Here is a 283,702-nt window from a genome sequence, read left to right on the forward strand (position 1 = left end):
CCCGCTCCACACACCAATCTCACCCCAAAGGCACACCCACTCCCTTCCAGAGTGGGTGAGACTGCACCCACCCACTGCCTGGGGTCGTGTGGTCTGCAGCAGCCAGCTGGGCATTGTATATACCCAAACAGACACGGGCCAAGCCTGGAGCATATAGGCTCTCATATCCTGGGCACAGGGCTGGCTTGTTTCATTTTACTTATTTATTTTGGGGATCAAGGTCTCACTGTTGGCAGACTGGAGTGCAGTGGTGTGATCATGGCTAGGGCCCTGGGCCTGGGGTGAGAAAATGCCTATATTTCTCAGAGATTTTGGGAGGCTGACGCAGGTGGAGCACCCGAAGTCAGGAGTTCAAAACCAGCCTGGCCAACATGGTGAAACCCCGTCTCCACTAAAAATACAAAAATTACCTGGGCGTGTTGGTGGGCGCCTGTAATCCCAGCTACTCAGGAGGCTGAGGCAGGAGAATCGCTTGAAACCGGAAGGCGGAGTTTGCAGTGAGCCCGAGATAGCACCACTGCACTCCCGCCTGGGCAACAGATCGAGACTCTGTCTCAAAAAAAAGAAAGAGGAAGATAAAGGAAAGGCTAGTGCTGGCCGGATCGCTGCAGGCGGGTCCTCAGGCTGGGTGGTGAGACTTTCACTTTCCATGCTGGCTCCATCAGTTCTGTGTGGGTTAAAAATAATCATAACCTGTAGTTATTCCTTTCGTTATAAAAATAAAAAGGTATTTTAGAATGTGTGGCCCGGCCAGCAGGGCCTGCAGGCCCCTCCCGAAGCCCTCTGCGGCGCCCGGGTTGGTTGCTTGGGCAACGTCTGCCGCCCCCTAGGGGACAACGCAGCCTTCCCGCAAGGGCAGCCCGGGCCGCGCACAGCGTGGGCTCGGGCGCCGGTGGAGGAGGCCTGAAGGCAGCCTGGATCTCCCAGCAGTCACCCTGCCTGTCGGAGGGGCAGCCGGCTGGCTCCAGTGGACTCTCCCAGGCTCTGCCTCCTGCCGTCCGCAGAAGACCCCAGGTCCATCGCCTGCTGGAAAAATCAAGACCCCGAGAGGTCACGCCACCAGCCCAGGGTAGCACAGCTGGGAGAGGCAGAGCCCCAGGCCAGACCCTAGGCTGAGGGCTCCTCCCCTCGAACAGTCAGGAACGATGAGGCCTGGAAGGAGGCTGGACAGGGTACAAACAGCTTCATTCCTGTTCACTGTTCTTTTACTACTTTTTTTTTTTTCAATGAGACCCAGGCTGGAGTGCAGTGGCGTGATCTCAGCTCACTGCAACCTCCGCCTCCTGGCTTCAAGCAATTCTCATGCCTCAGCCTCCTGAGTAGCTGAGATTACAGGCACCCGCCACCACGCCCGGCTAATTTTTGTATTTTTAGTAGAGATGGGGTTTCACCATGTTGGCCAGCCTGGTCTCAAACTCCTGACCTTAGGTGATCCGCCCACCTCAGCCTCCCAAAGTGCTGGGATTATAGGCGTGAGCCACCACCCTTGGCCCTTTTACTACTTTTTAAATTTTTTTAGATGGGGTCTCACTCGCCATGTTGCCCAGGCTGGAGTGCGGTGGCTATTCACAGGCATAATCCCACTACTGATTGGCACAGGAGTTTTGCCTTGCTCCATTTCCAGCCTGGGCGGGTTCACCCCTCCTTAAGCAACCTGGTGGTCTCCCACTCCCGGGAGGTCACTGTATGGATGCTGACTGTAGTGTATGGGACAATCAGCACAGTGCACTACAGCCCAGAACTCCCGGGCTCAAGTCGTCCTCTCACCCCAGACTCCTGAATAGCTGGGACTACAGGCATGCGCCACCACACCCGGCTACTCCTTTTTATCACGGACTACGACAAAGGCCATATACTCATCATCTTTCTCCTTTTCTTCCTTTCTTTTTTTGCCAGACAATGTTAAAGTAAATTTCAGCCATCGTGCCATTTCACCACCCTGTACTTCTGTTTGTATCTCTAAGAAATATAGGCATTTTCTCACAGAACTTTGGTGCCATTATTGCACCTAACAAGAATAATAATGATTGTTTAAAGTCGTCTAATGCCACTGGGTGCGGTGGCTCATTCCTGTAATTCCAGCACTTTGGGAGACTGAGATGGGTGGGATCACTTGAGGTCAGGAGTTTGAGAGCAGCCTAGCCAACATGGTGAAACCCCATCTCTACCAAAAATACAACAAAATTAGCCGGGCATGGTGGCACGTGCCTGTAATCCCAGCTACTCAGGAGGCAACTCACTGCAACCTCCACCTCCTTGGTTCAAGGAGAATTGCTTGAACCCAGGAGATGGAGGTTGCAGTGAGCCAAGATTGCACCACTGTACTCCAGCCTGAGCGACAGAGCGAGACTCCATCTAAAACAATAAAAATTAAAAATAAAAAAGTAAATAAAGTGATCTAATGCCATTGGCTATCTCCAGCTGAGGACACCCAGGAGGGCAGGGCCTCCAGGTGCACACCTTCAGGGAGGAGAAGGTGCTCGGTGGAAAGGATGGATGGGGTGATGGGGGCCGGTGAGTGACATCCTTTTGAGGTCCCTTTGATCATTAGGGCCCAGCACAGTGTGGGTGCTGAGGATGTGGACTGACTGACGGCCTGTCTCAGATTCTGCAACACTGTCTCACCCCTTTCTTGTGGGGCCCCTGCCATCCTTCCATCCGTCTTTCTGTCCATGCGTTCATCGCTCTACCCTTTCATCCATCCACTCGTCCCTCCATCTATCACCCACTCATCCATCCGTCTGTCCAGCCCTCCTCCCATCCATCCATTTGTCCACCTGCCCATCTCTCCCTCCTCCGTTTGTCTTCCATCCATCCATCTGTCTGCCCAGCCCTCCTCCATCCGTCCCTCCATCCCTCTGTCCATCCATCCATCCTTCCATCTGTTCACTGACTCATTTTCTCACATACTTATTTACGTGGTCTCCCCAGGGTGCCCGCCTATTCTGGGTGCCATGGGTGTAGAGACAAACCCAGCACCACCCTGCCTGCCTGAAGCCCACAGCTGAGTGGGGAAATGTTTAGACCTGCACGAAGCAGCCTAAATGGTGGGGTGGCCTGTTTTCTGTTTCTGCCTCAGAGAAGAGGGTCAAGTTAGGGCATGTTTGTTCAGGAGACAAAGGGCAGGTAAAACTTGGCTGCGATGACTGAGAACATGCTTGTCTCAAATGTCACCTTCTAGGGCCTCCCTAACACCTCCTGCAAGTCTCCCTCTCCCCGACACCTTATTTCTCTCCTGGCACTTGCCGCCATTGCGGGTACTCTGGATTTTGGCTATTCATCTGTTGGCTGGCTGTCCTCCTCCCTGAACATAATTATGGTCCACCAGGGCAAGGGCTTTTTTTTTTTTTGGAGACAGAGTCTCGCTCTGTCTCCCAGGCTGGAGTGCAGTGGCCCAATCTCGGCTCACTGCAACCTCAGCCTCCCGGGTTCAAGCAATTCTCCTGCCTCAGCCTCCCAAGTAGCTGAGACTACAGGTGTCCACCACCATGCCTGGCTAATTTTTGTATTTTTAGTAGAGACGGGGTTTCACCATGTTGGCCAGGCTGGTCTCGAACTCCTGACCTTGTGATCTGCCCGTCTCAGCCTCCCAAAGTGCCGGGATTACGGGCGTGAGCCACCGCGCCCAGCCCAGGGCAAGGGCTTTTATCCGTTGTGTTTACTGATGTGTCCCCATGCCTAAAACTCGACAGGCAGCCTTGGTTTCATGAGTAGAGGGCATGGGCGGGGCGGGCTGCGGTCCATGGGATGATGACACGGCTGAGGCCGTGCAGATGGACAATGGTGAAGGGATCTGAACGTGAATTTAAGAGGTTGACACACAGGACTGGGGACTCTGGATGTGGGGTGGAGAGAGAGAGGTGTCCAGGGCAATTCCTGGGCTTCTGGCTCAGGTGCTATGGGTGGGTGGCACTTGCTGCATTGGATGCTCTACAGGAAACATGGATCTGAATGGTCCCTGTTCTTTCAGTTAGACACAGTGCTTCAAACTCCCTCAGCACCCAAGGTACTGGCTTCTTGAGTGCAGCATCAGCAATCAAACCCAAGTCTCAGCTGTATTTGCCCTGCCCAGAACAGGCCAGCCACCTCCTTCCTTCCAGACTCTATGCTTCTGTTAATGCAGCCTTAGCATTTAGCTGGCCACTCTCACAGGGACACGCTCGGACTTTGCCCTGTGTGGTCGCAGATATGAGGCAGGTACTCTCTTCATTTCATGGATGCAGAAGCGGAGGCACAGAGTGGTCAAGGGGCTGGCCCATGGTCTCAGCTGTGAGTGGCAGAGCTGGGCTTTAAAGGCAGGCAGCCAGCTTCTAACCAGATGCTAAGCTTCATCCCCTTGAGGGCCAGGACTAGCACTGGGACTGGCCTTGGATGGGCCACTTCCCGCCCTTTGCCCTCTGCCGTGGCAGCTGGCACTGCTCATCCTGTGTCTCCCACTTGCCTATAAATAGCTGGGCTGGCAGGGGGGCTGTCCCTCCATCAGCTCTCAGCCTGCTCAAGGCCAGCCTGCAGGTCCGGCCATTAGAGGACAGGAAAACAGGTAGACAAACAGCCTCCTGGCCTTGCCACCTCTCCCGAGGGCTGCCCAGACGGGCTGCCTGGGCCTCATGCATCAACACCTGCCCCTCCCCCATCCTGCTGGCATTCCAGTCTGTGGGGCACTCACTTAGATTCTGTTGCTCAGCAGCTGTGTGGCCGAGGTACTTGCACAGCCTCCCTGAGCCTTGGTGTCTCCCGTGGAGGTCTCACAGGGCTGCAGTGCAGGTCACATGGGGCATGCACTGAGTCCCCTTGAGAGCCCTCTGGGGCCTCCCCAGGCGGGCCTGGATATCCCAGAGAGTGGGTTGTATGAGAGCGTCTGGGGATCACATCCAGCCCTGCCGCCCTCATGGCCTTGGACAAGCCCCCTTTCTGGGCCTCAATGGCCCCATCTGTGAAATGGGGAGCACTAACGCTGCGCTGTCTCCCTCCCGGGGCGGTGAGGAGGATCTTAGAGCCTGAGAGTGAGGGGAGCTTGGTGAACTGTAAGGTGGGGTGCATGGGCAAGGAGGTCCCTGTTTTTACAGTGCCCAGCAGACAGAAGTAGCGTCTTAGTGGAGAGGTCTCCCCTTCAGGAGGGCCCCAGCCGCTGGTTCAGAGGCTGAATCGGCAGCCTCTGTCCCTGGTTCATGTGGGCAGGGGGATCGGCAGCCTCTGTCCCTGGTTCATGTGGGCAGGGGGATCGGGAGCCTCTGTCCCTGGTTCATGTGGGCAGGGGGATCGGCAGCCTCTGTCCCTGGTTCATGTGGGCAGGGGGATCGGCAGCCTCTGTCCCTGGTTCATGTGGGCAGGGGGATCGGGAGCCTCTGTCCCTGGTTCATGTGGGCAGGGGGATAGGCAGCCTCTGTCCCTGGTTCATGTGGGCAGGGGGATCGGGAGCCTCTGTCCCTGGTTCATGTGGGCAGGGGGATCGGCAGCCTCTGTCCCTGGTTCATGTGGGCAGGGGGATCGGCATCCTCTGTCCCTGGTTCATGTGGGCAGGGGGATCGGCAGCCTCTGTCCCTGGTTCATGTGGGCAGGGGGATCGGCAGCCTCTGTCCCTGGTTCATGTGGGCAGGGGACTTGGTGGAGGCCGCCTTGGCCTTGGCCTCTGGGTCCAGGGAGACACATTCCCATGGAGCAGAGAGCAGGGAACCGGGGCAGCGGGAAGGGTGAGAGCAGATGGTGGGTGATGTTCCTGGGTCCCATGGAGCAGACAGCAGGGAACCGGGGCAGCGGGAAGGGGGAGAGCAGATGGTGGGTGCTGTTCCTGGGTCCCATGGAGCAGACAGCAGGGAACCGGGGCAGCGGGAAGGGTGAGAGCAGATGGTGGGTGCTGTTCCTGGGTCCCATGGAGCAGACAGCAGGGAACCGGGGCAGCGGGAAGGGTGAGAGCAGATGGTGGGTGCTGTTCCTGGGTCCCATGGAGCAGACAGCAGGGAACCGGGGCAGCGGGAAGGGTGAGAGCAGATGGTGGGTGATGTTCCTGGGTCCCATGGAGCAGACAGCAGGGAACCGGGGCAGCGGGAAGGGTGAGAGCAGATGGTGGGTGCTGTTCCTGGGTTCAGGCCTGTCCTTGCCACCCCCTCCCTCCCTGCCAACTGGAGCACCTTGAGGACAGGGACTGGCTCTCATTTGCCTGGGTGTAGCATCAGCAAAGTAAGTGTTTTTTGAGTGAGTAAGAGAGGGAGCTTTGCAGGTTTCCCAGGCAGGGGTCCTGAGCAAATCCAGGGGAGTCGGGAAAGCCCAGGGGACACAGTGAAGGCCTGGGCTTGGACCTGGAGGGCGAGAGCTGTCACAGCCCCATCTCTGGACCTCCCCAGGAGGTGTTTGGATGTGATGGGGCAGTGCCCCTGCTCTCTGGTGCCTGCCGCCTCCCGTGCTCCCTCCTGTGTTTTCCTGACACCTGGGTCCCGAGGGCACTGGGACAAGGGTCCCAGGGGCAGGGAGGGAGTCCAGCTGTGTGCCACGTGGCCTCAGCAGGCTCTGCTTCCAGTCCCCTCCCCTGCCGCAGGTATTTAAGGTCTGAGAGGGGCCAGCTGGGAGCTGTTGAGGCCACCCTGGTGGCACCAAAGCCCTCTCAGGCAGGCAGACCCAGGGCCTCCCCGCCACACCTTGTTCATGGATTTTGTCGCTGGAGCCATCGGAGGTAACAGACAGGATGGTGGGCTGTGCAGACACTGCTGCTCCTGGGGGTAGCAGGAGGAACTGAGGTCCAGGAAGGTGCTGGGCAGCAGGGGGGGCTTTGAGGAGCCCCTCACCCCCCAGGATCTGCCAGGAGCAGAGAGCAGGTTCCTGGGAGGCTAAGGCTGGGTGAGGGGTGCTGCAGGGCCTGGGGGGCTGCACTGGCCTGGGAGGCTCAGACAGGAGGCTGAGGGCAGGCTGGGGATGGGGCTGTGGTCTAGGCATGGGGGCCGCTCGGGAGGCAGAGTCAGGGAGGCTGGGAGTCCTTGGTGTGGGGAGGGGTGATTGAGTCACTGGAAGGGAAAGAAGACCCCAGGAGAGGATCGAGAGGGTGGGGAGATGGGTAGGGAAGATGGGGCCTCGTCCTGCAGCAGGGACTGGAAGGGGCGGGCAGAGGACGGTAAGGGGCCTGGCGAGGTGGCTCCACCTGCCCTGCTGGGTGTGTGCACCTGGCTAGGCCTCCAGAACCTGCTTCTCAGGCCAGACTCTGCTGGAGAAACCGTTCTCCCTCCTGGGGAAGGGCTCCTGGTGAAAGACTGATTCAGGGAGATAACCAGGCCCTGGGACACGGGCTCAGCTCCATCCCGTGGGCTGTGGGGGCTGTTCTGAGTGGGCGCTCCTGCCCTTGCTGGTCTTGTGAAACATCAGTGGGTGGCGTCAGTACTTCTGGAAACAGCATGGGGGTTGGGAGAGCGGCCCAGCTCTGGCCCTGGGAGAAGGCACAGTACCTGCCCCATTAACAGGCTTTTTCTTTTTTTTTTCCCTTGAGATGGAGTCTTGTTCTGTCGCCTAGGCTGAAATGCACTGGCGTGATCTTGGCTCACTGCAACCTCTGCCTCCTGGGTTCAAGTGATTCTCCTGCCTCAGCCGCCCAAGTAGCTGGGATTACAGACATGCACCACAATGTCTGGCTAATTTTTGGGTTTTTAGTAGAGGCAGGGTTTTACCATGTTGGTCAGGCTGGTCTCAAACTCCTGACCTCAAGCGATCCGCCCGCCTTAGCCTCCCAAAGTGCTGGGATTACAGGCGTGAGCCACTGCGCCCGGCCTCCATTAGGAGGCTTTCTCAGTCCCAGCTAGGTGCCAGCCTGGGGCCAGCCGCTCCCTTCCTCAGGGAAGCTACTGGACTTGCCTGACGTCACACAGCTGGAAAGGGCTCCTGAGTCTGACATCTTTCCTCCGGAGCCATGAGGAGGCCTAGGTAAAGGGCTCTCACTCTGTGCCTGGCCCTGGGTCATGGGGTGTCAGCCCTCGGCCGTGTCCTTGGAGAACTCCAGTTCTGGAGGTGGCGGTGGCATACAACAGCAAGGCCATATGACAAGGGCTCTGCTCAACATGTTCCAGGCACAGAGGCAGCCCAGAGTACAGAGGCCAGAGAGGGCTCCAGAGAGGAGGTAGTGTCGTGGCAGGGCTTTGATGGATGAGTAGGAGCCTGGTGAGGTGTGTGAGGTGTATGGGAGGGTTAAGAAGGGTCGTTCTCTCCAAGCCACTTGGTCTTTTGCCTTACATTTATTCACTTCATTCTTTCATCCCACATATTTACTGAGTCCTGGGCTACAGTGAATAGGGTACAGTCCCCATGTGCCTATTGTCTTCCATTGGCCTTTACCACCTCCCCTCAGGGGAGAGAATGGTCCTCCCAGGGACCACCCTGTTTCCTCTCTGACTTCCCTGTGGCAGTGCTGGGGCTTGGATGTTGAGGCCTGGCACCCGAGGCCTCTCTGCAAGGTGTGGACTCCCGGCCCTCTCTCTTCCACACACGCTTGTGGTTCCAGGCAGTCCTGGCTCTTCACGAACCCCGGTGTGGGCTTCGGCTTCCCTCCTCCTGGCCTTTGCCCAGGCTGTGCCTCCCCCTCCTTCCACCCACGCAGCCAAAACACAGTTACCGCCTGGCTCACAGGCAAACCCTCCATGGGCTGACGGCTTGAGGGCAAGGTCTGCCTGGCTCAGAGACAGGGCCCAGCTAGGGTAGGATCAAACGTTCTCTCAGAGCATGACGCCCGTGGGGAGGCCGGGGCATGTCGGCATGTCTTTGGCCCAAGGCAGCGAGGACGAGGCAGTCCCGGGCCAGGACTCAGGGAAGGGGAACTCGCTTGCAAAGGGTAGAAGTCACTCGGAGGCTCAGTTTCCTCATCTCTAAAACGGGGGTGCCCTCAGGATTGATGAGACCTGGTGCAGACCAGAAGGGCCAAATGTGGGTCTGCCCTTGGGGGAGCCCAGTCAGCGTGCGCTCTGCTTCTGCTTCCCTGCAATGGGGTTGAACTGCTCGCCAGCCCCACTCTCCTCACCGTGGGCCTCTTCTTTCCTTGCAGGCGTCTGCGGTGTTGCTGTGGGCTACCCCCTGGACACGGTGAAGGTGCGGCAATAGCCAGCCCCCCAGCCATCCTAAGGCCCCTGCACCTGTCCATGGCCAGGAGACTTTCTAGAATGCTAAACAGAGCCACCCCTTTCCTGCTCAAATGCCTTCAATGGCTCCCCATAGCCCCTGGGACTATGTCAGTCCCACTTTCTCACCCCTGTGCCCCAGGTTTCTCGTCTAACACAAGGCTCCCTGTCCCTGCTGTGCCACCGTCCAGCATGGCTGGGACAATCAAGAGTGTGACTCTGCCCCTTCCCCAGGGCCTGCTGGCCTTGCCCTAGGCCTGGAGCCGCTCGTGCCTGAAGCCCACTTCTCCTGCAGGTCAGGATCCAGACGGAGCCAAAGTACACAGGCATCTGGCACTGCGTCCGGGATACGTATCACCGAGAGCGCGTAGGTCTGGGGCCAGGGGCTGGGTAGGGAGACAGGGAGGGGATGCTGGGCCTGCCTCCGCTGCCCAGCAGGTGATGCCAGGCTCCCCGCTGGGTCTCAGCTCTCTCACCTTCCACATGGGAATAGTTCTGCCAGTCTCATGGGTTCCTCTGAGGTCTGGAGCCAGGACATCTGGCAGCTAGAGGGGCCTCAGAAGGAGGTTCCCACCTCCAGCAGAGGGTCTAGAGGTAGCGTTCAGGTCTTTGAAAGTCGGAGGAGGGACCCATGCACTGCATTTCTGTCTCCTCCAGGCCAGGCACCCCTTGAAGGCAGTGTTGGGTGGAGTCTTTAGGGTCTAGCTCAGAGACCTGTCCGGAGCAGTACTTGGCGACATTCTCCTACGTGGACTTGGGGCTTGGTGCAGGCCAGGGGCTAGTTTGTGAAAGCAGCAGTGGCAGAACATGCTGTTACTAGTTCATTGTCAGGCCAGGCGCGGTGGCTTACGCCTGTAATCCCAGCACTTTGGGAGGCCGAAGCAGGCGGATCACCTGTGGTCAGGAGTTCGAGACAAGCCTTGCCAACATGGTGAAACCCCGTCTCTACTAAAAATACAAAAATTAGCTGGAGGTGGTGGCAGGCACCTGTAATCGCAGTGGCTCAGGAGGCTGAGGCAGGAGAATCGCTTGAACCTGGGATGCGGAGGTTGCAGTGAGTTAAGATCGTGCCACTGCACTCCAGCCTGGGCAAAAGAGCGAGAGCAAGAGTCTATCTCCAAAAAAAAAAAAAAAAAGTTCATCGTCATCAAGCAGCTGGGCTGGGTTGGGCCTGGTCCTCTGGCTCTTCAGGTCCCCCCTTGTGACCTCCATCTTACAGCAGAGGAAACTGAGGCCCTGAGGCTGTGAATGACCTTCCCGAGGTCCGACAGCGGAGTGCGGAGCAGGGCTGAGTGTGGGCTCCCTCGGGTGGCTCCTCCTCCTGGCGGGGCCCTGGCCTGACCTGGATCCTGTCTGCTAGGTGTGGGGCTTCTACCGGGGCCTCTCGCTGCCCGTGTGCACGGTGTCCCTGGTATCTTCCGTGTCTTTTGGCACCTACCGCCACTGCCTGGCGCACATCTGCCGGCTCCGGTACGGCAGCCCTGACGCCAAACCCGCCAAGGCCGACATCACGCTCTCGGGATGCGCCTCCGGCCTCGTCCGCGTGAGTAGGGGCAGCCAGGGTGGGGAAGGCCCAAGAGAGACTGCGGGGTCTGAGAGGTTATCCATCCTGGCAGGTGGGGAAACTGAGGCTTGATGAGGGCAGACACTGGAGGCCATGCATGGAGCCAGGGGCTGTGGGAGAAGAACTTGCATCCCGCCTAGGCTGGGCCTGGAACCCCTCAGCAGCACACAGATGAGGGGGTCGCTGCTGTCCTGCCCAGCACGGCCCCCTCAGGAAGGGGGCTGTGACCAAAGGGACTCTCCCTGTCACGGTCAGAAGGTCACCTAGAAGCCACCATGGGGAGCTGAATAGGCAGGACCCGGGCATTCATGGCTCCAGGCACGGATATGTCTGAACACAGTCGGCCATTGCTGGATGCGGGCATTTCTCCATCCTCAACTGTGCATGGAGCACCTGCAGTGCCCGCCTGCCCTCAGGGAGCCCTTGCTCCCGCAGGGGAGACAGACTTCCGCACTTGGTGACAGCACGGAGCCAGCTGGAGCAGCCCAGCAGCTGAAGGCCTGGCCCAGGGGTCCAGACCACCAGGCCCAGCTCTCAGCTCTGACTCTCATGAGCTGAGCAACCTTGGGCAAGCAAGGGAGACTCTTGGAGCTTCTGTCTCTCCATCTGTAAGAGGCATGATGAGAATTTAGTGAAATCATGAGGGTAAAGCCCCCAGCGCACATATGTGGAGTCCGACATGAATGAGTACCCACAAAGTGGCAGCCAGTATGTCTAGTGATTTTTTTTTTTTTTTTTTTGAGACAGAGTCTTGCTCGGTTACCCAGGCCAGTGTTTAGTGGCACCATCTCCGCTCACTACAACTTCTGCGTCCCAGGTTCAAGCAATTCTCCTGCCTCAGCCTCCTGAGTAGCTGGGACTACAGGCACGCGCCACCAAGTCTGGCTAATTTTTGTATTTTTAGTAGAGATGGGGTTTCACCCATATTGGCCAGGCTGGTCTCAAACTCCTGATCTCGTGATCCGCCTGCCTTGACCTCCCAAAGTGCTGGGATTACAGGCGTGAGCCGCTGCGCCTGGCCATGGTATTCTTTTATTGCTGATATGTTATTAAATACGTTCTTGAACCTGGGTCATGGAAATTTTCTTACACGTCCCAGGAGAAGCCTGGCAGGCTGGCCTGGGAGAGATGTGGCTGCCGAGGAAGCATGGGCTTTGGCATTGGGTGGGCGGAGCTGGCTTTGGGCCCCGTGGCCCCCCAGCCCTGGGCCAGCCTGCAGGGTCTCGGGGCCCAACCTCCTGAGGTCACCGTGAGCAACATGAGGCCGGTGGGAGGCCAGGTCCAGGCTGTGGGCAGAGCCACAGGTGGCTGACTCCTGCTTCCTTCTCTGCTCCAGGTGTTCCTGACGTCGCCCACTGAGGTGGCCAAAGTCCGCTTGCAGACGCAGACACAGGCACAGAAGCAGCAGCGGCGGCTCTCGGCCTCGGGGCCGTTGGCTGTGCCCCCCATGTGTCCTGCGCCCCCAGCCTGCCCAGAGCCCAAGTACCGCGGGCCACTGCACTGCCTGGCCACGGTAGCCCGTGAGGAGGGGCTGCGCGGCCTCTACAAGGGCAGCTCGGCCCTGCTCTTACGGGACGGCCACTCCTTTGCCACCTACTTCCTTTCCTACGCCGTCCTCTGCGAGTGGCTCAGCCCCGCTGGCCACAGCCGGCCAGGTGAGCAGGGGCTGGAACCTGGCAGGGCGGGGAGCCCAGAAGGATGAGGAGGCCCAGGTGAGGTCATGCTGCCCGCCAGTACCCGAGTGGGGGCTTGAACTTGGCCTCCTGCCTCCCAGAGTGGGCTCCTCAGTTCTCCCAACACCAAGAGTCAGGACAGACTTGCTGTGTCACAGAGTCAGTGTGTGGTCGTGGACAAGTCCCGTTCCCCTCTCCCAAGCCTGTTGCAAATGAGGACGGGCCGGAAGAGTGAGTCCAGGGCGCACTGCCCTGGGCGCCCTGATCAGGCTCCCAGTCAAGGCACTGTGGTCTCTCTGCAGATGTCCTGGGCGTGCTGGTGGCCGGGGGCTGTGCAGGAGTCCTGGCCTGGGCTGTGGCCACCCCCATGGACGTGATCAAGTCGAGACTGCAGGCAGACGGGCAGGGCCAGAGGCGCTACCGGGGTCTCCTGCACTGTATGGTGACCAGCGTGCGAGAGGAGGGACCCCGGGTCCTTTTCAAGGGGCTGGTGCTCAATTGCTGCCGCGCCTTCCCTGTCAACATGGTGGTCTTCGTCGCCTATGAGGCAGTGCTGAGGCTCACCCGGGGTCTGCTCACATAGCCGGTCCCCACGCCCAGCGGCCCACCCACCGGCAGCTGCTGGAGGGTGTAGTGGCTGGAGGAGGCAAGGGGTAGTGTGGCTGGGTTCGGGACCCCACAGGGCCGTTGCCCAGGAAAATGAGGAGCCTCCCTGCAGTGTTGTCGGCCGAGGCCTGAGCTCGCCCTGCCCAGCTACTGACCTCAGGTCGAGGGGCCCGCCAGCCATCAGCCAGGGTTGGCCTAGGGTGGCAGGAGCCAGGGAGGAGTGGGCCTCTTTGATGAGAGCGTTGAGTCGCATGGAGTCAGTTGTTCATCCCAGCTTTCCCATGGCCCTCGCCTCCCATGTCTTTGAAGCACCCCTCCAGGGAGTCAGGTATGTGCTCAGCCACCCTCTGCCCCATTCCTAGACCCTCACCCCCACCACTGTTCCTGTGTCTTCACGAGCCATCCCTTACAGGCAGGGGCTTCCCACAGGCTGGGGGCCTCGGGGCGGGGAGCATGAGCTGGGCTGGCACCACGACTGAGGGCTCCCGGCCCGGCTTCTTCCCCACAGCAGGCTGCTCAGAGGGGGTGCTGCCGGGACTGCCATGCCCACCTGACAGGGGCCCGGGGTGGCCGTCCTCGCCCGGTTAGGGAATTTGGGGTGAGGTTCCTCAGGAGCCCTCACTCTGCCTGTGGACGCTGCACCTGCCACTTAAAGACCCCAAAGACTCTGTTGGGAACTGTTGTCAATAAAATGTTTCTGAGGTTGTTCAGGGCTGTGGCTCCATGGCCGTGGGCTGACTGTTCCCTGCCCCCAGCAGCTTTGCACCTTGTGAGGCCTGCCCACCTGTCCTGGGAGGTGTGGGGCTGTGGCCCTGTCCTGCTCCCTTCCTGCCGGATGAGCCCTCAAAACCCGAGCTGCTGGTGCTCCCACTGTGCAGATGGCCACACTGAAACCCCGCCTGGCACTCTGGCGGGCTCCACTCTCTCGGCCTTCTGGGCTGTGGGGCCTAGCCTATGGTGCTGAGTCCTGCCGCAGGGGGCTGTTTAGCAGGGTACTTACTGTCCTCACCACCCTATCCCAAACCCACCCGCTTTCTGAGCGAAAGCTGGTTCCAGCCAGGCCCTCCCACCTGCCCTGAATGTGAGCTCCCCTTCCAGAGGGGGCTGCCCGTGGGAGGGCGCCGGGTGCCTTGCACAGCTCACCACAGCCACCTGACAGCTCCAAGAGGGAGGGGGCCTTGCCTGCAGTCACGCATCAGGGAGGGGTGGGTGGACTGCAGCCAGTGCTTCTGAGGCTCCAGCACCCCCCTCCTGGCATCATGTGGCTTCCAATGATGGGGGCTATCAGGGGCTAGGGCTGGCAGGTCCAGCGTGAAGCCACCGGGTCTCCACCACAGCAGCCCTCTGGCAGGGCCGGAGGCCACCTGCATTGACTATATTCACTCATGGACACTGACCTTGACTGTGTCTGTGGACTGAACGCTGTCCTGTGTTCTGCCGAACAAAATTCTTCTGCTCCCAGACTAAGGGGTGGAACCCCTCTTGTTACGCCAGTCCCCTTATGTGTGGTGCTGTGGGCACCTGACCTTATGCCCTGTGCCCTCTGCCAGGAATACCCTCCCACTGCTCTGCCTGGCTGGCTCCACACCCCAGGCGCCACCTCCTCCAGGAAGCTCTCCTTGCCTGACCACTGGGCTGCTCCCAAGCATCTCTTGCTCTGCTCCCTTGGGGACCTGGTTGGGTGTGTGGTCACTCATCTGCCTCTCCCCGGCCACAAGAGCCTGCGGGCTGCACAAGGACTCCATCTAGCTCCAGGGCTGCTGCATAGTAGGGGGTATGGGATGAATGAGTGAGTGAATGAATGAATGAATGAATAAGTCCTGCAGTAGATTCCAGGAAGTGTGTCCAGCTTAGGAGTTGCAGAGGCTGAGATGCTGTGGCCAAATGCCGGGAAAGGGCAGGCGCTAACAGGTTTCCATGGCTCATCAAACACTGACCCCGGGACCGTTTTTGTCGAGAAGACCCCACCTGTTCGGCCTTGGCAGGAGGGTTCCTGGCAGCACTCCTGGCCCAGCTCTGGCAGTGGCTGCACTCTGGGAGGTGGGGGCCTTTGGCTCTCCCTGAGCCCGTGTCACTGAGCAGCTGGCTCTGCGTGTCACTGGGGAGGGGGTTTGCAGGAAAGGCCTCTGTCCTCACTGTCTTTTTTTTTTTTGAGACGGAGTCTCGCTCTGTCGCCCAGGCTGGAGTGCAGTGGCACGATCTCGGCTTGGCTCACTGCAAGCTCCGCATCCTGTGTTCACGCCATTCTCCTGTCTCAGCCTCCCGAGTAGCTGGGACTACGGGTGCCCACCACCACACTCGGCTAATTTCTTTTTGTATTTTTAGTAGAGATGGGGTTTTACCGTGTTAGCCAGGATGGTCTCGATCTCCTGACCTCGTGATCTGCCCGCCTCAGCCTGGGATTACAGGTGTGAGCCACCGCGTCTGGCTGTCCTCACTGTCTTTACAACCTCTATGGTAATGACCAGAGAGTCCTGGGCCTCAAGGCCCAGCCAGTGTGACCCTGGGGAGGGCACATCTGCTGGTGCTGCAGGCAGGCACTGGGGGCCAGAGGCAGGCCTGTTGCTTGCCAAGTGCCGTCCTGGAGCAACGAGCTGTTCCACAGCCACCCGTGTGCTCAGCCACCCTCCTTCCTGTCCCTGCTTCCCCACCCAGTGCTGTTTTGTGTGCTTCTCAGGCACCATCTCCTTTCAGGCAGGCTCAGCTGGTCTCTCCTCCAGGCTGGGGGCCACGGGACAGAGAGACTGAGCTGGGTTGGCCCCACATCTGTCTGACAAGTGGACATTACCAGCCAGAGCAGGAGTGCTCTTCCGGCAGAGCCTTTGGCACCACGGTGGTGCAGGCACCCGGCCTCATGCCTCATCCCCAAACACCCATGGGGCCACTGCAACCTGTCCATCCTAATCCAGACACGCCCATGTCTTTCAGGGAACATTTCTCTCAGAAACCACTGGTTTTTAGCAAAACTGGGGAGGCTTGGGAGACATGTGGCTCCCCTGTGTCCTGACCAGCAGTGGCCTTGGGCAAGTCACCTGAGTATTGGACCCAGGGCACCCCTCCTAAGACCCTAAACAGGAGGCATCACTGCTTTTTACAGGGGAGGAGATGGAGGTCCTGGGAGGTTAAGTGACCTGGCCAGAGTCACACAGCCGGTGAGGGGAGAAGCTGGTTGGTGTTGGCTCACTCCTCCCTGGGGCCAGGGTCTCACCAGGGCCCCGCCAATAGATGCTGTGGCTGGGTGGACAATGACAGCAGCAGCTGTCACTGACTCCATTTGTCACCCCTCATTGCACTTGCGTCACAGGTGCAGTAGAGCGACGAGGAGTCATATTAGTTGCCCAAGGCAACAGGCTAGTGAGCTACGTGGCCTCTGTGGGTGGCTCACCCCCACTGGCCATAGCCAGCCAGGTGAGCAGGGGAGGGCAGGGGTGGGGCCCAGGCCAGCAGGAGTCGAGACCGGGAGAGGAAGCCTATTTGAGGTCATGGTGCACACGGGTACCTGAGTGGGACTCGAGCCCAGGCCTCCAGCCTCCAGGGTGGGAACCGTAGTTCCCTCATTTGTAAAATGGTCCCTCTGTATGTGTGTGGAAAGCACCAAGAGGCAGGACAGACTCGCTGTATCAGAGTCACCCTATGGCCTTGGACAAGTCATGTTCTCCTCTCCTAAGCCTCAGTTTCCCTACTTGCAAAATGAGGATGGGCCGGTAGAATGAGCCCAGGGCTCCCTTGCAGCTCGGCCTCTGCCCTGGGCCTCATGTGAATGGGGCCCGACCTGGCTCCCAGCCTGTGCTCCCCGTCACTACACAGCACCACTAAGCACCCCACGGCCAGCCCCTCCTCTGAAAAGCGAGGGCAACCTCTGCCTGCGTTCTCCGTCAGCTGCTGGAAATGAGAAATGTGGTGAGAGGGAGCCCGCACCAGGATGCTGCTAAGGGCTCCCCCAGCACAAGCCCATTCCTGGGAGCTGTGGCACAACACCATGGGGTTCCTGGGACTGTGCGCTTTCATCCCCAAATTTTGACTCCAGCAGACTCGAGGTCATCCACAGAAGGGTGAGGGGAGGGGTCTCTGCTCCCTCCTCAGACCTCCCAGACAGAGCACAATGACAAGAGCAGAAGCCAAGGAAGTTTATTTACTCTACTGGGTGACAGGAGGGCAGAGTGCTCCAGAGGAGACCCAGATACATCAACCAAGGGCTTCCCTGAGATTTGGCTTTGCTCTTCCAGGCCTGCACATGCTGCATGATGAAATGAGGCCTGCCTAGACATCTGTGAGGGCCTCGAGGGCTGCTGCCTCGACTTTCTCCCTAGCTAAGTCCACCCGTCCAGGGACACAGCCAGGGAACTGCTCTGTGCTGACTTCCACTGCAGCCAAGGGTCAAAATGAAGCATCTGCGGAGGCCAGGACTCCTTGGCATCGGACACAGTCAGGGGAAAAGCCACCCTGACTCTGCAGGACAGAGGGTCTAGGGTCATTTGGCAGGAGAACACTGGTGTGCCAAGGGAAGCGAGCATGATTTCTGGAGTGGACTACATGCATGGTCTGGAGTTCAGTAAACTGGAAAGTTTCACCCCCAAGTCTTAATTTAATCAAAATTGCTGAACTCTGTTCAATCTTCATTGTTAAAAGCAGCTTTAAAGCTGGCTGATTTCTTAGTCAAATGTATAACGAAGCTTTTACTTATGAATTTCTTTTTGGGAGGGGGCATGGGCTGAAATACATCTTGTGCTCAATAAACCTCCCCACATCAATATTTCAAAGCACTTTCTAGGTTACAATAATGACATTTCAATTCCATATACGCATACATAGAATATATATTCTTAAACAGAGTGGGTCTTAAGAGTATACTTGGAACCCTCGGAGTCCTCCACGGACAAGAACAGGGTGGCCCATGGACTTCCAGCCAAAGGCTCCACTCTGGGGCTGCTTTGGGGAGAGACTCACAGCTGGACTTCTCTATCCGACCATGCAATGTTAGCCAGCACCAATTACCCACAATGCTTTGCCCATAAGAGATAGAAATAATGGAACGCACAGGAAGAAACAGTATTGATAACATACACAGGCTTACAGAGGCCAGGCCCAGTAATTACCATGAGACAGAAGCCTACAGGTGGCGGTGCTTTGACTGGGCTGGGATTATTGATACATTACTGATACATCACTTCTTTTGTAAGCATATGTAAAACGAGTGCTACTGAAAGTCGAAGGACAGCTTCCGGGGAGTCATGAACTCTTTCACTATCTCATCCGTGACCTCCTTGCGCCGGGCCTGGTGCTCTGCGATCAAGGGCTGCAGAACCTCTATGAGTGCCTTCTTGAGCTCACCGGTGAGCATGGCTCCGCTGGTGTAATCCTGCCCGGAGGGAGACAGCCACGTGAGAGATGGCTCCACATGTCCTGAGCGGCTCCTTCCTGCCTCGGGCACCAGCTCAGCCCGCACCACCCATGCAGAGCCTGGCATGTGGGTGGCACTCAGAAGTGAGATCTGTTGTTACCACAACAATAACCTATACCTTCAGCTACACTTTTCCTAAAACGGCTAGAAACCTGGCTCTGACGATAGCCATGACTTGGCCTCTCACAGTGAAAGGGCCAATGGGGAGGGCAGTCCCCACCCCTACCGATGCTAGGGGCCATTCCCCCAGGCACTAAACAACAACAATTCCTGGCAGCCGTATGGCTTCTGTAAAATCTTGCTAATTTTTTTTTTTTTTGAGACGGAGTCTCACTCTGTTGCCAGGTTGGAGTGCAGTGGCATGATCTTGGCTCACTGCAACCTCCACCTCCCAGGTTCAAGTGATTCTCCTGCCTCAGCCTCCTGAGTAGCTGGGATTACAGGTGCCTGCCACCACGCCTGGCTAATTTTTGTATTTTTAGTAGAGATGGGATTTCACCATATTGGCCAGGCTGGTCTCGATCTCCTGACCTCGTGATCCACCCCGCCCCCCCCACCCGCCTCGGCCTCCCAAAGTGCTAGGATTACAGGCGTGAGCCACTGCGCCCAGCCAAATCTTGCTAATTTTTTCTTTTTCTGATTGTACTGCATGCTCATTAAGCAAATTTAATAAAGTACCCAAACCACAAAGCAGCAGCAAAGAAAAATCACCTACAAATTGCCCGCCTAAAAAATGCCCAGAGGTGGGGTCTGCCGCTAACATTTGGTAAATTTTCTTCACATTTCTTTCCCTGTGCATTTCATTTAAACACAGTTAACTCCTCCCTGAGTTTTCATTTGGTATCCTTTTTTCACTATCATAGGCATATTTTCCTGTGACACTAAAACTTTTTTTTTTTTTTTTTTAAAGAAATGAGGGTCTTGGCTGGACGCGGTGGTCACACCTGTAATCCAAGCACTTTGGGAGGCCGAGGCGGGTGGATCACGAGGTCGGGAGATCGAGACCATCTTGACTAAGACGGTGAAACCCTGTCTCTACTAAAAATACAAAAAAATTAGCCGGGCATGGTGGCGGGTGCCTGTAGTCCCAGCTACTCGGGAGGCTGAGGCAGGAGAATGGCGTGAATCCGGGAGGCAGAGCTTGCAGTGAGCCGAGATCGCGCCACTGCACTCCAGCCTGGGTGACAGAGCAAGACTCTGTCTCAAAAAAAAAAAAAAAAAAAAAAAAGAAATGAGGGTCTTGCTATGTCGCCCAGGCTGGATTTGAACTCCTGGGCTCAAGGGATCCTCCTGTCTCAGCTTCCCAAGTAGCAGGGGCTACAGATGTGTGCCACCATGCCCTGCATATGAACACTTAAAATAGTTCATGCCTGCATAATAATCCACCTTGTAACAATTCTAATTTAACATTTCCTCTGTTGTACTGAGTCTGTGTTGAACTTTTTGCTATTATCATTTTTAACATCTTTGTGTGGAAAGCTTTCTCTTACTCAGGATTATTTCCTTGGAAAAAATCTAAGAATGAGAAAACCTGAGGAGAAGCTCTGAACATTTTTGGGCTCTTTGTACCCAGTACCAAACTGCTTCCTGAGGCCGTGCTGATAAACACTCTGCTCACTTGAGTGTGCCTTGAAGCGTCTGCTTCATAATCACTGAAAATAGTCAATGGCAACACAAAAGCCCCTACTAATTCTATACTCAACTGTCTTAGCTTTGATCACGTTAACTTATATTTCTCTGATGACTAATAAAGCAAGACTGTTTTGTGTGGCTCCTAAATGAATAGCGATTTGTATCTGCTCTTTCGTGATTTGTTCATGAGGCTTCTGAGCCCAGGTCTAAAAACCATGACGGCGACTCTACTCAGTTTTCACCTTGTTTCAGTTGAGCACCTCCGACCAAGCCTTCATGCCCGGCTGTTGGAGCCTTCCAGGCCCCATGGGCAGGAGTGGGTGGCTGGAGGCGGCTGTGGGCCCTTGGGGTTCCCTGCTCACCTTCCTGATCTGCTCGAGCTTGTCGTCGTCCTCGAGGAAGAAGGTCAGGTACATGAAAGACACGTCCACATCACAGTTGCCCCCAAACTGCCTGTGCTCCTCGATGGTGTCTCTCCCTCCAGAAAACGCATGCTTATTGACCTGCACCAGAAGAGGACACAGACATGCTCCTCAGTCCTGCTCATCCTGTGCCTGGACACTGGCTAGAAGCCCAAGTGTGGAAGTCAGAGGTGTGAGTGCTGTCAGATTCTGGACCAGGGAAAGGCCAAGGCGCACAGCCGGTGGGGGGCGCACAGCCGGTGGGGGACCCACTGCTGTTCTTCCTGTGAGGCCTGGGTGTGAGTTACCTTGGGGCTCACTGCAGGAGAGGTGGGGGCAGATGAGCTTTGAACCCCCCATCCTCGGAGATACAGGAGAATAGAGTTGGGAAAGCCAAGGCACTGATTGAACTGAAACCTGGGACAGACAAGTTCCTCAGGTGACAACCTTCAGAAAAAGGATGGGTAAGGCCAGACATGGTAGCTTGTGCCAGTAATCTCAGCATTTTGGGAGGCTGAAGGGGGAGGATCGATTGAGGCCAGGAGGTCAAGACCAGTCTGGGTAACTTAGTGAGCCCTCCTCTCTGCCAAAAAAAAAAAAAAAAAAAGGAATTAGCTGGTGTGGTGACGTGCGCCTGTAGTCCTAGCGACTCGGGAGGCTGAGGTGGAAGGATCGCTCAGACTCAGGAGTTTGAGGTTGTAGTGGACTGTGATTGCATCACTGCACGCCAGCCTCGGCGACAGAGCAAGACCTTGTTTCTAAAATAATAAAAACTAAAAAAAAAAATAAATAAAAGAAAAAGGATGAGTAAGTCATCCTCAGAGTAAGGGAGATGGCAGGAAGGGCAGCCTCTCTTAGGGATAGGTACTGCAGTGTTAACGGGGACAGGAAAGCAGTGGCCAGCCCCACACAGAAAGCATAACAAGAAGGCACAGGGTAAGGCAGTAAGGGAGGGCAAACCCATGAGAAGTGCGCAGGGAGAGGGGCCTGCAGGCAGGTCTTCACTTACAAACAGGCAACACTGTCAGAGCTGAAAAACTCAGAAACACAATGACTTTTAGGAATTGTTAAAGATAATCACGGGGTAATTAAGGCTAATAAAAGCCAGAACAAATAGGCGAAACTCCTTCAACATTCTTTCAGTGAGCATCTGAGAAAATGTCACCCTAATTTTTTTTTTTTAGATAGGATCTCTAGTCTGTTGCCCAGGCTGGAGTGCAGTGGTGTGATCATGGCTCGCTGCAGCCTTGACCTCCTGGTCTCAGGTTACCTTCCTGCCTCAGCCTCCTGAGTAGCTAGGAGTATAGGTGTGTGCCACCAGCCTGGCTAATTTTTTGGTATTTTTTGTAGAGACCAGGTTTTGTCGTGTAGCCCAGTCTGGTCTTGAACTCCTGGGCTCAAGTGATCTGCCTGCCTTGGCCTCCCGAAGTGCTGGGATTACAGGTGTGAGTCACTGTGCTCGGCCCCTTAACTTTTTTTTTTGCCACCATGCCCGGCTAATTTTGTATTTTTAGTAGAGACAGGGTTTCACCATGTTGGCCAGGCTGGTCTTGAACTCCCAACCTTAGGTGATTCGCCTGCCTTGGCCTCCCAAAGTGCTGGAACTGCAGGCATGAGCCACTGTGCCCAGTCTTAACTTTTTTTTAATGGGAAAAAAAGTGGGCAGAGTCAATAAATTCTAAGTTGTTATGTTTAGTAAGTTTCCTTAAAAGAATTCCAGAGCAGCCGGGTGCAGTGGCTCACATCTGTAATCCCAGCACTTTGGGGGGCCGAGGCAGGCAGATCACCGGAGGTAAGGAGTTTGAGACCAGCCTGACCAACATGAAGAAACCCCGTCTCTACTGAAAATACAAAATTAGCTGGGCGTGGTGTCATGTGCCTGTAATCCCAGGTATTTGGGAGCTTGAGGCAGGAGAATCGCTTGAACCCGGGAGGCGGAGGTTGCGGTGAGCCGAGATTGTGCCATTGCACTCCAGCCTGGGCAACAAGAGTGAAACTCCATCACTCACACACACACACACACACACACACACACACACACACACACACACAGAGAATTCTAGAGCAGAGTCCTAACTAGATAAGTTGGGATCGTGCAAAAGGAGCAGATGAGTGTTGGGGCAAAGGCGCCCGTCTCCATTTTGGCAGGGCATTGCTGAGAGGCTGGGCAGGGAAAGCAGCAGTCACGCGAGAGGCTCAGGCAAGGCCCATGCGAGGGGCTGGTGCAGTGGCTCACGCCTGTAATCCCAGCACTTTGGGAGGCCAAGGCGGGCGGATTACGAGGTCAGCAGATCAAGACCATCCTGGCTGACACGGTGAAACCCCGTCTCTACTAAAATACAAAAAATTAGCTGGGTGTGGTGGCGGGCGCCTGTAGGCCCAGCTACTCCGGAGCCTGAGGTAGGAGAATGGCGTGAACCTGGGAGGCAGAGCTTGCAGTGAGCCGAGATTGCACCACTGCACTCCACCCTGGGCGACAGAGTGAGACTCCGTCTCAAAAAAAAAAAAAAAAAAAAAAAGGAAAAAAAAAGTTATAGAACAAAAAGCTATGGAAAATATCAATAAACAGGAGGAAGAAAAAAACCACCTAGTAGTGGTGTCTCCTAGCATCTAAGTGCCTGATGGAGTCACTGCTATGTGGTGGCCATAGCCCTCCCTGCTGGGCCTTGGGGAAGAAGCTTCAGTGTCAGGAAGAAAGTCTGAGAACACAGGTCCTGGGTTCCAGGGGCAGTTTGAAGAGGATATTGAAAGGCCAGTTCCCAGACCTTTATCTGAGAGGAGAACAAGGAAACTGGTGTCTGCTGCATGTTTTTCAAGATGTGCTGGCGTCACCACCACCTGCACACTCCCCCTCCCCAGGCTTTTCCCACGGTAGGCACACAGCAGATGTGCCATCCGTGGAGGCTGTTAGGGTTGTGACATGCATTTTATCCCCAACAACCCAATGACCTCTGTAGTGCTGTCTCTATCTTACAGGTGAAGGAAATCAGGCCCAGAGTGTCAGGAACCTGCCATATGTGACAGGGATTGGCAGGACCAGGCTGGCTCCTGGGACACCAGGCTTCTGGGTGGAGCTCGAGAACTGAGGGGCTCAGTTCTGCCTCCTTGACGTGATCGGTCCTCAGTGATGCAGGAACCAGCCTACCAGGCCTGACTTACAGGAAAATAGATGGAGGGCTGACTTGGGGGTGGGTATGGAGCACTGCTGCCAGCAACTAAGATGATGGAAGTGGGTGACCAGTGCGACTCTGTGTGACAGGAAATGATGCTGAATGGACACAGCCGGCTAGGGTGGTAGTTGGGATAAAGTTAGATAACACAGGCTTACTGTGTGCAGGTGGCAGGTACTCACTCAGCAAAGCCACCTGAGTCGTCAGCACTGTGCTACTATTTTTATTTTTTTAATTTGAGAGATGGGCCTCACTGTGCCACCCCAGCTGGGGTGCAGTGGCTATTCACAGGCACAATAGTAGCTCACTGCAGCCTTGAATCCCTGGGCTCAAGCCATCCTCCTGAGTAGCTGGGACTACAGGCACGTGCCACTGCCCTGCCTGAACCTGTTATTTTTAGGAGGCTGGAGCAGATGTGCCCCCTCTTTTCTAGTGTGGAGATTCTGATTTTGGAGCTGAAGTCGGGCACGGGGATTTAGAGTGAGGGCCTGGGCGGGCCCTGTTCTGCCCCACAAGAAGCCTGCAGGCCCAGTGACCATCTGTAGGCCTCTGTTTTTCCTGACCTCATGCTAACTGCTCACCTCGAGGGCTCTACTGGTACCTAAGTGAATGATAAATGTCCCAGATCCATAAACAAGTTTTTCTTTTCTTTTCTTTTCTTTTTTTTGAGCTGGAGTCTCACTCTGTTGCCCAGGCTGGAGAACAGTGGTGCGATCTCGGCTCACTGCAACCTCTGTCTTCCAGGGTCAAACAATTCTCCTGCCTCAGCCTCCCAAGTAGCTGGGATTATAGGTGCCTGCCACCAAGCCTGGTTAATTTTTGTATTTTTAGTAGAGACAAGGGTTTCACCATGTTGGCCAGGCTGGTCTCGAACTCCTGACCTCAGGTGATCCACCTGCCTCGGCCTCTCAAAGTGCTGGAATTATAGGTGTGAGCTATCGCACCTGGCCATAAACAACTTTTTCCAAACAACTTTTCAGAAGCAAAATAAAACAGTGGACTTTTCCAATGGCGCTTCCCTCCCCACTTTGCACCCTGTGCTCCGGATGTTTTGGCCAGAAGTGAAAGGGAAAGAAAAGTCTTCAATTATACCAGCTTCCAACTGAGTGGGGAGAGTTGGTGGAGGGCATGTCTTAGGAAGTTTTGATATGAAAGGCTTCCCCATTGTCAACCAGAACCTGCTTGGGACTTTCCAGAACGGTCAGGGGCAGTGACTCAGAGGGCATGCGACATGCCTCAAATACAGTTCCCAGCATTCCCACTGCAATCTTCTAGCCTGCAAACACACACCTGATTCCAAAGAAAATGTCAACTGCTTTGTGTAACAGTGAGGCAATTATATATATACACTGGCTGTTGAGGAACGAGGCAACAGAACTGGGGCCATGCAAAATAAGGAAGCTCAAACTAACTTCTCCTTTTAGTTTCTCTAGTGATTTGTCAAATGTTTGCTGAATGCCTGCTGCATGCATCCCTCCTAGGGCCAGCAGGACTGTCCCATGGACGAACATTTCTCAGTTCTGTGTCTCTCAGTGAAAACGCTCTCTGGGAGAAAACCAGCTCATAACCCTTGCTTGGTAATGGCTGCTCAGGGCCAGGAGAGCAGTGCTGCTGATTCCTGGTGGTGGAAACTTGGTCAAGTGGCTGGGCTTCTCTAAGCCTCATCATCTCATCTTTAAAGGGAATAGCACCACCACCTCCCAGTGAGAATGAAACATGAGAAAACATAAATAAGGCACCGGGTCCAGCCCCTGGAACACAGCTGATGATGAGAAATATACACAAATCTTTTCCATTATTTAATAACATCCACACTAATTATAACTTTAAGGAAATTGCCATGACTTTGCCTGCAGAACAGTGCTGGTAAGAAAAGCAGAAAAGGAAAAAAAGAAAAAAAAATTCAAAATTTTACCTAAACGAAAGGACACAAAACAAATTCACCTGATTCATGTGGGAAGGACAGGCTGCCTTGAGTTCTGCAGGGAGCAAAGTTGGCAATCCTGGAGTTCAGCATTGCTACGGTGGCTGGGTGGCTGAAGCCCAAAGCACTGCGCAGTGGTGTGTGTGTGCGTGTGCCCCCCAGGGCATGTTTCTGATCCCGCTGGCTGCCCTCTGCCTGGGCCACTGCTCACCTTGGTTTTGATCTGCTTGGCCGTGTCAGTGAGGAAGATGGAGGAGTTGGGGTCGCTGGCACTCATTTTGGTCTGGGCGCCCTGCAGGGCGGGGAAGAAGGTGGAGTGCAGCAGGGCTGGTTTAGGATAGCCGATCCTGGGGGCAACGTCCCTTGTCATTCTAAAGTAAGGATCCTGTGGGGAGAGTAAGGACCCTGATGAGGGCGGCCAGAAAACATGCCAGCTTTCAGCCATGAGCAGTCCTTGTGAGCATCTTCCCAGAAGGCTCTCATGCTTCCAACCAAAGAAATTCACTCCCTCCTCCCCTTCATATCTTTTCCTTTTTTTTTTTAAATTTTACTTCCAGTTCTGGGATACATGTACAGAACATGCAGGTTTGTTACATAGGTATACATGTGCCATGGTGGTTTGCTGCACCCATCAACCCGTCATCTAGGTTTTAAGCCCCGCGTGCATTAGGTATTTGTCCTAATGCTCTCCCTCCCCTTGCCCCCGACTCCCCAACTTTCTTTCCTTTTTTTTTTGAGACAGAGCCTTGCTCTGTTGCCCAGGCTGGAGTGCAGTGATGCACTCTTGCTGCAACCTCTGCCTCTGGGGTTCAAGCGAGGCGAGTAGCTGGGATTACAGGCGCCTGCCACCACATCTGGCTAAATTTTGTATTTTTAGTAGAGACGAGGTTTCGCCATGTTGGCCAGGCTGGTTTTGAACTCCTGGCCTCAAGTGATCCGCCTGCCTTGGCCTCCCAGAGTTCTGGTATTACAGGCGTGAGCCACCCTGCCTGGCTGCCCATCATATCTTTCAATACCTCTCCCCGCTGAAGAGTAAGAGAAACCTGCTGTCAATGCCCCAGACTTAGAGAGCCTTGCTTTTCTGCCTGCTGACCTGGTCAATGGCACATGGGATAAGGCACTGGATATCCGTCCTGTCTCGGAAGATCTGTGGGAATGAGTTGCTGAAGGAGGGAGCAGCCTGGATGGCAGGAAAACTGATCTTCCCTGAAAATGAGAAAAAGTATTTTTACACGTGAGATGAGTTCCTGTTCTGCTTAGTTAATAAAGGAATGAACAAAAACAGGTTTTCTCCCATTATAAAACAATCATTAAAATAAATCTAAAAATTACAGAAAAGTAGAAAGAACAAGCTGTATAGTTGCAATGTGTCTCATTTCATCCATTTTATATATTTTACTCTATGCATTTTTGTTGTGATTACACTATATTTGGTCTTTCCTTGGCTTTTTCTTTTCCTTTTTTTTTTTTTTCTCAGAAGGAGTCTCGCTTTGTTGCCAGGCTGGAGTGTGGTGGCTCGATCTCAGCTCACCGCTACCTCCGCCTCCTGGGGTTCAAGTGATTCTCCTGCCTCAGGCTCCCGAGTAGCTGGGACTACAAGTGCGTACCACACCCAGCTGATTTTTGTATTTTTGGTAGAGATGAGGTTTCATCATGTTGGCCAGCATGGTCTCAATCTCTTGACCTCTGATCTGCCCACCTCGGCCCCCCAAAGTGCTGGGATTACAGGCGTGAGCCACCGCGCCCGGCCTTCCTTGCCTTTTTCATTGTAATGACTACCCATGTTGTTACTAAGTATATTCTATCCTATCAATGTATCATATTATTTAACCATTCTCTAGCCACCTTCCACCTTTAATTATCAGAAGTTATGATGAATGTATTTTGATATTTAAAAGTGTTTAGTGTTTTGGATGTTGTTGCTGTTATTACTGTCATTAGTATTTGCTTAGACCTGCAGAAGCAGAACTTTTGACCTCTCTATGGCCCCTGACAGGTGGTGCCACGCCAGCCCCCACCAAGTGGCGGTACCCAGACCCTTGGGTGAGTGCAGATGTTTCCGGGCCCTGGGCACGCGGCGGGCCCAGGGTGACCCTGACGCTGTGGAGCACATGCCGCTGTGGCTCTGGCTCCGAGCAGGGTGAACGCTCCTCACGGAGAGCCCCGGCAGCGCATCCCAGGGAGCTGGCTCGGCTGGCAGCTGACTGAAGGCCTCAGGGGCCTGCTAGGCCTGAAGCCATGCCCCAAACATTGAGTAGAGGAGGGGATCAGAAGGCCCAGCCACAAGTCTCAAGGACCAAAAGTCTAAAAGTCTACGAAGCCAATGCATCTGAAAGACACATGGAAATTTATGGAGAGGGCCATGAAGGCATGCAGGTGGGAGGCAAACCATTTGCACATCTGCTGGGGTGGAGCCATGGAAGGAGAGCAGGGCAGGGGTGGGAAGGCTCCAGAAGACCTCGAGTCAAGCCCCTCATCTTACATGTGGGGACACTGAGGCCCAGGGAGACAAAGACTCAAAGTCCCTCTCATGGGCAGCAGACCCAGCTGTGCTTCTTCATCACCCCTGGGTTCCATCCAAGGCCACCCTACACTGACTGGGGTCCCACCAGAGCTGTTGGAACTCCAAAGTCATCCTTAGATTTTTCTTTCTTCTAAACCTTAAGACGGGTGACAAGAGAGGGACAGACTCACATCCTGAAGTGCAGCTTCACCCAACCCAGAGAAGCTGCTCAATGCATTACACTAGCTAGTCAGATTCCAGGACAACGATGACCCACCCACGCCTGGGCGTCCTACTTAAAGAGACAGTTGCAAACGCTAACATCTCAGAGATATTTAAACCAGGCATGTGTCTCCTCCAGAACTCTGCTCCTTTTTGAAGGGTGCAGGGAGTGGTCCACAGCAGCAGTGGGCCCCTTACCAATGCAGTCGCTGTCAGTGAAGCCGAAAATGCCTTTCACTTGGTTGAAGGTAACATGCTTTTGAATCTTCACCACATTTTTGTAGAAACCTGAGCTCATCCTGCAAAGACAACGAGAATGAAATCCCAAACGGGAGGACGGCCTTCACTGAAGGCAAAGTCACAGTTATTAAAATTGGATGCCAATGAGTAGTGGCATGGGCCAGACTCGGGGCCACATTGTGGTCAACACATAAGCACCGGGAAGGTGCCAGGAAGTCATCTGTAGGCAAAGATACCTGCATCAGGCAAAGCAGACACACGTTTACCTGTGGAGTTGACTGGGAAAGGCAGAAACCAGTGTGAAACCAACGTGAAGCTGACATACAAACAAGGCAAGAACACAAGCAGATTCAGAGACTTGCAGCTAGCATGAAAAATTTAAATTCTGCCAGGGTCAGCAGTTCAGTGGGCTGTGGAGCTCAAGTCTGGGAGCCCCCAGGAGCTTCTTTGCTGAGACATACTGTGTTGTGGGAGACCATCTGCTTGTTGTCGGATGAGCGTATGGATAGAAACCCACGGCCCGAGAAGGAGGAAGGCCTGTTTCAGTGCAGCTGGTCCTCCTAGTCTCTGGCCACTGCTCCCCACTGCTGTTTGGGCAGAACTAACCCTATCCACAGCAACAGGGCTAGGCCACAGTGGCTGATTCAAGCAACCCAACTCTCTCTTCTGGATGGTGAGGGGTGTGGGTACCAGGCCTGAATCTGTGGCAGCCATTCCGCTACCAGAAGGAACTAGGCTGAAGAAGCAGCAAACACAGTGGGGTGTAGGGGTTTGGCAGAACCCAGAGTGGCTTCTTTTTTTTCGTTTTGAGACAGAGTCTCACTCTGTAGCCCAGGCTGGAGTGCAGTGGCATGATCTTGGCTCACTGCAACCTCCATCTCTTGGGTTCAAGCAATTCTCCTGCCTCAGCCTCCTGAGTAGCTGGGATTACAGCTGCTCGCCACCATGCCTGGCTAATTTTTGTATTTTTAGTAGAGATGGGGTTTCACCATGTTGTCCAGGCTGGTCTCAAACTCCTGACCTCAGGTGATCCACCTGCCTTGGCTTCCCAAAGTGCTGGGATTACAGGTGTGAGCCACCGCGCCCAGCCAAGTGGCTTCTTATATTGCAAGTGGCTTCTTATATTGCATCTTTGTATTACTATATTCAGTAGCTTTTTCTCTAGGCCCTACCATGTGTTAGACACTACGAGGGAAAAGGGGGAAGGCTGGTGTCTTGTAAGTGTTTACACCATGTGGCAGGAGCTGTGCTAGATGCTGCGTATGTGTCAATACTCCAAAAATCCCCTTCAAAGTAGTAGCATTGCCTCCACCTTACAGTTAGACTAGGCTCAAAGAAGTTCAGGGTCATAGCCACAGGCCCAGTGAGTACAGGGGCTGGGATCCCAACACAGATTCACCTGGCCCCAAAGCCTATGCTTTTCTCACCACATCTTATCCTTTAGAAGAGTTTAGACTTTTGGGGCAGGGCGGAGAACTACTGAATGTCTTTGTGCAGGTGGGGTGGGGTGTCAGGAGTGCAGCGACACTGGCCGTTTGTGCTGGGCGAAGCACAATGCTGGGAGGCCTGTAACGGTCAAGGTCAGTGCCAAGGTCTGTCCAGGTTGAGCAGAGGCAGCATGGGAGGGATGGACTGTGTCTTTCGCCTAGCAGCCAGCTGAGTTTCAGGCCCTGGGGGGCACTGGAGAGGGCGGGCGCAGTACTGTGAAGGGGCATGCCAGGAGAACCCAGCATCTGTGTCACCCACTCAGCACAATGGAAACAACAGAGAGCAAGAGCACAGCCAACAGCAGCACTGCCTGGGAAGATGCGGCCTTTGTCCTCCTGCCAAGCAAGCCAAGAACACCGCAGGCAGGGAGGGTCCCTCCTGGGCACCTCAGCAGGCCTCACAGCCAGTAAGGACAGCAGCTGTCTGTCACCTGGGGAGATGGGCTGCAGCAAAGACTCCAGGTGCCCTTGGGATTGAGGCACCTGGGACACCCTAACCCCTACAAGGAGGGAAAGTCTCCAGTACCCCCAAACTGTGGCAGGACTGTAGCTTCGCGGTGTCTGACTGGTATTTCTGAGTTAGAGCACGCTGCCCTTTCTTAGAAGACTGGTCATTACTTGCTGCAAGCTGCTGCCACTGTGCTGGCTGCAGGGTGAATACAGGTGCTGCACCGTGAGCACGCGTGATCCTCCCCTCAAGGGACGGCTGTCCCCCTGCACAGCTGGGACGGACCCATCACGCAAAGCAGCCATGCCAGTGCCGGCACATGGAGGCTTCTCACTGGCTGCAGTGAACACACTTAACTGTATATCACATGTGGCTGAACCACCAGTTACCCCAGGGAGGGCACCTGCTTTTCACTCTCAGACAGGGTTTAAAGTGGGAAGAGATTTTAGATTACAACATTTACTGAGCACTCCCCAGGTGCCAGGCGTGGCTTGAAGCACTTTATATGCAGTGCAGGCACTATCATCTCCTGACCACAGTCTTCTCTACCCCTGCCCTTTGTCCCTATTATCACCATAGAACTTATTATCACCTGATTGATCACCTGTTAGCTGATTCTCCCCATTAGAAGAGAGGCTTTACACAGCTGCTGAGATAATGGTTTTGCTCCCTGCTGTACCCCCAGCATGAGTCTGGCATATAGCAGATGTCCAGTAAATATTTGTAGAACAAAGGAGCAGAGTGGAGAAAGCAGGCAGAGGGGAGCTCCTCCCATGCCCGGGCCACACAGTGGACGGCCGTCAAGCAGAGCACTTGCAACCTCTGCTATGCTGCCCCCCACTAGCACCCAGCTTCCTTCCTCACAGGAACATGGAAGCTCAGAGATTTAAGGACTTGCCCAAGGGAACAAGACCAGGCAGGGGCAGAGCTGGGTCTGGAACACAAGTTTTCAGACTCCCAGCTCAGTGCCTTTGCATCCCTCAGGGCCCTGGGCAGGAAGGCTGTTCTGGGGCCATGTGCAATGTGCAGGGGGAACTGCACTGGCCTCCTCCCTCATGGAGGCCTCACCACCTCCCTCCCACTCAAAGAGGGCGATGGCTGGCTTTGTTGAATTTCCAGTTCCTAAACATCAGGAAGGAGCTTTATTAAGCTGAAGATACAGATTTTGAGTTAAATTCAAGAAAGAAAAGTAAAATGCTCAAATGTTTAGAAGAAACTCTTAAAGTAAAATGTTTGAATAGAGGATTTACCCTTTAAAATGTCTCTCCTCACTTTAGGTTCAATATAAAATGCCTTTCAAGAAAAGATATCATCGACCCTTTTGGCTGACATACTGTCTGGGTTTCATCTTTACCCCATGTTTGTAAAGAAAAAGGAAGTTCCTGACCAGCTGCAGTGGCTCACACATCCCAGCACTTTGGGTGGTCGAGGCGGGTGGATCACTTGAGGTCAGGAGTTCGAGACCAGCCTGGCCAACATGGTTGACACTCTGTTTCTACTAAAAATACAAAAATTAGCTGGGTGTGGTGGCGGGCGCCTGTAATCCCAGCTACTCAGGAGGCTGAGGCATGAGAATTGCTTGAACCCAGGAGGCAGATATTGCAGTAAGCTGAGATCATGCCACTGCTCTCCAGTTTGGGCGACAGAGCAAGACTCCATCTCAAAAAAAGAAAAAACAGGCCGGGCGCGGTGGCTCACGCCTGTAATCCCAGCACTTTGGGAGGCCGAGGCGGGCGGATCACGAGGTCAGGAGATCGAGACCATCCTGGATAACACGGTGAAACCCCGTCTCTACTAAAAATACAAAAAAAAAATAGCCGGGCGTGGTGGCGGGCGCCTGTAGTCCCAGCTACTCGGGAGGCTGAGACAGGAGAATGGCGTGAACCCGGGAGGCGGAGCTTGCAGTGAGCCGATATCCCGCCACTGCACTCCAGTCTCTGGGCGACAGAGCGAGACTCCATCTCAAAAAAAAAAAAAAAAAAAAAAAAAAAAAAAGAAAAAACAACAACAAAAAAGGAAGTTCTTATTTAGCGAAGGTGGAGGCTGGTCAGGAGTTGCAACCGCAGTTGCCAAAGAGACAGCATGGGGAACGGCGGCCTCACTCCACGTTCAGAGAGCGCTGAAAGTGGGGTTGCTCAGGTGGTGGTCTTTTCACATGGACTGTTCAAAAGTTCATCTACCCCATCGTGCATCTATTGGCTGAATCAGCTTTATGGACTATTATAGGCACTTGCTCTAGTCTCACCACCAGCATTTATATCCATCAACGAAGCGGCTCAGCTTTGCTTCTGCTGTGTCTGTGGGGCCCAGGAGGGGATGGGCCACAGAGAGCACACATTCAGGAACTATGTGTCTTACTCAGCTAGTGGGGAGAGGGCCACACTGTACCAGATGTGGCAGAGGTAAGGCCCAGCGTGATGGAGGACCAGAGAGGGGCATCTAAATTTGGCTGTGGGGAGGGAAAGCTCCTAGGAAAAGGTGATGCTTGATCATGCCTTTGGAAGAAAGTGTAGGAATTAGCTAAGCTGGGGGTGGCAGGGTCAGGAGAGTGGGTGGGAATTCTGGGCAGCACAGAGCATGTACAAAGGAGAGGGATGTGGAACTGCAAGCTGTTCCACTGAGCTGGAGGTAGCAGTGACGCTGGAGAGGAACACAGGGCCAATCACGAAAGGGCTCGTGTGCCAAGTGAAAGGTGAGAATTCTCAATGTCATCTAAGGAGGAGAGCTGAGAAAGACCCGCAAGTGGAAGATGAGATTAGCTCTGAGTTTTAGGGAGATCACTGGCTGGTGGGGGCAGTGGTGGTGTGGGAAGAGGATAGCAGCTACTGGGCAATGCCAGCAGCACTGCCTGACTGGAAAAGGAGAAGCAGAACCCACAGTTGTCTCTGCAGAGGTTCAATCAGTTGAATCATTGTATGGAATGGGGTGAGAATAAGGAAATAAAGTGCCATGAAAATTATACTAACACGGCTGGGCATGGTGGCTCACACCTGTAATCGCAGCACTTTGGGAGGGTGAGGCGGGGAGGATCACTTGAGGTCAGGAGTTCAAGACCAGCCTGGCCAACATGGCAAAACCCATGAGTGAGACTCTGTCTCAAAACAAAAACAAAAAAAAAAAGAGAAAATTATGCTAATGATGACATCTATGTTCTTGTTTGATCCCATTTCATGGACACGGCTGCTATGACACACAGCCACTAAACCCAGGTGCCAGGATCTGGATCCCTGTCTATTTTCCTTTCTTCCAGGATGCCACAGGGCCTCCATGCTCACATGGCTGAACCAAGAGAAGTAATTTTAAAAGATCTAATAGGTGCTGGGCGTGGTGGCTCATGCCTGTAATCCCAGTGCTTTGGGAGGCCGAGGCAGGCAGATCATGAGGTCAGAAGATCGAGACCATCCTGGCTAACACAGTGAAACCCCGTCTCTACTAAAAATACAAAAAATTAGCCGGACATGGTGGTGTGCACCTGTAGTCCCAGCTACTTGGGAGGCTGAGGCAAGAGAATGGTGTGAACCTGAGAGGCGGAGCTTGCAGTGAGCCGAGATTGTGCCACTGCACTCCAGCGTGGGTGACAGAGCGAGACTCCGTCTCAAAAAAAAAAGAAAAAGAAAAAGCTAACAGTTTTACTGGCTGATAGAAGGGCGAGATTTCCTATCAGGGTATACATTGCTCTCAATGGATATAAAACCACTACTCAGTTTTTTTTTGTTTTGTTTTTTTTGAGACAGAGTCTCACTCTGTTTCCCAGGCTGGAATGCAGTGGCACGATCTCGGCTCACTGCAACCTCTGCCTCCCAGGTTCAAGCGATTCTTCTGCCTCAGCCTCCCAAGTAGCTGCAACTACAGGAGCACGCCACCACACCCGGCTAATTTTTGTGTTTTTAGTAGAGATGGGGTTTCACCATATTGGCCAGGCTGGTCTCGAACTCCTGACCTCCTGACCTTGTGATCTACCCACCTTGGCCTCCCAAAGTGCTGGGATTATAGGCATGAGCCACCACGCCTGGCTGCCACTACTCAGTTTTAAGGTCTTATAAGAGGGAACGTTCTGGGGATGCGGCTCTAAGCAAGTCCTCCTGTGCTCACTGCTCACCTGACCCTTTAGTGTCCCTCTTATCCTGCCTCGGCATGGTCCCTGATGGTGAGCTAACATGGGAGGGCCTGCTCAGAGCCCAACCTGGGCTGCAGGAGCATAGCAATGAACCCACTCCTCCTGGGGAATCACTTTAGGGGAGGAGTAACACGTCTTTGGGGAGTGGAGTACCATGCCTTAGGAGAGACCACGCCTTAGGGGAGACCACGCCTTAGGGGAGTACCACAGCTCAGGTGCTCAAGAAATATTTGTTGAGCTAGATAGTATCCTTCTTGTGATGGTTGACCAAAGTCTTATTTTTCTAACACATTTCTTGGTAATCATTTGGGATGAAACTTGAAGGATTTTCAGAATGAAATATTTTGGTTTATTAAATGGCTGATTAAAAGAACTAGACTGAGGAAACTGTGTAACCACTGAGTCTTTTCTCTGTGAGGAAAAGGTGCGTTGAAAAGGAGGAAGACATAACTCTGGAAGACTGACTATCCTTGGCGAGCAACTGCAAGGCAGGACTTCCTGGCACAGCTGAGGATGAAGATCTGAGATGCCATCATGCTGTGGCTGAGCCCATACTTTAAATTTCTGTAAATGTAATTATGGAGACACTAATCGAGTCTTTAAGATACTGATATCACTTAATCCTTTCTATGTACATACACAGCTTTTCACTTTCAAAATTATTGGTAAATAAAACCAATAAACCAGCTCATAGCATTTTTTTTTTCCTTTTTGAGATGGGGTCTCGCTCTGTTGCCCAGGCTGGAGTGCAATGGCGTGATCTCAACTCACTGTAACCTCCACCTCCCGGGTTCAAGCGATTCTCCTGCTTCAGCCTCCTGAGTAGCTGGGCTTATAGGTGCGCGCCACCACACCCAACTAATTTTTGTATTTTCAATAGAGATGGGGTTTCACCATGTTGGTCAGGCTGGTCTTGAACTCCTGACCTCAAGTGATCCACCCGCCTCGGCCTCCCAAAGTGCTGGGATTACAGGTGTGGGCCACCATGGCTGGCCACTCATAGCATTTAATAAAGGAAGAAGAACATTTACTAGGCCTTAAGACCATTTCAGTTGTTTCGAATTTAGCTGTGGTCATGATAACTTGACATCCTCCTCTACCTATTGAAAAGGCAGCCAGACGTTTTCTCCTTACCCCATGTAGTCCAGGTCAGAGAATATGAAAGTCTTGTTGATGTCAAAGCCACAGGCGATGATGTCCTTGGCATTCTCCACAGCATAGCTATAGGCCTGGTCCAGGGTCAGGTCCTTCCACAGATACTTCTCGTCATCCGTCATCTGGATGACCAAGGGCACGTTAAATACATCCTGGAGCCACCTAAAGAAACACAGGGGGAGAAAGCTGACGTCTCATCTCCCCTGTGGAGGAACGCCATCGTGCATCTGAAAACACAGCTCCTACTTACAACGTATGTTAAAACTTCCTTGCCTACAAAATCACAATTTGAATTGTGATATGAATTTGACTATGGATAATGATAAGGTCTACTACCATTTATTGACCAAGATGGCCCTGTGTGCTCTGTGTTAGCTGCTCTACACACTTTGTTTTGAAGCTTTACAGTAGTTCTATGAGGTAGGTATCTTCATTCTCATCTTGCAGATGTGGAAACTTAGGCTCAGAGAAGTAGCCGGCCCATGGCCATGCGGACAGGGAGCAGGATGAGAAGAGGAGCAGGCCTGGCTGACTCCAAAGCTGCGCTCTCCCCATCACTCCATGGTCCTCTAAAGTGAGCCCAGGAACAAAGTGAATGGAAGCCAAAAAAGTGCCAACTCTTGACATCTTGGTTGCTCAGCAAATGAACTAGCATGATCTTGTCAGTTCTAAACATGGTTTATAAGCAACATTCTCAATTCACTAAGAGAGTAAGAAAAGCCATAAGATCCAATACTTACTTTGTGAAAATAAATGGAATGAGGTGACCTACATGCACTGCTTCAGAAGAGGGGCCCCGGCCCGTGTACAGATAAAATGGCTTCTTATTTTCATAGGCATCAAGAACCTGATTCATATCTCTAAAGGAAAAAGGAGAAGAGGAAGAGTGTGATTTTCTGAGAAAAATATCAAGGCACTAATGCACTTTTGGAAATGAAAAATATAGACAGAGACGAAACAACATGGATAATAACTAGAATTTGTTACCTTTGGTGCTTATGATATAAATATAGACAGGAAACTTCTACTGAAATGGTTTCTCCTGTGAGTGTTTTAAAAGACAAGATGTGTAGGTTTGGAATAATGTGTTTAAAAGATGGATCCAGCTGTACAGTTACTGGGACTCCTGGAATCCCTCCAAACATCAGTGCCGACATACTGTGAGCTTGGTACACTTCCCTGGGGATACCAGGCCAACACCATATGATCCTTGCTCAGAATCACCCAGCCCCGAGGACTCTCAGACCAATACCAGGCAAACTGCATGGGACCAGACAGTCCTGGCTTAGCAGGGAAAGTAAGAATTGTCCTCTGGGAGTTCAGAGGTCAAGTGCCCAGTTGGAGATCTATCTGGGCCCCTCAGCCAGCTTGGGACTAGGTATCTTCATCTGCAAGTCACTCAAGAGTCATCCCCCTCCCTACCAGGCTGCTTCCAATCACAGCTGCCTGCGCCCCACCTCCAGAGACTGATTCAATGGATCTGAGGCGCTCTCTGGGAATGTGTTTGTTTGTTTGTTTGTTTATTTATTTTTGAGACAGAGTCTCACTCTGTCACCCAGGCTGGAGTGCAGTGGTGTGATCTCTGCTCACTGCAACCTCTGCCTCCTGGGTTCAAGCGATTCTCCTGCCTCAGCCTCCCGAGTAGCTGGGCATAGTAGGCACCTGACACTATGCCCAGCTAATTTTTTGTGTTTTTAATAGAGACGGGGTTTCACCATGTTGGCCAGGCTGGTCTCAAACTCCTGACCTCGTGATTTGCCTGCCTCGGCCTCCCAAAGTGCTGGGATTACAGGTGTGAGCCACTGCGCCTGGCCGGGAATTTGTATTTTTAAAAAGCTCCGTGAGGAGTTCCAATGTTCAGCAGGGTGGGAAACCAGCGCTCTAGGATGAATGTCTCTGGGTAAAGTGTCCCCAAATACAAGAGGAATAACTACCTTTTCCAGAGGTCTGGATAGGAGAATCTAGAGAACAGTATTCTGAAAGTGACTTCTCCTTATATTCCCCAAGCCAAGGGTCAACATTGCTTATCTCTGGACAGATACAATTGTGGGTGTTCTGGTTTTTGGGCTTAGTTTTCATTTTTTTCCCCCATGAAATGCTCACATACTGCTTTTGAAATAAGGAAAGAAAATAACCCATAATTTTGGAAGGAAAGAATCCTTCTTTGGTTCTCACAACTAACCATATGGGCTTACAGAAGAGAAAAAAATGTAACTGTGCCACGAGCTGCTTTTCTTGTGTTTATGTGGAGCATCTGAGAACTCACTGTGTGCTCGGTCCTGGGGTGAGGTGCTCCTGACAAGCGTGCAGAAATTTACTGGGTTCCAATTTTGAAATCATGTTTTATGAGGATGGATTCCAGCAGAGACTCATTCAGCTACTAAGGGAACCCAGTTACCTGCCCACCACTTGAAGCTTGACTGTACATAGTAGATCTCATTTAATCCCCAATTTTACAGATGACAAAATTAGACAGAGGGGCAGTTTGAAATTTGAGAATGGGCAAATGACTCAGGTCCTATGCTTTCCTAAGCCAAGAGGCTACAGGACTACTATACTGCAGTTAATAAATAAGTCACAAAGGCAGTGAGAAGAACCATGCCATGCTAAGATAAAAAATGCTGACTACAAACCAATAAAATTAGTAAACTTTGAACCAAAGTGACTGGGTGTGTGTGTGTGTGTGGGGGGGTGGGGGTGGAATAAAAGAGAAGACTCAAATGGCCAAAATCAGGAATATAAGAAGGGGTATTACTACTGATCTTATAGGAATAAAAAGGACTACTACATAAGGGAATACTATGAATAACTGTACACCAATACATTAGATAACCTTGATGAAATAGACAAATTCCTAGAAACAAACTACTGAAACGAACCCAAGAAGAAATAGAAAATATACACAGATCTGGAACAAACAAAAAGACTGAATTAGTAATCAAAAAACTTCCTACAAAGAAAAGCCCAAAACCCCATTTTCACTGGTAAAGTCTATCAAATGTTCAAAAAAGAATTAATACCAATCCTTCCCAAGCTTTTCCAAAAAAAAATTGAATAAGAAATACTTCCCAACTCATTCTATGAGGCCAGTATTACCCTGATACCAAACCAAAGACATTAAAAGAAAACTACAGACCAATATCCCTTATGAACACAGATGTAAAAATCCTCAGCAACTCACAAACCAAATCCAGCAACATATAAAAAAGATTATACACTATGATTGAAAATAAATTGATTTTCAACACCATGATTAAGTGGAATTTGTTCCAGGAACGCAAGGTTGATTAAACACACAAAAACCTATCAGTGTGATACACCATACTAATAAAATAGAGGCCAAAACCCACATGATCATCTCAATAAACACAGAAAATGCATTTGATAAAATCTAACATCTTTTCACAATAAAAACACATGTTGAAGGGTATATAGAAAGCCCACAGCTAACATTATACTAAATGGTGTATATTCAGTCTTTACTGAAAGTTTTTCCCCTAAGATCAGGAATAAGACAAGGATGCTCACTTTCACCACTACTATTCAACATCCTATTGAAAGTTGAAGTCAGAGAAATTAGGAACGAAAAAAAAATCCAAATTGGAAAGGAGGAAGTAAAACTGTCTCTAACCATAGGAGATACAATCCTATATGTAGGAAATCCTATCGAATCTGCAAAAAGAAAAAAAGCATTAGAGCTAATAAACTCAGCAAAATTTCAGGATATAAGATTAATACACAAACATCAATTGTATTTTTTTTTTTTTTTTGAGAGGGAGTTTTGCTCTTGTTGCCCGGGCTGGAGTGCAATGGCACGATCTCGGGTCACTGCCACCTCTGCCTCCTGGGTTCAAGTGATTCTCCTGCCTCAGCCTGTTGGGTAGCTGGGATTACAGGCGCCCGCCACCATGCCTGCCCAATTTTGTATTTTTAGTGGAGACAGGGTTTCACCATGTTGGTCAGGCTGGTCTCGAACTCCTGACCTCAAGTGATCCACCCGCCTCGGCCTCCCAAAGTGTTGGGATTACAGGTGTAAGCCACCGTGCCCGGCCATCAGTTGTATTTCTATATAGTAGCAATGAACAATCAAAATGAGATTAAGAAAATGCCATTTACAATAGCATTAAAAAGATAAAATTCTAATGAATAAATCTAAGCAAAGAAGTGCAAAACCTATACACTGAAAATTACAAAACATCAATGAAAGAAATCAAAGAAGTGAAAAGACATCCCATGTTCATGGATTAGATGAATTAATATTTTAAGATGGCAATACTCCACAAATGAATCTACAGATTCAGTGCAATCCCTATCAAAATCCCAGCTGCTGCTTTTGCAGAAATGGAAAAGCTGAAATTCATATGGAAATGCAAGGGGCCCAGAATACCTAAACAATCTTGAAAAAGAACCATGTTTGAGTACTCACATTTTCTTATTTTTTTTTGAGACGAAGTCTCGCTGTCACCCAGGCTGGAGTGCAGTGGTGCGATCTCAGCTCACTGCAAGCTCCGCCTCCTGGGTTCACGCCATTCTCCTGCCTCAGCCTCCCTAGTAGCTGGGACTACAGGCGCCCATCACCACACCTGGCTAATTTTTTGTATTTTTAGTAGAGATGGGGTTTCACCGTGTTAGCCAGGATGGTCTCGATCTCCTGACCTCGTGATCCGCCCGCCTTGGCCTCCCAAAGTGCTGGGATTACAGACGCGAGCCACTGCGCCCAGCCAAGAATAGTCTTTTCAAAAAACAGTGCTGGGACAATTGGATACCCACAAGCAAAAGAATGAAGTTGGAGCTGTACCTCACAAATATACAAAAATTAACTCAAAAAGGATCAGAAACTGAAATGTAAGAGCTAAAACCACAAAACTCTGAGAAGAAACCATAGGTGTAAATCTTCACAACCTTTGATTAGTCAGTGGTTTCTCAGATATGACACCAAAAACACAATCAATCAAAGATAAAATAAACTGGACTTCATCAAAATTAAAAACTTTCATACTTCAAAGGACTATCAGTAGAGTGAAGAGACAACCTATATAATGGGAGCAAATATTTGCAAGTAATATTTGAATAAGAAACTAGTATCCAGAATATAGAAAGAACTATTATAACTAACAATAAAAAGACAACCCAATTAAAAAGTAGACAAAGGATCTGAATAGACATTTCTCTAAAGATATAAAAATTGTTAATAAGCACATGAAAAGATTCTCAACATCCTTGTCATTAGGGAAATACAATCAAAACCACAATGAGATACTACTTCACACCTATTAGGATGGCTATAAAACACAACAACATGGAAAATAACAAGAGTGGGTGAAGATGTGGAGAAATGGGAAGCTTCCTATGTTGCTGGTGGGAAAGTAAAATGATACAGTTGCTGTAGAAAAGTCTGTCAGTTCCTCAAAGAGTTAAACATGGAATTAATATATAAGCCATTAATTCTATTTCGAGGTATATGCCCAAGAGAATTGAAAACATATATCCACCCAAAAACTTGTATACAAATGGTCAGAGCAGCATTGTTGATAACCAAAAAGTGAAAATAACTCAAACGTCCATCAATTAATGAATGAATAAACAAAATGTGAGGTATATCCATTCAATGGAATATTATTTGGCAATAAAAAGGAATCCAGTATGGATACATGCTACAACATGGAGGAACCTTGAAAATGTTATGCCAAGTAAAAGAAGCCAGACACAAAAGGCCACATATTACATGATCCCATTTATATAAAATGCCTAAATCTAGATATAGAGAAAGCAGACTAATGGTTGCCAGTGGGGAGGGAGAAATGGGGGATGACTGTTAACCCATTTATGCCTACCTACTGTTCCAAAATTGGAATGCTAAACTTGTGGGAGTTATTGATATCTTACTGCTCAAGGTGATCGCCAAGGTCTGATTTTTCACAAAAAATTTTTACAACTTCTGGCATAAATGGGTTAATGGGTAGAAGTTTCCTTTTAGGGTGATGAAATGTTTTGGAATTAGATAGTCATGATGGTCTCACAACCTTGTGAATATACTAAAACCCACTTAACTGTACATTTAAAAAAAATAAGTTTTATAGTATGTGAATTAAGGAAAATTTTTTATTATATTCCGCCCAGAAAGTGGGTTGAGCAAGGCCTGGAGTTCTTTGCAGGTAGAATTTGAAGTGTTTGGGCAGACTGCTGGGCTCTGTCCTGGGGTTGTTCTCCTGTAACCGTGAAGTGCCAGTAGAACAGAACAACCCTACATCAGATCATAAATTCCATGGACACAGCTTCAAAAATGGGGCTGCCTCAGCCCAGATAACTGTAGGTTGGGAGAGGCAGAAACTCTTTTGGAACCTGCCCATATCTTGATGTTATCTGCATGGAATTTACGGCCTAAGGTACAGATAATCTGTTCCATGCATTCTCTGTTGGTTTGTCTGTTGGTATTGTTTATGAGCAAGTCAATACAATAGGAGGAAGAGGGTTTGGAATTTCAGGAAGCCTACTGTTTGTCGTGTGGGAAATGCTGATCTTGGACATATTATTCTCTTTGGTTTTCATGACATTTTATAATTTCTTTACAGCCTGTAATCTGGGAAGAATCTCACCTGCTATTAATATGATTCCCACCTTGTGAGGTGGGCAGTCTACAAATGAAAAAACTAAGAGCCTGAGGGTGATGGACAAGCATGATCCCACAGTGGGTTACTGACAGGACAGAGGATGGATCTCAGTCTTACGACAGCTGGCCATCACTTTTCCCACAGTACCAGGTGGCTTATGAAGAGAGTGTCTTATGATTTTTTTGAACTAAAAGAAGAGGACAGGTGAGAAGGCCTGTGGTGAAGAGCCCCTGACCTGTGTGAGAAGAAGATGCCTCTGCGCAGGAAGTGGTGTGGTCTTTGGCCGGTGGCTCTCTCTATTCGGTTTATTAGCTCTTTGTCAATTTTACTACTTCCAAACCGAACTGGAAAAAAAGAAAAGATGACTTTCTTAGGTGGCAGGAGGTTTAGTGATCAGATATTACTGAAATGAAGGTGAAAAGTGAGTGATCCATGCACAATCTTAATGAACACAAACCTCTTTAGGCCTTCTGCTAAAGGTCCTTACCCCCAACATGAAGTAAAAGGTCTTTGGATTAAAACAACAGCTGAGATCAACACAACCAACAAAACAGGAAATAAATTACAACACAAAATGCTGTTTTGCCTGAGACTGGGTTCTGATGGGAAACATATTCAGAATGCGGTCCAGCTAGCAACTTTTGACAACAAAATATAAACATATACATATATAAATATGTATATATATATATATTTGTTTATTAAGGTAAAATTTATATTCATTGACAACCATGATTTCTCACATTCTTTATTTGTTGAACTGAATTAATGTCTGTCTTCAAGTGAATTTTCCCTCATTGATAGTCTATACTGAAATCATGGAAAATGGCTTTGACTTAGATGAAAACATTTTAGTTCTGTTTCTTCTCTGATAATTAGCAATGATCTCAGAGTAAAGACTTCAATGGAATGGCAACAGTCTTTCCTGAGCAGGAAGGCCCTCAAGGAAGGGCATGACAGTAAGAACTTGCCCGATGTGAGAAGTCACTGCTCTTAAGCTGACTTCCAGCCTTCTAGGTCCATAGTCAGTATCACTGGAGGTGAAACCTAAGTAATCTATGATTGACTTGTAGCCACTAAATGTTATAAATGGCCATTTCAATAGACCTTTCCCAAGTTCTGAAGTGCTCAAAAAAAGGGAAAACCTTCTATTAAGCTGTCTACTATAGAACATTATTTTGAAATATATTTTATATTGTTATTTTATTTTAAAATAATCCTTTGGGAATATAATGCACAACCAAAAGATTTTAGTATCCATTTTTTCTTGGCATTGAAGCTTCACTGAATTTATGATTAATTCAAAATTTAAAAACATCAATGGAATCAACTCAATGGGACCACTTCTAAAAGTTGCAGCTTTTTCTGGGAAGAAAGCAGAGGACGTACCAATGAGCTTATCGTAGTCTATGCCTTTTGCACTGCTTGTCTGTACTGTCCATGGGTCCACAAAATCCTCTTCAGCTTCTGTGGCATCTGGGCCATGATTACTGGTAGGTGCTGGGTTCCCTGGAGGACAGTCAGCCTTGTAATCCTCCCCCGCGGCAGCTTTGTAGCTCATTTTTAATGACACCAACATCTTTACTGCAGAATCAATTTCATCCTGAGAGAGGAAATAAAAGTGATGGCTAAAAGTATTACTAATAGCTGATATTTGCTGAATGCCTATTCTGTGGCAGGCACTATGTTAAATGCTTTTACACGTGTTACCTTAGTTAGTGTCACAACCCTACAAGGCAGGCATTGTTGTCACTGTCCTTTTCCAGCTCAAGAATCTGAGACTCAGAGAGGTAGAGGAGCTTACCCATAGAATCACAGCAAGTCATTGGCTTGAAAACATTTCATTTTTATCTGTTATTCTAGTGCTACCATGAACACTTTGGGACAGTAGCAGTGACACAATATACACTGTCATTTATGACAAAGTTCATATGCTAAAGATTTCTCAAACACCACTGATGCCAGAGAACGTGTGTGACAAGCTCCTTTAATTGAGATTCCTGGAGTTCTGCGTTGGAACTAGTTTTTACATACCACACAGGTTGAGATGAATATTTACGTTAACTTAACCAATGATGCCACTAAGGATAGTAAGAGCAACTAAAACAGATAAAAGCAAGGACAAAAAATGTAGGCTTTCAGGTTATAAATTAAGGAGGGATTCACTGGGAAATAGTTACATCATCACATTTTGGAGTCTTATCAAACTATCTTGAAAAAAAAAAAAACAAAGGTAAAATGTACCCTTGGGTAGTCTGGAAATGTATTAAAGACTCTTTTGCAGGAGTCCATAGTGGCCACCCCTGGAAGCCTGGTGTTTAGAAAAGCAGGCCTAATTAAGCTGATTAGTCATGCTATGCCCTAAAGCTCTATTCTGGTAATTGGCCTTGCTGGATTAGATCGCAAACAAAGAATATACACAGCCCAATTTGCTTACCAAGGGAAATACAAACATTTCCACTTACAGTTTATACAGAACATTCTTTCTTTTAAACTCCTTAAATTCCTTTTACCATATACAGAATGTTCTATAAACACCAACCTCCATTCAGAGATAACTGTTCCATCAGATATAGCACTTGGGCCATAAAGGACTGTGATTCTGGAGTGATCTGTGTTTCAAACTACAAAATTATCTGAGACTCATCATTAAAATGAGCCAGATTTGTGGAATCAGTAACCCAATGGATACGATTCATAGATGAGATGTTTGCCCAGGTTAGATAGTTAAGTATGTTCCACCCATCTCATTTCTGTAGTACCTAGGCTCAGTACTTGCAAAAAATAACAGTTTAGTACGTATAATCTATCCAATTATCTATGGGAAGGCTTACCTTGCTTTGAAGTACACTGCAGTCAATATCACTTAATAACTAGCTTTGTTGACATTTCATACTCTATCTGGTCTAATTCTGCTTGTAACTAGGAGGCTCTGCGAAAGTCAAACATTTAACCAATGTCCCCGGTCAAGGACCATCTGCATTTTGGAATAGCACCAAAATAAGACAAGCAGGCTTACCTTGTCTATTTTCTTATAATCAGTCTTAATCAGTGTCTGAACCAGGACACTGAAACAGGATTCAAAAGCTGATGTTAGCTGGGTGCAGTGGCTCACACCTGTAATCCCGGCACTTTGGGAGGCCAAGGCGGGCGGATCGCCTGAGCTCATAAGTTCGAGACCACCCTAGGCAACATGGCAAAACCCTGTCTCTACCAAAAATAGAAAAAATTAGCCAGGTGTGGTGGCACACACCTGTGTTCCTAGCTCATCGGGAGGCTGAAGTGAGAGGATTGCTTGAGCCAGGCAGGCAGAGGTTGCAGTGAGCCGAGATTGCGCCACTGCACTCCAACCTGGGTGATGAAGTGAGATCCCCACCCCACAAAAAACCCAGAACATCAGTTTTTTTTAGACAGGGTCTCACTTCAGTCTCCTGAGTAGCTGGGACTGCAGGTGTGTGCCACCATGTCTGGCTAATTTTTAAATTTTTTGTAGAGACAGGGTCTCACTATGTTATCCAGGCTGGTCCCAAACTCTTGGCCTCAAGCGATCCTCCTGCCTTGGCCTCCTAAGTGCTGGGATTATAGGCATGAGCCACGGAGCCTGGCCAAAAGCTGATGTTCAGAAAAAAAAGCCAGACACAAGACTGTATTACATACAGTTCAAACCCAGGTAGAGCTACCCCTGGTGGGAGGAGTCATGGCAGAGGCTGAGGGGCGTGAGGGCGGCTTCTAGGTGCTCTCTGCTTGCTCTTGATTTGGGTGCTGGTTACACAGGTGTGGTCATTTTGTGAAAATTCAGTGAGGTGCCTGCTTGTGCTTATGATCAGCATGTTTTTCTATATGAATGGTATATTTTGATTTTAGAAGTTACTTAAACAAAAAGGAGAAGAAGAAAAAGGCTCTGCTCTCTTTCTTAATACCTAAGACCTAGCATTGCTTCTTTAGTCCTGCTCAAACTATTTCCCCTCACAGCCCTCAGATGCTGACTTATTTCCCCCAAGGAAACTTGCCGCTTTAATGAGCTGCTGCTACTGAAGGATGTGGATCTTATTCTTTAGATACACTGGAGCAGAAAAGACCTTCAAGGTCCATGGCCTAGATAAATGGCAGGAGAAGAAAGAGCTCAAGGTGCCCTCTCTTAGAACTGGCACTCCCAATGTGGCTCACACTATTTTGCTAAAAGTTAATTTTTAAAATTTCCAAAACATCAAGTGCTTCTACTACCAAGACATTTCAGGGTCAGATACAAATGTACTTCTGAATTTTTCACCACTTAACTCTGGTCTCATTGTGCAACCTCTGATGTCTTCAACGTGTGCCAGCCAATTGCATTAGTCAAATAATACACTTGGAAGAGTTATTATAAAATGTATTAAGTTGACTAAAATAATGAACATAACTGCAGTCACTAAGAATTACTAACTAAAAACATTTACTAAATGTTATTCAAATTTAATATTAAATGGACAAAAATACCACTGTCAACTTCCCAAAATGATGGGCTTACATAGCCCCACTGGGTCTTTTATTTATTTTATAATTTTGTTTTAAAACAACTTGGTTTAATCGTTTGAGCCCTACCTGGTGAGTAAATCTCTTTCTGTAAAAAAGTAACTTTTTTTTTGACATTACTTTCTTTCAGTACTATTTATTTCCTTTAAAATATGAGCTGGGTGCAGTGGCTTGCATCTATAATTCCAGCAACTTGGTAGGCTAAGGTGGGAGCCCAGGAGTTTGAGGGTGCACTGAGCTAGGATTGCACCACTGCACTCCAACGTGGAAAGAGCGAGACTCTGTCTCAAAAAATACACACACACACACACACACACACACACACACAAATAATGGTTTAAATCAGGGTCCCAAATAGTCAAAGTAAACTACTGGGGAATGTGAGATGGTTGACACCATCTGGTGACAAGCAAGGTGTTTGAAAAGATAACAGATAACAGGAGTTAAAAGTGTCGGAAGTCGGGCCGGGCGTGGTGGCTCACACCTGTCATCCCAGTACTTTGGGAGGCTGAGGCGGGCGGATCACCTGAGATCAGGAGTTCAAGATTAGCCTGGCCAACATGGCGAGACCCCCTCTCTACTAAAAATACAAAAATTAGCCGGGTGTGGTGGCGGGCGCCTGTAGTCCCAGCTACTTACGAGGCCAGGGCAGGAGAATCGCTTGAACTCAGGAGGCAGAGGTTGCAGTGAGCCAAGACTGTGCCAGTGCACTCCAGCCTAGGCGACAGAGTGAGACTCAGCCTCAAAAAAAAAAAAAAAAAAAAGTGATGGAAGTCATGGAGAAGCTGGAGTGGAGTCACCCCAGAAGGAAATGAAATGCTTATGTTCTAGTTAAAGATGCGTATTGATGATGATATTTCTGAAATCTACTACAACAAAAGCAGAGATCTTCTTTTTTTTTTTTTTTTTTTTTTAAAGCATAATCCCACAAGGACAAAGGAAACAAGAAGAGGATGACAGCAATAAGGTTTCAGAAGCCGGAAAGCTGATGAGTGATCAGTGCCTAACAGCACGAGAGAAAAACAAATGCTAAGACATCATGGAAATACTGGAAAGTGACCGAGTGTACACGGTTATGGAATCACCCAAAGGTTTGGGCCTTAGTGACCTTGGGCACTTACAGGAGTGGGGGCAGGAAAGCGGGTTATGAAAACAGGAGCGCTGGTTGAAGTCTCTTCAAGAAGCAGTTATTGAGAACCCCTCTCCCCTCGGCCAAGGGAGTGTCACAGTTTCCCCTCCATTCCAAGGTTTCATGTCAAGAGAGGACAGAGTTACAGGTGCCTAGACTGGGGGCAATCTGCACAGTTGGGGCACTGGCAGCACACAGAGAATAGGGAGCTTCGGGGAAGGATCCCACAGCCCAGCCCTTCTCTCCCACTCAGCTGTAGAACTCTGGCAGCGGGACTCACCCCCTCTGAACAGTGGACTGGGGGAGCTTTCTCTGGGGAATCTCACTTAACTTTAAAGAAAAGATCTAAAGACCTTGACACGAAAGATTCCCCAACAAAAGGGGAGCAGCCTGGTCACTCTCCAGGAAGTGGAACCTATGTTGATAAGCTCCTCCCCAATGACGAGTGCATCCAGCAGCTTTTAGTGCACCCCCCAAAACACCAGCAAACAGCCAAGAAACACCAAACAGTTGAGAATTGCCTCTAATATGACAGGCAGGTAGAAAACAAATTAAGATGGAAGAAACTGAGATTATAAAGGATGTAGAGGACATATGGAAAACTACCATTAAGATCTCAGAGAGAGAGAGTTGAGTGTCCTGCGAGGTCAGATTGCTGTCAGACATGGCCCATGGACATGGACATGAGCATGGACATCGTAAAATGGAACTTCTAGATTACAGACAATGGAAGATAGAAGGGACACCATTAGAAACTATCCAGAAGAAGCTGGCTGAAAAAGGGCTAAGGGATCCGTGGGGCCACAATGAAGCTTGAAGATACATGGGTGGCTTTGCAAAGAGTGTTTCCTTTTTGAATGTATTGTTTAAAGGATTCAAATGGGGATTTGCTGCATTTGTGGTAGCTGTAGGAGCTGAATATTACCTGGAGTCCCTGAATAAAGATAAGAAGCATCACTGAAGATAATACCTGGAAGTATCATAGTGGTTTCTTAACTCTCCAAAATAAGATTTCTTCACTGTAGCCTACTCGTTTGGTTTGTCCCTTACAGAATATTAGTAAGATTTAATACAGTAAAATACAATTAAAAAAAAAATCTCAGAGAGAAAAGGGTGGTACTGTACCTATGAGTCAGGGCAGAGTGCTGTGAGGAAACTTCAGGGAGCATACATGCTCCTGGAAGTTAAAAATGATAGCAGAAATGGAAAACAATAGGAGGGTTAGAAAATCAGAGAAACAGTCTCTGAATTTAAAAAAAAAAAGTCTGTGAAGAGAGAAAACAGAAGAGATCAAAGAAATCATGATTTCTGAGAATTAACGGTCATGAGTTTCTAGTCTAAAAGGCAGGCTGAGTGTGGTGGCTCACGCCTGTAATCCCTGCACTTTCGGAGGCCGAGGCGGGCAGATCACGAGGTCAGGAGTTTGAGATCAGCCTGGCTAATATAGTGAAACCCCGTCTCTACTAAAAGTACAAAAATTAGCCGGGTATGGTGGCGGATGCCTGTAATCCCAGCTACTTGGGAGGCTAAGACAGGAGAACTGCTTGAACCCAGGAGGCGGAGGTTGTGGTGAGTCGAGATTGTGCCACCGCACTCCAGCCTGGGTGAAAGAGCGAGATTCCATCTCGGGGGGCGGGGGTGGGGTGGCAAAAAAAAAAAAAAAAAAAAAAAAGAAAGGCATACTGAACCCGCATCCCATGAAATTTCAGAACACTGAAACAAAGAAGATCCTGCTAACTTCCAAAAAGAAAAAACAAAGGAATGGCAACTGACTTCTCTGCAGCAAGCCCAGAAGCTAGGTGCCAATAGAGCAGTGGCTTCAGCATTTCCAGGGGAAATCACTTCCATGCTAGAACCCTACACCCAGCCTGGCTATCAATCATGTTTTAGGTAAAATAAATACGCTTTCAGATGGGCAAGATCCCCCTAGAAATATTTCCTTTGCAATATTTTTTTCAGAAACAATTGGAAGATTTGCTCTGTCCAAAGAGTAAAGCAAAGTAGAATAAGACCAGGAGCAGGAAACGGGGCACCCGATCGACAGGGGTGAAAGAACCCCTTGGGTCGACAGTGAAGAAAGACGCCAAGATGGGCAGTGTAGGAAGCAAGAGCCCCCACTTCCGAGGGAAGCAGGCAGAAGGTTTTGGGAGAGATTGTCTCAAGAAGATGAACTTGATAGACTAGTTGATGTGTGTTGAAAGGAGATTCACTGGACAGGGAAAGGGCTTGGAGATACATTATCATTAGTATCATTGACATAAAAAAGTCGAGCAAACAGATATTAAGACAAATATTAACTCCAGAGAAAACAAAAGCTGGGCGAGAAAGTTAGAGTACTCATTCTACCCGTGATGGTTCAGCTGTCCACGTCTATTTCCATGGTCATAATAATGTCAGTGTACAGATACTGACCTAACTACAACTGCAATACAGATGGGGAGACTGCCTGGATGGGAAGTGGTTGTGAAGGTACGAATGCTTCATTTCCACCTGAAAGACCCCAACTTGAAAATCAACAAGGAACAATATGATAAGCAGAATATTTACAGATATGGGGAGTACATAACCAAAAGATCGGCTAAAAGAATTGAGCAGGAAATAGGGAGAGGTGGGCTGGAGGGCCACTGTATTTCACAAAGGCTTTGAGAACCCGACTCTTTAGACCACAGGCATCCCAATGTTGATAAAGGGAAAAATACATTTAAAACTATAACCAAGGCTGGCGTGGTGGCTCATGCTGGTAATCCCAGCACTTTGGGAGGCCAAGGTGGACAGATCACCTGAGGTCAGGGGTTGGAGACCAGCCTGACCAACATGGTGAAACCCCCATCTCTACTAAAAATACAAAATTAGCTGGGTGTGGTGGTGCATGCCTGTAATCCCAGCTACTTGGGAGGCTGAGGCAGGAGAGCCACTTGAACCCGGGAGGCAGATTACAGCAAGCTTAGATTGCACCATTGCACTCCAGCCTGGGAAACAAGAGTGAAATTCCCTCTCAAAAAATAAAAAATTATAACCAAAACACCTCAGTCATTGAGGAAACCATCTATTCTAGAGGAACACAACCCTACAGACTTGGGAGGCTCAGCTGCCTTCGTGGAGAACCCAGCAAAATCATGTACCTTTGATGCATTTCCCGCTTTGAGAGACCTCACGAGCTCCCCTTGTGTGGCGATGCTGTTGAACAGCTCCAGCAGAGATGCGGGCTCACTGTTGGGCATGTTTGCTATCTCTCAGGAACTACGTTCACAGCCGGCCTGAGGTCAGAGGCTTTGTCCAGCAGACGAGTCAAGACTGGGGTGGGGGTGGGGAAGGAGAGAGAGGAAAAACCAGAGGTTAACACAACATCGCAGCTATTTTTCCTTTCCTGTATTGAGTCCTTTTTTCCGAAAAGGTTGTGAGGTGAGTTACAATAAAGGACATAGATAATATAATAAAAAGAGAACCAGAAATCTGGGGCCATGAAGAAGAGGAAAACCATCAAATGCCAATGATGAAGACTAAAGGAGTGGCTAGGATTTACTGACTTAAGGTGTGAATCTACTTGACTAGGAGGGGCCCTCCTAGTCAAGATCAAGTTTGCATCTGGTGATGCCCCTGTGCCCCCACCCAGTGCCCAGAACACAGGAGGACTCCTGTTTGCTCAGGGTATAAATACCAATGTGTTTTAATGAACCTAAGTTCATTGCTAAAAACTTTTGGCAAATTACTATTTGATTTTTTTTTTTTTTTTTTGAGATGGAGTCTCGCTCTGCCACCCAGGCTGGAGTGCAATGGTGTGATCTTGGCTCACTGCAACCTCTACCTCTGGGGTTCAAGCGATTCTTCTGTCTCAGCCTCCTGAGGCTGCCTGCCACCATGCCCAGCGAATTTTTGTATTTTTAGTAGAGGGAGGGTTTCACCATGTTGGCCAGGCTGGTCTTGAACTTCTGACCTCAGGTGATCCTCCCACTTCAGCCTCCCGAAAGTGTTGGGATTATAGGTGTGAGCCAAGGCACCCATCCTCTATTTGTGGTTTATCTTAATTGCCTTGGGGATGAATTCTTGGGCTTTTACAGCCATAACTAATATATCGTTGAGCAAATGTCTTCCACTGCTGGTCAGCTGCTCTCAGACAAAGTGAGCTCTGGGGTGGAGGACAGGGCCTTACCTGTCCTAGGTTCCACATGAGGTAAGGACTGTCTCCAGTCTGTCCATTCCACGTGCTGCCTTATTTAACTACAAGCCTTTGGAGAAGGTGTGTCTGCACCTCCTATTAGTCATGATTCACTATAACCCTTGCAGAAAGTGGGGACATGGCAGACAGAGACTGTACCGCCATCAAACCCTTCTTGGCTCAATCACTTCCTCTTTCTAAGAGTCAAGTTTCCTAACCTATAAAATGGCGCTGCCAGGAACTTCATCTACCCCAGGCTCTTATGAGAACAAAATGAGAAAAAAAAGGCATGGTAGCACTTTGTAAACTGTAAAGCAAGATGTAACTACGTTACGAGTGCTGTTATTAAATTTCTTGTGTTTCTCAGGATTCCAAAGATTGGCTGAACTCCAGCTTCATTTTAACTTGCTGTAAAACCTTGGAGAAGGAAAATGACAAGGCTAGTGCCTGAGCTGCTAACTTTGAACACCTCTGTACCTGTTATTGTTCTAAGCACCGTATATGTATCAATTCACTTAAGCCTTGCAGCAGTCCTATGAAATAGATTTGTTATCTCCATTTTATAGATGAGGCACAGAGGGGTTAAAAAAAACTTGCCCATGGCTGGGCATGGTGGCTCATACCTGCAACCCTGGCACTTTGGGCAGTATAGTGAGACTCTACAAAAAAATGAAAAAAAAAAAAATTAGCTGGGCATGGTGGTGGGCCTGTAATCCCAGCTACTTGGGAGGCTATAGCAGGAAGATCACTTGAGCCCAGGAGTTCGAGGCTTCAGTGAGCTATGTTTGCGCCACTGTACTCCAGCCCGGGTGACAGAGTAAGACCCTGTCTCTAAAAATAAAAATAAAATAAAATAAAACTTGCCCATGTTAACATCAGAAGGAAATGGCAGAGATGCGCTATAGACTCTAGTAGTTTGACTCTAGAACCTACACTTTCAACCATTATCTTACAAATGACTTATCTTTATGAACCAAACATATACATTTGTGGTGTCATTTATTTTACTCTATCCTATCCATTTGTTAAATATTTGCTTTAAAAGTATGTAAATTGGCCGGGTGTGGTGGCTCACGCCTATAATCCCAGCACTTTGGGAGGTTGAGGTGGGTGGATCACCTGAGGTCAGGAGTTTGAGACCAGCCTGGCCAACATGGTGAAACCCCGTCTCAACTAAAAATAGAGAAAAATTAGCTGGGCATGGTGACGCACACCTGTAGTTACAAATACTTGGGAGGCTGAGGTGGGAGAATTGCTTGAAACCGGGAGGTGGAGGTTTCAGTGAGCTGAGATCACGCCACTGCACCCCAGCCTGGGTGACAGAAAGGTTCTGTCTCAAAAAAAAAAAAAAAAAGTAGGCCAGGTGTGGTGACTCATGCCTGTAATCCCAGCACTTTGGGAGGCCAAGGAGGGTGGATCACTTGAGGTCAGGAGTTCAAGACCAGCCTGGCCCACATGGTGAAACCCCATCTTTACTAAAAATACAAAAATCAGCCGGGCATGGTGGCATGTACCTGTAGTCCCAGCTACTTGGGAGGCTGAGGCATGAGAATCACTTGAACCTGGGAGGCAGAGGTTGCAGTGAGCTGAGACCATGCCACTGCACTCCAACCTGGGCAACAGAGAGAGACTCTGTCTCAAAACAAAAAAAATTCCAAAAAGTATGTAAATCACGGGTGCCGTGAGCGGTGGCTCACAACTGCAGTCCAAGTGCTTTGGGAAGCAGAGGCGATTGCTTGAGCTCAGGAGTTCAAGAGCAGCTTGGGTAATGTCAGGCCTCTGAGCCCAAGCTAAGCCATCATATCCCCTGTGACCTGCACGTACACATCCAGATGGCCTTAACTGATGACATTCCTTCACAAAAGAAGTGAAAATGGCCTGTTCCTGCCTTAACTGATGACATTCCCTTGTGAAATTCCTTCTCCTTGCTCATCCTGGCTCAAAAGCTCCCCTGCTGATCATCTTGTGACCCCTGCCACCTGCCCGCCAGAGAACAATCCCCTTTGACTATAACTTTCCTTTACCTACCCAAATCCTATAAAACGGCCCCACTCCTATCTCCCTTCCATGACTCTCTTTTTGGACTCAGCCCGCCTGCAGCCAGGTGAAATAAACAACCTTGTTGCTCACACAAACCCTGTTTGGTGGTCTCTTCACACGGACACGAGTGACACGAGTGAAAGGTAACATGGATAGTGAGACCCTGTCTCTCCAAAAAATTTTTATAAAATAAAAAAACAAAAATTGAAAAAAAAGTATGTAAATCAAAACTTATTTAATTCAATGAAACTATAATACTGAAAACCGGGACAGGACAGCAGCCAGTTTCTTTCTCCTCCTTGATGAGAACCACCTCAGTTCCCAGAAAGGGAGGTTTGGTGAGATAACTGACTCAGATAAGAAAGCATCCAGTTTAGGGAGGAATGCCGGAGTACCCTCTGCCTAGGGCTAGAGAGAACTCTCAGGCTCTCCCATTCCCTCCCCAGCAACAAGCTGAGCAAATCAGTCGAAATCCATTTCTCTCTAAGGTCTCTGTCCATATCAAATAACGATCAAACTCATGAAAATTACTTCTAGCCACAAATCATCAATCATCATGTCCAGAAACCTATCCTGAATTCTCCCAACTCTCAAAGCTGGGTGTTACTCTATGTGCCCTGCAATAGCAGACAAGAGGCTGACGGCTCCATTACCAGGGAGTAGCTAAGCCAGAATCTGATTCCCAAGCCCCCTTGCTCATGTGCTCTCTCAGAATCCCTGCTGCTCCCTGCTGCCTGCCTGCCTGCCTGCCTGAAATGTCTCACACCCTTCTCTGCCTGAACTCTGCTGATTGATTATCTTTCCAATTTGAACCTCAGCTCTTCACAGCCTCTCCTGACACCTATGCTTCTGGGAACAAGTTGGTTGCTCCATCCTCTGTGATCCCCAAACACTCCTTTAGTAACTTTATGAAAGCACTCACACTGCAGTTTAGTTATTCATGTCTTCCCCAGCAGACAGCAAAGGTAAGCACTGGGTTTATTCTTCCATGTACCTCTAGTACCTGGCACACAGCTTATCAAAAAATATTTACCTAATGAATGAATCTCCTTAGTCATCTAGTTCAACTTTTTCCTCTAAGGTTTATCCTTAGAATGTCTTTACTTGTTCCAGTTGAAGACTGATTCCCCCAGCTGGACTTTAGATGGCCTCTTGTTTAATGTCCTGGTACTGAGTTGAGCTTTCCCACATCTAAGGAGAGCCAGGCTGGTCTCTTGGGGTCTCCTCCAGGTCTCCCAACCTTAGTCTGTTTTCTTCACCCTCTGCTAACATCTGCCCACCATCCTGGTCACTATTTTTGGAATTCCTTTTGGTTTACCCTGTCCTTCCAAAAAATGTGGTGCCCCGTGTGAAGGCAACAAGGCAGCAGCAGTAAGGTTTTGAAGTCAATCAAGTATAAAAATTATCCTTAAAAATTCCAGGGGAAAGTGCCAGGTAGAATGCCTGGGTGATCCCAGGACAGCCAATCTCCCACTGCAATAGAATAGATAACTGTTTCTTTGCTAGAGGATCAGCTAGATAAACAGGACTTGCATTTAGGGTCCATGTTGCAGGGAAAAACATGTGTCTATAAATATCAGAACTCCATTTAAGAAGCACATGGGAATGAAATTAGACTGAGGAAATAGCAGATGATCATGATCACAAGGCATATACTTTGCGTGGGAATCATCCACACTATTGAAATCTTGTGTGTGTGTGTGTGTGTGTGTGTGTGTGTGTGTGTGTGTGTGTATGATGCAACTTTCTGTTTGGTCAGAGACAAGGAGAATGGAACTACCATCTTCCTCATTTCACGCATTTATGAGTTTACCCCATTTCTTGTGTAAATGTTCTTCTTCCCCCTACCTATTGACATCCTCCTTTATTTCTTTGTTGACTTTCAGAATTGAGTTGAACTTCAGAGGTTTTTCAACTTGGAGTTCAGGAACATCTGAAATTACATTAATGCTTGCAAGTACATTGTTATGTACATGGTTTTGAGCAGTCTCCTGGCTTTCTTACCTTTCGAAAGGAGGCTGAGATGCCAAAAGGTTAAGGACCATTGTCTTCAGTGTTTACCACATAAATTGCAAATAGGACATTGAGACTTTGTTAAGAGAAGTAGATTCACCTGTTTAACAAATACTACACTCTGAAACAAAGAAATGCAGTTATAACCAGTGAAGTACTCTATTATCTTCCCTAAACAAAAGTACCGGGTGTGTAAAGAGCAAAACTGCCTACTCCACAGCAGATCACAGCAGACCTTCAAGGAGAAAGCTAAAAAGGCTCTTGAAAATTAACCCCCAGTTCCCCCTTTTCAAGAACTTGAATCTTGTGCTCATTCTGAAAGTTTCCACTGTTGTGGAGGAGCATAATAGGCACTTAAAGAAACTGGGTATTGTATTGGGATGAGGAGTGGAAAGGATTATAGAATTGTTTAACAGAACAACATGATAAAGACTTGGGTTGCATCAAAATCATCTCACAGAGATCAGGACACGCTGATTCTGCAATCTGGGGAAGGGTGGCATCAAGACAGCCAATTCTGGAGCAGCTGAGAAGAGAATGTGGCCCAGGTGTGTTTCTGGATCCCTGGAATACCACCAGGAGGTAGAATACCATCCTTTCTATCTTGGCCCCAGAGTGTAGGTGACAATACCTTTGGACTGGCAAGTTCCCAGAGGACAAGAAAATGACTTCTTTAGAGCAAGGATTTCTTGACACCTTTTGGGACCCATCATGTTCCATTTTTTTTAAACACTAAAAGAAAGATTGCTTTCCCCGCCAAATAACAGCATGAACATTATCTTAAAAGGCAAAGACATTAATTTCTATGAAGCCAGGCACGAGACACTTTTGGGTGTCACAATAAGAATGACAATACGTTCTGATGTTGAACACAGAAGGAGGGTGCATCAGTGAAAATTATGACAGACAGCATGACGGTGCTGAGAGGCAAGCTACGGATCCAAGCTACTGCTCAGCCAGGATCTCTGTTCCCTATGGGAGCAGTGAATCACCTGAACTTTGGGTCAATGGAAGAAGTAAAATGCATAACACTCTAATCCTAAGACACAAGTCCTGACCCCCTAAACCAAGGTTTTCAGCACTTTGGTAAAAACACGAACAAGCTCTAAGCCTGGCAAAGATGGCAATACATACCCAGGTTGTGGAAGACACTGCAGAGGTGGCCACTGGTCACGCTGGGCAGTTGAGCTGCTGAGAGTGCCCTGCCCAGCCAGAAATGGTCTTTAATACTCTTCCCCTCTTTCTTTCAGTTTCCCTTCTGAAAAAAGATGCTTTTGTCTTTCGTTCTCCCCACCCTGCATTCAGCTAAGGGTTTCTTATAAATCACCCAGATTCTCAGAAACACTTGAGCTCTTGACCAACCTTCTTGATGAGACTGTCCAATCAGGGGTGGGTTGCCTGGGGCCAGGTTGAGACCAGTGAAACCCTCTTGAGAATCGAGCCATTAGCTGGTCATTGCATCAGCCACCCCTCACCCCCCGCTGGCCTCCAAATAACCTCCCCACCCTCTTCCCGTTCCCCACCCTCAGCGTCAGTGTGACTGATTTTGTGTAGTCGTGGGCGGTGGAAAGAGAAACTGTAAATTCCCCGCATCTGTTCACCTAGGCGGCACAGTGCAGTGGAAAGAAAGATCAGGAGTTCTGGGGTCACAGACGCCTGGGTTTCAATCCCAGCTTGGACTTATTCGAAACCTTGGGCAAGGGTCGCATTACTTTTCTGCTTCCCCTTCGGTTTCCTCATCTGTGGAATGGGCATGGAGAAGCCTGCTAACATTACCGTTGAGGGGACTAAGTGCAACACTACGCAAAGCCTCTGGCACATGGCAGGCGCTAAATAAAAATGGGGGCCTCTCTCCTCGGGAAAAGCGAACAGGCGGAGACGATGAAGGGTGCCAGTGGGAAAGGGAGACGGGGTGGGTCGGCGGCGCTCAGAGGAAAGGGGCGAGGGGTCGGTGGCAGGCTCCGCGCCTCACAGTGCCAGAACGCGGCGGGCAGCAAGCCGGGCCCTAAGGATACTCCCGGGAGGGCCAGGCCACTGGGCGCCGCGCCAGCGTCCCTCCATCACTCCCTCCCTTGTTTCCTCACTCCGCCCCGGCCTTACTCCCCTCACTTACCCTGTCCAGCCGGGCCAGTCAGCGCTCCCGGCTCAGCAACGGGTTGTCTCCTGGGCGTCCGTGGAAACGCCGTCCGGACGGAACAACTTCCGGCCCGACGGCGCCGTCATTGGCTGTTCGCGCGGGGGCGGGGCAGAGGCCGCCACTGATTGGCTGGCGGCCGCGGCGTCGCGTCGGAACGTGACTGGACGGTAGTGTGCTGGCCTCCGGGAGAACCGAGCGCTTCCGGTGCGTGTGGTGAGCGGCGGGCCCCGGGCTGGAGGGGCCGGGACTGGGCAGCGCCCAAAGCGCCCCGTGCCTCTTAACGCGGTCTCTCGTAGCCGCTCGCCTTCCTTTCACTTCCTGTTCCTTCAGAAAGCGCTGTGCCTTGAACCAACCTTACTTCTTACTATTGACAGCTCAGCTAACTCCTATTCATCATTCAAAACCCATCTCTGGTCGTATCTTGTTTGTTGCTTTCATCGCTCTGGGGCCTCCGGGGGGATCTGTGTTTTGTGTTTGATTTCTACCCACACCAGACCCAGCATAGGGCTTGACAAAGACTACGTAATCAGGAAATGTTTGTTGAATGGGAATATCCTATTTCTTTTACTTCCTAGCATCTCCCTCTCCCACCCGTTTGCATTACAGAAATATTTTTAGACGCTGGGCATTGAATAGTGAACAAAACACAGAAAGTCCTGTCCTCATGGGGCTGACTTGCTGATAGTGACTGTCAGAGTCACTCGCTCCTTCCTTAGACTCTTCTCCAGTGTCCCTGCCTTCCCTTCCATCTTACTGTCTGTTCCTCTTCGTTTAATCCCTCATCTCCTTCCAGAGGGAGCACGGGCACCCTGGTGGTGGGAATCTGGGTGCATGGTGGGTGGTGCCTGGGCAGAGGAGTTGAGAGTGGCCTCGGGACCAGGCTTAGCATTTAGAGAACAGAAATGCCAAATTATTTGCCGTGCACGGTTCCATTAGTTTATAATTAGTCTTTCATATTATATTAGTTCCATTGGAGATGAGCTGGCTGGCTGGCTTTAGAAGTTGTTGTTGTTGTTGTTTTTTGAGACGAAGTCTCGCTCTGTAGCCCAGGCTGGAGTGCAGTGGCGTGATCTCCACTCACCGCAACCTCTGCCTCCCGGGTTCAAGCAATTCTGCGGCCTCAGCCTCCAGAGTAGCTGGGATTACAGGCGCGCACCACTGCACCCGGCTAAATATATATATATATATTTTTTGTATTTTTAGTAGAGACGGGGTTTCACCATGTTGGCCAGGCTGGTCTTGAACCCCCGACCTCAGGTAATCCGCCCTTCTCGGCCTCCTACAGTGCTAGGATTACAGGCGTGAGCCACCGCGCCCGGTCGTTTTATTTAAACTCTGGCTTTGCGTGTGGAAGTTGTTACCTGCCTGGAATGGGCTGCGAACGGGGGCGGCATTACTAGAGGAGGCTGACTACAGACATTTATGGAATGATGACCTGACTTGTAGACCAGTGGAACCCTCAGGCGAATGATGCCACTTGGGGGAAAGGTGTGGAAGAGGTTGGGTGGTTGATTCCAGGGGACATAGAAACCCATTGTCTAGAAGAAGAGATGGGTAATAGGCTGTCTGGAATGACTTAGAAAAGGACTTGGAGGGAATCTGTTGATGCTGACCTGACTCCACCTGTTGGGGGATGGAGGCAGAGCTTGGCGTGTTTGATTAAGTTTGGGTGCACTGGGTTTTCTTGGAAGTCGGTCTATTGCCTGAGCGTTCTGTGCTGTTCCACCGCGCCCTCTGCTGTCCTAGGAGTGCCTAGCACCCTTCTTTTTCTCTGGATTGTGCTTGGTGCTAACAGCACAGAAGTAAAAAATTACCAAAGCACTTCTTTCTGGGAACTAATTGATAACCATGTATTGTGTATGATGGCTCAGAATTTCAGAAAGATTTTTTTTTTTTTTGAGACGAAGTTTCACTCTTGTCGCCCAGGCTGGGGTGCAATGGCGCGATCTTGGCTCACTGCAACCTCTGCCTCCTGGGTTTAAATGATTCTCCTGCCTCAGCCTTCCGAGTAGCTGGGATTACAGGCGTGTGCCACCACGCCCGGCTAATTTTTGTATTTTAGTAGAGACAGGGTTTCACCATGTTGGCCAGGCTAGTCTCGAACTCGACCTCAGGTGATCCGCCCACCTCGGCCTCCCAAAGTGCTGGGATTACAGGCATGAGCCACTATGCCCTGCCCAGAAAGAATTTTTTTTAACAAGTAGAAATTCATTGCAGTGTGAATCTGTGTGTTGGGAGTGAAATGGGTGGATTTGGATCATGCCCTCAGAATTGCTCCCTGCACACTTGGGTAGACGGACACCTCAGGACCTTAGCCTTGTGCTGTGGGCCTGTCTGTCCAGCTGGCTGCTACAGAGATGGGATACCTGGGGGAAGAATGTTCCAGGCAGAGAGAAAAGAGGGAAGGGCTGGAGCACAGGGGAAGGGTGCAGGGGAAAGTGGCAGGCCTTTCCCACCATGGATCCTGGACGTCTTTTGATTTCAGTATTTTCAGACCTAACCTCGTTCATGATGATGAGCATATGTTCTCACTTGTTGCTAATAAGCAGTGTGGCAGGTTTTCTTTATACATTTATCTTCATGGATTTATACATCTAGCAAACATATGCTAGTATTTGTGTAGGATAAAGTTCTACAGTGGGGTTGCTGGGGTGAAAATGATGTGTTTAAACTTGTAACACATATGACCAAAATGGACCTTCCAAAGGCATTTTTAAAGGCATTGTCTCTTCAGGTCGTCTTTTTTTTTTTTTTTTTTTTTTTTGAGATGGAGTCTTGCTCTGTCACTCAGGCTAGAGTGCAGTGGCATGATCTCAGCTCACTGCAACCTCCACCTCCTGGGTTCAAGCAATTCTTCTGTCTCAGCCTCTCAAGTAGCTGGGACTACAGGCGCCTGCCACCATGTCCGGCTAATTTTTTTATTTTTAGTAGAGACGGGGCTTTGCCATATTGGTCAGACTAGTCTTGAACTCCTGACCTCAGGTGATCCACCAACCTTGGCCTCCCAAAGTGCTGGGATTTCAGGTGTGAGCCATCACGCCCAGCCTAGGTCTTCTTTTATGTCCTTCAATAAAAGTTTTAGTTTTCTTTCCTTTTTTTTTTTTTAATTTTACTTTTTTGAGACAGAGTCTTACTCTGTCACCCAGTCTGGAGTGCAGTGGCACAATCTCGGTTCACTGCAACTTCCGCCTCCTGGGTTCAAGTGATTCTCCTGCTTCAGCCTCCCGAGTAGCTGGGACTACAGGTGCGTGCCACCACGCCTGGCTAATTTTTGTATTTTTAGTAGAGATGGGGTTTCACTATGTCGGCCAGGCTGCTCTTGAGCTCCTGACCTTGTGATTCCCCCCGCCTTGGCCTCCCAAAGTGCTGGGATTACAGGCATGAGCCACCGCACCCAGCACTTTTTTCTTTTCTTTTTTTTTCTTTTTTTGAGATGGAGTCTCCCTCTGGCACCCAGGCTGGAGTGCAGTGGTGCAATCTCAGGTCATTGCAACCTCCACCTCCTGGGTTCAAGAGATTCTCCTGCCTCAGCCTCCCAAGTAGCTGGGATTACAGTTGTGTGCCACCAGGCCTGGCTAATTTTTGTATTTTTACTTAAGATGGGGTGTCACTATGTTGGCCAGGCTGGTCTCGAACTCCTCACCTCAAGTGATCCGCCCACCTCAGCCTCCCAAAATGCTGGGATTACAGGTGTGAACCACTGCACCCAGACTTACTACAAGTCTTCATGTAGGTCTTGCTTATTTTTTACAGATTTACCCCCAGCTATTCCATAGTTTCAATTTCAAAAATTTTATCTTCTAACTAATTGGGCCTGATATGTAGAAAAGCCTTTTTTGTTTTTGTATTTATTCTTTTTCTTTCTTTTTTTTTTTTTTTTTGAGTCAGAGTCTTGCTCTTGTTGACCAGGCTGGAGTGCAGTGGCACAATTTCTGCTCACTGCAACCTCCGCCTCCCAGGTTCAAGCGATCTCCTGCCTCAGCCTCCCGAGTAGCTGGGACTACAGGTGCCTGCCACCCTGCCTCGCTACTTTTTGTATTTTTAGTAGAGACGGGGTTTCACCATGTTGGCCAGGCTGGTCTCGAACTCCTGATCTCAGGTTATCCACCCACCTCGGCCTCCTGAAGTGCTGGGATTACAGGCGTGAGCCACCACACCTGGCCTGTGTTTATTCTTATGAGTGTTCAGTTATTGGATTTCCTAGGTGACATGGTTTCTTATAACTACATACATATTCTTCCATGCACATTTTCTGACGGTTGACTTTGTTTGATCTTAGGTGGTTTGGCTTTGAATGACAGCAAGAACTCTGTCTTTAATGGCTTCATTGGTAGCGTATGATGATTCGGACTCGGAGGCTGAGACAGAGCATGCAGGAAGTTTTAATGCCACCGGCCAGCAGAAAGACACTTCTGGTGTGGCCAGACCACCTGGGCAGGATTTTGCATCTGGTACACTGGATGTGCCCAAAGCAGGGGCACAGCCCACAAAGCATGGCTCCTGTGAAGACCCAGGGGGCCATCGCCTTCCATTGGCTCAGCTTGGGAGAAGCGATCGGGGATCTTGCCCCAGCCAGAGGCTACAGTGGCCTGGGAAGGAGCCTCAAGTCACCTTCCCCATCAAAGAGCCTTCTTGTTCTTCTCTGTGGACGAGCCATGTTCCAGCCAGCCACATGCCCCTGGCAGCTGCCCGCTTTAAGCAAGTAAAACTCTCCAGGAACTTTCCCAAGTCATCTTTCCGTGCTCAAAGTGAGTCTGAAACCGTAGGTAAAAATGGCAGCTCTTTTCAGAAGAAAAAATGTGAGGACTGTGTGGTACCCTATACTCCCAGAAGACTAAGACAGCGGCAGGCATTAAGCACGGAGACAGGCAAGGGTAAAGACGTGGAGCCACAGGGGCCCCCTGCAGGGCGTGCCCCAGCCCCTCTCTACGTGGGCCCGGGAGTGTCTGAGTTTATTCAGCCGTATTTGAATAGCCATTATAAAGAAACCACAGTTCCCCGGAAAGTGCTTTTCCACCTGAGAGGCCACAGGGGCCCTGTCAACACCATTCAGTGGTGTCCAGTCCTTTCTAAGAGCCACATGCTTCTCTCCACTTCTATGGATAAAACTTTCAAGGTAAGACTTGAATGAAAACTTCTGCTTTCAGATGCTCTTAGGAATACACTGCTGGAATAATAGTGAAGTGGAGGGAGGTTACAGGCTGAACTTTTTTGTGTGTGCAGATTTCTGTAATTCCCTTTGTTGCATTCCAGAAAGGGTCACCTGTGGTCAGCTCCGGGTTGTGGGTTCCTTCTGCCCCAACCCTTCCCTGATGCTGCCTTGCTCAGGTTACCAGAGGATACTGTTTCTTATCCCTCTCGGAGGCCGTGAGGGAGGAGGTGAGAGTGATTAGTGGGAGAAGAAAAGCAGGCCCAGGACCAAGCCCTGGGGACTGGGGACATCCTCGGTGACCCTGTGGAGCATTGAGCCATGCCAGCTCTGTGCCTGGTGCTGTGCTGGTTTCAAGGGCTGTTGGGAGAGGTAGGTAGACCCAGCCCCTGGTGTCAGGGCTTGCACAGTGAGGCGGGAGCCGTGGACGAGTACATAGACTCAACCCTGAGCTGTGAGGACGGCCCCCAGTAGGACACACAGGTGCTCTGGGAGCCCAACGGGAGGGTTACCAGCCCAGCCCGGCAGGGCTCAGCGAAGGCCTCCTGAGGAAGGGGAAGGTTCGCTTGGGGATGGGGGCAGAAGGGCGTGCTTGGCTGCAGGAGCCCTGTGTATGTGTTGGCTCCAAGCATGAGGGCCTGGGAGCTGGCTTCAAGCATGTGTGGGTGAGGGACTTGAGGCTGGGGAAGCAAGGTCAGGGAAGGTTGCACGTGCCCTTCTGGGGACTTCTGGTTTTACATGGAAACTCTTTTTTGCATTGTCTTATTTATTTCACAGGCTACTGAAGTGATAGTAATGCAGTCCCCCAGTATGCAGGTACAGTGTGATAGGTCATTGTGCCCACCTGGGACCTGTCTCCAGCCCTTCGAGCTGTGCACTGCATCCCTCCTCTCTCTCCTCGCAGCTAGCAAAGCACCTGATATGTAGCGGGTGCCAACTAAATGCTAGCTGAACAGAAAGCTCTTGGAAAGGAAATAACTTCAAGGGACCTGGCTTCACATCCGGCTTTGCTGCAGAGTAGCTAGCTGGTCGACCACTGGCCGGCTGCCTTCCTGTGGAGTCTAGTGTCTCATTTGTAAAAGGGCAAAATCATACCTGGGTCATGTGCTCATGTGAGAAAAATGCTGAAAAAGTGCCTTGCACAGAGCCAGGTACCTCATAGGCGCTCAGTAAATGGTGGTTCCCTTGCCCTTGTTTCCTCAGAGTTCTGGAACCAACTTTCCTACATCTTTTCTCTTGCAAATTACATTTTGAGCTTTTCTCCCTCGGAAACATTTTCTTAAGTGAAGAAAGGAAGCTCCAAGTATAGAGATGTCTTTGAAATGAGCTGAATTGATGGGTGGCATTTTTAAGTGGCGAACTGAAGTCCTGAAGTGGCTTGTCTGTGCTCTTTTCTAGCAAGACTCAGAGTCCTGTGGGAGAGAACGTCATATTCTCTCTTCAGCCTGGAGTTCCAGGATTTTCCACTTAGGTCTTTGGTGCTTTTCCTGCCATTCCGGGGGCTGTGAAGTGTGCGCGGAGGCTTCTGGCATCCCTGGCGTGGATCACAGCATGCTGGGATTGATCCTGTGGCCCCGGGGCTTCTCCGCTCTCCTTCCCAAGTCTGCGCTGCAAGGGCTGGAGGATGGGAAGCCCATCTGGAGGGTTGCTGGTGGGCCTGGGCAGTGTCTGACTGGCCCTGGAGTTCAAGTGGTGGCCCTTGTCCTCGCTGTGCTCACCTTCCTGTTGAGGCCTTCTTTCCTCCATGCTTTTCTCGTGCCCCACCCTCTCGAGGGTCCCCTCCCTTTGCTTTCCTGCCTGTTAGGTTCCTGACAGCCGAGGCCCAGCCTGGAAAGTCTGAAAAGCTCCCTGTTGGGTCCACTGAATACGTGTTTAGTGGGCTCTAGCTTTGTGCAACATCCTGTTTTAGGGGCTAGAGAAATAGCAATGATCGAGACACACAGATCCCCCCACTTGAGAAGCTGGCAGGTTGGCAGGGTGTCTTCATGTCCAGCCTCTCACCTCTGGGCATCCCCCATGACTGACTGCTGTTTGAATGTTCTGCTCCCCACTGCTGCCCGGGGGCCCTGGGAGCAGGGCCAGGGGCCTCCCACCCTTGTCTCTTGTTGTAGGGGTGACTTCAGCCTCGCTTCCTGGGGCAGTGCCATGGTGCAGCGGACGGGCTGGAGTTGGGGTGAACAGTGGCGTCCAAGGCGCCCAGTCTAGGGGCTGGCACGTGGCAGGGGCTTTGTGGAAGATAGCCCTGGCTGTGGGGTGAGTCACTTGAGGGGCACAGGCAATCCTCTCTGAGGGACCCGGAGGGAGAGAGAGGGCAGCCTGGCTGAAGGCAGCACAGGTTGGAGGAGGAGAGGGATGCTATGGGCAGAGATGGGCAGCATGCCCTTCAGTCAGGGCACTGGCTCCTGGAGAGATGTGGGGGCAGCAGGTGTGTCCTGGTGTATGCCTACCTGCCCGCTCACCTCTGGAGTTCTCTCTCCTGATGGTGAGGGGCAGACCTGGGGCCCTGTGGGACTGGCCTTCGCCTGGTGGCGTGAAGTGCTCCCTGGGCCCTGCTGGCAGAGTGGCAGCTTGGGTCACTTTTGCCTGGGAAATTTAGATTTCCTAAACAGAAGCATCCCCATGGTAGTTTTTGAGCAGAGAGCACCTGAGAAGAGGCATTGATTTCTGGCCTTGTGGAGTAGACAAATGTGCCAGGCACGGTGCCACTGGGGACGTGGGGGGAGAGACGTTTCTGCCCCCATGGAGGGGAAACTGTGAGCAGCCAACGAACTGTGACACCTCATGACCAGAAGAGGGCGCAGTGGGCCCAGCTTGGAATGGCAGTGAGGGTGGCTCAGACTGAGGGACTGTGGTAGGAATGCCCTGCTCCTGGGCGATTCAGAGACCTGGGTCCGGGTCTGTGGGGCTGCCCTGGGTGGGGCCAGGCGCCGCAGCTGTGCCCGCCTGTCCCGAGGAGACTGTGTGTGCTGCAGGTGATGACACTGGCACGGGCCCCTTGGGCTGCCAGGCAGCTTCTGGGGAGCCCCACCCACTGCACTGTGCACCCTGGGTTCCTTCCCAGGGCAGAGCACATTTGCTGTCATGAGGTTGGGCCAGGGTCAGCATGGCTGCTAGGGTTGGCATCTCCTGACCCTCTTTTTTTACTGTGGTGTCGTGAACATTAGGGCTTTTATAAGCCATAGATACAAATGGTGGGCCAGGGCCCTCTCTGTTTTAAGATATTTGTCAGTTTTCAGTGATGGGGTTATTTGGCAAATTGGTTTTGGGCAAATTGACTTTGAACAACTTTTCAGTGTGAAGAGTGTATGGCAGGGGCTGGAGGAGCCAGGATGGGAGGACAGATTGGGAACCGGCGGGGAGCCAGGCAGGAGCTGTGGCCAGAAGTCCCGGCTGAGGCCTCAGGCTTGCTGGGCCACCAGGTTTGTGCGTGGCCTGGCTGGGAGGCACATGGTGTTCTTTTCCCTTCTTGGTGTCAGAGGTGGGGCAGCATGGCAGATCTTGGGGACCTGGTGATCTGGGGAAGGCAGTGTGTGGGTGTGGGTGGTGGGTCTGGAGTGGGGATAGGGCCTCGGGCACAGGCAGGAGTCCTGGCTGGCTGCAGCCCAGTCCCTGGAGGAGAGGAAATGGTGGGTGCAGCATGGAATGAGCTCAAAGAGGCGGGTGCAGCAGTGCACCCTTCCCAGGGTGCTTTCCCCCTGCCTTTTGGTTAAAATCTGCCAGTGTCTTCTGGGCCCCTGCTGGATCAGGAAGGAGGGAAGAGCTTGGGGGCTGGGTGACAAGACCTGCTTGGGTCCTTCCTCTACGGCCAGCCCCTTGGTTGCGTGGTCTCTGGCAAGTTACCTCACTTCTGAGCCTTCATTTGAGTATCTATAAAGTGGAGAGAATTAAACATGCCTCGCTGGGTTTTTGTGAAAAGTAAACGATATTAGTTGTGAATCACCAAGTGCAGTGCCTGGCACATAGCAGGCACTTAGTGTGTGCTCGAGTTCCTGCTTTTCCCCAAGAATTTTCTCCTTTCCTTGACTTGTGCTCATGTCTTATTTTACGTAAGTAGCCATGGAAGCATATCAGCTTCACCTACTAGACTTTAAGCTTCCTGAGCCAGAACCCATTTTTATATTCCCCAGCATCTGGCACAAAATTGTGTACATGTTAAGTGATCGATAAAAATTAAAACAAATTTTTTGGATTTTATCGCAAGCCTTTGGGAAGGGATTGTCTTTTGAGTGGATAAATCATATTCGCCACTAGGGGGCACAGTAAGACTTAATATAAGCAGCTCATCCAAGCTTCTAGAATGTGGAAGAATCCTTGATTCAAGGTAACATTTACTGAAAAATGATTTCTTTCTGATCAGGAGAAAAACAACACAGTCCAACTTATTAATCTAAAGAACATGGAGTGCCAGTTCCTTCATATCCTTAAAACGTAGCTTCGGAATTCATATATTTCAATTGGACACATTACAGTGGAAAGATACTTATTTTAATATGTTCTAAATGTTCTGTGAGCTGTAAAATATGCTTTTATTAGTTTTGAAAAATTTACAGCTAGAGAAATTAAGTAAAATAAAACAATGACTCATAATTCTGCACCGCTGCTCTTTCCTGACGATCCCTTCCTCCCCTTGTCTGTGAACGTGCTTGTTTTTTTCATAGCTGTGATCCCAGCACGGATACCCTTTTATATACTCTTTTCATCTCCCAGTGAACTCGTTTGGCTTAACGTGTTTGAATACCCACTGCACGTAAAGGTAGAAATTCAGACTTTGATGCCTTTTTTTGAAGGAAAACATGTACGTGGCCTGCTTTAACCAAAAACACAACCAGCCTTTATTGAATGCTCCCATGTACAGAACCCTCTGCCAGGCACTGAGAGGGAGTCCCAAAGGAATAAGACCTTTGGGTGGGTGACAGAAGACCCACCAGGGACCTTCTGTACCTGTATGAAAACCTGCAGTTCTGAAACACAGAAGGTTTTTAAAGAAAATATATGAATTAGATGTTGTTTATTTGCTTTACAGAATAATTTGCTCTAGAAATTCTTTCAGTAACAAGCTTCCTTAAAATACTTTGAAAAAAAACCTTTTAATTTTTGACCATGAATGTAATAGATGCTTATTGTGAAAAACTTTAATGATGCAGGAAATATGAAGTATGAAGGAGAAACAGAAATCATTGATAACTCCCAACCCCAAGTCAGTGCCTCATTAACATGAGGGGCCTCCCTGGTCGGGGGCCCTACATTCCTATCTGTTTACATAATTGGGCTTATTGCATAGTATGTGCAGTTTTGAATTCTTCCTCTGCTGCCCAATCTTCTGTAATGTGTAAGGGGAATTTTTCTACCTTATTAAAAACTTTTCCCCAAATATATTTTTATAACTGTCTCAAGTTTCATACTTTGCTTCATCATTTCCATGTTGTTTCCCATAATTTCCTGCTTTTGTTTAAAAAATAATCAGTATTACAGTGAATATGGCTATACATAAATATTGTCTTTTTTTGCTGCCTTAATGCAGTTAAGATGGGCTTTGAGGCCGGGCGCGGTGGCTCATGCCTGTAATCCCAGCACTTTGGGAGGCCGAGGCAGGCGGATCACGAGGTCAGGAGATTGAGACCATCCTGACTAACACGGTGAAACCCCGTCTCTACTAGAAATACAAAAAATTAGCCGGGCGCGGTGGCGGGTGGCTGTAGTCCCAGCTGCTCGGGAGGCTGAGGCAGGAGAATGGCATGAACCCAGGAGGCGGAGCTTTCAGTGAGCCGAGATCGCACCACTGCACTCCAGCCTGGGTGAAAGAGCGAGATTCTGTCTCAGAAAAAAAAAGAAAAACATGGGCTTTGATTTACACCCAGGCATTAGCTAAAGCCCTTGTGTGTGGTGAGAGTGGGACCTGATTAGATTGGCAAACCTTCAGTACCACTGTTGTACTCGTTGGCTCCCATGCCAAATCTTCTGCTTGGTAGCTGTGTGACTTTGGGAAAATCACTTAGCCTCTCTGATCCCCTAGTTCCTCACTGGTAAAATGGGGATAATTGGTAAATGGCCACCAATTAAGGTTGTTGCTGTAGAGCTGAAATGAGAAGATCCAGCCTAGTGCCTGACAAGGGAGAGGCTGAGGAAGCATGTTTCCGATTCCCCTGTACCTGTCTTGATTAGTTATAAAACAAAGTGTAGAAAAGACAAATCACCCAGAATCCTCCAACTTACTGTAACTCTTGTTTTTTGTGAATCTTTTCATTGTCTCTATGCACACGTTTTTAAAGCGTTTCAATCTCAGTGTTCTTGAGATAAATACTTTTAGAATCTAAAGAGTTTGAGGATTGTCTGTGCCAAGCCATTCATGCACTCCCTTTTCATGTACTGAACACTTGGCAGGTCCGTGTTGGAGAGCTGGGTCCCTGTCCCCAAAGTGGTCACATTTAAAGCATGGATGAGAGGATGGAGAGCGCTAGCCATTGCTGAGCGCTTACCATGTACTAGGCATGTTCTAAACGCTCCGTCTCCTCTTCATTACAGGCCTGATAGGCCACTTCTGTCCTCATTCCCATTTTACAGATGAGGAAATTGAGGCACAGAGAGGTCAAGAGACTTGTCCGTGGTCACACAGCTAGTAAATGATAGAGGCAAGCAGGGAAGCTTCAGACTCAGAGCCTGAGCAGAAAGAGCTACCACCACTCACGCTGCCCTCCTGCCTCTGAGAATAAGGGATGGAAAAGCGCATCCCCTTCACCCAGGTGGTGTCCAAGCTCTATCCCAGCTTCCAAATTTTGTGGTTCTGTTAAGGGACATACAGAGAAGAGATGATTTCTGGGGTGGTTTGGATTTGCATTTTTATGTATCACAGGATCCTGTTGATTTATCATTGTTAGTGAATCTGATTACATTAAGATATCTTAGATGTGCTTTGTAGAAAGTGATCTATTTCACATTCAAAGACAAGGGATTTATGGCTCTAAGTGCCAGAGTGAGGGTTTATTTCAGTTTTTAAAGAATTATTCTTGATGGATTTTACAAAATGAGATTGAGAAGTGATTTGATGTGTGGAGTGAGGAGTCGTGGAGCATTATGCAGATGATTGGCAATTTATTCTAAGCACGAGGCAAATCTATTGGCAATGAGAGGCGCAGCTGGGAAGGAGGTTTGGGTGGTGGTAGTGGGCCTTTGGTATTTGGGGAGTGAATGATTAACAGTGCATCCAGGGTAATTAGATGAAGGTGAGGAGAGAATGGGTGATGTGTGTGTGCGCATGTGCGTGCATGCATAGCGTTCATCTGGTTCATTTGATAGAGGCCCATAGAGGGGAAGACACACCCGAGGACACACAATAGGTGTTTGGATGCTTCCTAGTCTGGACACTATATTTGCTTCTCTTCTTTCCCACCTTCCAGAGGACTTTCAGAATCATCTGAATTACCCCAGGATTGGGAGTGTGGGGCTTTAGACTGGTTGGCAGCAGGGCTGCCGAGCCTCTGGGAAGAGCCATGAGATTCTGAGCTGGAATCTTCTCTTCGTGGGAAGTGAAGTTTTTTTGACACTCCTCCTCCCCCATGTGAAAGCCGCGACATTTCTGAGGCCAACAAATGAGACATTTCCCAGTTTCAGTTGCCTTACAATCTTGTATCTTACAGAAAAAACCTCGGGTTGAAGAGGAATAAGAAAAGGAAAGTGAAGCAGAACCCAAGCTGTGTTTTCTGCTTTTTAATAACTTCATTCCATTTAACTTAAACAGTTCAGTGTACCAAGGGCGGGGCCTTGTGCTCGCCAGATGCTGACAGGAAGAAAACAGCCGTGTGAAGGTGCAGCCTCTGTCCTCGAGAAGCAAGCTTCATTCACTCTCATCCCATGTCATTAAGGGAAGGATAGAGCAATTTGGAAAAATGCTTTTAATGTAATTGAAAAATGCAGATTGCAAAATTGGCGCACTTAGGAGTCGAGACAGTCTAGTAAATTATTTCTTGTTGCTTTTAAAACTCGGAGATAGTAGACTCTTAAAGGTGCCTGTCTAATACCCAGTGATGGCCTGTGTCCAAATGAGTTGTTTTAGATTTAATTTGTTTTATCATAAAAGTGGTAAAATTTTGGAAAAAATGCAAGAAAATGGCAGAAATTAAAAGATAAACCATAGACCCTTCATTCAAGCCTAATGACCATGAACATTTTGCAAGCAGCGTTTCCTTCTAGTCTTTTTTCCCTACATATATCAACTAGTTTTAATCATATGGTAGGTACTTGTACTTATCATATGGCAGGTTTTTGTAGCCTGCATTTAAAATCATAGGGTGGTCATTTCTCCCCCAGATTGTTAGTATTTTTTCCTCTTAAGAGAAGGGTTGGGTAAGTCATTCCAACCTTTTAAGGTTTCCTTCTAGCTTCTGCTGTTTCTTGTCAGGTGTTTTCTTTTGTCTATTCTCCCAGATGAACACAGCTCTCATGCAGACCCCTCATATACTGGGGGGAGTGGAGCAAGCCGGGGGACAGAAGCACTGAGGGGCAGTCAGAAGGTACATGTGAGTGAGACCAACTGTGTCAGCCCAGGATAGCTGGAAGCCTGCCTTCACCTGGCCTCCCCTCTGGCAAGCTTCCTGAAGTTTCCTGAACTTGGCAGAGGACAGCGTACCTTGATCTTCTACGTGGAATACTGTAATACTGGCTGAAATGCAGGGAGGACCAGAAGGGCTTTAGAAACCTACAACCAAAGCGGCCCTAGAGCTCTGCTTTGCCAGGGCTTGTGGGGCTGTTCCAGGCCTGCCTTTCCTCGCCAGGATTGGGGCACTGGGGAGCTCGGCCCCCCCATAGAACGAGGGCCATACAGAGATGAGCGGCACCCCCTGGGGCTGCTGCTGCTGAAGGTCGTTGACTTTGCGACTCTGATTGCTTGGGCATCCTGGATGTCCCTGGATTGAGCGTCTCGGTTTCTCCTCTTTATTTCTTGGCCTTTCTGTTTTATTTTTCTGGGGAATTTCTTCCACTTTATCTATCTTTCAATGCTTTTTTTGAATTTGTATTTCTGCTGTCATAAACTTTCAAATTGAAGAATAATATATATTCAGGGAAGTGTTCTGTCATGTTTTTACATTCCAAGAGCTGTTTCTTATTTTCTGAATGTTCCTTTTTTTAATATAGCATATTGTTTTTTATTGTATATTTACAAGGTCTTTTCTTAGCTCTTTGAGTTCTTTGAAAGTTTTCCTGTTTTCTGAAATCTTTGTTTCTTTCTTATCTCCTGCGGTCTTTTTTTGTTTTGGTGTCTGTGTTCCATGTTAGAGATTTCCTGCTGCTCATTCCAATTAGGGAGGGAGGACCTAAAAAGCTGACCTGACCAGAAGCTGTATCTGTGTGTGTGTGTGTGTGTGTGTGTGTGTGTGCATGCACACGCCCTTGTGTGGGGGCAAAGGGACTTTGTTTGCAGCGGGCCGGATGTAGGGTTATGAGGCAGCAGGCTGGCGCTCATCATAGGAACCCACTTGTGATTATTTTTATGTATTTCCTTGAGCCTGGTCAGCTTCTCAGGGAGGTGTCTTCTCTGGGTGGGCTCTTGGCCTGCTGCCAGCCTTCCGGCATCTGAGCTGGGGAAGAGGGTCAAGGTCTCTGTGTTTAGTGTGCAGACGGCACTCTCCATCCTGTCCTCCAGCTTGGTTTTCTCACTGTCCAGCACGTCTTTTCCCACCAGTGTGCAGATCTGTGCCGCTCTTTTTGGGGGCTGTGTAGCGCTCGGTGTCTGACACACACCATCATTTATGTGTAAAAGTGGCTGCGTCTTCTCACCCTCCACAGCGGCAGAATTATTACCTTTTGAAAATGTCTGCTAATTTAATGGTGTCTTGTTTGAGAACCAAGTGAGTTCATTTACGTACAGCTCTTTTAGAACGGGCCCGGCACTTCGTTCATTCTAAACAAGCATTTGTTATCCTGGTTCTTGTCCATTCATCTCCTGTAGTCTTAGCGTTTCTCTTATCTGGGCAATTTACATACTTACAATATTGACCTTTCATCATATTTCACCCTCTTCCCCCCCAGGGTGTTGTGTGATGTTGAGTTTTGGTATTTCATGTATTTTTTTTTTAACAGAGAAAACCTGACATTTTTCGCTGTCAAGTCTCTGGCCCTTTCCCTTTGTAATTGTCCGTGGCTCTAGAGCATGGCATGTCCTCCCCCACCCTGAGATCTGATAAATCGTCACCTATATTTGACCTTCATCTAGTAGTGATTAGCTTGAGCCAGTTTCAATTCTCGTCAGTGGGTCTGAGGCAGGCCCTGCGCCACCATGATGAATGTGTGCGTGGTGCCAGGGATCGATGGGCATATTAAGGAGCAGCGCCGCGGTCCCCGGCAGCCAGCTTCGTGATGCTCCCCCACACTGACGCTGGCTATTCATGATTTAAAATGACCTTCGTCCCATCCGGCTTATTCCGCAGGGCATGGGTACGCCACAGCTTCCTCAACCTTTCCTCAAAAAAGAAATGTTGTTTTTGACCATAAAAGAAATGCAATCTGGAAAGAACAGAAAGGTATAAAGAAGAAACAAATTGCCCATTTTCTCTCCACCCAGAGGCAATGACTGCAGACTTTTTGGTATATTTTCATCCAGCCTTAAAAAAAAAAGATTCAACATAGTTGAGCTCCAACTATACATCTAATTTAAACCCTTCTGTCCCTCCACATACTGCAGTAGCAGTTTTTAATGCTGTAATTTATTGCTTTGGTTTTTAGTGTGGTCTCCAAATCCCTGGGGGGCCTCAAGACCCTTTCAGGGGGTCAAAACTGTTTTCATAATAATACCTAGGAGTTATTTGCCTTTTCCATTCTCCTTCTCTCCTGAGTGTACATGGAGTTTTCCAGAGGCTATGGGGCGTGTGCTTTTGCAGTGGATTAAATACAGACGCAGCTTTGAGAACCCAGCTGTCTTGTATTAAGCCAGACATTAATGAGATCTGCAAAAATGTAAACAATGCCTTCTTACTAATTTTTCTTGGTCTTGGAAAATAGAGTTATTTTTATAAGAATGTGCTATTTCTGTTAACATGTGGGGGGTTTGTTACTGTTACTTTTACATAAATTAATAAATATTTTAAAATGTCCTCAGTTTTCACTTCTAATATGCCAAGTACCCATAGCTATAATCCGAAAAAACAACAGCTCTTTGGGGTTCTCAGTCATTTTAGACAGTATAATTGAGGACCACAGTTTTCTTTACATCTGTAATTACATTTTGGGGGATCTCACTATTGTGTTGGTAAAAATGTCAGCACATCCCAGTTCTGGGATAAGTGAGTGGGTTCTTTTCCAGCCATGTCTCTGTCTTCTTCTGCTTGGTTAGCTCTCCAAACTGTGTGATGAAAACGTGATCCCAGGGGTCCAAGCCTCTGTCACCCTCTTGCCCCTTCTCCTCTGCCCTTCCTTTGGCCCTTTGTGGAGATGACTCAGCAGCATTACAAAACCATAAGCAAAATCCACCAACTCGACCATACACTGAAATTATCATTATCCTTTGAACACCCTCCCATCCATTTCTGGTCCATACGGGCTGTGTTTGTCAGAGTGTGCGTGCAGCTCTGCAGCCTGTCTTTCCATTTAACATTCTCTCCCAGCCCTGCCCGCGCCACACTGTGCCACCAGCCGCCTCTGCGTCTTTGGAGGGCCGTCAATTTTCACTGGTTCCATGACGCTCTATCGAGTTGATTAACTGTAATTTACTTAGCCGCCCTTGGACACTTAGGTGGTTTCTAATTTTTGCTATTATATAGATAATGCTGAAGTGGTTATCTTCATGCATGAAACCCTTTTCTGTTGGATTATTTCTTTCGGATTGATTCCCAGAAGTGGGACTGCTGGGTCAAAGGGTTGTACATTTTCATGGGTCCAGATACGTCTCTTGTCAGATTGCTTTCCAAAAGGATTATACCAATTTGCACTGCCACCGCAAAGCTTGCGGTGTTGGTAATAACCAACTATTTTGCTTAACTATCGTGCCTAGAATTTTCCCTTGAAGCCCCAAGGGGGCAAAGGCCCTTATCTAAGTGAATGTGATCTATAATTATTTAGACTAACACCAAAATTGCTTTCGGAACATTCTTAACCTGCTGAGTTTAGAATTCTAATTCGCATACATGCTAGCATTAAAAGTTTCACAAGTAGCAATTTCTCTCTCCCTACTCACAGTGTGTTTACACAGCCTGACAACTGTAGGGAAAATGAAAGAGATTTTATAAACAGAAGTGCTCTCTTTCTGAACTAGTTGAAATGTTATTTTGAAAGGTACAAAAACACAAATTAAAACAGATTTTCATTGTCACCTTTGCTTAGAAAAGTTGTTTGTTTTCGTCCTGGGCTTCTTTTCGTGTTCTTTTCTCTCATTCAAGTGTGTTCTGATATGGTTCTGATACGGTTCCCGTACCTGGGTGTCCTGCTGTGTTGCTGTTAGCCCGGGGGCGGAGGATTGGTGGCTGTCATCAGGTGCTGGCAGGGCTGCTGTGGGAGGGGAACAAGGTGTATTCGGGTTTGCTCCCAGGGCAGAAGTAGGACAGATGGTGGAAGGTGTGTCTGTGGGGGGAAGAGGTCAGCACATGGTGAAGAACTTTCCGGTGCTCAGAGCTGGGCAACTCGGGCAGTAGACTACTTGGAAAGGGAGCGAGGGCTGTTTTGCCTGGAGGGGTGTAGTGCAGGTTGGAGCCCATGTTGCTGGAGGGCTGGGAAGTAGATGCAGGCATTGGGTCAGCCACTCAGACCTCGGGCTCCAAGGCCGTTAATGGCTTGAGTGTCCTGTGGTCAGGGCCAAGATGGTGGCTGTGAGCTGCTCTGCCCTGAAATACTGCACTTGGGGCCCCGCCTGAGTGGAGCACAGCGCTCCACACACTGCGTATTCAAAAGAGAGTCAGGCACATTCCTCCTCTAATTTCTCTGAGCTTCAGCATTCTCATCTGTGAAATAATTATCTCACAGGGCTGTGAGGATCAGAGGAGGTTAGATGTGTGAAACCACTCTGTAAACGATAACGCTCTTACAAATGGAAGGTATTATCAAGAACTCCAAGCCGGGGTTTATTCTGTGATTGCCTCCTAAGCCGTGTTCCTAAGCGTGTGAGGCTTGCAATCCAATTTGCCTCCAGTTGCCTTGATTCGTTGATCAAATAATCCGGTGCGCACCCAGTGACCCCAGCAGACTCTTGAGGAGCTCAGGTCCCTCTAGGTGTGGCTTCTTGTCTTCCAGTCCAGCAGTGTGACATGGCTGGCAGTGGTTGAGGTGGTGGACTTGGGGGATGGCTCAGCTGATGGGCCTTGTGACGTCTCCATGAGCCAGGCTTCTGGAGTTGCTGCTGTGTGGCCTGTGAATTCCTCGGGCCTTGCTTTATGCTGTCTCTGCTGTGAGCAGAGAAAGCACTCAGTGGCAGTGTCAGCAGGGCTGTTCCTCACTTCTTTCTTCATTTGGTCATCTGTATGGCTGTCCAGCCATCAGTTAAATTCTGGCTCTTTGCCAGGCCCTGGGATCAGAGGGGACCAGACCCACTCTTGCTGGTAAAAGGTGAATGAGGCACAGACATCAAAGCAGACTTGAGAGGGATGATGAGAAAGGCCCTCCAGGGCTATCTGTGCTGGGAACAGGAATATACGGGAGAGTGTGCTAGGTCTGTCAGTGCTGGAGGCAGAGGACAAGAAAAGCCTCAGGGAAGGGGAAGGACGAGTTGGGTCTTAGAAGATGAGGAGCCAGGATTTCGGGGCCAGCCTGGACAAAATAGGGAGGCCTATCTCCACAAAAAATTAAAAAATTGGCTGGGTGTGGTGGCACATGCCTATAGTCCCAGCTACTTGGGAGGCTGAGGCGGGAGGATTGCTTGAGCCCAGGAGGTTAAGGCCACAGTGAGCCATGATTGTGCCACTGCACTCAAGCCTGTATCTCAAAAAAAAACAACAACAATGAAATCGATGAGGGGCAGCCAGGTGGGTGGGGAGGACAGCCCTGTACTGTGCATGCTGTGGGGCGGGGACAGTGAGGACGGCCAGGTGAAGTGCTTGGGCTGGTCATCAGCTTTAGCCCTGGATGGTCAGTGGCCCAAGGCCAGATGGCGCTTCCTGTACTTGTGCTGGGTCAGGCACCACACAGGGGTTTACATCTCATTTGCCCTCAGCTGGGTAATCATCAGAGCTCAGGGAGTCTTATTTCGGGGTTCAGTCCCAGCCCCTGTGCTTTCTGTGTGGCTTAGGGTAAGTTACTTAACTCTCTGGACCTTAGTTTCCCCATCGTAAGTCAAGGACAATAACAGCATCCACCTCAGTCTTCTGAGGATTAAACAAGAGAACCCACGGCAGACTCTCACGAGAGTACCAGGCGTATGGCAGGCACTCCGTAATGCAAGCTGGCAGCAGCATCAGCATCTGTATGCCCCCTTTACAGATGACAAAACTGAGGACCAGAGGGGCGTATTGAAGGACATGTAGCTCCTAAGCACGGGGCTGGCATTTGAACTCACCTTTGCTGCCTCTGCTTTCTGGGATTGTTCTAGTCACTTCCCTGCTTGGGGGCTCCAAAAGGGTAGTCGTGTAACTGTGGCAAGGCCTTTAATCTTTTTGTGTCTTAATGAGCTCGTCTGTAAAATGGCAGGAGCTCTGATATAAGTTCCATGAGGGCAGGGAATTTGTTTTCTTCCCTTGTTTTATCTCCAGTTTGAATGAATAGCACCTGCTCAGTCGACCATGCTCTTTGTGGGCCTACTTGAATTTTGGGATGTAGAGAATCTTGGAGGGGTCCAACTGCACTCCCCCACCCACCCCTCACCTCCAGTCTGTGCAGGAGGCATCCCTGTGGGGGATTCGGGATTGGTTAAATGTCGCCAGGTTTGTGAAAGGGCTTTGGAAACTTTGCTGGGAGCTAAATCAAAGTGATGATTGTTCCACATCTGTGAAATGTTTTTTTTTTTTTTTTTTTTGAGACGGAGTCTCGCTCTGTCGCCCAGGTTGGAGTGCAGTGGTGCAATCTCGGCTCACTGCAAGCTCCGCCTTCCCGGTTCACGCCATTCTCCTGCTTCAGCCTCCCGAGGAGCTGGGACTACAGGCGCCCACCACCACGCCCGGCTAATTTTTTGTATTTGTAGTAGAGATGGGGTTTCACCATGTTAGCCAGGATGGTCTCGATCTCCTGACCTTGTGATCCACCCGCCTCAGCCTCCCAAAGTGCTGGGATTACAGGCGTGAACCACTGCGCCCGGCCGAAATGTTTGTATTTACACTGTCAGGTAATGGTCATGGGCTTGCAGCTTGTACGTTTGTTTATTTATTATTTATTTATAAATCTTAAATCCAGAAAGGACTTGAGGAAGCCTACAATAAAAGATACAAACACAGTGAAGCTATTAAAGCAAGACAGACCATGAAAAGCCACCCCAAAAGGAGAAGGAAGCCTGTCAATCAAGCGCAGAGCTGACTGCTGTTCCCAGCTGGTGCCTTGCGTCTTGTTCTGTGTGCTGTGTTCTCGCAGACCCAAGGCAGGTGGCACAAGGTTGCCCAGTTCTTGCTGTCCAAGAGAAGCCAACACAAGTGGCCTCACAAAGGCATGTGGGATGGCAGGACAGTAGTGCTCGAGGAAAGGCAGTTAGCTTCTTGTCTCAGCTGCCCAGGGAGGAGATGAAGACCATAGGAGAGGCCAGGGGAAATCTCTGTCCGAATCAAGCTAAGGAGAGGTCACATGTTCTTTCTAGGGTGGGCTGTGGCAGGGCCACAGGTCCCTGGGCCAGACTGCCAGAGTTGTTTTGCTCTTTTCTGTGCCTTGGTTTCTCTCCTGCCAAGTGGCTGTAACAATACCTATCTCACAGACCTGTTGTGAGGATAAATGTTGTGGTTTTGGCCAGGGATCTGGACCTTGCAAAGTGCTTTTGTTAACCTGACCTGTATGGTCTGTGTTTCTCATGGTGAATGTTGTATTTCTCAAATGGCTCAAGTCCTTCAACTCAGGTCCCCGAGTTCAGAGGAGGTGCTGCTGGAGGGGTGGCAAGGTGGGGTCTCCCCTCATGCCCTTGGCTCTGTCCATACTGACATTGTCAAGTGTGACCTGTTTGTTATTGCCTAAAAACACTTAACGAGTTCAAAGCAAAGGGAACATACTTTTTAATTATTTCTCTGCTTGTCTCCAGCAATGCTGTTGTCAAGGAAACCAAAACCTTTGGAAAGCTTTTCAGCTTCTCGGTCGGAAGAGGATACTTGTACAGTGGAAATTGTCGGTGGAAATGGACCTGTCGTTCTGTAACAAAATCTGTTTCTTTTAAAAGGGCTTACTTCCTTCACTTCTTACAAATGGACTCTTTTTGGCCTTTTAACAGAAGATGGAAAGTTGTTACTGGTATTTTCTCTTTTAAAGAATTGCCTGCATTCTTGACACAGTATTTCATTCATTCAACATCTGTTGTGAGACTTGGGTGCTAGGGATGGGAGTGTGATACAGAGATGAATATAGCCTTTCTGGAAAGGCTCCTGGCTCATTGAAAGAAACAGGTGGACAGATCATTATAGTGCAGCATCATGACTGCTCTGAAGGGTGTTGGGTAAGGTGCTCTGGGGCATAAAGAACAGCCTGGGAGGGGCAGTGTCAGCAAGTCACAGGAGTCCTAGAGGATGGGTAGCCATTGCTCAGCAGCAAAGCGATAGAAGAGCATTCCAGGCCAAGGGAACAGAGTGTGCAAAGGCAGGGAGGTGTACAAGAGCATGCTGCCATCAGCAAACTGCAAGGTAGCTGGACGAGGCTGGGCATTGGATGCATAAGGCATGAGGAGCAAGACAGGCTGGAGAAAACTCTTTTTGTTTTTGAGACGGAGTCTTGCTCTGTCACCTAGGCTGGAGTGCAATGGTGTGGTCTTGGCTCACTGCAACCTCTGCCTCGCAGGCTCAAGCAATTCTCCTGCCTCAGCCTCCTGAGTAGCTGGGATTACAGGTGTGCACCACCACACCTGGCTAATTTTTGTATTTTTGGTAGAGACAGGGTTTCACCATGTTGGCCAGGCTGTCTCCAACTCCTTACCTCAAGTGATCCACCCGCCTTGGCCTCCCAAAGTGCTGGGATTACAGGCATGAACCACCACACCCGGCCTGGAGAAGACTTCTGATCAGGAGTGGGGAGTGTGAAGTGGTTGCAATACATGCTCTTCGAAGTGCATTCCATTTCCGCCTGACAGAGCCTTGCTTCTTGACATGCAGAGGCATGTCACTCCTTTTGTTCTTGCTTCAGAGGGAAGGGACACTGCTAACACGCTGGAGTTTAATAATTTACTTTTGCTGCAGGAGTATGGCCTTCCCTGTAATGTTTCAGCCAGCATTCCAGTAAAATTTTATGATAGTTAAGCCCTATCGGAGCATTGGTTTTATATGAAAAAGATAAATCATTGTTAGAAAAACAGGAGTCTTAACTTTTAAACACCCCTTGTTATTTTTCTTGTAAAACTTTAAAAAATAATTTCAGATTTATGGAAGAGTTATAAAAATAATACAGAGAGTTCCTATGTACCCTTCACCCAACTTCTTCGAATGGTAACATCTTGCATAACCTGGTGCATTTATCAAACTAAGAAATTAACATTGGTACAACTCTGTTAATTAAACTATGGACTTTATTTGCATTTCACCAGGTTTTCCACTAATGTCCTTTTTCTGTTTCAGGATCCAATCTAGGATGCCATATTGCATTTAGAGAGCTCTTGCTATTTAATGAGTAATTTGTTTTTTTGGGGGGTGGACTGGGCAGTAAGGAATGGACTGGAGCTTGTCCTGGCCACTAATTTTGAGTTCCCTGTTCTGAGCAAACCCTGCACATCCTGGCTGATGTCCCATATCAGGAGACCAGAGCCTTGAAGCTACAGTTAAGCTCGTACTGGATGTCTTTTGGTTTTCAAGACTTGCTTCCTAGTTCAATCATGAACAAGACAAGCAGAAGGTTTGCACCTTAATGAGGCTTAAAGAGCACTCACTTATAAAGTGCCATTAGTGACTTGTCCTTAATGGTAGCTGTTTAGTGATAACAGGTTTCTCATTCCTTTTTTCTTTTTTTTTTCTTCCTTTTTTCCTCCTTCTGGATTTAACCCAGCCAGCCTTTTGGGCTAATGTTGACATTAGCTAGAATTCGAATTTAGACTGCTTACCACATTGATGTTTTTACACAACCTTCCTGTGGTTTATCGGATAATTGAGTGTGTCTTGAGGCAGCAACTGAGTTGAAATGTGTTGCATTTAATGAGTGAAACTAGAGCATGCTTTGCATACCGATAGATGCACATCTGTAGGTGATTTTTCCGACAAAAGTCCCAGCTTAGGACGTTTCCTTCCATTCCTTTCCCTTCCTTCTCTTGCATTTCCCCCCTTTTCCTTTCTCATCCTTTCTCTCATGTCTTTTTTGGTACTTTTTTCACTATGCTCTCCTTTGGCCTTGCACCTGGTCCTGTCTCCGCCTGCCTTTTCTCCTTTGCATTTCCTCCTTTCCGTCCCCCTGTGCCCCTCTCGCTCTCTCTTGCCAATTCCCATCTTCTATGCCTTTCCCTGCAACAGGCCAGTGAAGCTGTTGCCACGGAAACAGAAGCCCAGCAGAAGCTCTGTTCTGCTTTCCGGATGCTTCTAACGATGATGACGCAGATAATATTGATTTCTAGAATCAGCTAAGCCCTGGCCTGTGGCCTCTGGAGTCCCTTCATTTTCCAAAGGCCAAGCTGATGCCACAGCTCATCATTCTGTTCAGTAGATGGTCATTTTTGATTTCAAAATTGAAACTTCAAAATTTTGAGTAATCTACTTCCCTGTGGCTCCAGAAGACTGGTTGCAACCATGTGAAAAAGACTTACTTGAATTTACTTATATTAACTGAGGGAAAAATACCAGATGAGGAGGGTACGGGTGCTGCAGGTTCCAGGAATAACTTAAGTTACACATGGGAGAGGGTTAGATGCATTTGTTGAATTACTGGGCTGAATGACTGCTTTTAAAGGACTTGGGGGAAAGAGAAGTACAGTTGAGGCCTTAAAAAAGATACTTAATTCAATGAATATTCAGTGAGGACTGGCCATTTCTGAGACATGGGGTCAGGTGCTGTGGGGCACCAGGAGTGTGAAAAGCACATTTCCTCCTCTGGAGGAGTGGCTTTTTAAGTGACAGAGCTGGGGCATGTGTGTCCTGTACCGCAGTGACATTCCTTGATACTTGTCATGGTGATCCAGTGAGTGCAGCTGTTGTCAGTTCTGCCGTACAACCCACATGCCTGCACATTAACTGGGCTTTTTGGTCCCCTCGGAGGGCTGTTGGCGCCTGGTCCTCAGTGGAGCTGGTTTATGATGGTGGCAGCCTTGCTGCACCTTTCCGGGTTTGACTCAGGCCCAGCTTGTTGGCATTAGCTAGGATTTGGAGTTTTGCCATTCAGCCAGCACCAGCTAATAGCCCAGCAAGGAACAGTTAGTTCATGGATTATATTTAAGTTAGTACTTATTCCCAAAGGTAACTTTGTTTAATAAAAACCTTAAGCCCTTATTACTCTGCTTCTGGGTATCCTGGCTCCAGTGTGTAAAAATAAGACTTATAAAATTCAAACATTATTTGTGAAAATGCAAAAACATTTTCATTAATACAGCGCATGATAAAAAGCAAAAGGCACTTTCCATCTGTGGCTAAGTGGTCTTTCTGCACTCGGGTCTTTTTGTTTTCATAATCACTTTGCGCTTATTTAAATATTGCCCTTTCAGTCGTGAATTTTAAAGGGAGGAAGCTTTGGTGTGTGAATAACTTTACAACTACCCACAGTATTTCCATCCAGTTGCTATGACTTAAGTTGATAATGGACCCCACACAGTAGTCACTAATGGATGATAATCTAGGAGTGTTTTTGTTATTGTTTTTATTTTAGAAGAAAGGTTTGAAATTAGCATAGTAAATCTCTGTGGGATCTTTGCAAATAAAAGAATGTTCACGTTAAAAACAATTTTCAAGAAAGATGTATGGTAATGAATAAAACATCAGTGAGTGAAAATAAGCGTGTTTAATTATTCAAGTAGAAGTAGTAATTTAAACTAATTATTGCTTGCGGATTTCATAATTCAGTTTTTGTCTCACAATAATATTTCCTCTGGGCCTCCGGGGCGCGTCGGCGGCTGCTCGCTGTTCCTGGGGCGGGAGAGACCTCCCCCTCCCCGTGGCTGCAGCCTCTGCCCCACCGAGCCGGAGCCAGAGAGGCCCAGTTTCTGCTTCTGCCGGCCTCCTCGTGGTCTCAGTCCACATCGATCCCCCTTGCACTGCCTCATTAGGCATTTCCTTGCTTATCACCTTCTCTGGTTGATTCGGGCATCTCAGACCAGTTCTGTCCATTGAGGTCTGAGTGTTGTGGAGGCTGGTCCCCTGCCTCCTCCCTGGTGTCTTAGACTTCCTTGGCAGGGGTGGCCCTGAGCACCCTGCCCATGTCCCCAGGAGGCAAGTCCTTGCCGTTCAGGGCTGCCTCAGGTTGGATCCCCTCCAGGAGGCTCCCCTGCCTGGGGATTGATCACTTCTTCCTCCCCAGTGCTTTGTACCAGCAGGTCCTGGTGGTAGTAAGAGAATTACAGAGAGAATTTGTTGGTTGACATTTTTCTTTTTTGGGCTTCTTTTTACTTTGTTTCTGATCCTAAAGGAAGAAAAACATATTCATACAGAGGAATGGAAAAGTACCAGAGAGCCTGAGAGGCAGTGGGGAGGACACTTCATCCCCTGGAACTTGCACCTGGTTTCTCTGCTCCTGGGTGGCTCTGCACGTGTCTTAGTTCTGCTCATTCTGTGTATGCAGGCACTTGCCATTTTCTCTGTGGAATTTGAGGGCTTGGATGTGATTTTTAGCATGGACACTTTGGAGGGGCTCAGTTACATTCTCCTTGGTGCACCTCCTGGGGTACAACTGGCATTAGCAGGTGCTGATGAAGGAGTAGGAAGTGCTGAAAAGCACTTTTGCTCAATCGTGCGAGGCTTTTAAAACCCAGTTATTACTGCTACTCCCATGAATGCCCATAATGGCACAGGAGGTTTTCTGAACCTTTCTTTATTGCACAAATGCTCCTGGAACAGATCTTGACAATTCAGGTGAATTATTATTCTACCCCTCAGAAGGTAAAGGGAAAGCTTTCTGTTTGTAACTTTTTCTTCCCAAGTGTCCTCTGTCAAAAGGTAGTGACATCTTCTCTCCTGATATGTGATGTCCATTATTACCTCGGTATAATCATAAAGCTCACACCCAAAAGCTTTCCATCCAGCACGTCAGAGGGACAATCTTTATTTAAGACACACTCCCCCACTTTTCTTTGTTATCGCTTTCTCCTAAAAAAAAAACACAAAACCAAAAAATCAAAAAATTCCCTTGGCTTTAAAGGCATGATCTGGGCTAGGAGTGACTCATTCTTTTGCAAGGTTATTGTCGTAGGCAGGAACAAGACAGGTGGGACATGGGGGTGGACAGAGTGATGCGCTGTCAGCCAGGGGCCAGGGGTCCAAATGGGGTTCTGTCATTTTCCAGCTGAGCCCTCGGCAGGCCAGGCAATTTCTGGGTGTTGGTTTCCTCTCTTGGCAAACATAGAGGCTCAACTGTGTTCTCTGAGGCCCTTTTAAGCTGAGTAGTTTTGTGATCTCCAAACTAACTGTAGCTAAATGAGGTAATGAGAGAATTACAGGTGTCCCCCAAACTCTTCCTGCAGAGTAGTTGAAATGAGCATTCATGATTCTGAATCGGTTTTCTCTCCCTGTGAGCTCCAGAGGAAGTCATTAAGCAGAGAAATTACTAACACCTCGTGACCACCGTGGAGCAGAGCCAGGGGCACGAAATAAAATGCCATAGGGATGAGACCCGTGCAGCCAGCCAGCACTTAGGGAGATCTGCTAGGAAGACACCCTTAGGTTGTCCTCCTGAGGGTCCAGCCCTCTCTGAGGGGTTGACAGCTGAGCTTCATTACGTTCTTGACCCTGTCTCGCTGACCTCAGGGCTTCTGTATTAGCAGTGTCCAACAAATGGTTGTTGGGGTGAATTAAATTTTCTCTTATGGATAGTGTCCTATCCATTCTACCAAGTGAGCTTCCTCTCGGGGAAGAGACCATTCTTCTTTATTTCTTTGAAAACTGATTTTTTAAGAATAGAAATACAAATTGGTATTTGATGTACAGAGAAAAATGAGTCGTGCTCCCATGCTCTGGATCTGGAGAGGCCACATCTGGCTCATCTCTGGATCCTAGGGAGCATCAGCCTTGCCGCGGGAAGCAAAGCGGTCCTGGGCTGCCTTGAATTAGAATGACCTGGCTGCCTTTCCAACCAAAGCACATATGGCCAAATGTTGGGAGAGTGAATTGGAGGCAAAAGCCTTTGGAATTATTGGGATCGTTGGGACTCCTGGGAAGGAACTGGGCAGACTTGTGTTTGAGCCATGGCTCTTTCTACCCTAGGTCTGGGGAAGGTCCTCTGCTTCTCCCCCACTGTTTCTTGTAAAGTGGTGCTGGCATGCTTAGCCCGCAGGGCTGTTGTGTATGGTCAGGAGATAGCAGCCCTGAGTAGTGCCCAGAGCTTAGCACAGACACAGCAACTCTGGTTCCTTTGAAGATGGAAAATGAATATGTATCATTTTGCAATGATAATGTAAAATCAATGTGGAGGTGTGATTCCATTAATAGATTGCTGATGAACTCAACTTTTTAGGAGCCCGTTTGTTGCTTAGAGTGACGCTGGCTGGAATGAGGCAGAATTAGAATGACAGGCCCACTCTTCTAATTGAAATGCACATGAAGTGCTTGGCCCTCAGACTTCCATCGAGATGATTGCAGTGATCAATATTCCAGTTTGCTTGGCTGGCAGCTTCCGGGGAATAAGAATGGATGATGGACCCAGGGAAAGTACTGCCAAACAGAGCATTAAGTTAATTCCTGTTTGCCTGGGTTCTGGCCTGCCTGATGAAGTGCCTTGAGTAGAATGAGGCAATGTTGGTGCGGACTTTATCATGGGCTGTACCCAGTATCACAAGAGCTCAAGGTGGCTGCTCCCTGACATTCACTTTTGGTAGCAATTAGAACTCCCATTTGCTGAGATCCTACCATGTGTCCAGCCCAGTGCTGGGCCCCATACGCACATGATTGGTCCCCCTGAAACCTCTGAGGTGCCGATGGCATGCCCCAACCTGCGTCCAAGGACCTGGGGCTGAGAGGGCCTCAGGGCACGGTGCTGCAAGGTGCGGAGCTGGGAATGGAGTCCAGGGCTGTTTGCTCCCAAAGTCTACGTTCGTTCCACTCTCCCACGCCAGCCCGTAAGTGTAAAGCAGATGTTTGGAACCTGGGTTCTCATTTTCCTGTAGAATCAGTGTTATTCATGGCAGTGAGGGCCTGGTCCCAAAAGCTGGGTTTACCACTGACAGTGTCATTTCTCATGTGGTTTTCACCTTGACCTTACCACCATGGGAGGCAGAGCGCACACCCCTCTGGTGTTCCTGGCTGGGAAACAGGGGCCCCTACCTGTGGGCTGCGTGGGCCAGGAGGGTCAGCAGGCCCTTGGGGGAAGTGCAAATGCATCCTTATCTCTGTAGTGCTTCCTCCCAGGCATAGGGTCCGCTGGAGGCCTGGCGTTCCCATGGGGCTCACTGTGTGTGCAAATGTTCTGTCCCAGTTCAGTCTGCTGACTGGGAGATGCTGACCTGACTCTGTTTCTCTAGGGCCATGATCCTGACTCTGAAATGCCAAGTATACACCCCTCCCTCCTCCTGCCTGCATTCTCCTTCTGCTGTTACATGGGGGCATGCACCCCTCTCCCCTGCAGGTCTGGCCTCTGCTGGGCCCATCCCTCCTGTGAGTGACATGGTTATTCCTTGTATCATTGTCTGAACTTGGCACTGGTGTGTTTGGGCCCTTCCTCTTAACCCTCCTACCTTGTGTCCCCATGCTAGTTCTGTCTTTCCTGTGCTCGCAGAATCTGTCTGTCCTCTTGCCCCCACCTCAGAGGCTTCTTCCAGTCTCACCCCCTCATTCTCAGAATTGAATTTTTTATCTGTGGAAGGTGGCAGCTGGCAGCCAAACCAGGAGCCTAAGTCTTGGGCAAAGCTTCAACAACGATGCTGAGCTCAGGGGCCTAGGAATCCTCTCTCTGCCCCATCTTTTTTTTTTTTTTTTTTGAGATGGAGTTTTGCTCTTGTTACCCAGGCTGGAGTGCAATGGTATGATCTCAGCTCACCGCAGCCTCTGCCTCCCGGGTTCAAAGGATTCTCCTGCCTCAGCCTCCTGAGTAGCTGGGATTACAGGCATGCACCACCACGCCTGGCTAATTTTGTATTTTTAGTAGAGACGGGGTTTGTCCATGTAGGCCAGGCTGGTCTCCAACTCCCGACCTCAGGTGATCCACCCGCCTCAGCCTCCCAAAGTGCTGGGATTACAGGCATGAGCCACCGTGCCTGGCCTCTCTGCCCCATCTTATAGGCACCCTGGGGCCTAGGATGGGGCTGGGGTGCAGGGGATGGGGAGGGAGGCTGGGCCCCCTGGAGGATCAGTAACTCTGTTATATGTCTTCACTATAATCTCATTTTGGGCTGCACTCTGCTTTTGTTTTTGTTTGGGAGCCTGCTTGGAGGCCAGCACTAACAGAAACATGCAAGGGCAGAAGCAGAGCTGGCCATCGGGAGGTGGGTGGCCTGCAGGGCCTAGCTCTGTGGCGCATGGATTGGTGTGTCAGTCGCCCTTCCTGGCAGCAGCTCTCAGTGATTAGGCTTGGAGGAGCCTTGGCTTTAAGTTCTCTTTGGGGAAGGGTGGATATTAGTGCTTAAGAAACGCCACTCCCGAGGAAACCCACCTGGATGTTTTTCTCTGTAACTGGCCATTTGGAGACAGGGCCAGGCTGTGCATAGGCTTTTGAGTTTCTCAGGTGCTTACATGGGGCTCAAAATGATGATGCAATCAATCTGTTTCTTGACTTTTGGGCCTGGGTCCAGCTCAGAATGGAGGTGTGCTCCATGGGCTTGCCTTTGGAGAAGATGGTTAGCAGGGCTGTGGGAAGGGATGTGTGGTGGACAGAGGTACAGGCTCCCCAAGGCTTAGAGGCTTCAGAAGCCCATGTCAGGCACGTGGGACCCAGGTTCAAAGCAGAGGATGGAGAAGGGAGGGTTAAAGCCTTCCTTCTGACGTTGATATGTGTGTCTCAGCACTGGGACCTGGAGCAGTCGGCTTCGGAGGCCCGTTGGACTGTTGAATATTGATCGTGTGGGTTTGGCTGAGGAGCATAGGCAGGTGTGTTTGCCATTCTTATGTACTCAGGAGGGGTATGAAGGGCAAGTCAGTGGCACAATTCAAGCAAAGTGCTGCTGTTACCCGAGCATTTGCTGTGTGCCAGGATCTTCACACGGACAGCCTCAGTTTTCATAGGAGTCACTTTTAGGCATTTTATCTCCATTTTGCAGTTGAAGCAATTGATACTTAAGATGGTAGTATCTTTGTTTAGTGTGAAGAGCCAGGAATTGAGTGGGGAATGCCCTTATGGCAGCAAGACAGTGGCACCAAGTCCTGCCTAGGTGGCTTGTCCAAGGATCAGAGTCCAAGGCCACATTGCTACCAAGTGGCAGAGCTGGAATCAGTGTTACTCAGCCTCACACATTTTGCTCCCTGTGCCTCTTCAGAACTTCGGCCTGTCACATGTGTGCAGCTGTGGGAGCCCAGATTGTGAGTTGGTCAAGGTCAGGGCCACACCCTGCACTTCCTGCCTGACACAGAGTAGGTGCTGGACAGACATTTGTGTCGTGAAAGAGTGAGTGAGTGAATGAAAGGCACACCATGGGGATAGAAAAATAAGGGGCAGGCCCCAGGGCAGTTGGCAGATGTGAAATGTGGTTTAAAGACTTGGCAGTAAATCTGTGGCTAGGCCCCCCTTCTCCTTTCATTCCCTTCTTCCTTCCTTCTTGGGATTCAGAATTGCTCTCTGGGCGGAGGGCTGTGGAGCAGGAGCGAGGCTGCAGGTGTGAGAAGGACCCCGCCGTGCCAGGGCAGCCTCAAGGAGCTGTTGAGCGAGTTGAGCCCAGAAGACAAAGGTCGCTGAAGTCCTTCCAGGAGAAGAAGATCAATGCCTGGGCTGAGCCTGCGGTTAACATCTTAATAGTAACCGGAGAGTTTCTGAGAGATTAGGTGATGATATATACTCAGAGCTCAGACAGTTAATTTGCATTGTGTCCTATATTCCTGAAAAGTTGCTTTCAGATTCTTATTGATGTGCTCACATTTTTTGGGGTAATTGTCCTCCTTTGACATTAATAACCCCCCTGTTTACTCTCAGGCTCACATACCTCTCAGAGTCCAGGAGGCAGTGAGGGAAAGCTTTTAATTCAAAGCCCTATCCATCTTCCCAACTCAGGTGAGATGGGGACTAGAAAGTCGGTCTGGCTGAAGCTAAGTGAGGCCAGCCTTCTGGGTGTTGGGTATCAGGTTCTGGATGGGGCTGGCAGTTGTGTGTGGGGCTCATGGATGGTTTTAGGCTCTTCTGCCCCCTTTGTCAGTGTGCCCTTGTGGGAAGCCGGTGCGTTTCCAGGGGAGCTGCTGGAGGCTTCTTATGGCATGCAGATCAAGGAAGACCTGTAGACTACATGCACCCTGGCGCTCCGGGTATGTTGTTTCTGCAGGTTTGGGAGGCAGCTGTCCCCCAAAGCATACAATTATTAAGAGCAGGGACCATAGTTTCACACTTCAGTGCCTAAACAGGCCCTGACACCCAGTTTGGCTAGGTTGAGTCTGGGTGCCAGAGATTAGAGCTGGGATTGGAGATGTAGCCTGTCCCTGCTCAGGAGCCTCTCATGTGTATTGCCTCTCACGTGTATTGTCTGTGAGTGTGCTGGGCTCCCAGACACATATGTCACAGTGAGCTGTGGGAATGACCCTTGACTCCTATCCTGATGGGAGTGGGAGAGGGTGCAAGAACTGGCCCTGGAGACAGGGGAGGGGTTGTGAGAGCCAGAGCACAGATGCCTGCACACCAGGCACTGGGGGCGGGGGTTGGGATGGAGAGTGTGGTGATGGTAATGGCTTATAGTCGTGGGGGCTTGGGGACTTCTGAGGGATGTGGGTAAATCTGGAGTTTTTCCTATAGGAACGGGGAGCCATGGAACGTGCGTGAAGCGGTGTGTAAAACTGGAGAGAAAAACCCTAAGGAGACCTCATCGGATGTTCCTGTGATAATCTAGGCCTCAGGACAGGCAGACTGGGATGCTTGTGTTACCCCTAACTTTAGATGACTCTCCCACTGCTCCCCTCCTTCACTGTAGATTCCCACAATTTCAGTATCAATGTAATTACAATTTAGGGGCTTAGAAACTCCTGTATTTATTGAGAACCCACTTAATTTACATACATTGAGTTTCAATATTGCACAACTCTGTGTGGAGGGGTTAGGGTGGAGGAGACCTGAGATGACAGAAGGCCATGTTCTCTAGGGATGGTCTGCAGCCCTCAGTGCTGTCTCTTTTCCCTCCAGCGCCCCCTCTGTGCCCCCCTCCAATCCCTGCTCCCCCCAGTCTCTATAGCTGAAGGCTAGGACGAACTGTGGGGTTGTGAATATTTACGCAGGCAGGCATAGGACTCAGTGACGCAGCTGAGAGCCACGCAAGTGTTTGGTGACTCATCAGACCTTCTCCAAAGACTTGTGATATTTTTCTCCTCTGAAGGGCCGAAAGCAATTTGCAGTTAATGATAGTATATGACGCCAGAAGAGTACGCAGACCTTCCGGCTCATCTTTTCTGTGCCTTGGGTGTTTTGTTTTTGAAAAAACCTATGTGAATTATGTTCCCTTTAGTAATGTTTATTTTATTCTGATTATTAAAATAATGTATGCTCATTGTAGAAAATACATAAATGCATTAAATAGGAAATAAAAATGCATGAATTATTTTTCCATTACAGTGTTATTAGGAATGTTTTGCCTGTGCAAAGGAGATGTGGAGCGCTAGACTTATTTTATTTGAGGTGCTTGTTGAGATAACTGAGATCAGTGGGTTGCAGCCTGTGCTCTGGGGACTCCAAGGGCTTCATAGAAATTTCTAGAGGCTGCCTCCAGGGTGGGGGATCTGGGGAGCTTGAGACCCACTCCCAGGTTCCTCCCTCCAAACAACTCTGCCGTTTTCTGTCTCATGACTGGGCCTTCTCACAGGGCTGCCTTTGAGCTTATCAAATTGGAGACCCAGTGATCCGGCTCCAGCCTCTCATTTTACAAGTGAGGAGTTGCAGGCCACTGGTTAAGCGTGTCTGGCGCAAGGTGATGTGGTAGCTTAGGGCTGGTCTTCATGCGTTGTAGGCCTGCATTGCCTTTTAGTATATGAATCAGTTAGGAATATTGGCATTTTAACTTTAATGCCATTGTCACAAGCTATGTCACCATGCAGAGGACCCCCCACCACCCATCCCAGGAAGCTGATCAAGGGTCTTTAAAGGGCTCTCTTTTGAGGGAAGGGGACACCTCAGAGCAGCTGGCACTTGAAAAGATGAAAAGTAAAAGCCCCATCATTGCTGTTATGCACACAAAGGAGGAGAAATTGCTGTGGGTGATCCCTGGTTGTATGAATATTGAGAAGAAATTAAGTAAAGGCTGTGTTTCCTGACACTGATGTATTAGAACATGGAGTAACTTTCTACAGGAAATTGGAACAGGGATCCCTTTAAATTGAATTTGAAGCTGTGAATAGCAAACCTGCACTTGGCCCTGTGTGTCCTAATGCAAGTTAAGTAAGCAGTTTCCTGGGTAAGAGTTAAGTACTTTAGGGATATGGGTTAATGTTGAGGCCAATGTGGCTCAAGTTAATAAATTGCCTCTCACGTGTATTGTCTGTGAAGATGCAGAAGAGTAATTTGCTTCCTGCAGAGCTGCTCCAGAATTCTCATACTTAGTTTATTAGATTTTTGGCCCAATACATTTGTTCCCTCTCATTGGTTTTGTTGATAATAATTACTCACCCCCTTCCATCTCTCTATGGATTTCTCTTGGTTTTAATTGTTTTCAGTAGCCACAAAAGTTTACCATTTCAGAAAATAAGTGTTTTAAAATAAGAATAGTCTTGGCCAAACCCCATCTGAGTTTCCAGAGGGAGACAGTCAAAGCTCTATTGTTAAAGTGATTCTGGGGGCAGTGGCCACTGAGATTAGGAAAAAGCCAGCGCTCCCTTCGTCAAACACGTCAGTGCTCGTCCCTGGCCTAGGCAGCTCTCTGGGAACTGGCTTCCTGAGGTTTACATACGCTCTGGAATCTGGAGTGAGGGTGTATGCGGCAAGGGCCTCCCAGGGAGATGGTGGAGGATACAGAGGACCGGCCTCCCAGGGAGACGGTGGAGGATACAGAGGACCGGCCTCCCAGGGAGACGGTGGAGGATACAGAGGACCGGCCTCCCAGGGAGACGGTGGAGGATACAGAGGACTGGCTTCCCCATGCTGCTGGTGTTTAGTTCTTGACCCTGTGGGCTCAGGGGTCGGAGAGAACATCGAGAATTGTACCCACCACTAGGCACCATGTGAGGGGCCAGCAATACCTAGCTCACAGTCTAATAAATCAGTTAATTAACAGGGTAATTATAAGTTGCACAGTGGTATTTCCTGGGAAATGGAGAAAAATGGCTGGGTGGGTAGGGGAGAAGACAGCATGCAAGCTGAGGTTGGAAGCCTGAGGAAGACATGGGTCCGTCCTTGCACGGAGGACAGCCCGAGGCTGAGAAGAGCTTGGTGTGTGGCAGGAGGTGGAATGCAAGGCAAGATTTGTCTTCAGATTATTCCTTATAAAGAGAGTGTTCACTTTATACTTGGGTCTTTTAGAATTTTCTTAAACTACAGGACACTCACTTTTGGATGCGAAGTTTAAGCAGATTTTTTTTTTTTTTTTTTTGGATACAGAGTCTCATGCTGTCGCCCACACTGGAGTGCAGTGGTGCAATCATGGCTCACTGCAGTCTCTACCTCCTGGGCTCAAGCGATCCTCCTACCTTAGCCTCCTGAGTAGCTGGGACTACAGGTGTGCACCACCACGCCTGGCTAATTTTTGTATTTTTGATAGCAATGGAGTCTCGTCATGTTGCCCAGGCTGGTGTGGAACTCCTGAGCTCAAGCAATCCGCCCGCCTCAGCCTCCCAAAGTACTGGGATTATAGGTGTGAGCCACCCTGCCTGGCAAAGCAGATCTTTTGATACTTTGTCCAGAACATAATTGGTTTCAAATATTTACCCATCACACATTTAAATAGTCTCTGGTAAGCCATTTAATGGTAGATCCATTCCTGAAGGCCATGTTGCTTTGTGCTAGGCTCAGACCCCAGCTTCCTAGCTCTGTGATGCTGGGCAAGCAACCCCAAGGTGCCTCTGTTTCCCCATGTGTAAAACAGAGAAAATAGTACAGAGGGTCTCATGCTCTTGGGTCACAATTCCGTTAGTGCCACTGTCACATTTTTCACAGCACTCCTAGGCCAAAACAAACAACTTAATTAACAGTCCTGTTTACTAAGGAGTGAGGACCAAACAACTTAAATACTTATGTTGTAACAACACCTGTTGGTTCTCAAACATTGGAAGTAGGTTGGATGCTACCACCCTCATGGTCTGTTCCACATTGATTTTCACTTGCTTTTTGCTTTTTTTTTTTTTTTTCTCGAGATAGAGTCTTGCTCTGTCACCCAGGCTGGAGTGCAATGGTGCAGTCTTGGCTCACTGCAACTGCTGCCTCCCAGGTTCAAGCCATTCTCCTACCTCAGCCTCCCTAGTAGCTGGGACTACAGGCGCCCGCCACCACACCCAGCAAATTTTTGTATTTTTAGTAAGACAAGGTTTCACCATGTTGGCCACGCTGGTCTCAAACTCCGGACCTCAGGTGATCCACTCGCCTTGGCCTCCCAAAGTGTTGGGATTACAGGTGTGAGCCACCATGCCCTGCCTGGTTTTTGCTTTTTATCACGGCAACTATTGAAAACTCAGCTTTGCAGAGATATGATGTCATCTAAAGAAATGCAAAAAGATCTAATGTTGAATGTAATGTTGAAAGCTCAGCTAGCAGTCTGCATGTTGTCTAGCAGATATTGCTGTTTCCCTTAAAATGGTAAAATATCCCAGCCTGGGCAACATGGGTGAAACCCCATCTCTACAAAAAATAGAGAAAATTTGCCTGGTGTGGTTGTGGGCTCCTGTAGTCTCAGTTACTCAGGAGGCTGAGGTGGGAGGATCACTCGAGTCCAGGAGTTCAAGGCTGCAGTGAGCCTTGATTTTGCCATCGCACTCCAGCCTGGGTGACAGAGTGAGACCCTGTCTCAAAAAAAAAAAAAAAAAAAAGGTAAACTATCCCTTGGTGCATTATTTGGGAACTGTGGTGATAGTATTGACGTGTTTGGTTTAGTGAAGATGAAGGAAATGGTGCACGGAAAGTGCTGAGGGCAGTGCTCGGTATTAGGTGCTCAGGAATCATTGTTGCCCTCAATCTCAAGGGTTCCCTTTAGTAGACCTAGAAACGTGTCTTTAGGAGTGGTGAAAACACGGCTCTTGGAGATGTCTAGGGAGAGGTGCATTTAGTTGCTTCATGAGATGACAGTGGAAATATACAGTCTTTCTGCGTTTTGTAGTAAGTGATTGTAAGTATGCATGTGCGTCTACGTTAATAAGTTAAACACAAATACAGACATCCAGTTGTTTCTTCAACGTCTCTACATGTATATGTGTTTAGGTATTTGTCTCTAACCTTTCAGTTGTGTTTTTAATCTTCTTGTTGGGAAAATGGGTAACGTCTCCGTGGTTTGCCTTATATTTGGGATATTAGCAAAGGGGAGAGTGTTTTGAGATGGGGTTGATGCTACAGGCAGGCCAGATCACGAAAGGCCCTGGTAGGACACAATAAGCCTTAAGTTTTTATTCAGAATGAAATGGAAAGCTGCTGAATGGTTTTGTTGTTGTCGTTTTTGAGACAGTCTTGCTCTGTTGCCCAGGCTGGAGTACAGTGGCGCAATCTTGGCTCACTGCAACCTCCACCTCCTGAGTTCAAGTGAATCTCCTGCCTCAGCTTCCCAAGTAGCTGGGATTACAGGCACCCACCACCAGGCCTGGCTAATTTTTGTATTTTTGGTAGAGACGGAGTTTCACCATTTTGGCCAGGCTGGTCCCAGACTCCTAACCTCAAGTGATCCACCTGCCTTGGCCTCCCAAAGTTCTGGGATTACAGGCATGAGTCACCACAACTGGCCTGAATGTTTTTAATTTTTAAAAAGGTAAATTAACTCTATGGAGATATAACTTACAATAAAATGCAGCCCTTGAAGTACACTGTCAGATGAGTTTTGACAAACCTGTATACTTATGCAACCATCGCTCCAATCAAGGCACAGAACCTTTCCCCTGGCCCACAGTGTTCTGGGTATCCTTTATCAGCCCATCTTTTAGTTCCACCCCCAACCTCAGCCCCAGGCAACCACAGATCTGCTTCTCTCATTGTAGGTTGGTACAAAAGTAATTGCGGTTTTTGCCATTACTTTTTTTTTTTTTTGAGACGGAGTCTCGCTCTGTCGCCCAGGCTGGAGTGCAGTGCCACGATCTTGGCTCACTGCGACCTCCGCCTCCCGGGTTCATGCCAGTCTCCTGCCTCAGCCTCCCGAGTAGCTGGGACTACAGGCACCCACCACCACGCCCAGCTAATTTTTTGTATTTTTAGTAGAGATGGGGTTTCACCGTGTTAGCCAGGATGGTCTCGATCTCCTGACCTCGTGATCCGCCCACCTCGGCCTCCCAAAGTGTTGGGATTACAGGCGTGAGCCACCGCGCCCGGCCTTGCCATTACTTTGAATGGCAAAAACCGCAATTACTTTTGCACCAACCCAATAGTTTTTCCTGTTCTAGAATGAAATATGTAAATGGAATCATGCAGGGCGTAGCCTTTAGTGTCTGACTTCTTTCACTTAACAGAATGTTTTTGAGATTCATCCACGTTCAGCCATTTATCCCTTTTTATTGCTGAGTAGTATTCCATTGCATGAAAATACCAGAATTTGTTTATCCATTCTTCTGTTGATGGACACATTTGATTTGTTTCTAGTGAGCCGTTAGAGGTAGTTCATTTTTTTTTTTTTTTTTTGAGATAGAGTCTCACTCTGTCACTCAGGCTGGAGTGCAGTGGTGCAATCTTGGCTCACTGCAATCTCTGCCTCCTGGGTTCAAGTGATTCTTCTGCCTCCGCCTCCCTAGTAGCTGGGACTACAGGCGTGCACCACCACGCCTGGCTAATATTTTTGTATTTTTAGTAGAGACGAGGTCTCACTATGTTGGCCAGGCTCGTCTTGAACTCCTGACCTCGTGATCCGCCTGCCTTGGCCTCCCAAAGTGCTAGTGCTAGGATTACAGGCATGAGTCACCGCGCCCAGCCTAGAGGTAGTTCTTTTTTTTTTTTTTGAGACAGTCTTGCTCTGTCACCCAGGCTGGAGTGCAGTGGTGCAATCTCGACTCACTGCAACCTCCGCCTCCCAGGCTCAAGCAATTCTCCTGTCTCAGCCTCCCGAGTAGCTGGGATTATAGACGTATGCCACCATGCCCGGCTGATTTTTGTATTTTTAGTAGAGATAGGGTTTCCCCATGTTGGCCAGGCTGGTCTCGAACTCCTGACCTCAGGTAATCTGCCCGCCTTGGCCTCCCAAAGTGCTGGAATTACAGGCATGAGCCACCGCACCCGGCCGCCTAGAGGTAGTTCTTAAATGAATGTTGGTGTGGACTGGACATGTTTTCATCTCTCTTAGGTACATATTTGGGAGTGGAACTGCAGGCTCATATGGTAATTGTGTATTCAGCTTTGTAAGAAACCACCTGCTTTGAGCAACGGGGTGACACCATCTTATTTACATCTTTAAAAGTTCCCTTTATTGAGGCTGAGGCAGGAGAATCGTGTGAACCTGGGAGGCGGAGCTTGCAGTGAGCCGAGATCGCGCCACTGCACTCCAGCCTGGGTGACAGAGCAAGACTCCATCTCAAAAAAAAAAAAGAAGAAAAAAAGGTCCCTTTATTTCTAGATGGAGAATGGGTCACGAGGGGCTGGGGTGAGAGCAGGGGGAGCAGCAAGGGGGCAGAGGCAGCTGTCAGGTGAGCAAGGCCAGTGCTTGCTGAGGATGATGGGGACAGTGAAGGGGCTAGCTCTCACGGATGGTTGGGGACAGGATAACTGAAACTTGGTGATGAACTGGATGATGTTGGGAGTGAAAGATGATTTCAGGTTTTGGCTTAAGCTACTAAGGATGAGATGGTGCTACTCACGGAAAAGAGAAGACCCAGGAAGCTTTGAGCATGTTAACTTAATTTCTCTGAGGCTCACTTCTATTCTGTCCAGCAAGACAGGCAAAGAAATATTAGTTTTATTTCTAAACTAACCAGAGAAGGGGAGGAAATGGCTCAGATGGGCAATAGGCAGTCTAAAGTCATACGTGTATGGGAGGTACGTAGGCATGCTGGTCGTATGTGCACAGTACCTGCACAATTCTCCATGGGTCTGTCATATTTCTGCACAGTCTTCTGAGCAAGCCACGAACAGCTGATTTGCTCTGGCCTGTCTTTTCAAGGATGTTTGAATAGCAAGCAGCCTTGGAGAGTAGAGATAGCATCTCTATCTGGAACAGATTTATTTATATTCCAGGATAACAAAGACAATGTCTCCCTTAGGAGCAGAGGTTGGGCAGGTTTACCAGCAGCTGCTTATATAAGATTGGGGCATGCTAATGTCAGGACTCCTCTCTGTAATGCATCCCACTGTGTGTACAGGTAACACCTTGCCTTCATGGGATCGCTATGGGAACTGGGGCTTAGGGAACTGGTGCAGCAGTGTTATCCTGGCTACTACTACTGCTGTGAGTAATAAACTGTTTTCAGTCTCTGACCCAGGGATCTCATGCCTTCTGCTAGTATGTATGAAGCTGTGGCAGGCTAACTTGGTAGTTTGCTAGCAGAGTACTGTCTCAAAGCCCACACAGTTCATGACAGTGCCTCTGGTTGCTAAGCACGATTGGCACAGCTGGTGTCCTCCCTGCTCTGCCGCTGTCCTTCTTTTCTTCTGCATCTCTGTCAGTGCACTGCCACCTGAATCTTTACTGAGCACCTAGTAGGTGTCAGGTCCAGGGGCAGCAGATAGAGTGGGAAGCCAGATATGGTTCTAGCCCTCACAGAGCACGTGTCATTCAGCCTCTGCTGTCCAATCAGCCACTGAGTTGTGACTTCTCTACTTAGAGGTAGTTCTTTATCAAATTCATCTCATTCCTCGCTGCCGTTTGGTTTCTCCCTGTGAAGGGTATTCATTTTCATGGTTGTTTTAAGAGTAAGAGGCAGTACAAGGGAAGTGCCTGGTATAGTTCCTGGTAAATCGTAGATGCCCAAATTGTGACTACTGCTGTTGTAATTTCTATTATTACTTATTCTCAACTCTGATTGTCATTCCTTGATGTAAAAACTTTGCTGTTTGCCCTCATACTACAATACAGGTTGCAGCCCAAACAGTACAGGATGCAAACCAACCCATGTCACCGGCCCATTCACCCTGCCCCGATTTCTGTTCCTATCACAAACTGCCTGCTGTGTGCCTTGAATTCTTTCCAGCTCTTTCCCAAACATGACACACCCTTTTAGGCCTTTTCCCTTTCCTTCCTTCTTTTCAGGCAAAGTCTTCCTTATCCCCCTGGACTTGGCTCAAGGGTCTCCTTCTCTCTGTACCCATTCCTTGAGGTTGCCTTTCTCCCTTGTCTCCAGACTGCATAAATGGCAGTGTGGCCTGTGTTGCTGTAGCACCATGTGCACCTGGGCTGTGCCCCGGCAGTGTTCTGTCTTTGGGCTCACTGGGGAGGGAGCACTGGACCATCGTCCCCAGATGCCCAGGGAGAAGCTTGGTGCTCGTTACTGACTGTAGGGTACTTTTCTGTAGCAGGCACTTGGGGCTCACTTATGGGACCCAGTAACTTCACAGTCATGAGGTACTTGATTTGAACTGAGGAGAAAATGTGTCAATACCTTTCCCAGGGAGAGTCACCCTCACAAACCTTGGTCTGGAAGGCCCATCTTAGCCCAGATCTTGGGTGGATGATTCAGAAGTCACAGTATTCCCGAAAACTAGTGACTCAACAGAATTATATGGCTTTGGGAGAAAGAGTCCCTCCAGGGGCAATCCAACTACCACAGGCCAGGGGCCAAGCTTTGGTGAGCCGAGCCTGGGCCCTGCCCCTCCCTTCTCCATGGGCCTAGGGTTGCTGTGCTGTGTGTGGCATGGCCAGAGTCCTCCGCTCATCTCCTCACCATCTGTTACTTGTGCGTGTCTCCTGTGCCAGGCCTGGTGCTGACACTAGCTCAGGGAGAGAGGCAGCCGTACCTGGAGGAGCTGCTTAGTAGGACACTTGGCACATGCCACATGCTTTGCAGACTTCTCAGTCTCCCAGCCACTCAGGGATTTGTGGGACTGAGTATCTCAGGTCCAAGGTGGTCAGGCGAGGGCGCAGGGAGATGGAGCCATGTGTGGGGCCAGGCTCTTTCCCATGACCTAGGTGCCCCTTCCAACCCCCACCATCCTGTTAAGACCCTGAGCAGCCAGGCTGGTTGCTCCAGCCACTCTTCCCTGGTGGCTCCCCTTTCCAGTTCTGAGACTACTGCGAGTCACCTTCCTCCTCCAGGGAGGGAGAGAGCTGCCTGAGCATTACCTCTGCTTGCGGATGGGGGTGCTAGAGACCGAGCCTTTTCCTTGTTGTCTCTGCCAGTGAGGCTCTGGAGAGTGAGTCAGGAATACAGCTGCACAAATCGCCCTTACTTTGATACTGTGTGATTGGTCTGCAAGACAGACGCAGGGCTGACATCGCAGTTTCTGCCTGACTTCTTCCTGGCTGCAGTGACCCTGAGCTGTTCCTAGCCTTCCATCGTTTCTGTTGTGGACAGGCGCGTCATGCTGCCCCCGTTCCTCCTGCCCTGGCCTGGCTACTTAGGCTCTTGTGCATGTGCTTATAGGTTCTCATGAAGCTTGTTCTTAGTTTGCTTATGTCTTTTTTTTATTTTATTTTATTTTTTTGAGACGGAGGCTCGCTCTGTCGCCCAGGCTGGAGTGCAGTGGCACCATCTCAGCTCACTGTAACCTCTGCCTCCTGGGTTCAAGCAATTCTCTTGCTTCAGCCTCCTGAGTAGCTGGGATTACAGGCACCAACCACCACGCCTGGCTAATTTTTGTACTTTTAGTAGAGATGTGGTTTCACCATGTTGATCAGACTGGTTTCGAACTCCTGACCTCGTGATCCACACCCCCCACTCAGCCTCCCAAAGTGCTGGGATTACAGGCATGAGCCACTGTGCCCTGCCTTCTTACGTCTTATATCCACACTGCCTGTGATTTTGTACATGATACACACAATGTCACCTAGCACTGGCCTTTCTGACTTTCATGCAACTATTGAAAGTGAAAAATTTGGCCGGGCACCGTGGCTCACGCCTGTAATCCCAGCACTTTGGGAGGCCGAGGTGGGCGGATCACGAGGTCAAGAGATGGAGACCATCCTGGCCAACATGGTGAAACCCCTTCTCTACTAAAAATACAAAAATTAGCTGGGCGTGGTGGTGCACACCTGTACAAGTCCCAGCTACTTTTGGGAGGCTGAGGTAGGAGAATTGCTTGAACCCGGGAGGTAGAGGTTGCAGTGAGCCAAGATTGTGCCACTGCACTCTAGCCTGGTGACTGAGTGAGACTCCGTCTCAAAAAAAAAAAAAAAAGGTGAAAAATTTGCACAACAGCACAGTAGTGCAGCCTGCCAGTCTCAGCCACAATGGTCAGGGTCTATGCTAAGGTGAGTTTATGGGACATCCCTGGGAGTTTGGGGTGGCAGTGGCGGGGATGGGGGTCCTACTCACGCCGCACCTACTCCGGGAGGGACCTGGCATTGGACTCAGGTTGCCAGGCAGGGGTGTGGAGTGGTCCCTACACCCACAATTCCTGTGACTCCCATTGTCTCACCTGAGACCCCCATTGTCTCACCTGAGACCCTGGCCTTGAAATGATGGGCTCTAAGTAAGTTCTATTTCTAGGCCGGGCGTGGTGGCTCACGCCTGTAATCCTAGCACTTTGGGAGTCCAAGGTGGGCGATCACCTGATGTCAGGAGTTTGAGACCAGTCTGGCGAACATGGGGAAACCCCATCTCTACTAAAAATACAAAAAAAATTAGCTAGGTGTGGTGGTGCACACCTGTAATCACAGCTACTTGGGAGGCTGAGGCAGGATAATAGCTTGAACTCTGGAGGCGGAGATTGCAGTGAGCCGAGATCACGCCACTGCACTCCAGCCTGGGCGACAGAACAAGACTCCATCACAAAAAAAAAAAAAAAAAATTTTATTTCCCGTCTCCACAGGGGTCTCTCTGCGGCTTCCTGGGGCCTCGCTCCTTCCGCCTACCTCTTTCTTCCTTCTCCTGCTGTCTACCCTGTGATGTGATAGCTTTCTCGGGGAGTGTTCAGATGAACAGTGTTTAGAATTGTTGAATGCTCTGTTGGAAAACAGAAAAGGCTATTTCATGAGCAGATGATGACCTTATTAACTATAATTAGGCAATTCACAGAGGCTTCCAATATAGTCCAGCATCTTTTCTTGTTGAGATGGGGGGAAAATTCTATGGTAATGTCTTTGGAGATGTAATAGTCTTTATCACATTACTAGTTTAAATTATTCTAGAAGGTTTGGCAGCCTGGTGTTTTCATTTAGAAAGCCGAGGTATAGTTTTACAGTTAGCCACATTAATATAATAATTATAATTTTGAGCAAGTAATTTCAGACACTGACATCGAGAGTTGTTTTTATAGCAGAGAAAGATCACAGGTAGGGAGGTGGAACCTCGCGTCTAATCTATCTAATCTGTCACAAATAGGATGACGTTGTGAACACAGGCAGTTCGTGCCCCTGGCCCATGCTTTATATTATGGGACAGAGATGCAAATGCTTAGAAACTCCCCCTGTATTAAATCCCCAGAGAACACGCACATTTGAAATTAATGGGAAATTGTCTTTTCTAAAGAATTTGGTATGCAGGAGCACATGATCTGGAATTTCCCCTGGGTTCTTTGTATCAGGTTGCCCCATTGCCTTGGGCTTGTGTGAGAGTGGACCTGGGAGTGAACGGGTGCTCGCAGGGCCCACCTGGTGGTCAGTCTGTAACTGTGGCTATGAGCAGCCTCCCACCCTGTAGGCCCCTCACAAGGCCTAGTTGCCTGGATCTCCAGGGGCATCTGGAAGCCTGGAAGCTACTGTCTCCTGGGCAAGGAGGCCTTCACTGCCTCCACAGCCCCAATCTGCACATGGGCCGCAGGCCCTGGCAACCCCTTCCCCCACTTCCCTCCACTGGCTTGGACCTCCAGGCCCACAGCAAGTAACTTTTGGTTTGTGTTTTACCTTTCACTTGTAAACACATTTTTTTTTATCGTTCTATAGGGATTTTTCATATATCATTTTGGATCCTGTTTTTAAAGCTCAGTATCCCTGTTTTTACAGCCTTCAGGATAGTCACCTTCTATCATGTGGTTGTACCACAATTTGCTAGTTGTATCCCTGTTGCTGAACATTGAGCTTTTTATTCCAGCAGGTTTTTTATTGTTGTTTTATAGGCAGTGCTGCACTGATCATCTTTATGTACATAATATTTAGCTTCTGTGCAGTTAGTTTCTTAGACTCTATTGCTAGGGTTGGAATTGCTAGCCAAGACTAAGAACAACTTTTTAAAAATATATTAAAATCTTCTTATAGTAATAATATTTGAAGAACAGAAAAAGGTAGAAAAAGGAAAATAAAGATGCCCAGCTGTCCCATGATGTGGTGTTCACCACTGTATTAGCTAGGAGTGTATGAGGCTGCAGATAACAGGAAACCCAACTCGAGTGGCTTCAACAGGTGGAGAGAGACTCGTTTGTCTCAGGGAACAGGAGGCTTGAGAGAGAGTCCAGGGCTGGACCCAGGTGAAGCCATGCTGTGAGCGACCCTGGCTGTTTGCATCTTTCTGTCCCACTGTCCTGGATGTTGCTGGCCTTTGTCTACGCTATGCTTTCCTCATCTCAGTCTTCCTTTCTTACCTCTGGCTGGATGAGTCTTTTTATTTCTGTCTGCTGAAACAGTGTATCTCCTGCATTTGGGTCATTATAAGAAGAAATATGATTATTTTTCCTGCATGTCCCTCGTCTGCAACTGCCTGTGTTTGTGACATTCCATTTGGCCAAAACTGGAATTTTAACAGTGTCCAGACAGAGAAGAGGAAGAGTATGCATCAGGACTAGGAAAGAGCTCCTCTTTCTTATTAATGGGATAGTCTTTCATCCCTGTGTTTCAAGTTCGCAGAATCCCTTGGGTTAGAAAATATCCTTTGCTCTCTCCTTGATTCCTATGAACCAGAGAAGGGGACAGAATCTTCCTGGGCTTATTGGTCCCCCAGTCAGTCTTGCAAAGGGAGGTTTATTGAGCACTTACCATATGCAGCAGGGGATTGTGAGCCACAGTCGTGGCCTTCGGGAAGCTCACAGAAGAGGGGAGGAAGCAGGCTGACTTACCCCTGCCCTATCACACTGTTACCCTTGTGTCAACCAAGCTGAACCTTGGCTGAGTAGAAATGAGTGATTTGTGACCTATGTTAATCCTACAGAAAAGAACAAAAAAATAAAATAAACTTCCATAGATGCACCACCAGGTTTTAGTTATTAGCATTTTTCTGTATTTATACTGGGTACCTCTTTTTTGTTTTGTAAGGAATGAAATATGGCAGATAGAGCTAAAACCCTACTTCATTCCCTTTCCATTAGCGGCCACTCTCCTGACGTTGGTGGGCATGCTTTTAAATGTTTCCTGCATATGTTATGAATGACATAAATAATATGTAATACTTTTGTATTTTAAAGGTTTATGTACATGTTATTACACTCTGTGGTTTTTTGCAATTTGCAAAACCGTCAACATTATGTTTTCCGTTATCTCTCTATCCATCCATCCATCTATCCATCTGGTTCATTCAATTTTCATTGGTGTGTGGGATTCCACTGTATAAATAAGCTGAAGTTTATTTATTCATTCTCCTACTCCTGGAAGGTTGTTTTTACTTTTTGTCTCTTGCATACAATATTGTAGTGAACATGTGTTCCAGTTTTTTATTGCTGTTTAATAAGCCACCTCTAAACTTAGTAGCTTAAAACAATAATGTTTATTTTGCTTCTGAATCTGCAGTTTGTGCAGGGCTTGGTGTGGGCAGCTCATCTCTGCTCCACTTGGTATCATGTGGGGCAGCTCAAAGGCTAGAAATGGAAGCATCTGCAGGTCTGTTCACTCAGCATCTGATGAGTGATTCTGGCTGTCTGCTGGGACCCTGGCTGTGCTGTTTGCTGGAGTATTACATGTGGCCTCTCCATGTGGCCTGGGCTTCCTCATCCCATGGCAGCTGGGTTCTAGGGGCTAGTGTTCTGAGAGGCCCCTATACTGAAACCAGATTGCTCTGTGACCCAGCCTCAAAGGCAAGCAGCATCTGTTGACTTCATTCTGTTCTTTGGAAGCAAGTCACTGAGGCTGCCTCCCATTCAGGGCAAGGGAGATTGGACTCCACCTTCAATGGGACGAGCCTCACAGAGTTGGTAGACCTGTTTTCATACTGGCATTTATAGATGTACATCCTTGTACACCCCTGTGAAAGCTTCTGGGGCTGGGACCCCTCATGGTGACTTGACGGGCCTTCATGATGGCCCTCTTTGACGCGACCACATGTTGCCAGCTTCCCCTCCTGAGTATTTGCTCCGTGGACTCCCACCAGCGTACTGAGCGTTCCCATTTCTTCACACCCTCTCCATCATTTGCTGTTAGGGATTTTGATTTTTTGCCCCTCTGGTGGGTGTGAAATAGGATCTTATTGTTTTTATTTGCCTGCCCACTGGTGAGGCCAGGCCCTGTGCTCCATCCTGGGGGTGGTGTTTTATTTCCTTTCCCAGCTGGGTGCCCTAAAGAAGACAGAAACGTCAAAGTGCTATTTTTTGGCTTATGATGTCAATTTTTCAGGATTGAAGTGGCGAGCATCCCACAGAGTTTATTGCAAACTATTATGAAGGTCTTGGAGTTACTGTTGGTATGACTCATTTATGAAAAAAATATGATTTCAGTAACTGCCGGCTGTATTTGTAATGTGATAGATTTTCATTTAATCTCTCACCTCTCTATAATTTGCCCAATTTAAAAATGCCCTGAAGCTTGCTTTCTCTTTGTCTGGGAGCCCTGTTCTTAGTATGTGTTATTACAATAATAGTAATAAGAAATTGTGCCAATATGTGTCTCTCTTCCAGCTCTTGCTGTCTCCTTGGTCATTTAATTACTTCTGGTACTGATTTCCCCCAGCCTGATCTCCCCTGTTATAATAGCGTGTGCATGAAGCTTCTGTGGAGAATGCCACTGAGGATGGAAGCTGTCGGTGGTTGGCAGGCCCCAGTGTGGGCATACCTGGACCCACGGGCTGGTTGTGGGCTTCCTCCTTGGGCCACATAGCACCCAATTAGTCAGACACACCTTATTCCGATCGTACTGTGAGGTTGTAGAGGAAAGTCCCTTCAGATCCTGGCACAAAGGCTGGCATTGGGGAGTGTTTAGGAAACGTGTTGAACCAAATAATTCAAAATGTTCGGTTATTATAATTATCAAGGTAACCTGCTGACTTCACTCAAAAACATCTGGAAAATAGCCATGTCAGATCAAGAATTTTATGATGAATTTCCTCGAAAACGGAACTTTTGACTACTTTTAATTTAATCTGGTTCCATCTGAACACTCTGAACACTATTTGCAGCGTGCTGGAGAACATTATCTTCTCTGCTTCCCTCCTAAGGGGCGTTTGGATTCTTATCTGTGTTGAGAACCAGAGCCTGTGCTGCGGAAATGAGATCTTGTCTGTGCACTGAGAGTCAGCCCAGGTCTTTTGCAGGCACTCAGGAAGCAGCATCTGCATCTTGAGGGGCTACTTTTCTGGATTGTGTGGGTGCAGCGTGTCCTGAAAACATCACTGGGCACTGCTGTCCATACCTTATGATGGGGCACGGGCCACTCCAGGAGTCTCAGGTGGCACAGCTGCCCAGGATGGGCTTGGTGCTGGTCCCAGGGAGGCAGATGACACGTGTTGCCCCTCAGAACAGTGGGGACAGCCAGGTGTGCCACAGGCCATCTCACAGGGCCTCCCTGTACCAACCAGATTGGGTATAAACAAGGCATTCATTACCTGTTGTTTTAAGGGGAGGAAGGCACCACGGGCGAGGCCTCCCAGGCTGGCTGGGTGAGTGTTCCTGAGCCCAGGCACTTCGATGCCCACACTACTTCCAGGGAGCTGAGTTTCAGAGCCTGTGGCGTTTTCACACCACGTTCTAGGTGCCAGCAGAAGTCTAACAAGGAGCAGGGCATTAGCTTCTGTTTCCATGACAGACTGTTCACAGCCTCACAGTTTGCATCCCGTATAAACAAACATCAGCACCTGTTATCCTAATTAAACCTCAGACCTTGTTTGCATGTTAAGAGTTAGCAGGACAATCCTTTGCTACTGGGGACCCGCCACTGACCCCAGGGCTTTCTTGTATCAAGAGGAACAAAATGGCATGAGATTGGGACCTGGGAGCAGGCCCCACACCAGGTGTGACATGCCTGTGCTCAGCCAAGGGGTTTAACTGCCTGTGGAGTCTGGGGCCCAGGGCCCTGCTGCCTGTCCAGTGTTTGCGTGGGAATGTCTTGGGCCTGGGGATGTAGAGCCCAGGTTCTGGGACCAGCCCTTCCTGCCCTGGTGTCTTGGTTTCCTAGAATCTTGGTGCGATTCGGTAGTTAGGCTGATCTCAGGGTTCCTTTCAGCAGCAGTGGCAGCCGTGACCACCTACTATGGACCAGCTTCTGCCAGGCACCTTGTAGTCTAGCAGAGTAAGTTTGATCATTCCATTCCACTGACAAGGAAACTCAGGCTCAACAAGGTGATGCCTTTCCCAGGACATGTGCTCCTGTTGCCCTGCCCCTCCTGGCATAATATCCCACTTCCTGCTTGGTGGCTCAGGCCTGTCAGTCACACAGCTCGTGGCTTCCCCATGAAGCATCTCTTGGGTCTGTCTGTTTCTCTCTTCATCCACACCTTCCTGGCCCAGGCTACCATCATATCTTGCCAAGACAAATGCAGCAGCCTCAGAAATGTTCTCCCCTGCCTCCCCTTCATGCCCCCAGGCAGCCAGGATTTTTCTAAAAACTGTGCACCTGGGTGTGTCCCTTGCTGGCCCCATGGCCTGCAGGGCTCAGGATCAAGTTCCTCTTCCTTGATGTGGGTCCTGGGTCCTTGGAGGCTGGTTGTGTCAGCCCTTCTCCATCCTACCTCCCTTAATGTGCACATCCTGTCACCCCATGGGCCTAAGCTATGACGGGGCAGGGCTGTCACTTGCACTGACTCATTCCAGTGCCCAGCACAGGGGTGGCACACACCCAGGAGTAGCTGTTGGGTGGACATACAAATGTTGCCATAGGTTGCAGAGCTAAAAATTAGGGAGGCTAGGATTTGGACCTACATTTGCTATATTCCAAAGCCCCTGCTCTTTCTACTCCTTCCCCTAGACTGTGAAATATGTTTGATGGGGAAAGATACCCGGGACAGAACCCGACTTTTGCACGTTACAGTAGAGGTCCCTGGCAGCCCAGCTCTCCTAAACATGAAGCTCATCAGGCAGCACCGTCGGACGCTGATGGTGGGGGCTGGGCCCTGTGCTGACACAGGCTCAGCAGGCTGTTGATGAGGTCCTGACAAGCTTTCGTTTTGAAGGAGTTCTCAAAAATGACAGGTTTTATTTCAAGGGTCTTTGTTAATCTAATAGTTTTCCCTGGCTGAAATTTGTGGACTGTTTACCAAAGCTCTGGCATGTGATGACCTAGGGACAGAATTAAAGCAATTTCAGCTTGGTTTCAGGCACAGATATGCAGCCAGGGAAATCACCTGGGGCAAGCTGACCCTCAACATGAGGCAAGGGGTATTCAGTGGGGCCAGGGCGAGACCCTGGGCCTTGTGAGGACGCCGTCCTGACATTTCCACCCCAAATGGGATTTGCATAAGCCCAAATGAGTGCAGGGTTATTCTCCGCACGCCGTCATCGTGAATATGCATTCCACAGCTTCACATGGGGTAGTTTAAAAAATTAATAGATATGTCCTTTATTTCTCTCTCTACAAGCCAAAGCTTGGAATTAATTTTTTCTGGCCCACTAACTCTTGTGGTTAAAAGTACAAATTAAGTTTTCTGGGAGAATCCATCACAAAATTATTGAAAAGTCAGTGTAGAGAAGATAATGGGCTCTGTATTGGGTTATGTCTGTAGGGTTATTGTTTTCTGCAATTACACTTTTCTTTGTTTTTCTTTTTTTGTGCTTTGGGAAATCAACCTGAGAATGGGCTTCCAACTCGGAAGAGTTATTGGCTACTTTTCCCAAATGGGATTGCCCTTCCAAAGAACTGTAGGCATCTGTTTGACAACAAGTTATAAATTTGTGCTCCAAGTTCTCTGAAGAAAGCATGAATCTTCGACAATGGCACTGTGGCACTGTATTTCAGGCAGGCGTGTAGAGCTGTCAAAAGTCAATAAAGTACTCAGACGCCTGCGTGCGCCCAGCCCACATTTGTCAATTGTTCTCCGCGTATTTTGCGCAGGATTGGAAGGCGGATTAGAGCCGAGTTCTCCAGAGCTCTTCACTCTGCCCCTTCCCTGGGCCCCACAGCTATCCTAGAATGGGATCTGTCGGAGCCTCTGGAGCAAGTTTCCTGGTCCCAGAGTCCGGCTATCCATCTTTCCCATGGAAGAGGAAGACTGCTGCCCCCCAGCCCCACCCCATTTACTGAGAACCTGCTAGGTGCCAGGCATTGTGCAAGGCAACCGGGCACAGAGAAACAAAAGATACGCCCCTGCCCCAGCAATGCCGCCTGGTATGGGTGCTGCCCTGCCATTAGCTATCCCAGCCCTAGGAAACTGCCAGCTGGGGTCCAGTGTCTATTACTTGTGTGGTGGTTTCTCTAGTGGCAGCTAGTGAAATCTCAGGCAGAGGGGTTTCATACATGAGCTGATCACTCGGGGGCTTGCTTAAAACCCTTCAGCAACTCCCCCTTGGTCTCCAGATAAAAGCCCGGTCCATCAGTGTGTCTTCCAAGGCCTTCTGGATCCTGTCCCTGCCACCTTGGGGCCCTCCTCCTCCTCTCTGCTGCTCTGGCTATGTGGAGCCGTGCTGTCCTTCACCCTGCCTGGCCGGCCTTCACCTGTGCCTGTCCTCTGCCTGGGACATTCCTTCCTCCTACTCTCTTCTTCAGCTTCATCCTTCCTGACTTTGTGAGACAGCCCTTTTCCCACGAAGCCCTGCATGCCCCCCAGCTGCATTAGATGCGTCCACCAGTGTGTTCCCACTGCCTCTCAGTCTCCTCTCTTGCAGCACTTATCTGTCCCGCTCCAAATGTATCCCGTTCACCATGGGGCAGGGGCCTGTGTGTCTTGCTCACTGCATTGTATCCCCAGCTTGATCACAGTCAGCAGGGTGCAGTAGGCACTTTGAAACATTTGCAAAGTGACACACGGTGCCTTGGAGGAAGGTGCCATCTCTGTGAGGCAAGAGTCCTGGTGCCGAGTAGGTGCTGGCCTTGGAGGCCACCAGTGCGCTAATGGCAGGTGTCCAGGCAGGAGCCGGGGGTGACGTGTGGGTGAAGGATGTGCTGTGGGGTCCCGTCATCACTTGCTTTATTAAGCTGGTTGTATCACTTGACATCTTTCACCACTGAAGGAAAAAGAGCTTGTTTTAAGGTACAAATTCAGGGGTGTCTGGGCTGTGAGAGAAATAGCTTCTGGCAGGAGTGCTGGGTTGATGGGCACCTTTGCCACCACCCCACCCATTGCCCAGGCAGGGACAGGAGGCCAGAGCTGGGGAGGGGCTGGAGCCCTGGCCTCCTGGCTCTCAGTGGCTCTCAGTGTGAGGAGATGACTCCCTCTGCACCCCTGCTGTTTCTCCTGGTGATGTGGTGCTGGAGTGGGTTTCTCTGGCCAGGACAGCCAGTGGAGGCCTTGCAGCGACTGCCGTGCCCTCAGGCTGAGGCTCCTTCTACGAGGCTGGAAGCCTTTTCCTCCTGAGACCCTAACACGCTCCCTTTCCTTTCCTTTTTGAGGGAAGCCAGGTTCCCTGCAGCAGGGCCTCATCACAGTTCCCCCTGGAGCATTCACGCAAGGTCACTTTTCCCATCTGAGGAAACGTTTGTCGTGTGCTCCGACCGAAGCGTAGGCACTGACACGTCTAGAATTCTGTGTGCGGAGTGGAGGTGAGATGCTGAGGCTGTGCCTCAGCCTATCTTGGGTCCCCCTCTGCCTACAGGCAGTGAGTGTGGCCTGGGAGGCAGGTGGCCCTGTGGGGTGACTGAGCTGGGCGTTGTCCTTTCCTCTTCCTGGTGTGTGTAGCGAGCCTGGTCAGAGCATGGCGTCTGGAGTCAGGCGGCCTGGCTACGGGTCTTGGGTCTGCCACTCACCAGCCTGGTGTGGGCAGCCATTTTAGCCTTTCTGGGCCTCAGTGTCCTCCTCTGTGGATGGGGGACAGTGCCTGAGCGCCGGGGGCTGCACATGGTGCCTGTCTCTCTGCGTTCTTAGTGGAGGTGGCCCCTGTGGTGGTCCCTGTTGATGCCGACCTGCTAGCCTGCTCCATGCTGTCCAGGAGAGTACTGGGGCCTTGCCAGCGGAGCCCCCTCTTCCCTGGTCTTATCCCTCGGAGGTGCTCTGCTGAGAGCTGCCCCTGTGAGGAGCCATTTCACTTCTTTCTTCAAGTGGATGTATTTTTGAACATTTGATACCTTCTTTCAAAAGTGCTGTACCTTCGCTTTTATTCTACTTTGAATGTAATTTAGTTGCACATTCATATTTAAAATCTCATATGAATTAATTTCATGAAATTGGTTTGTTTTTCTTCTTCCATTTCATGAAGCAATATCACTCAAGCTCCTCTTGCGTCTTTGGCACCAGAGGCGTCATCCCCCGAGCCACTCTGAGTCATCTAATATGGTTTCTCGAGCGTGTCAGCTTCACTTCACATAAGTCATTTCAGATCCTGCACTTATTGAATCAGTGCATACTGCTGTCACTGGGAAGTTTCCACTGTGCCGTAGATACTCGTTTGTAACATTTTAGAACATTTTCTTCCATTTGGCACTTCGTGTTTTGTCCCCCGGGTTTTGATCTAGGCTGCAGAACAGGACCTGTCCTGACTCCGTGCTCAAAGTGCTGAGTGACCCTGTGCTCCACTGAAGTTGCTCCATCCACCTTCTAGAACTCTGACTCCAGCTTGTCATCAGCTTCTCCTTTCCTTGGGAGATGGGGTGGTGAAGCAGAGGCCAGCCTGCCGTGGGGAGGTGGGCTGTGTGTGCTCCCATCCCTATGAGGCTAACAGGAGACTTACCTATAAGCAGGCATGCAGGACCTGGAGTGAAAGAAAGAGGAGAAGAAGTTGCCTCCTTGGGCCAAGGGGCTGAGGTGGTTCAGGATATGTCTGTTCATCTTATATCAGAGCCCACTGTTCATCTGCCCTGAGGCCTTTAATAACCAAGACCCCAGTGGCTGGGGGAAGGCCTAGGCAGTCCTATACATACAGCTTCTGAGAACGTCAGAAAATCAAGGATTCAACCCCATAATATAGGTGACACTGCTTGTCTTAGTCTGCTTGGACTGCCATAACAAAATACCCTAGACTGAGTGGCCCACACAATAGATAGTTTATATTCTCCCAGTTCTGTAGACTGGAAGTCCAAGGTCCAGGATCAGCCAGCAGCATTGGTGTCAGGTGTGGGCTTTCCCCTTGGGTTGCACACAGCCACCTTCTCCACTATGTGCACACATGGCCTTTCCTTGGTGTGTGCGTGCTGCTGGGGTGGGGCGGTGGGGGCAGGGAATTGGGGCAGGGAGAGAGAGGGCTCTTATGTCTCTTCCTGTAAAGACATTAATCCTGTTGAATCAGGGCCTAACTTATATGACCTCATTTAGCCTTCCTTCCTTCCTTAGAAGTCCCATCTCCAAGTGCAGCCACCTGGGGAGTTAGGGCTTCAACATATGAATTTTGGGGAAGATACATCCATGACACCCCTAGTATGCTGCCTGACACATGGCAAGTGCTCAATGAATGTTTGTTATATTTGAATCTGAAAGGTTCCAGAAAGATGAGATGGACTTGGCCCCAGAGGCTCTAGGCAAATCTTGCAGACCAAGGGGGCCTGGTGTGTGTGTGTGTGTGTGTGTGTTCCCGGGAAGGCACATCCTAAGCTTGGCCTGCTGGCTCTGGCTGGTATGTTAGGTATAGACTGGAGATGAGCTCCACCTCTGCCCAGCCAGTCAGAGTCACCTCCAGACCTCCTGCTTCCTGATCTCCTCAGCCCTTTGGGGAAATGGAGGAATTGTGACATTTGCCCTAGGTGATGGGGTGCTGCTACTGGGGCCATATACCATGAAGCCGAAATTCCTAGTCTGTTTATTCATAATAATACCTTATAGCTGAGTAATGAAAGCTGCATGAGAGCAGGGGAGTGTTTTATCATCAGCACGTCAGATGGCGCCTGGCACAAAGTAGGTGCTCACTCATTGGGTGTTGGATTTAATTAAAATAACGGCTAGTCTTGATGTGCAAAATGGCTTCATGTACTGATAACCTCGTACCTTATGCCAGGCAGGACTGTGGTCCCTGTTTGCAGATGAGGACACTGAGGCACAGTGGGAACCAGCGGCTGTTATAGGTGACCCAGTGAGGGAGGCTGCATCTCGATAGGCTGTGGGGAAGGGATGGTGGAGATGCAGGAAGCCCATGCTGACGTGCGGAGTGGGCCTGCACAGATGAGGCTTGCTTCGTGCTCCCCAACCTGGCAACCTGGACATTTCTGGCTGTCGAGAAGGGTCCTAAGAGGTGCCCACTCCCCTCCTTGTGGGTCATTTCATCCACCAACTCCTGTGGTGCCAGAGGTGTCCTCTGGCCTCAGCCTGCAGGAATAAATCGCTGGTGAAGGGCTTCCTTCTGGCCTCATCGTTGGCTTCTATGTGGCCGGCCTTCAGTAGGTGTTTCCTGAGTGAGTCGATGGAAGGACACATTAACCACACTTACAGATTGAAATCAATGCCCTTTCTGCTCAGCTAGCTAACCTATCACTCTCTTTGGCCCCTGACATTTATTATGAAGTGTGTTCTTATTTTATTAGTATGGCTAATTAATGGATGACATTAAAATATTGACATGAATTGATTTGAGTATCTGTATCCTTGGAGCTTCAGTTAATAAAATAACTTTTGATAAGACTAGTGGTTTTAGAACATTGAGACTTAATTATATTTTCTAAAGGATTTCTCTAGAATCATGTAACTGCTTGGCAAGGTACTTTAATTCCCTAGTTAACCAAAAGAAATTGGTTTTTCGTTTGATTTTGCTAAATACAAATTAAAAGTAATATACATTTGATAAAAGCAGTTAAGGGATTATTTATAAAAGCCTCCTTCTTTATATATTCGGAAATAATCCATAAGAGCTGAATTAATATTGAGGATGATATGCAGAGAATATGACAGTTGGAGAGCCTGTTTGGCCTAGAGAAATACGCATGCATTTCTGTTGGTAATTTCTTTTTTTTTTTTTTTGAGACAGAGTCTTGCTCTGTTGCCCAGGCTGGAGTGCAATGGGATGATCTCTGCTCACTGCAACCTCCGACTCTGGGGTTCAAGTGATTCTCCTGCCTTAGCCTCCCAAGTAGCTGGGATTACAGGTGCCTGCCACCATGCCCAACTAATTTTTTTTTTTTTTGAGATGGAGTCTTGCTCTGTTGCCCAGGCTGGAGTGCAGTGGCATGATCTCGGCTCACTGCAACCTCTGCCTCCCAAGTTCAAGTGATTCTCTTGCCTCAGCCTCCCGAGTAGCTGGGATTACAGGTGCCCGCCACCAAGCCCAGCTAATTTTTGTATTTTTAGTAGAGATGGGGTTTCACCAGATTGATCAGGCTGGTCCCGAACTACTGACCTCAGGTGATCCACCCGCCTCAGCCTCCCAAAGTGCTGGGATTACAGGCGTGAGCCACCGCACCCAGCCTTGTTGGTAATTTCTTTTGCCATTCTTCCTCAAAGATGAGTGCCTTTCTTCCTTGGGTTTCTTCTGTGCAGTTGATGTGTTACACTTGTACATCCCAGTTTCAGCATCAGCAAGTTGTGAATTATGACAATGGTTGAAATAGGAGCACTAAGGAGAATTCAGGTGTTTCATTCTCATCTTACTTAGGTTAGGAAGTCTGCCAAAGCTAGCAATTTGAAAAGAAAGAAAATAAACAAAATGAAAGGAAAGGAAGATATCTTGCAGAAACACTCACTATAAAAATATAATAAGTTAATGGGTATTATCCCACTTGTTAGAGAGTCAACTCCTTTCATTCGTTATTTTTAGAAAGCTTACTGTCACGATGCCTGAATCTTCCAAAAATGTAGCATGCTGAAAGAGACCTTGCAAATAACTCCATCAAGTTTACTAGCCTACAAAAAATCCATCTTCTCACCTTTCTTCCCCTTTTAAAAAAGGTTGATGTAATTTCAGGCTTACGGAAGAGTTGCAAGAACAGTATCAAGAATCCCCAGACACCCTTCACCTAGTTTCTCCAAATGTTAACATCATTTTATAACCCATTCCACATATATAAGCATGCATATATACATATTTTTTGGTACCATATAAGAGTAAGACTGATAGTCCTTTACTCCCAAATATTTCAGTGTGTGTTTCCTAAAACAAGAAATTCTCTTATATAGTCACAGTGTAATCATCAACATCAGGAAAATAACATTGAAGCACTAGTCATGTGTTGCTTAACAATGGAGATATGTTCTGAGAAATGCGTTGTTAGACAGTGTTGTGGTGGGAACACCATATAGTGTACCTACATGAACCTAGATGGTACAGCCTACTACACACCCAGGCTATATGGTGTAACCCATTGCTCCTAGGCTACACAGCTGTACAGCATGTGGCTGTGCTGAATACTGTAGGCAATTAGAACACAATGGGGCATTTGTGTATCTACACATATCTGAACTTAGAAGAGGTACAGTAAAAATACAGTCTAATCTTATGGGACCACTGCCGTGCATGTGGATCGTCATTGACTGAAATGTTGTTATGCAGCACATGACTGTATTATCTACTGTACATACCTTATTGATATTTTGTCAACTGTCCCAAAAATATCCTTTATAGCAAAAGAGAATTCATGGTCATGTGTTCCCTTCATCATTCTATCTCTTTAGTCTCCGTTAGTTTGAAACAGTTCCTCAGTTTCACAACACTCACATTTAGAGTACAAGCCAGTTATTTTGTAGACTTTCAGTGTAGGTCTGTCTAGTCTTTCCTTGTGATTAGGTTCAGGTGATGCCCTTTGGCAGGAGTGTTCCGGGTGATGCTGTGTCTCTCAGTGCTTCCTACCAGGAGGCACATGTTTGTTAGTCCTGTTGCTGGCAGTGTTAACTTTGATCGCTTGGCTAAGATGCCAGGTTTCTTCAGTGTAGTTAATATTTTGCCTTTTGCAATTAAAAAATATAATATGGAGAGGCACTTTGAGACAACATAAATATCCTGTTATTCCTCAACCTCTCATCAACTCGTTTTAGCATCCATCCATGATTCTTACCTGAGTCAGTCCCTATGATCACGCTTGTCACGTGGGGATTTCTCATCCTAACTAGAAAGAAGAGTTTTCATTCCCCCCCCCCATTAGTCTGTTTATTTTGTATCCATGTGGACTCATGGACTCCTAGTTTCTTAGTTTAACAGTAAGTTATAATAATACATTTTTATCATTTGATAAGAGAAATCTCTTCACGCTAGCTGCTGTCTCCATATTCTTTGAACATGACTTGACTTTTTGGCACAGCAAGATATTCTGGGCTCACTTATTCTTTTCCTGCCCCAGTCCTAGAATCAGCCATCTCCAAGGAGCTCTGGTTCCTTTTAGTGGAGAAAGGCATTTAGAAACCAAGATTTTGGCCAGGCATAGTGGCTCATGCCTATAATCCCAGTGTTTTGGGAGGCTGAGGCAGGAGGGTCACGTGAGGCCGGGAGTTTGAGACCAGCCTGGGCAACATAGTGAAAAGCCGTTTCTACAAAAAAAAAAAAGAAAAAAAAAAAAAACAACCAGAGAGAGAAACCAAGATTTGGGATTTGGGTATTAGATGTGCTCATAGCTTCATTGCTACTGGGGGTCACTGATTCTCAGAAGACAGATCTTGGCGATAGATGTCTGCTTATACATGCACACATGCCTCTATTCAGTTATTTCCAGGAGAACCTGTGAGTTTACACTGATGTCTCTAATCCTGATCTAGTGCTGTGGGGTTCATTCTGCCCTTTTCCATTTCCATATTTGTCACTCCCCCCTCCAACAGTGAAACCTGGCTTCCTGGTTTTCACAATGTATTTATGTATTTGCTCAATTCTAGAATGTCAGAAAGTAGTTTCAAAATTGCTAACTTCTGCAAAAAGAGGTCTAGTGATTAGAATTCAGTATTAGAGCTCTTTTCGACTTTAGACTGAGAGCATATAGTCCACATTTCAGGTGTTTCTTGGGTTTGTTCCCTGCTGCCCCCTTTCAGTGTGGTTATGTTATTCATTTGAAATACAATTTGGTTCCTTTGTTTCTCTTTGTATTCTATTTGAGAGATTTCCCCAATCTTAGGGATTTTCTCTTCCCTCCCTTTTGTGTGAACCACGGACATTTCCAAAAGGCAGGTCTGTACAAAAAGTTCTATTCAGAGAGGTGCTCCCCCTCCTTTCCACTCCAATCCCTTTTTCCTCTCTACCCAGCTCCCACCCTGCCCTGTAGGGAACCAGTCTCATTAGTCTTGTGTTTTTTCCTTCTGTGTTTCTTTTTGCTTTAATGGGTAGTTTCTTATTCCACTCTTTTTCTTCATAAAAAGTAGAATATTCTGAATCCTCTTTCACAGTTTGCCGTTTCTCATTTAACTGTGCGCCTGAGCAGGCTACATTAGTCCTGAGGGGTCCCTGATCCTTCCTGCTGCTCCTGAGGGGTCTGTTGTGGTCTCCATTTTGGCTGTTATGTAGGTGCATGAGAACTGTGCAGTGTGCGTCTAGGTGCTAATGACAGCACAGCCCCCACCAGGCGTTGTGTCTTTTCCACCTGACTCTGGAAGAGTGGTAATGTGGGCAGAGGAGGAAACTGAGGCTCAAAGTAGTCCCATGACCACACGCCACACAGATGTGAGCTGGTCCTAGAGGTTGAGGCCAGACTGTCTGGTGCCAGAACTGAAACTTGTGAATGATGGGTGTACTTGCTCCTCCTGCTGGGGTTCATTGCATGCCTGAGATGCCAAGAGCAGGGCTCGCATCACCCTGGGTGCTAAGTAAAAAGGCCCCAGGGAGGGAAGGATAACCCAGGAGAAAGGAAGAGCTATTCCCCTTATAATTGCTTTCCTTATCATTCTTTTAAAATTTGTTGTGTGTACATGTTTTGTAATGAGTATAACACATCAATAGAATAGGGTTTATGTACTCAAAGTTGTGTGCTCAGAAAAATTTTTAAAAATGATAGTGATATGTGATCAAAAAAGTTTGGAGATCACGGAAAGAGAAGCTCACTCAGCTGTCTTGAAGTGGAGAGAGACCTGGCCTGGCCTTAACATCCAGAGATGAGGGCTTGTGATCCCACCTGCTCCTGCTATGGGGGCAACAAGACATTCATTCACTCAATCATTCGTTCGTTCATTCATTCATTCATTCATTCAGTATGGCTGAGCAGTGAGGTTAACACAGTGAGCAGGAGGGTGCTGTCCTGACTTCAGAGAGCATCTGCACGTCTAGACGGGGATCTTCATGGCTGGAAGGACAGTGAGGCCTGTCAGGGAAGGACACAGTGCTGTGGATCACCTAGGAGGGGCTTGTAAGTGAGGTTTGGGGGTTAAATGTGACTTCCAGGGAGAAGAGTGACGCCTAAGTGTGTATGAGAGTCCTCTGGTGTGAGGCTTGGAGAGGAGGGAGTGTAGCTGCTGGCCAGCACCGTGGAAGAGTTGACTCTGAGCAAATCATTAATCTTTTTGGGCCTTAACTGTCTTCTCTGTAATGGGGAAGGATAGTACCACTGGCCTCTCCAGCAAGTTCTTTGCATCTGCTGAGGCCAGATTCAGGTGTCAAATTCTCAGCTCTTCTGTTGACTAGCCATGTGTCTTTGGGATGTGTTATGTCTGGAGCTTTGCTAACAAAGCTTTCTCACCTTATCTCATTGAATCCTCCCATCCAGCATTTTCCATATGAGTGCTTTGAGTTTCAGAGAAGTGAAGCGCTTATGGAGGGTCCCACAAGCAGTGGGAGCCGGGACGCAGGGCTGACTGCTACACCTGGGCCCGCCTTTTCACCACAGACTGTGTGTGCTTGTCATACTTAGACTTTGCTTGTACTTGGGAAAGGAGTTCAGTTTGCTTTAATGTCACTTTAATGCTTTTTAGAATTCATTTCCTCTGTTTATTTTGCAGCGGTATAATTTGCAATGAAATAGTTTCACATTGAGCTTACATGTTTTGATGGCATCTTAATGTTGGCTCCATGGATTTGCAGCCAGATACTTTTGTCATTCTAACTTTCCTATATGATGGCACTATGTGGCAGTGTGGCCATGAACTATGGCCTGGGTTTCCCTTTAGGCCGGCCAGGTAGCCTCTGAGTCAGGTGTTCGGTGTCTCTTGGGTCATGGAGGACTCTGCACACTGGGGACAAGTGTCCTGTGTGTCAGTCTCCTGTGTAGCTTGGTTTTACTTTGCCATGTCATTGGGTCCTTCCTGGGGTTGGGTTTCACCTAGGAACATCTGGCTGGGCATCATATGTGCAGAAGAGAGCGTCTCTTCCCTCTCGCCCCCTGAGCTGTGGAGGGTACGTGCGCACCCCAGAAGCAAAAGCTCTGGCTCCCAGAGGGCCTTGGTTTGCTAGGTTGGCCCTGCTTTCAGTTGCTGTCCTTGTGCCACAGCATATGCTGAGCCATCTGTTCTGCCTTTTTGTTTTGGAAAATGTGGCACAACAGTTAGAGTCTTGCCTAGAAGAGCACTGAAGGCCTTTTAGCACTGGGGCTGTGCCTTAGCCATTTGGGTCCCTTCAGTGCTTGGTGAGGGGCTGGAGCTGGAGTAAGGGCCTGGTACTTGTGTGTTGAATGCTTGTATGCATGTTTGATTATTGTGGCTGAGGGCTCAGGAGAGTGGCAGGAAAGGAGGAGGTGGAGCCCAGAGCAGGGACTTCTTTCCAGGGCCCAACCCACACGTTGGTCTTGCTCCTGGAAGAGCACCTGCCTGTAGAAAGCAGGTCCCTTCTGCCCAGCCCCCCATGGCCCAGCCTTAGCCCCATCCTCTCCTCAAGAGACCCCACAGCTTGGCTTTAGCAAGACCCAGACCCATATCTGAGATTCCAGTCTGAGCCCGCTGAGTGTTGAGTCTCACTGTTTCAGCTCTTGGGTTTCAGTGCCCAAGAAGTGGTACTATAGTGGCATAAAAAAGCCACCCGAAGCTGGGCTCATACCTTAGCTCTGGCACTTACTAGCTGTGTGGCCTTGGGCAAGGTGGGTTGCTTAACTTCTGGCAGCCTTGATTTCCTTACTGTGAAGCAGAGACATACCTCTAAGCAGAGAGTGGTTGTAGGGATTTGGGATGACATGTGTCCAGCACCCAGATACTTGGGCATTGGTTGCCATTATTATTATTAGTATTATTACTAGTATTATTAGTATTAGTAATATTACTGTTACTGCTACTGATGTTACTGTCACCACCACTGTTAACCCCCTTTCTCTCCCTCTACCTCTCCAACCCTACGTTCACCCACAGCACTGGTGTTATACGCCCCCTTAGTGAAGAAGAGAAGACAGGAGCTGGCTCAGAGCATTTATCTGCCCAGCTGCTATGAGCCCTGAGCTGACCACCAAGGATGCTAAGGGGTTCAAGGAGGACTGCACCTCCTTCTGTCCTTGCCTTCTCATCCTTTTTTCTCCTGACACACCATTGTTTTCGCAAAAGAAAGAAGTAGTTGGAGTCTGGGAAAGAAATCCCCAGGGCCCTGTTTCAGATGATTGTCCCATTTCTAAACTTGAGTTAATAAGAGTAAACAAAGTAGTAGGTAGATTTGCACAGGAGAATATTATTATTCTCATGATTATGTAAATATTTATCTGTTCTGGCTTTCTTATTTTGTTGCTGGTGTCTAATTTCCAAGTCTTGTAATGAAGTGTAATTTGGAGAAGATTTGCAAAGACAGGCACGTAGTGAAATAATTTGATTTGTTCAGTAAACTTGGTTTCAGTTATTCCTTTTCATGAGTTGTTTTAGAACCCCTTCAAGTTCTTTGTGATTTGACAACAGCTTTCAGCCCAATGAAAATATGACTCTTAGGCATTGCCAGGAATTCAGAATTGGTTTATAATATTGTCGCTTAATAAGAAAATGCGTTCATTGGCAGGATATAAAATTTATGGGCTTCAAATGGATTTCTGTTTGTAGTTTTAGCCCTCTGTGCTCCTGCCATTCTCGAGGCTATGAGTAAGGTTTTTTAATTAAGTCAAATTGAATTGAATGAGCTTTTACTGAACGCCCACTCTGTGCCAGACACCGGCTCCTTAACCCTTGCACTGCCCTGTAGGTGGCTATGGGGAGCTGAGCCAGAGGAGGTTTTGCCCCATGCTCACGATCATTCAGCTGGCAAACCTGGGAGGTGGGATTTGAAGTTAGGTTTGATTCTCTGGCTTTTTCATCCAAAGCTGATTATAGGCAGACTTGATTAAGGAGAAGAGAGAGGTTGAGTGGCTTTCATGTTATTTCATTGAATCTTGTTTAGTCTTCTCAGCCACCCTGTGAGGTTCATTACATTTTCCCTATTGTATATCTGAGGAAAGTAAGGCTCAGAGAGGTACAGTGATATGCTCAGGGTCACACAGCTGGTAAGAAGCAGAGCTGGGATTTGAACTCAGAACTGCCTGGCTGCAAGGCCAGAGTTCCTTCTAGAACCCCTCTAGGGGTCTGCACTTCCTTTAGCACATGGCCAATTGACCACCTGCCCACAAAAAATGGCCTGGCCCTGGTGGCTAGGGCACCCTCCTGCAGATGGAGGCAAGGAGCAGTAGGGAGTGGGGCTGGGCATCAGTTTCCCAGGTACTTCCTAGCTCTATGCCCTGGGCAAGTGAAGTCCTCCTTTCTGACCCTCCCTGCACCCACTGGTGACTGGTGGCAGAATACCCTCCTGGGTTATTGTTAGGATCACAGACAACATGTGTGAGGCACCTGGCACTTGGTGGGCACTCAGGAAGTGAAGGACCCTGCCCTTTGGCATCTGTTGCTTGTCAGAATGCGTGGTGGATGGCTCTGGCCTCGGTGACGAAGCTGCTGTTGCTTCAGCCCCCGGACTCCTGTGCATCACAGAGCTGATTCAGTGCAGACAGGTGACTCATCTGATGGCATTTTGTGTGGCGTTGTGCAGTTCAGCCTGGTACAGCACGGCCCGCCCACAGCAGGTATTCAAGAGCCATTAGTGTTTATGAAGGTGATAAAATTGCCTAGATGGAGGGAAGCCGTCAAAATAAGAGCCTTTGCCTGTCTTGTGAAAGTTAACTTGCAAACCTAATGCCTGTGGGGCTGCTGAAAAAGCGTCACCTGGATTTCTCCTTGGAGACAGAACTCTCTGGAAGGACAGCTGGGCAGCCCCTGCTTGCCATGTGGGGGTGGACGCTTTTTATGTGACAGTGAGTTGGAGAAACTAACAGTGGTCTTCAAGGCATTGTGCTCAGCTTAACTCTTTGAATTGCCATAGCTTTAAAATGAATACTAGAAACAGTTATATATTTTTCACACTCTCCATATTTTCTGCATTCAATATAATAAATGTTATCTTGAATGTTTGAGGGTTTTATAGCAAAAATTCCTCCCATTTGTAAAGCATGCTGCAGTGGATGGGAGTGAACTAGCTGGCAGCGCTCTCGTGCGATGTGGCAGAGGCTGAGGGAGTTGCCCAAACCCCACTTCCAGTTGGAGGAAGACTGGGCCCTGACTTCCAGTGCATGTTCAGGTCCACTTGTCAAGGAAAGGATCCATTGTTAAGAAACAAACATGGGAAACTGTCATGTGAGCGTCCCTAAAAGCAGCATAGTCATTTTCGAGTCACTCTCTGATAAAGATAGAACACTTCATTTAGGCACATTTCAGGATTTCAGAACATTTGGAGTAGTCCTGGGGTGGAAAGCAGCGTTTTCCTTTTTCAATTTCAACCTGACTCCATTCCTCTCTTTATGTGTGTCAGTCATAGCAGGGGAGTGTTTTCCTCTTGGATGCGTTCGCACCTGGCAAATGAATGTGCAGGAATTCCTTGATTGCAAAATAGCTACTCTCAAAATGCAGACAGGCAGCCACACTCAGGGAGCCCTTCGGCCACGGCAGCGGGGTGGCGCCAGACACCTGGCTTTGAGTCCCGTGGAGGCATGCCACTTAGTCTGTTCTGAGCGGCTGTTTACAGGCGGATAGAAAGGGCTGTAGGATGGGACCCTCAAGGTTTTGGGGCATGGGAGGGGCTGGCCGTCATGATTCAGCATGCTAGCTCTCTGGGGGCTGTGCTGAGCACTGAGGGACACTGGGAGAAAAACACAGGCCCCTGCTTTGTCCATGTGGAAGGAGCCCAGGCTGCCCTGGCTGCTATACGCATCCTTCCAGGCAACCTTCACCTTCTGGTCTATTTAGTCTCATTCCCTGTTTTTATTCCCTTCTTTTATTTAGGGAGAGCCAGAGCAGCAATTCTCAGGTCAGGATTATTTGGGAGATCCATATTACTTCTGATTATTTACGAAGGGACAGGCCGGGGGAGGTAACCACCTCGATAAATTCGTCAGCGAGGCAGCTGGAGGGATGTGTGACAAACATACCAGGCTGTCATTTGGCCAGAGATTGTCTGCACTGGGATTGTTCCCCCAGGATAGTCCTGATGACAAATGTAATTGACATTTTTTATTAACCCTGAAATGATTAAAGATGCTGCTGCTGAATTTGTGTCAAAGTACCCGGTCCCTGGCATTTTGAGAAAGGGATTCTCTGTGGAGCCAATAAACAGCCTGTGTTTTCTTCCTGTTCATCACTTTAATCAACTAAGACATACAGAGCCCTGTCTGGTTTGGTCTTGAAACTGGGCCAGGGAGATAAGACTCTGCTTCCTGGCTTAGGTTTCCAGAAAACTCTGGTATGGACATGATGAGGGACACATAGGAGGCACTCTGTTCATTTACCACATAGTCATCAAATGTTTGCTGAGCTCCTTCTGTGTGCCAGGTCCTGTGTGTGATATTGGGCGCTGTCTCCTTGAAGGGTGGTCGCTGTAGAATGGGGGCTAGAAAGATGTTTATGGGGATGATTGTGAGAACTGAGCATTGTAGGGGAAGACTGGGCCACCCTCACTGCCCAGGGGGTGGGGTGGGGCAGGGAAGGCAGTGCAGGGGGTGGTTTGCGTCTTACAGGAAGGGAGTCTCCTCTCCAGACAGGTCTTACCTCTGGAGCTCTCCAGGCAGATGCTGGAAGTGGCAGTGCCCAGAGTGTGTGGGTCTTGGAGTGCCAGAGTGTGGGAACACAGAGGGGCAGCAGGGGAGGGTGGAAGACACACAGGAGAGCTTGGCTGGGCCCTGCAGACGGGCTGGGGGCCACACGGAGCGCAGGTGGACTTTGCTGCTTCCTAGCCTGCCTGCTGAGTTACTGAAGCTCTTGGTCTTGGTTTCCTTATCTGTGAAATGGGACAATCCTACTTTCGCTTCTGTCATAGGGCTGCTGCAGGATGAAATGACAGTAGGAGGAAAGCCCCTGATTGGTGCTTGGCATACAGAGCCTAGTCAACAAGCATCTGCCGTGGTGATGGGATGGAGGAAGCAGAGGGAGGTTCCTTCCTAGATGCAGTCTCAGTAGCAGTGGCCAGGTATTAAGCACCTACTGCATGCCAAGCGCTGGGCTGAAGGCCTTGCACTGATTCTCTGTTAGGTATTTTTATTCCCATTTTATAGCTGAGAAACTTCTTAGAGGGTAAAGCAGTTGCTCAGGGTCACACATAGAGAGAGGCAGAGAGAAGATCTGACACCAGGCTGTTGCTCCCAAGGGCTGCCTTTCAGCAGTGCAGGGGCTGGGAGGTGCCAGGAGGAGCAGGAACATGGGGAGGGCCAGCTTTGACTGTGGCCAGAGCCATGCTTGAGCTCTTCTTTTGGAGGGATGGGCTTGGGTTGCAGAGGGTCTTACAGGGAGAGTGTGCTTGTCACACTGCTCCTGGATGGACTGATGAATTGAACACTTCCTGAGCACCTGTTTTGTGGCTAGCCCTCTGCTGAGGGTGCACACATTCCCTCAGCCACAAAGCCAGTATTTAGTGAGCACCTACTGCATGCCATGTGGTCCACCAGGCCTTGGGTAGATGGTGGTGTACCAGAGGCAGGGGTCTTCACCCTGGGGGAGCTCCCAGGCTGGCAGGGAAAGAAGGAAAGAAAAAGATCACACATCTAGCATTGTGGATAAGCAACATTTCAGCACTGAAATCATGGGTCTATGTTATTAACATTTTATATGCTAGGCTCTCCCACACAAAACCAGATCAGAACCCTCTCTCTTGCCCCTGAACTGCATAGGTTTCAAAGGTGATCTGTCCCCTTGTATCTCGACCTGTTGCTCAGGAACCATTCCCATCAGTTTAATTTCTTTTTCCTTTTAATCCTGTGGCTGGCAGGATGTTGCAGGGGCAGTAATTTAATAAAAGTATGCAGTTTGTAAAGCAGCTGCTATTCTGTGTACTAAGCACATTTGCCAACCTTTTCAGGGAAACCTCCAAGCTGTTCTTGGAACTTAGCGATATTGCAGGAAAAAAAACATTCTATTTAATAACATTTCATCCTTTGGGTTCTGCAGCTAATAGAAGCATAAATGGAGGCCATGTCTGAAAGCCATTTCTTTATGTGATTCAGAGAATCAGGACATAGCAATTACACAGTGTATGGGATTTATGGAAACATTCATGCCTAACAAGAAGAAAACAGCTCAGTAAGTTATTTAATTTGAAGTCACAGGCCCGCTGACTGGTTCCCCACCCAGACCTACCGCACTGCTCGGCAGGCCCCAGGCGCTCGCACACAGGTGCCCACTGCTCCCTGTCTCTCTGAGTCCTGCCCAGCTGCAGGTGGAAACCTGGGCCTGCTCTGTGGGGTGTGTTCACACCTTAGGCCAGGGCAAGGTGGAGCTGGGTTTGAATATTGCTCTTCTGACTCCAAGCCTGTCTTTCCCCACCACTGCATATAACAGCCTCATTAGGTTTGTAATACGTGGCAGCTGCATGATCTGCTGGGTAAGAGACACACATTTAGAAAAATTTATGTGCCACATGCTTTTCCTTTCTTTATTTCTCTTTCCCCTGAACTGAGATAAAAAGGAGAGTCACACACAAGCAGATGTCAGAATGACTGCCTTGCTTCGCCCCATCTACCGGAAAAGCCACCGACTGAATTCTTCCTAACACCGTTTCTGTTTATGGCAGATATAGGGTGGGGGTGGGGGGCAGGGCCATCCATTCTCTGCTTTCCGCGCTAGCCGAAGCCTTAATTCAAAAACAAATTGAGTCCTTCAGCTGTCACTCGATTGTTCCCTCTGATTTTGGGGGATAAATATCATTGCTGCAGCCTCATGTCTCCTTTCTCTCCTTTTCCCCAAAGCTTTTCCCCTTTTATTTTCTCTCTCTGCCCAGAACTCAACATATCTCTGACAAAAGCATGCATTATTTAGAGCCTGTCGCCTCTTGAAGTTCTTTAATTACAGAATTAAACCAAAGTAATGACAGTTTAATTTGTTCTTTCATTAATTGGGAGCGCTCCGGGCTGATGTGAAATGAGCGCATTTGGAAGGCATGAGGAATATGTGCTGAGTGATTGGAGCATGAGTAATAATAATCGCTGTCGTTTAGTGCTGGGCGCTGGCTAGGTGCTCCTCATGCGTATTCTCTGTTAATGCTCCCCGCAACCTTGAGGAGGAGATACCACCTTCTCTGTTTTGCGGCTTAGGATCTTGAGGCTCAGAGAGGTGAACCAACAGCCACCTGTCAGCTAGAGGAAGAGCCAGGCCTAGACACCAGGAGCCCAGCCCCAGAGCCCTGTCCTGTCCATAGCCCCACTTGGCCTTGAGACCACCAGCTGTGGCCTCAGGATTCTGCAAGGGGTGGTCCACAGGAAGATGGGCACACCTGGCGGGGCATGCCTGAGAAGGACTAAGTTGTGTCTGGCTGAATCTGAGGCTGAGAGGAAACATTTGAACCCGTGAAAATGGAAGGAAATTGGCGGTCAGAGGGAGCTGAAGCCTCACTGGTGCTGATGGAAATTCTGCTACTTCGAAGGTAGCAGTTTGTCCTCCCGGGAGCCCTGCAGCCACTGAGGGGCATGCCTGCGAGCGCATCCGTGCCACTTAGTTGTGGGTCAGGGAGGCTGCTGCAGGGAACCGCAGGATGGACATCTCTAAAGCATATAGTGAAGGGTAGAATCCAGGTGTATGGGGCCCCGTCAGGCCTGCTGGTCCCCCTTACCCTAGCTAAGGCCCATGCCAGAGCTGCTACCTTTCCATGGACACGTCTGGGTCCAGGTGACTTCCTTCTTGCACTGGCCCCAGGCCCCACCGTACCTGGCAGATGAAGTGCCTCTGATGCCCCTCCGTGGCCTGCAGAAGTTCTGGGTTGGGCCTTTGGTTTCAGGCCCCTGGGACTATACAGAGGGTGGATGGTTGGTGCATTCACAGTACTAGCGGCTCATCTGGAGGGCTGTGTCTAGAAGGAGGCAGCGGCAAGACAGCTCATCATCCTCCTCACGTCCTTAGGGACTTGAGCCTGGTGTGTACCGACACTGCGCTCTCTTGGCAGCAGGCAGTGAGGGACAGGAGAAGAACCAAAGTTGATAGTGCCTTCTGTGGCACCTTCTACTTCATCACTTTAATTCCCTTTAAGCTTCCCCACCACTCTGGAAAGTGGGAAGATTAGCCCCGTTTTCTAGCTGTTGAAATGAAAGCTCAGAGACAATGGTCATTTACCCAGGCCACATGGATTGAAGGGGCAGAACAGAGTTAGGATTCAGGGGTGTCTGACCCTGAAGTCCCCCATGGAACTGGGCCTCCGTGTTCTTGCTGTCACCCCATATCCCCACCAGGCACCCTCTCACTCACTCTGTTCACATCTCCCAGCAACCTCAGAGTTTTACCCTATGAGTTCTCAGACAAAACTTTAGAATTTATTATCAATGCATTTCTCTGCAGCAAAGTCTGGATGAATTTAAGATTAGAGGATTCGGTTACACTTTATTACTGTTTGTCATTAAAAATCATGCAAATAAGCCATGGAATAAAGTAACTTGTGTTGTTTTGGACACCAGATTTACATGTTTACTGGAAGAAAAATGATGCTGAACTCCTTCAAGGTGGTAATAAAATTTTGCCTCAGAGCCTTAGCTTTGTTAGTCTTTTTCTATAATTTACTCCACAACTTCCGAAAAATATTTTAAACTAGTTTATCATAAAAACTCACACCAAGGGTTTCAAAACATCCTTTTGTAAAGGTGAAAAGAAGACTGAGAAGCTGCATAGGCTGCAGGCTGGGAGTGGAGAAGGAAAGACCTGCTGCAGCCATGTGACTCAGGGGCCTGAGAGGTGAATCAAAGCCTCCTTGTTGCCAGGGCTGAGAGGGGGACAGGATGGCTTCTAGGCTTCCTGTCTTTGGATTTTAGTAGGAAGTTTCCAGGCTTTTGTTCTGAAACCCCCAGTTTGCTTCATTTAGCTTCCGACCTCCCTGTAGGAGGAGGTGGGCACAGAACGTGTTTGGAAGCGTCTGGGAGAATAAGGACCAGGCTAGAAAGAACCTTTGTTCTACCCTGACTCAGGCATCGGCCATCCTGTCAGAGCCCATTTCCACCACAGTTGGAAGAAGTAGTTGGGGTTTAGAACCCTGTGATTCCAACCCATGCTGCCCCTCCAAGAAGACACGGGGCGAGGCCCGGCCATACCAGTGTTGAGGTAAAGGATCTGAGGCTGGCCATCCTGGTAGATGAAAAGAGGGTTCAACCCAGGATGACCCCAAGCCTTTGGGTTAACTGCTGAGTTTGGTGTTTGCCCCAGATATTATACCCCCTGAGTGTTTCAGTGCTGTGCTCCACCTTCCTCCTGGCGTGGTGGGGAAGGGTAGCCATGAAGCTCAGTTGGAGTATAGAGGAGGAGCCTTCTGGCTTTGTGAGCTCCTGCCCCTGGGGTCCTGAGGTGGTGGTCACAAGTGACACAGAGCCATGACAAGTAGCATTGTTGATGTTGATGATCAGAATTAGTAAAAATGGGCTGGTCGTGGTGGCTTATGCCTGTAATCCTAGCACTTTGGGAGGCCAAGGCAGGTGGATCACTTGAGGTCAGGAGTTTGAGACCAGCCTGGCCCACATGGTTAGGCCATCTACTAAAAATACAAAAATTAGCCAGGCATGGTGGTGGGTGCCTGTAATCCCAGCTACTTGGGAGGCTGTGGCAGGAGAATCACTTGAACCTGGGAGGCAGAGGTTGCAGTGAGCTGAGATCATGCCACTGCACTCTAGCCTGGGTGACAGAGGAAGACTCCATCTCAAAAAAAAAAAAAAAAAAAAGTAAAAATGTATAAATCACAACACATGGTAAGTAACACAATACCAATCATAATTCACTTCAAAAACAGCAGCTTGAAATTAATCAGCAGTTGTGTTGATTCTTAGAAATATCAGAAGCCACACGCTGTGTCTGAAAGCTTGTGAGTAAGAATGAGGAGGAGTGACAGGCAGATCAGCCAACAGATAGAGGGGCTTCTGTGATCTAGGCAGGTGTCGCTGGTCACTCCTGGCTCTGTGGGCATGGTTATGTCCTAACCCTGTGAGTTCTTGCTGCTGTCAGCACCGCATGGATGCAGGGATTCCTGGCTGTTAGTTACATGGCCAAGCAGCTTCTGAAAATTATCGGCTGTGGCCACAGAAATCCTTGACTAAGTGCTACGGAGTCATCATTATTATCCCATCACATGATTCTTCTTAATCCTTTAGAATCACTTGTTAAAGTTTAATAGGTAAGATAATTTCATGCTCATTGAAGTAATGTAATTATACAGACTAATTCAACGCTATTAGAAAATTTCTGGGCTCCATTTATAATAACAGCTAATGCCTTCTAAGTACAGTTTGTTAGGGAACCTTGCATATTCAACCCAAAAGAACCCCAGGTTTGCGCGTGAGCTTGGATGCCGAGCAGTGTTGAGTGAACTGGAGCCTACTGGAAGCTGTTCCATTTGTCCTTAGGTGGCTTTTTTAGAAGTGATTAGACTTGGGGATTGTTTCTCAGAAATGGACTGGAGACCCATAAATCTACTCCGATTTTATTTTTGGACACCAACCTGGAGCCCACAAAGACAACTTCCCACGAGTTAGCAGCAGTGCTGGGCAGTAGGGGGGCACGTGTGCTGAGGCATGGGTGTGCCAGCCTTGCAGTGGAGGAGGGGCTGCTCTTTGCCACGTGTCTGCAGCTCTCTTCCGGTCTCTGGCTTGAACAGACTGGGGAGCCTGAGGTCACATTTTACTTGTCTTTTGGGAGGGAGGTTGGGGTAATCTGGGCCAAGGGGCTCAGCCAGCTGCCACCCAGACTTGAGTGCTCTGTTTGGTGGCACCAGACATGGTGAGGTGGGTGGTATTGAGCAGGGTGGGGGAGGCAGCAAAAGCCAGGCCTACAGAATTACACTTCTGTGGCCTAATGATTTTCAAAAACCATTTGCGAGATTGAGGTAATGTATTTCCCAGACTGAAGCAATTTACTCCTTCCCACCGTGCCGAATCAGGCTGTTAAATCCTCTTGCTGTGTGCGTAGAGCTATTGGCACCAGGGAAAAATGGTCAAGTTCAAGGCCCCTGCCAAATCTGTGCTCTTTTCTTTGGAAAGTGATGAGTAACTGCACTTTAAAAAAAATGGGCTGGGCGTGGTGGCTTACGCCTGTAATCCCAGCACTTTGGGAGGCCGAGGTGGGTGAATCACCTGAGGTCGGGAGTTCGAGACCAGCCTGACCAACATGGAGAAACCCTGTCTCTACTGAAAATACAAAAAATTAGCCAGGCGTGGTGGCATTTGCCTGTAATCCCAGCTACTCTGGAGGCTGAGGCAGGAGAATCACTTGAACCAGGGAGGTGGAGGTTGTGGTGAGCCGAGATCGTGCCATTGCACTCCAGCCTGGAAAACGAGCAAATCTCCATCTCAAAAAAAAAAAAAAGAAGATTTTAGGAATATTGGAAAATGTTAAGTGAAGAAAGCAGGATGCCAGATTGTACATTCAGTAGGATCTCAGGAGAAACAATGTCTGCATAGAAAAATACTGTGGAAACTGCCAGCAGGTTGCAGGGCTTACCTGTGCTTGAGTGCAAGGATTAGATCCAGTGTCCTCTCTGTTCCTTTTCAGCATCTTACCGGTTGCCCAGGGTGCTGACACCTGGGCCCCAGGTGAGAAGCGCCCCAGAAAGAGAAGCACATGCATGCTGGCCGTTGAGTCATGGGCCTGCTAACTTGCTTGTCGTGTAACCTTGGGCAACTTCCTTCCTACTGGGAGCCCTAGTCTCTTCATCTGTATAGTGGCCCAGTTACACTATCTCAGAGGAGTGAGGGTCACTGCCAGGACTCCGTCACCTGCGTAAACACCTGGCAATGTGGGCATGTGGCAGTCTAGATAAACCATAGCCTTGTGGTGGTGATGGGGTCATTATAAAAATGCATTGTTTCTTTCACAACCAGAAAAACATTACACATAAAAGAACAGGGCAATGACTGGAGGTGGAAAAACAACGCAGCCTACCTAGCTGCATGGAGACCTATGGGAACATCCACTGGACCTTAACTTGGCTTATGGGAGTCAGGAGGGCTTCCTGGAGGAAGGAGTGTCTCATGGGAGACAGGAGAGAAGAGTAGGAGCCAACCAGGTGGAGACAGAGGAATGTGCTTCAAACAGAGAGAAGGCATATGTAAGGCTGGAGGTTCAAGGAACAGAGTGAGTTTGGGAAACGTGCCTAGAAAGTGGCGTGCAAGGACGATCGTGATGGGTGATGAGGCTGGGCAGGTGAGTGGGGCCTCCGGAGTCAGCCACCGACTTTCCCACTGTAGCTGTTTACAACCCCCCTAAGCCCTTGGGATGTGCTTGGCAAGATAAGGCCTTATGGCTAGAAGGCTCGGAGAGCATCCTTTACTGGGCTTCTGGATGGAATTTTTGGAGCAAAGGGTTAGTACTCATTTTTATGCAAATTGAGAAATCTTGATGAAAATGATGACTTCCATCCCAGCCCCATCAGGGAGGGCCAGGGAGAACCGTGGCTTCGATAATGGTATGGGCCTGTTGGAGCCTGGCTACAGGGCTGCCCCGGGAGGCCTCCTTTGGGAGCAGAGACAGCCTGGCGCTGGCCTGTGGCGGTTGCCATGACAGCAGGACATGAGCAACCTGACTTTCTGAGAGTGGTCACCTCTATTCCGGGGCCCTGCCCTGGCTGGCTGTTGCATTGGGGTGGGAGAGGCTGTCTCAGCTGGGTCTCTGGAAAAGCTGAGGTCAGGAGGCCTGTGCCCTGGGACATGGCTATGTATGACAGCCAAGACACTCTGCCTCCACCCAGACTGGGCCTTCAGAAGGAATTAAGTTGGAGGCCATTAAAACTAAATCAGGTGATGCTTCCAGGAGCCCCCACTCAGTAACTGCTGAGAGCGTCCCTGAGTCCCCGCACGTGCATGAAGCAGACAGAGTGATTTTAACGCAGCTCCTTGTCCTGGCTTAGGTGACGCCTGCCCTCACTTGTAGAGGTGGCACCATCATGCGGTCATAGGATGAGACGTCCCAGGTTCTGGCTCTCCCTGCCTCTGCTATGGTGTGATCAGAAGGGGGCTGTCTCCTGCTGTTACGCCATGTGCCACGACACCCTGCCTTCTCCCCTGCTCCCCTTCTGCCTCACTCCCCTCTAATCCACCTGTAAGTCCCAGTGATTCTTCTCTAAACTGGGCATTCAGTCCACAGTCCGGCGGCCCAGGCCTGCTCTCTCCCCTCTGCACACCCTCTTCACTTGTCTCCTTGTGTGATTCTGGCCTTTCCTATAGCAGCTGGTATGCTCTTTAAAAACAAAAATCTGCTTATCACTTTGCTCCGATGCTTAAAAAACCATCCATTTTACACGGAGGGAAAAATTCCAAACTTTTGCAAGTGTCTGCCGAGCCCTGGGTGATCTGCGTTTTGCCCACTCTTGTTGCTCTCCTCCTTCACATAGGGCTCCAGCCACACTGGCCGCCAGTCCCCCAGGCTGTGTGACTATGCCTTGCTCAGGCCCTCCCCACCTCACCCCTTCCTCTGGAGAAGCCTGCTGACCTCCCCAGTGGAAATCAAGGTGAATCTGTTCCACCTGCTATTGTCATCTCCTAGAGCCAGTTCTGTTCTTCACAGCACTGATCTGAGTGAGAAGAGCTGTTTGTTGCTTAATATCTTTCTCTTCCACTAGACTCTCATGAGCTATTTTGTTCTCTAGCAGTTCCAGCAGTGAGCAAATTTCTTGGCAGATAGCAGACTGGCATAAATATCTGTTGAACAAACCCAGCGAGTGAATGAGAGTCACTCAGTCACTCTAAGCCTCTCTTTGCCCATCTGTAAAATGGAGATGACAGTTTCCCTGACAACCTTGTGGGCTTGTGTGAGGGGCACATGAATGTGGAAAGTGATACACAAAAATAAAGGTATAACATTATTACTACTCATTCTAACCAGGTCACAACCTCTTCTTCCCCGCAGTTATTGAGAGAGGGAGTATGTCTTAGGATAAGAGAGTAGGAGCAGTCCAGAGCCCCTCTTACTGTGTGCAGATTAAGCACACTGAGGAGGGAAGAGGCCTGTGGCTTGAGGAAAGATGTGACATGCAACCCCAAAAGCACTTCACAGTCCCTACAGGTGGGGCAGGTGTGAAAGAGCACCTAACAACGTCAAAGCAGCTCAGGCTTTAGACCTCGGGTTCCAGCTGTGCGGGTCCACAAGAGAGTGCTGAGAAATTACAGAGAATGGGAGGGAGCTGGGAGACTAGAGGTGCCCAAGTGGAAAACCCATTTTCCAAGAGTGAAAAAAGGTAGTTTTGGAAGCCCCATGTACCATAGTGACTGAGTCGGGGAGGGACGCTTATACTAGAGAAAGAGAAAATAGACGCCAGGCAGGCAGTAGAATTCATGGCCTTGCAGGATTAAAAGACAGACATGCTTGCCAGGAGCCAGCGTTCATTCGCCAAAGCATTCTTTTTTTTTTTTTTTTGAGACGAGGTCTCACTTTGTCACCCAGGCTGGAGTGCAGTGGTGCAATCATGGCTTACTGCAGCCTTGACTTCCTGGGCTCAGGTGATCCTCCCACCTCAGACACCCAAGTAGCTGGGTCTAGAGTTGTGTGCCACCGTAGTAGAGACAGGGTTTCTCCATGTTGCCCCAGGCTGGTCTCGAACTCCTGGGCTCAAACGATCTGCCCGCCTCAGCCACCCAAAGTGTTGGGATTACAGGCATCAGCCACCTTGCCTGGCTCATTCATTCTTACGTGAGCTGTTAGACTTATAGGATCTGTGTGTATTGAGGCCAGAGGCTGAGTGTGTCTTGATTTGGAAAGGTGCTGACATTCAGAGCCTCAGGCCTTTAGAGCCTTGGTGATTCCATCCCATCCTTGTTTTACAGAAGAGCAGGAACCAGCCTAAGGTTCTTGTGGTGCCAGAGAGGTTCAGACTGTTCTTGAGAAGGTAAGAGAGATAAAGAGGTATCTACCAGGTCATACAGTCCAACTGGATGACCTATGGCTTGTTGAACAAGAGCACTTAACTCTGAGAATTAATTATTTACTCTCAGAATAGAGGAGGTCTCTCATGACTAAAGGATACTATACTTAGCATTCTTTTCCACAGCCTAATAATAAATAAATTGGGTAATGTTACAGAAGGGAGGTCCGCTTTCCAATCTGCTGATGACCCAAAGCTAGGATAGCCATTCTTTTGTCCACATGTTTGTCCATCTGTCCTTCTGTCTATCTGTCCATCATCCATCCAACCATCCATCCTCCATTAATCACCCATCCCTCCATCTCATTCATTTATCCATCTGTTTCATTCCATTCATTCATCCATCCATCCGTCCATCATCCATTCATAACCCATCCCTCCATGCCATTCATTCATTCATCCATTCCGTTCTGTTCCATTCCATTCATTTATGTATCCATGCATTCCATCCATCCATCCATCCATTTATTCTATCTATGCCGTCACTCACTCAAGAGACATTGGGCTTCTAGTATATGCCAGACTCTGTTCAAGACACTGGGGGATATAGAAGCGAACAAAACAGATAATGAAGAGATAGTGTCCTTACCCCCATGGAACTTACATTTTAGTGGGAGAAATAAACAACAAATAAGCAAATAAATAAATATGTTAGGAAGTAACATAATGCTTTGAAGAAAAGTAGAGCTGGCTAAGATGAAGGGGAGTGATGAGAGCAGTGTTTAGATCGTGTGGTTCAGGGAACATCTCTCTGAGTAGAGACTTGGGGGAACCCAGCAGCTGGGTAGAGAAGAGCACCTGGACAGAGGAGTAGCAGGTGCCCAGGCCTTGAGGGGGAAGATGCTGGAGTGTGAGAGGCCAGGAGGCCAGTGCTGCTACAGTGGAGTCAGGGCAGGTGACACAAGATTTATTCCAGGTGTGATGGGAAGCCACTGGATAGTTTGTGGGGTGGGGGGCTATAACTCGACTCTGATGCAGAGGTCCAGTCTGGCTGCTGTGTGGCAGTAGATTGTAGGGCAAGAGTGGAAGCTGAGATACCAGTTTTTTGTTTTTTTCTAAGATGTTTTTACTGTGGTAAAATACACATAAAATGTACCATCTTAGACATTTTCAGCATACAGTTGAGTGGTATTAGATACATTCATAGTGTTGTGTGGCCATCACCACCATCCTCTCCATAATGCTTTCATCCTGTGAAACTTGAGACATCGGTTTTGAGGCTGTTGCAGTGGTGCTGGGGAGAGAGGATTGTGCTCAGAGGATGGAGCCACAGAGGCGAGGAGAAGTGGTTGGGTTGACAGAGCTGACGAGTGAGGGGGAAGGGCATAAAGGAGGACCTCAGCACTTTGGACCATCAAATTAGGAGACAGGGATTCAGTGGGGAACTCACCACGAGACAACCTAAAGGCTGGCAGGAAGAGGGGTTAGTCTGGCTTTGCATTGTATTTCTCCGGAGTGCAGGACTAGGGCAGTGGGTTGGACCTTGAGGGGTATTGCAGGTGGGAGGTAGAAGAGCATTAGTGGTGCTGAAACCTGCACACTCTTGAGCCAGAGTGCCTTGGTCCAGGTGCCTGCCCCACCTCTCACAGTATGGCCTGGGACAGGCAACCTCTCTATGCTTCAGTTTCCTCATCTGTAAAACAGACCTAATTTTCTACTTCATAGGGCTGTAGAGAGGATTGAGTTAATTCAGTTAACTCAGTTCACTCAACTAACTCAATTGTAAAGTGCTGAAAAGCATGTGTGGCATGTAGTAACATGCTCAATACATGATTATTGCTACCTGGAGGCGGTCCCAGAATAATGCCCTGGATTATGATGCTTTCAAATGTCCCGGATATGAAGTTCCAGATTATGATGCTTTCAAAAGGTGCACTGGCTCCTCCTGAGACCATTGTACTCCCACCATTGGACAGGCTCTGCACCTGCTGGGGGACTGGGCAGGCTGTGGAGGGATCTTCCCACTCTGCGAAGTGGGTGTAGCTGATGGCTCCCAGAAGCCCCAGCCTCCAGCTCTCCACACTCTCTTCAGCCCCCTCTGTGATATGTCTCGCTCTTAATCCTTTTTGCTTTAAGAAAACTCTTCTTTGCCCTTTTACATCTTCTGTTGACATTTAAAATTCCTTCCCTTTGTTCTGACCTTATTGAATAGAGAGAATAATTTCTTGGAATTCTCTGTATAATGAATGTTCATGTACTTACAGATGCTGATCGAGTTTCTCCTCAACCTTTCCTTCGAGAGACCTTGCATCATTTGGTGTAGAAACACTTTAGGAAGCACTTAGGAAGATGGTGTAAAATGAAAATGCTGCTGCTGTTCTTGCTGTTGCTGCAAATGTGAGCCCTTTGTAACCCAGATATCAGCTTGGGTACCCTGCCTTTAGAGATGCAAATGAAATTGGCTCAAACTCCCATACCATGTATCCTACAAACCCTGAAGTGTTCCCAGGTTCTCTGCAAATTTTTGTGAAGCTGGTGGTGGTGGTGTTCAGTGGCTCACCCACAGAATAAATACTCTGATCCCCTCACTCTCCTAAACATTCCTACCAGAAGGCTGGGTGTGGAGAAGATTTTGACTGAGGCAATGGGGTAATGGAGTATGTGTATGGCAGGTGTGAGGGTGGAGGTGAGGAGGTGGGGTGAAGTGTTACTTTTTAATTACTGCAAAACAGATGCTTAAAATTGAAAATTATGTTTGGCTTCCAGTAATGAAGCAGTAGTTCTGGCAGACTAACCCTCCCACAGCTAACAACTATAAACTGTACAACAGCAACAACAACAAAACTACCTGAAGGTATTGGAGAGCAAAAAAAAGCAGGCAGAGACTGGACAGAAGTCTACCCTCCAAAGAAGGAAATGGTACTGGATGAGTTTCTGACTTTTATGATTTTGTCTGTTTGTTTTGCCTAAGCATAGGCTCCAGTCTGTGCCAGACAGGCTGCTAAAAATTTGTATAGAAAATCTGTAGTGTTACTGGCTTGAAGAACCAGAGGACAGAGTTTGGGGTAACCACAGCAGCTGGAAAGTGTCTATAAACTCTACCCAAATCTTTGAATGCAGACTCTAAGCAGCTCAACTAAGGCAAAGAGAACTGAATAGAAATTTCTGCTGCTGCACACCGCAAGGGAAACAGAGTTTGAAATTTGAGTAGAGCCAGGTTAGCTGCGTGTTTTTTTTTTAAATCAATATTCTTCAGAGGAGTGTAAAAAAATTGAGATAACATACATTTTGTAATGTTCAGTATTCTACCCAAAATTCCTAGATAAAGCAAGAAACAGGAAGAGGGGGCCTATATTCAAGAGAAAGGCCATCAAAGGAGCTTATTGCCAAGATGATCCCAATGTTGAAATTAGCAGACAAGTATTTTAAAACAGTTATTATAGATGTGCTGAAGGACACAAAGGAAAATATCCTCGCAACAAGTAAAACAATGGGGAATCTCAGTAGAGAAATAGAAGCTACAAGAAAAACAAGTGTTAAATTCTGGAACTGAAAAATACAGTATCTGAAATGAATAATTCACCATTTCGATTCCATAACAGAGGGAAATGACAGAGCCAGTGGACTTGGAGATAGATCAACAGAAAGTATTCAGCCTTAAAACAGAGAAAAATGATGGAGGAGAAGAAGGACAGATACTCAGAGAACTGTGGACAATATCAGAAAATCTGTTATACAAGTAATTGAGCTCCAGAGGAGAGGAGGGAGAGAATGGGGAAGAAAAAAATATTTTCAATAAATAATATCAGGAAATGCCCCATATTTGGTGAGTTTCTTTTTTAAAAGAAAAAAAAATCCCAAACATGTAAATTGCAAACAGGACAAATACAAAGAAAACCACACCTAGGCATATGGTAGTCAAACCAAAGATGAAGAGAAAATCTTGAAAGCAGTCGGAGAAAAATGAGTGTCATGTGGAGGAGAATAATCATATGAAAAACTACTCACTCTTCACCAGAAATAGTGGAGTCTAGAGACAATGGAATGGTATCTTTAAAGATCGAAAACTAAAAATGGTATCTTTAAAGTTCATACTTATAGTGAATGAGATCAGTTTGTAGATCACTGCTGGCCTTCTTGTTATCTATGACACAGTGGCTCACCCACAAAACAAATATTCGGGTCTCCTCACTCTCCTAAATATTCCTATCAGGAGGCTGGGTGTGGGGAAGATTTGACTGAAATGGAGTAATGGAGTATGTGTATGGCAGGTGTGAGGTGGAGGTGAGGAGGTGGGGTATCTTTGATGGCATCTTTAAAGATAGGAAACTAGGAACATGTCAACTCATGATTCTGTATCCTTCAAGAATGAATGTGAAGCCAGGCATGGTGGTGCATGCCTGTAATCCCAGCTACTTGCGAGGGTGAGGTGGGAGGATCACTTGAAGCCAGGAGTTCAAGACCAGTCTGGGCAATGTAGTGAGACCTTGTCTCAAAAAATTAGGTAGGCATGGTGACATGCACCTGTAGTCCCAGCCACTCAGGCTGAGACGGGAGGATTGCTTGAGCCCAGGAGTTCAAGGCTGCAGTGAGCTGTGATTGTGCCACCCAGGCTGGAGTACTCAGCCTCCTGAATTTACTGTGTCTAGTATCCAAATAAAGATTACAAAACATGCAAAGAAGTAAAAAAAATATGAACCATGATGAGAAGAAAAATCAGTCAATAGATACAGATCCAGAAATGGCACAGATGATACAATTAGTAGACAAGAACTATTCAACCAACTATTATAAACATATTACATATGTGCAAAAAGGTAGAGACTAGCATGAGCTTATTAAGAAGAGACATGGGCGATACAAAAAAGATCCAAACTGGACTTCTAGAGATGAAACAAAGTCTTCAGTGAAAAACACAGTACATGGAATTAACAGCAGATCAGAAACTATAAAAGAGGTTAGCGAACTTGAAGTCATAGAAGCTATCCAAAGTGAAATACAGGGAGCAAAAAGCTTGGGGGAAAAATGAACAGATCATGAGTGAGCTGTGGGACAGCTTCAGGTTCACCCAATATATGTGAAAGTGGAGTCCTCAAAGAAGGGGAGAACAGAAAAAATATTTAAAGAAATAATGGCTGAAAGTTTTCTAAATTTGATGAAAATCATAAACCCATAGATTCAAGAATCTCAGTGAACCCCTGGCACAGGAAACATGAAGAAAAAAGTTCACCAAGGTATATTATAATGAAGTTTCTTTTCTTTTCTTTTCTTTTTTTTTGAGACGGAGTCGCACTCTGTCGCCCAGGCTGAAATGCAGTGGTGGGATCTCGGGTCACTGCAACCTCCGCCTCCCAGATTCAAGCGAATCTTCTGCCTAAGCCCCCAGGTAGCTGGGATTACAGTTGCCTGTCACCACGCCTAGCTAATTTGTATTTTTAATAGACAGGGTTTCACCATATAGGCCAGGCTGGTCTCGAACCTCTGACCTCAAGTGATACACCCACCTTGGCCTCCCAAAGTGCTGAGATTACAGGCATGAGCCACTGCACTTGGCCTGAAATTTCTTATAACTACTGTTAAGGGGAAAAAAACTTTAAAAGTAACCAGAAGCGGGAACAAGACACATTACATACAGAGGAGCAAAGATGAGAGTGACCTGAACTTCTCATTGGAAATACTGCCAGAAGACAGTGGAACACCGTTTGAAAGCACTGAAAGGAAAAGCCAAAACCAAAACCACTTTCAACCCCAAATTTAATATCCAGTGAAATATCTTTTAAAAAAGAAAGGCAGATTACTTTTTCAGGCATTTTAAAACCGAAGTGATTTCGCCGTCAGCAAACTTGCGCTATAAGACATGTTAATAAAGGGAGTCCTTGACACAGAAGGAAAATGATGCTAGAGAGAAATCTACATTTGCAGAGAGGAATAATGAGCACTAGAAATGGTAAATATGTGGGAAAATGTAAGATGTTTTTTGTTCTTATTTAAAAATCACTTTCAATGATGTTTGACTGTTTAGAGTAAAAACATAATAATGTGCCGTTTGTAACATATGTAGATGTAAAATACACAATAACAATAGCACAAAGGCTGGGATGGAGGAGATTGTGTATATTATTGTTACAGTTCTTATAGGGGAAGTGATAATATTACTTGCAAGTAGTCTGTGATAAGCTAAAGATGTATGCTGTAAACCTTAAAGCAACTAGTAATAAAACAGATTTATGGTTATAAGTCTAACAATGGGAGATAAAATAACAAAAGATATTCAATGCAAAAGAAGGCAAAAAAATTAGGAAGGAGGGAACAAGGAACAGATGGGATAAAAACAAATAACAGGATTTAAACCCAAACCATATCAATTATGGATGAAATGGTCTACCTATCCCATTTGAAAGACAAAGATTGTTAGGTTGGATAAAAAGTCAAGACTCAGTGCCTATAAGAAACCCACTTTATAAAGACACAAAAAGGTTAAATATAAAGGGATAGAAAAGGATATATCATACTAATAGTAATAAAAGAAAGCTGGAGTTAACATAGACAAGAGCAGATTTCAGAGCAAAGAATAGTACCAGGATAAAGAGACTCATAACAACAAGGGGGTCAGTTCATCAAAGGACATAACATTAGGTGTGTAATGTCAGCTGCTTAAACATTAGGTGCATAAATATTTATATAAATAATAAGCGAGCTCTAAAATACATGAAGCAATACTGACAGAAGCTGAATGGAGAAATAGTAAAATCCACAATTATAGTTGGAGATTTCAACACCCCGCTCTCAATAATCAATAGATCAAGTAGACAGAAAATCAGTTAAGATTTATAAGACTGGAACAACACTGTCACCCAATTTGGCTTAATTGACGTTTATGGAACACTCCATGTAACAACAGCAGAATATACATTCTTTTCAATTGCCCATGGAATGTCCACCAAGAGAGACCATATAAAACAAGTCTCAGTATATCTAAAAAGATTGGAATCATTCAAAGTATATTCTCTGACTACTATGGGATTAAATTAAAAATCAGTAACAAAAATATCTGGGCAATTTCTAAATATTTGGAAACTAACACACTTCTAAATAGCCCGTGGGTCAATGAAGAAACAGATAGAGACATTAGAAAGTATTTGGAATGGAATGCAAATGAAAACACAATATTAAAAATTTGTGCAGTGTTACTAGAAGAGTTCTCAGATAGTAATTTATAGCACTCAATATCTATATTAGTTGGGAAGAAATTTTCAAATCTGTGATCTCAGCTTCTACCTTAAGACACCAGAAAAAGAAAAGCAAATTCAACCCAAATAAGCCAATAAAAATAAGAGCAGAAATAACTGAAATAGCAAATAGAAAAATAGTAGAGGAAAATCAGTGAAACAAAAAGTTGGTTCTTTGAGACCAATGAAAGGTATATTTAGCCCGACTCATGGGAGATAACAGAGAAAAATTGCAAATTACTAATATTAGGAATGAGAGAAGTGACCTAATTATAGATACTGCAGACATTTGAAAGACACTAAGGTAATGTTATGACCACCTTTATGCCAATGAATTCTACAACTTAGATGATATGGAAAAATTCCTTGAAAGATGCAAACAATAAAAGCTCATCAAGAAGAAATAGATAACCCCCAAAGCCTCATGTTTATTTAAAAAATTGAATTCATGATTAAAAACCTTCCCACAAAGAAAACTCCAGTTGAATACTCGCTAGTGAATTGTACCACTTAAAGAAGAAATTATACCAATTTATCATGGGATGAATTGTACCTACCCCAACTCCAAATTTATATTTTGAAATCTTAACCCCCAGTGCCTCAAAATGTAGCTTTATTTGGAGATGGGGTCATGACTGAGGTAATCAAGTCAAAATGAGGTCATTGGGGTGCATCCTATCCAATTCTCCCTCTATGCATATCTATCTCCGAATCTCCCCTTTCTATAAGGGAGAAGCTATGTGAATACAAAGACAGCCATCTACAAGTCAAGGAGAGAGGTCTGGAACAGATTCTTCCTTCAGAGCCCTCAGAAGGAACCAACCCTGCCAACAGCTTGATTTCAGACTTCTAGCTTCTGGAACTGTGAGACAACAAAATTCTGTTGTTTAAGGCACTCAGTTTACGGTACTCTAGTTATGGCAGCCCTGGGAAACGGATATATATATATCCGTATATGTGTGTATATATATATATATATATATACAGCTGACATTACACACCTAATGTTATGTCCTTTGATGAACTGACCCCCTTGTTGTTATGAGTCTCTTTATCCTGGTACTGTTCTTTGCTCTGAAATCTGCTCTTGTCTATGTTAACTCCAGCTTTCTTTTATTACTATTAGTATGATATATCTTTTTCTATCCCTTTATATTTAACCTTTTTGTGTCTTTATAAAGTGGGTTTCTTATAGGCACTGAGTCTTGACTTTTTATCCAACCTAACAATCTTTGTCTTTCAAATGGGATGGGTAGACCATTTCATCCATAATTGATATGGTTTGGGTTTAAATCTTGTTATTTGTTTTTATCCCATCTGTTCCTTGTTCCCTCTTTCCTAATTTTTTTGCCTTCTTTTGCATTGCATATCTTTTGTTATTTTATCTCCCATTGTTAGACTTATAACCATAAATCTGTTTTATTACTAGTTGCTTTAAGGTTTACAGCATACATCTTTAGCTTATCACAGACTACTTGCAAGTAATATTATCACTTCCCCTATAAGAAGTGTAACAATACACATATACACACAAACTCTTCTAGAATAGCAAAGAAGGGGGACACTTCCCAACTCATTCTATGAGGCCATTATTACCCTGGTATCAAACCAAGAAAAGGACATCATAAGAGAAGAAAGCAAGAGACCAATATCTCTCATGAACATAGATACAAATTTTTTTTTTTTTTTTTTTTTTGAGACGGAGTCTCGCTCTGTCGCCCAGGCTGGAGTGCAGTGGCGCGATCTCGGCTCACTGCAAGCTCCACCTCCTGGGTTCATGCCATTCTCCTGCCTCAGCCTCCTGAGTAACTGGGACTACAGGCGCCCGCCACCACGCCCTGCTAATTTTTTGTATTTTTAGTAGAGATGGGGTTTCATTGCATTAGCCAGGATGGTCTTGATCTCCTGACCACATGATCCGCCTGCCTCGGCCTCCCAAAGTGCTGGGATTACAGGTGTGAGCCACCGTACCCGGCTGATACAAAATTTTTAAATAAAATTTTAGCAAATCAATCCAACTACATATATGTGCATATCGTGACCAAGTAGGATTTGTCCCAGGAATGTAAGCTTGCCTTAACATTTGAAAATCAATGTAACTCAGCATTAATGACTGAACTATAATATTAATGACTAATTATGAAAGAAAAACCATATGAACATTTCAATAGATGCCAAAAGAGCTTTTGACAATATCCAACATTCATTAGTGATTAAAAAAAAAAAACTTCCAGCAAACTAGAAATAGAAGAGAACTCCTTTAAACTGATAAGAGGCACCAAAAAAAACCATTAGCTCTAATGTCGTTCTTAACTGTGTAAGACTGACCACTTTCCCAGTGAGATCAGGAATAGGCAAGGGTGTCACGGAGAGTTACTTAGCATTCTACTGGAGATTGCCAGTGTGATAAGACAAGACAAGAAAAGGATCCAGATTGGAAAGGAGGAAGTAAAACTGCCTTTATGTGCAGATAACATGATCATCTATATGCAATTCCAGGCTGCGCACAGTGGCTCATGCTGTAATCCAGCCTTTGGGAAGCTGTAGCTGGAGGATCATTTGAGGCCAGGAGTTTGAGACCAGCTTGGGCAACATAGTGAGACCCCAGCTCTACAAAAATAAAAATAAAAACATTTAGAAGGGTGATGTGTGCCTGCAGTCCCAGCTCCTCGGAAGGCTGAGGTGGGAGGATTGCTTGAGCCCAGGAGTTCAAAGTTTTACAGTGAACTATGATCGCACCACTTCACTCCAGCCTGGGTAACAGAGCGAGACCCTGACTTGGAAAGAAAAGAAAAGAAAAGAAAAGAAAATTCCACTGTGTCTATTTTAAAAAGCTTCTAGTACTAAAAAGTGAGTTTAGTAAGGTTGCAGAATCCAAGTTCAATATACAAAATTAGTTGTATTTCTACATACGAGAAATCAACAATCTGAAAATAAAAGTTAAAAATGCCATTTATATTATCAAACTATGAAATAATTAGAGATAAATTTGACAAAAGACATTCAAGATCTTTTCATTTAAAAAACCACAAACTGTTCCTTAGGGAAATTAAAGAAGACCTAAATAAATGGAGAGAGACATCCTGTTCATGGATTGGGAGACTCAATATTATTAAGGTGTTTCCCCAGATATTTTAGAATCAGTGCAACTCCAGCTGTAGAACACAAACATCATGAAGGGCTTCTCAAAGATTTGGCAAATGGGCTGATCCCATCCGTTTGGTAAAGGGTTAGGCACTGGTTGCACAGGCTTGTGCTGAGCTGTGTGAGTTTGAGAATGGTCTCTAAAATTATTTTCTGGGGCAACAGGGACTGTCAAGAGGTGGGATGAGGCCAGGAGCCAGGCCTGACTAGGAGGGTCTCCGAGATAAGAGTGAGTAGGATAGGGCCACGAGGGAGGCAAAGGCTTGCCCAGAAGTTTGACAACCAGGTGTTGGGGTTATGGATGACTCTTATTTTCGTTGTATTTTTCTGGTTTTTTTTTTTTTTGTTTTGTTTGTTTTTTTTTTGGGCAGAGCACACATATTTCCAATGAAATCAGAGAAACAACAATCCTATAGCTGTTTCCTTTGGGATTTTGTTTTTGCACTTCTGTATAGTTTGAATAATTTACAAGAAGACTGTATTTTTTGTAACCAAAAACGAAAGGCAGGCAGGCAGAAAGAACATGACCTGTGGCTAGATCAATACTTGTTCAATCTTTGGAGACTGTGAGGAACTCCTGGTGGGGCCATGTCTTGGTAACGAGGACACAGAAACTGTGGTAAATATGGCACCGACAAGTGACTGCACCATATTTTACTTGTCATATTCTTTTCAAATCTGTTACTTTTGTCGGACACAAAGAATGTCTCTAGTTAATACATGAAATCATCTTGGAACATTTGACAGAAGATTTAACTCCTTAATTCTATGAAGGCAGTTTGGGATCTCTAATTACTTAATTGAAAAAAGCACGCACTTCAGTCTGCTGCAATGTTGGGGAATTAATCTTTAAAACCTGACAGTGAACATTAAATTCAATTAAGGAGACCAATTGGCAAAGATTCTTCCCTCCTTCACCCTGGATAGCTTTGAGAGGTAGCTGACTGGTCTGCATTGATTCAGATGCTGTCATTGTCTGTGCATCTACTAGGAGAGCCAAGTGTGCGTTTTTCACTTCAGGGGGAACTTGTCAGACGATTTACAGATTGATGGATCTCCTTACATGTTTCCGTGGCTGATTCGGGAGTTCCCCTGGACAAGAATTCAAACATTCCAGTTTGCTGCTTTTGGCCTTGGACTTCATAGAGTTCAAGTTTTTTGTAATTTCTTCTTTCTTGCATGACTACCATGTTCTTCCTCCTCCCTCCGTCCTCTCCTCCTCTCCATCCTCTCTTCCCCTCCCTTCTCTTCTCTTCTTCCCCCTTCCTCTCTGCCCCCCGCCCCTTCCTTTTTCCCTTCTCTTTCCCTCTCCCTGCTTCCTCTCCCCCTGCTCCTTCCTTTTTCCCTTCTCCCCTTCTCTTCTGCTCTCCCCTCTTCCTCTCCCCCTTGCTCCTTCCTTTTTCCCTTCTCTTCTTCTTTCACCCCTTCCTCTCCCCCTGCTCCTTCCTTTTTCCCTTCTCTTCTGCTCTCCCCTCTTCCTCTCCCCCTGCTCCTTCCTTCCTTTTTCCCTTCTCTTCTTCTTTCACCCCTTCCTCTCCCCCTGCTCCTTCCTTCCTTTTTCCCTTCTCTTTTCCTCCCTTTCTGTTTCCCATCCTGTGTTTCTTTTTTCTCTCCTCTCCCCAATTCCTCCATCACTCCTTCTCTCCCTTCCTTTTTTCTTCTGCTCCTCCTCCTCTCCCTCTTGGTTAATTTAACTTTTTATTTTAAATATGAAGTGTTTTAAACATACTCAAAATTATAGAAGGTAACAGATACCTATACACCTGTCACTGAGATTGTCAAATCCCCAGGTGTGTCTGTTCTCATTCTCAGCGGACCCACCCATCAGCATTTGACATGGTGACCAGTCTCTTTGTCAAAACACTGTCTTCTCTATGCTTCCAGGACTTTCCTCTTCTGTTTTTTTCCCACACTTCACTGGCCTCTTCTTAGACTCCTTTCTGGTTTCTCCCTCTCCTCCCCTGGCTCCCAGCCTGTGAAACTTGGAGGCCTGGGGCTGAGATGTGGGACTCCTCTCTGTCCTGTCTGCACTTGCTCCCTAGGAGAGCTCATCCAGCTCAAGGCTGCGGCAGCATTTCCACAATGGCATCCACAGCTCAGCCTCTGCCCTGGGCCTCTCTTTTGAACATCACACTGGCACGGGAATGAGTCTTTATACTGTCTGCTGTCTGTCATTCAAAACTGAGCTCCAGGTCCTCCTTCCCTCAAACTTACCCCTTCTGCAGGCTGACCCATCTCTGCAACTCCACCCCTTTCAGTGCTTGGGCCGGGAACTGCGAATGTGTCCTGGGCTTTTCCCTTGCCCTCATATCCTACCTCCAGTCCAGGGAAGTCCTGTTGGTTCTACCCTCCAAGGCAGGCCACTTCTCTACTGCCTCCCACTGGTCCAAGCCATTTCCTCTCTCCCTGGATTCTTGCAGAAGCCTCCTGATTGTCTTCCTTCATCTCTCTTGCCCTTCATTCTCCTCCCTGCATGGCAGCTGGAGTGGTCCTACTGGAGTGGAACCAGCCCTCATTCCCCTCTGTTCCACCTGCAGAACCCTGGGATGCCCCAACGGCTTGTGGTTTTCCGACTTCATCCCTTTCTTACCACCTCCCTGCCAACCCCCAGCCTTGTTCACTTCTCTAGCTGCAGTGGCCCTTCTTGCTGTTGCTTGACCATGCCAGGCATACTCCTGTCACTGCCTGGAAGCTTCTTCCCTCAATTTCTACATAGCTGGCTTTCTCACCCCTTCAGGACTTCCTCCAAAGTCACCTCCTCAGAGAGGTCCTCCCTGGCCAACATTTCAGCCCCTTCCCTTGACCTTATAGAGCCCTTTCCTGGTTACTTTTTAATATTTCAGTCTTCACCACTGCCTTAAGGACTGTGGATTTTTATTTGTTCAGTGTCTGTCTCCCTCACTAGAATATAAACTCTTTGAAGGCAGAGATTTTTGTCTTATTTGTTTCCTGTTACACAATGCCTGGCTAATAGCAGGTCCTCAGGAAATCTTTGTTGAATGAATGAATAAATGAATGAGTTTCAGAGGAAACATTTGGGCATGTTTTCTTCGGAGCATTTTCCATCTCTCCCTCTCCTCATCTCCCACACCCCATCGCATCACCCCAGTGCATTTCATCTCCCCCACCCCATCTCATCTCCCCTCCCCATCTCATCCTCCCCTACCCCATCTCATCTCCCCTACTCCATCTATCTCATCTCATCTCATCTTCTTTTACCCCATCTGCTCTCCCCTATGCCATCTATTCTTTCCTACCCCATCTACTCTCCCCTACCCCATCTCATCTCCTTTACCTCATTTCATCTCCTCTACCCGATCTGCTCTCCTCTACCCCATCTCAAGTCCCCTACTCCATCTCCTCTCTCCTACCCCATCTCATCTCCCCTGCCTTATCTACTCTCCCCTACATGCTCCACCCTCTCTTTGGAAGAGCTGCTGCTTAGTGTTCATAGCTTTTTCCTCTAGCCCTGCCCCTTTCCCTCCCTTCCTAGGAGTGATGGCCCTCCTCATGCATGTTTTTATAGCCTGGCTACAAATTCACGTATAAATGAGATCTGCTTTGTGTGTGTGTGTGTGTATTTTTAAAAACTGTGGCAGAATAATACACAGCATAAAATTGACCATCTTCACCATTATTAAGCATACAGGTCAGTGGCATTAAGCACATTCACAGTGTTGTGCAGTCTGCACCCCATCTGTCTGCAGAACTCTTTATCTTGGAAAACTGAAACTCGGTCCCCATTAAACAACTCCCCATTCCCCCTCCCCCAGCCCTGGCCACCACCATTCTACTTTCTATCTATCTCTATGATTTTGACTACTCTGGGTACCTCATATAAGTGCAGTTATATCGTATTTGTCCTTATGTGTCTGGCTTATTTTACTTAGCATAATATCTTCAAGTTTCATCCATGTTGTAGCAAGTGCCAAGATTTCTTTCCATTCTAAGGCTGAATACTCTTCCACTGTATGGATAGAACACATTTTTACAATTCATTCATCCATCCATAGACACTTGGATTACTCCCCTCTTTTGGCTATTATTAATAATGCTGCTATGAACATGGATGTACAGTATCTTTTTGAGACCCTGGTTTCAGCTTTTTGGGCATTTACCCAGAAGTGGAATGGCTGGATCATGTCGTAATTCTACATTTAATTTTTTGAGGAACTATCATGCTGTTTTTCACAGTGGCTGCACCATTTGACATGCCCACCAGCAGTGGACAAGAGTTCCAGTTTTTCCACATCCTTGTCAATGCTTGTTATTTTCTGTTTTTTGATAGCAGCCATCCTAATGGGTACAAGGTAGTGTTTCATGTAAAAACTTAAATGGCATTGTACTTTGTATATGCAGCTTGACTTATGTACTTCATATTAACTTTTTTACCATTTAACCATGTGAGCCCTGTAGATCTCGTTTATTTTACTATTTAAATAAAATTAAACTCATATTCATACATATTTTTGGAAAACAGCAGTTCCCTGTGCCCCATCTCCCTCCCGTGAATTCTTATTCCACTTTGAAGTCTTCTGGCTGTGTCTTCTGGCTGTGTTGTGTTTCTAAATGTAAATACTGCTGTTTCTTGATTTTTTCAGTTTGAGACCCCAGCTATTGACCCTTAGTGAGGAAGAAAGGAAAGGAGCTCTCTTCACATTTTTTGAAGGCTACTCTTGACCTTTTGTTTTCTTAAGTGTAGACATTTACATAATCCCAGGAAACAAGGTTTCAGAGCTCTGATCCTTTGCATTCTGAGAACATTCGGGACTTGGCAGGTTGAATTTTCTTGTCTTTAATGAGAAGGTTATCCCTGGGATCAGGTTGGTAGAAGTGCATGGGTGTACTTTGTTTGGGTTTTTCTCTTATTAAAGAAAATGAAGCTTGGTTTTCCTCATGGAACAGGTCTGGAATCCACATCCAGTTGTGTGCCAGCCATTATGCCATGTGCTGTGCAGCCATTACCTCCTCAGCCTTCACCACTGCCCTCGGGGTGACGCTCTTCTTATTCCCACTTCAGGGAGGAGAGGACTGAGGCCCAGAGAGGCAAAGCCACTCAGCCAAGGCCCGAGGCCTGCCAGCAGCCGTATCAGGTGGGAGGCACTCCGTTCTGACTCCCACGCCCTGGCTGCAAGTGCTCCTCTGCTTCTCGGGTTCAGCCTCTGAGCCACCTGGGTGGTAGGTGAGAGCACTGCCCTCATCCTGCAGTGACAAGAAGGTAGGGGACTAGCACTGCTGAGTACCTCTGTGTGTCAGGCCCTGGGCCTACCCTGACATATTCCAAACTCTCTGGCTGTTCCCTTGGGCTGCACGGTGTGTTTGGCGGCATTTGCTGGGAGAGCTGGTGGAAAGCTAAGCTCAGGGGCTCTCACGTGGTGTGGCCCTGGCTCTGGGAATGTGCAGTTTTATACTTGATATCTTAGATCATTTTTCAGAAGTCATTGAGTGTAACAGGGTTTTCTCTCATGAGCCTCATACCCTCATGAAAGGCCAGCGTGGGAAGGAGGGAAAGCACCTTCTCTCCTCCAACAAAAGGACAGCTGCCCCTACGGCAGATATTTGTACTTTGACTGGTTGTAAATATGAGTGTAGCACATTCCTTTTTGGATCTTAGTCTTACAGCAGAACCCATGAAAACAGCCTGGACTTGGGCAGTGTCCATGGCAGGACAGATGCCAGGGATGCAGGTGAGCCTGGGATAAGATGCCAGGGATGCAGGCGAGCCTGGGATAAGATGCCAGGGATGCAGGCGAGCCTGGGATAAGATGCCAGGGATGCAGGCGAGCCTGGGATAAGATGCCAGGGATGCAGGCGAGCCTGGGATAAGATGCCAGGGACGCAGGTGAGCCTGGGATAGGGTTGTGAATGCTGAGGGCGCAGGACTCCCACCCGGCTGCAGGGATGAAGCAGGTGTGAAGGGCTGGGTAGGTGACTGGCAGACACAGGAATGCTGTTTTCTTTTTTCTTTTATTTTGAGACAGTCTCGCTGTGTCACCCAGGTTGGAGGGCAGTGGTACAATCATGATTCACTGCAACCTCTGCCTCTTGGACTCCAGCAATTCTCCTGCCTCAGCCTCCGGAGTAGTTGGGACTACAGGCATGTGTCACTATGCCCAACTAATTTTATGTAGAGAAAAGGTTTCACCATGTTGCCTGGGCTGGTCTTGAACTCTTGAGCTCAAACAGTCTGCCCACTTTGGCCTCCCAAAGTGCTGGGACTACAGATATGAGCTGCCATACCCATCCAGAATGCAGTTTTCTTAACCCCAGAAAAAATTTGGGGAAATGATCCTCCCAACTTACCAATCCCAAGCCTTTACATTTCTGCAATGAAAAGTTTAACATCTAGATATGGATTTGATGGTAAAATAATGAGAATCTAATTCCACCGAGACCTTTTTCTTTCTACAGGGGGGTCGAGCTGAGCCCTGGAGATCAGGCCCTTGTTGTGACGCCTGGTGCTGTCTGTGTTTGCCTGCAGGTATGGAACGCCGTGGACTCCGGGCACTGCCTGCAGACCTACTCCCTGCACACAGAGGCAGTGCGGGCCGCCCGGTGGGCTCCCTGTGGCCGGCGCATCCTCAGTGGTGGCTTTGACTTCGCGCTGCACCTAACAGACCTTGAAACAGGTGCGTTTCTTGTATCACCTCCCTGAGGTGAGCTGGCAGCTCTCTCCCTGGGGAAGGTTCTCTGGTGGGCACGCAGCCACAAGCTGTATACGCTTGTGTGGCAGAGGGAGAGGGGCCTCAGGGTGGGCTCGTGCTCGGTGAGAGGGCTTCCAGACTGCTTGCCCATTGGAACTGCGACTCCCCACAGAGGGTGGGCCTCTGCCAGCCAACACAGAGGACAGAGCCCCAAGGTTGTCTCAGCCTCAAGCCATGGGGCTGGATAAAGAGGTGGCTTTTTAATCTACTTCTGACATGCAATTTGTGCTGAAATAGATTTAACTTTATCATTGTGTCCTTTGGTTGGAATCAGGTTAGAATTCCTGTCAATTCATTATCGTTGAAAGGCTGTGAGAAATGATTCCAGCTCATAAGGAAAGTCTTCAAACGAGTTCTGCTTTAATGCCCACACTGAAAAGGCACTTGGGTAGGATGGATTCGTGCCGGGTAAATCCTGAGGGGGCTCTTGACAAGCAGGGCGAGAAGGAGAGAGAAGTCAGTGGAAGGAACTTTCCTTACTCAGCGCTCCTATGCAACAGGCACTGTCAACACCCACCGCAGCCACGGCCCCCAGGTGGGCTCTCTCCGGGGTTTACAGTGAGGACTTCCAGGGAGTGACAGAGCTGGGATTCGCACCTCTGCCATCTGCCTCCCAGTCCGAGCTCCTTCCTCTCTTTCTCCTTTCCCCTCCCCTCCCCTTCTCTTTCCTTTCCTTTCCCTCTCTGTTCTCTTTCTTTCTTTTCTTTCTTTCCTTTTTAAAAATGTTTTTATCCCCCTCCATGAGCAGGATCCAGCTTCTTTCAGCACCACACTACCTCCTCCCCAGAGCTCCTCCTCGGTCTCGTTTCTGCTGGGCTCCACTGCCAGGAGCCCAGGGAGAGGCCAGACTTCACACCAGTCCCTGGGCCTCCCCTTGAACCCTCAGGCCAGCATCTTGCTTGCCTAGCCCCGCAGTGGTGGTGGCTCTGGGGCCTGCCTCTCCTAGGGTCTGGCAAGAAGATGATAACTTGCTGGTCCAACCCCTGCCGCTCATGCCCAGCAGCCCCCAGGAGACGCAGAGGGAAAATGGAGAAGGTGGTTTGTTTCCACCTTGAGTGTGGGCGGCCTTGCAGCTCCTTGCATGCTCAGTAGGGGAGGGGACAGTACTAATGGTCACAGGGCCCCTGCCAGGTGCTATAGGCTTTGCACACAGCATGTCTAATCCTCACTGCAGCTGCCGGCAGTGATTATTTCCATTTTAAAGGAGAGGAAACTGAGGCTCAGAGGGGCAAAGCAGCTTGCTCAGTGCCTCCCAGTGGTGCATAGCCAGCAGGGATTTGAAGCCATGTCTGTACAACTACAGATTCTGTGCCCTTCCCACCGTGCCGTGTGTGGCGGTTTCTTCTCACGAAGCACTTCCCTGGTCTTACTGATTCTCTTAACCCCTTGCAGAGTGGCCAGACTCAGGGAGTTTGATGCCACTTGATGATGGTGATGACTGGGCTGATGATGGCAGCACTTACTACTGAGCATGCACTGTGTGCTGGGCATTCTTCCACAGCCTCTATACAGCATCTTATTTAGGCCCCACTCACTCTTTGAGACAGGCGCCATCAGAATCAGCTGTACACACACTGGCCAGGGGCACAAACCAGCAAGTGGCAGAGCCAGGATGCACGCAGGTCTGCTAGGCCCCAAAGCCTGCTGCCTGACTGTTACACTCTGTTGTCTGCATGTCCCATAAGATATGCTTGATAGGGGAGACAGAGCTGAACAAGACCCAGTGCCTACCCTGGAGAAGCTCCTGTCTGCTGGAGAAGACAGAAGTGCAGAGTCAATCCCAAATTGCAGTGATGGAGTAAGACACAGGAATTGCAAGAACATCTAGATTGGAAAATCAAGGAAGACTTCCTGGAGGAAGTGAAACCTGAGCTGAGCCACAGATTAGGTGGACAGAGAATTAGGATGGAGGAGGTATGGTTGATGAGGAGGAAAGTAGGTTCTTGCAGATGGAACAAGGACAGAGCTGACACAGGAACAGGGTTCCATGTAGTATGCTTGGAAACCAAAGCAGGATGTAATATGGGGTGCAGGGGCTGGGGCAGATGAGTCTGAGGAGTGCAGGAGGGGAAACCCCAGCCTGTGGGTCAGGTGAGCACATGTGGGTAGCACACCGCTCACAGAGTGACAAGCTCACTCACTCACACCGTCGGATTACTCAAATCAAATTCATTTGATGGCATTGATGGGTTCATAGTGGCCCTTAAGCATTATTCTCTCAATCAACAGATGTTAAACAAATGCATGCAATTGTATGTGTGGGTGGGTGTGAGTGGGTGTGTCTTGACAGGGGGTTCTGAAATTTTTAGACATTCAAAGAGGGTCCTCCTGTCTGATGAGTCCGGGACTGCCATAGCAGCTGGCGGGCGGAGGCCATTGCTGAGTTTGAAGCAGGCAAGAGTCAGGGCTTGGTCTGTGCTTTGAGTAGGCCTTCTTGGTAGCTCCCACTGGTCCTGTGTGACCTGCAGCCCCTGGTGGAGAGTTGGAGGAGTGGGAGGTAGAATGCCTTGCCCGGTTGGTGATAGGACTGCGTTTGGAGAACAGCTTGTCTGGCCCCAGGCCCAATGTGCCCCTCTAGCTGTGGTGTGTTGGGTGTGTAAAGAAAAGCATGGCCCTGCCCCCAGGGCATTACCATCCAGTGGGGGAGGTGATTGAGGACTTCTTCACTCCATCCCTCTGCTAGGAATGGCGCTCACCACTGGGTTCCTTCAACTGTTGAATGAGCTGTTGAATTCTACTCTTGAAGGCCCTGTTTCGTTCACTCCGCAGTTACTTATTGTGCACCCACTGTGTGTAGGACTTGGTGCTGAGGCCACAGTGGAGAGTGTGGTGGGCCCCTGGGAGAGAATGGTTGAGGGATTTGGACCTCACCCTTGGGGAAGCGCTGCACATTCAGACCTCTCCTGCTGAGGGTGGTTGGTTTCCATGTCCCTCTCCCTGGCTGGCTTGGGAGCTCCATGAGGATGGGAGCCTGTCCTGGTGGTCTTTGTGTCTCTATCCTCTGGCCAGGGCTGGCTTGGAGCAGCTGCTCAGTACCTGTGTGGGTAAGATGTGCTGAGTTTGTCCTTGCCAGGTCCTCCTATCTGGGCAGTGAAGCCCATCAGGGACTGCCAGGGCTGGTCGGGGGGCCTCCACCTATGTCTCCCCCTATGTCTCCTACCTTGTCTCTGCACATCCCACCTCCAGCTTTTGGTAAGTGCTCTCTTTAGCCATTGGGGTGGGCTCTGCAGGCCCTGTGGCTTTCGTCCCGCTTTGACTTATCTTGTCCTTTCTCTTCGCTGAGTCTGATCTCCCTTTCTACTGGATCTGCCTTTTTCCGCCCTTGGTGATTTGGCTTTTTCATTTCAATCTAATTAGGGCTCCCTGCCAGGAGAAGGCAGTGCAGGGCGTTCTCACCGCAGCGCTTTGGGAATTAGTCACTTGGTGCCCATTGTCATTAATTTGGCGCCAAGGTCATTTATCCTGGTGTCCTCAATCAATACAGTTAAAAATCTGTGGATTCTGAAATGTCAATACCTGGCCTGAAATACGGAGGGCCAGCAACATTTTATCTCATTAATTTATAGTTCTGACAGGCTGTTGGCTTATAGAACAACCATGAATCAACACTTAAATAAAACTTGCTCACAATTATTTTTGGTGCTCTTGTTTCAGTCTGTAATCTTCCTAACAAAACGTCTGTGGCACGTTAGGCTGAGGTGGCCTCAGGGAACGCTGGCCGACTCCACCAGGGCCCTGAGTGTCGCCTGTCTTATGAGTCAGCTGTGCCACACGCCAGCTCAGCCAGTCTCCTCAGAATCCCCCGGAGAGCTCGCTCAGTTCTAAGCGGTCCTGTCATGTTTCTTGCAGACTCCAGGCCCTGAGGCAGGTGTCCCAGCCTGACCCTCGAGGCTGCAGCTGTAGAGGCATGCAGGGCCTTTGTCCTTTACCTTTGATGGCTGCAAAGGAGATTCCTCTTCCTGGAGCCCTGGGGCCCTGGCTGGGCAGGGAACCCTGTCCTCCTTCCTGTGCACGGGCCGGCTCTCCTGATGTGCGCTGGCTCCTCTGAGCCATCTGTGCAGTGCCACCTGGGTCTACCTCCCAGATCCTGGAGGCAGCACGCGTGAGAGGGCACATAGACAGGGTACAGGTGCTGGCTCTTCTGCCTCCCCGAACCAGGCCTCTTCACCCATTTCTACCACACCACCTGGTGCTGGGGCTGTTGAAGGGAGCAGCTGTGATAACACATATAGGGCGCTTTGCAGAATGCCTGGCGTGTGGTAGGTCCTCAGCAAGGAACTCCTCTCCTCCTCCATCATGGCCCATGAGGCCCTTGTTCCTGCTAAGTTGTCCAGATGGCCCTTGTTGGCAGGCCATTTCCCCACATGGGGCCACTTTTCGATCATCATCCAGAAGCCCCTGCTGGTCCCCTCAGTGAGCTTACAGATGTGCTGTTGGTCCCATGCGTGGGTCTTGGGGGCAGACTGGGAGGAGGCCTTGGGCCATCATGGGTTCTCCCAGCATCTCTTCCACATTCCCCTTCCTCCTGGTAATGGGACAACACGCGCTCTTTATTAGGGCTCTCGAGTGGGTATACAGACCCCTAGCCTGCCCGGCCTGCCCCTCTCCAGAGCCTCAGGCACTCATGGCTGCAGGAGGCCTATGGCCCTCTTCCTTCAGATGCCCACAGCCTGCAGCTCTGCTGTCCCCAGCTTTTGGCTGGCTCCTCCTGCCCTGGGTGTCCCAGTGTCTTTTGGTGGGAGTCATGGTGTGTGGAAGTGAGCAGCCAACTGGGACTGGGCTCATAAATGACCATTTCTCCTTGCTTTCCAAGAGGTGTCTTCTTGTCTCTCCCCTGTTTTCAATCTATGACTGGGGCTTCCATCACAGAAATGCTACAAGGAAAAAGAGAATGACAGGTTATCGAGCCCTTGCTGTGGGCTGGGCCCTGGGCTGTGTGCCCTGGGTTCCAGCACGCTGCCTGGCCTGTGTGGAGGTGAAATGAGTGAGCGGATGGTAGACTCTGCTTATGTGACTCCTCCTGTGAGAGGAGTGTTTTTAATCCCATTTCATGGACCCAGAAACTGAGGCTTAGCGTGGTCAGTGACTTTCTTGAGGTGACAGAGGTGGGATCCAGTGCTGGCCTGTGACTAGTAGAGCTCCTGCTGTTGAGGTATGGTGTGGCATGCCCTCCCCACGTCTGTTTCCCTGCTGTGAACAAACAGGGAAACAACGGGGAAGCCAACTTAACCTGACTCCTGGGGAGCCTGCTGGGCAGCAGCTGGCCACCTGCAGAGGATAACATGGGGCCTCTGGGAAGAAGGAGTGCTCCAGACTCATGGGGACTGATCCCTCTGATTAAGTGAAGCCACTGAGGGAAAGATGCCTCTTCCGTGATGGATGGCCACGCTCCAATGACGACTTTAGACCACTTGGCATGGGAAGGGTGAGAAGTGTCCAAATGAAAACCATGGCAAAGAGCCCCAAGAGCTCCTGGGCTTTGGAGAAGGGGCCACAGAAGGAGGCTCCTTGTTGTGCTAAGCCTTTGAGGTGGTGCTGGCTCCTGCCGGTCCTTGGAAGAAGTGCCGTGGAGGGGCCTGGGCTTCTCCGTTCTTTGGTTTTCTGGCACTGTGGCTGGAGTTTCGCTAGCGTAGCTTAGGAGGACTTGATTAGGTATCCCTCAGGTGCCCACAGACCCAAAGGAAGTAGAAGAAAGCTTATGGGCACATTTACAAAGCATCTGATACTTACATGTACGTGCTCCATGAGTCCTAGGGACTGTTGCCACTGATCCAGAAGTGAAGGCTCAGAGGGGCTCCACAGCCTAGCGAGGTCTGAGCTGATGAGGGTTCCCTGGCTGCCGCCCTTTAAGTGCCTCCTTGTCCAGTTAGCAGCCGCCTACTTTCTTGCCCACTTGTGAGTGGGTCTATTTTCCAAGGCCAGTCTCTGTTGCCACAAATATCCTTCCTTTCTCACTCTGAAAGTGCTTCTCCTCTGGCTCAATCTTGTTTTCTCTTTCCTTACTTCTTTGGAGTGAGAAGCTGACCCTAGTTACGGATATTAAATCAAATGTTATTAAACTTCATTACAACACCATGCCAGCCCTTAACTGCCACTTGGAAAAGTGCCTAGAGATCCTTCACATCTCCACAAACACAGCTCACGCCAGCCCTCTAGGCAAAGAAAAGATGGTTTCTAATTCAAATTCTTGTTTTGTTCATGACCGTGACTGCACAGTGGTGATGTCTGGCGTGTGTGTGTTTGGTTGCAGCTGCATCACAGTTTGGTGCCCTTGTTAGGTAAGGCTGCCATTATTGACTGACTCTGGAGCCCAAACGTGTTTACGGCATGTTTGCTATTGGAATGGCGAGTTCCGAGTTTCAGAAAATCAACTTACTAGTAAAGCACTGGGATACACCTTGTTTGAAAGTTGAGAACTCTTATTATTATTTTTTAAATTTTGGAACATTCGGTCTTGTCCAGATAATTAAAAGCAGTGGCTGACATTGGTCTGGGCAATGATTTTTTGGATAGGACTTAAAGCACTGGCAGCAAAAGCAAATATAGGCAAAAGAATTGCATCAAACTAAAAAGCTTCTGCACAGCAAAGGAAACAGTTAACAGAGTGAAGAGACAGCCCGTGGATTGGAAGAGAAAGTTTGCAAATCATACATCTGATGAGGGGCTAATATGGAAAATGCATGAGGAACTTAACTCAACAGCAAGAAGCCAAATAACCTGATTTTTAAAATGAGCAAAGGATCTGAACAGACTTTTCTCAAAAGAAGAGATATGAATGGCCAACAGATATTAGAAAAAATGCTCAACATCTGTAATCATCAGGGAAATGCAAATTAAAACCACAATGAGATATCACCTCAAACCTGTTGGAATGCCTATTTTCAAAAAGACAAATGATAGCAAGTGTTGGTGAGGATGTGGAGAAAAGGGAATCCTTGTACAATGTAAATGAGTACAGCTATTTTGGAAAATAGCGTGGAGGTTCTTCAAAAGACTAAAAATAGAATTACCGTATGATCCTACAATCCCACTTCTGGGTGTATCTCCAAAGGAATTGAAATCAGTGTGTGGAAGGGATCTCTGCACACCCATATTCATTGCAGCACTGTTCACAGTAGCCAAGATATGGAAGCCACCTCGGTGTCCATCAGCGGATGAGTGGATAAAGAAAATGCGGTGAATATTCACAATGGAATACTCTACAGCCTTAAAAAAGAAGAATATTCTGTCATTTTTGACAACATGGGTGAACCTGGAGGACATTACAATAAGTGGGATAAGTGAAGGCACAGAAAGACAAATACTGCATGATCTCACTTATATGTGGAAGCTAAAAAAGTTGATCTCGTAGAAGCGTTGAGTAGAAAGGTGTTACCAGGAGTTTGGGGGTGGGGTGGATATGGAAAGTGGAGATGTTGATGAAAGGGTATAAAGTTTCAGTTAGAATGAAGGAATAAGTTTTGGTGATCTATTGCACTGCATGATGACCACAGTTAATAATGTGTATTTCATAACTGCTAAAAGAATGCACTTTTAACATTCTGTCCACAAAAAATAAATTAGTGAGGTGATAGATATGTTAATTATCTTGATTAAATCTTTCTACAATGTATATACAGATCAAAACATCACATTGTACCCCCAAATATATACATATATAATTATTTATCAATTAAAATTAATTTAAAATGAAACAAAAAAGAATGGGAAGGAAAGAGCTGGTGTAAGTATGTTATTAGAAGACAAATTTTAAAAAATGACTGCAACTACTACTATTTCTTCTGTTACTACTATTATTACAATGCTACAGCTACTGTTTATTGGGCCCTATCAGTTATCTGGGGCTTAGCTCTCCTACACACATTATTGCTAATTCTCACAACCACCTTTTGTGGTCCTGAGTCTACAGATGAGGATACCAGGGCTGGAGAGGATTGCTGGCCGATGCAGGGCCACAGCTGATGGGGAATGTTCAGATGCAGGCCCAGCTGGCTCTCAGGCCAGACCCTTCCCAGGCCTTTGCCCGGATTGCTAAGATGGCCCCTGTTTCTGATGCATAAAGTTTGATTTGAAAGTTAGTAAGTTTCTTTTCTCATTAACTTTGAGTCAGGATGGCTAAATTTATAGCTGGCTGAATACTTCCCAGAGGATGAGTGTAACGATATTGATTTTAGCGAAGTGAGTCATATGCCTACTGCCTGGAAACACAAGCTCAATTACCACAAGCCAACAGCATAAGCTTTCCCTTGTCAACATTTTTCCTACATGTTCATGAGTCTGTGGATGTGAACAAAGCACTAGGAGAAGCAAAGGTCACGAATAACTGGCGGCGATGCAAGGTAGGGTGCCGAGAGCTGGCCTTGAGATTAGACGGGGCCAGTCTCCGTCTCAGCGTGGCTGACTCATGTGGCTCTGAGCGAGTCTCTCACCTCGCTGAGCTTCCATTTCCCTGGCTGTGAGAGATGGGTTAATTACACCTACCACCCAGGGTGCCGTGTGATGCGTGCAAGCTCCAGACAGGCCTGGAGGTAACAGGCTCCTGATAAATGTTGTTCCCCTTCCTTGACTGTGAACTGCTTTGCCAGGGCTGCCTCTGAGCTCCCTGGAGAGGGGGGCATGAGCTTCTCTTTTCTCTCCTGGAGACCCATACTTGGGTTTCATGTGGCCTGGACGAAATACCTATTATGTGCCAGGAACTAGGCTGGGAGTCAGTCATGCTGAATGGAAGAGGAAGGCCCTCACAGGCCTGGAGCCCTGCATGATGATAGGATTCCTAGTATAGACGTTTGCAACTTCTATGTTAACTAAGAACTTCTTAGTTAGCAAGATGGACAGGTGGTGCTGCCCCGGCCACATGGTTGGTCACTTTGGGAAGCTGGATGTCTCCACCTGAGAAAGGAAGAGGGGCAGCTTGGAGGAGCCACTGTTCCAGAGTTCCCAGATGCCTTATCACAGTCATACGGGGGTGGAAGCACTGGTCATAGAGTCAGTAGAACAAATGGAATTTCTGCATTGTGTTTTAAACTTGTTTTTGCTTTAACAATTTTTTTATTTGTATCATTATTGATTCAAGGAGAAAATAAGTGATTTTTCCTAGCTCCAAGAAGATCCAAACAGTTTTTATACTGGTTGAGCTCATTATAATGAGATCAATAAAGTCAGTGCTAGTGGATTACATATTTTAAAACTCAGTTTCCTATAATAAGCATACAGTGAATAAACAGAATTTTCTATAACAAACAGGTAAACAAGCAAGATGGTCTTAAGGTTAAAGGTTATATAACAGCTAACCATTGCGCTGAAAGTAACATTGCCCAGGAGAGGATATGATAAACCAGCTCCTTGATTTATGAAAAGGTAGAGAGGAAGAGCCCGTCTGACAAGTTAAGACCTTCTCCTCTGGCACAGCTAGTGTTCATGTTCAAGATATTTCACTGATGAATATTTTCCAGACTTTACCCATATCTCTTTAACAAATGTAAAGGGCAGCCCAGGGCGTTGTATTTTCAAAGCCTCATGAGAAAAGCTGAAAAAGCATTAATCTGTGGAGGTTATTGCTATTTAAAAACCTGTATCCCAGCCGGGCGCCGTGGCTCACGCCTGAAATCCCAGCAATTTGGGAGGCTGAGGTGGGTGGATCACAAGGTCAGGAGATCGAGACCATCCTGGCTAACACGGTGAAACCCCATCTCTACTAAAAATACAAAAAAATTAGCTGGGTGTGGTAGCAGGCACCTGTAGTCCCAGCTACTAGGGAGGCTGAGGCAGGAGAATGGCGTGAATCTGGGAGACAGAGCTTGCAGTGAGCTGGATAGCACCACTGCACTCCAGCCTGGGCGACAGAGCGAGACTCTGTCTCAAAAAAACAAAATAAAACAAAACAAAAACAAACAAACAAAAAAACCTGTATCCCTTGGTTTTAGTTTGTAATTGAACCAATTGTGAATTCAATAATTTGGGGTTTAATTTTGTAAACTATAATAGCTCCCTTTTGTTGATTGCTGTTTGCCATGCTCTTTGGAAGGCTTCATGCACCACGTTACATTTAGCTCTCATGACGACCTTACATTTGTAAGAGTGTGAGACAGAGCAGTGCAAGGTCCTGCCCAAGGCCCCTCCACTGGAAGTGACAGAGCTGGGATGGGATCTGGGTCTGCGTGGCTCTGAACTCCTCAGCTATACTGTCTCCTGCTTCCAACATTGTGCCAGATAATGATGGCTATGGCCCTAATTTCTGAAACAAAGTCTTATTTGAGAACTTCTTAGTTAGCAAGATTTCTACCTTAGTCTTTTCACTAGGTATCCAGAAACTTACTAAAAAATTTAAAAATCTTGTAGTTTTGAGCCCTTTTAACAAAGAAAAGCAGTAAGGGCCTAGTTATTATAAGTATAGGAAAAATGTATAAACAACAGCTTATCTTCTAAATGGAAATACTTAAAAGACAGATTTTCAATCTCTTTAGGGGGTTGAGGAAAAAATAACATTCAGATTTTTTGTTTGTTTGTTTTAGCAGAAAAAGTTCGATCATCGTCTTTTAGCAATTCAGCTTTCACATTTTCTCTCATCTTTCTTCCCCATTGTTGGCAAGACTGTATCACTGCACTTTTGAAAAAAACATATGGATAATTCACTGCCATTTCTGAAATTAAGCATATGGTTATATGCTATGGTCTAAAAAATAAGGAACATTTTTTCTCCAGGCAGAGAGAGTTTGTGTTTCCTTTTGGATTTAAGGATTGGCAATGAATTCCAAGTGAGCAAGAAGCCGGCCACTGAATGTTCTCAGCAATAAGTGCAGTTGTCCCTGTGGGGAGAAAGAGTTTGGCAGTCCTGGGCCTTCTCGGTGGTGTGGGGACTGCAGTGGTATCCGTGTCCTCCTTTTCTGTCTAGGGGTTGTGATGGTGGTCCCTGCCTGCAGTCTCCAGATGACCCCCAGCCGCTTGGCTGAAGCGAGTGTCCTGGGGCCTCTGTGCTGCCACATTGCTGCTCTGAGTCCCTGGCATAGGCACATGGGGACCAAGGGGACAGCCCTCTGCCTGTGCTCCCTGAGCAGGGGGACTTGCTAATTGGGCATATCACGGTTGGTTTCTGATCACCAATTGTAGCTTAAAAGGTGGGGTTTGTCATGCTCTGTAGAAGGCTTTATGTACCACCTTGAGTTCCAGGAAAGGAAAAGAAGAGTACATTTTTTTTTTTAGGAATACCAGATTTCCAATTAGATCAATTCACCAAGAAGCAGTTTTTTGGTTTACTTGAGAGAGTCGTTTGTCTGCTGATCTAATGAGAGGGACATAGCACAAAGACCATCATCTTACAAGTCTGCTCATCTCCTTGATGACTTAAAAAATCTTTATTTATTAGAAAAACAGTATTACAACAAATCTGTTCGTATAATTTAAAAAGTTATCTTACTACCCCTAGAACAATTCATTTCATTTCAGTGAATCTCTTCCCAGTCTTTGTCCATATCAACAGGGATCCCGAACCCCTGGGCCACGGACTGGTACCTGTCCATAGCCTATTAGGAACCAGACCACACAGCAGGAGGTGAGCAGTGGGTGAGTGAACATTCCCGCCTGAGCTCCTTCTCCTGTCAGATCAGCAGCAGCGTCAGATTCTCATACGAGCGGAGCCCTATTGTGAACTGCGCATACGAGGGATCTAGGTTGTGCTCTTCTTATGAGAATCTAACTAATGCCTGGTGATCTGAGGTGGGACAGTTTCATCCCGAAAGCACCCCCATCCCAACCCCTGGTTCATGGAAGAATTGTCTTCCACAAAACCTGTCCCTAGTGCCAAAAAGGTCGGGGACTGCTTCGTATCAATTCCCATTTTATACTCTTGTAGTTGAAGAATAGGAATCAAGCATTGTCCCTCTTGCCAAAGACTGCTGTTTGTGATTCCAGTTTTCAGTGGCTTTTCAGCATCCCATCAGGCAGAAAACCACATTTGTCTTCACTACTCCCCTCAGGCTGGACCGTTAGGGTGTTGTTTACAGTCCCTTCTCCATACGGGTCGGATGGCCTAAAGCAGCCAGTTCTTGACAACATTATGATGACACAGAGTGACCATGAAAATCTCTTGTGCTATCTGCACTGCATCTTGTAGCAAAATAGTCAAGGGGCTTGTGGAGCTCAAAGAGGTATAGATTCTTCATTTATAAAAAAGCAAGTATTTCTAAAATTTTCTCTGTTGGTAAGTGACTACCAGTTTTAGGCCCCCAGAAGATACTAGAAAAAAAAGATCAACACACTTTATTATCCATCATGGCAAATGTGATGCTTGAACAAAGGATGAAAGAGTAACTACTTTCTAAAAAATTTCTACTATGGAGAGAACATTTTGAAAACAGATGTTTTTGTTTCCATTGTTATGTGATTTTTGTTGCCAAAAATGATCTGTCACCTATTAAAATCTTGAATATCTTCACCCTTAACCTGGGAACAGTGTTTTTCTAATCTGTTTTAAAATCCTTTAAGTGAAAATTTCAGTGGATTTTGAGCTGGGTGGTTACAAATATGATAATGCAATTATTAACCTGATTAGTTGCAGGAGCCATTATTTGACATTAGGGAAATGGGGCTTTACTAGCAAAATGTTCACAAAATCCTTTGCTTCGATGGTGGATAAAAGTGGAAAATGTCCAGGCAGCCCAGCTTTGCAAAGGCTCTCGGTGCCCCGTGGCCTGCAGGCACCTGGCATGCGCCCTCCCCATTGCCAGGATGCCCAAGAGGAAGGTCAGCTCTGCTGAAGGGGCCACCAAGGAAGAGCCCAAGAGGAGACTAGTGCAGTTGTCAGCTAAACCTGCTCCTGCAAAAGTGGAATTGAAGCTGAAAAAGGCAGCAGCGAAGGATAAATCTTCAGACAAAAAAGTGCAAACAAAAAAAAAAAAAAAAAAAAAAAGGGAAAAGGGGAGCAAAGGGAAAACAGGCCAAAGTGGTTAACCAAGAAACTAAAGTAGAGTTACCTGCAGAAAATGGGGAAATGAAAACTGAGGAGAGTCCAGCCTCTGATGAAGCAGGAGAGAAAGAAACCAAGTCTGATAGAATACCATATACCATATCTTATCAGTGGTCCCTGTCTCCCTTCTTGTACAATCCAGAGGAATATTTTTATCAACTATTTTGTAAATGCAAGTTTTTTAGTAGCTCTAGAAACATTTTTAAGAAGGAGGGAATCCCACCTCATCCCATTTTTTAAGTGTAAATGCTTTTTTTTTTTTTTTAAGAGGTGAAATCATTTGCTGGTTGTTTATTTTTTGGTACAACCAGAAAATAGTGTGGGATATTGAATTATGGGAGGCTTTGACTGTCTCGGGTGTCAGCTTAACATTCCATACAGGGGGGGTTAGTTTTTATATCCTATAATACAAAGCATGTTAAAGGGCCATATGGAGTCAGTCCTGCATTTAATGTCTTGAATGTTTTAAATTACTTCTATTCCCTTGTTGTTTTTTAGTAGAATTGTTTCCTAAAGAAAACCACTCCTTGGTCATTGCTCTCCCTGTCAGAATTGTGTGGACTCTGTAAATGTTTGGTTGTGGTAGTCCTGTTTTCCTAATAACTTTGTTACTGTGCTGTGAAAGATTACAGATTGGAATATGTAGTGTAGGTGCTCTTCAGTTGTGAGCTGGTGGGACGTCTGTAACAGCTGATCAGCATGTGAAGATACTGGTACTTGATAGCCTCTTAAGGACAATTTGCTTCCAAATTTTGACCTGGAAAGTCACTGGAATAACTTTCAAAAATAATTACAATACATGGCTTTTTAGATTTTTGTTACATGTGTTAAGAATTGTGTACAAATTGAAATGTCTGCACGATCCTCAACCAATAAAATCTCAATTATGAAAGAGAAAAAAAAAAAGAAGTGGAAAATGTCTCCCATGTGGCCAGTGGTGAATATCTTCCATCTAGGTCCGGGCATCTCTGCGTGCAAGAAACTTTGTCGGCTTTGATAGAGTTCAGTGGATAAACTGAACCTACCTGCAACCAGACTACATTCAAATAACTGAATCACAAAAAGTTCCCTACATTAAGAAAAATGGAAGCATATTCAATTCTGTTGCTCTCACTAAAAATAGTATTACATAATTCAGATGATTTCAGAGAGGTTCATTGATTCTCTTAATAAGGGTATATTAAAATATATTTAAAAATATTGACTTTTATCCTTGCATCATCCTTTAAAGAGTTCTATTTTTGGTTTTTAAAAAATGTTTATAATATGTTGGTACAGAAGCACATTATTCAACTTAAAACAAATATCTATATATTGGTGGTATGTGCCTTAGGTTTTTCATGGATGGGGCGTACTGTCAAACTATAATAGCTTGGAGACCACGGATCTAGGCAGATTGGGTCTGTGAAAGCCTTCTGCTGTGACTGTCATGAGTACTGATTGATGACTTTCATTTCCACACCTGGTGAGCTGGTAGAGCCCTTCACTAATGTGTGGGGGTCACAGAACACAAAGCAGGGCAACCTTTTGTGCTTTCTGAATTGAATGAGCAAGTGCTGCTTCCTGGGTTCCCGTGAGTGGAAATGATGCTTGAGACCTCGGTGTCTTCATGGTCTTCTTCGCCACCAGCTTCCCATGTCCCTAAGTAGCCCACTGCTCAGTCCCATGGGGGAGTTTCTACGGGTACAAGGCAGTCAAGGTTCTTCCTCCTGCGCTGTGGGAGCCCTTGTGGCACCTCTGAGCGAAGCCTCCTCCACGTTTCTGGCTGGGTGGCGTGGGGCAGCTGCTGTGCCTGTTGTGTGAGCCCTGCCTGTGGGGGACATATACGGGGGTGGCACTCAGAGACTCCCACAGTGAGAACACCTCCCCAAGGCCAGTCTGCCTTCTTGATGCAGTTTCAGATGGATGAGGTGTGGACAGACAAGAATGACAGCCAGTGCTCTGGGACATGGGGGCTGCACTGGGCAGTGGAAGGAGGACCAGCTTTGACCTGCTCCAAATGATTGATGTTTTTGAAGTTTATATAGCTTACCTCTAAAAGATCATAGTGATAAAAAAGACGTTTTCCACACCATATGTATATATATGTACATACACAGACACTTACCTAATGCACATAAATGCTTGACAACAGTTTATGATGTATTTATAAAGGACAAGGACTGCCTCGTGTCCTGTAGAGCCAGTGAGACCCCCAATGGCCCACACCACCCTATCCAATCTGTGCTTGGGCCACCATGATGGCCACTCTCATTTATTGCCCAGCGTCTCAGGCCACCCCACCTGCCATGCTCCATAGCAAACCATTCATCCATTATTATAAAGTGGCTGATCCTGAAAAGTATCACCTTAGAACAATCCTGTTTTTGGTTTTTAGACTCCCAGATAAATAATCTACTGTATTAACTGTAGAGCCTTGGAAATGTTCCATGACCTCCCTGGGCTTGGTTTTTGGCTGTTAGGTGGGCATAGGGTCGTTGCATGGTTTATATGAGCTAATGCATGTCATGCTTACAGCAAATGTGAAAGGTGCACTCATCGATCCACCCATCTAAGCTCAGCCCAGGGGGAGGGGATGTTCAGCTAGTCAAGGGTGGGCTGGCCAGAGAAACAGAGAATAAGGGCAAATCTTGCTGCCACCGCTGTCGTATTTCCAAAAAGTGTCCATTGGGCTACATCGGGCCCAGGGGAGCTGTGTTTGCTATGAGCCCCATACCAGATGGCATCTTAGTTTTAAGATATTTGTTTTGTGACCTAAGTACTTTCTAACCCTCTCTTCTCTTTTTGTGTTGTAGGAACCCAGCTATTTAGTGGTCGAAGTGACTTTAGAATCACTACCTTGAAATTCCATCCAAAAGACCACAACATCTTTTTATGTGGAGGCTTCAGTTCTGAAATGAAAGCTTGGGATATAAGGACTGGCAAGGTAATAGCCATATTCCTAACTTGGCCTTTCCACAGGAGAGCTTGTTTCGACAATTTGAATAATTGGGGGCAGGTCAGCATCTATATATAGGACCCTTGAGGTGGAATAATTACCACTTAATATTTAATCAGTGCTAAGCATAATTTTTAGATGTTTTGAAAGAACATTCTTGAGTTGTCAGACTTAAAATATCAAAGGTGCAATTTTATGCAGTATATTACTAAAAATATTTGTTGAACACCTACTGTGCACAAATGCTTCCAGATGATATAAAATGAATCTGCTGGGTTACTCAAGGGAATAATGTGCGGGTACAGATAACTTTGGTACAGAGAATTGGTGTGGGGGTGTGTGTGTGTGTGTGTGTGTGTGCACTTGTTTGCATGCTTGCGAGAGAGAGGAAGGGAGGGGGTAAGTGCTTTTAGCTTGCTGTGGGAAGACTTCTTAGAGGAATCACTTTTCCTCAGTCTTAAAGGCTGGTTGTGATTTCCATCCCCATCCTTTATTACAACCTGCTGTGCCTTTTACCATCACCACTTACTAGATGGCAGCTCCACCCTAGTTGTTCAGGCCAAAAACATCAGAATTAGCCCTGTCTCTGCTCTTTGCATCACATTCCCATACCCAAACCATTAGCAAATTCTCCAAAACTTGGACATTTTTCCCCACATCAGCTGTTGTAGCTCTGCTGTTGTCTCTCGCTGGGATGGTTGCAGGAGTTTACCATCTGATCTCTCACTTTCCGCCTTGCCCCTTGCAGGCTGTTCTCAACACAGCCGCTAGACTGGTCTGTTACAGTGTGACTCAGACACGTCACTCCTCTCATCAGAATCCTCCAGGCTCTGTTCTTACAGTAAAAGCCAATGTCTCTGATGATCCACAAGGCCTAAATGATCCTCCTTGGCCTGGGGGTAGGTCAGCATTTCTCATCAGTGCCAGCCCCACTAGGCTCCTTGCCTTCCCTGAACATACCAGCACATTCCTGTCTCAGGGCCTTTGCACCTGCTGCTCCCTCTGCCTGGAAGGCTCTTCTGCCTGTTTCCTAAGTAGAGGCTTGCTGCCCCCTGTCATGGGGCTCTGCTCACATATTACCTCTCGGTGAGGTGCCCCCTGCCCAAAACCCACTAGCATCCGCTAGTCCCCTCTGCTATCTCATTTCTCTCCATAGCATTTACCATCACCTGACATATTATGGATTTTATGTGTTCATTCATCTGCCTGTTTCCCTCCTCTAGAATGTAAGCTCTTTGAAGGCAGAGAGTTTTGTTTGCTGCTGACATCTAGCTTCTAAAACAGTGCCTGGCACATAGTTGGCACTGTGTGAATCATGATTGACTGAGTAAATGCCGGAGGAAGGCAGTCATGCAGACAGTGCAGATACCGGAGGTGGGAACACAGGATGTCTGTGGGGACTTGGCTAGGCGTGGGCTTCACACAGCGAGGTGGCCTGGGCAGAGAGTCTTTCAACGCTGTGTGTCTTGGTCTCAACAGTGGGGAGCCACGGGAGGTTTGTGAACATCTGCCTTGGTCCTAGACAGGTGCAGCATCCAAGCAGATATGTCCTGAGTAGAGGCTGTCCATGTGTTCCAGAGGGAGGAGGGTGAGACAGAGCCCCCAAGGCCTAGATTCCAAATTTGCCTTCTTGCTTCAGACTGGCTGGCACCGGAAGACCCTTTCCTGACAGGCAGTTGGAAGGGGCTGCTGGTTTGTTGAGGAGAGCCTAAATGCAGAGACTTTTCTTGACAGAGAATGGGAAGTTTTGTCTGTACATGAGATCTTGCTTAAAGTACTCACAAGTGGGAGCATAGATAGATGTAGTCTTTAAAAAAAAATCACACATTTTTCTTTTACAAAGGAACTTTCTTATAAAAATATTTGGAAAAGAGAGGAAATTACCCATAAAGAAGTGGACACAGTGGCATTAAAAAAAAAAAACCGCCAAAACACGTTATATTTAGGATCTAAATACATGACAAGTGAAAGAAAACATTTGAACGTGCCTTGTGAACTGGAAACTCTTAGTCATACCGTTTGAAGTGGGACCTCCTGAGCACCCAGCCACTCCTGACAACCACGTCCCTTATGGGTGCGCTTACTGTTTTTAGCCTCAAAGACCAAACACGTAAGAAATTACTCACCAAGGACGCCATCTGATTTAAGCATTTGTTAAAAATACCGGATTTTTTCCCAGGGCAGATGCCAGCTGACGAGCTCTGAAAATGCTGGGGGAGAAGCAATTAGAAGCAGATGTTGCTGTGACTGGTGTTGGCATGTTTGCGAGTCTCTCCCAAGATAGTAATGTGGCTAAGGGATCTGTGCAGTATTTGTTTTTACTTCCTTTCTACCAACAATCCTCCCCCACTGGGTCACGGGGCTTGTTCCATTTGCATCAGTTGGGCTCAGGGGACAACACTCTTTCCTGCTTAGACAGGTGTTGCCCATGTGTCTCAAATGGACTCGGCAGGAGGACCAGGGAGGAGGCACAGCCCCCTGCCCTCCAGGGACTCCCGCCTGGGGCTGCTCACTTCTTATCCCTGTGGGCTCCTGTGGCGCTGTCCCAGGTGCTGAACCTTCTGGCTCAGCCTGGGCGTGTATGTGAACATCCAGAAGTGAGCAGCTTGGCTTTTTCCAGCTGCTTTCAGGGACCGCGGTGGGAATCGCAGGTGTAAGTAGGAGGGACACAGACCTTAGCTTAAACCAAGACAGGCCTTCCCTTTTAAATACAGTGGGGAAGGAATGTTTTGTTGTAAAAGTAATACAGAATCATATGATAACATTGGGAAATTCAGGTAAAGAGAGGAGGGGGAGTCCAAGCAGCCAAAGGTAAACATTAGCAACATTTTGATATTCTTCTTTCTGTTTTTTTTTCCTCTTGTGGTTTTTAAAAAAATTATAAAAGCACTATTTGGTTTTATTTGTATACGCAATTTTGTGTTTTGCTTTTCATGTAGCATTAGAAGGATATTCTTTGTTAGTGCAGACCCTCGTAAGGTCGTCAGTCATATTCCTTTGACTCAGGGTGTTCCTGACTCACTGCCTTGCTTCTCCCCAGGACTCAGAACAATGTCTGGCATAGGCAGGAACTCAGTAAGTATCTATGGATCAAATGAATCAGATGAATGCTTTAACATATTAAACCATTTCCCTGCATTAGACATGTAGGAGATTTAAAAAACTTTTGCCATTTAAAATTAATAGATGTGAGGACAGAGACCAGCAGTCAGCAAACTATAGCCTGAGGCTAGTCCAGCTTGCTGCCAGTTTTTGTAAATAAAGGTTTATTGGAACACAGCTATACTCATTTATGTATCATCTGTGGCTGCTTTTATACTACAGTAGCAGAGTGGACTCGTTGCAACAGAGACCACATAGCCCACAAAACCAAAGATATTTAAGATCTGGCTGACCTTGGTAAAGAGAGATGTGATTCTGACATCTGTCACCCTATTGATTGTCAGGACTAATCCTCCTGAGCTGGCTGACAAGGTAGGTGTCTTACCCCATTCTGTGTTCCTTGCAGAAACCAGGTGCTCAGAGAATGTGTTTTCCAGGTGGGAACTGTTCCTTCAGTCAGGGGTGTATAAGTTGTTTCTCTCTCTTGTTACAATCTCCAAACAAACTATCAAGGTTGACTTTATTACACATTCCACTGTAAGAAACATCTTTTTGCATATAGCTTTTTCCACATTTGGGATTTATTTCCTTAAGCTTGAATCTCAGAATGAAAATTTCTGGGTCAAAGCAAGCCTACATTGTGAAGGTAAGGAGTAGGTTTCTGCCAACAGAACTGAGGGGAGTGAGGCCAGACAACCTCTCCCTGGGATCTTAGGGCACAGTGAGTAGTTGGAACATACAACTTTTTAGTTACTTTCCAGTCATGAGATTTTATGATTCCTTAAATGTAGCCAAGTGCTAAGTGTCAAGATTCTGGACTTCTCTAGTCTAGCCCAATTCATTACAGCAAATGGGCTGTTTGGCTCCCTGTCTCCTCTTCTTGGCTGATCTTGGGTGATCTCTCCGCCTCGGGTTTGATGTTTGTAGCACATCTCATTACTGCAAAGTGCCTGACTTCATCTCCAGAGGTCGGCAGGATGTGTTCTGCACAAGCCAGCTGTGCGTACTTACTTGAAACTGGCTTCCTGCCGCTGCTGCAGCATCCTCTGACCCCTCTTCCTCCCAGCAGTCTGCTTGAACATGGGTGTGGTCTGGAACCCAGGATGCCTGTGGTCTGACCTTTATAGTATTGTGAGGGTCAATTTCTGCAGAAGCCCCTGAGCCTCTAGTGCCGTTGGCCTGAGCTGCAGGAGACCTGGGCTCACGTCCTCCCTCTGCTACTTGCTTGGCTGGGTGATTTCGGCCACATTCCTTAAGCAAAAGCCTCTCTGATTCACAATTTTTAAATTGGTATCGTAAAGTGGCAGGCCAAGCCACACCTCCAAAGTAGCGGTTCTCAAACTCACCTGTGTAGGAGAGCACCTGGGCTCTTGTTAGGATGCAGATTCTGTTTCAGCAGGTCCAGGTTGGGATAAGATCCTGCATTTCTAACAAGCTCCCAGGAAATGAAGGGGAGGATAGTATATGGACCACATTTTGAGAAGCTAGGGACCAAAGGGCCTCTGAACTTAAAAGTCCCTTGCTTCTCTCATTTGAACCTTATCCTCAATTAGCCTGCACCATCTGTGACCTATCTCAGGGACAACGATCACTCTTGATCTGTGGGCACTTTTATCCACAGGTGTTTATTTACAGCCGCTTGGTGTGGGAGCCTGAGTCACCTCTGTGCCTGGCATCCCCGACAGGGCCTGGACCAGAGCAGGTGTTCAGGATAACCTGGAGTGAGCTGATGGGGTCAGCCGCCACTGTCATTGTGATAGAGGCCTGCAGGAGCACCCACCTGCCCACAACCTCAGGGGCAGTGGCCACCCTGGGATCGACATAGAGGGCATGGCCCCTCTGACAAATGGGATATGAAGGCTAGCTGGAATTCAGCTGTAGTGAGTCATTCCAGAAGTGTGGACAGAGGCAGGAGGACTTGGGAGACCCTGTGTCAGATGAGATATGGTGTGGCCATCAAAGCACTGTAGTCCTCCACTGAGGCTGAGCTCCTCTGCTCCCCGGTGTTTGGTGGATAACAGAGTTATGAGTCTCTTGCATTTCCAGCTTTGCGGTGCTGTGGCTCTGCCCAGCACAGAATGGAAGCTGTAGAATTGCAGGAGAAGCCTGTGACACGGACTCAGCTGTACTGGGCCCTCTAGCAGTGTGGGGAATGTTCCAAGGTAGAGCCACTTTCAAGTTCACTTTAAGATGACTATGTATTTTGAACCAAAAGTTAGGATAAGTAATAAAAATAAATTCTCCTTTTGTAATATGAATCAGATTTGTTAAGAAAGCTTATATAGCAAATTTGGTGAATCACCTTTTTTGCAGGACTACATTATGGAACCCCAACCTCAGCAAATTACCTCTCAGTTAAGGCAAGATTGAACACTGGAAATTGGAGCAGCCCTGGAAAATCTAGGACATGTGGCTCCTGCAGCTGGCAGCCTGGACTCTGCCCCAGTTCCTCCTCTCTTTCTATGTGCAGGGTGACATTGGGCAGGCTAGGGGTCGAGTGGTTCTTTTGTTGTCTAGCTCCTACTCTGCGCCTGAGAAAAAGAGTTGCAGATGCATTCAGATCTGCCAACTTTACTCCTCCAGAGAAGGCTGCACCTCTAAAACCCCGATTCTCTGCTTGCTCTGGGACTCTCATGATAAAACCAGCTCTGACAGGCCAGCTCACTTTCTCCAGCACACCCTGGTGTCACATTGACACTAATCGTCAATATTTCATGCTTGTTCTACATCTTTTCTTCCTACTTTTATTATTATTTTTAAATTTGTAAAGGGACATTTTGACTTCCAGATCTTGACTTGGTTTCTTGACCTCCTTCTCTAGCTTTGTCCCACACCCTCTGCAGGCACGTGTCCTAACATGCAGGTGACAGGGGAGTGGGTGGCTCACCCTTGGGCCTGTGTGGGCCCTCAGCTCAGCTTCCTATGATCCTAGCCCATCACTAGTATGCTGTAGCATTCTGGTAGCATGTGGACTCCCTGAGGGAAAGAGTTGTGCCTCATTTACCATGGTATTCCCAGCATCCAGCGTAGTGCTAAGCACATAGTAGGGAGGGAGGGGAGGCAGGAAGGGCGCAAACTGTCGCATGAATGACTGATAGCTCTAATCAAGACCAATTCTTAAAATCACAAGTAATTATCCTGGCCAGTTGAACGGAGGCTGAGCCACTGTCATTAATTTGCTTATCTCCTTCCCCTCCTGTGGGCATCCTTCCTTGGATGGGAGTGATCTCAGGATGATAGTAATAGGAACTGGTAAAGCAGCGGGTGGTGGCTGGGCTGGCCTGACCTGACTGATCTAGGGCACGGGCCAGAGCTACCCAGGGAGCATTAGAAACTATTGCTGCCCAGGGTGGCCTAGGCATCCAGGTTTTTGAAAACTCTGCAGGTGATTCTAATGTATAGCCAGATTTGGGGGCCATGGTATGGGTGCCTAGTGAAAATTCAGAGTGGTTTCTGTGGGGCTTCTGCCCCAGTGGGTGAGACTGTCTTTGAGATTTGCACTCCTGTGATGGTGGCCATCTGAGAGATGGCTTCGTCTACTTGGCTCAAAGTGCCATCAGTTTTGTGGCATTGTAGGCAAGTTGCTTATTTGCCCTAATGAGATTTTGATTACTCTCCATTTGTCTCTTTCATCTGTTTTATATTAAAAGGCTTTTTATTTGGACTTTTTGTGCTTTCCACAGTCCTGACTAAGCTTTGCTGCAAGCTAAACTTTGAATGCAGATGAGAATAGGAGCCTAATGGAGGCAAAGATGTAGGACCCGAGGCTGTTCCTTGTCTTTCCTGGCTCCCATTTCCTCATCTGTCAACTGGGGGTGTGGTGGAGCCCCTGATGATCTCGAGAGCCCCTTTCAGCAGCCAGTGCTGACCACAGTGTGCCTCCTGCAGGCATCACGCTGTGCACGCTGTGTGCGCGATGGCTCATTTCCTCGTGGCCTCTTGGGAGGTGGACTGGGTGCTGCCACCATCCCCTTCCTCTGTCAGGGCCCTGAGGCTCGGAAGGGCTCAGTTACACACCACAAGCACACGGCCAGTTGGTAGTGGGGTAAGACTGTGAACTGGGGGTGGTTTGATGCCCAAACCCTTACAGATCCTCTTGTTCACAGTGTGAATTCAGCTTTAGTCTTGAATGAACATACAGTCATGCACCACATAATGACGTTTCGGTCAATGTCAGACCATATATAGGACAATGGTCCTGTAAGATTATAGTGAAGCTGAAAAATTCCTATCACCTAGTGATCACCTGCAGTGTTCAGTACAGTCACATGCTGTCCAAATGTATAGCCTAGGAGCCATAGGCTAGACCTCTAGCTTAGATGTGTCGCAGGCTATACCGTCGAGGTTTGTGTAAGCGCATGATGTTCACGCAATGACAAAATCGCCTGATGACGCATTTCCCAGACTGTATCCCTGTCGTTAAGCAACACATGACTAAATATTTATCAGTGAGGGCTGTGCGTTTTGTTCTTGGAGAAGCCTGCATGGACAGCCCTGGCATTCACATGCTCACTGAGCACTGCCATGTGCAGCTCCGTGCCTGGTGTCAGGACCTGGCCATGGATGGGACAGTGGTGGGTTTTGTTCTGAGGGACCACAGCCCTGTAACCTCAGGCCTGAAAACAGAACCCAACGTATCTGTGAGAGCAGCCTTCCTGCCCCCAAAATATTGGCAAGGAAACTGGTTCTGAAAGGTTCAGCTGTCTATGCAGGGTAGGCAGCCATTGACGGGATTGGATCTGAACCCAGGTCTTCCTCTAATTTCTGCTTCTCCCTATTGCAGGAAGAGGACACATTTCATTTATCCATGTCACAAACATTTTCTGAGCCCCCACCAGAAACCAGGCATTGTCCCAGGGCATGGGGCAACAAAATCCAGTTAGACGGTCCATGTCTTAAAGCTGTAGAAGGGACTGCTGAAAACATCTGTTTCTTTCAATATTCAATGGATCCATCAGCTTCACTGGCTGCCTTCACAATTGGCTGGGGAGTCCCTGTGTGTCCCCTGGGTTGTCTAAAGTCTTAGGCAGAAGTGGGCAATTGGTTCCCAGAATCTGGAACCTCAGAGACCTGCCCTGCAACCCAGTCCTCCTCTTCAGCCTCCCTCTGCACCACTTTCACTGGGACTGTGTAAGAAGACCCCTGTTTAAAACCCATACACGAGCTGCCAACAAGCTCAGTGAATGACAGTGGGAGGCCCATGGCACTCAAGAGGGCGATGTTCCAAGACTTTCATTAACACCCACCCCACTTGATAATTTTTGCCCTTAAAAATGCAGCAGGCAGTTTCAGAAAATATAAAGCAGGTTCTTTGGACCTGTGCTGATTCTATAAATATGATGTTTCTGTAATTCTAATTTATAAATCTTCTATAATACATATTGCCACTAAAATAAGCTCTGTGCTGCACTGAACATGCTTCTTCTTAAGGTTTTTAAAAATTTATTTATTTTTTTTACTATTGATTTACAATTCTTGTACTTGAAAACTTATTTTAGCCTTGCCATAACTAATAGTGTCCAAAAAAGTCATGGGCTTGATGCCCTAGTTATTTTTTTGTCTTAATATACTTTAACTAAAAAAATTTCTTTAGAGACATGGTCTCATTCTGTCATCCAGGCTGGAGTGCAGTGGCATTATCATATCTCACTGCATCCTCGAACTCCTGGGCTCAAGGTATCCTCCAGCCTCAGCTTCTCTAGTAGCTGGGACTACAGGCGCCTGCCACCATGCCTGGCTAATTTTTAAATTTTCTGTAGAGAAGGGTCTCACTATGTTGCGCAGGCTGGTCTTGAACTCCTGGCCTCAAGCGATTCTCCTGCGTCAGCCCAAAGTGCTAGGATTACAAGTGTGAGCCACCACATTGGGCCTAAAGTAAATACTCATTAAATGTTTTTTGGTAACAGATTTATTCTGTATTGTACAACTCACTGATTCACTCATTCACTCAGTTCTTAGTGTGTTTGCAGGGTTATGCAGCCACAGCAGTCGGTTGAGAACATTTTCCTCACCCCAAAAAGAAACCACGTTTTTTAGCAGCCATGCCTATCCCCCCAGTGCCCCAGCCCCTGGCAACCATAAATCGACTCTGTCTGTATAGATTTGTCTGTTATGGACATTTTATATAAATGGTCTTTTGTAACTGGCTTCTTTCACTTAACATAATGTTTTCAAGATTCATTCACATTGTAGCCTATATCAGGACTTCACTCCTTTATGTTTTTTTAAAATTAGACTTTATTTTTTAGAGGAGTTTTATGTTCACAGAAAAAATTTAGCAGAAGGGCTAGAGATTTCCCACTTGCCCTCTGCCCGTTCTTATGCACAACCTCCCCATAATCATTCTGCATCAGAGTGGCCCATCTGTTACAGATGGTGAACCCACAGTGACACATCGTTGTCACTCAGAGTTTATAGTTTACGTTAGGGTTCACTTTTGATGTTGTACATTCTATGGGTTTGGACAAATGTTTAATGACATGTACAATAGACTGACTGTTTGTGTCCTCCCCAAAATTCATATGTTGAGGCCCTAATCCCTAATGTGATGATATTAGGAGGCGGAGTCATTGGGTGGTAATTAGGACATGAGGGTGGAGCCCGTAGAACTGGGGATAGTGCCCCTGTAAGAAGAGACACGAGAGAGATGAATCTCTCTCCACCACGTGAGGATACGGTGAGAAGACAGATAACTGTTTGCAAACCTGCAAGAGTGCCTTCACCAGACACCAGATCTGTTTCTGTTGAGATATCCTCAAGCTCAAAGATTCTTTCCTCAGCTGTATCCATGCTACTAAACTCATAAAAAGCATTCTTCAATTTTTATTTCTTGTTTTTGGAGACAGGGTCTCACACTTTCTCCCAGGCTGGAATGCAATGCTGTGATCACAGCTTACTGCAGCCTCAATGTCCTGGGCTCAAGGGATCCTCCCACCTTGGCCTCCTAAAAGTGTTAGGATTATAGGCGTGAGCCACTGCACCCAGCAGTGCAGTGTTCTTTATTTTTGTTACAGTGCTTTTGATCTCAAGCAGTTATTTTTGGTCTTTTCTTAGAATTTCTATCTGTTTGCTTACAGTGCCCTTCTGTTCTTGCGTATTGTCTACTTTTTCCATTAGAGCCCTTAGCATGTTGATTATAGTTGTTTTAAATTTGCAGCCTGATAATTCCGTCATCACTGCCATATTTGAGTCTAGTTCTGATACTTGCTCTTCAAGCTATGTTTTTTGCCTTTTATTATGCCTTGCAATTCTTTCTTGCTAGCCAGACAAGATGAGCTAGGCAAAAGGAACTGCTATAAAAAGGACTTTAGTAATGTGGTGTAGTGTCGGGGTGGTGGGGAAGTGTCTTGTGGCTAGGTTAGTCTTTTAGAGAGTCTGCTTCTGGACTGTGAGCTCACATGTACTTCTTAGTCCCCTCTCCCCTTTAGATAGGACAGGACAGCTAGAATGGGCTGGAGCTGGGTGTTTTCTTCCTCCACATAGAAGGCTAGAGGGGAAGGAATTGGGCATTTCCCTTCTCCCATGTGGAAGGCGGGAGCCAGTGGCGGTTGGGTATTCCTCTTCCCCCAGGTCAGCTAGGCTGTGATAAACCCAGCAGGTTAGACTCTGGCTAACTAATTTCTCTGCAGTACAGACCTCATTAAGAGCAGAATGCACTTTAGGAGGCTGAGGCAGGAGGATTGCTTGAGGCCAGGAGTTAGAGAGCAGCCTGGGCAACATAGCGAGATCATGACTCTACAAAAACAAACAAACAAACAAACAACATAGCAAGATCCTGACTCTACAAAGATAAATACATAAAAGAAGAACAGAATGCTCTGTTATATTTTAAAGTAGTTCTGGCTGGGCGCGGTGGCTCACGCCTGTAATCCCAGCACTTTGGGAGGCCGAGGAGGGCAGATCACAAGGTCAGGAGTTTGAGACCAGCGTGGTCAACATGGTGAAACTCTGTCTCTCTACTAAAAATAGGAAAATTAGCTGGGAGTGGTGGCAGGCGCCTATAATCCCAGCTACTTGGGAGGCTGAGGCAGGATAATGGTTTGAACCCTGGAAGCGGAGGTTGCAGTGAGCTGAGACCGTGTCATTGTATCCAGTCTGGGTGACAGGGTGAGACTCCGTCTCAAAAACAAACAAACAAACAAAAAAAACAAAAAACCCAAAGTAGTTATTTTTCTCCTTCTGCTGGAAACATAAGGGGATTTTCTCCAGTCTTCACTGTGAGAACCTGGTAGCTCCTGGAGGTAAAATGCACAAAATTTTGGGGGCCACTGATGACCAGGTCTTCCAGAGTTTTTAATCTCTCTGACTTGTCCACAATGAGCCTCTAGCAATTTGTCAATTATAATTCAGTTTCCTGGCCCTGGTTCCTGTGGAAATTTCTGCTCCAATGCATTGTGATTGTTTATTCACCTATCTGTGTCTCCAATTTTGGGGGCAGTGGTTTGCCCTGCGATCTCACTTCTTTTGTGGATCTGAGAAGAGTTTTACAGTTTGTTCAGCTTTTTACTTGCTAGGACAGAGTTTTGATTTATAAGCTCCTTACATGCCAGACCATTAACAGGAAGTCTTCTGCTTCTTTTTATGACCAAATAATATTCCATTGTATGGATATACACATTTTGTTTCTCCATTCTCTAGGTGATGGACGTTTGCATTGTTTCCATTTTTGGACATTTGTTTGTAAGTCTTTGTGTGGATATATGTTTTCATTTCTCATGGTTCTTCCTAGAAGTAGAATTGCAAAGTCATATGGTTGGTAGCTGTTTTTATGTGTAATCTTTTGAGAAACTGCTAGACTGTTTTCCAAAGTGGTTGCACCATTTTATATTCCCACCAACAATGCATGAGGGTTCTGATTTTTCCATATCCTCACCAACACTTGTTCTTACTTGTCTTTTATATTATACCTATCCTAGTGGGTACAAAGTGGTCTCTTGTTTGATCTCTTTGAGGTTTGATATAGAACTATTCAGATTGTATATGTCTTCATGAGTGAGACTTGGTAGTTGCATGCCTCAAAGAATTGGTTCATTTTATCTAAGTTGTGAAACTTAATGTACATACACTGATTTGTAATATTCTCTTTTTCTTTTGATATTTTTAGAGCCTGTAGTGATGTCTCCTCTTTCATTCCTGATAATGGTATTTGTGTCTTTTTACTCAGTCATTGTGACTAGAGTTTTATCAATCTTACTGATCATTTCAAAGAAATACTGATTTTCTCTATTGTTTTTCTACTTCCTTAATTTCTGCTCCAATTTTTATTTTCTTCTGTCTGCTTGCTTTGGATTTAATTTGCCCTTCTTTTTCTGATTTCTTAAGGAGGCAAGTTAGGCCATTGATTTGAGATCTTTTTAAATATAAACATTTTAATGCTACACATTTTCCTCTCAGCACTACTTCATCTATATCCCACAAATTTTAGTTATAATATACTGGCTGTATTTTAATTTTAATCCAATTACAAATACTTTCTAATTTTCTTTAGACTTTCTCTTTGACATGTGGGCTATTTAGAAGTGTATTGTTCAGTTTCCAAGCACGTGGAAACATCTGGAGATTTGCCAGATTTTTCTTTTTCTTTTTTTCTTTAATTCTTTTTTTTTTTTGGAGACAGAGTCTTGCTCTGTCCCTTAGGCTGGAGTGTAGTGGTGTGATTTTGGCTTACTGCAAAGTCTGCCTCCTGGATTCAAGCAATTCTCGTGCCTCAGTCTCCTGAATAGCTGGGACTACAGGCATGTGCCACCACGCCTGGCTAATTTTTGTATTTAATAGAGATGGGGTTTCACCGTATTGGTCAGGCTGGAAGATAGCTTTCTATCATTAATTTCTAGTTTAATCCTGTTGTAGTCAGAAAACATACTTTGTATTTCAGTTCTTCTAAATTTGCTAAGGTTAGCTTTATGGCCCAGAATATAGCCTGCAGTGTTGAATGTTCCATATGCTCCGTGCATTTTGCTGTTGTTGGGTGGAGTGTTCTATAAATGGCAATTTGGTCAATTGGTTGATGACGGTGTCCGTTCTTTTACATCCTTGCTGTTTTTTAATCTACTTGTTCTTTTAGTGACTGAGAGAGGAGTGTTGACATCTCCAGCTATAGTTGTGAATTTGTGTATTTTTCTCTTCAGTTCTGTGACTTTTTTTGCTTCATATACTTTGAAGCTGCCAGCACAGCTCCACTACAGTCCTCCTCTCAGGTCAAAGCTGTTAGAAAAAATAAGAAAAAAGAAACAAAACAAAAACAAAAACAAACAAACAAAAAAAGAAATCAGGTTCCCACCTCTGTACTAGTCACTTCTCTGAGTTTCTGTCTCTCTCTCACAAGCCACCTGCTCTTGTTTACTTTTCGAGTCCTCAGGGAGTTGCTTTTTGTATTTTGTCCAGAATTTCAGTTGTCATCAGTGGAGAGGTGGGCTGCAGGAGGTGTGCTCCAATTTAGCCTCAGGTCGATTTTGAACATATTTTTCTTTTTCCCTTGAATTTCCCTTCTTTTTGGCTAAATGTCACCTGTCCTCCAACTCTCTAGTGATGTCTCCTCTCCAGGAAATTTTCCCAAGCCCGACTGGATTGGGTGTCCCCCTCCCCCCGCCAGGTGATGCTGCTTCCACAGCTCGATAGCCTGGGTTGTAGCCCCTGGTTGTCCCCCGGTGGGATGCGAGCCCTGTGAGGGCTGGGAGACATGATGGTCTTTTCCAACCTGGTATCCCCAGACTGTGTGTGTGCTGGCACCTGGTCAGCAGTTCATTCACTGTTTCTTGAATAAGTGATTGTGCCAGCCTCCATGGACCTGCAGTATAACTCTGCAAAGATTGTATGACTTTAGGAAAGTTTGTGAAATTCAATTTGTGCCCCAACAAATAGATTCCCAGTTTCAGGAGTGTATTGATGGCTGTGTGATTTTAAGCACACGGATGTTCCATGTACCCTGTCAGTGGGCAGGCTTTCCTGGCAGCCACAGCCTTTTCTCACACCCCTGAGGGAAGACTGCTTGGTGCTTCTCTGCAAATCTGGCGCGGAGGCTGCGGAGGGAGATGGATGTGCTGAGAGGAGACTGAGGGCCACGTTCCGTAACAAGCGGGCCATTGCCACGCCCAGTTCAGAAGGGAGATGAGGAGTGGATAGCTCTCTTTCCCCTCTGCATGCCCCTTTTCCACCAAACAGATTTCTTGGTTTTTAATTACAGTCTTTGTCTTGAATTTTTTCTTTTTTTTCAAAAAGGTCGGTTTTCTGGCTCACCTCACTCATTTGCTCATTGAACACTGCGGAGCACCTGCTGTTTATAGGGTGTCTTCCTAGTTTAGAGGATTCAGAGAAGCTGCAGGAAATGTCTCTTGCCCTGCTGCTGGCACCACCTCCAACCAGTTGCTGGCCCAGCCAGAAACCTCTGCAGCAGTTTTAGGGTCTCCCTTCTCCACCACCCCAGTCCCTGCGTCCTCCTCTTCCAGGGCCAACATGTGAGGTTGTGCAGTCTGTACAGTGCAGAGAGGCACCTTGCTGAGGGGTAGGTGGGGTCTGGATTCCATTCCAAGCCCTGCTGGCCAGGCCACGCCCCTGATTTGGAATGGTTTCTACTCGAAGGGGTATCTTTCTCTAATAGGAACCAAGGTGCCATGCGGGCCAGTGGCAGCCCTGTCCTCCCCTTCTGTCTCTTACTTGGCCTGAGTGGGGCTGTGAGCCGATGAGAGGGCTTGTCGTGGGGTCCCCCTGTGACTTGGGTGCAAGCAGGGTGTAGGGGTAGAGGCAAAAAAGGGCCTTGGAGACCTGGAGACCCAAGTGCTGCCCATGACTTCAGAATGGAGGGTGAGGTGGTTGTTCTCTAGATGTTCGTTTTGATTAGAAAAGGAATACATGGTCTTTGTTGGCTACTTGGGAAATGGAAAAATATAAAGAAGATAACCCATTAAACTTCAACCCAGCCATAACCACCAATGACAGTCGGTATCCTTCATTCAATTGTTTTATGCATATGTATTTACATTTTTATATAATTGTCTTTCAGCTTATTATAATATCATTAGCATTTCCCATATTGTTAAAAGGTTTTTGGATACTATAATTTTTAATAATTACTCAATATGTTATACCAAGATGTATTTAACCAGCCCTCTATTGTTGGGTGTTTATAAGATTTCCAGTGGTTCCCTTATTACAACACTAAGGCAAACTTCTCTGCACAATAATTCTTAAACGCAGAATTAGTCGAAAGGTAAGCATGGTTTTTAGGTTCTGGAAACCACTGCCTGCTTCCTTCCAGAAGTGGAAGTGCCAGCTAACCCTGAAGAATGGGGTTCATTTGTTAGTTTGCTTGTTTTCAGCGTAGGTGAGACTTATGCATGTTCACCTGCCTCCTGGAGGAAGGCACTGGTGCAGAGAGATGGGCTGGAGGTGGGGTGGTGGCTGAGGGAGCAGGGTGGGTATAGGGAAGAAAGCCACCTCCTTCTTGAGACAGGGAGGAAGTGGGGCTGGGAGATAGAGCAGACGGGCCACAAGAGGCCTCCTTCCTTCCAGAGCTCCTGTCCTGGGCTGTGGAATGGGTCCCAGGGGGTGAAGTTCGCTGTGTTCTGCTTTGCTCCCAGTCCTTGCTAATCAGCCCAGCCAAGCACCTCAGAACTCAAAGGGGTGGCCAGGATTCACTGCACACCTGGTGAATGTAGAATTCAGTGTTTGGAGTCAGGTGGGATACAAGGACTGGAAATTGACACCAGATAGCTCTGTCTGGTGGGGAGACAGAGCTGTCCCTGAGATGGGGGATGGTACAAGCATTGGGAAATGGTCTTGAAGACTGCCTGGCCCTGCTCCACCCAGAGGTTCCCTGGGACCTGGTTGCTGTCTTCCTAGAGGTGCCACAACCCTCCTCCCCTACTTCTGTCTTACCTGCTGCATCCTCTCTGTGCACCAAGGAGAAGGGCCAGCCTGACTGGATGGGGCGGCTCCCTCCTAGTGCATTGTGTGTGCCCCTGGTGTGGACACTGGAGGGGCCCGAGAGTGGGGTGGCTTGCTCACTCTTACTTCTCTCCCGCTGCGGTTCTGGGTGGTTCAGGACCTGCGGGGGCTGCGGGCAAGGCCCTGCCCTAATTCAGTGGCCTAGAGGCAGGCCAGCTCGCCTCTTCTGCCCCTTCTTCCAGGGACCTGATGAGGGTGAAGTGGCTCTGGCTGTGGAGGGTGGAGAAGGAGGGGTGGGGATGGTCAGATGGAGGCATGCCGGGCACGGGGCATTCTCTGTGGCCCAGCCCAAGGCCAGTGCACCACAAAGTGGCCTTTTTTGGTCCCTGTTGACCCTGTGCCTCATTAGAGAGATAGACCCCTCCCCTCAGTGCCCTAGTTAGTTTCTCTGGGGCTAGGCAGGGCCTGGGGTTTTGGGGCCCCCCACAGTTTTGACGCTGGCTCAGCCAAGCGAGCCTCACCATCTCCATCTCTGTTCAGAGTAGGCCTGAGCCTCTGTCCATTGTCCTACGTGGCTTCTTTGGGGTTGAGGGTGCGTGGAGGAGGCAGCTGCAGGTGGTACTGCGAGGCAGGGGCCTGGGCTTTTCAGAGTTGGGCTGCCCTTGGGGGTGGCTGCATTGTTAGAGCCTAGTTTTAATTCGTGCCTCCGCTATAAAGTAAGGGAAACCAATTTTTCACTTGAGAGGATCAACACACAAATACATGTGTAATTGTCTATTTCTGCTTTTCTTCCTTTCCCTTGTGTTTTGTATCTGTAATTTAAAATTTCACAGTCTTCAACATGACAGTTTCTCTGTGGGTATGTTTAGATTCAATTCAAATTCAGCAAACACTAATTGAGCAGCTACTGTGTGCACCGGGCGACCTGGTGTAGTGCATGGTACAGAGGGGTCCGGCTCGAATGTCAGGCCATGGAGTAGGTGTGACAGTGGCTCTGCCTGTACCGCGCTTCATGATTGTGGGCAGGGCACTTCACCTGTCTGACCTCAGTGTCCTCAACTGTACAGTGCAGCTGGCGAGCCCAACTTCCCAAAGTGGTCACGAGGATTAAGGAGGTCACATGTAAGGCACCTAGCAAGATGGATGGCACTTAGAGTGTTCAATAAATGCTCCTGGCCATCTTGATGTCTTCAGATGATGATCACAACAGGGTTGTGCCCTCCATGAGCTCATGATAATTGGCCATCATGAGCTGTCTTCAGTTTTGCTAAAAGTGGAGCAGAGATTGTACCTTCCCCCCAGCCAGACAGCATACCTGGCCAAAACATCAAGTGCCTGTGCTTTCGGCTGAAGATGTTCTAACCCAGTGCGATAACACCGGTCATCTCAGGCTGATCAGAAGCTCAGATACACATTCTCCCATGTCTTTGATTAATTTTTTAAAGGGAGAAGTGAATTAATTATTGCTGAATAAGTGTGGACGCTCAGGATGTGGGGGAAAGAACCTAAAATGGGAACCTAGGAGCTGTCACCGTGGGAACCCCTGTGTAAGGCACCCCAGGAGCTGTCAGAGGCCCTGTGATTCCCACATGGCAACAAGCCAGTAAATACCCTCCAAGACAGAGGAAGGTACAGCTCAGCCCTTCCTGACGGATGGAGAACTTGAGGACCAGAGAATGGGGGCACTGAATATGGGGGCTCACAAGGGCCATTTGGGCCTTTTCCTTGGAGGAAGATGCTGGGAAATGGTCCCTCAGGCAATGCAGAGAAGAGGGCGGTGCAGTCTGCCTGGAGCTGTGCAGCAGACAAGGGCCAGCTTCATCTCACTCTCCAGGAGCCCCAGGGAGCCCTGCTCCCCTGTCAGCTCCTACCACCCTTTGGTGGATCCTGTTCCCCATCCCTCCCCGGGTCCCGTGACCTGTCCCCAGACAGCTCTTTGGGCTGTTTGCTGGGGCTCACACCTAGGAAGGCTGTCCTTGGAGGATATGTTCTGCCTCTGTTGGAAGTGCCTCAGGCATGGCCCCTTGATAGTTGTGGGAGGTGCAGGCAGAGCCCCCCACTGTGCTGGCCCTTGCCCTCCCACTCAGCTCTGAGCCTGATGTCATCCACCTCTGTACATTGTCCGAGGGACAGTTTCATAACTTCCCTGCTTAAGGGGAAAGGCCTTAAGGCTCTCATGAGCCCCACACATTCAGTGCCCTCATTCCCTGGTCCTCAGTTTCCCTATCTGCCAGGAATAGGCTGAACTCCATGACCTAGCCTGTGTAGAGCACAACCCCCAGTTGTTAGCTGGGAATGGCTCTGACGAGGCCTTCCTGCTGCGAGTAGTCAGCTCCCTCTCCTGGAGCTGGGGGAGCTGGGGGACCCAAGACACTCACAGGCTGCTCCCCACCTGCCAGCTCCAGTTCCACCAGTGTCCTGGAGCTGCTCACTTTAGAGTTCTTCATTAGGGGTCCTATAGACACTTGCTGAATTAACCACTGCATGGCCAAGTGGCCACGGCGTGGGGGAACATGAGGTCCCTCCCTGCATGGCGAGGGGAGGAGTCAGTCTCCACAGAGTGCATCGTGATGGGAACTGCTTGGGGGCTAATGAAAGACCCACAGAAGAAGGAGCTAATGATTTTGCTTGCCACATTGGGAGGCTTGGCTGGCAGAGGGTTTCAAAGGATACATAGGAGTTTTCTAGGCAGCAAGTCAAGGTAGGGTATTTTAGGCATAAGGAATGTATAAAGGCACATAGGCACTAAAGGGCACAACACATGAGGGAATGGTGAGGGTTTTTTGTTGCTGGAGAATACGCAGTGTGTGTCTGTGAGTGTGTGTGTCTGTATGTGTGTCCGTGCATGTGTGTGTGTCCATCCATGCATGTGTGTGTGTCTGTGTCCGTGTGTGTGTGTGTGTGTGCATGTGCATTCAGAGGAGAGTTAGGAAACAAGGTCAGCTTGGCTGCCCATGGTGGCCAGTGCAGGGCCTCCACCCTGGCCATTTTTAGGTTGTGACCCAGAGCTGAACACCCCAAGGGAGGCTTTAGAGATAAGGGAGACCTCCCCAGTCACGCCCAGCATGCTGTCACCATTGCCTTTAAAGCGTGTCCCCTGGGAACCTGAGCCAGCTCATCAGTTACACCTGAATATAAAAGGGAAAGGTGTCCTCCCCCTGCCCCCCGCATGTGGTTATTAAAGCGCGCCATCTTTAAGCCTCATTAAGGAGTGTTAAATGCTAATGAATTTAGAGAGAGAGGTGTCTTGGGGCCTCTGTTTCCTTGGAAACATTTGAAAGCAGGTGCTTTATAATGAGCTGTACCTATTTAAAAGTGAGCCGTGAGGGCCACTTTGATAAGCTGGATCTCAGCTGCAGATGGGCAAGTGTGAACAAAGCCAGTGGAGGCCAGTGGAGACGCTTTGTGCTCTGTGAAATATCATTTCTCTGGTGGTTTCTATAGAAACCACTGGCACCTAGGTAGGAGAATTGCCGGGCTCCCCGGCTTCACTTACACATCACAACCTTGTCCCCAGCCCTGGCCACCTCAGCCCCAGTCCCCGAAGACTGCTGGATTCCCGTTGGCAGAGTGGGGTTGGGTTCTGGACAGATGGGACAGATGGGACAGATGCATGCTACCACAGGTGTAATTCGCTTTAATTATGTCTGTTCTGTACCCACTGCTTGATTTCAGTTGGTCCCAACTCTGCTTATGATTTCAGGCCCAGCTGATAAGAAGAACTAACATTTGTGGAGCTAATTCCTCCCCTCAGAGCACTTTAAAGAAACTTTTTATTATTGAAAAATGTAAATATATACCAAAGTAGAAAGACTAATTAATGAACCTTTATGCAACCAGCATCCAGTTTTAACACTTATAAAATTATGGCCATGCTTATTTTATCCATAATCCTACCCATTTCCCAATAGTCTCCACCCTCCTCACCCTCACCACTGATTATTTTGAAGCAAATCCCAGACATCCTGTCATTTTATTTGTAAATACTCTTGTTTCTTTAAAAGGTGTGGGCTTAAAAAACTGTTATCCCATCTAGTAATTTGGCAATAATTCCTTAATATCATCAGCTCTCTAATCCATGTTCAGATTTCCCTGATTGTCTCATAATTTGCTTTAAACAGTGCCTTGTTCAAATCAGGACCCTAACATTTGATTTCTAAGTCTCTTAAGTCTATAGATTTCTTTCCTACTTTCTTTTTCTTATAACTTATTTATTGGGTAATAAATCAGTTATTTTTCCTGTATCTTTCTTACTGTATCCCTCTGATGTAATTTAACACATTCCTCTGTTCCTTCTGTATGTCTTATGAACTGGTGGTTTCATCTTAAAGCAGGTCACTGGGGGAGCTTGTGAGTCTGCTGCTGCTTCCTAGGCTCATCCCTATTGTATGTATCAGCATTCCTTGTTGCTGAGTCATAGTCCATTGTATGGACATACTGCAGTTTGTTTATCCGGTCACCTGTGGATGGACGTTTTGAGTTGTCTCCAGTTTTTGGCTGTTATGAGTAAAGCTGCTGAGAACGTTCATGAACAGGTCTGTATGTGAATATACATTTTCCTTTCTTTGGGTAAATAACTGAGAGTGGAATTGCTAAGTGGTGTAGTATATATATATTTAAATTTTTAATAAGTCACCAAACTGTTTCCAAAGTGGTTGTACCATTTTGCATTTCCATTAGCAGTGTGGGAAAGTGTCAGTTGCCTTACATTCTCACCAACACTTGGTGTTGTCAGTCTTTTTCATTTTAGTTATTTTAGTGGGTGTGTAGTAGTATCTGATTGTGGCTTTAATTTCTTCTCCCTGATGACTAATGATGGTGAACATCTTTTTGTGGGCTTATTGACCATTTGAATGTCTTGTTTTGTGAAGGATCTGTTCAAAGTTTTTGCCTATATAAATTTATTATTATTGAGTTCTAAGAGTCTTTATATATTCTGGAATTATTTTCTCCTATTACATAGGTTTTTGTGTTCTAAGAAATCTTTACCTATCCTAATGTTGCAAAGATTTTCTCCTATGTCTTCTTCTAGAAGTTTCATAGTTTTTGTCATACATTTATTCAGGGCTATGGTATATTTTCAGTTAATTTTTGTTTATGGTATGAGGTAAGGTCAACGGTTATTTATTTCTTTTGCTATGTGGGATACCCAGTTGTTTTGGCAGCATTTGTTGAAACGACATTATTTTCCTCATTAGATTGTTTTTGGAGCCTTGGTGGAAAATCAATTTGCCACATGAGGTTCTCTTTCTGGCTTGTCAGTTCTGTTCTATTGATTGATGTGTCTATCATTTTACCAATACCATACTCTTTTGGTTACTGTAGCTTTATAATAATTTTTGAGATTGAGAAGTTTAAGCCTCAAACTTTGCTTTTCTTTTTCAAGATTTTTCTGGCTATTCTAGGTTCTTTACATTCCTATTTCAATTTTACAATCAACTTATCTTTTTCTACAAAGATATCGATTGGGTCCAATCTGTAGATCAGTTTGGGGATAATTGACATCTTAATAATGTTGAATCTTCTTATCCATGAACATAGTACATCTCTTCATTTATTTAGCTCTTCTTTAGTTTCTGTCAGCTGTGTTTTGTAGTTTTCAGTGTTTGATGTTACACATGTTGTATTAATTTATTCCTCAGTTTCTCATGTTTTTGGATACTAATGTGAGTGGAATTTTATTTTTTATTTCATTTTCCAGTTGTTTGGTATTAGTATATAGAAATACTATTAACTTTCTTTTTAAAAAAATAATTTCAACTTTTATTTTAGATCCAGGGGATACACGTGCAGGTTTGTTACCTGGGTATAATGCGTGATGTTGAGGTTTCGGGTATGATTGATCCCTTCACCCAGGTACTGAGCATAGTACTCAATAGTTAGTTTTTCAACCCTTGCCTGCTCCCTCCCTCCACCCTCTAGACCACAGTGTCTATTGTGCCATCTTTATTTCCACAAGTACCCAAAGTTTAGCTTCCACTTATAAGTGAGAACATGGAGTATTTTTGTTTTCTGTTCCTGCATTAATTTGCTTAGGAAAATGGTCTCCAACTTCATCCATGTTGCTGCAAAGGACATGATTTCATCCTTTTTTATGGCTGCATAGTATTCCATGGTGTATATTTGCCACATTTTCTGTATTCAATCTACTGTTGATGGGCACCTAGATTGATTCCATGTCTTTGCTATTGTGAATAGTGCTGTGATGAACACGTGAGTGCATGTGTCTCTTTGGTAGAATAACATTTTCTTTTGGATATATACCCAGTAATGGGATTGCTGGGATAAATGGTAGTTCTGTTTTACGTTCTTTGAGAAACCTCCAAACTGCTTTCCACAATGGCTGAAATAACTTACATTCCCACCAACAGAGTATAAGTGTTCTTTTTTCTCTGTGGCCTTGCTAGCACCTGTTATTTTTTTGACTTTTTAGTAATAGCCATGCTGTCTGGTGTGAGAAGTTATCTCATTGTGATTTTGATTTGCATTTCTCTGCTGACTAGTGATGAACATTTTTTCATATTTGCTGGCTGCCGGTATGTCTTCTTTTGAGAAGTGTCTATTCATGTCTTTGGCCCATTTTTTAATAGGGTTATTTGTTTTTTTTGCTTGTTCAATTGTTTAAGTTTCTTATAGATTCTGGATATTACAGCTTTGTCAGATGCATAGTTTGCAAATATTTCTCCTATTCTGTAGGTTGTCTGTTTACTCTCTGGATAGTTTATTTTGCTGTGCAGAAGCTCTTTGGTTTAATTAGGTCCTGCTTGTTAATTTTTGTTTTTATTGCAGTTGCTTTTGAGGACTTAGCAATAAATTCTTTCCTAAGGCTGATGTCCAAAATGATGTTTCCTAGGTTTTATTTTTATAGGATTCTTAAAGTTTGAGGTCTTACATTTAAATGTTGAGTTAATTTTTGTATATGGTGAAAGGCAGGGGCCAGTTTCATTTTTTTGTATATGGCTAGCCATCTATCCCAGCACCATTTATTGCAAAGGGAATCCTTTCCCCATTGCTTATTTTGGTTGACTTTGTTGAAGATCAGATGGCTGCAGGTGTGCAGCTTTATTCTGGGTTCTCTATTCTGTTTGATTGGGCTATGTCTCTGTGTTTGTACAGTACTATGTTGTTTTGGTTACTGTAGCCTTATAGTATAGTTTGAGGTCAAGTAATATGATGTCTCCAGCTTTGTTCTTTTTGCTTAAGATTGCTTTGGCTATTTGGGCTCTTTTTGGGTTTCATATGAATTTTAGAGCAGTTTTTTCTAGTTCTGTGAAAAATGATATTGGTAGTTTGATAGGAATAGCATTGGATCTATAGAGTGCTTTGGGCAGTATGGTCATTTTAATGATATTGATTCTTCGAATCCATGAGCACGGAATGGTTTTCTATTTGTTTGTGTCATTTATGATTTCTTTCAGCAGTATTTTGTAGTTCTCCTTGTAGAGATCTTTCACCTTCTTGGTTAGATGTATTCCTAGGTATTTGTGTTTTTTTTTTTTTATGGCTATTGCAAATGGTATTGCAAATGGGATTGTATTCTTGATTTGTTCTCAGCTTGAATGTTATTGGTGTATAGAAATGCTACAGATTTTTACACATTGAATTTTTTATCTTGAAACTTTACTGAAGTCATTTATTAGTTCCAGGAGCCCTTTGGCATAGTCTTTAGGGTTTTCTAGATATTGAATAATATCATCTGTGAAGAGAGATAGTTTGACTTATTTTTTCCTATCTCAATGCCCTTTATTTCTCTTGCCTGACTCATTCTACAAAGCCAACATTTCATACCAAAACTTGGCAAGAAAAAAGAAAACTACAAGCCAATATCCCTGATGAAGATAGATGCAGAAATCCTCAACAAAATACTAGTGAACCAAATCCAGCAGCACATCAAAAAGTTAATTCACCATGATCAAGTAGGCTTCATTCCTCGGATGCAAAGTTGGTTCAATATATGTGAATCAACAAATGTGATTCACCACATAAACAGAATTGAAAACAAAAATAATATGATTATCTCAATAAACACAGAAAAAGCTTTCAATAAAATCCAACATCCTTTCGTGATAAAAACCCTCAAGAAACTAGGCCTTGAAGGAACATACCTTAAAATAAAAAGAGCTGTCTATGACAAACCCACAGCCAACTTCATACTGAATGGGCAAAAACTGGAAGCATTCCCCTTGAGAACTGGAATAAGACAAGGGTGCCTACTCTCACCATTCCTAATTCAACGTAGTACTGGAAGTCCTAGCCAGAACAATCAGGCAAGATACAGGACTCTTTTATATGGACTGTGTATCATGTGACCTTACTAAAATTCACTTCTTAGTCCTTGTAGCTTTTTCCTAGATTACTTAGAAATTTTAATTTACATGATCATGTAGTCTGTATTATTTTACAGCTTTCTTTCTAATGCATGTGCAATTATTTATTTTTCTTGCTGTATTACAATGACTAGAACTTTCGGTACAATACTGAATAGAAATTGTGAAAATGGACATTTTTGTCTTGTTTCTCATTCTGTAGGGAAAATAATCAGTCTTTTACCATTAAGTATGATGTTAGATGTTGGTTTTTCATAGATACCTTAAGTCAGTTTAAGAAAGCTACCTTCTATTCTTAGTTGTCTGAATTTTTAAAAAATCATATATTGGTGTTGAATTTTGTCAAAAATGATTTCACTACATCTATATGTTTTTCTATGTTCTGCTAATATGTTGAATTACATTGATTTTTTTTAAAGTTAAACCATATCTTTCCTATTTGGTTTTATGATATATTGTCCTTATATAGAGTTTAATTCAAGTTGCTAATAATTTGTTAAGGATTTTTAAAATCTATGTTAATGAGGATTATTGATCTATACATTTTTTCCTATATTCTTTGTCTCATTTTGATGTGAGATTAATATTGACCTCAGAAAAGTGAATTGAGAAGTGTTCTCTACTTATGTTTTTGAATGTTTGTGTAAGATTGGTATTATTTCTTCCTTAAATGTTTGATAGAATTCAGCAGTGAAGACATCTGGACACAAGACTTTCTTTGTAGGTAGATATTGAATCACAAAAAAAATTAAGTATGTGTAACGTGGGCCATTCAGGTGTCCTATTTCTCCTTTAGTTGTTTTTGTTATCTTTTATCTTCTAAGGAATTTTTCCATTTTATCTAAATTGTCAAATTTATTGCTCTAAAATTGTTTTTAACTTTATTTTTTAATGGCTGGGGTGTCTTCATTTCTTCTTGTTGATCTGAGTGCCAATCTGGTATCACTACCCCCCAGGCTGCAGAACTTCCTTTAGCATTTCTTATAATACAGGTTTGTGGTGGGGAATTCTCTGTTTTTGTTTATCAAAAATGTTTTTATTTTTCCTTCATTTTTGTCGTGTCCTGCCCTTTTTATACTTTTATGGAAATATAACTGACATACATTAAGCTGCACATATTCAAAATGTACAGTTTAAGTTTTCATATATGTATACATCCATGAAATAGTTACCACAATCAAGATAAATAATGCATCCATTACCTTCAAAAGTTTTTGTGCCCCTGTGTTTACTTCTAGAAGTTGTATAGTTTTGGGCTTCATATTAAAGTCTGTGATCTATTTAGTATTAATTTTTTGTGTATGGTACAGGTATGGATGTAGTTTCATGTTTTTGCCTGTGGATAATCAAATTTCTGCAGCATTTGTTGAAAACAGTATCTGTGCCTTTACCTCTCTGTGGAAATCAATTGGCTAAATAGATTTAGGTCTATTGTTGTACTCTCTCTTCTGTTCCATTGATTTCTTTTTTTTTTTTAATTAAAAAAATTTTTTTGTAGGCTGGTTATGGTGGCTCACACCTGTAACCCCAGCACTTTGGGAGGCTGAGGTGGGTGGATCACTTGAGGTCAGGAGGTCGAGACCAGCCTGGCCAACATGGCAAAACCTGTCTCTACTAAAAGTACACAAAATAGCTGGGTGTGGTGGCGCGTGTCTGTAGTCCTAGCTACTCAGGAGGCTGAGGCAAGAGAATTGCTTGAACCCGGGAGGCGGAGGTTGCAGTGAGCTGAGATTGCACCACTGCACTCCAGCCTGGGTGACAGAACGAGACTCCATGTCAAAAAAAAAAATTAATTTTTAGAGACAAGGGTTTCACTGTGTCATCCAGGCAGTGGCACGATCATGGCTCCTGCAGCCTCGAACTGGGCTCAAGCGATCCTTCTGCCTCAATCTCCTGAGTAGCTGGCACTATAGATGTGCACCACCATACTCGGCTAATTTAAAAAAAATTTCTTTTGGCCGGGCACAGTGGTTCACGCCTGTAATCCCAGCACTTTGGGAGGTCAAGGTGGGCGGATCACCTGAGGTCAGGAGTTCAAGACCAGCCTGGCCAACATGGTGAAACCCCGTCTCTACTAAAAATACAAAAATTAGCTGGGCATGATGGTGGGTGCCTGTAATCCCAGCTACTCGGGAGGCTGAGGCAGGAGAATCACTTGAACCCGGGAGCCGGAGGTTGCAGTGAGCTGAGATCGTGTCATTGCACTCCAGCCTGGGTGACAGAGCGAGACACCATCTCAAAATAATAATAATAATAATAATAATAATAATAATAATAATGTAAATTTTTGTGTGTGTGTGTAGAGACAGGGTCTCGCCATGTTGCCCAGGCTGATCTCAAACTCCTGGCTTCAAGTGATCCTCTTTCTTTGGCCTCCCAAAGAGCTGGGATTACTGGTGTGAGCCACTGCACTGGCCCCATTGATTTATTTGTCTATCTTTATACCATTGTTTTCATCATTGTAATATTATAATGAGTCTTGAAATCAGCTAGTATAAGTCTTCCACCTTTGCTCTCTTTCAAAGTTGTTCTGACTACTGTAGGTTCTTTGCATTTACATTTCAATTTTACAATTGCTTTGCCAATTTATGCAAAAAAAAAACTGGCTTGAACTTTAAATGGTATTGCATCTCATCTGTAGAGCGATTTGGGAAAGAATTGTACTGCCAACAATTTTGTGTCTTTCAACCCATAAGCATAGTATACTTCTCTATTTACTTAAATCTTCAATTTTTCTCACCAATGTTTTGTAGTTTTCATAGTGTAGGTCTTTCACATTTTTTTGTCAGAATTTATCCCCAAGTATTTATATTTTGATGCTATTGTAAGTGGTATTTTAAAATTTCAACTTCTGGTTGCTCATGGTTAGTATATAGAAAAATTGTGGCTATGTGAATTTTCACCTTGAATTCTGTAACTCTTCTAAACTCATTTATTAGTTCTGGTTGTTTCTTTGTAGATTCTATTGGATTTTCTATATAGATAATCATGTTGTCTGTTAATAAAGTCAGGTTTAGTTATTCTTTTCCAATCTGGACACTATCTGTCTATCTCTATCCTCTCTCTCTCTCATCTATTTTCTCTCTTCATCCCTCCCTCCCTTCCTCCTTTTCTCCTTCCCTTCCTTCCTTCCTTTCTTGTTTCCTTATTGCACTGGCTCAAACCTCTAGAACAGTGTTGTCTAGAAGTGGTGAGAATGTGCATCCTTGCCTTGTTTCTGATCATAGAGGGAAAGTATTCTCTTTCAGTTACATATGATGTCAACTAGTTGTTTTGTACATGTCCCTATCAGTTTGAATGTACTCCCTTTTATTCATAGTTTGCTGAGAGTTTTTTAAAAATCATGAATGAATGTTAGATTTTGTCAAATGCCTTTTCCCATTTATTGAAATGATCATGTGTGGTTTTTTTATTCTGTTAATATGGTGGATTTTGTCAATTAATTTTCAAATATTAGAACAGCCTTGCATTCCTGGGATAAACTTCACTTGATCATAATATATTATTCCCTTTGTATAATTTGGAATTATATTAGCTAAAGTTGTGTTAGGAATTTTTGCATCTATGTTTATGAGGGTTATTGATCTGAACTCTTTTTATTGTAATATCTTTGTATGGGTTTGATATCAGGGTAATTCTGGCTTCATAGAACGAATTGGGAAATGTTCATTTCTCATCAATTTTCTGGAAGACTTCGTGTAAAAATTGACATTATTCCTTAAATGTTTGCTAGAATTGACTAGTGAAGCCGTCTTTGCCTGAAATTTTCTTTGTGGGAAGATTTGAAATTTTAAATAAAATCTACTTAGTAAATATAGGGCTATTCTGATTTTCTATTAATCTTTGAGTGACTTTTGATAGCTTGTGCCTTTCAAGAAATTTGTCCATTTCATCAAAGTTGTCCAATTTTTTGGCATAAAGTTTTTTGTAATGTTATTTTAAAAAATCTGTATAATCTGTGGTGATACCACCTCATTTCTCTCAGTGCTGATATTGGTGATTTTTGTCTTCTCTGTTTTTTACTCTGATCAGTCTAGCTAGAGGCTTATAAATTTTATTGATCAAGTATCAGATTTTCGTTTTATTGTCTTTTACTCTCTTTTCTTTTTACAGAACTCATTGATTTCTTTTCCTATCTTATTTCCTTTCTCTCACAAAAACCTTGAATTTAATTTTCTTTTTCTAGTTTCTTAAAGTGGAAGCTGAGGTCATAGTTTTGAGACTTTTATTCTTTTCCAATTATAGATGTTCAATACTATTGATTTTTCTCTAGGTATTTCAGCTGCACTACCCAAGCTGTTGATATATTGCATTTTCATTTTCATTCAGTTCAAAATACTTTCTGATTTCCTTTTGGTTTCTTCCTGATCCATGATTTATTTAGAAGTGTGCTCGTTAGGTTCCAAACACATGGGAACTTTTCAGATGCCTCTTTGTTATTTTTTCTAATTCAATTCCATTGTGGTCACAGTACATACATTGTATATTTGAATTCTTTTAAATTTATTTAGATTTTTTTGATGTTTTAAAATATGGTCTATCTTGGTAAATGTTCTGTGTGCACTGAAAAGAACGTGTGTTCTGTGGTTGTTGGGTGCAGTGTTCTATAAATGTCAATTACATCAAGTTGGTTGATAGTGTTATTTAAATTTTCTATATCCTTTCTGATTTTTCTGTCTATTCTATAAGAGCTGTGCTATACTTTGAACGTATGTATCCCTCCAAAATTTATATGTTGGAACTTAAACCCCAAAGGGATGGTATTGGGGGTGGGGGCACATAAGGGGTAGATTACGTCATGAGGGCTCCACCTTTGTTAGTGTAGTTAATGTCTTTATAAAAGGGCTGGAGGGAACAAGGTGGGCCCTTTTTTACTCTTCCATCTCTTCTGCCATGTGAGGACAAGCAAGAAGGTGCAAGCCCTCACCAGACACTGAATCTGCTGGCACCTCAATCTTGGACTTCCCACCATCCAGAAATGGGAGAAGTAAATATCTATTATTTATAAATTGCCCAGTCTAAGGTATTTTGTCCTAGCAGCAGGAATGCACTAAGACAAGGCTTGCAATTTGTGTCTATAAGAGTGGATTTGTCTACTTCCTTTTTCAGTTCTGTTAGTTTTCCTGCATTTATTTTGAAGTTGTTACCAGGTGCATACACAGTTAGGATTATCATGTTCTCCTAATGAATTGATTCTTTTATCATTGTGAAAGGACCCTCTTTTTTTTTTTTTTTTTTCTTTTCTTTTTTTTGAAACAGAGTCTCACTGGGTTGCCCAGGCTGGTCTCAAATTCCTGAGCTCAAGTGATCCTCCTGCCTCGGCCTCCTAAAGTGCTAGGATTACAGGCATGAGCCACTGCGCCCAGCCATGAAAAGACCCTCTTTATCCCTTTATTCTTTACTTTGAAATCTACTTTGGTATTAATATAGACATTCCTGGCTTATTTTAATTATTGTTAGCATGGCATATCTTTTTTACTTTTAACCTATTTGTATCTTTATATTTAAAGTTTGTTTATTTTAGGGAGCATATAGCTGGATCTTGCTTCTTTATTTTAAACCTGTCTAACAATCTCTTCTTTAGAACTAGGTTATTTGTCCTGTTTTAATTTATTATGATTATTGATATGGTTGGGCTTAAATCTGCCACCTTGCTATTTTTTTTTATTTGTTCCATCTCTTCTCCCCCATCCATTTTTTTCACTTGGATTAATTTAGTATTTTTATGATTTCATCTTAATCTTTTTTGTTGCTTTATCATCTGTGGCATTGTGCTGTGGGGTTTGTTTTTTTAAAATGATTGTCTGCCTTTAAGTCATATTATATCTCTTTTTCTGTAAGAACCTTAGAGCAGTATTCAGATTTTCAATTTCTCCCCTCAGGGTCTTTGTGCTATTACTGTCATACATTTTTCACTCTTACATATGTTACAATCTCCAACATTGTTATTATTTTTGCTAGAAGTAGCCAATAATTTTAAAAATATTTTAATAATAAAAAGATATTATCTATTTTCCTACATATGTATTATTTCTATTGCTTTTCATTTTTGGGTGTAAATTTAGATCTGGTATCATTTTCTTTGTGCCTTAAGGACTTCCTTTAACATTTCCTGTATTTTTGGTCTGCTAGTGATAAATTATTTCAGCTTTTATTTGCCCAAAAAAATCTTTAGTTTGTCTTTTGTCTAAAAGATATTTATGCTAGGTAAAGAATTTGGGGTGGATGATTTTTTTTCTCTTCCAGTACTTTAAACATGTCACTCAATTGTCACCAGTTTGCTCTGTTTCCAATGAGAAGTCTGCTGTATTTCTCATCTTTGCTTTTCTGTACATAATGCATCTTTTCTCTGTCTGCTTTTTAAGATTTTTCTCTTTACCATTGGCTTCAAGCAATTTAAACAATGGGCCTTGGTGTAATTTTTCTCTATGTTTCTTAGGCTTTGTTTAGTTTCTTTTATCTGTGGGTTTACAGTTTTAATCAATGTATTATAGTCTTTTATCTGTGGGTTTACAGTTTAATCAAATTTGGAAAATTTTTGTTCATAGTTTTTTCAATTTTGTTTGTCCCCGAAACCCCACCCCTCATCTCCCTGTCTCACTTACATTCATATTCAGGTTTTTTGGATTTATTCCATAGCTCACTGATCCTCTGTTCTTCCATATCTTCAAATTTAGTAATCATATCTTATGCAATTTTTAATCTATTACTAGCGGGGCATTGTTTTATATCACTTCTACATGTTTGATTTGGGTCTTTAAAAGATATCTTTCATGTGTATTATCCTTAACATTCTCATACTGTCCGCTACCTTCTTGAGCATACAGTATATAGTCATAACTGATTTATTGTTCTTTTCTATTTATTATTATTATTGTTTTTGAGACTGAGTCTCACTCTGTCACCCAGGCTGGAGTGCAGTGGCCTAATCTTGGCTCACTGCAACCTCTGCCTCCTGGGTTCAAGCAATTTTGCCTCAGCATCCTTAGTAGCTGGAATTACAGGCGCATGCCACCACACCTTGCTTTTTTTTTTTTTTTTTTTTGTATTTTTAGTAGAAATGGGGCTTCATCATGTTTGCCAGGCTGTTCTTGAGCTTCTGACCTCAGGTGATCCACCTGCCTCAGCCTCCCAAAGTTCCGGTATTACAGATGTGAGCCACCACGCCCAACCTCTTTTCTATTTATTCTATCGTTTGTGTCACTCATGGGTCTGTTTCTATTGACAGATTTTTTTTTTTTCATTATGGGAAGCATTTTCTTACCTCTTTCCAGGTCTGGTAACTTTTGATTGGATGCCAGACATTGTGAATTTTACTTGTTGGGTATTCAATATTTTGTTGTGCTTTACATATTTTGAGAGATTTTTTGGATGCGGTTGTATTGCTTGATAACGGTTTGATTTTTCTGAGGCTTGCTGTTAGGCTTTGTTTGGTGGAACAAAAACAGCCTTTAGACTAGGGCCAATTTTGCCTCATTTCTGAGGTAATACTCTTGTGAGTACTCTATCCAATGCCCTGTGTATTTCAAGGTTTTCCCCCTCTGACTGGTGGGAAAATGAATGATTCCTAGCTCTGTGTGAAACTTGGCAATTGTTTTGCTTATTCTCTTTTGGTGGTTCCTTTCCCGGTTTGTGTAGTTTCCTCACATGAATGCACTGATTAATATTTGTGTGACTTATTATAAAGAAAGGAGTGTTAATATCTCCAGGTAAAATCGTGGACTTGTATGGTTTCTCCTTTCAATTCCATCAGTTTTTGCTTCATGTATTTTGAAAGTCTGTTATTAGGTATATACATATTTAAGGTTGTTATGTCTGCTAGATGAATTGACACTTGTACGTTTTCATTGTATTCCTCTTATTCCTGGCGGTTTTCCTTGTTCTGAAGTCTACTTTGCCTGCTATTAATATGGTCACTTCAGCCCTCATTTGGTTATTTTTAATATGGTATATTTTTTCATCCTTTTACTTATAAGCTATGTATTTTATTATATTTAAGGTGGCTGTCTTGTAGACTAGATACAGTTGGATCTTTTTAAATGTTAATCTGAAAGCCAATTGGACAATCTGTCTTTTAGTTGGAGATTTTAGACAATTTATATTTAATGTAATTACTGCTATGGTTGACTTTGGCCTGTCATTTTATTATTTTATTATTTGTCTCTGGTTTTTTTTTTTTTTTTTTTTTTTAAGGAGATGGGATCTCACTCTGTCACCCAGGCTGAAGTGCAGTTGTATGATCATAGATCACTGCAGCCTTGACCTTCTGGGCTCAAGCAGTCCTCCCACTTCAGCTTCCCAAGTAGCCAGGACCACAGGCATGAGCCACTGCACCTGACATATCTCCTCTGTTTTTTTTTGTTTTTTTTTGTTTTTTGAGACAGAGTCTCGCTCTGTCGCCCAGGCTGGAGTGCAGTGGCACAATCTCGGCTCACTGCAAGTTCCGCCTCCCGGGTTCACGCCATTCTCCTGCCTCACTCCTGGCTAATTTTTTGTATTTTTAGTAGAGACGGGGTTTCACTGTGTTAGCCAGGATGGTCTGGATCTCCTGACGTCGTGATCCACCCGCCTCGGCCTCCCAAAGCTCCTCTGTTTTTATTCCACTTGCTCTTTTCCTGCCTTCTTTGGATTATTTTAACATTTTTATTATATCATATTATTTTATCTATTAGCTTTTTGGCTATGTCTCTTTGTATTATACCTTTAAATTGTTGCTGTAAGGACTACAATATACATGCCTAATTTTTCACAATTCTACTTATTGTTAATATTTTACCACTTCAAGTAAAACATATGATTCTTCTAGGCCAGGTGTGGTGGCTCACACCTGTAATCCTAGCACTTTGGGAGGCCAAGGCAGGAGGATCACCTGAGGTCAGAAGTTCGAGAGCAGCCTGACCAACATGGAGAAACCCCATCTCTACTAAAAATACAAAAATTAGCCGGGCGTGGTGGCACGCGCCTGTAGTCCCAGCTGCTCCTGGGGCTGAGGCAGGAGAATCACTTGGACCCAGGAAGGGGAGGTTGCAGTGAGCTGAGGTTGCACCACTGCACTCCAGCCTGGGCAACAGAGCAAGACTCCATCTCAAACAAACAAACAAAACAAACATGATTCTTCTAACCAGATAAGCCTTTTTACCCCCTACCCTGTAAGTTAAAATTGTGTTATGGATTACATCTACATACATTGAAGATCCCCTTCCCAGACAATGCTATATATTTTTTTCAAGAGTCATACGTATTGCATATAACTTAAGTGAAAAAATGATTTTTTATATCTACCTAATCATTTACCGTTTTTTGTTGCTGTTCCTTCATCCCTGAAGCTCCAAGTTTTCCTCTGGCATTATTTCCTGTCAGCCTGAGGAACTTCCTTCCTTCTAAAGGAAGTTTTAGATAGGTCAGGTCTGTTCATGACAAATTCACTTAGTTCTTCTTCATTTGTAAAGGCCTTCATTTCCTCTTTATTCCTGAAAGATATTTTTGCTGTCTGTAAAATTTTGGGTTGACGCTAATTTACCACTTTCAGTATGTTCCGCTGTTTTCTGGTCTCCATAGTTTCTGATGATAAATTTATGGTATTTCAAATTGTTCTCCTCTGTGTAATTCTTCATTTTTTTTTTTTCCTGGGCACTGTCAAGGTTTTTTCTTTGAGGTTTTTAGCAGTTTGATTGGGATATGCAGAACATGGTTTGTATTGTGTTTTTTCTTTTTAATTTATCCTCTTTGTGGTTGCAGAGTCTCTTGACTTTTTAACCAAATTTGGGAACAGTTTACTCAATATTTCCTTAAATATTCTTTCTTTTGGGTACTGCTGTCTTCACCTTCTCCTTTAAGAACTCTGTTGATAGCCAGCTGCAGTGGCTCACACCTGTAATCCTAGCACTTTGGGAGGCCAAGGCGGGCAGATTGTCTGAGCTCAGGAGTTCGAGACCAGCCTGGGCAACATGGTGACACCCTGTTTCTACTAAAATACAAAAAACTAGCCGGGCGTTGCAACATGTGCCTGTAGTCCCAGCTAGAGGACGGGAGGCTGAGGCAGGAGAATCGCTTGAACCTGGGAGGCGGAAGTTGCAGTGAGCCAAGATCGTGCCACTGCATGCCAGCCTGGGGGACAGAGCGAGACTTCATCTCTAAAAAAAAAAAAAGGACTCTGTTGACAAAAATATTTAAGCTTTTGATATTATCTTATAGATCCCCAAAGCTCTGTTTATTTTTTTCTTCAGCTTGATCATTTGGGCAGAATGAGGGATTTATTTCAGAATGTTTGCTGTCCGTGCCCACTATGTACTGCCTTAATCCAGTCAGTCTTTGGGTCAACAGCAGGAGTTAAAACACAAAAGTGAATACCAACTGGGAACCTCATCTGCCATACTGGTCTTTATTCAAATTTTGACTTCCTTTCCCAACCCACCTGCTATTATTGACTTTTCAGAGTCTTCAGGTAGTTGCTTTTAAAATTTTGTCCAGAGTTTTTTTTGTGCGTGTGTGTAATTTATAGGGGGGAGAGAGAGAGAGAGAGAGAGATGCATAGTGGGTTTACTCCATTTCAGGTTTACATTAGATTTGTTCATTTTAAAATTTAGAATTTTTTTCTATCTGGTACATGTTGCATAATTTTAATTGCTATGTCTTCTAGTTTACTAACAGTTTCTTTTGCAGTGTCTCATGTGCTGTTAATCCAATCTAATGTATTTTTCATCTCAAACATTGCATACTTCATCTCTTGAAGTGTGATTTGGATCATATATGTATATATGATTCATTAAAAGTTATTATAACTCCATAACATTTGTTTAAGAAGGTAGAGGAGAGACTGACCATGGTAAGTAGAGATATGGAAGACTATCTCTATATCTATATATAGTCTTTGTATCATATATGTAGTCTATATATATACACATATAGTCTATATATAACATATATAATCATCTATATATACTATATATAGTGTATATATAGTATATATAGTGTGTATATATAGTATATATAGTATATATACTATACTATATGTATATATGTATACTAGATGTGTATATATAGTATATATATAGTGTGTATATATATATATACACACTATATATATACACATTGATCATTTGGGCATGTACATATATATGTACATATATGTGTGTGTGTGTGTGTGTGTGTGCATATATATATATAGTGTGTGTATATATATATATATAGTCTTGGTCTATTATCTATGTCACTTCTGGCCAGTTTTAGCTGGGTTTAAGAACCATAATCCAGGTGTTGAGTTTGCTGATTGTTTCCACACTCCTTCTGTGGACAGAGCTGGGAAATATTTTTCTTGTGGAGAAAAAATATATTATTGTTTATACTGATTTTTCCAATTCAAATTTAGGATTACAGAATTTTCTTTACTTTTTTGTTTTTATATTTTAAAAATCTCTTTTATGCTAAAATTTTTAAACTTCCATCTGCCTTACCTTAACACATTTCTTTTATATATATTGACACTAACAATGAAACGACTGAAAACACTGTAAGATTTCTCGCAGTTCTCTTTTTTCACGATGTATATCTAATTAGGATTTACCACCATATTGCCAGTTTTCTATTAATAATGTATATTCAACTAAGGATTGACCATGTAAACGTCAGTTGCTTTTGATAGCCACCATCCTATGTGATTGGCGACTTCTGCTTTTGCGACTTTAAACCAAAGCAGTGGGTCCTGTGCTACCTTTCCACTTTGCCTTGCATCTTGGCACTGGAAGAAGACAATGCATTTATTATTGAGAGTTGCCCAAGAACTCACAGCTCCATCCTAGGGACTCTAGCTCTGGCTGGCTGGGGAGGAGAAGGTTTACAAGCATCGGGCTCGTACGTGTCAGGCATTTAGCTGGGCACAGCGCCCTTAGTTCCTCAGGTGGAGGTCTTGTTGTTACCCCTACTTTACAGGTATGGAGACTGAAGAACAGACGGAAGTTACTTGCCCAAAGTAACTGTGCTTCAGGTCTTTTAAAAGAAACCTTATTTGTGCAGTTAAGCTACGAAATCAATACATGGTCAATTTTGTTTGCCTAATTTTGCTTTCACATTTTAGAGATTGCTTTTTAAGTTAATTTTGTTGCATAATTTAATAAAATGTGTATATGAGTCCAGAGAAAGGATTGGCAAACTACAGTTGATGGGTCTTATCTTGCCTGTGACCTGTTTTTATATGGTCTTTGAGGTGAGAATGGTTTTTACATTTTTAACCAGCTCCAACAAACACACAGACACACACATAGACACACACACACACACACACACACACAGAATTATATATAACAGTGACTCCATATGGCCTACAAAACCTAAAATATTTACTGACTGACTCTTTACAGAAAAACTTTGTAATCCTTGTTCTAGAGTCAAATCTGCAAAACAAGGTACATTTCGAGAAATCATCCATGTTCCACCTCTAACCCTGTCTCCCCCATTCTGCTCCCCTCCCTTCCTCTTAAGGCAGTCTTATTTATTTACTTATTTTAGTTTCTAGTTTGTCTTCTTATTGCTTCTTAGTGGAGGCAAACACACGCACGTTCATATCACCTCTTCTTACTTTACACACTTTTTTTCTCCCACTTTGGATTTTTTTTCACTGAACAATGTGTCCTGGAGATCGCTTCATAGCAGGATAGGTTCCTCATTCTTTTTTACAACTGCGTAGTGGTCCAGAGCATTAATGTACTAGAGTTTATTCAGCCAGTCCTTTCTCGATGAACATTGGGTTGTTCCCTGTTTTTTATTTCTACAAATAGTGCTGTTTTCAGTGGCATTGTGCTTATATCTCTTTGGGATTTTGCCAGTGTAAGTTTCGGATTAGTTCTTAGAAGTGGGGTTGCTGGGTCATGCATATTGCCGAGTAACAATGCATATGTTATTTTGCTCAAAGTTGTCTAAATCCTTTCTGCACAGGGCTTGTACCATTTGCATTTCTGGCAGCCATATGTAGATACCTAACACCCCCAGAGCCACCTAACAAGGGTGTTGCAAAACTTTGGGATTTTGTTAATTTGATAGGCAAGTAATGGTATCTCTGTGTGATTTAAATTTGCATTGCTTTTGTTAGGAGCAAAGTGGAAGGACCATTTCCTTTTTTTCTGAGCTCTGTTTCCTTGCCCGTTTTTCTGTAGAGCTATTGGTCTTTTTCATCTATTTTTAGGGACCATCTGTGTATTACAGATAGTGACCTTTGCCTGTAATAGAAGTTGTAAATATTTCTCCTACTTGTCTTTTTTACTTTATTTATTTATTTACTTGCTTGCTTTCTGCCATCCCAAAGTATTTTTTTTAATTATTATTGTTTTTATATAGTCCAGTTTATTCAACTTTTCTCTTATTGCTTCTGGGTTTGGAGTCATAGCTGGGAAAGTTTTCCCTAGTCCCAGGTTGTAGAGAAATTCAATCATGTTTTTTCTCATAGTTATGGTTTACTTTGTTTAATGTAAATGTCAGTTGCTTTTGATAGCCACCATCCGATGTGATTGGCGACTTCTGCTTTTGCGACTTTAAACCAAAGCAGTGGGTCCTGTGCTACCTTTCCACTTTGCCTTGCATCTTGGCACTGGAAGAGACAATGCATTTATTATTGAGAGTTGCCCAAGAACTCACAGCTCCATCCTAGGGACTCTAGCTCTGGCTGGCTGGGGAGGAGAAGGTTTACAAGCATCGGGCTCGTATGTGTCAGGCATTTAGCTGGGCACAGCGCCCTTAGTTCCTCAGCTGGAGGTCCTGTTGTTACCCCTACTTTACAGGTATGGAGACTGAAGAACAGACGGAAGTTACTTGCCCAAAATTATGCAGCCAGTAATAGGCTGCCAGGCTCAGGTCCCCAGGGTGTCTGCCTAAGTGCTTGGGCCCTCCCACTTGGCATCTCACCCCTGCTCATCCAAGGGCCAGGAGAGGCCCCACCCACCTCTGGGCTCTTGTGAGGCTGCAGCGTGGAGCACAGTCCTGCTGTGCTCCCACCTCCCACCAAGGTCTTGGAGCAGCTTTCCTTTGTCTCCATGTCTGAGGCACAGGGCAGGGGCTGGCTCAATCAGGGCCAGGGGAAGGACCTGTGAGTGAATGTCATCTCACCCGGGGGTCCTGGGAGAGCCAGTGGCAAAGGCTTTTGTGTGTTGCCTCAGCCCTGCGTGCCAGGATGTTGCTGGGAGCCGGAGGACCCTGGATTGCTACTTTTAAAGTAGTCGACCTTTTGTTCATTCACTCATTCATTTATGCATTTACTCACTTATCCAGCATCAATTTGACACACCTTACTGATGCCTGCAGGGGCAGACCCAGTGCTAGCCAAGGGTGACCCAGAAATGTGGGCAGCAGGGCGTCTGTGCCAGGAGCTCACAGTCCTGTGGCGTAGGCAGGTGGCTGATGTGGGCAGCTAAGGGAGCACAGGGTTGCGTGTGAGCCCAGAGCAGTGCCTCCCCACCCCCTATCCTTCAGGTCTGGGTGCAGAGGACTGGCAGCATGGGGTGAAGGATAGCTGGGTGCATCCGCCAGTCCTTCTTCTTTCTGAGGACCAGGAGTACTTAGAGGCTCAGAGGTGTGGTTGGGCCCCTCGTGTTGATGACTCAAAAACTAGACCTAGGAAGGGAACAAACCTTCCCCAGGCACATAGTAAATCTGTAGTGGGCCAAGATTGGAGCCCAGTGACCACCCCCAACCCCGTGCACTCTGGAAGTGGCAGGAACCCAAGGCTGCTCTGGACGAGTCGGCAGCAGCCCAGCATCCCCCAGGTTTGCTGGCGGGCCGAGTGGTGGGCAGATTGTAGGGACATAACCCCTGCATGTGTCATGATCGATCTTCTGCTTTCCCCAAGACCATGTCCCTGCGTCTCTACCAGGGGCCCGCAGTTGCCAGAAGAGTCTGAGTGAGACTCCCTTTTGGATCCAGCTCGTTAGGCTTAGGTAGCAGCGTCCCATGCCAGCTGTTGGTGTAATTAAGGTTGCCATAAAACCCACCAGCTAGACACACAAATGGCTCCTTTGCTCTTTCCTGGGGCATGAGCAGTTGTGAAGGCGAGTAAATCATGTTCGGTGGCGATCACTTCAAAGGCCAGCCTTCCACTTGCAGCCACATTATTGGCAGGGATCGCCCATAACACGGCTTGTTTCCCAGCCATTCACTTTTATGACACCTTAATGAATTGGGCCATTTCCATCCATTCTCAGAAAATGTACGGAACAACTGTTTTGGTTCTCCTCAAAAAGTTTGTCTTGGGAGGCAGGTGGTGTTTTGGCAGGGGCATGCAGGTAGTTCTTGGCTCCTGGGCAAGTTGCCTGTCTCTGAGACTTCATGCCCACCGAGAGAAGCTACCTATGGGGCTCTTGTCATGAGATAACTTATGTGAACCCCCCAGCCAAGGCCCAGCACCTAACGGGCACTCAGCGAGTGGCAGGGAGGGCCGTCATCTTCCTCATCCTTTCCCTGGGTCAGCCTCTTAGGGATCAAAGTGTTGAGGCTGGTGGGGGCTGTGATATTAAGGCCATGCGGGAGGATAGAGCAGGCACAGGCATGCAGAATCCAGTGCGTGGAGGAAGGCAGGCAGCCGTGCCGTGAGGGGCGGCTTGTCTCCCTGTTCTGCATTCAGAAGACTGTTTTTTCCACCCCTGGGTCATTCTTTAGGCTTCAGGGTGCCCACTCTGAAATCTCCCTGGTTGAGGCTTGCTTTGGAAGAGGCTCAGAGAAGAGCGGTCATCTGTTGCCTACCCTCCCCCAGGAATTACAGAGGCAGGAATTGACCAGCAGGAGAATGAACCGTGGGTCCCAGGGAAGCCGTGGAGGTCGGAAGAGGCTCCACCATGCCCTGGCCCTGTGACCTTGAGCAAATCCCTACCTCTTCCTGGGCCTCAGTGAACCTCATCCAGAGAATGGGTCTCAACCTCCTCCTCCTCTAACCTAAACTGAAATTATGGAGTGACACATTTAATGTGAATTTGACATATACATTTTAAGGAGGATGACAGAAAATATGTCTGCAAAATTTGAAAGGTATGAACTCCAATTAAAAAGTCAAGGTGGCTCATTTTGAGCTGGCGGGGCCCAGCATAAACTGAACCGTTTATGCTGCAGCCACATGGTGGCGCCCCAGGAACTGGTAAAGGGACCGGCCGGCCCCTGCGACCAACTTGAGACCTTGCTGCGCTTCCATGGCTGCGCGTGGGTGCCCAGCATGTTATTTCCATATTGTAATTAAAGTCCCGTCCTCTGTGAGTTTGTTAAGTGGAGCTACTTGCTAGTCCTGGTACTGGGACCCTTCTCCGTCTCCCCACCAGAGCTGGATACTTGAGAGCAGAAGCTGAATGTGATAAAATCCTCTAAGAAAGCAAAACAACTGCTCAATACTTAATAAAGTCAGTTTATGAGACAGCAGACTGTGAAGTATCGGTGATGATGCTAAAACAATACAAAGTGTCGTTAAAGCTAAAATATGTCCTGTGATTCTGGCTTTATGGTCTGTCCCCAAGCACACTTGCTCCTGCATTACTGTGGCTCCTCTGGGACAACAATCTGGGACTTTGCAAGCTGTGAATTATGTGACGTCTTCAGAAGCAAGACCCACTCAAAGCATGACCCCAGTGTTGATGGATGTCAATATGCTCTCGAGGTGCCCTTGGCGAGTCAAGGCCCTTCCCTTAGCGCTTTCCCTGGGATCCTGCTGCTCTCAAGGGGTGATAGGGATGCCTCTCTGGACCCATGTGGCAATAGAGCAGGGGGGCTGAGAAGTTGACAGACACTGGACTGGGCGTGGGGCAGGAGGGTCCATGATTCCATATATGGCTTGCGGGTGCTGCTCAGCCTGGGTGTGTGTGGCCCAGCATAAACTTCACTAAACCTGCCTGCCCCCTGGGTCCTTGGCCTTCCCTGCATAGGCGCCTGTCCGTGCTGCCAGGCCTGCCAGCATGACCAGTGTCCGCTCTTGCAGGTGATGAGAAGCTACAAGGCGACCATCCAGCAGACCTTGGACATCCTGTTCCTCCGGGAAGGCTCCGAGTTCCTGAGCAGCACAGATGCTTCCACCCGGGACTCGGCTGACCGCACCATTATTGCCTGGGATTTCCGGACCTCTGCCAAAATCTCCAACCAGATTTTTCACGTAAGGAATCCCATTTGGCATTGCTGTCAGTTTCAGCCACAGAGCGTATCCATGTAGTTCTGGTCTGTCTGAGGTCCCAGGTCCCTTCTGTGGAAGGAGGCTCACTGGACTGAAATCTCCAGGATGAGGGTAGTCAGGTCTCAGCCTGCCGCACACATGGAGAGCTTGCTGTGGGCTTCCAGATGCAACCTCCTTCTGCTCTTCTTGTGCCAGCACAGCAACCCCACAGGGTAAGGGTCTGGGGGGCGCGGTTCAGTCCAGATCAATGGGGAACGTGGCAGTGCAACCTGAGAAACCCCACCCTCCCACTGCCACCACAACCAGCTACTCAGAAGGGGTTTCTGACCCTCAGTGGCATTGGCAGTTGATGTAGCCCAGGAGTTCAGAGCAGGGGCCCCACAGTTAGAACACCTGCATTAAGGTTCTGGATTCACTAGGACCTTATAAGGCGGAGAGCCTTGGGCCTGCTATTTAGCCTCTTTGATTCTCACTTTCTTCATTAGAAAATAGTTTTGAGAATTAAGAGAGAGAGAGAATGTTTGTAAAGGGTATAGCACAGTGTCAGGCACAGGGAATGCTTCTGTGCTTTAACTGTCATTACCACCACCACCATCAACATCACTACCACCACCAGTGACATCACTGCCACCATCATCGTCACCATCAGTACCACCATCAGCATCACTGTGTCTATAGCCACCACAACCACCGTTGTCATTGTCACTACCACCACTACTATCATCACCACCATCATCACCAGCACCAGCACCATCAGCATCACTACCACCACCAGTGTCATCACCGCCACCATCACCAGTACCACCATCAGCATCACTATCTTTATACCCACCACCTCCACTGTCATCATTGTCACTACCACCACTCCTGTCATCACCATCACCACCACCATTATCACCAGGACCAGCACCATCAGCATCACTATCTCTATACCCACCACCACCACTGTCATCATTGTCACTACTACCACTACTGTCATCACCACCACCACCACCATTATCACCAGCACCACCACCACCATTATCACCAGGACCAGCACCATCAGCATCACTATCTTTATACCCACCACCACCACTGTCATCATTGTCACTACCACCACTACTATCGTCACCACCATCATCACCACTACCACCACCATTATCACCAGCACCAGCACCATCAGCATCACTACCACCACCAGTGTCATCACCGCCACCATCACCAGTACCACCATCAGCATCACTATCTCTATACCCACCACCTCCACTGTCATCATTGTCACTACCACCACTACTGTCATCATCACCATTATCACCAGCACCGGCACCATCAGCATCACTATCTCTATAACCACCACCACCACTGTCATCATTGTCACTACCACCACTCCTGTCATCACCACCACCATCACCAGCACCACCACCATCAGCATCACTATCTCTATATCCACCACCACCACCATCATCACCGGCACCACCGCCATTATCACCAGCACCACTGCCATCAGCATCACTATCTCTATACCCACCACCACCACAGTCATCATTGTCACTACTACCACTCGTGTCATCACCAGCACCACTGCCATTATCACCAGCACCACCGCCATTATCACCAGCACCACTGCCATCAGCATCACCATCACCATCTTTGTACTCATCACCATCATCGTCACCACCGTGCCACCACCATCACTGCCACCACTATTATCACTAGCACTACCACCATCAGCATCAGCATCACCATCTGTATACTCACCACCATTACCATCATCGTCATCACTGCCACCACCATCACCACCGTCCTCTTTATCTCCAGCACCACCATCATCGTACTGTCACCATACCACTCTCATCTTCACCACCACACCATCTCTATCACCACCACCATCACCATCATCACCTCTGCCATCTCTGTCACCTTCACTGTCACCAGCATCTTTATTGCTGCACCACCACCATCACCACTCTATCACCACCACCGTCTCCATCACTACCACCAACTCTATCACCACCACGATCACTGTCGTCATTACACCACCCCATCTCTGTCACCACTACCATCTCTTATCAGTACCACCCCACCATCAGCACCACACTATCTCTATCACCACCACTGTCACCAGCATGTCTAGCACCACCACCACCATTACCACCATCATCACCACCATCTCTGTCACACCACCATCACCACCGTAATTGTCACCACCACCATCTCTATTATATTGTTATCATCACCACCACCACCACCGCTACCGTCATCATTGTCACCACTATCACCGCCATCATCATCATCTTTTGAGATTTCAACTAACCCAAGACTAATCTCTGAATTTAAAACTGTATGTCATGTGTATATGATAATATGTGGGTGTACATGAAATATCTATCCTGTGTACACCTTCTTTTCTTCCCTGCCTTTTCCTTGTTCTCAGTGGGTTCTAAGTGGCTCTGAGCAAACCCGCTTCTAGACCTCCACTGCAGGGTGTCCCAGGGCAACCCACTGGGCAGGACAGGCCCTTGTGGGGAGCTGGAGGGGCACGTCTGGCCTCTGAGGGTGTCCTGCCTCCAGGAGCCCAGGGGAAGTGAGGCAGATGAAGGTGCCTTGCGCCTGAACTATAGTTACACTCCACACTGTCTGTGCGGAGGGAGCAGGTGCTCAGCCTGGCACCGTCACACTGGGAGCTCGTTATCTGGCCGTGGCAGCCTCTGCCTCTGATGGCCACATCAGCCTGCAGCTGTGCTTCCTGCTGCTCCCCACTTTGCCCTCTGAGTTTGGGCTCACTTAGAGAGTGTGGCCTAGGGACAATAGTTAGAACAATGTAAAGCCAGCTTGAGGGGGTAGTTTTTAGGGGTGCTTCCTGTCAATGAAGCAGTGAGATCTCGCGCCCCCTGTGTTTTGAGGTTTGTGCCTGCATTTCTTTTCTCATTTGGCCACTTACCTCCTCACTTACTGTGCATTTTGGCTGTGTGGGTCCCTGGGCTGGGCTGGGCTGTCCCTGAGGGCTCACTGTGGAGGTGGGGAGATGGGCATGTAGATTCCTTTTCTATCCTTGTGTGATAAATTACACAAACTTGGTGGCTGGAAGAACACAAACTTATTCCCTCACAGTTCTGGAGGCCCGAAGTTCGTAATCAATATTAAGTATGATTGGGCTGAAATCAAGGTGTTGGCAGGGTGTGCTCCCTCTGGAGTGTCAAGGGGAGAATCCTTCCTGCCCTCTTCTGGCTTTTGGTGACAGCCGGCATTCCTGACTTGTGGCTGCATCTCTCCAGCCCTCCAAGCCAGCATCTTCACACCACCTTCACTGTTTGTCACATCTCTGCGCTCCCTTTGTTTCCTTCTTTCTTTCTTTCTTTCTTTTTTTTTGTAGAGACGGGGTTTTGCCATGTTGCCCAGGCTGGTCTCGAACTCCTGGGCTCAAGAGATCCGCCCGCCTCAGCATCCCAGAGTGCTGGGATACAGGTGTGAGCCACCACACCCAGCCTTGGCTTTCTTTCTATGAGGCTGCACGTGACTGCATTTAGTGTAATATAGGATCATCTCCTTATCTCAGAATCCTTAGTTATGTCTGCAGAGACCCTTGGTTTTGACCCTGTAAGGTAACATTCACAGGTTTCAGGAATTAGAACATGGGTATATTTTGGGGGGCATTTTCCTGCCTGCCACAGGGACACAGGCAGGTTGTAGAAGCTGGGAAACATGGAGGAAACTGGATTCCCCTCCAGCCTCCAGAAAGAAGTGCAGCTCCGCCAACATCTTGAGTTCAGCCCAGCGAGGCCTTTTTCAGACTTCCGACTCGCAGGACTGTGTGATGTGAAATGTGTGTGTCTTGAGCCACCAAGCTTGTGGTGATTTGTCACAGCAGTGATAGGAAACCAATGGAGACACCCAGCTAGGGTCTGGGAGCAGGCCCCAGGCCCCAGAGCAGAGTGCCAGGTGGGGGGTGTCTTTTCTGACCCATTTGTGGCTCTGCTGTTCTCAGGAGAGGTTCACCTGCCCCAGCCTCGCCTTGCACCCGAGAGAGCCTGTGTTCCTGGCACAGACCAATGGCAACTACCTGGCCCTTTTCTCCACTGTGTGGCCCTACCGGATGAGCAGACGGCGGCGCTATGAAGGGCACAAGGTACTTCTGTCCTTGTCCCCCAGGCGAATGCTGAGCCCCAGCCCCAAGCCTCCTGGCAGTCCTGGACATGGGCCCTGGGGTGCATGGAGCCTCTGTCTGGGTGGATCCTGCTTTCTGTTTCCTGGGTGAGCGCATGCCATGTGGCTCACTGTCTCTTCAAGTCCCTGAGCCACATCTGGTCCTCACCCCAGGCCCCACGTACTGGGCAGGAAGCAGTAGTTGGCTCACACAGACAGGTCTCAGAAGTGGGGGGCAGGAACAGGACAGAATGGTCATGGGTGTCATTTCTGCATCCTTCCCTTTCCGCACCGAGGCCAAGCCTTGCTGGGGTGGAAGGGGCTGGGTGCTTAGTGACTGTCACTGAGGCCAGACCCCTCAGCTGGGCTGGAGCTGGTCCCGCTGGATCTGCTGAACTGGCCTTGGGATGTGGGCCCGCATCAGGGCTCTACAGCCTCATGGGCGGGACCTGGGCTTTGGCCTCAGGGACACGGGGTGCGAAGCCCAGCTCTGCTCCGTCAGCTCGGGGCTTCAGCCTGCTCCTCTGTAGAATGGGCATACTCACCCCGGCTTGACAGGTGCGGCCTGCTCACCCGCTGTGTCCCTCTCTGCAGGTGGAGGGCTACTCAGTGGGCTGCGAGTGCTCCCCAGGCGGTGACTTGCTGGTGACGGGCAGCGCCGATGGCCGGGTCCTGATGTACAGCTTCCGCACAGCCAGCCGAGCATGCACACTGCAGGGGCACACACAGGCCTGTGTCGGCACCACCTACCACCCCGTGCTGCCCTCCGTCCTCGCCACCTGCTCCTGGGGAGGGGACATGAAGATCTGGCACTGAGCTTTTTGTCACTGAACCTTCCCGATGCCAGCTGGGCTCTTGGACTCCCCTCTTCCTCAAGGGTAGATGAGAGGAATGAGCACAGAGGTTGGCTGTGGGTCCTGGGTACCACCTTCTGAGCCTCAGTTTCCTCATCTGTAAAGTGGGGAGAAAAGTCTGTTTGCCTCAGGAGTGTGAGGACTACACTAGTGAAAGCGCCTGGCGGGCAGCCGGCGATGCCCAATAAATGTGTGTTTTGCTGTTTGTTAAGTGATTTCAGCAACAAGTGTGCATTAGCAGCTTCTTCTCGCCTCCCTCCTCCCAGGCCTGCTGGACCTCTGGAGACTGAGAGAACTGTGCGAGCTTGAGACGGGGTCAGCCCCGCTCTGCGGGTCCCAGCAAGGGAGTCCTGAAGTGGGGGTGGTCTGGGTCTTTGGTCTGCCCTCAGGGATTCTGTTGGAGCTCAGCGCCCCACCAGCCTCACAGGCCCCAGCCGCTTGCACTCCCCAGGACTGTGGCCAGCTGGGCCCCTGGTTGGCCCAAGCCTTGGGCCCCTTGGGCAGCCTCTTGCCCCACCAGTGTGCATGCTGTCCACGCAGGTGTGCCCGCCTGGTGAGGGAGCCGCGCGGAGAAGTGAGGGACCCTTGAGGAGCCTGGAGGAGCTGGGCTGGGAGGAGGCCTGGCTCCTCAGGTGCCTGTACAGGCTGATTAGATGGAACCCCCACCAGAATTGTAACTGAGGGGCTACTCCAGGAGCCCAGGGATCTGCTGACAGGCGAGGGTGGGGCCCACCGGTACCTTGGAAGGCTTCCTGGAGGAGGCAGACCTCAACTTGGTGAGGCAGGGGAGTCAGTGGAGAAGGGCAGAGAATGTGAGGAGGCTGCCCATGGGCCAAAGCAGTGGGGGACGCAGGAGGAGGTGGGCACTTGGCTCCCCCTCCCCACTATTCTGTCCCTGCTCCACTGTCGCTGTAGCTAAGACGAGGCAAGGCACCACTCCTCTCCCAGGTTCATCTCCGCATCTATAAAGCCAGGCATTGGAAGAGCCAGCCTGTAGGCTCACAGCTAGGGTCAGAGAAGGTCAAGTCTGTGGGGGTGTCCTGGAGGGGGCTGGAGCTGGCCTGGGGCTGGTGGGTGAAGACCTGTGTGTCAGTGTGTCCAGGGGGTCACTGGGATCCCTGGGCTCCGTGGGAGGGGTATCCCAGACAGAGGGAGGAGCTGTGCAAAGGCCCCAAGGTGGGGCTTCTGAGGGCTGAGTCTTCCTGCCCCACAGTCACTGCAGAGCCTGACACATGGCAGGCGTCTGGTCTACAGCACCTACTGTGTGCCTTTCTGTCGGTGGGGAAGCTGGAGTTGAGCACTGAGGGTGCTGAGTGCACGGCCCCAGTGTCCCCCTACTGTGTCCTGAGGACAGGGTGAGTGGGATCCCCTGGCCCATGTGGGGGCAGGGTCCTCATGACCCACAGTGGGAGCACTTTCTATGTATTTCTTTTAGGCTCAAGAATGGCTGTTTTGGTGAAAAGAGTTGCACCCCGTGCCCGGCGAGCTTGGTCACTGTCGAAAGTGAAGATTGCCACTGGCCTGAGCAAGGCGGTTGGGGGTGGTGGTGCTGAGGCTGGCGCGGGAGATGGGCAGTCCCCACCCTCTGCCCCATGTGGCTGCTGGGGCCTCCCTCTTGTCACACCTCTGGCCTTTGCCCTTTCTCCTCCTGCTCTGACAGGGGAGCTCCTATGACCTCTGGGGCCCACCCCATCACCCCCACCCAGCAGGCTGATGGTGCCTCAGGGCCTTTGCGCCCACCATCCCCCTCCCCCAGCCTCCTTCCCTCAGGGCTTGCTTGGATGGTATCTTCGTGGAAGCTCCTTTCACCCTCAGCCCCCTTTCCCCACAGATCCCCCAGCCCCACCGATGCCCCACACCTGCATTTGTGGTGGAGCACATGCCCCAGGCTGGGGTTCCTGCTCCCTGCTGGTGCCTGGCCCCGGCACAGAGTGGGCCTTCCACAAGTGACTGCAGGCGCGGCCTGGTGACAGGATGTGGGCCTGTCTGTGTCCTTCATTGCTGTGTGACTTTGGGCAAGCTGCCTAGCTCCCAGTTCCTCAGTTTCTCCTTCTGTGAAACGAGAACACAAAATGCCCATCTCGCGGGGATCATGAGGCTGGGTGTGTGTGTCTCCTGGTAGGGCCCGTGTGTCATAGGCACTCAGGAAGTGGTGCTGGGACTTAGTGTCAGGCTGACCACTTGATGCAGGAGCTGAGCCAGTTTAGGGCAGAGTGCAAATGTGGCTCCCTTCTCAGACCTCGCCTCAGTGGGCCATGGGATGGTGGGCCTTGCTCCTACCCTTGCTGTCCCTGTCACTCTCTGGGCATTGGCCTTTTCCAGGTTCAATCTCATGGCAGAAGCCACCAGCTGGGGCTGCCGCCCTCATTCATTCCCACTGGACAAGTCCAGAACTCAGATTGACTGACTTCTGTCACACGCATGCTCCACACCCAGGCTCCTTGGGCAGGTGTGGTGGGAACTGTGATTTGTAGCAGGGAAAGTAATCTCCTCCCCAAGTGCAGGACCCTCCTACAAGTATTTTCATGAGGGTGTGTCTCCCCAGCTCCAGGCCTGAGCAGGCCTCAGCACATGTTTGTGGAATGAATGGACGCTGTGCGAATGAACCCAGACACTTGGGGGAGGGAAAGCTGCAGTGGTCGGGGTGGAGGGAGGCCCGGGCTTCTCAGGCCGTTTCTCATTTGCCTTTCCCATCCCCACACCTCACTGCCAGCCCCAGACCTTGGAGTCCAGATGCTCTGCTTCCTGACCCAGTACAAACCCCAGTGGTTTTCCACCTTCCTGATGGTGATTTTGTGATGGAGAATTTCATCGCAGAGTTTGCTGATTGTTCCCTACCGTGTGATATGTTTGTGTTACCACTGATTTAACATGAGCATCAGTCACAGATGACACTGTGTCAGGCTTCCGAGGGCTGGGATATAGCTGTTGAAAGGCTTCCTGTCTACCTGGGCTCCTGGCCCCACTCCTGTGCTGGGCACACATCACTGCCTGCCACCTGTGGGACTCGGAGCCAGGAGACCAGCTCATGTCCCAGGGCCATTTCCTGCTGGTCTGAGGCCTTTGCAGGGGTCTTGCTTCTCTGAGCCTTGTTTTCTCATCTGTAAAGTGGGCCTGTGGGGATGAGGAGAGACGAGGCAAAGGAAAGGACTTTGCAGATTGTCACCCAACTTCACTTGGGACAAACGCCATCCACTTCTGTGTGCCTGAAGTCCATTTATTTTCCAAGTTGGTGGCCTTGAACCAACACAAAGCTCTGACCCTTCTGGGGCGGGGGGGCCACCCAGGGCTCCACAGAAAACCCACTGTGGCGGTTACTTAGCTCCACCCTCTGTGGGTTTGATTTCTCAGCACAGGCCCCTGTGGGAGCCAGCTGGCTGCCAGCCCCTTCCCTTTTTAGGTCATTTTATTGGGAAGAATGGCAGGTGTGCACCATGCTTTTATCTATTTCTTTTTCCAAACACTTTCTTCCAAAGAACATTCTTAAAGACTGACTTTGATCCTTGGCAAGGTGTCAGGGAGTTCACCGTTTGCAGTTTTAAAATAAGAAAGCTAAATTTAGAAAATGTGGAGCAGGAATGAAAAAGGAGTATGGTCTCTTCCCTCCACCCACCTTCCTGGGGCTGAGTGTTCACCTTCATCCTCTCCTAGAAAATCTGGGATGCCAGATCCGAAGCCATCGTGGAGAAAAACGGCTTCACCTCCAGATGCTGTGCAGGCTGTGTGTGCTGGCTGCAGTGCCGTGTGCCGGGCGTGGCCGTGACTTTTTTCTGAGTGCAGCTGATGCTCGCAGCTTCTGACAGGGTGTCCATGATCCCCACTGTCCAGCAGAGGAAACTGCTGCCCTGAGGGCAGGGAGCCATGCCCAAGGCCCTCTGACCCCAAGCCTAAGCTCTTTTTGCACCTGGGATCCCTTCCCAAATGGCCTCCCGTAGGCGCCACCTCCACCTCACTTTGGCTGTCTGTACAGTGGGAGACCCAGCTGCCTAGAGGGTCCCTGGAAGTTGCATTGATGAATGTCCTCAGGCTCCAGCAAGGGAAGCTGGCCAGGGGGCCTGGGTCTTGCCCAAGGTGACACTGTCAACTGGTGGCAGAGCCCAACCCTGTGCTGCCCTGCCGAGAGCTGAGGAGAAACATACATGGATGTGTGGGCGGGTGGCGGATGTGCAGACGGGGCCTCCCTGACGGCAAGGCAGGATCTCAGTGCAGGGAGAGGGCAGGGGTGGAGCAGGGAACCCTGTGCCAAGGCCAGCTGCCTGGGTAGATGGGGACTGTCCAGGACTTCCCGTTCAGCTGTGGGGACAGTCCACGTGCAGAAGGTCGAAGGGCAGATCCAGAGGGAAACTGCCAGCTCCAGAGCTCAGCCCCTTGGGAGCCCCACAGGAGCACTGAACAGTTTCTAGAACTCTCCAGCTGTCACAGATCTGTGCCTTTTCATGGCTGTGTTCCATTTGCCTAAAATACCTGTTGAACTCCTATTCATCCTTCAACACCCAGTGTGATCCTCTCCTCTGACCCCTTTCATTCGTCCTCCTGGAGCAGTGAGGGCCCTCCCCTCTGAGAGGCCCACAGGCCCTGTGTTCTGGAAGCCCTGAGCTGAGTGTTACACTGTCTGCCTTCCTCCCCCACCTCTGAGTTCTTTGTGGGCAGGGCCAGGTCCCCGAGGCCAGCATGAGGCTGCCAGCTGACAACAGCACCAGGGAAAGGAGGGGGGCACCGAGACCCAGCCCAAGGGATCCTGCGAGAGAAGAGTCACCGGTCAGAGCCACAGGTGCTCCTAAGTCTCAGGGCCCTGCTGAGCCAGCTTTGAGCCATGAGAATTGGGGATAGTGAACCAAGGTTCCCCAGCCTCAGCACCACAAGGAGCAGTGTCCTGACTGCCGTGCACAGCAGGCAGGCCCCCACCCCGGGGGTGTCAGCCTGACCCTGCCTCTGCGAGCCATGTGGACCCTCTCCTTCCTCTTCTCGCCTGCGCCTGAAGGCTGCCTGGCTCTGCAACCAAAGTCACCGTCCCTACCCAGTCCTAGGCAGGGACCTAATGGTCCTGGCTGCTCCGGGAACAGGACACCTTGGAGGCCCGGCTGTGGCAGGCATTGCAGCCCAGGCAGGAGAGCCCTGTGAGGTGTGGAGGCCATCTTGGGGGCCGCAGGCTCTGAGGTGGCAATTTGGGGCCGACACCCTGGGTCTGGCCCCCCAGATCTGGGCCAAGGCTGCCGCCCAGGGCAGGTATGTCTGATTCGGTAGCCCCCAGGAGTGAGACCTGGGTGGGGCCTTTGTCACCTAGAAGTGGGAGAGCCAGGGCACCCCTCTTTTTGGCCTCAGCTTTCCCACGTCTGGGTGACAGAAATCTCACAGTTGACACTGGGGTAGCTGAAGCTTGGGTTCCCCTCTGGGAATGCCTCTGCCCACCGGGTGCCAGTTATTTCTCTCTCCCACCCTCTTGGCTGCCCCCAGCTCAGTGAGGGCTGTAGCCCCTGTTCTGCCCACAGGCCCCAGAGAGGAGAACAGAATCCCAAACCTCTCCAAGCTTCCCCCGGCTCAGGGAGGCTGCTTCCTGCGACGGCAGCTATGGCTGGAGAAGACACAGCCTGGCTGGCTCTGGCTTCTTCTTCAGAGGAAGGGGGAGGGCAGGGATGCAGGGAGCCACGGCTGATGCCCACTCTCCTTGGAGTCGTCTGACCATAGGCAGAGCCACGCTAGAGCTACACACAAAGCCAGGCGTGCCAGGGAACCTCCAGACACGAACCTGGGTGAGGTGCTCCCCACTGGGACATGCCCCAGGCACCTACAGGGACAGCTATAAAGGCCCTCTTAGGGAGGGGCCTCCATCCTCAGCCTTGAACCCACACATGCACCTCTTCAAGGGCACGGATGAGCATGTGTCCAAGATGAGCAGGCGTCCAGAGAAACAGGGCCGCCAGAGCGGGAACCACGAGGAGGCCTGCACAGACCACATGGTCCGGTCCCAGACCAGCTTGTGAAATGGTTGTGCCCACTGTTTTGATAGAAATAAGATATGAGCTGGAAAATATCTCCAGGGAATGGGAAGCTAAGAAAGTGGCACTGTGGATTTGTAAAACAACCAAGTAGAACCTCCAGAAATGAAAAACATGAATAACTGAAATGAAAACCTCAGTGGCTGTGTGTGGCGGCTGAATAGACACAGGAGGGAATTAGTGAGTTGGAAGACAGATGATGTGCAGTGTAGCAGGGAGAGCACAGCAACCACGGAGGGTGTGGGGAGGGGCGGCAGGGCCCGCTGCAGGCCTGGGATGGCACAGGGTGTGGGGAGGGGTGACAGGGACCGTTGCAGGCCTGGAGTGGCACAGGGCATGGTGGGGGGTGACAGGGCCACTGCAGGCCTGAGGTAGCACAGGTCTGGGAAACAAACCCGGAGGGAGAAAACAGAGAGAATGGGCAGAGAAATGTTTTTAAAAAAATAATAGTTGAGAATTTTTCAGAACTGGTGAAGTCCACCAATCCACAGATGTGACTCCCTGAGGATCCTCAGAAGGATTCCTAAGAAGGAACTCCACACCCAGACACACCTCAGGGAAACTGCAGAAAGCCAAAGTCAAAGAGAAAATCTTAAAGAGCCGGGGAAAAGAAAGCAATTTTTTTTTTTCTAACCAATGGAGTGGCTCCGGGACTGACAGCCAGTTCCCAATACCAACAGGAAGACAGAGCAGAGCGGCAGCATCCCGTGTGCCCGGGAAAAGGCCACCTGCCGACATTCCATCCGTGGCCCCAGTACATCTCAAGGAGCAGAAGCCAAGTCTGAGACACGAGGATTAGGGGCCAGGAAATCGGTGGGGCAGCGCGCAGGAGAATGAGATGAAAGAGCTGTTGTCTCCAGTGGGTTGGGAGAAGCAGGAGAATCCACACCCTAGATAGGAACTTGGATGGCGGGGTGGGGACGGGGTGTTATGGGGATGGGGTGTGAAGTGGGGTTAAGGGGCCCAACTTGGCTGCAGAGAGCAAGGCTGGGGAGGGACACCAGGGACCCCAGGTTCCCGAGACCAAAAGGCAGGAGGAGGAGAAACAGCCCAACTCAGATTCTTTCCACCGGTGTCTTTTATTAATGAATGCAAAATACAGTACTAACTGACAGGGCATGCATCAGAGACAACAAGAATGCAAGCTACAGAAACCAGGAATGGAGGGCCTCATCATGTCTGAGGTAGAGTAAGACGGTGTCGGGGGGCGGACCCGGGGGCGGAGATGAGCACCGGCCGCACTGGGGCATCATCCTGGCCCACCCGGGACTATGGGCCGTGGGAGGGCTCAGGGCGGTGTGGTGGCCACACTGCGAAGAATGGATTTTTAAAACACTTCATAGCCCCGGATTTGTTTCAGCTCCCTCTTCGTGGACACAACTTCAGGGTTCCCTTGTCACTGGCTTGCGGGGGTGGTCTCCCCACTTGCAGAGTCTGGTCTCCACAGGACACCGTCCTTCCCTTCCCTTCCAAGGGGCAGGCCCCACGCACCCTCGCCCAAAAAATAAAGGAGCTTTGTGTTGAAAACGCCAAGGCAGCCGTCCAGGGAGCTGGAGGCCAAGTGCGTTAAGAAAGACCCTTTTTCTCTATAAAAATAGTTTCGCTTTATAAAAGGGGGGATGCTCCTCTCACATGGGGGAAGGACGTGTGAAAAACGCTCTAAGTGGAGTTCCACGGGGCGGGGCTGGGTGGACACCGTGGTGTGGGGGACCCTCCTCTCAGGCCTACAGGGCTGGGGAGGAGAGGAGGTGCGGGGAGGAACAGACTCCTCCTTGTTGGCCGGGGCGGGGGAACAGCGGGGGCTGGGGAGAGGTGAGGCCGGCCCTTCTGGGGCACGTGGGCTGGCGGGGAGCGAACCACGGCCGGGCCTGCACGCAGGCGCTCAGTTGAGCAAGGTTCCGTAGAGCTGGGCCTTGGTGAGGCTGTCCTTGCGGCTCAGCCCCGAGCCACCAGTCCGCGGAAAGGCCTGCTGGGGGCTGAGGCGGGCGGCAGGATGCATTTCCGGGGAGGCCTCCATGGAGCTCGGCTCCAAGGAGTCCCTGGAACCCTGCTCGGGCTCAGGGCTGCTGGCGGTCCCACACAGCTGCACCCCGAGCCTGTCCCCGTCCCCCCCCTCGCTGGGTGCATAGCCAGGCAGTGGGTCAGCCGAGCGGCCGGGGCTGAGGCTCAGGTCTCCGCCCGCCCGCAGGAAGCAGGGCTCTCCCAGGTGGCCCTGGGAGAGGTCGTCCCCCTCGGAGAAGCTGTCGGCCTTGTAGCTGGCGTAGAGCGGGCTGGCGCGGCCGTCGGCCTTCTTGCCCGGGCTGCCCCCGGCCCCGCCGTAGTAGCGTTCAGAGAAGCTGCAGGGTGAGGCGCGGCCGGCAGCGCTCACGGGGTAGGAGTAGGCGCCGATGTCCTCCACGCTCAGGGGACGCCACTGGCCCCTCATGTCCTCCCCGGGGAGCCGGGCGGTCCCCGGCTTGGCCCGCAGGCTCCACAGGTTTGGGGGCATCAGGGCCTGCTGGGGACCCGGAGAGGCCGGGAAGCGGAAGGTCTCGGCCGGGTACGGTGACATGGTCCGCCCGAAGCCTGGGGCCACTTCGGCCTCCAGCGGGGCCGCCACCGCGGCCGTGGCCTTGGCAAAGCGAGGGCTGCCCTCGTAGGTGGTGGCGGGTGGCTTGCGGTCGAAGAGCTCGTCGCGGCTGTTCAGGTAGATGGCCTGCTGCGACGCGGTCAGCGTGCTGGCCTGCGCGTGCTCCTTCTCCTCCGACGTGGCGCTGAAGCTGGAGTAGGAGCTGGACGTGGGCAGTGAGCCCGCGTAGCTGGGGAAGGCCTCGTGCTGGAAGCCCGCCGGGAAGGCCGCCGCCTCGGCCTCCTCCTCCTCCTCGGCCGCGCTGTCAGTGGAGTTCTGGGCCCGCAGGAAGCCCACGTCGGTCACGGGCGCGTCCACGCTAGGCCGCCGGTCTCGCCGCCGCTCCTCCGGGCAGTAGAGGGCTGTGTCACTGCAGTAGATGTCTCCCTTGTAGGGGGGCCGCGGGCCTGGTTTCTCCACCCCGTCGCAGAAGGCCAGGTCGCGGGCGGAGGCATCGGACAGGCGGGAGGACAGGCTGGCGGGGTCCGGCTTCTCCAGCACCTTGGCAATGACGCAGGTGGGGACGCTGTCAGCGTAGGCCGGGTGGCAGAGCGGGGATGGCAGGCTGCAGCCGTGCTTCTCCATGTGCAGGCTCACGCGCTCCTGGAAATCCGAGGGCAGCTGGAACGGGTGCGAGGAGGGGGACGGCGGGTACAGGGTCACTGTTAGCATGACAGCCCAGCCCTGGCCCTGAAGCTGAGGACTGATGTTAGCCATGACCGACAGGCAGACAGACGAACGGGGGCCTCCCGGCTTCTCAAATCACACCAGGGGGAGCCTGGATCCAGGACGCTGTACTGAACAAGCTCCCAGGGGTGTGGGTGCTGTGACTGCCTGGGGATCCTGGGTCACCTCTCCCCATCCCACTCTGATTGGGCCCAGGAGAGCCCAGAAGCTGCAGTCGCCTGGAGAAGCCGGAACCCAGGTCTGATTCAGGCCCCACTCAAGGCTCCACCCCCCGCCACCCCCACCCCACCCATTTTGTGCCCAGCGAGGGGTTGACTTGCTCTCCCAGGCCCGTGGGTTCTGTGGGTTCTACTGGGGGCATGACCCACTCCCCAGCCCCCTAGTCATGCTGCTGGAGCGCTCCTGAAGAAGACAGACTCAGATGCAACAAAGATTGAGGGCCAGGGCTGAGAGCGCCTGGTGCCATGTGGGGGTGTCCCGCTACTGTTTGATCTATTTTGTGAGTGTCTCAGGCATGGCCCAGGACCAGGGGAAAGGAACACACAGGCCTGGCTGGGAGATTGCATGTGAGGGGAGGGTCGGGGGACGGGGTGTGCAGGGTGCGGCGACCATAGGCGGGCAGGGGTGGGCCTCTGGCCCATCTGCCCTTGGCATCAGACAGGCCTGGTTCTGGGTCCTGGCTCTGCTACCTGCCTGCCATGTGGCCTCAGCCACGCCCTCTTTCCTGAATGTTTTCTTTCTGAAATAGGCACTGCCGGTCATCGTGCCCAGCCACAGGCTCCTGCGAAGCTCCACAAAGGTCACTCTGCCGTGTCAGCGCTCAGTGGAAGCAAGGACCTGGAGCAGCCCCCCAAAGGAAACAGAGGGCAACCAGCAGCCGGGGTGGGCCAAAGGGACTCTGGTGAGGGCCAGGGGCTGCCCGGCTGCGTGAGGTGGGGTGCCTTTGGCGGCCCCTCCAATGTCATGACCCCACAGGAGCGAGGGGGACAGAGGAGGCTCAGGCTCAGCTGGCATCTTCCTCCTCAAAGATGGGAAATGGCTTTGGGGTAGCACTGGCACAAAAGGAGCCCGGTGGTCCCGGGGCGGGGCGGGCCTGGCTGCGGGGCCACGTTACCTCAGACACCTTGTGGACCCTGCCGTAGGTCTGGCTGCACTGCAGCAGCTGGGCCGCTAGATTGCAGTCCTTCCTATAGAGCTCCTAAAAGACAAGAGAAGGCGTTTGGCGCCACTCACCCCAGCCAAGGCCCCGCCGCCCTGACCAGCGCCGAGTGGCCAGCGGGGGCAGTGGTGTGCACAGGGCCTGCTGTGCGCTCAGCAGGACAAGGACCCACTGCTGGCTCTGGCCCTCTCTGGGCTCCACACTCTTGCCTGCAAAATGAGAGCCTCTTTCTGACCTGGGGCTGCCGGAGCATGGAGGGCCCTGCCGCTGCCCTAGCTGGTGCCCTTGAGCCCTGCCAAGATGGGAACCTCCCACAAGGTGGGGGGCAGTGGTAGAAGAAGGAGCCCCAATGGCCTTGAGCTCCCCCAGGCTCGTAGAGCAGGCCTGGTCTCCCTGTCCCTGTCCCTCAGGCTCCCGGCGTCCTTCCAAAGATGATGGGGTGGGAGTGCCAGGCAGGAATGGGAGGCAGGATGAACCCCCAGCACCTTCCACCCCGCACTTCAGACTTGCTGCTCACAACCCTCTTCCCAGAGTGTGGTTTGGAAGCAGTGTGGCTGCAGGGCTGGGCAGGGACTGGGCAGGTGTGTGACCCCAGGCCCAGGTGGGCGCTGGCTCAGCCTCCTGAGCTGAAAACAGATGCAAACAGTAGGACTCAAGGGGTGTGGCTTCGCCACTGAAAATCTCTGTTGCATGTGCCTGTGTTTGGGGCTTGCATTCCCGTCCCTCCGGGGTCCCCACTGCGAGGGCTCTGACAGCTAGCCCTGGGGTGGCCCGGAGGCCCAGTGACCCACCTGAGCTGCCCCATGGCTGCTCCTGGCAAGGGCTGGCCACAGTCCCAACCCAGCCAGCACCAGGCATCCTGCTGTCCAGGCAAGGCTGTCTCTGACACAGGCACCTTTCTGTCCCCCCACCACGGCCCTGGAGCCTCCCTCACTGAAGGCTGGTGCCCCCAACTTGGCCTACACGGTGGAGGGCGTCGGAGTCGCCAAACCCCTCTCAGTGCCTCCCTGGGCCTCCTAGGAACAGAACAGCACGGCTGCCTGAGAGCTGAGAACTGACCCCTTGTGTGACCCCAGTCGACCGGCTGCCCCTGGCACCAGGGGGCTGCAGGCACTGCCCAGCCAGCCCAGGTCTGCCACTGAGCCCCACCAGCCACAGCCAGGAGCGGCTGCCACTGGGAAGCTGGTGCCATGCCCATAGCCCCTGGGGCACCTGGCTGAGTACCCAAGCCCCTGGGCTGTCCATGTCTGAGGTGGCCAGCTCTGGGACGGCTGGGAGCCTTTCCTGAGCAGCCGCAGCTGCTGGCTCGGGGAGGAAATGCTCACGGGACACTCTGGCAGAGCGAACAGGTGGAGGCAAGCACTCTGGCCACCCAGGGCCCGGGGCTGCTGGAGTCGGAGTCCCGAGGTTGAGTTCTGGCTCCGTCTGCGAGACACCACCTGGGTCACCTGGGAAACCACTCAAGCTGGCCATGCCTTAGTTTCCTCATGTGCACCAACCCTGCAGAGAGGCCCCCAGGACTAGTGTCCACTTAGGTAAGGGGCCTGGCCTTGTCATGTTAAGAAGCACCTCCTGTCCCGAGCCCATGTCCTCCTGTCCTCCTGTTACAGCCACACTCCTTAGAAGGGTGGCCTGTGTCTGGAACCACCGCTCCACTCCACCACCGACCTCCAGTACCCCAAATCCCAATGCCTCTCCTTGGCCCTCTGACCTGGTCTCTCAGCAGCTGACAAGCCAGCCGGCCAGGGCATTGACTGCAGCCCCCTTCTCAAGTGGTTGTTGGGCCACCATACTTGCCTGGTGTCCCCCAGCCTACTGGCTACTCCCTCCCAGGCATCCTTGCTGGTCCCTACTCCGTCCTGGAGCCTCCCTGCTTCTCATCTGCATGCTGCCTCGGCAGTCTCCGCCGGCATGCCGGCCTTCACGCTCAACTCCAGACCCGGGCCTCCTGCTGCCCTGGTGACAGCTCCGCTCCAAGGGCTCCTGTGTATCTCCCACCCAGCTCCTGTCCCTCCCCAGCTGTCCCCAGCCAGGAAATGGCAGGCAACTCCTTTTGTTTGGGCTCTGAATCCTGTAGCTGGGTTGGACTCAGCTCTTCTAACAACCCACATCCTAAATCTTGGTTAGTCCTGTTGATTCTATTTTCAAAACACAACCAGAATCCCAGCCCTCTGCCCGGTTCCACCGTCATCTGAGCCACCATCATCTTTTGGACTATGGTCCTGGCCTCCTCCTGATCTTCCTGCTCCTGTCCTCGTCCCTACAGCCTGTTTCCAGCATGGCAGCCACGTGAGCCCTGGGAAGCTGCACATGCAATCACGTTGCTCCTCTGTTTTCAGAACCCTCCATGGCTCCCCACTGCACTCAGAATAAAGCCCAGGTTTCTGGGAGGAGCCTCTACAACATTGCCTCCTATGGTCTTTCTGACCTCAGACCCTGGCTCCCCCTCCCCCTGGGTGCTCCTTGGCCCCTTTGGGATCCTCCAAGTTAACCAGGTACAGCTGCACACCACGGTTGCTTCTGCCTGGAAGCAATGCTTCTCCCACGGATGTCTGCATGGCTGGCTCCTTCACTCCCTCAGGTCCTGGCGCAGCAGCCCCTTCCGGAAGCACCCTCTTGAAATCTGCAGGCCCTGCAGCTGGCGACTCCCTGGTACCGTTCTTCGCTTTCTGTTTCTCTATAGCATTTCACACTTCTAACATACCCCAGAGTTTGCCCCACTCAGATGTGAACTCCACGTGGCCAGAGGTGTTTTTTTTTTTTTTTGCCTGTGTTGTTCACACCGTCATCTTCGAGCCTAGTAGGGTCTGGCAAGGTAGAAGTTAATTCGTGAATGCAGAGGCAGCTGTCCAGGGTCTGTGGAAGGCAACTGGGCCCATCTCACAGGGTCCCTGAAATTAGGCCCCATGGGCAGCCACACGGCTGTGATGCGACACTGGGACTGGCCAAGGGCAGGAGTCCTGAGTGGCCATGACCCCGCCTTGGGATCAGGAAGCCTTGCCTTGAATGGGATAATATGGCCCCGCATCCCCTAGCTCAAGTCCTTACAGCAGAGGGTCTGTTTAAGGACACCCTTGGCGTCCTCAGTGAGACAGCCCCATCTTTCCCCAACTGCACCAGGTCCTTCTCAAAGCCCTGACCAGCCTGTCCATCCACCTGTACCCTGCACCAGCCCCTTGAGGCTGGGGCCGAAGCAGCTGAGCTCAGGACCCTTCAGAGTCAGAATGTGACTCCCAGTGCATCCTGGGAAGCCCTCGCCTGGGCCCACCGGCAGTCTTCCATGGGCCAAGTGTGCGCGGCACTCACGTTGTCCTCCGACAGCTTGTCGATGGTCACCTTGGCTTCTAGCAGGTGGCTGTTGAGGGCAACAATCTCGTGGCTCAGCGCACGCTTCTCCTCCTCATAGTGCTGGCCCTGGGGGTGGGACAGTGGGAGGAGGAGGCCCGTGGTTGGCTCCTGGCGGGCCAACCCAGTCGCTCGATTGCACCCCCTGGTTTGTCCCTTGTAGCCATGAGTGACAAGACACTTAGAGGGCCAAGGGTGTGGGGTTTATGAGCACAGACAGACCCTGGTTCAATTCCTGGGTCCAACACTGCCAAGCCACACAGCCTTGGGGACGTCACTGCCTCTGAGCCTCAGTTTCTCATGTGCAACACAGAGGTGACAGTGTCCTGCCTCAGGAGCTGGGAGTGGGGACGGAGGACAGATGACTTGTGCCTGGCATAGAGCCCAGCCCACCTCACTGGACAGATTGGGAAACTGAGGCTCAGGAAAGGGCCGGTGTCCAGGCACCCAGGCAGAGCCAGGCCCAGCCCCCAGGCCTGCCACCCCCCGTCTCTGACAGCACCACAAAGGTGGGCAGGTTGTTGCTTTCAAAACCAAAATGAGCTGGTCACCAAAGTAGAAAGAAAGGAAACCTCTTCATCCTAGTGAGGGAGTGGCACCAGAAACCCACACCCTGCCCCTCTTGGACATGTCCCAGCAGTGTGTTCACAGAGAAAATGGCGACCCCACTGAGGTCATCTGCAGGTGGTGTGAGGGTCCCCACAGAGGGGTCCCCATGGGAGGCGGAGCTGGGGCTCAAACCTGCCTCTGGCTCACCCAGGGCCTGAATTCGGGCCTCCCTATCCTCCTGGGCCCAGGTCCTTGGACTGGCAGGCTGAGCTGGGGGGCCCGTTCCCAGTGTATGTCCTCCGTCCACAGCCCCTCTTACACACCCCCAGGCTGGAGTGCTTGCACCCGCCACTCAGGCAGCACAGGGCAGCCCTGGACCCAAGTACTTCCTTAGCCTGAGAGCACACCCCCTGCTCCACATGTTCCGTGGAGAAAGGGGTGGGACCAGCAAGACCTGTGTCCCAGCTCCTGAGTGGCCCAGGGGTGTCAGCTGGGTGGCTCCCCCCGGGAAGGAGGTGTGGGGTGGGGGAGTGGGCGCTGCGTGGCGGCCTCACCATGCGGTACAGCTTGTCCTCCAGCTCCTGGTTGATCCTCTGCAGTGCCATGTAGTTGCTCTGAATCCTGGTGCAGGAGGCGAGGGGATCACTGCCATGCAAGGCCTGTCCCTCCCACGACCCTTATGGCCACACAGCCTGCTGAGCAGGGTGGGGCTGAATTTGGACCTCCTGAGCTCACCCCACCAGCTTCACCCTGGTGGAATGTGTGCCCCTCTGCACACAGCAGAAAACATCCCATTAAAGCAAACTTTTGTAGAAGCCTTTCCTAGGCCAGGGCCCAGGACTGTATTTCCCCCTCCACCCCGGGACCCCCTGAAGATGGGAAGGGAAGGCTTGTTATTCACAAGAGACTCTGTCCCATCCACACGCGGAGCCAGTTTACTCACATTTGACCCACAATTCTTACAAACCTGTTATGGGGTTGACAGTTCAAATGCAAATGAGCAGGGAAGAAACTTAACACTAACTATGTGATGGGCCCCAGGGTGAGGCTGGAGACATCACAGTGAACAAGACCCGGTTCTGCCGGGTAGGAGGAGTGGAGCTGAGTGTCAGGTGGGAATCAGGTGCTTGGAGATTCCATTGCTGGTGGGAGGGGGCTTGGGGATGGTGTCCAGCCTCAGACAACCTATGTGTCGTGTTATGGCCCCTGTCTTGCCAATAGGGAAACTGAGGTGAAACTTTAATTACTTAAAGCAGTAACTGGCAGGGCCCAGATTTTAACTGAGGTCTGACTGCACTGCCCAAGCTTGGTTTCCACATGAATGGAGGGTGACATTCAAAACACTCAGGAGGTGGGGCTGTTCGGAGAGGGACAAACCCTCTCCCTATGGCAAGTCCTCCCTACGGGCAACACCAGCCGATTCTCTACAAATACCTAAAACAAATCAAGCCAACAGCAAAGGTTGCATGCTTCTTGCGTTTTCTGTTTAAGAAGATGAGAAAGTGCATATTACATTTCAGAAAAACATCCATTTTAAATGTGCACAAGAAAACTGCTTTTAGAAAAGTTTGGTGTTTGAGGGAGTCCAGCACAACTGGATCGACACTTCATTAGCCCGTACGCGCTCAAGGGAATGGTCCCTAAACTGGTTCATCTCCGGGCTAGACACAGCTTTTCCCATCAGGACCCAGGGGACCATGGCTGGGCCCCGGGTGGAGCAGTCTGGGTCTGGAGATCTGCTGGGTTCAAATCCTGGCTCAGCTGCTCCAAAGTGTGACTTTGGAGGAAGAGCTTCCCCTACCAGAACCTCTGGACTCCCTATCTGAGTGGGGTCAACAGCCAGGGTGAGAGGGGAGCACCGCGTGCGGCTTTCCGGGCTTCGGGCCCTGCCCCGCCCCGGCCCTCGCCCCGCCCCGGCCCTCGCCCCGCCCCGGCCCTCGCCCCGCCCCGGCCCTCGCCCCGCCCCGGCCCTCGCCCCGCCCCGGCCCTCGCCCCGGCCCTCGCCCCGCCCCGGCCCTCGCCCCGCCCCTCACCTGCGCAGCTTCTCCGTGACCTTCTCCAGTTCCTCCTGCGCGCGCCGCAGCTCGATCTCCAGGTAGTGGCGCGTGGAGTCGAACTCGGTCTCGAGCTTCTCGAGCTTGTGTGTGGTGTAGGACAGCCGCTTGCGCAGCTCGCCCTTCTGCTCCTGCAGCGCGCTGCAACGACATGGCGGCGGCGGGCCGGGCCGCGGCGCTGAGCGGGGGAAACTAAGGCCCGCAGGCCAGCCGGGGCGTGCCGCACTAACACGCGAGTACCTGCGCGCGCGCGCGCACACACACACACACTCACACACACACACACACACTCACACACAGCCTCCCGGGCGTCACTGAAGACCACGGCGCCCCAGAGTCAGGGACTCTGACCCTGAGCCAGTCTGGCCTGGGCGGTTCCTCAGACTCCACCAGTGTCCCTCTCACAGGTAAATCCCAGGTGGTGGCTGGAGGAGTCTTTGACCCCAGAACCTGGCCAGTGTGTTGGGGGCGGTTTAAAGGACCCAGGTACAAAGAGCACCCATCAGCACCCAGGCTATCACAGAGCTGGCCCTGGGTGGCACAGGTGACTGGGGCCCTCACTCCTGCTCCTCCACAGTGCTAGGTTGGGATGGCTGAGGCCCAGAGTCAGCAGTGCCACGCCCAAGACCAGACCTGCTTTCCCCAAAATGGCTGTGTGGCCCTGGGACCCTGGGTCACTTCTCTGGGCCAGAGAGATGTTTGGTGGCAATGGCCCATGCCCAGGCAGTGTCTGCCACCATGGCCAGTGAGGCTGCATGCAGCACGGGAAACCTGGCAAGGTCCCGGCCTGCTCAAGTTCCCCTTCCTCCAGGAAGCCTTCCAGAAACCCAGACAATTCTTGAGGCTCTATTTTCTTCCCCCAGAATGGGGTCTCCTGGAGGGTAGGACCCCAGGATGCAGAGCCCCACATGCTCAGGAAACAGAGACCCACTATGACCCACTCTTCCGAGCCACCTGCCAACAATTCACCTGAACTAAAGCTGTGCAAAGGCAGGAGGGTAGTGTGGGGGCCTCCAACAGGGATGGCTCGGAGCTCCCCAAGGCAGGGGCTGCACTTCCGGTTGTCTGGGTCAGAGTGGGTCAGCAGCCAGCAGTTCTTTCCTTGCAATGGGTGCACAGCCCAGGGGCTATCTGGGACCAACATCTTTTGGATTGTGTTGCTGTGAGATGGGGACGGGACAGGCAGAAGTCCCGGGTGTCATGCAGGAAACTTGAGGTGTGGGAGAGGGCCTGGAACCCTGACTCTGCCCAGATGTGCTGTGGGACCTTGGGCAAGAGCCCGCGTTCTTGTGATATTCCCGACCCAAACCCAAGCGAGGGGAGTAGAGGGCAGGCAGGAGGCTCCCAGTCCCCCTGGGGCCACCACTGTCCCCCAGCCCCGAGCAGAGGCATCTTCTGTCTGGGCCCTGTGAGTAAACCGCATGTGGCACTGCGGGCACACACCCAGCAAGCCTCCAGGAAGCACTCTTGGATTCCTGCCCAGGGCTATATTTTTAAAAACAAATAAAAATAAAGCGTCGCTTATGTTTTTGAGAACCTCAGAGAAGGGCAGGGCGGGTCTTCCCAAGAGTCAGTCACCACAAGAGGAAGTAGAGTAACAAGCAACGAGGGAAGCCCTGAGGCAAAGTGCCACAGCTGCCCACGTGGGTCTGCCTCTGGGAGCGCTCTCTGGGACAGTGCTCAGGCCTCCTTCCACCTCCTCCAGGCAGCCTTCCGTGGCTGCCCCACTTCTAGCACTCTATAGCTACAGGTCCCAGGCTGCTTCCCAGCACAGACCTGTCCTCCCCAGGGAGGTGGTGAACTTCCTGGGGACTCCTATGCCATCCTGGGCTCCTAGGGCAGGCACAATGGGCTGCGCAGCAGCCCCTGAAGTCGACTGTTCCCTGCAGGGGCTCCTGGTGTACCCACAGCCCTCGGGAAGAGGTTGAGGGCGTCGTCCATCCACCCACGTGGCCACCTCAGCCCCAAGTCCTCACCCCTTCTCCAGCCACACCCCAGGCCTCACTGACCAGCCTTAGGTCCGTGCTATTCTGAGACCTGCACCCCCAGCTCACTGTGCCCCCTCACCCAGCCCTGCCCCTTCTGGGCACCCTGAGGTCCCTACCCTCACCTCTCAGAGCAAGCAACCTGTCTGAGACCTCACAGCCAGGGGTAAGACAAACCCTGCCCCTGCCCCGGGAGCCTGCGGTCCAGAGGGGAGGCAGACAATGAGCTAGGCAGGGATTCTCCACGGGGCAGGTGTGGGAGGGGAGGATGAAGGGGCTATGGGGTGGGCTCGGGGCAGACATCTCACAAGTCAGGCAGCTTCACAGAGCCTCAGTTTACCCCTGGCCTTTGGATGGCCTTCCAGATACAGCAGTCAACTCCCTGTTCCACCAGTCCTTAAATACTGCTCCCCCTCCCCAAGTCCTTCACACCCAACCACCTGCTACACCCAACCAATCTTTGGGCTAGCAGTGCCCCCAGCCCCTGACTCTCGCACCCCTCTCTGCCTCAGTGTCCGCTTGCTGCAGGCACCGGGCCATGGACACGCACCCCGTCCCCAGGCATAGCTGATGCCCCGCACTTGGCCGCCCCAGGGTTCCTGCCACGTCTTTCCCCACCTCTGCTGGTCCGGCGGTCACACCACAGGCCCCTCCCGACCTCGCCCGGGCTGTTCCCTGGGGCCCCGGTTTGCACCTGCACCCCTGCCCTGCATGCTGAGACCAAATCCCCTCCAAGCCAGCTGCACAAGGACCCCTCCCAGGTTTCCATCTGACTCCAGCGGGGTGTCTGTCAGGCTCCATACCCTCACCACGTCCAGCCACCCACCTATGGCCCTCAGGCATCTCCACACCCAACCCGTCCAATGCAGCCACATCCACCACACCTTCACTGCCCTCCACGTTCCCCACCCGGGGGGTGGGCGTGGTGACCCCTCTTTACCCCTCACAGCCCTGTCACTAAGTCCTGGGGGTTCAGCTTCTCACACCTCTGAACGTGTCCCCTCTGCCCAGTCCAGGCTGTGTACCTAGGGTCTGCGGTCACCCAGATAGTACCTCCTTCCCTGTCCAGTGTCCCCCACACCAGGCAATAACCCGAACCCTGCCACAGCAGCCTCAGTCTCCACATCTGCAGAACTGGATGGTGCACCCAGACACGGGGGCAGGGCTGTTGCTGGTCCACATTCTACATAGTAGCACCCTCCACACAGTGGACAATGTCAAGAGGTGGCACTGTGTGGGGTGGGGCCACCAGGCCACTGGGAATCTGGGGGAAACTGCTGGAGGCCTGTGGCTCAGAGGCCTCTGTCCCCTGCCCTGGGTGAAAAGGTGTCCTGGCAAGGGCCGAGATGGGTCAGGGAGTCCCCAGCGTCTGGAAACAGCTCCTTAGCAGACATACAGGGAGGAGTGTGGTGCTCAGAGCAGCCAGGGCCATGCCCTCCAGGCTGGGGCCACCCTTCCAGGTCTGGGGGCCTGGGGGGCCCTGCTGGGTTTGCTGCCTGGTGAGTTACACCAGAATCTGGGGCTAACCGGCAGTGTGTGTGCACGTGTGCGTGTGTGTGCGTGTGCGTGCGCACGTGATTCTTGGCTCCCTCCTTGCCTGTGGGAGTTCCCTGGACTGGGGTGAGTGCCCAGCTCCCCTGGCACATGGTGGGGCCTCGAGGGATCTCCCTTCTGCCTTCCACCGAGAGCCCCTTCTGGCCACTTGCAGGGGGTCCAAGCCCAAGGAAGGAGCCCTTGGCTGGGATGCTGGGCTGAGGGCTGTGAGGCTGTGCTGCCGGCCCACGCCTTCACTTTCACCTTCTGGGCCTCTGCATCTGTCTCGGGGAGTTGGACACAGACACGGGACAGATGTCTGGGGACAGACGCAGAGACACCAGGGAGCCAGGGGAGACAACAGGTATGTTACCTGTCCCAGATGGAGGGTGAGGACCTGGCCAGCCGGCCCTGCAGTACTCGGGGCTGCCCGAGGCACAAGGGCACCCAGGGGCTGCGCAGCCTGTGGGCAAAGAGGACAGAGCTGCTCAGAACAGGTCGGGGTGGACAGGGCTAGGGGCCATGCATGGCCCACCATCAGGGGCACAGCCACAGCCCCTTGGCTGAGACCGAGAGAGATGGGGAGTTGGTCCCCACCCCCTGCCAGGAAAACTTGTCATCTGCAAAGTAGCAGGGGTTGGGGATGTGGGTACCAGAGAAGGGGGCCCAGCCTTGCACCTGCCAGCCCTCACTCCTCACTCTGAAGGGTCCCAGCTCAGCGGTGGCACTGAGTCCCACCATGGCAGGGTCACTGGTCACTCGCTCAGTGCCTCTTTTGAGCATCCTGTCCCATCACTGGGCGGGGGGCGCAGCAGCAGCCCCTGAAGTCAGGTGTTCCCTGCAGAGCGGCAGGTCTACCCTCAGCCCTGCCTCACAGGACACAGGTGGGGTCTGGTCCATTGTCTCAGCCTCAGAGGGGAGTGATGGGTGCAAGCTCCCCCTCCCTACTAGCTCTGCATCTGTCGGGTGCCTGCCTGTTGCAGGGCTGGGTTCCTGGCGTGCAGGATTGGCGGGTCAGGAGGAGGCCCTGATGGCTGATGTATGGTCTCCTGTAGGCTGTGGGACCTGGCAGATGTTAGGGATCCGGGGTCCACTTCACCCTGCCCTGGGGCCCCTGCTCCCCTGCCCCTGCCTGTGGCCTATGTGGGCTGGACAGATGGGTGTGAGGAAGGACATGGGCCCGCCCCGGCCCTGCTAGGGTGTTGGCCTGCTGGAGGACACAGCGCCCAGACGAGTGCCCTCTTGGTTGTCCCCCTCCTGGGTTCTCTCTGGGGATCAGCTGGAGGGCTCGCAGAGACGCCCGGGCAGCCCTGCTCACCCTGCGCCACAGCAGGAGATCCAACCTCTGCCTAGAGGGGCTGGTTCCATCAATAAGGCTCTGATGCTGCCCCAGAAATCTGGCTTTCAAACAGTGCTTCAAGATTCAGGCAGATGGGCGTGCTCAGAAAAAGAGCCGTATAATCCCATTGAAAAAATAACTGCATACGGACAGCCACGGACAATAAGGCAAGCAAAGAAATGTTAATGTAGTTATACCTGGGTGGTGAAATGCTGGATAATTTAACATTTTTCTTTTATACTTTTCTGAATTTGTCATATTTTCTACAGTGAGGATGAAAAATCAGAGAAAAAAATTGCTAAAGATCAAATTTTGGTACCCCCACCCCAAAAGTCACCATTAGCACCCATGGGTCAGGCCGAGGGGGCAGCAGAGGTCAGGAAAAGCTCTTGGCACTGGCCACGAGTCGCACATTGATCACTGGATTCCTGAGCTGCTCTGCAGAAGTGGGCGGGGGTCTGATGCCCCAGTGCATGGTGGGGAAGAGGAAGTGGGTCGGGGCGGTGGGCTTGGCCTCTGGCTGGACTGGACTTTGGAATTCCGGTCCCAGGTCTACCCTCAGCAAATGACCCCGGTGCTGCTGAGTGAACAGAAAACAGGATGGGATGAGTGCGTTCGCTCGAGTCTGCCAGAAACAACTGCCCTCATGGCCCGACCAAGGCCAGCGATTCCCATGGGCCTCCTCCTCCCAGCCCTTGCCAAGGAGACCCCACCCCAACAGGTCCCATCTGTAGGGGGCCTTATGGTAGGTGGGATTACTGAAGAATGAAGGCGCCCAGAGTAGAAAGGCTAGGACCCAGGGGAAACTGGGACCCAGGGGAAACTGAGGCCCAGGGAAGGGGTGGGGCTTGCCTGCAGGTGCAGTGAGTGGGGGGCATGGTTGTGACTTGACCCAGGCTCTGACTCTGGTCTCTCACAGGACATTTACTGAGCATCACTGGTGACCCGCTCTGGTTCTGAGCCAGGTAACAACACTTGGATGGAAATTCTCATTCTCAGCCTGTGGCGTGGAGGGCATCCCATCCTAGAGATGAGAAAACTGGGACCCAGAGAAGTTAAGCAACAGGCCCAAGATCACAAAGCAAGCCTCGGTGAGGACCAGGCAAGAACCAGGGCTGTTGGGCCCTGCCGGGGCTGCCGCCCTCCCCTTTCTTGGACTCCCCTTCGAAGGAAAGGTGGGCAGGGGCATGTTGCTGAGAGCCTGGCACAGGAGGGCTGCCCTGCTGAGAGGCCTGCCTAAGTGTTTTGAGAGCAGGGGAGCCGTGACCTGTGGGACCGCGGAAGGGGGAATGAGCCGCCTCCCACTGGTTTCCTGGCCCGGCTGTCAGCAGAGCCAGCGATGGCCCCAGCGGGAGCCAGTAGAGCACGCGGTCCCTAGGGACGACCTGTCTCAGTGTCAGTTCCAGCTGGGTGCACGGAACCACATTCCTGCTCCTACCAGCAGAAGGACCTGGTGACTGCTGGGCAGACAGATAGACTGGGGGTTGGCCTGGGCCACCGAGGCTGACCTGCCAAGAGACCTTGCCTTGGTGCTCCTTGGCAACCTTTGTGGACATGGGTGTAGTCACGTGGGGAGCAGCTGCCACCTGGGTCCTGTGTGTTTCAGGATGAGATGACTCCAGGAGGCCTGGAGCCCTACAGGAGACTGGGCAGGTTTTGTCCGTGCCTCCAGGGCACACCTCCTCTCAGGACTTGGACCCTGGGGGTGGCACTGTCAACAGACGCCTGTTTTCCTCCCCCAGGGAAGGGCTTGAAGGGGCTGCACAACCAGCTGCAGGTCCTTGACGGGTGGGGAAGGAGAACGGGATGCTCAGGATGCACCAGGCATGGACCACAAGGTGCACCTGTGTCCCGTTCTCACTGGTGAGATGTCCCTCCCGCCGCCTCTCAGCCCTGAGAGGGATGCCACAATTGCCGCCATCCTACAGACGCAGAAAAGCCTGTGGCCACCTGTGGGACCCTGTGACTGCTCCCACCACGTTCCAGGGCAGAAAGAGGGGAGGAAAACGGTGACAGCCAGGTCTGGCCACACCCCAACACCATACTCCTGGCCCCCAGGAAAAATGACAGGACATTTTGCCTCAAGCCAGCTAGGCCTGATGCCTCTTCTCGCCCCTGCTAAGAGGGACAACTGTCCCATACAGGCCTTCAGATTTCCCCCAAATGTGGCTGCCCCCACACCCATCCAGACCCTTATCCATGCTGTCCTCTCCCCTGGACATGTCCTCGTCTCCCTTCTCTGTGTGTCCCCAGATCCTCTCCTCTCTTGTGAGGCTTTGCTCAGATGCCGCCTCTTCCAGGAAGTCTTTCTCGGTTCCCCCTGCTGAAGGTCCCTCTCTTCCTCTCCAGGTGCCTCCCCTCACCTTGGACTGCCTGTGCTGGACAACCCTCCTGCTGGGATACTGCTTCCCTTCTCTGCTGGGCTCTCTGCTGGCCCTGCCTCCAGCAAGCCCACTCCACAAGACAGCCAGAGGGCGCATCCAAACAGGTGGGATGCTCCCTGGCTCCCCACTGCCCTACAAGTCTTGGTGCAGCTGATGGAGTTCAGACAGGGTGACTTCAGTGGAGCAGGTAAGCGTCCACTTAGGGTCAGGGCTGGAGCCCCAGGGCCCTGCCTCTGTCATCCTGCTGTCCTTCCTCCATCACGGGAGGCCACCGGGCCCATGCCCTTCCTGCTCCCCTGAAGCCCATTGGGCCCTGCCGGGCTGGGGGAGGATGGTCACATGAGCTCCAGGGCCCCTGGTGTCAGGAGGAAACCCTTTCTAGCTCCATGGTGTGCTGAGGACATGGGAGCCCGGAGCTCAGAGGGCGCTGAGCAGGTTCCTGGAGGCTGCGGGGGAGGCCTGGCTCCCATCCTCCCACTTGACGTCACGACAGTGGGGTGGGGCTGGGCTGCGGCTGTCACTGTTGCACAGTCAGCCGAGGGCCCGAGAGCCGCTCCCACCCTGTGCCCCTGGCGTGTTGTGGGATCCCGCCACGCCCTGGGCACAGCCTCTGTCTTCCCTCTTCGGTCGTGGCTCTCAGCCTGGCCCCACAGTGTCATGCTCCGGCAACACTAAATTGCTCCTCCTCCCTTCCAGGCTGTAGGCAGCCAGGCTCTCATCTCTGTGACTTTGTCCCCGTGTCCCCTCTGCCAGGATCTCACTCCTCCCTCCTGCTCCAGGTTAACTCCTCTCCACGTAGCACCTGAGGGGGCCTGAAACCCCAGCTCACCCCACCCTGCCCTGGATGAGGTCAATTGCTGCCCCTCACTCCCCACCAGCCCACTCCCCACCAGCCCTGTCCTTGAGTGTTGCAGTGCCAGGTCTCCTGTTCCCACTCTGGCCCCCCAAACTGTAGTTCCCCCCAGATGGCTCATTTCTAGACCCAGACTATGTTCTACCCTGGCTCAGAGCTCCCCCAACTCCTCTCTGTACCAAGACTAAAAGGCCAGTTCCTCACCCCAAATTCCTGTCCCCAGGGACCCGCCACAGCCCCAGCCTCGCCATTCCTGGCACCCCCCACCTTCCCGCCAGGCACGCTGGCCTTCGGGCTGTGCACATGCCCCTGAGAGCCTGCCTTTGCACCCCTCAGTGCCTAGAGCAGGACCAGGCTGAGCAGGGGGGTCAAACACTCACCCTCTCAGCCTCCAGTGAGTTGATATCAGCCCTGGGAGAAGGTCTTTGTCCCCAAAGCTGCTCGGACCTCGCCTGGTCTTTCCCAGCAGAACCTACAGTTGGCCCCTGGAGGAAGCCCACATCAGACCCTTGGGATGCCTCTGACGGGCCCAGGGCTGAGTCCTCGCAGAGCTGCTTCTGCCCCCCACCAGGGCCATCTGGGGTCTCCCTGCAGAAGGCCTTGTGCCCCAAGCCTTCCATCAAAGGAGCAGCAATAAGCCCTGTGGAAACCCGGGCTGGGTGGGCAGAATCGCCTCGCCTGGCGGAGCGTCTCCTGTGCCGGTGGCCTGTGTTCCCTGTGCCCGTGGCCACCCTCATTCCTCATGGCTCAGAAGAGCCTCTCTGTCCCCTCCAACTTGCTCCTGCTGCGCTGACTCTGTCCTTTGTGTGGCCTGGAAGCCGACAGCAGACCACTTCCAACAGAAGGTGGGGGGCACCCCAGCCCCTGCCCACCGTGTGCACCCATTCATTTAGTCCTCAGACCCCCGAAAGGGAGGTGTGTACCCCACCCCGTTTTCCAGATGAGGAAACAGGTTCACAGCGCTCAAGGAACAGGGCCTGTCTGAGGTCACACAGCCCGGCTGGGGTTCCGTTCTAGGCCAGCCTCACACTGAGATGCCAGATTTTAATGTAAACAGTAGCGCTTTAGCCATCCCGGTGGGTGCGTGTCTCCCGCACAGCGAGACAACTATGACGAGCTGCCCTCTGCCTCCGTGTGGCTAGAGGGTCGACCACGGTGGCCCCGGAGTCCAACAGGACAACCGGTCATTGCTGGCACTGCTCTGGGCTTAGCCGTGCCCGCCCAGGCCTGGGCAATCCCGTGGCTGACCTCTGCAGTGATACCGGCACTCCACCCGCACAGAGAGAAGGACTCTGAATGTCATCACCATGGCCGCTGGCTGTTGTGCAACTGCCCCTGGGGGAAAGACACGTGCATGCATGTGCGTGTGTGTGTACGTGGTGTGTAGGCCTATGTGTATGTAGTGAGGGAGGGGACTGTCACGGTGCTGAGCTAGGTCCCTCAGCCAGGAGGGGTGGCCTGGAGAGGAGTGAGCTTTGGTCATCGCCAGCTCAATTGGGGCCACCCTGACGGTGTGGATTTGGGCTCAAGGCCTCCCGTCTTGCTCCCCTGCCCTCCCCTCCCCCTCCTTCACTGGCCACACCTCTCCATTTGGATCCTCGACTCCGGGATGACCTGGCTGGCCGCGCCACTGCTCCCTCCTGCCTGGAGACTGGAGTCAGGATGCAGCAGGGAATGTTTCATCTCACCTCATCTTATCAGGCAGCCGCAGCCCTGCCCCGCTGCCCCCTCTCTCTGCAGAACCACGTGCTGGGAGCTGGTACACCATGTCCTGGGGAGCCCTCGGAGGGTGGGCAGACCCAGCGCGTGCCCAGGGCCAGGGCAAAGCGGGCCAACCCAGGCAGGGAGATGGGGCGGCTGTAGTCACTCCTGGACCTTGGCACAGGCTGCCCCCTGCTCAGAGCATGCCCTTCCCTGAACTTTGGTTCACTCTGTTCACCCCCTCCAGGAAGGGCTCCCTGACATCCCCCCTGGGTCAGGAGCCCTCTTCTCCATCCTCACCCCAGCCCTACAGTGCAAGGGCACGAGGGCTGTCTCCTCATCAGGGCACAGGGGCTGTCTCCTCCCAGTCAGGGACCCAGTGCCTGCTGCAGGACTGGAGGTGCCCGAGGAGAGCGCAGCCAGCTCTGAGCTCCCAGCTGCGATTTCAGGAAAGGCCTGCAGGGTGAAGGCCTGGGGACTCTGTCCCCTAGTGAGGGGACAGCTGGGTTTCTGACGAGGGTGGGTGGGGCAGAGCCGCCCGGGGCAGCAGGCTATGTCCCTGGGCATCCCTCCATGCCCCCTCTCTGCAGGTCACAGTCCGCTGCTGTCCCCACTGATCTCCATCCAGCCTGGATTTTAGAGGAAGAGCCCAGGCCCTGGGTAGCTGCATGGCTGAAAGCACCACACGCAGTCAGGGCGGGCCAAAGCCAGGCCCCTAGTCCCAGCGCGGGCTCTGCCGGCCTCTTCCAGCCACACCCGAGTCAGGGCGGGCCAAAGCCAGGCCCCCAGTCCCAGCGCGGGCTCTGCTGGCCTCTTCCAGCCACACCCGAGTCAGGGCGGGCCAAACCCAGGCCCCAATCCCAGCGCGGGCTCTGCCGGCCTCTTCCAGCCACAGAACCTACAGAGAGGAGATGGTCAGGGAGCACATTGGCCTCCAGAGCCCAGGACTGGAAGGAGGCATCAGGGCAGGGAATGTGAGACTCTGGCTCTGAGCCTAGTGGGCAGACGCACACAAGCCGTGCTTGCTGAGAGATGACCGCCATGGCGGGGGCTGCCCTGCTAGAGGCAGGAGGGGAGTCAGGCCCAGATCCCAGACCCTCTGTGATGCCCGATGTGCTCCATCCATGGGGACCCCGTGCGGTCCCACTTCTGACACCCACTCTCTTTCCAGCTCAGGCCTGAGGATGCCCCTCACTCCATCACTGCCACCGGGGGTTCTCACAGCCCCTCACTGGCCTTGCCCTCACTTGGCAGCCAATGACGGCATTATGGCCTCCTCCCCATCACTCTCCTCATTGTACTAAGGGTACAATCTCTCCATCCACTGGGCTCCTGCACCCACATGGATGGCAGGAGACAGCAGCGGGCGGATGGCCTCGCTCTCCGTTCATCCACAGACTGACTCAGGGATCCTAGGCGTGCCTGTGCCATTCCCCTCGACTTTCCTGGAAAGTGACTTCATGCCTTCCCCTCCTGCCTCCCAACTCCCAACACCTCCTCCCCATCCCCACTCAGGCAGATGACCTCGCTTCCTTTTCTTCCCTTTCTGCTGAGAAGTGAAACCATCCAAAGGGCACTTTCGCAGATGTCATCTCCACATGCCCCACCTACCAGCATCTGCCCCGACACCCGGTGCCGCCCACCGTTACTTACAGACCAACCAGGCAGCCCTCAGCTGGGCTGGACCGTGGCCACTGGCTTCCCCCAGCTGCAGGTGGGGCTCCAGCTAGTCTCCCTCGCTCCTGAACCATCCATTTTTCCCTCGCTTCCTGGTCATTCTCTGGCAGGCAAACTCGTGGTTGCTCTTCCCATATTGAGAACAACCCTCTCTTCACCCTCCAGGTACAGTCCCTGTTCCCTGATCAATGAAAGTGTCTGACCTTTCTGCCTCTGCCTCCTTACTCCTAGCCTGCCGGGATGGGACCAATGCCCACCAGGATCTTGTCCCCCCCATGTCACCGAACTGGTCCTGTCTCAGCCTTCACCTGACCTGCGCCCTCAGCAGCCAGGCACATGCCACCTCTCCCTGCTCCCGCACCTCCCACCCTCACTGCGCTCTCCGGCTGCCTCTTCTCAGGCTCCTCTGTGGGGTGCTCCTCATCTCCTGGCCTCCTGGCACCAGCGTGTCCCAGGGATCTGGCCTCCTGCATCTCCTTCCCTGGGTGCACTCACCAGTGGCAACCCTAGCCAGCAAATACCATCTCTCTGCTGAGGCCCCCACATTGGCTGCTCCCCAACTCCATTGCCTCACCTTTGTCTCATGGGCAGCACAGATCTGCTGGGCGCAGCTGAGCTTCCATCGCCCCTACAAATCCACAGCCTACCCCCACACCCTGCAGCAAGACAAGTCCTCTCCTGTGCCTCGATGCATCCTTGACTCCTCTGTTTCTCTCCCCATCCTTCCCAGGGTATACCAGGAGCCTCACCTTCTAGGATCACCCACCCCACCAGGCCCACTCCTTTCAAGTGACTGCCGCACAGCCCCATGGCAGTCTCAGCTACTCTCATCTGCTCTCAGCCCGAGACCTCCTTGAAACCAATGTCAGACCCATCCGTGGGGAGGTGGGCCATCGTGTGCAGGACACACAGCTGGGAGCATGCCGGTGGGGCCAGGGCGCGTCCTGGAGATTGGTGTGGCCGGAGCCTGGGGCCTGGGGGTTGTTGGGGGAGCATACAAGGGGTGGGCCTGGGGTCAGCTGGCAGAAGGCCCTGAGCATGTGCTGAAGTATCTGATCCTCTTCCTGGGGGCCCCAAAGATTGCTCACACCAAGGAGCTCGGGAAGTTGGCTTGGGCTTGGGGCCGTCCCTCTGCTGGGAGAGCAGGGCTAGAGCAGGGAGCCTCAGTGGGGCTGTTTCCGAGAGCCAAGGGGAGCTGCGCGGTGGGCCCAGGAGGCTCCTGGGCACCCCTGCCTGGGCTCCTCTTTCCCAGCACCAGCCTGTCACCACTGATCACTACTCCCTCCTCTCTCCCTCTGGAGAAGATGGGGTTGGCAAGAGGGTGGGGCTGTGCGTACCTTGGCCCTGGAACCCCTGCCTCACCCTTCCACACACAGTCAATGTGCAGGGGCAGGACTGGCAGACAGATGGCCATGGGCCGGCCCCATAGCCAGGAACGAGCTCCTCGTGGGACTCCCAAATTAACCTTTCAGCGCCTGCCACCCACCCTGGTGCCCAGGAGAGAAGAGGTCGCAATTCAGCACTTCGATTACTGGCTTCATTACTGGCCACCAAGGAACCCACGCTGGCTTTGCTAATTTGACCACCCCACCAGCCTGCTCACCACTGCAAACCGATGTGGGCAAACTTATTAATTGGATCAGCAGGAGGCCTGTTTTCTGGAATTCCAGGGATCACAGCTGATCAGAGCGGTGGACACTTATCAGTAATCATGGACTGCAGGACCTGGGCCCCCTCCATGCCCTGGGTCTCTCTGGGATGCTCTTGGTCCCTGGCTGGTCCCACTCCACGTTCACCTCTGCATAGGTGCACACACAGACACTCACACTCAAGAGGCAAGACCCAGTCTCCAAGAAAAGCCTGCAGCTACGGGGAGGGTTGTCAGCAGCAGCAATGTTTGGAGGGAGGCGCCGGGGCCGAGGAGAGAGCTGGGGTCACTGGTGGCATCTGCCCTCCCTCCCGAAGCCAGGCCTGGGGCTCCCTAAGCCTCCCTTTAGTGGTGTCTAGGATCCCCCAATCCCTGCACCAGCCGCGGGGGGCTGAGAGGGTCATGTGGACTATTTACTCTGCTGAATGGTGTGGGCAGGAGAGGGTGGGTGGCTGAGCAGGCCCCAACCTCAGCAGTCTCTGCTCTGCCACAGGCCACTGGGGCCACTGAGCTTGGCACTCAAGCTCTCAGAGCCTCAGTTTCCTCAAGGAGGAATGGGGGCAGAAGCCCCAGCCAGCCCCCAGATGCTCCTGAGATCCGGGGATCATCCCGGCGGCCCTACCGCACTCTGAGCTGACAACCTCAGAGCTGCTCCAGATGAAGGGTGATTTGGGCCCAGCTCTGTGTCTTGGGTCCTCCTGTGTCCCCAGCAGCACCACCTGCCCCTGCCTCTCTTTTCCTTCTCTCTTGCTCAGCAAAGCCCTGCCCAGGGAAGCTCAGCCATGTGCCTCTTCTGGCCCTCACCGGGGATCCCCCAGACACATGGCTGGGGCCTGTGGGGTGTCCAACCTCAGCAGCCTGGGGTGGTGTGCGGCCAGGGCAGCCTCCCCTCCCTGGGACGGCCATTCCAAATGCCACCACCGGCCCCTCACACTCCAGCCAGACCCCCAGGACACAGAGAACCAGCAGTGGCTGCTTCCCCGGTCCGGCCAGACCCCCAGGACACAGAGACATGGCACTGGCCACTTCCTGGCAAACCCGGACCATCACCCATGCTAGTGGCCACGAGGGGCAGAGGAAGTGGGGCTGAGAAGCCCAGAAGACCTGGTCCCAGGCCCTGCTGCATTCACCTGACAAGCATCCCCTGCCCCATCTCCTGCTTCCCGTCTCATGTCCTGCAACTCTGTCCTGCTGCTGCTCAGGACAGACACCTCGGCTGCCCTCGACACGAGCCCCAGAGCCTCGGTGGGTCCATCAGGGGATGGAGCATGAGGCCTCTCTCAGGTTGCTTTGCAGACACGGGGGACCTTTAAGAGACAGGCAGTCCCCACTGCAGAGCTCAGGCCCAGAGGCCTCCAGCCCTCGGAAGGATTTTCTGCCTGTGGTAGTTGGGGGTGGGGAGGGGGAGCCCCATGCGGGCCTGACATGGAGCCCTGAGAAACAGGCACGTGGCATCGCCTCCTCTGAAACACCCAGCCACTGCCCCAACCATCGACGGCCCCTGGGGAAAAGTGCAGACAGCCTAGGGTGCAGAAGAGCTGGCCCCGCCCCCAGCTCAGAGACCCTCAGAGGGCCCCACGCTGCCGGGCCCTCTCCTTCACGGGAATGATGTCACCGCCCAAGGGGTGGGCAGCAAGGCCCAAGCAGGGCAGAGCCACCCGAGACGGGCAGGCCACAACGGCAAGGCCCAGCTCACAAGCCAGGTGCATCACCCCAGCGTGCACTGAGTCTCCTGAGCCGCCTTCTCAGATAGGTGCTATTACTACCCCCATTTACAGATGTGGCACTGAGAGTCAGAAAGCTTCCGAAATCTGCCCAAGGCCAGGTGTGGTGGCTCATGTCTGTAATCCCAGCACTTTGGGAGGCCGAGGCAGGAGGATCACTTGAGCCCAGGAGTTGGAGACCAGCCTGGGCGACATGGTGACACCCTGTCTCTACCAAAAATACAAAATTAGCCCGGTGTGGTGGCACATGACTGTCTGTAGTCCAGGCTATTTGGGAGGCTGAGGTGAGAGGATTGCTTGAGCCCTGGACTGCACTCCAGCCTGGCGGACAGAGCAAGACTGTCGAAAAAAAAAAAAAAAATTTGCTGAAGGCCACATAGCCAGTAAGTGATGACAGACTTGGGATTGAAACCTAGGTGCATCTACCTTCTTAACCACATACCCCATCAGGGAGGCAGGCCTTGCAGAGGAGTGGGAACTCAACTGGGCTGTGGGGACAAAGGCACCCTGGCCCCACCTGTAACCCCAACCCCCCAAGTTGATACCATCAGAGCTGCTCCAGATTAGGAGTGACTCCCAGACTCATACCCCAGCTGTCAGTGTCTTGGTTCCTCACCCCCTGAGCCCCTAGCTGCAAAGGGAGAAATCAAAGTGAGGCAGTCATTCACACCTTAGTGAGAATTAGTCCATAAGACTTCCTCTAGTAGGATCAAGTTTAGAAGTGGGGTAGAGAGCCTTGAAGGATCACACTCCGGGAGGGGTGTGGCCTGCTGGGGTAGTGGGTGGGTTGGAGGAGACAAGAGATGGAGAGCAGGGGGCCTGGGGGAAAGGGACAAGGAAATTCAACAGCCATCCTGAAGGTGGGTGCCGCCAGGTGGCCAGCCCCATCCCCAGGACATCTCTTCCTGAGTTGTCGGGGCCCAGACCACAATGCAATTAGTTCCCCACCCTCAATGAGCACCTACTGCATGCCCAGAGAACCCAACCTGGATGCTGTCTAGGACAGGGGCCTGCCCGAAGCAGGTGTGCAGCAGGGGTTTGCTAAATAAAAGGGGACACCTCAAGCCTGTGTGCCCCAAACCCGCTCCTCCCCCACAGCTGTCCCCACCTCAGGGGAAGAAAGTCCATCCTTTCAGCTGCTCGTGCCCAATGCCCTGGAGTTGTCTTTGACACCCCCTTTTCCCCCACACCCCATGTCACCCCCATCAGCAGACCCCGTCGCTCGAGCCTCCAACACATCCAGAACGCAGTACCTCTGCCCTCCTCCATGGCCACCAGCCCTTGCTGTTTCCTGCAGGCCACCGGTACACCTGCTGCTCCCTCTGCCTGGACCTCCTGGTGCCTTGACCCAGTGGCACCCGCTCAGGGCCTTCCCTGAGCCACGCTGTACAAGTCACCTGCTCCCCACCCCCCACTCACTGCCTTCCTTTCTTTTTGTCCCCGCAGCACTTGTCACCGTGATATTTATTTAACTTAAAAAGTTTTCTGTTCCCGCCAACTAGAAGATTCGCCTGTGCAGTCATTGCGGCGTCCTCAGCGCTGACAGCAGCCTCTGGTGCTCAGTGAATGCGTGTGGAATCCATGATCAGTGAACAATGAGAGCAGCAGGGCCGGCTCGTGGGGCCCACGCGGGAGACTTGGGTGGGAGAGGGTGCCCTTTGAGGGGGGGCGTGGAGGGGCAGGGCGGGACAGGGTCAGGACCTTCGAGGCCACCTGCTCTCCATCTGTCTCCATCCCTGGGACATCAGCCTGGCACTTCTGCAGAGTGTCTCAGCCTGGACAAGTGTCCGACATGGACAGGACCACAAGCACCAGTCATAGGAGTGAAGGAGAGAGTGTGGCCCGAACACCTGGGTGTCCTTGTGCAAAACCAAAACCAAAACCAAAAAGGAGCTCAACCTTGACCTCTAACCACATGCAAACCCAAGTTCAAGTGGATGAAAAGCCAATAGCCTCAGTTCTTCAGGAGGGTTCCTTAAACAAGACACAAACGCTTTAATCAGAAAGTGAAAAAACCTGACACATTCAACAAAATTAAAATTAAGAACTTTTGTTCATAGAAGGACCGTGTGAACAGCGAGACGTGGCGTCCCCCAGGAGGTGTGGCTGCTGCATATGTAACTGACAATGTGAAGAGCTCCCACAAATCAATGGGAAAAACACCTTGGTAGAAAGTGCGCACGGCCTTCGCCGGTGAGGAAACCCAGCGGGCAGCAAACCAGGGCAGCCCACCCCAACAACGCTGGAGGGACAGTGATGGGGAGAAGCGGTTTCAAGAGTCTGTTACGATCTTCCAGAGCCGACCCTATGCGCACCCTGTGCCCCGGAGATTCCACTGAGGGTGCACACCCAGAATCGCAGCCCACATCCCCAGACAACCGCACAGGAGTTTCCTAAGGTGGCCCAGGCTGCACAGTGCCCAGCAGTCTGCCAGGGAACAAACGGATTTCAGGGAAGCCACCATGACAACAGCAACTGGTAGCTCCACCTACCACCACAAGGGACCCTCACAAACAGAATAGTTTTGGTGAAAAAAAGCCACCCCCAAAACACAGGCTGAAGGAATCCAGGTATGAGGTCCCAAAGCAGGCAACATACAACCATCTCTGCTGGGGATGCCCTCTCAGGTGGCAGAACCACGAGGACAGCAAGGAACCACTGAGCACAAGGTCAGCGTCCCAGTGACCGCTCGGAGTAGGAAGGGGCTGTCTGTGGGGAAGGGTCTTGGGGGATCTCGGGGGCTGGCCGGGAGCAGGATGGGGCTGTCTGTGGGGAAGGACCTTAGGGGATCTCGGGGGCTGGCTGGGAGCAGGAAGGGGCTGTCTGTGGGGAAGGGTCTTAGGGGATCCCAGGGGCTGGCCGGGAGCAGGATGGGGCTGTCTGTGGGGAAGGATCTTAGGGGATCTTAGGGGCTGGCCGGGAGCAGGATGGGGCTGTCTGTGGGGAAGGATCTTAGGGGATCTCGGGGGCTGGCCGGGAGCAGGAAGGGGCTGTCTGTGGGGAAGGATCTCGGGGGATCTTAGGGGCTGGCCGGGAGCAGGATGGGGCTGTCTGTGGGGAAGGATCTCGGGGGATCTTAGGGGCTGGCCGGGAGCAGGATGGGGCTGTCTGTGGGGAAGGATCTCGGGGGATCTCGGGGCTGGCCGGGAGCAGGATGGGGCTGTCTGTGGGGAAGGATCTCGGGGGATCTTAGGGGCTGGCCGGGAGCAGGATGGGGCTGTCTGTGCAGAAGGATCTCGGGGGATCTCGGGGCTGGCCAGGAGCAGGAAGGGGCTGTCTATGGGGAAGGATCTTAGGGGATCTTAGGGGCTGGCCGGGAGCAGGAAGGGGCTGTCTGTGGGGAAGGATCTTAGGGGATCTCGGGGGCTGGCCGGGAGCAGGATGGGGCTGTCTGTGGGGAAGGATCTTAGGGGATCTCAGGGGCTGGCCATGTTGAACTCCTTGACACAGGTGGTGGTCGCCAGGTGGTCGTTCTAAACTTAACCACTGAACTGTGCGGATATTTATTAATGTCTCTGCAGGCCTATCACAGTTCACGACTTTGAAAAATTCTATTTTGGGGGGAAAACGTGGACACCAAACAGGAGTAGCTCTGGGCACCCCAGGAGCCATGAGAGGCGACTGACCCACTTCTCTGTTTGACAGAGGAGGGAACCGAAGCTCAAATAGAAAAAGGGGCTGCCCAGCAGCACGCTGCAGGAGGCAGGCAGGAGGGACCCTGTTTGGAGGGAGAGGAGGGGATTAATTTGAGGGATTAGAGGCACAGAGGCTCTGAGCACACGGAGAGCCAGCCGGGACTTGGTAATATCTATAAATATTTGAGAGTCACAAGAATAGTTTTTCCAAGCAGTCGAAGACAAGATAGCTGAGTGTGGCTGAGCAAGGGTCAAAGGACAAGAGCCAAGGTGGCCAGGCCATCAAATGGTGTGGCTGCATATCTACCGTGTGGCCCCCCCGGCCTGTGGGAGCCCTACTGTGCGCCAGCCTCTGCCAGGCACTGTGGCTGTCAGAACACCAGGGGCCAGACCCAGGCTCTGTTCTCTGGGGTGCCCATCTGGGGCCCTGGGGAAGACAGAAGACACCCCAGATGTCAGTGGGAGCCCCACTGACCTCCACTCCCCACCCCTTACCTGTCTTCCCTAAACACATCTGCTCTGGGCAGCCCCCAGGCCTTTGCACCTCTTGGAGGGTGGCCTGTCTGTCCTTGGAAACTCCTACCCATTCTTCATGCCTCGGCTCAAGTGTCCCTGCTTCCCGGAAGCTCTTCCCAATACCCCAGGCCAGGGGTCACAACCCGGGACCCCAGAGTATTGTGGGCAAACCCCTTCTGTATTCTGTCCGCTGGCCTAGGAGGATCTGTTGTGGGCCTCTGTCCCCGGCACTGGAGGGCCAACCTGGGTCTTTTCACAGAGCTGGTACCCAGAGGGGGCCGGAGTCCACTTGGGAGGGAGGGGCAAGAGCGTCATGAAAACCCCAGGGAAAAGGCGACAGGGAAGACACAGAGTTTGTCATGTGGACAAGAAGGCAGGGAAGGGCATTCTCTACAGCAGGGACTGCGTGGGCAAAGGCAGGGGCATGAAGGTGGCAGCTTGTGGGGAACTCGGAAGCAGGGCGACAGCATGGGGGGGCAGCCAGCGGGAGGGACCAGGGAAGAGAGACCCCTCAATGTACACCTGCCCGCCAAAGGGAGCCATTGAGGGCCACAGTGCCACCAGGTGACATGGTCCTTTTGCTCTTCAGCAAATATTTACAGGACTGTCCCATAAGTCAGTCCTGGCTCCAGGCCCTGGGGGGTGTGGGAGAGGCCAGGACCAGAACTCTCAGAGCTCAATCCAGACCCACAGACCCAGCCTGTGATGTGCAGACTCCACAGTCCAGGGGCCAGGAGGCAGGACCGACCATAGGGTCATCCCTCTGGACACTTCAGGACCCCTTCACTGTGACCACCGTGTGGTCTGAGGTTCCCCAGAGACCCTCTACCTGGGCCTGCTCTGGGCCAGGTCCCAGGAGAGATGCTTCCACCACAGGGGCTCACGGCACCCAACATCCCTGCAACCTGGTTGTGGTTAGGGCACCCACTTTACAGATGAGAAAACTGAGGCCCAACCAGGGCCAGGACTTTGTCAGTGACCGGGTCTGTGGGACCCCAAACCCTGTGCCCTTCTGTGCAGGAAGCCATGCTGACCAACTTCCCTTCCACTCCCCTGGGCTTTTGGTTCTGAATCCCAGGCACCAAATGCAGGACAGAAACCCACTGGGGCAGCCCCGACACTGGCCAGTAGGGAAGATTCTGGAAAAGCCCTTCAGGCAACTCTGAGAACACTAATTGGGTGAGAGGGAGAGGAGGGCAGGACCCCTCCCCAGTTCTAGGAGTCCTTGCCCCACGCCACCCCTGGCAACTCCAGAAAGGCCACATGGCCTGATGCAGCCCAGGAGCCCAGGCCCTGGCCACTGCCTCCAGCCTTTATGGCTTAGCCCAGGGAAGCCTCAGCCCGCCTGGGACAGCAACGCTAACGCCATCAGCAGCTCAGGCAGCAGATCCGCCCACCTGGCACACCTGCCTACCTGTGCACCCAGCCGGGCGGGGTCATGCCTCTGTCCTCAGTGCCTGGCACACAGGAGTAGGTGCCGGAGAGCCTTGGCCGGGCACAGGGAATGAGGGAAAGAGAAAGAGAACCACCGCGGGGAACCCCCAGGCTGGCCTCAGGGCACCCCATGAATGCTAAGTTTTTCCTCAAGTCTCAGCTGAGTTAAGCAGTGTTTCCTCCCCACCACAGGCGGTACAACCCAGGTGGTGAAATGACAGCCGATGTGGGGCACCAGGGAAGGGCCCTGGCCTGGGCCAGAGCCTGAGTTTGGGCCTGAGGTCATCTGTGTGACCACAGCCAGGACTGTCGCTCTTTGGGCCTCACCGCCCCCACCTGGACCTTGGCCACAACAAGGTGGGCCTGGCTGATGGGTATCAGGTATTTGGGGTCTGAGATTGAACCACCTCAGAGACTGGACCCCTCCTCCCAGCACAAGACATGTTGGTCCTGTCCCTGTGGGACCCACAGTGGGGGCTGCACATCAGCTCCACGGCCCAGGAGATGGCCCTGCTCTGAGAGTCCACCCTGGGTCTCTGTGTGAGCCCACCTGCCCCCAGGCTCCCACCTGGGTGTTTCCAAGCCACTCACCCACGGCACTAAGGGTCAGCTGGCAGGGCCCAGGGCCCCTCTGCCCTAGACCTGGGCCTAGGCTGGGCTCTGCTCCTTGGGGGAGGGGTGCTCCTCTACCTGGCCTCCTCCCCGGGATGCCAATTCTGGCCTCGGGAGGGAGTGGCGAGGACGGAGACCCTGTGGGCCAGGGGAGACAGTGCTGAAACCCAGCAGCCAGAGCTGGGCCTGCCGCCCACACAACGCCTCGGCTCAGGCTCCGGAAGGAAAACACGGGAGGGGTGTTCCCAAAGTAGGGGTCAGGGTGCCAGGGGAAGTCGTGGAGGAAGTGGCAAATATTCAAACTGGCTGATCCCAGGCCTGCCGCGCAGGTGGCCCCGTGAAGTCTACCAAGGCTTAAAGTTTGGCACCGGGAGGGAGGCCGCGGGGGACACTCCCCAGAAGCTGTCGCGGGATTCCCCCAAAATGGCTCCAAGACACGGCTGCCTGGTCCAGCCGCGAGGACTCCATCCCCCACCCCCGCCCCCCAGAGGCGGACACTTAAAAGCTCAGAGCCGGGCAACTGGCAGCCCGGGGGCTGGGGCGGGGGGTGGTTGGGGGTGGGGTGGGGTGGGGGGAGAGAGCGCCGGGGCAGTGCGGAACGGCACGAACGGAACCCGGAGGGTCCCCCGGGACCAGCGAGAGTCCAGGGCAGGGAGCCAGAGGGGCGCTGAGGACCGCACAGGACCAGGCGGCCCCGGGTAGGGGGCAGCCCGGCCCTCAGTGGCGCTAGCCCCAGCCCCCGCCCCAGCGGCCCGGGCCGGCGGAGGAGCCCCGCGCGAGGCTCCCCAGCGCCTCGCCGCGCGCACACACGCACCACACACACGCACCTGGCCCGCAGCCCCGCCGAGGCCGCCCGCGGGCCCTGGGGGATGCGCTCGGGTGGAGCCCCCTTCCCCCGCCTTCCCCAGCGCCCTCACCCTCGACCCGGCCCCCGCGAGCCGCGGCACGGGAGACGCTCCACTCACCTGAGTTTCTCCATGTCTGCGGCAGAGGCCTGCGAGAAACCAAACGAGAGGGTCAGCAGGCAGGAGGCGTGCGCTCCGCGGCCGCGCCGGGCAGAGCCGGGCACAGCGGGCACGGCCGGGCAACCCCGCGGGGCCCCGTCCGTGGGAAGCCCAGCGCCGCGCGTCCCCAGCCCCCAGTCCCGGCCGCGGCCCCCGTGACTCAGTGGGCGCGCCGGGCCGCGGCCGAGTAACAGGTGAGCCCGCCCGGGCCGCCGCGCTCCCCGCACCGAGTTACGCCCCCCGGGGCGAAGAAGGGGCCGGCCCGGGATAGCCCGGCCAGGGGCGATCTCGGCCTCGCCCGGAGGAGGGGGACTCGGCGTGTCCCCGTTAACTCTCCGGCGGCCGCGGCCCCGCTGCTCCCCCCGCTCCGCCCGTTAACCCTTCCTGCCCCGCGCTCCCTCCCGGAGGAAGCCGAACCCCGGAATCGCAGAACCTCCGAGTCGGAGAATGTTGGGGAATTCGGGGCCGTGCAGGATTGCAGAACCTGACACTCACACAATCCGAGGGCGATGGCATTTGGAGCCTCGACTCCTCAATCAGGGACCCGCTGCCCTCAGATTCTGGGGTTCTGGGCCTGGCTTGCCCCTCCCGGGCCCCAGGGATTAACCCGTGAGCGCCCGGCTCGCCGGCGGGGCTCCCTGCCTTGCTTGCGCAGACCCGCCCGCGCGCGGCTTGGAGACCCTCCCTGCCCAGCCCCGCTCAGCCGGGCAGCCCCTCCGCGCGCCGGGCAGGGGGACCCACCCGCCGCCGTTAACCTTGTGGGCGCGGGCGAGCGACGGGGACCGCGAGCGGCCCGGGCGGGATCGCACTTCCTGCGTGGAGCTGGGGGCGCCGGGCGGGCTCTCCATCACCCGGGAGAGGCCGCTCCCCGGGGCTTTCCCCGTCTTTCTGTGCCGTGACTGGCACTCAAGGGGGACGGGGGTCCGAGCTCAGGGACCACGCGACAGACCTGGGAAGACTGATGACTGCCCATCCCGGCCCCTCGCGCCGGGCGCCGCCGCCGCGTCCGCCGGGAGCGCGCTCCGCTCGGGTCCGGGCCCCACGCCGCCTCCCCCACCACCCCGCCGGGCGAGGGCGCAGCCCGGCCGCAGCACCAAGCTAGAAGGCCCGGCCCCGGGGCCTCGGCCAGGCTCGGCCACCAACTTCCCGGGTGCTCGGTCCGGCCTTCCGGCGCTCTCCCGGCCTCAGTTTCCTCACCTGAAAGCTGGGGGGAAGGGGGAGGCAGCTGGACGAGGCGCTCCACTGCCCTTCCGCACCCGCGGGCTGCGGAGCGGCTGGGGTGGGGGAAGGAATTTCAGGGGAAGGGATCCCTAAGGCGCCCGGATGGCGGTTCCCCTCCCCAGACGCTCTAAAAGTTGTCCAAGACCACGAGCCTGGACCCCTCCATAAACCCTTCTCCTGCAAGACAAGGAGTTTGCCGGGAAGACTTTGCCGCCGGCCAGCGCGACCCCCACACCGCTCTCTTCCCCAGGCCCACCTTTCCGGGTCCCCATGACAGCGCTTCTCATGCTAGGTCCCAGCATACAGCAGGCGCTCAATAAACACGGACAGTGCATGCCTGGATCCCACGGCACTGGAGCCTGTCTTTCCTGGCCCTTTCCCCTCCTGGCTGTGAGCTCCCGGGCAGGAGCCCTGTGTTCTCACCAGGACATCCCCAGCACCCAGCAGGCTTGGCCTGCGCTGAGCCAGCGCAGGGTGGGAGGAGCCGTCCACTCAGAGGGTCAGACCCGAACCAGGATCAAACCAAACCCAAGAAATCCAAGTGTTCCTCCATCCACGGACACCCACTCGTTCACTAGCTCTGGGCTAAGTTCTCCAGCAGAGAGGGGACAGCAGACAAAGCAGAGAGGGGACAGCAGAGGAAGCAAGCTCTGCTCTCCAGGGGCTAATGAGGAAAACCCCCTCCGCCCCCCTCCGGTCCTGGGAGGCCACCCTCAGCAGAATGGCCACAGTAGTCATAACAATAACGTCCACCGCCCCTTACACATCATAGCGCTTCCCACGGCTCCTCACCACAGCTCTGCCATGGAAGCCCCGGACCCCCTATGCGGGAGCAAAGCTCCAAGAGAGAAGAGGCTTGCTGGAGATCCTGCAGCTGAAGGGGCCCAGCTGCGCCTGGACCCCACTGCTCAGGAGCCTTTCCCACCCAAAGGCTGTCTCTGGTCGCCAACCTCAATCACTCACGGCGAATGACCTGCCAGGGAGTTTGTCTAAAATTAATAAGAATGTATTAAAATTTAATTTTAAAAATCTAGCATTAATTATTTACATTGAATGTTTCAGCCCTTCTAAAAGGCCTGGATGGGAATTCCCCCCACCCCCAGAAGAGAACTGGGGGGAAAGGCAGGGGAGGTTGCTGAGCTGCCCTGGTGGAGCGGTGGGGGCTGGGCAGGGCAAGAGAAAGGCAGGGAACAGGCAGCCCCTGCCCTTCAAGCCTATTCTAGAGCCTGAAGCCTGGCTTTGATGCTGCTGTAGCTCAAATCCTCCTCTGACCCATTGCCTTCGGGGCAACCACTGCCCTCCCCCTTGGAGGCTGTGTCCTCCATGCGGCCCTCTGTGGGAACTCAGGGGAGTCACTGAGTTTACCCCCACACCAGATGGGACAGGACTCTGTGTCCCAGCTCTGTGTCCCTGGACCAGCCCAGCACCTGGCAGGGGCGGGGGGACTAAAAGATGGGTTGTGCCTGATGCTCTCCATGCAGGAGTGACACAGGCATCTTTATGGGTGGCTAGGGAGGAGATAGCAGGGAAGCTTCCCTGGCCGAGGTGCTACGCCCTCGGGGACAGTCTCTCATGAGGCTCCTGCACGGGACCAGCACCCCGGGTGCAAGTTTTGATTCAGCCATTCATTGACCACAGGACTCGGTGATTTTCGTGAGACCCTTACTACGGGTGAGGAAACGGAGGCCAGCGCATGAAGTGGCTTGCTCAAGTCCCCTGAGGTTAGCCCAGGCCTGCCTGATGGGCTGGAGAACCGCGGCGCTGCCTGGGTCTTGGGCCAGTGGGTGGGGGCCATGAGGATGAGGAGTCTGTGGGGTGCCCCAGGGTTCCCACTGTGAAGTGAGGGGGCGGGATCTCCCTTAGGGAGGCTGGGACCCCAGGGTGCACACTGGGTGCTCTCGGGGGACAGTCCTCAAGGCACGGTCCTTCCCCGCCTCTGGGCGCTGTCCAGCCCCATTCACACCCGCTGCCTCTTCCTCCAACACACCTCTCCCCACCGTCTGCCTTAAGTCCCTACCTCTTTCTGGTGGTCCAGCCCAGCAGCCACCTTTATCTTCTGACCCCTCACAGGAGCCCTGCCTGTTGGCCACTGGCCCCTGCTCTCTCCTTACTCCCACCTGTGGCCATCTGGGTCCTGATGATGTGCCCATCCCTGCATGGGCTGAGGCCTGTGGAGCTCCTAGCTGCCTCCCTCCCACCTACTACTTCCTTTTCTTACCAGCGTTGGGAGGGCCGCCCGGGTCAGAAACATTCCTCTGCTGCTGTGTCCCCAGGGTGGCCTTGGGCCCGGTCACAGAAATCAGTTCCATTGAAGTGTCACAGCAGCTTTGCTGGGTGGGTCTCATCAGCTGTGCATTTGCAGTTTATAGGCAAGAGCTTGGGGATCTGGGGCCAGGGCCCTTGCCATCTTCCCTGTGGCACCCGGGCACAGAGACTGGCACACAGTAGGGCCTCCCCAGACAAGGTGGAGGGGGTGACTCTGTGCCACCTGTCAGGCCTCCATGAGGGGTTGGTAAATACTGACCTGGCCCTGCCTAATCATCCGACCCCCATGCCCAGCAGCCTCCCCTCGCTAGGCACACACTGGCCACACTGGCTGCCTTGCTGGCTCCAGGCTCACCTGGCCCATCCCTGTCTTAGGGCCTTTGCACTGGTTCCTTGCACCTGGAATGTTCTGCCCTGACTCTGCACGGCCGGGGCCTCCCTTCCCTGACTACCCATCTACAGCATCGGTGAGGCCCGACAGCAGAGCTCCTCCATTCTGCCGCTGCATCTCCCTGTGTCCAGGGCCTGGCATGGAAGCCCTGCGGTGAGCAGGTGGTGTTGGCCTGAACGAATGCAGTGCATCTTAATCCCCAGCCAGAGGCACCTGCTCCTCAGCCCTGGGCAGCATCCTTCCTACTCTCACAGCAGGGTCCTCGTCATTCTAACACCATCCGCGTCCCTTCTTCAAGCCTGCCCCTGCGCGGGAGGGCACAGAGCCCCTTGGTACCGGGCATCGTATCTTCGCAGAGCTCTGCCCTGGGAAACCCCTCTGCAGATGTGGGTCAGTCCTGCTGTGGCCCCCATAATGGAGCACATAAATCCTCTGCCGGACCATCTGGCCCCATTGCACGGCTGCCCACTGCCCCCTAAATCCGGCTGATTTCTGACACTGTGAAGAAGAGAGTGAGCCCACCTCTGCAGGGGGCCTGCCAGGTGAGGAGCGCCATGCCAAGGACAGAGGCCTGGGTTCCTGTCCCAGCTCTGCCTCCGACTCAGGCCAGCCCCACCCTCCCTCAGGGCATGGGGCTGGCCTTTCCGACCCCAACCCCAGTGCTTGGCCCCCCAGGACTCCTTACACCCATGCTGGGCTCTAGCTTCCTCAGTTTCCCTGAATCTTGTTGCCCTTACCCCTCCTCGAGGGGAGGAAATGAGCCTAACATGTGGAGGGCAGAGATGAGCCCTGGGGGGTTGGGCCTTCTCCGCAGCTGTGGGACCTTGGGCAGGGCTCTCAACCTCTCTGACCCTCAGTTACTCATCTAGGAAGGAAAGATGGAAAATCCTTCACTGGGAGCAACAAGGCGGCTGTGTGTAAGGGACTGTCCTGGGGACGGGGTGTGGCTGTTCTGGAGAGCCAGCCTTCTGACTGATCACTTGGAGAGGACAGCTTTCTAAGATGTTTTACATGGTACCCTGCCTTGTGACATTCATTTGGCAAACACTGACTGTGTGCAGAGCCCTGTTCTGGGGGATTCAGCACTGGTCAGACTGGATGAAATTCTCTGCTCTCACTGTGCTGATATTCTCATGCAGGAAGACAGACCCCAAGAGAGGAATCAGTACACCACCCCTCCCACCCTGTATGTCCGACGGGGATATGTGTACAGAGAAGGATGGGAGGCAGGGTGGGGCAGGAAAGGGGTGCAGTGATGAACACAGAGGCCCGGATGAAGTGAGCTGAGCCCAGTAGCAGATGAATCCCAAGGGGCCACTGGAGGAGGGAGCAGGTGAGTCTGGGGGGAGGGGCTTCCGGAGGAGGGGGCCGGTGAGTCTGAGGGGAGGGGCTTCCGGAGGAGGGGGCGGGTGAGTCCCGAAGGGGCCGCCAGAGGAGGGGCGGGTGAGTCCTGGGAGGTCACTAGAGGAGCAGCCCTGCGGCTGTGCCTGGTGAGTTGGGAAGCATCCCAGTCACCAGTGGGAAGGAGCAGCTGGGGTGCGGGGCCTCGTGCACCCTCATCAGGACCTTGGCTTCTGCCATGAGGTGGATGGGAGCCCCTGGAGGGATGAATGGGGGCGTCTCCGGCACACCGCTGTGTGGAGAGGGGCAAGTGCAGGACCCCAGGGCATCCAGCCAGGCCCACGGGGCCTGGGGTGGAGGTGGGAGGGATTCTCAGACTCCCAGGCAGTCTAGAAGCAGACATGGAAGGAAGAGAACCCCTGAGGTGACAGAAGCATTGTGACCTTATGTTGAGCAGGGGAACATGGGGAATTCAGGGCTGGTGGTGCCCCTTGGCCATCCCAGGGGAGACACCAAGGGCTGGGAAATGGGCTTGGAGTTCAGGGGAGGCTCCAGGAGATGTGAACCTGGAAATGGCCAGATCAGAGGTGACACAGCCGCAGCACTGGGGAGGCCGCCAGGGCAGCCACGGTGGGAGGCGACAGGGGCTGGGACGGAGCCCGGGACTCTGCCACTGTTGGGGGTCAGGAGGTGAGCAGGACCGGCCAAGGAGACTGGGAAAGGGTGGGTGGGAGGTGGGAGGAGAGTCTGCATTAAGGGTGGAGGTGGTCCTTCGGGGGCTGTCTCAAGGAGGAGAGCGGGATCATCGGTGTCATGCGCTGACCCACAGGTAGGACAAGGACGGAGAGCCGCCTGGGCCTCGTGAACCCCAGGCATCCCCAAGGGCCTTGCTGGTGCTGGGCGCATAGTGGGGTTCCCCAGAGCCTCCGCTGCAGTCCCAAATGAGCCGCGGGCTTTCCTGGCCTTATCTGATCAACGGGAGAGGGAAGAGTGCTTGCCCTGGGTTACCCGGCAAGTTGAGGATCTGAACCCAGGCCCTGGCTTGGGGCTGTCCCCAGATGGGGCCAAGAATGTCCTTCCCCTGGGGAATTTGGGCACCTGGCCTCGGCTGCAGAGGTGACCCTGTCCCACCTGTGACCTGAGCCCTGGGTCTTGTCTAGGCTCTGTGTGACTTCATACAGGGCCTCCCTTTTCCCAGCTGTGCCCCGGTGCCGCCAGGCTAGGCTGGTGGCTGCGAACTGGCCTCCCGGAGCTAAATCTGGCCCACCAGCAGGTTGTATTTGGCCTGCACAAAGGTTTTTTTTTTTTTTTTTAAACATTTGAGCCAACATTTAAAAATTGGGAGTTTACATTTTAAAATCCGTATTTTTGGCTTCTACTGAAAATTTTGGAAGATCTGGCAACGTCGGCCCACATTCCCACGTGGCAACAGTCAGCGGGGCTGGGAAGCAGCTGCCCCCTCTCCAGGCACCTTGGGGGTCCCCCATTCAGGAAGGGCACCATCCACATCTGAGCTTTCCCTATTATCGGGAGGCTGAGGCCAGGAGGGCAGAGTGACTTATTCAAGGTCACTCAGCCGGAAAGCCTCTCAGACAGGATCCAACTGCAGCCTTGGGGACTTGCATTGGGGGTGCTGTCATGACCCCACCCAGGGCCATGCCCCTGGCCCTGTGCTTCCTGCTCCTTCTTGACTTTTGTTCTCAGATAAACATTGGATCGAGTCATTCACACTAGTATAAATGAGGCTCAGTCCCAAGTCTGTGATAACCGGCGGTCCTAGAGACCTTCTACAGGAGCCTCTTGTTTGCTGACCAGTGAAGAGGAGGACCAGAGACTCACCCGTGGTCACTCAGCCAGGCAGGACAGCACAGGACAGGACTGAAACCCAGGGCCCTCCTGGGGCAGCAGCTTCCTCCCAGAAGTGGTTCATGGTGGAGCCCCAGGCATTGTCTCTCAAGAAACGGTCTGCAGGTTGGTGACTGGAAGCCAGGGATCTGCCTTGCTTCCCCAGAGCCACCCCCTCCAACAAGCATTCTGGGGACACAGGCTTGTCCAGGCCAGGAAGGTACGAGGCACACAGTGGGTGCTCAGATCAACAGACAAGCCCCTGTGAAGGGCTGGCATCACTATCTTTATCACCACCATCATCCCGGCGGCTGAATCCCTACCTTGGGCCAGGGTCCTTCCCCAGTTATCTCTCATGTCCCCATGGAGACACTGGGGGGAGTGTGACTTGAGCCAGGGCACAGCCCAACCAGGACTCTGCTGGACTCAGCCTTCCGGGCCTCAGTGCCTGGTTTATAGAATGAGCCTGACCCTAGGATCACTTTCTCAGGCTTGCTGTATCTGATCTGAGGCTGGAGCTGGGGGGCTCAGAGTTGGCACCCATCATGAGATACGATCCTGGGGGGCTGGCGGGGGAAGGTGGGGTGCAGCAGGAGTTAGGCCTGGAGACCGGGGCCTCCAAGGCCAGGTATGGTCCAGCCCCTCCTGCTGGGGCTGATGCCACCTCCCGCTTCAAGGAGTCAAGCTGGGCTCCTGGGTGGGGCCACTCTGGCCAGGCCCCAGGGTGCAGCCTCGCCCCCTGAACACACTGTTGGGCCCCAACAGGCCCTGAGGCCCCAAGAGATATGTGCAAGAAGCCCTGGGATGGAATCCTCCAGGGCCTGGGTGGCACCAGGACTCCCCCGGGGCCCAGCAGTCCCCAGAGGACGGTCTGCGTGGTAAGCGGAGCCAAGAGCAGCAGAGAAGTGGGGCTCGCAGCTCACCACGCCTGGAGGAGCAGGCGGGGAAACAATGCTTATTAGGTGCCTGTGGTCATGACTGACTTTTCACTGCTGGGGAAACTGAGGCATGATGAGGATGGGTGACCTGTCCAGAGTCACACAGAAGGCCACTGACCCTCGAGATGCACTTCCACCCAGAGCTGCCTGGCCCCAGCTGGCCATGCAGACCTACAGGGAAAGGGCTGGCAGGGCTTCAAATCACCAGAACTTCCCACCCACCGGCCTGTCCCTGGCCATCCCTGGACAGAGCAGGCCACCTGAGGGCCAGCAGCACACAGGTGGCAGAGGTGCAGAGGTGGAGGGCAAAGTGCCTGGGCCCAACCCGGCTCCTCCACCTCCCTCCTCCTCCGTGCACTGGGGACATAATGATGGCGCCGACCTCCTGGGGTTGCGCCCAAGCTGGGGGTCAGAAGCTGAGAACACTAGTCAATGCTCGGCGAGTATCACTCAGCGAGAGTCACCGTGCTCACCCGGAATTCATCCTCAGAACAGCCCCCCTCCCGGCAGGAAAGCCTTCCTGGGTGGCTACAGGTTGGTATCCCACAAACCCATCCCACGGCCTCCGTCTCCATCCTGTGTTGGGAGAAGGTGGAACTGGGGCACGAGCAACATCCGGGCAGCCCACGAGGACCCTCCCTGGCCCAGGGGACACAGATGGTACAGGGCAGGAAAGGTCAGCACCAAGGTGGGGGTGCCAGCCCCTGGATGAGGTCCCATTTGCCCGACGCTCTGCACAGCTCCATCACCAGGACAGCCAAGGAAATCTCACCACATCTTTTGCCCATCCACCTGTCCATCTGTCTGAGGCCAGAGTGCATGTGTGGGCGGGGTATGAGGAAAGAGCTCTACAGCCCAAGCCCGGACGGACTACCTGTGTCACCCAGGACAAGTGGCAGCCCCTCACAACCTCAGTTTCCAACTCCATATAATTGGGGCAGCTATGAAAGCTGCCTGACAGGCCTATGGGACAGTCTGCCTCATGTGGGGTTGCCTCAGGTTCAAAAATGTAAAAGGATAATCACGGGAAAGCCCGAGGTAAACCACCAAGGCTCTGCCGCAGTGGGGAGGGGATTATTATAATTGTTATCATTACTGTTCATGCATGTGCCTTCCGTACAGAAATAGTCTGCCTGCCCCAAAGCCAGAAATTTCACCTTAGAGATTCATTCTTTTGGCAATTAAGGTCTTTCCCGTTACAAATATTATAAATGGGGTGTGGGGAGGGAACTCGGAGCAGGTCAGCCAGGACCTGTGGGGAAGCGGCACATGGGGAGGGAAGAGACCTCTGGGGTTGAGACTCACCCGACCTGGAGACCTCCAAGGGGAGGCAGTCCGGCCTCCACGCTTGCCACTGCCCAAGCAAGGCCCACTAGTTCCCACGGCCTGGCCTGGCCCCACTCTGCTTGCAGCCTCAGTGGCCGCCTCCGAAGAAAGCTGGGAGCTCAGGGCTGGGTCCTTCTCCCCTGGGGCTGCAGCTCTTGTAAGGGCCTCCTGGGCTAGGCCTTGGCCTCGATCCACTGCAGAGGGCTCTGGGCTGCGGCCTCTGGGCACCCTGAAGGCCTCCAGGGTCCCAGGGTCCAGAACCCGCACAGTGACCTCATCCAGGAACCTGGAGAAGGGCAGTCTGGCCTCCCGCCAGCGGCCCAGGCGTGCCAGGGAGCCAGTGACAGCCCGGCTGCCTGTGTTCAGGGACTCTGGGGAGGAAGGCTGGGCTGGCGACACCCGGGCCATCTCCTGGCTGGACCGAGCTGCCCAGCTGTGGCAAGATGCTTTGCCCTTGGGGTTCCGACCTTGGCTGGGGCTTGGCATGTGGCTTCGAAGGTCCTGTCTGTGCGCTTCCTTGATGGGGGCTTCTGTCCCGGGCTCCAGGAGGGAGCTGTAGCCGTCCTGCCTGGGACAGGTAGGGTTAGAGCCCCGTGCCTGGGAGCTGGCCCCTGAGAGCATCCTCCTGAGTCAGTCCAAGGTCCGGGCTCCCCAAGAGCGCCGTCACCCACTCCTCTCCTCCCATGGGGCTGGGATCCCTGTGCCCTCTTGGGGGCTGTGCCTCCCGTCGTCACAGGCCAGGGCTGCCAGCCAGATGCCCGCCTGCCCATTGATCCAGTGGCAGGGCCTCTCGGCCTCCCACCCCCAAATCGATTCTCACTAAATGAGAGCTGAGCTTCAGGGCTTAGAAAGTGCTAGAGAGGGGAAGGTCGTGTCCTGGGCTCTGCCTGGGGAGGCAGCCCGCCCTGAGTGAGCTCCCATGGTGCACAGGGCCCTAGGCTGGGCCTCCCCCTCTCCTACTCTCACATCTCCTCTGCCAGGTGCGGTGCAGCATGGTGCAGGGGCACAGAGGACAGGCAGTGGACAGATGGCCACGGTGGCCACCATGATGGCGTGAGTGCTGGGCCTGAAGCAGGGCAAACTGGAACTGCAGCAAACCAGCAAATGGAAGGGGGTGGCAGAGGCTGCGGGCAGCCCACAGTCCTCCCATGCATCCTTATTACAGAGCCTTCATTTTCTTTTGAGATACAGGGTAGTCGGCTAAAAGACCACCTTTCCCAGGCCAGGAGGTAGCCAATGAACTATAAACAGAAGTTGGGTGTGACTGCTGGCAGAGCTCTGCAGAAAAGATCAGACAGCCAGCCTGTGTCTTTTTCCCATTCACCAACCTCCTGCTTCTTCTCTAGAACATGGAAGTGATGGCTGGAGCTGTGGCAGCCATTTTGCACCATGAGACAAACTTGTGGCAGCAGCCATATATAAAAGATGGAGGAGCAGAAAGACAAAAGGAATCCGGATATCTCATGACCACTGAATCATCATCACACCAGCCTTGCATCATCTGCCTCTGGTACTTTTTTTTTTTTTTTTTTTTTTGAGATGGAGTTTCGCTCTTGTTGCCCAGGCTGGATTACAATGGCATGATCTCGGCTCACTGCAACTTCCGCCTCCCAGATTCAAGCAATTCTCCTGCCTCAGCTTCCAAAATAGTTGAGACTACAGGCACCTGCTACCATGCCTGGCTAATTTTTGTATTTTTAGTAGACACAGAGTTTCACCATGTTGGTCAGGCTAGTCTCGAACTCCTGACCTCAGGTGATCCGCCTGCCTTGGCCTCCCAAAGTGCTGGGATTACAGGCGTGAGCCACTGTGCCTGGCCTGCTTCTGGTACTTCTTTAACTTGAAAGAAAAATAACCTCTTGTCTTTAAGCTATGGTTATTTCATCTCTGTTGGTAGCAGCTATGTGCAATTCTCCAATGATATACAGGGTTAGGGTGAGAAAAAGCAGTTGTTAACGCTATGAGCAAGAGCCTTTGGCACATGGAGGCCTCGGGTGTAGTTAGGTGGGAGTGGGGTCAGGGAGATAAACTTAGAGAAGGGTTAGAGCCAGACCTGGACCCTCCATCATTTGTGTGAAGGGAGACACGCCTGCCCACTGCACCCCACACAGAGATCCTTCCTAGGATGCGGCTTTAGGCTGCTAGACTGAAGGAAGGCTTTCCAGGGGTGGCAGCCCAGGCCCTTGGCCTGGTAGGCATTACCACCATCCCTGGCCTGGCCTCTGGTGCTGCTTGGAGCGAGGCTGAGGCCCTGTGTGGCATGCTCATAGCTGTACATCTGGGCTCTGTCTGGATGCCTCCATCAGGTGCTGAGGACCCCTGCTTTTCTGAGCTCCGCCGGACACCTCTCTGAATGCCCAAAGCACCCCTGACTGAGTCTGCAAAACTCAGTGCGTGGCCTCACCATGGCCTCAGCCACCCAAGACAGGAACAGGGGCCGCTTCAACTCTTTCCTTCCCTCTTCCCTGTCCCCGCCCCTGGCTGCCAGGCCCTGGAGATTCAGCCTTTCTCAGGCCTGGCCACCTCCCTGCATCCTCACCATCACTTTGCTGGTACCAGACACTACCATGTCTCACTTGGACATCTGCGATCATCCCTTCCTGTGCCTCCTGAGTCGATGCGGATCCAGCCCGGCCTATCCCACAAACACGGCGAGTGTGACCTTTTAAAATCACAGACCAGGCCGGGTGCGGTGGCTCACGCCTGGAATCCCAGCACTTTGGGAGGCCGAGGCAGGCGGATCACCTGAGGTCAGGAGTTCGAGACTAGCCTAACCAACATGGTGAAACCCCATCTCTACTAAAAATACAAAAATTAGCTGGGTGTGGTGGCGCCTGCCTGTAGTCCCAGCTACTTGGGAGACTGAAGCAGAAGAATCACTTGAACCCGGGAGGCAGAGATTGCAGTGAGCTGAGATCACACCACTGCACTCCAGCCTGGGTGACAGGGCAAGACTCTATCTAAAAAATAAATACATAAATAAAGAAAAAAAAAAATCACAAGCCAGGTGACTAGACAACGTCACACCTTCATATACACTGCAAGGCCCTGACAATTGCTGGTGTCTTCTCTCTCTCTCTGCTACCCTCCCGCCCCGTGCTCCCCCCTGCCAAGGAACGTCTCTCAGGTCCTGAATGTGCTAAGCTCTGTCTGACCTCAGGGCCTTTGCACTTGCTTTCCCTCTGCCAGAAACACTCTCACTCTCTCCCTTCCCCTCCTTCCCATCATCTAATTCCCAGCTGACCTTCAGGGTCCCAGTTTCACAGCCTGTCCCCCTCTGTCCCTCAGATTAGATCAAGTACCCCTGCAGCAGCCCCTTATAGCCCTGGCCCCCAACTGTAACTAATGTTTGCAATTATTTATTATCTGTGTGTGTGTCCCCCCGTAGAATGTAACTTCCACTGTATCCCAGCTCTTTGCATAGGGCCTGGCACATAGCAGGTGCTCAATGCGTAGTTCTTGAATGACTGACTGAATGAATGGCATAGCAGGTTCAGGCTGTCAGTTCACAAACATCCCCAGCCTGGTGTGGGCCTACTGTGACTGGAAACAGGATGAGAATATAGGGGAGGGATCTCAGGCTCTCGGGAGGCCACAGTGTCCTCCTCCCACCCTATGGTCCCCGACAGTCGCCCCTCTACACCCGGACAGCCCTTCCCCAGCAGCAGCCGTTCAGCCCCTGCCCTATTACCAGTGGGAAAGAGACTTGGAGGCTGGCAGATCCAAGTTCAAATCCCTTCTCCAACACTCCAACAGGCCTGCGGGCAAGCCACATCCCCTCCTCATCTGTCAGGTGGGCGTGGGGCAGTACTCAGCCCATGGCAGTGCTGGGAAGTGGCATGAGCAAGGGACTTCAGTAGTCATTAGCACTGGGGCTCTGATGTGGCCGTTTCACTAGCACGCATGGTTGCAGGAGTGTTCTGGGGGCTCTGGCCAACCAGTCCTCTGAGCTGCTTCCAGAGTTTCAGGCCGCATCAGGCAAGTTTCCGTTGTCATAACAACCTGCTGGCTCTCAGGCGCCTGGGCCTGAGGCTCTAAGGATGCTGCTGGCTGCCGTGGGCTCACGGCCTGGGCCTGCTCACCTACCAGCAGCCTGGACAACCTCTCCTGGAGGGGCTTCCGGCTCCTGGCACCGCAGCCCCTGCCTCTTGACTCATCTGATTCAGTCCTGCTTCCCAAGCCCCTCCTGCGTGCCAAGCTCCGTGCTGGGCATGCGTCATCACCCCAAATCCCCACCCGCCTCTGTGCATCAGGACAGCCAAAGGCTCTATTTTCTGCTAAAAGAAGCTGGGTCTCAGAAAGGTGCAGTGACCCGTCGGAGGTCACATGGCTTGGGCATGTCAGGCCCAGGACAGAACCCCAAAGGTCAGGCACTCACACCCGTTTCCTCTCCAGATGCCCAAGCCCCTCTCCTGCTGCCTGGCACACACTGCCCCTGTGGTTGGAAAGCTGGCCCCTGCCAGCTCGGAGAGAAGGGGCATGAGGCTGCCCACTGTCTGCTGGGATTGGAGCAGGAAGACCAGGCCACAGGATGTTGGGCGGACCCTGCCGAGTGGGCAGGCATGCCGGGCTTCTGCTGACAGTGCCAAATGTCACCTCGCTTCATTCTTACAGCAGGCCTGAAAGTTAGGAACAGCTACCCCGCTTCACGGAGGAGGGAACTGGGCTCTGAGGAGTGTCGGGTAAACCCCCATGGTGCGGGCATGCGCCAGGGGCTGCAGCATAGGCCAGCAGGGGTGTGGTCACCTTTACCAACCTTCCCCTCGTCCCAGCACAGAAGTTTATTTTTTTTCCTTTCTTTCTTTTTTCTCTTTTGTTTTTGAGACAGGTCTCGCTCTGCTGCCAGGCTAGAGTGCAGTGGCGCGATCTCGGCTCACTGCAACCTCTGACTCCCTGGTTTAAGCGATTCTCCTGCCTCAGCCTCCCAAGTAGCTGGGATTACAGGCATGCACCACCATGCCCAGCTAATTTTTGTATTTTTAGTAGAGATGGGGTTTCTCCATGTTGGCCAGGATGGTCTTGATCTCCTGACCTCGTGATCGGCCCACCTCGGCCTCCCAAAGTGCTGGGATTACAGGCGTGAGCCACCGCGCCCGGTCAGAAGTGTCTATTATTATCCCCCTTTTGCAGTTGAGGACACTGAGGCTCTGGGAATCCGCACACTTGTGCTCCTAATCACCTGCCCCGCTGTCCCTGGATTTTCCACGCTGGCCTCAGAATCTCCAAGGGCAGCCACGGTCTTGATGTCTCCCATTCCCCAGCACCCAACACAGGTTGTGCCGTCAGCACATGAATTCTGCCCCAGTTCTCTTCCTCAGATAGGACATGTACACAGCTGTCCAGGTCTTCCAGGGAGATCCCTGGGCAAGGACACCCCTGTAGGAACCCCGGCTGGCCGCTGACCTTTAGAAGGGGTCTCACTGCTTCTTCCTTATTTCCTGAGTGGGTCTTCCAGGGCAACGCGGGCCTGGAAAGGCCAAATAGCTGTTAGTTTGCGTTGGCTTTTCTCCCACCAAAGTCAAGGTGGGGTTAAGTCTCCCTGTCTGATCAGCCCCCTCCTGACCCTGCGCCTGCGTAGTATATGTCTCTGAAGCAGAGGGACATGGGGGTCTGTGAGCAAAACACTGGCATCCGGGAAATCAAGGCATGAGTGACCTGAAGCTTCACCCATTCAACCAACCATCCTTCACCATCCACCCCTGTGACCGCTCACCCATTTACAGGTGCCATCCACGCACCAACACATCCCTCTGTCTCCGTGTCCATCACCCGCTGATGGGCACTCATCTGTTCACTGGTCCTCTCACTCCCGTCTCCATCTGTCCACCTGCCCATCCCTCCATGTCTGTCCATTCCTCTGTTACTTGTGTCTCGTATCCATGCATCCATTGCTTTGTATCCATTTGTGCACTGAGCTGCCTTCTCAGGCCTCTATCCACACATCCGTCAATATACACTCATCACCTATCCATGCACTCACTCTTCCAGTGTCCATTCATTCCTCTGTCCGTCATTCATGGACATGTATTCAAGTATTCATCCACCCATCCCAGCATCCAGGCACTACCTGTATCCATTTATGTATCCATCCCTTCATCCATCCATCCAAAGATCCTCCCATCCATTCATCTACCAATCTTGCCTTGTGTATCAGAAGTCTCCCTCCCTCCACCCATGTATCATCCATTGATATTTTGTTCTATCAATCCAGTCCTGTATCCATATCAACTTTTCCATCTGTCCACCCATCCATCCCTATCTTGCTACTTACATCCATCAACCTCTCTTCCCATCCATTTATCCCTCTTTCTCTCTTTCTTTCTTTTTTCTTTTTCTTTCTTTCTCTCTCTCTCTTTCGTTTTTCTTCCTTTTTTTTTTTTTTTTGATGGAGTCTCACTCTGTTGCCCAGGGGCTGGAGTGTAGTGGCATGATCTCGGCTCACTGCAACCTCACCTCTGCCTCCTGGGTTCAAGCAATTCTCCTGTCTCAGCCTCCCAAATGGCTGGAACTACAGGTGCACACCACCACACCCACCTAATTTTTTTTGTATTTTTATAGAGACGGGGTTTCACCATATTGGTCAGGCTGGTCTTGAACTCCTGACCTCAGGTGGTCCACTCACCTCGGCCTCCCAAAGTGCTGGGATTACAGGCGTGAGCCGCTGCGCCCAGCCTATCCCTCTAGGTTTCTACCCATCCATCCGCTGCTCTATCCTGCTAGTGCTTCCCTTCCATACAGTATCATCCACCCATGCATGCCCTTCAGCATGCCTGCGTTGCTTCTCCACCTCATGCACCTCTTAATCCCAGCATGCACCCACTGTGGGATGACCAGGCTTCCATGTCTGGCTTCCTCAGGCAAAGCCCAGGCCTGACCCATCTCCATCCCTGACTTGGGCTCAGGGCTTGCTGATTGAACCAATGACTGCAATTCCCCTGCTTGGCTCAGAGCTGGGCCCTGGCTGATCCCCACCCCAGGCAGACCACAGAGGCTGCTGTACTGTCCTCCAGACTCAAGGCCTGCTGAGGCAAGGGCCACTTTTGAGTTCCCTTCCTGGCTAGAGGGGAGAGAAGAGCCCCAGCAGCTCCTGACTCCTGCCGTACTGGCCAAGGTCCATGTCTCCCAGCAAACTGTGGACTCGTGGAGGGCAAGGTCTGTGTCAGACTCACCTAAGTGACCCCAATGAGCAGTGCAGAGTGGGTGCTTAGGTACAGCATGTTAGGTGAGTGTAGAATTCACACACTTAGTCATTCATCATTCATTCATTCATTCATTCATTCATTCCTATAATGATTAAAGCAATAGAGACACCTCTGGCCAGCTTCTCCCACCACAGGCTACAATCTGATGCCTGTTCTCAGGCCACAGAAGTCACTCCCCTGACTGTAATGGGTGTTAAGCTTCTGATACGGAGCCCTAGAGAGGAGACAGTCAGTCAGCGGCAGAGGAGGAACCAGAACCCAGGGCTGCAGACCTCCGTCCAGGCCTCTCCACTAAGGCTAGCGACCAGCTCTGCGGCAGGAAGGGGAGTCAGAAGAGAACCATGCGGGGTGATTCTAGACCAACACGGCGAGTCCTAGGGTCACCCACCCATCTGTCCCAGGGATCCTTACCTCCCTTAGGGGGAGGAGCCACACCTCCCCACCGCCATGGCTTCCACACTCCAGCAGGACACAGCCTCTCTAAGTCTTGAGACTTGAACACTCTACACTCTCCCCATCACCTTCAGGCCTTGGGCCAGGCTCCTGTAACACACCTTGACACCTTCATCTGTTCAGCAACTACTCAGCCCTTGGGCCCCACCTCCTGGGACCCTGGGTAATGATTTGTGGACTGTGTCCAATAGCCATGGACTCATGAGCTTCAGTCAATCCCTCCCATCCATCCATCCATCCATCCATCCATCCATCCATCCCTCCCTCCCTCCCTCCCATCCATCCATCCCATCCCATCCATCCATCCCTCCCATCCCTCCCATCCATCCCTCCTTCCCTCCCTCCCATCCATCCATCCCTCCCTCCCTCCCATCCATCCCTCCCTCCCTCCCTCCCATCCATCCATCCCTCCCATCCATCCATCCCTCCCTCCCTCCCATCCATCCATCCATCCATCCATCCATTCATCCATCCATCCACTCTTCAGCATCAGGAGTGCCTGCAGGAGTAGGGAAGCTCCTTCAAAGTGTTGCCGTGGAGATGATGCGTGGAAATGCTGATCCAGGGCCCAGTACATAGCAGGCGTTCCATAAATGGCAGCTATGTGGGCCAGACCCTGCACCCAAGTCTTGGGAGAGTGGATGGAAGATCTTCCAGATTGCTTAGGGCTCATTTCCTCTCTCCAGCCCTGGGCTCTGACAGGTGTCCCCCTACTCCACCCCAGCCCATGGAAAACTCATCCTCCAGGCTGAGGTTCTAGGCAGCCCTCCCCTCCCCACTCAGCTCCCAGGTGCGAACAGCTCCAGGTTTTGACGACAAACGGAACGCGGAGCCTTGGAATCTATAAATATGAGACAAAAGCTGGGGAGGGCCCTTGGCGGCAGCGCAGCCACCCATCGCCCAGAGCCCGCGTGCTGAGCCCGGGCAGAGCCGCATCTGCCACAGTGCTTGCTTTTCCAAGCCGCCCTGATTATAGTGAGAGTCGGGAAAATTAAGGGTTTGAAGGATGCTGCTGGGCCCCTCGCTGCCGTCTCCCCGCCCTGTGTGTCACAGATGCCAGGCAGAGCCACCCCCAACGGCCAGTTGCCCCTGCTGGCAAGACCAAGCCCAGCCTGGCAGGGCTGCACACCGCAGTTAGGGGCTTCTGCCCACAGTCCTCGTGGGAGCCTGGCCCTGGGAGTAGTGGGGGTCTCTGCTGCTCTTGGCAGGCAGAGGAACTAGGGCCCAGAGAAGGAAAAGAACCTGTCCATGGCCTCCAGAGAGCCAGAGCACTGGGGCCTCCGACGGAGCCTGGCTGTGGAGACCCCGCCCCACCCATACCCCCAGGCCTGGACCCCCAGTCTGCACTGGTGGCCGACCTTGGCCATGCGGACTTTGCACGTGCAGTGCTCCCTATCCATCCGGCCCCGCTCCCGGGTGCCCACTCTGCTCCCATTCTGCCGGCTCAGGAGACTCCAGCGCGTCGCCCACGCTGTTCCTGCCCCGAGGAAACCACATTGGGGATGGGGTGGGGCACAGACGAGGAAGGAAACACCTCTAAACCAAGCAGGAAGCGGAAACGCTGGGGCAGAAATTCCCATCCAACGTGCTGGGGCTCAGGGAGGGTGAGCGCGCCGGCTGAGACGCTCTGGGCGAGGCCCTGGCCTCCCTGAGCCTCAGTTTCCTCGCCTGTAAAGGGGCAGGAGGATAGTACCTGCCGCGAGGTACTGAATGGGATGGTGGTGTCCGAGGCTCGTGCGCGCCCACGCGCTGCAAAAGCTCAATGAGGCGGCCCCGGGTCCAGCCTCCTTCCGGCTCCCGGGCCTTTCTCCGGCCTCCCAAGCATGGGCTGGCCCTGCCCCCAGACGCAGGCGGGTCCAGGCCTGCCCGCACCCTCGCCACCGGCCCGGGACAGCGGCGGGTCCCCAGTCCTCCGGCCGCGCCCTGGGTCACCCGTCCCTCCTTTCCTTCCGCCGCAGGGGCGCGCGTGTCAGGGCGCAAGGACCCCGCGATAGGACCCGGGCGCTCCCGGCGGCGCGCGGAGGCTGGGCATCCCCGCCCCACCCGAGAGTGCCCAGTTTCCAGGAGACCCGGCCCGGCTCCTCCCGGGCCAGTGAAGCCTCCACGGCGGGGGCGCAGCGCGGAGGGGAGCAGGGCGGGGGGCCGGCCACCTCCCGCGCTGAGCAGGGACCGCCCCAGGCGTGGGTGGCGCCCGCCCCGCCTCCGCGCCCGCGCCCGCGCCCTGCCCTCCCGGCTCGCAGGTACTCACCGCCCGGCGCAGCCGGCCCGGCCGGCGACCGCCAGTCCACATGGCCCCAGGGCAGCCGCGCCGCTCACCGCCGCCGCCGCGCTCGGGTCCCACCGCCGCCGCCGCTACCGCCGCCCCCTCCCCTCCGAGGCCGAGCGCGCCGGGAGCCGGCGCGGCCGGGGCTCCCCCACCCCGCCCGGCTTCCCGCAGGGAGCGCCCGCCCCCCGCCCCCAGCCCGGCTCCCCGCCAGCCCCGGCCCCGCGCAGCCGCGGCTGAGCCCGCGCGTCCTCCCGGCAGCGCCCGGCCGGGGCGCAAGTGGTGGGCGCAGGGCCGGGCAGGGGCGCGGGGGTGCGGCGTGCGCGGGGGCCAGGCGAGGAATGGCAGAGGGGCAGGGAATGAATGAACCCGCGCCAGCTTGAATGGCTGAGCGCGTGAATGAATGAGTGCGGTAGAGCATGCGGGGCTGGGGGGGCGGGGGAAATGAATAAATGAGAGAACTAATGCACGGGCGCGAAGGTGAGTGACAGAGTGAATGGGCCCTTGAAACCCAGAGGCTGTCAGTAATGACCTGCCCAACCTTTTCATCTGTCCATCCATTCAATCCCTCAACATTTATTAGACACCTACTGTGTACCAACCAGCCCTGCTGTAGGCCCCAGGGGGTACAGTAGCGAGTGAAACCAAGCTCCTGCCCTCGCAGAGTCACATTTTACAGATGAGGAAACCCTGGCTCCCAAGGGTGCCTCCTGGCCAAGCTGCCCCTTACCCTGCCCTTGCTCTGCCCGAGCCCCCAGTCGGTGGCTTCCAGGGCCTGCCTTCTCCCCAAGGAGCTCTCAGGAAGGGAAGGTGGCTTCAGGAGGACCAGTGTTGCCCCCTGCCTATCCCTCCAGTCTGAAGCATCCCACCGACCTGCCCGGTAGAGCCCAGGCTGGCCAGTCCTACCCTGGTAAAGGTGCAGCGTGAACCCTCCTCTCTCCTCCCAGAGCGGGCAAGGGGCAGCCCTGAGGGTGCCAGCTACATGAGGGTCTTCCATCCCAGCCAGCCCAGCAGCAGCCAGCGTGGGAACCCGGGGAGGAGCACTGGCAGCCAGGGAGGGTCCTGCGTGGTGGAAACAGAGCTGGCAAAGCCCGTGTGCTTCGCTCATATCCTCCCTCGGGACCTATGGGCTCATGGTTCACACATGCTTATATCATTTCCAAGTACATGGCAGATTAGAAGATGCTGCGAATGAGTACCTTGTATATTTTTGTTTTTTAATTGTGGAAAACATGGAAAACATAAAATTTACCATTTTAACCACTTTTAAAGTGTACAGTTTGGGGACACTGAGTTCCCACTGTTGAGCTACCATCACCACCATCCTTATATGCTGTATGTTGTATGCTTTGCAGTTTCTACGCTCTCTCATTTAATCTGGGGAGTAGATTGCTACATTCAGGCAGTGTCAGTGCTGAGAAAAGGCACTGATAGCAAGGCAAGAGGGGAAACCCAGAAAAAAAGGAGACAAGAAAAAGAACCAGCAGCTGACTGGAGCCACTTAGTGTCAAGCAAAGTCCTGTCTCTGCTCCCTCTCAGGTCCCAGGGACATGATTGGGTAACCAATGGACAGAGGGAGGCGCCTCCAAGTGCACCCCACCACAGTCAAGACAAAATGAGAGGCGGCAGCTCAGGGCGGGGCTCTCCCAGTCCTTCGAAGCGTGGACAGACTTTGCCCAAACCGTCACTGGTGTGCACCACGGGACCAGCCTCTTTGCTCAGGGTGCCTTAGTCTCCCCAGCAGGAGTAGGCACAGGCGTCCTGACCTCCACTCTGGCCTCTCAGGTTCAGACACCATTCAGGCAGCACACAGCAGTGGAGGCATCCTGTGAGAGGTAGTGAGGCCCAGCCTGCCAGCTCCAGTGTCCCTTCCCTCCCCAGTCCCTAAGGGGACAAACACCATTGGGGGATGTGGAACCTGGGGTACAGGCAGGGCTCTGCCCACATTGCCTCCTCCTGGGCTGCGGCCCTTCCCCAGAGGCTGGTCCTGCTCAGATGGTGCCAGAATGTTCACCGCCCGCCCTGGCACTGCTGCTGCCAACGCCACAGATGGCTGGGGAGGCGGGGGAGGGGCGGGTGGGGTGGGGGCGGCTCCTGCTTCAGCTCCAGCAGCTTGCAGGCTTCAGCTCAGGCCTGCCTGGGAAGGCCCCAGGAGAGCCCCTCCCCCATGCTGCATGCACCTCCCGTCCCCACCCTCCCTGCCCTCTCTTCTATCCTTCCCACTCCAGCCCCCTTAAGCTAGGAAGGCGGAGAGAAAGCAGGCATTGGTTGTGGGTCTGGGAGCATCCCTGCAATGCCCCTGTAGGGGAAGTGGTACTAGCCCCTTTTTGCAGATGGGGAAACTACAGTCAGTGCAGCAGAGCCTGGGGCATCAGGCAGGCTTCCTGGAGGAGGCAAGGTTTCAGCTGGGTTGGGAAGAAGGGATGAAAGTGGCAGGACTTCGAGGTGATGCCCTGGGGCCATGGAGGACCCTCTCCTCAGGCCCCTGCCCTCATTCAGACCTCTACGGACCACTCTGTTTGACATCGCCATCCCCATGGCTCAATCCCATTGCCCTATTTTGTTTTTTGCGTGTCTCTTACTGCGTTCCAGAGCTATCTGATCTGTCTGTTGATGTGGACATCAATCTCCCCGCTGGGATGCGTGGTCCTCTACCGTGGTCAGGGAGCAGGGCAGGAAGTGGCACCACACTGGGGCTCATGGTTAAATGTGCCAAAGAATGCATGGATGGATGGAGGTGGGGGGATAGGAATAGCCTGGTGTGATGCCAGGCTTCTGGCCCTGGTGGCTGAGTATAAAAGAAAGGACAGCACGTCAGGGAAGTCATTGACAGTGAGGCACCCGCGGACAGCCACATACAGGGGCTCCAGCATCAGCTAGCCGTGCTCACCAGTTCCCTGCCTCATCTTCCAATCCCCACCCACAAGAACAGATTGAGCAAGGGTTCTGACTATGAGCCCTAGAGAATGGGAAGGTGAGAGGTATCTTCCCACTCTCCCACAAACAACAGGTGCTCCAACTGAAACTCTGGAGTCCCCTGCAGAATCGGGCTACAGCTGCCCTGCACAGGTGGTGAGAAGGCCCTGAATTGGCCCAAGTGTGTATCTAACAATGACCCTAACTGCAATATTAACCCAAATTCCAACCTATATCAAATGCTAAACCTAACTCTAATGGGACCCAAAACCAAAGCAAACTTTAACCCTACCCCAATGCTAGCCTGAACAGTAACATGAACCCTAAACCCGACTCTAACCCCAACACTGTCCTGCCAGAAAACAATAACCTCAACCTACACCACACGCTAAAGTTAACCCGGACGCCAACCCAAAACCAAATCCCAAAAGGAACATTAAACCAAACCCCAGCCCAGCCCTAACCCTAACACTAAACACTGCCAAAAACACCCCAAGCACTAGCCCAAATCCTAACCATAATCCCAACCCCAAACCTAAGCCTAATCCCAACCTGACCCTAACCCTAATCCCAAACCAAATCCTAACCCTAATCCTAACCCCAGCCCTAACCCTAACCCTAACACCAACCCCAAACCTAACCCTAACCGTACCCTGCTGCCCTGTTCCTTCACCTGCTTGTCCTGGGAGCATTTCCTAAAATAAATCGAGCAACGATGAGGGGGGCCTGGGACCGTAGGAAGCGGGCACGGGCAGCTGGGAGCCTCGTAGGTGCTCTGTCCGAGGCAGGTCCCAGGCCCAGGGGTCTGGCCCACTGCTCCTCCTGGGGTGGTGCTGTGAGCCCCTTGGCCTCCACCCCACTGCCTGCCCTGCTCTGTCTCCATGGGAAACAGCAGTGGCCTCCTCCCTGGGCCTCTGCCCCTGTCAGGCCTTTCCAGCAGGTGGAGGTGGTTTGGATGCTGTGGCTTGGGCTTCAAAACTGTAAATAGGGGAAACCATTTTCAAACAAATATTTATCAAGCAAAATCCCATCTCATCTCAGTGTGACTGGGCTTATCTCTTTATGCCCTGGGCCTGGGTACGGAGGGCACCATCCTGGGCCTCCCATGCTTGAGCCTGGGCAAGGGGAGCGGACACAGAGCAGGGGATGGCACCGAGGTGGCCTCACTAAGACAGAAACTGCCACTGGGTGTGCGTGCTGCTGCGAACAGTCAGCAGGGGTTCACCAAGGCCACCTGGGGGCCTGGGCTCCTTCAGGGGCCCACCTGCTAGGTCCTGGGCCAGGCTCGGCCCTGCTGCCGCTGTGGTGCCCTCCCCAGCCAGGCTGAGCTCCGGCTACATCATCCCTGTCCATACCTTCTGTTTCCGGGTCCTTGCACAGGGAGTTCCCTCATCCTGAGATGCCCTTCTGTGGAGTGTCCATGTGGAAACCTCCTCATCTCAGCTCCCAAAGTTGCTTCTTCTTGCAAGCTTTCCCAGATTGCTCCCAGCTAGGCCCCTCCCACCTATCCCACTGCTGATGCCCGGCAAGGCTCATAGTCAAAACCATACATCAGGCTAAAAGAGGCATCTAGCCCCTCCTTGCATGCCTCAGGTGATGAGAAATTCCCCCCAAGAAGTCTCTACCATTTAACAGTGGCCCAGAAAGTTCTGAGCTACAACTGTGGCCCCACAGGGGCAGGGCTAACCCCCTCTGCCGAGGCAGGACAGTGTTTCAGGGGGTTGGAAACCACCAGCGCCCTCCCGTCTTCTCCCAGCCATTTCTCCTAGTCCCTTCTCCAGGACACGCATCAGCTCCTCCAGAGGCCCAGACTGGGGCCCCAACCCAGGTACTGTTCAATCCCAACAGCCCTGGCCGGGAGGCAGAACATGGACCCCTTCCTCGGCAGGATCTTCGCCAAGCTTGCAAGCGACAGCTACAGCAAAGGACCCCCAGGGGACATTGGCACACGATGTTCCTCAGCATGGAGCAGCCTGCCTTGCCCTTTCATCTCCTGCATTGCAGCTAGGCTTTTTGGTCTCCATTCAGGCACCCCCCTCCTCCAGGAAGCCCTCCCCGATCCCTAGTTGGTGTGTTTCTCTGTGTGCCCTTGAGCTTGGTTCTGACCTCAGTGACTGTCCCTGCCCAGGGATGTCCTTCTCTGCCCCACCATGGGCCCTCCAGGCGGGACTGGCCCTCGTTCCCGGTGCCTCCCCAAACCTGCAGAGGCTTGTCGCCCAAAGCTAAGACCACTGAAGGTGCAGGCAGAGATGAGCTGAATGAATGAATGAATGAGGGAGGGACGGAGTGATCGTGGGAACACCAGAGGGCTGAACCCCAGTGTGAGGGGGAGTCAGCAGGCAGGGCTGAAGAAGGTTCCCCAAGAGCCTTGGCACATGGGCTGGCCATACCAGAGCGTGGAGCCGGAGGCTGGCACCGATCAGCTCCTCTGTGGTTAATGCAGTAGGACCACAAGGAGAACACACCTGCCTCTGCACTCTGCCCCACAGGTGTATGTGGCATCCGGACAGCGGCAGTGTGGCCAGTGCCCCTGGGCAGGACTCCGGGCCTGGGGGAGCCTTGCCAAGCTGGTGGAAGGAGGAATGTCCTGCAGGGGCCTGGACTCCAGGGCAGCGAGACGGAGCCCAGACCTCTGAGAGCCTTAGGTGGCAGGAACACGGCAAGAATCAGTGCCTGAGGTCAGGGATGGCCACAAGCCAGGCTGCCTGGAGGCTGGGCACCAACTCCTGCTGTGCTCGCCTGACACTGCCCTGAGTGGTATGGATTGGAGGTGGAGACCAAGGCAATGTGGAGTTGGGATGCTGGCCTGAAAGATGGAAGCCGAGGGTGCCCAGAGCCCGGCAGGCCCCCACATCCCCCATTCCCAGCCAAGAAACTCCCTCCTCCTTCTGGGGAGTCCCTGTAGTCTCCTGCCTGGCCCTGTCTCTGAAACCTGCCTTGTGTCTGTTCCAGTATCCTCTCACCCTGCCCCTCCTCTGCTCAAGAACCTGCCATGATTCTCACCTGCCTGCCTGCCGCATCCCATCCAGGCACTCAAGGCCTTCCATGGGCTCACTGGTGTCTCTGATGTGACTCATCCTCTTGGCAGATGCTGAGGCTCTCCTGCTCCCTCACTCCCCTTGCAGGCTGCCCTCCACCCCGACCACCCACAGGCACACACACTCAGCCTCCTTTCCCCTTGTGCCTGCTCAAAACAGGAGGCAACATTCCCATAAAAAAAGAGGCTCCATCGGGTCTGGTGCCTCACGCCTGTAATCCTAGCACTTTGGGTAGCCGAGGTGGGAGGATCACTTGAACCCAGGAGTTCGAGACCAGCCTGATCAACATAAGGAGGCGCCATCTCTACAAAAAGTAAAAATTAAAAAATTAGCCTGGCATGGTAGCGGGTGCCTGTGGGCCCAGCTACTGAGGAGGCTGAGGTGGGAGGATCACTTGAGCCTGGGAGGTCAAGACTTCAGAGAATTGTGATTACACACTGCGCTCCAGGCTGGGTGACAGAGAAAGACCCTGTCTCTTATGCACTCCAGGCTGGGTGACAGCGCACGACCCTGTCTCTTAAAAAAAGGAAGAAAAAAAGAGACTCATGTGATCCAGGGCCCCTGGAATGGTGGGGGGAGGAGCTCGTTCTGTGCAACCCCACCTCTGTCCAGACCACCGTTTCCTGGCCCAGAAGACGCACCTGTCTTCGCTACTCCATCCTTTAATGGGCCCATACGCGCTCCTCCCAGCCTCACGGTGGCTCCTCGAGGGTATGCCCGCATCTGCTGCTCTTCTGGCTCCTACACAGGACAGTGCCAGTCAGGGCATGGGTGACCCGTACGTCCCCCAGATGTCCACACGGCCACTGGTCAGGCCTCCTGCCTGGGCCCCAGGAAACCTCGGGCCTGGTCCTGCCTGCCCACGACTGCCCTGGGCAAGACATTCTCCTCTCTGAGCTCAGTTTCCTTGTCTCTTCTTCTGTGGACTGGAAACGCACCCCCAGCCCCAGTCCACTTCTCACATGACTATTCAGAAGATCTTCCCTGTGAGCAGGGGATAAGGCGGCAAACGAGAGGCTTGTCCAGGAGGCATTTGCAGTTTCGGTCCTGGGGGCAAATAACTGGGAGACTCTGATGCTGGGGCACCCTCTGTGCCAGGCACTGAGCTCCTTGTAAAGGGACGCGAGGTGGCGGGAGGGCTGCGGCTGCGGGATGCCCCATGCTGCCCTTGTTGGAAATGGGGCCACAGAGGCGGCCACAAATTTGCCTCACTCCACTGGGCAGGAAAATTATTTCCGCCATTCTTCTGTGTTCCAGCCACTTCTAGTGCCTGCAAGGGATCTAGGGGCTGCTCAGCTCATGGAACTGTGGCTGCGGCCAGCCTCAAAGGCACGGTGTGGACAGGGACATCCTGCTCCAGCCAGGATTGGGGGGCAGGAGGCAGGAGCCATCCTGGCCCAGGGCTGTGGACCGAGTCTTCTTCCACCAACATCTCTGGCCACCTCTGGCCTTCTCAGGTGACAGGGCTCTTCCCAGCAGCCCCCCATCCCATGATCACCTTGCTCTGGGCTTTGTGCTGGTGACCCCCAAACCAGGCCGGTGTGTTCCCTCTGGGATCCACACATGGAAAGTGAGGGGCAGGAAGGAAAAGTTCATGGAGCAGCTTCACGTGGCCCCCAGAGCCCTTTATGCATCACCGTGGGTCCAGCTCCCCTGGGATCTCAACCCCACCTTACAGGTGGGGAACCAAGGTGTGGGACCACAGGGTAAGTGTGCTCCATGGCAGTCAGGGGCTGGGGTTTGACCTGGGATCTGCTGTCACAACAGGAAGGCAGAGGCCGGACAGGCCCCCATTGTGCCTCTGATCTCAGAGCCTGGGGAGTGTCAGGTGCCTCCCCATCCATCTGGGCTCCTTCCTCACCAATGGAACCCCTGTAAGCCTAGTGGAGGAATGCGGCCAGCCAGAGGGTGCATTTCCCAGCCTCCCTTGCAGCCAGGCACAACCAGGATCCTGTGGAAGAAGGTCGTTGAAAGAGGCTCTTTTTGATGTTTTTTTACAGCTTTATGGAGGCATAATTGACTTACAGTAAACTGCTCGTAGTTAAAGCGCATCATTGGATAAGTTTTGACATGTGCACACTCTTGAAGCCATCACCACCATCAAGATAATGGATATTTCCATCAAATGCAAACGTTTCCTGGTGTCTCTTGGTAAACCATCCCTCCCTCCACCCCTGTTCCTAGGTAATCACTGATCTGCCATCTGTCGTTAGAGATTAGTTTGCATTTTTCTGGATTTTATATGAGTGGTATCCTACGGTACGTACTTTTTTTTTTTGGCGGGGGGGGTGGTCTGCCTCCTTCCACTCCGAAGGATGATTTTTGAGTTTCACCCACGTTGCTGTGTGTATCAATAGCTCATTCCTTTCTATTGTTGAGTAATTCTCCACCAAATGAATATGCTATAATTTGTTTAACCATTCTTCTACTAATGGATATCAGGGATTTTCCAGTTTTGGGTTGTTATAAACAGATTCTCTGAACATTTGTTTACAAGTCTTTGTGTTAAGACATAGTGCTTTAATTTCTCTTGGGTAAATACCTCAGAGTGGAATGGTTGAGTTGTACGGGAGATGGTGGGTCTATCTTGATAAGAAACCGCCAGACTGTTTGCAAAGTGATCGCACCATTTTATATTCCACCAGCAGAGTATGAGAGATTCAGTCACTCCACATCTTTGCTGACACTTGGTATGGTGCATCTTGTTCATTTTAGCCATTCTAATAGGTGTGTAGTGACAGCTTGCTGTGGTTTTAATTCCAATTTTCTTAATGACAGATGATGCTAAAAACCTACTTTAGTGAACTGTCTGTTCAAATCTTTTGCCTGTTTCTTCCTTTTTTTCTGAGACAGAGGAAAAAAAAAAGAAAAGAAAAAAGAAACGTTCTCGACCTGATAAAGGACATCTAAAAGAAGTTTAACAGTTTAGTAGTACATTACACTTCATAGTAATGGACCCAGAGCTTGCTTTCTAAGATAGGGAATAAGGCAAGGATGTCTGTTCTCACTGCTGCTTGCTGTTCAATATCACACTGGAGGTCCCAGATACGCAGTAAGGCAAGAAAATAAAACAAAATAAGATGAAAGTCTGTCGCCTAGGCTGGAGTACAGTGGTGCGATCTCAGCTCACTGCAACCTCCGCCTCCCGGGTTCAAGCTATTCTCCCTGCCTCAGCCTCCTGAGTAGCTGAGATTACAGGCGCCCACCACCACACCCGTCTAATTTTTGTATTTTTATTAGAGATGGGTTTCACCATGTTGGCAAGGCTGGTCTCAAACTCCTGACCTCAGGTGATCCACCCACCTGGGCCTCCCAAACTGCTGGGATTACAGGCCTGAGCCACCACCCCCAGCCTGCCCATTTCTTAATTGGATTGTTTGTATTACTGTTATCCAGTTGTAAGTGTTCTTCGTCTATTCTGGATATAAGTTATTTGTCAGATAAATGTTTGATAACCTACAGGTCACATTTGGCAGGCTTCTAAATTAACTGCCAGGGAAATTCTTAATGATTCACGGCTTACACTCTGTTCCTGAGTGAAGAATTTTAACTTGAGTCCTTCCAACTGTTGACGTACCAATTAATACATAAGCCACTGGCACTAATAAGGACACTGATTTGTTTCTGAATCATGAAGTTTTACTGATTGTCTTGCACATAGAACATGTTAGTCTATATGTTGTCACCTGTAGCCAATGATTGTAACCTCTGTATTAATATACCCACCAACGGAAAAGGACAACTCCGGCCAGGCACGATGGCTCACAACTGTAATCCCAGCACTTTGGGAAGCCAAGGCAGGCAGATCGCTTGAGCCCAGGAGTTCAAGACCAGTCTGAGCAATATGGCGAAACCCTGTCTCTAAAAAAAAAAAAAAAAATACAAAAATTAGCTAAGCGTGATGGCGCACGCCTATAGTCCCAGCTACTCAGAAGGCTGAGGTGGGAGGATCCCTTGAGCCTGGGAGGCGAAGGTTGCAATGAGCTGAGATCGCGCCACTGCACTCCAGCCTGAGCAACAGAGTGAGACTCTGTCTCAGAAAAAACAAAAAAGAGCATCTCCAATATGAGGAGCCCGTCTTCCTGCTGCTACATTTCTTATAAAAGCATTCCAACTTAGTAACAGACTTTGGAATATGCCCAACTTTGTTGGTGAGTCTTCCCGGGTTGAGCCTTACATTTGGATTCCAATAAACCTTGATCAAATTATTTCTGCCGCAACAGCCTTAATTTCAGTTGATGTGTTTTATAAATATTTTCTCCCAGCCTTTTACTTGCCTTTTAATTTTCTTAAAAGTGACTTTCAAAGAGAAAAAAAGGTCTTAATTTTGTTAAAGTCCACTTCATTGATTTTTCTTTCATAGTTCGTGTTTATTGTGTGAAGACATCTTTCCTCACCAGTTACTTGTTACTAGTATACAGAAATCAATGGACCCTTTATCTGGCAATCTTGTGAGTCCTAATGTATTAGTACCAGTAGATTTTTTTGCAAATTCCTTAGAAATCTTCACACAGATGACCATGTCATCTTCATGTGAGGACAGCTGTGCTTCTTGGGTTACAATCTGAATGACTTTCATCTTGTTTTGTTTTGTTTTCTTGCCTTACTGCATGTCTGGGACCTCCAGTGCAATATTGAACAACAGCAGTGAGAACAGACATCCTTGTCTTATTCCCTGTCTTAGAAAGCAAGCTCTGGGTCTGTTACTATGAAGTGTAATGTTCTACTAAGCTGTTAAACTTCTCTTAGATGCCCTTTATCAGGTCGAGAACATTTCTTTTTTCTTTCCTTTCCTTTTCTTTTTTCTTTTTCTTTCTTTCTTTTTTTTGTGACAGAGTCTTACTCCAAGGAGCAGGCTGCAGTGCAGTGGTGCAATCTCAGATCACTGCAGCCTCAACCTCCGGGGCTCAGGTGATTCTCCCACCTCAGCCTCCTGAGTAGCTGGGACTATGGGTGCATACCACCATGCCTGGCCTCAGAAAAGCCCAAGATTAAAAAAAATTGTGATGGGGGTCTTGCTATGTTGCCCAGGCTGGTCTCGAACCCCTAGGCTCGAGACCACTCACCTTGGCCTCCCAAAGTGTTGGGATTACAGGTGTGAGCCACCGTGCCCAGCTGAGGAAGTTTCTGTATGTTCCTAGTCTACTGAGTCTTTATTAGAAATGGAAGTTGGAGTTTATAAAAAATGTTTTTTTTGCATCTACCAAGATGATCGTATGTGTTTTTCTTTTTAGCCTGTTAAGATGCTGAATTATAATGATTGATTTTCAACTGTTAAACCAACATTTGAATTGCTGACACAAACCCCATTTTGACATAATGTCATTCTGTTTATATTTAGTTGGATTCAACTTGCAAATATTTTGTTAAGAATTATTATGTCCATGTTCATGAGAAATATTGGTCTGTAGCTTTCTTCTGTGATGTTGTTTTCCAGTTTTGGTATCAGGGTAATGGCAGCCTCAGAAAATGAGTTGAAAAATTCTCTTCACTTCTATCTTTGGGAAGAGTTTCTGTAGAATGGATACAATATCTTCCTTAAGTGCTTTGGTGGAATTTTCCAGAAAAGCCATCTGGGTCTGGAATTTTCTTTGTGAAAGGTTTTTAAACTACAAACGCAATGTCTTTAACAAATGTGTGGCTATTCAGAGACCTATTAATTCTTGAGAGAGCCTCAGGGGTTTGCATGCTTCAAAGAATTTTCCAGTTCACCTAGGTTGTCAAATTTGTTGGCAAAAAGTTGTTCAGAATATTCACTTGTTATCCTTTTCATGTCTGTGGGATCCATAATGATGCCTCTCATCCTCGACATTAGTTATATGTGTTTTCTCTCTTTCTCTCCTGATCAATCTGGCCAGAGGTTTAGTCATTCTGTTGATTTCTTAAAAAAGCAACTTTTGTTTTCATTGATTTTTCTAGTGTTTTAATGTTTTCATTTCACTAATTTCTGTTCTTATCTTTATCATTCCCTTTCTTCTGCTTAATTTGGATTTTTCTCTTCTTTTTTTCTTGTTCCGTAAGGTAAAGCCTGAGGTTATTGATTTGAGACTTTCTTCCTTATAACATAAGCATTTCATGCTATAACTTCCCTCGAACCATCACTTTAGCTGCATTTTTATATGCCATGTTTTCACTGTATTCAACTTAAAACATTTACCGATTTCCATTGTGATTTCTTCTTTAACTCATGGATTACTTAGGAGTTTGTTGTTTAGTGTCCAAAGGTTTGGTGATTTTCTTGGCATATTTCTGTTATTGATTTCTAATTTAATTCCATTGTGGTCAGAAAATATATTTGGTAGGATTTCAGTTCTTTAAAAATTGACTGAGACTTGTTGATTGCCCAAAACATATTTTCTTTTGATAACTGTTTTGTGTTCTCTTAAGAAGCGTGTGTATTCTGCTGTTGTTGGGTGGTGTGTTGTATAAATGTCAAGTTCATTGTTACTGTCATTCAGATCTTCTATATCCTTACTGATTTTCTGTCTGCTTCTGTCAGCTATTGGGA

General features: G+C 50.1%; 4 protein-coding genes, 1 long non-coding RNA gene and 2 pseudogenes across 23 annotated transcripts; 5 read left to right on the top strand and 2 right to left on the bottom strand.

The window, feature by feature from the left end:
- The first annotated feature begins 6,551 nt into the window (after positions 1–6,551).
- On the top strand, positions 6,552–13,639 carry SLC25A47 (solute carrier family 25 member 47). Of its 3 annotated transcripts, none has more exons than XM_001159368.8 (6): positions 6,552–6,667; positions 9,014–9,057; positions 9,382–9,453; positions 10,447–10,629; positions 11,987–12,305; positions 12,626–13,639. In XM_001159368.8, exons 1-6 carry the CDS (start codon positions 6,640–6,642, stop codon positions 12,904–12,906), a joined length of 927 nt encoding a protein of 308 aa, XP_001159368.1. In that variant the 5' UTR covers positions 6,552–6,639; the 3' UTR covers positions 12,907–13,639. The 3 variants fall into 3 exon arrangements, with proteins under 3 accessions (XP_001159368.1, XP_024204676.1, XP_009426748.1); XM_024348908.3 differs by having other exon boundaries at positions 6,564–6,667; positions 9,321–9,453; XM_009428473.5 differs by lacking the exon at positions 6,552–6,667 and adding an exon at positions 8,653–8,803.
- Positions 13,640–17,043: 3,404 nt separating this feature from the next.
- On the bottom strand, positions 17,044–58,480 carry WARS1 (tryptophanyl-tRNA synthetase 1). Of its 9 annotated transcripts, none has more exons than XM_016925769.4 (13): positions 58,204–58,326; positions 57,225–57,348; positions 55,926–56,010; positions 51,004–51,175; positions 43,630–43,843; positions 42,476–42,584; positions 36,370–36,489; positions 35,609–35,791; positions 28,381–28,481; positions 26,551–26,663; positions 25,669–25,842; positions 20,325–20,465; positions 17,044–18,288 (listed from the first exon to the last, which is right to left on the bottom strand). In XM_016925769.4, exons 4-13 carry the CDS (start codon positions 51,100–51,102, stop codon positions 18,127–18,129), a joined length of 1,416 nt encoding a protein of 471 aa, XP_016781258.2. In that variant the 5' UTR covers positions 51,103–51,175; positions 55,926–56,010; positions 57,225–57,348; positions 58,204–58,326; the 3' UTR covers positions 17,044–18,126.
- LOC107968251 (NADH dehydrogenase [ubiquinone] 1 beta subcomplex subunit 3-like) lies at positions 48,492–48,848 on the top strand (annotated as a pseudogene).
- Positions 58,319–213,776, top strand: WDR25 (WD repeat domain 25). 3 transcript variants are annotated; one of them, XM_016926734.4, is made up of 7 exons: positions 58,319–58,431; positions 62,507–63,343; positions 151,016–151,163; positions 166,995–167,125; positions 208,388–208,558; positions 212,541–212,681; positions 213,293–213,776. In XM_016926734.4, the coding sequence occupies exons 2-7, from the start codon at positions 62,522–62,524 to the stop codon at positions 213,512–213,514; spliced, it is 1,635 nt and encodes a 544-aa protein (XP_016782223.1). In that variant the 5' UTR covers positions 58,319–58,431; positions 62,507–62,521; the 3' UTR covers positions 213,515–213,776. The 3 variants fall into 3 exon arrangements, with proteins under 3 accessions (XP_016782223.1, XP_016782225.1, XP_016782224.1); XM_016926736.4 differs by having other exon boundaries at positions 58,348–58,440; XM_016926735.4 differs by having other exon boundaries at positions 58,430–58,640.
- Positions 89,629–91,248, top strand: LOC112205397 (uncharacterized). Its single transcript, XR_008539096.2, has 3 exons — positions 89,629–89,716; positions 89,859–89,964; positions 90,446–91,248. It is a non-coding gene; the product is annotated as an uncharacterized LOC112205397 (long non-coding RNA).
- On the top strand, positions 163,947–164,519 carry LOC107968250 (non-histone chromosomal protein HMG-14-like; annotated as a pseudogene).
- Positions 213,777–220,608: 6,832 nt separating the features above from the next.
- Positions 220,609–271,419, bottom strand: BEGAIN (brain enriched guanylate kinase associated). 7 transcript variants are annotated; one of them, XM_016926729.4, is made up of 7 exons: positions 271,226–271,419; positions 251,957–251,985; positions 229,930–230,091; positions 228,451–228,517; positions 227,309–227,416; positions 223,958–224,041; positions 220,609–222,777 (listed from the first exon to the last, which is right to left on the bottom strand). In XM_016926729.4, the coding sequence occupies exons 1-7, from the start codon at positions 271,265–271,267 to the stop codon at positions 221,431–221,433; spliced, it is 1,839 nt and encodes a 612-aa protein (XP_016782218.2). In that variant the 5' UTR covers positions 271,268–271,419; the 3' UTR covers positions 220,609–221,430. The 7 variants fall into 7 exon arrangements, with proteins under 7 accessions (XP_016782218.2, XP_016782222.2, XP_016782220.2 ...); XM_016926733.4 differs by lacking the exon at positions 271,226–271,419 and adding an exon at positions 253,473–253,838; XM_016926731.4 differs by lacking the exon at positions 271,226–271,419 and adding an exon at positions 252,945–253,024.
- Positions 271,420–283,702: the final 12,283 nt, after the last annotated feature.

The sequence above is a fragment of the Pan troglodytes genome, chromosome 15 (genome assembly GCF_028858775.2).
Source record: "Pan troglodytes isolate AG18354 chromosome 15, NHGRI_mPanTro3-v2.0_pri, whole genome shotgun sequence".
In the NCBI taxonomy this organism is placed as follows: Eukaryota; Metazoa; Chordata; class Mammalia; order Primates; family Hominidae; genus Pan; species Pan troglodytes.

Bases quoted from the DNA above. Each gene is read 5' to 3' on its own strand.
- SLC25A47 (XM_009428473.5), top strand. From the start codon at position 8,695: ATGACGCCCGTGGGGAGGCCGGGGCATGTCGGCATGTCTTTGGCCCAA. The intron at 8,804-9,013 runs GTAGAAGTCACT...CTTTCCTTGCAG, and splicing joins GGGGAACTCGCTTGCAAAGG to GCGTCTGCGGTGTTGCTGTG. The intron at 10,630-11,986 runs GTGAGTAGGGGC...TCTCTGCTCCAG, and splicing joins GCGCCTCCGGCCTCGTCCGC to GTGTTCCTGACGTCGCCCAC.
- WARS1 (XM_009428386.5), bottom strand. From the start codon at position 51,102: ATGCCCAACAGTGAGCCCGCATCTCTGCTGGAGCTGTTCAACAGCATC. The intron at 42,585-43,629 runs GTACGTCCTCTG...CTTTTTTTCCAG, and splicing joins AGACTACGATAAGCTCATTG to TTCGGTTTGGAAGTAGTAAA. The intron at 18,289-20,324 runs GTGAGCAGGGAA...CCCTCCGGGCAG, and splicing joins AGCTCGAGCAGATCAGGAAG to GATTACACCAGCGGAGCCAT.
- WDR25 (XM_016926734.4), top strand. From the start codon at position 62,522: ATGACAGCAAGAACTCTGTCTTTAATGGCTTCATTGGTAGCGTATGAT. The intron at 63,344-151,015 runs GTAAGACTTGAA...GTTTGCCTGCAG, and splicing joins CTATGGATAAAACTTTCAAG to GTATGGAACGCCGTGGACTC. The intron at 167,126-208,387 runs GTAATAGCCATA...CCGCTCTTGCAG, and splicing joins GGGATATAAGGACTGGCAAG to GTGATGAGAAGCTACAAGGC.
- BEGAIN (XM_016926729.4), bottom strand. From the start codon at position 271,267: ATGTGGACTGGCGGTCGCCGGCCGGGCCGGCTGCGCCGGGCG. The intron at 251,986-271,225 runs GTGAGTACCTGC...GGTTTCTCGCAG, and splicing joins CGGGCCGGCTGCGCCGGGCG to GCCTCTGCCGCAGACATGGA. The intron at 230,092-251,956 runs GTGAGTGGAGCG...ATGTCGTTGCAG, and splicing joins GCAGACATGGAGAAACTCAG to CGCGCTGCAGGAGCAGAAGG.